This window comes from Micromys minutus (assembly GCF_963924665.1).
Source record: "Micromys minutus genome assembly, chromosome: 27".
In the NCBI taxonomy this organism is placed as follows: Eukaryota; Metazoa; Chordata; class Mammalia; order Rodentia; family Muridae; genus Micromys; species Micromys minutus.
In genome coordinates this window covers 15,617,150-15,905,507 of record NC_137962.1, presented here as the reverse complement: position 1 = coordinate 15,905,507, position 288,358 = coordinate 15,617,150, and the positions used below count along the sequence as shown (strand labels likewise).

The 288,358-nt window shown below is 42.2% G+C and overlaps 1 protein-coding gene and 1 pseudogene across 9 annotated transcripts; both read left to right on the top strand.

Moving 5' to 3' along the window:
- Positions 1-60,031: 60,031 nt before the first annotated feature.
- On the top strand, positions 60,032-69,773 carry LOC308438136 (large ribosomal subunit protein eL39-like; annotated as a pseudogene). Its single transcript has 2 exons — positions 60,032-60,127; positions 69,602-69,773. The product of its transcript is annotated as a large ribosomal subunit protein eL39-like (transcript).
- Positions 69,774-79,147: 9,374 nt separating this feature from the next.
- On the top strand, positions 79,148-270,888 carry PTK2 (protein tyrosine kinase 2). 8 transcript variants are annotated; one of them, XM_080939760.1, is made up of 35 exons: positions 79,148-79,282; positions 106,165-106,261; positions 142,888-143,114; positions 150,687-150,853; positions 158,178-158,265; positions 162,488-162,567; positions 162,764-162,826; positions 169,949-170,003; positions 175,254-175,394; positions 175,858-175,935; positions 181,183-181,290; positions 182,453-182,570; positions 183,782-183,812; positions 187,518-187,570; positions 196,524-196,607; positions 197,666-197,683; positions 204,051-204,107; positions 205,269-205,289; positions 206,328-206,425; positions 211,431-211,515; positions 215,318-215,418; positions 217,126-217,241; positions 218,551-218,651; positions 220,922-221,011; positions 223,303-223,507; positions 237,456-237,567; positions 242,647-242,733; positions 246,179-246,316; positions 248,037-248,168; positions 255,188-255,250; positions 257,543-257,582; positions 257,850-257,950; positions 263,005-263,175; positions 264,518-264,598; positions 269,807-270,888. In XM_080939760.1, exons 3-35 carry the CDS (start codon positions 142,920-142,922, stop codon positions 270,017-270,019), a joined length of 3,291 nt encoding a protein of 1,096 aa, XP_080795886.1. In that variant the 5' UTR covers positions 79,148-79,282; positions 106,165-106,261; positions 142,888-142,919; the 3' UTR covers positions 270,020-270,888. The 8 variants fall into 8 exon arrangements, with proteins under 8 accessions (XP_080795886.1, XP_080795879.1, XP_080795880.1 ...); XM_080939753.1 differs by lacking the exons at positions 79,148-79,282; positions 106,165-106,261 and adding an exon at positions 130,602-130,714; XM_080939754.1 differs by lacking the exons at positions 79,148-79,282; positions 106,165-106,261 and adding an exon at positions 130,602-130,714 and having other exon boundaries at positions 257,850-257,956; positions 263,020-263,175.
- Positions 270,889-288,358: the final 17,470 nt, after the last annotated feature.

The window sequence follows — 288,358 nt, the reverse complement described above, 5'->3', positions numbered from 1 at the left end:
GGCCACCTGGTAGACTTGCTCAAGTCCTTGAGCTTCTTCTAATACAATAACTGACCCATCCCAGGCCATGACCCCCAGCCCTGTGCCTCCAGCATGCATACATTTCACCACTTGCCAGATTGGGGAGGCAGGCAGACAAACAAAGAGATGCTGTCAAAACGGGGAAGATGGCTAGTGAGAATCCTGGACAGCAACTGTTGCAGGGGGCATATGCCATGAAGCCAGGCACCTTTGCTTCTACCAACTATTGCTCCCCTCTGTACTCTGAGTGGTCAGTGGAAGGCACACTGTGGTGAAGGGCTGGCCACAGTAATGGTGACAGTTGTGAAGACAGCTGCCCATTGTCCTTTTGATTAATATTCTTGCTTTAGACAAACACACACTCACTTAGGAGCTTCTCATTTGCCCTGGGAAAACTGTCACCCCATGTCACGCCCAAGCCTTAGTCAGCCAGGTCAGCTACATAGCCAAGGGCAGCAGCTGTGTGTGAGGAGCAGAGATGTGTGACCCAGAAAGCCCAGGTCACACTTGATCTCTTCTCGGACAGAGCCAGAGCCAGCCACTAGACTCTGTTGTACCTGATGGGTTCCGCATCACTGAGCACCATCGGCCCCTATGCAAGGAGCTCTTTTTAATGTTCCTTGTAATAATCCGGCCCTCAATGGAATGTTATTGCTAAAAGAGATTGTAAGGCCATCTGACCAAATTCAGGCAACTCTAAACTCACCAAGTTTAGTGAAAGTTCAAAGGCTTTTGTCTCTACAGGTTGTACAACCTCTCTGGGAGCCTGCTCTGCTTGACCCCAATTAAGGTGACTATTTGCTATGATATCATTCATATCTCCCTACACCTCAGGGAAAGGTTCAACCAGCTCCAGCAGAACATAGATCTGGGGGACTCAGATGGGGCCCCTTCTGGGAGGCTAGGCTGCAACCCAGCCTGGAACAGTACAAACACAGTCCTACTGTGAAGAAGGTAAGGGCACAGTTATTCTGAGGATTCTTTCAGCCCAACATCCCTGGTGGAGAGGCCTGTACCAGGCAGGGCATGTTAATACCAAACACCCCAAGGCTGGAGCCCACCACTACTCTGCAGAGAAGGGTGTGGCCCCAGCAAGCTTGAGGCTGAGTGGTTGGCTCAGGAAAACTGAGCCAAACCTCCAGATTGGTCAGCCTGCCTGAAGTCAGAGCATGCACGAGCTCCATCCCATTTCTGTCCCTCTCACTTCTCATCAAAATCCAGGCCAGGACCCACAGGTAAAGGAAGCCAAGTCTAGATCAGGCCCAGATCATAGGAAGTCCCAATCTCCCTCCCACTCACCTCTGACACACTAAAATGTCCTTTTACAACTCCGGAGTTCTTGCAGGAATTACAAGGATGAACTCCCAGGGCCTCAGGAAAGAAAGTGTTGCACCCACTTCCCCAAGCCTCTAGGAATTCTTCTGACTTCAGGAGAAGAGGTGCTGATAGGAGCAGGAGTTGGAGCCAGGCATCTACTCTGATGGATGGCACAAATGTGGTGACACCTGCCTCAGATGACCCCTATCACATGATCTGGAAAGCTGGGCAGGGAGTTGAAAAGGTTCAGGGTTTCTATTGCCAGGATGAAGCACAATGACCCAAAGCAAACTGGTGGGGGAGGGGAAAGGGTGTGTTTGGTTTATACTTCCACATTGAAGGAAGTCAGGACTGGAACTCAGACTTGGAACCTGGAAACAGGATGCAGAGGAAGTGGAGAGCTATTGCTTACTGGCTTGTTTCCCTGGCTTGCTCAGTCTTTTCTTACAGAACCCAGGACCACCAGTCCAGGGATGGCACCACCCACAATGAGATGGGCCTCCCCCATCTAGTAACTAATTAAGAAAACAACTTACAGACTGGAGAGATGGCTCAGTGGTTAAGAGCACTGACTCTTCTTCCAGAGGTCCCGAGTTCAAATCCCAGCAGCCACATAGTGGCTTACAACCATCTGTAATGGGATCTGATGCCCTCTTCTGGTGTGTCTGAATTATATATAATAAATAAATTTTTTAATTACTTTTCTCTTTTTAAGATTTATTTATTATTTATTATTTATAAGTACACTGTAGTTGTCATCAGATCTTATTACAGATGGTTGTGAGCCACCATGTGGTTGCTGGGATTTGAACTCAGTACCTCTGGAAGAGCAGTCAGTGCTCTTAACTGCTGAGCCATCTCTCCAGCCCAAATAAATAAATCTTAAAAAAAAAAAAAAGAAAGAAAATGGCTTACAACTGGATCTTACGGAGGTATTTTCTTAACTGAGGTTCCTTCCTCTCAGATAACTCTAGTGTGTGTGTAAAGCTGACAAAGTCTAACCAGCACAACTGATCCCTTGTCCACTTGACAAACACGCATGCGTGTGCAGACACATATATACATCACTAGTAAGCCACACTTTTCCTTTCTTATTCATCCCTAAGATCTTACATTAAAAACATAGATAACTTTAAAAGTCTCACAGTGTTTACAAATTCAAACACGGGAAAATTTCAGTTTCTTTAAAATATCCAATCTCTTTAAAAATCCAAAAACACTCAAAATTCAAAGTCTTTCAGCTGTGGGCACCTATAAAAATCAAAATTAAATAAAATCGTTTCTTCAAAAGGAAAGAACCAGGGCAAAGTCACAATCTGAACCAAGCTAAACCAAACCCCAACAGTAAAAAATAAACTCACTGGTCGAGGCTGGAGAGATGGCTCAGTGGTTGGGAGCACTCACTGCTCTTCCAGAGGACCCTGGTTCACTTTCAAGCATCCACATGGCACCTCACAACTTCTTGTCACTCCTGCCTTCAGGGATCTGACACCCTCACACACACATACTTACAAGCAAAAATGTCAATGCACATGCAGTAATAAAATAAAACCAACATCCAATGTCTAGAGGATCTTCTGGGCTCCTCCTAACGGCTTGGGTCAGCCTGTTATCTATACCCTAGCTGTGTCCAGGCCACTGCTACTGCTGTTCTTGGTAGTCATCCCATGATACTGGCATCGCCAAAACCGCCGGGGTCCCTTGCTGCAACTGGGCTGCACTTTCACCAGCTTGTCATCTTCGTGGTGATCAAGAACTTCAACTCTGCATGATCCCTTCAATCCTGGGCCTTCAACTTCCACTAAAGCTATATCTTCACTCATGGCCTCTGCTGGACTTTCACAGTGCCAAGCCTCAGCTGCTCTCCATGATGCCGTAATGCTTTCAAAACCAGTACCACCTGAGTGACTCTTATGTTATCGAGTTCAGCTGCCAGCACGAGGTACAACCTTGGCTGTCTGATACACAGCTCCTGTGTGCTGACCCTGAGGAACACTTCCCAGAATATCTCACCTCAGTGATACTCCATCTGACCAGCATCCACTCTCCCAGTCACACAAAGGTTTCACTTAAGTGGTGACGGCCTCTTGTTAATAATGACTGACTCTTCAGTCACAGCAGAAGACATGACAGACTCTTAATTCAAAATAACAAACAGCCCTGACAGAGTCTTTGAACTTCCCTCTGAAACTTCACAAGCCCGTCCTCCATCTTCTGCATTCTGATCTTCCAAGCTCCACATCCCACTGAGCTCTCAAAACTCAATGTTTTGGTTTTTTGTATTGTTTTGTTTTGTTTCTAGTCCAAAGTTCCAAAGTTCTTCCACAGTCCTTCCCCAAACATGGTCAAGTCTGTCAAACAATACTCCACTACACTGGTACCAACTTGCTTTCGTTAGGGTTTCTACTGATACGACAAAACGCTATGACCAAAAAGCAAGTTGAGGAGTGCACTGGCTGGTTTTGTGTGTCGGCTTGACACAGCTTGAGTTATCACAGAGAAAGGAACCTCCCTTGAGAAAATGCTTCCATGAGATCCAGCTGTAAATCATTTTCTCGACTAGTGATCTAGGGCGGTGTGTCCAGCCCATTGTGGGTGGTGCCATCCCTGGGCTGATGGTCCTGGGTTCTATAAGGAAGCAGGCTGAGCAAGCCAGGGGAAGCAAGCTACTAGGCAGCAACTCCCACAGCCTCTGCATCAGCTCCTGCCTCCAGATTCCTGTTCTGTGCATGTGTGTTCCTGTCCTGACTTCCTTCGATGATGAACTTCAACGTGGAAGTGTAAGCTGCATAAACCCTTTCCTACCCAACTTGCTTCTTAGTCATGATGTTTGTGCAGGAATAGAAGCCCTGACTAAGAAAATTGGTACCAGTATTCTTGTGACAACCTGACCATGTTTTGGGGAGGACTGTGGAAGCACTTTGGAACTTTGAGCTAGAAGAGCCATTGAGATGTTAAGAGCTCCATGGGATGTTCTGTATAAGCTTGGAAGATAATGTTGAGAACAGTGCAAATGATGGAGGCCTGGCACGTGAAATTTCAGAGGGACGATTAAAGACTCTTATTAGAGTTGTTGCTGTTTTTGACTGTGAAGATTCTGTGGTTGGTCAGCTGGGGCTGAACAATCAGCCGTGATTAACAAGATACCAGAACATCTAATGGGAAACCTTTGCATTACCTGGATGATTGGTGCTGGTTAGCTGGAGCTAAGAAACTGCAGTGATTAAGAAAAGACCAGCATCACTGAGGTGAAATCTTCTGGGAAGTGTTTCCCAAGAGCATAGAGAACCTATGTTCCAGAAGCAGCCGTGGTTGTACCTATCATGTTGGCAGCCAGACTTGGTAATGCGAGTTACCCAGGTGGTACTGGTTTTGACACATGGAGGGGTAACAGCTGATGGCTGGCACTGTGAGAGGCCAGAAGAGGCTATTGGTGAAGGTGAAGCCTCAGTGGCAGTTGAAGGCCCAGGGCAGAAGGGCTCATGCAGAGAAGTTGAGGATTAGCACCATGAAGAGCCTATTCGAGGCTATTTGTGAAAGTGCAATCCAGCTGCAGCAGGACAACAGTTTTGGAGATGCTAGTACCATGAGATGACCACCAAGAACAGCAGTATCAGAGTATAGGCAACAGGAGCCTAGAAGACAAGGTGTGTGCTACAAAGGACAGAGCTAGAGAAGTGACCCAACCCCTTGGAAGGTCCCTGAAGATTGTGAGTGGATCTCAGACACTGGACAGTTAGAATTTGGTTTTGCTTTTGAAAGTATTTTAGTGGAGTCCACAGTTAAGAGACTTTAAATTGTAAAGACTTTGAATTTTAAAGGGATCAAAATTTTAATATGTAAGAATTTGTAAAGACTGTGGGACTTTCTAAAGTTATTTAGATCTTGGATGAACATGAAAGCAAGGATTAAGGCTTAATAGTAATGTTTGTGTCAAGTTAACAAGGGATCAGTTATATTGGCTGGTTTTGTGTGTCAACTTGGCACAGCTGGAGTCATCACAGAAAGGAGCCTCCCTTGAGGAAAATGCCTCCATGAAATCCAGCTGTAAAGTATTTTCTCAATTAGTGATCTAGGGGAGAGAGCCCAGCCCATTGTGGGTGATGCCATCCCTGGGCTGGTAGTCCTGGGTTTTATAAGAAACCAGGCTGAGCAAGTTTTATCAGTCCGTGCCTTTAGGTTTCTTCCCTGTGTGAGTTCCTGTGCTGAATTCCTTTGGTGATGATCAGCAATATGGAAGTGTAAGTGGAATAAGCCCTTTCATCTCCAATTTGCTTCTTGGTCATGTTTGTGAAGGAATACAAACCCTAAGACAGGAAGGAAAGGGTTTATTTGGCTTACATTGACATTCATCACTAAAAGAAATCAGAACAGGAACTTGAGCATGGCAAGGAACCTGGAAGCAGGAACGGATGCAGAGACCATGGAAGGGTGTTTAGTGGCTTATTCAGCCTGCTTGTCTTATGGAACCCAGAAATTCATCCCAAGGATGATACCATCTACAATGGGCTTGGTCCTCACCCATCAATAACTAATAGAAGATGCTTTACCGGCTCGATCTTATGGAAACATTTTCTTAATTGAGATTATCCTCCTTTCAAAACACTAGTTTGTGTGTCAAGTTGACATATGAGACTAGCCAGCATTATGAATTTCTTTTTGTAATGTTAATCTTGCTCTGTGTGGGTGTGTGGGTGTGTGTGTGTGTGTGTGTGTGTGGGCGTTTTTGATTGCATGCTTATCTGTATACCATTTGCATACAGTTCAGAGGCCAGAAGACAGCTTTAATCCCATGAGATGGGAGTTAGTTGTGAGAGGAGGCTATATAGATGCTGGAGTTCCATCCCAGATCCTCTGGAAGAGCAGCCAATGCTGCTAACTGCTGAGCCATCTCTCTAGAAGATGGGTTTCTTAAACTCGCTTTGTTTGGCTCTAGACACTTTGACTACCTGAAACCCAGCTTGGTCCCAGAGCTGAGAACTGTGTCCAACCTGCTCTGGGGGAGCAGTGTCTTGTACCACATTCTCTGTGACTATACCCTGGGGCTACTGCTGTAGGCTGAGTGCTCTTCTCAGCATAGTGGAGCATTGTGAGGGTCTCACTGCCCCCTGTGGCAGCCTCTTTACTGGCTCATCACCAGGAAGTTTTCAGGGTCCTGGATCTGTATTCTACTCCTGCTGGATCAGCCAACACCTCCAGCCCTCCCCCTCCCCTATCCTCTTCCTTTCCACTAGTCTCAACACCATGCCTCCCTAGCTCAGCACATCAGATGGACACATCTCTGCTCTGGCATGGAGTGAGGATGGCATGTCAGCTATCAGACCAGCCTCCCAAAGTGATTCCCAAGGTACCAGGCATCTCCTCGGAAGACATCTCCTCGAAGACCCTATCCCACCATGGCTCAGCATACCAAATTTAGTCCTGTCCCCATCTACCAAGCATGATCTCTTTCCAATACCCCCAGAAACATGTCTGTCATAACTTTCCACTTTTAACTGACCAAACAAGATGACTGGGTCAACCCAACCAAATTCATCTGTCTTTGTCCTAGTCATGTAGCCGGTATACATGTCCTCAGACCAGCCTGCTGGTCGTGGGCCATGTACATTGGTCTTTCTGTCCCGGTCCAATACTCAGCCCAACTCTTTCAGGTCTGACAACTTCAGGTGTGTTAGCTGGACCTAAAGGGAATAATCCACCAAGACAAGAGTATTTGTGAGATGACTTGGAGACAGAGCCGAAGTGCTGGGAAATTCCCCCAGAGCCTGAGGAAATGTACTAAAGGGTTGCAGCATTAGGAAGGTCAAGAACCATTGCTCTAAATTCTCTGTACATTTCCTCATGTTGTAATGAATTCTTTTTGTTGCTACCTCATAAATGTAATTTTGCTATTGCTATTGTGAATTATAATGTAGATGTCTGATACAAGCCTCCTGTGCAAAGGCCAATCATTCAACCCACAGAGGTCTCTGCCCACAGGTTGAACGGCTGATTTCGAACATAAGATCTCTGTGGCTGTGATTGGCTAAGATGAGTCCATCCTGCATTGCAGTGAGTGGGGGAGGCAAAGTCCAGAGACTTATAGAAGAATGAGACCTGTAAAGATGGGGAGAGAGCCAAATAAGGCAGAAAACAGGGCCGAGTTTACAGAGCAAGAGCTAAGCCACAAGCTGAGCTGTGAGGAATGTACAGACCCCTAGGGAAGCTCAACCCTGTGGAGGCCCTGATTTGTGTAACTTCTCCCTGCATGGTGCCCAGCACATGATCTGTACGCAAAGGCATTGGTGAGTGAATGGAATGAATGAGCGAACAAATGTACTGTTGCCATGTTTTTGTAGTGGGAGTTTCAGTGGGAACAGTTTATTCAGCTGCTGCCAGGACAGGCTCCGAAAGGCAGATTGATGGGATTTTGGAAAGGGAGCCACAGTGCTGGATTGGTCCAGGTTAGGGCCCAATCAAGCTGCCACAGGGTGCAGGTGAAGGGTGGGAGATTCCTCTCGGGCACCCACCGCTTCTGTCCTTACCCAATTTATAATACTCAGCCTGTCTGAGCACTGGTTTCAAGATTGAACAGACTTATAGAACAGGAAGGCTGGCTACCTTGTGATTCATCTGTTCATCGATCATGTAATGATGTGAGATTCTATTCGGTATTCTGAGCTAAATAAAATGGACAATTAAGGTTAATGCTGGCTCATTTTGCTTGTTTTAATGGCATCTAAACTCCTTTCTTTTGGACACTACTTTGAGTTTCATGGCAAGAGCATCTTAGACAAATCCACCTATTTGACACATGAACACTGAACATCTACTGTTTAAGCTGTGGAGTCATACCAGACCTTTCTCTGGGCCATACTTTACGGTCAAGGGGATGCAGAATCACACTCAAATCTTGGGAGCTCCCACATGCTTGCCTGGAATGTGCCCAGGCTTCCTGAGCTAGTTTCCCTCTCTTTAAAAAAAATTTTAAAGATTGATTTATTAAACACACCAGAAGGCATCAGATCTCATTACAGATGTTTGTGAGCTACCATGTCGTTGCTGGGATTTGAACTCGGAATCTCTGGAAGAGCAGTCAGTGCTCTTAACCGCTGAGCCATCTCTCCTTCCCCTAGTTTTCCTTTCTTGAAGATATATGGTCTATGGTAACAAGGAACCAGAACCTGGCTGCTGACCTTCCAACACTACTGTGCTTCTCCAGGTCACAAGTGTCCCCAAGCAGGGTGGGGGACAGACTTGTGAGAACCTCCTACACAGTGCTGGATCCCAGGAGTGTCTCAGGTCATAACCCCCATTTCAGTCTCCCTCAAGCATGGAGGTGTGGGGATTTCTTAAAGCCTGTGCAGGTTTGTATTTACCATGGACTTTCCTTACAACCACTGTGAGCCTATAGCCTATCTGTTTTAATTTGTTTAAAAAGTGCTTTGCCTGAATGTATGTGTACCACACGCGTGCCTGGTGCCACAAGAGGCCAGAAGAAGGCATCAGATCTTCTGGAACTAGAGTTGTAAACAGCTGGGAACAGCTTGTGTCTTCTGAGCCACAGATGCTCTTAACTGCTAAGTCACCTGTCCAGACCCGGTTTAGTGTAGTTTTAATAATTACATATTTGGGGGGGTGAGTAGGGGGGTGCGCAAGAGGGAGCATGTGCACATTCGAGTTCGTGCCAACACATGCCACACTACACATGTGCAGGTCAGAGGGCATCCTGCAGGAACTGGATCTCTCCGTGTAGGTCCTGGGCATCATACTCAGGATTAATGGCTGAGCTATTCATCGTTCAGGTCCCTAAAGAAATGGGAATGGCTTGAGTCAGCCTGTCAGTCTATGGCTCTTTTCCCCACCGATTCCTTAGCATGAAATCTTCAAATTGCTTATGTAAAATCAGCTCTTGTATAGTCCAAGAGAATCTTGGTCTTGAGGGCTCCACGAGGCTTTTAGATTTCCCAGATTCCTCTGAAAGTCTTTGTCACTCATCAATTTAAGGACAAATTCAGAAACCTCTGCTTGGCTTTCCCAGAGGCATTTCCTGCTTGCTGATTTCTCACATCTAAACACCTGCTTTGTCGGCATTCTGATGGAAACTTCCAGCCTGACCTGACCTTCAAGACTTGATCAAGGTCCTATCCAATGACTGAACAGGGAAAAATAAAAGCCTAGCAGTCCACACGGAGATTCTTGGGCATTTCCAGGATGTGGAGGAGGGCTTCTGCTGGAACGTCGGAGTTGTGGTGTTAGATAAGCTTAGAACCATGTGTGTACTTTCACTATTGTTTGGGTTCACACCTTTACACCACAGTATTTGGGCCTTCTTGGGACTCTGAACTAAAGGGCACTGAGGGACATTTGACCCCTCTTGCCCATATTCCTCCTGTCCATTTCCCATGAGGAATTAGAGTCCCTCATTCCAAAGTCATCCAGAAACCTAGAAATACCCCTTGCTCTTTCTCCCTGGAGGGGAGGAGGAACCAGCCATAAAGAATTATCTGGCTTGTTATCTGAGTACTTCTGATCCACACTCAGTAGATGCCACTACACAAAAGAACTTCCCTTTCCCTGGAGGATCCCTCAGAGAAACTCACTGGTTCCACTCCATAAAATGGAAAGTGATCTCGGGGATCTGGAGCCCCTATGTTTACTCTCTCCAGAGACCCGGTGACTCTCTGTGCAGCGTGGTTTTGTGTCAACCTGACACAAGCTAACATCATCTGAGAGGAGAGAACCTCAACTGAGAAAATGCCTCCATAGGATGAGTTGTAGGCAGGCCTGGAAGGCATTTTTTAAATTAGTGATTGATGGTGGAGGGCCCCACCCATTGTGGGTGGGGCCATTCCTAGGCTTCTGCAGGCTGAGGAAGCCATGGGGAGAAAGACAGTAAACAGCACATTCCCTCCATGGCTTTGGCCTCCAGGTTTGTGTCCCGTAGAGTTCCTGCTCTGACTTCCTTCACTGATGAACAGTGTGATACAGAAGTGTAAGCCAAATGAACCCTTTCCTTCCAAACTTGCTTTTAGTGTCTCATCAAAGCAATTGAAACCCTAACTAAGAACCCCCTACCCCAGGTATGAGACACATTGAAGTACCCATGTTCTGCCACTGAAGATTTTCAGTGCCTGACCTCCGCCTGCCTGCTTTTGCCATGAGGCCTCTCTTAGCAACTTGCTCCGTTTGTGTCTTGCCCATGACCCTGGGTGACCCTCTTTCCAAGATGCCCAGGATATCGGAGAAAAGCTGAAAGCTGAGTTGATCAATTGCTAATAGCGTGGTCGGTCATATCCAGATAATTAACTCATCATTAACCCAAAAAGGACAAGTTTGGGAAACCCAGCACTGTTTAGTAGCCAAGACAGGGCGGATGTTTCCTGATGTTGTTGAAGAATGTTGGTTTTCTTTCCCACTCAAGCAAGTGACAAAAGAGAGAAAGGTCTCAATATTCCAAAGGGACAATAAGACAAGTTTATTATTAGAAAAGTTATTAATGCCACGGGCAAACAGACCAAGAGATAACAAGGCAGGGGCTCTAAGAAGAGTACAGGCCCCGGCACAGGGACAAATAGCACTGTAGGGAACACAGAGGAAAGGAAATCAGGGCTCCTATGGCAGAAATGGGGGGGCTAAAACCTTTCTGAATTTAGGGAAGTGGTTTCACAGCAGGAGTCTGTAGACAGGCTTCTCTGATTCCTAGGAAACAGGGAGGGAGAGGTGGGGAGCAGGCTGTGTGCCAGCAGTCCCCTCTTTGATGTAAACTCACTTCCCCAGGTGAGAACCCCTCCCCCTGGAAGTCTGGTAGCTAGAGATTCCGTGTCTCAGCAGGGTATAGCTCAGGCTGTCTACTGTATCAGTGAGCTTCTGGGTCAGGAGTCATTGGAACCCTCTTGTCAGTTTGCTCACCTGTACACTGGCTGTCTCTGGGTGAGGCTAATGTCAGCCATGTTGGGATTCTGTAAACCCCACCCCTCAGTTACTTAGCAACAGCCAGGTATACCCCACCTCTCAATTACCCAGCAGTGGCCAGGTATGCTCCGCCCCAGTGGCCTGACACTATAAAAGAGCTGCTTGACCCCTCCTCTCTCTCTTGGCCTCTCTTGCCCTTGTGCTCTTGCAGCCTCCCTCTTCCCTTCCCCCTCTGTCCCACGTGCTCATGGCCGGCCTCTACTCCTCTACTTCTCTCTCTCTGCCTCTACCACCCTCTTAACTCTCCCATGACCTGAATAAACTCTATTCCGTACTATACTGTTGTGTGGCTGGTCCCTCAGGGAAGGGATTCCCAACATGGACCCCACAGAGGCATCTCCCTTGCCCTCAGGCCTCGCCGCACCTCCATGGGCCATATGCCCCCCACTCTCTTCATCCTTCCCCTAACATTGGTGCCATGACTCGGATCGTTATCCTTTCACAACATTGGTGCCCTGTGACTTTTCCTTTCATTGGTGCCCCGTCATCTTTTCCTTACAAGCCACATCTGGACCTCCAGCACCACCAAGTCTCCTGGTTCACTTGGTTTATAGATCTTTCTTTTGTTGTTTGCTTGTTCGATTTTGTTGTTGTTGTTGTTTGGGTTTAGGTAGCTTTGGGGATGGGAATTCATTAACCCCAGACTGGCCTTGAGCTTGCATCATAGGCAAGAATGACATCAAACCCCTGACTCCCCTGCCTTCACTTCCGGATCTAAACCACTATACCATTTGAGTTCTTTCTTCCTCACCTGTTCAGGCTGAGTAGGACACATTTTGTTTCTATAGCTTTAAGAAACTTCTGGAGGTGGCCCAGCCAGTAAAAGAGGAAGTGTCCTTCGGTTTACCTCTGGTGAGGTCACACTTCCTTGCTTTGTAGTCTGTGGCCACCCCTCCCCTGGGAACTCAGGCTGACCCAGCTCTAGCTCCCTAGAAGCAGGAGGTGGAGGTGTGTGCTTGGCAGGCCCTTTCAAAGGGCTTCTCTGCTGTGGTTGGAAAGGGTACCCCCACCCTGCTCCTTGGAGATCTTCTCTGCTATGTTAGCATTCTATACACCCTTCCTTGGTGCAGGGGATGTGGGGGCCTGCAATTAGTCTAGGGGACCCCCAAAAGGCTTTGAGAACTTGTTTGTAAACAGGAGAACCCTTAATTTCAAAAAATTTCTTTTTTTGAAACCTGGGCAAGTTCAAGTGAGACTGGGAACCTAACCTTTCCCTGTTCTGCTGTGGCAGTTACAGACAAGGCCCAAGGCACACTGTTCCCCTGCTCTGTACCACATGGGATCTGAAAGAAAAGAGAGACGTCCGGTCGTGAAGAAATCTAATCTTCTTACACGGGGCACCAAAGTTGTTGTTACAGAATGTTAGGAAAAAGATGTGTCCTGGGTTTCAGCACTAATGTTGGTTAAAAGATGAAGAGAGTAGGGGGGGATGTGCTCCATGGAGGTGGTGAGGCATGGGGGAAAGGGGGAGGCCTCTGAGGGACCCATGTAGGGAATCCCTTCCACCTGAGGGACCAGCCACATGACGATAAAGTACAGGATAGAGTTTATTCAGGTCATGGGGGAAGTTAAGAGGGGTGGTAGAGGCAGAGAGAGAGGAGAGAAGTAGAGGCCGGCCATGAGCACGTGGAAAGAGAGGGGGGAAGGGAATGGGGAGAAGAGGGGAAAGGGGGGAGAGGAAGAGCAGGAGAGCAAAAAGCAAGAACACAAGAGAGGAAGAGGCAAGCAGCCCCTTTTATAGTGTCAGGTAACTGGGGTGGAGTATACCTGGCTGTTGCCAGGTAACTGTGGGGTGGGGTTTACAGAATCCCAACAGGATCCTCTTATTTTCTCCTCTAATAATGGATATTGTAACAAGGTCCCAGGGACAGTGTCAGGGTCCTCGGTATCTAAGACCACACATACCCTAATGCCTACCTCTGGTTTATTCTCTATCCCTGGCACCCTTGAACAGACTGACTGGTCACCAACCTCTCTGCTCTGTCTGAATCCCATTTGTGGGAGCTCGAAAACCCTAAAGAAAAGATCTGTCCAGGTATGGTTGCACCACATACAAGGCCAGCCTCAGAAAACAAAGTTTCTCAGGACACAGGAAGCACACGATAATGGTGCCTTCAAACAAATGCCATTTCCATGGGGAGTCTAAACACTGCTCAGGCTCTGTCAGTCACCAGCCAGGACTGTCCCTGGGGCCTCGGATTCCTCACACTGATACCTCTGCTGCCGACTACAAGCCATGTCCCATAGCAGTTGGTAGAAGGTGCAGCTTGTACCACAGAATGACTGTGGGCAGGGCACTTCCTTCCTCATCTGCAGAGGATGGCTCGCATGGTCTGACGCCAAAGGGTCTGGGTTCTGACTCTGCATAAAGGCTGGGACAAGGGACTCTCAAGATGGTGGGCACCCAGTCTAGACTATAGCCAGGCCCACTGGAAGACCAAGATCGGGACAGATGCTGGGCCAGAAGCAGACTTGGGAGTCACAGCTGGGCTGGTGTCTCATGGGCCCAAAACCTAAAGAAGAGAAGGGAGCCTCCCCAGGACTGACAGGCTTAGTCTTACATGTCACCTGTCAACCCTGATCCACAGCAAGTGCAGCCTCTCTGGGGATCCTGCTGTCAGCACACCCAGTTGTTGTCTCTCTGGTACCCATCAGGGTTCTCTGATGTTCTTGGTAGTAGGCAGAGCAATGGCCCTGTGACATGAGGGGAACAGAGCCCCATCTTGCAAATAATTCACGTGTTCAGGTTTGTGTTGGAAAATAAAGGAATGCCCCAGAGGCAGCACACCGGATCGAGAGAGGTACAGCGATCAATTGGCAGTTCGAGGCTAGTTGGGACAACCTATATTTTGGCTCAGCGGGATTACCATTGCAATGCCCAAGTTTAAAATGAACAAAATTAATTAAAATAATTAAACACACACCACACACACACACAGAGTAAATTCTCCTAAGGCAATCTCCCTTTAACCACACTCCATACCAACCTAAGACCTGTGTCCCAGAAGCTTCCCAGTATGCTTCTGCCCACCCTGAGATGACCACCGCCCTAACTTCTGCAGAAACCCTCTCACTGTAGTTTTGCAACATTGTTCTGTCACTCAGTTATCCTAGACAGTACTACAGCTCAGTGGTGTTCTCTTCCTTACTTACAGGGTCTCACTACATACCTTTGGCTGTCTTGGCACCTACTATATAAACCAGGTTGGCCTTGAACTCAGAGATCTGCCTGTCTCTGTCTCCAGAGTGATAGGATAAAGGCGTGTGTTACCATGCCCAGCTCAAACCACGGCCTTTTTACTGGCTATCCCTCAGTGCGCCTTCCTGCCTGTATTACTCATCTGAGATCTAATGCCTCCTCTGTCCTCTGCTGCGTTCCTGCAATGGAAGCAGACTGAGGGGTTCCTTCAGGCTCAGGTCTAATCCCTCAGCAAGTGTAGAGGAGGCCTCCTCCTTTTGAACTCTGAGCCCCTTCTGATGGGGCACCTAGGATAAGGTCACTGTCAGTTGAGCCTCTGAATGGTACAGCTTAACCTGACTTCTCTTTCTTACAGCCTCCCATCCTGCACACTTAGCACTCTGATCCTCAGGACATAAGAGTAGTGACCTCCAGCCTCCCACAGTTCCTCAATAGCGTATACCATCCCACGGTATGCTCTCACGGTACAACTGATAACAAGACTGACTTCCACAGCCCAGGATGGATGGCTAGTGATGGTGACCCCAGCCTCTACCTCCTTATGTACCGCCCTGCCGCTAGGTCGGTTGTACTGTAGGCATCAAGTTGCCTATATAGTGTTGTTCAGTCTCAGCCTTGTGTGACTCCTGGATGCCACAGGTCTTCCTCTGTAGAACCCTGAGGCTCCTCTGGCCAGGAACCATATTTCCGAGGTCCTCTTGGACATACTGTGTGTGCCATCAATGTCCAGACGTCTCCAGCCTACATACTCTCATGTGTTTTTAATGGGATTTCCCATCTTCTGGCTGACTGAAGTCACTCGTGTTTGTCCTTTTGCTTTTCTTCCTCTAAAAATGTGTGGTTTTGTCAGCTCGTGATCTGCCACCGGTCCTCCTTGGTTGACATTCTCATACACACAGACATTTGCAGATCTCAAATCTTGGCCAGTATTAGCAGGGTGAGTTCCCACTGTGGGACAGCCAGAGCTAGAAGCTAGGGGGTCTCAACCAGCCGTTCTCTGAACCCTAAGTCCAGCCCCATCAGTTCTCTCCCCGGGAGCCTGGCCTGCTGTGCCAACCACTCTGGCTCCTGGCTGGTCTGGATATGTTGTAGTAAATTAAAAAAAATAAAAAACGGTTTATCTCTTTATCGGCTCTGAGGTCTCACTCCTCAGGCCCGACCCTGATACAGAGTCGTGTGCACCTGGCCCAAGCCACCACCCGGATCTCACTCCATTTGAACAACTCCCTTTCCTTGGTGGTTTACTACTGCTTGTTCTCTGCCTCTGTCCCGGGGTGTTTCTGTACCCCAAAATCCCACACAAACACAACTCTACAGCCCGATAGCTTTTCATACAGGTTTATATGTTCAACTCTCAATCCACAAACCCTGGACACAAGATTACATCAAATAGACAAAGATACAAACTGCCCTTATGAAATCCTTAATGTTCATAGCTATTTAATGCCAATCAATATCACCTGTGTCTAACTGGTCCTTGGAAACCTCCATTTTGCCACAACCTCTCCACATCTTCTGACCTCTTAGACCTCCCTGGCCCCACCCAGTCATTGGCTTTCCTTTATTTTACGAATTAAAATGGGAAGGTTCAGATAGTCACCTCTGGAGTACAGTGACTGGGCAGCCCTTCTTGGGGAAGTAGAATTAACATTTAAATACAAACAGCTTCAGGACAATCTACATGGATATGCTTAACAAACATGCCTGAAGCCAAGACAAGGTACTGGCTAATCCCCTGAAGGAACCTAGACCCAGGAAGCCTGTGCCTATCTTAGAAGCCAGGGTAAAATCTACATATGAGTAATGGCCATGTGTTTTTCCTTCCAGGGGTTTCAAGCCTAGTGGAGGAGAAACATCTAAATGGGCTCCACAGGGTCAGGCCAGCCCCCTGGACCAGGGAGTATGACTTGCTACTTTGAACATTAATTCAAACCCTAGGAAGCTGCCAAGTATGACTTACCAACTGTGGTGTGAGACCTGCTGTATGTTGGTTGCTGTGGTTGGTGTGACTACAGCTAAGTTGGAACTAAGAGTGCCTTGCCAGCTGGAATCAGACACCAGGTGAGACTGAGCCCTAAAAACAGCTGTGCCACCAGCTGCTGTCTGAGTGCTCATGATAGGTACTTGTGCCTAAGATCCGTGACATGGGTGCAATGTTGAGCCCAGTTTGCACACAAGGAGATGAAAGCATATGCAGGGTTGTTGCTGCTAAACCAGGTTACAGACCCAAGTGGCCCGAACCTGAGGTCCACAGACAATCAGTACAGCATAGGTCTGATGACAGCGAGAGGCACATAGAATTCGGGCAGATCTCATCAGGGCAGGAAAATTTGCTCTAGTGTCTCTGTATGTATCTCTGCATGTGTGCATAAATGGATGTGTTTGTACATGTGTGCTCGTATATGTATAGATTATAAGCATATAACTGTGTGGGGTATATATGTGGACCCATACCGTATTTTTATTTGCCCACGTACATGTACATACATGTCTTTTCATACTATGTGACTATATGTATAGGTGCCTGTGTAAACACTATTCTGTGTTTCTGTGCATATGTATGTGTGCCTGTGTAAGCACTTTTCTGCATGTGGGAGTACATGTGTGTATTGGGAAAACTTGGTTGTTCCTTTCTGGGATGTTGGCCCCATAGCTAGAAGCAGAGGCTCCTAAGTAGTCTTGTCTGTGCCTGGGGCTGTGGTTCCCATGCAGACTAGTGCAGCTCCATGCCTCTTAGTCTGTCTGTCCCCAGCCTCCGCAGCTCCTGGATCATAGCCCTCTCAGGCTTTGTCCAAGACAGGAGGGAACATGGAGCGTGGTCGTGGCGAGGACAAGAAACAGGAGCATTTGGGAATGCCCCCCCATGGCAAGCACTGTTCTTGAGCCTTGGCGTGCTTGCTCAGCCCACCCCTGGCCCTGGAAGTCCTCAGAACCATAGGGCAGGGAACAAGCCCACTCTGATAGAAGAGGACAGTGTGACCAGGCTTCCTGCACCAGACACAGCTCTCCTGGGCACCGTCCCTCAGCAGAGTCACATTCCCACGGCAGAATCACACAGGACTTAGTTTTCTTTCAAAAAAGAAAAAGAAAGGAAGAAGTCTTTTGCAATGTTTATAGTTACTTCCTACATGAAGAAACAAGTTATTTCAAAACCTCGTGACTATAGAATTAGTGTGGCTGCTAGGCCTTCAAGGGGTCTCAAGTAGCCTACATCCCCCTGCAAAAGTTAACACTGCGCCATATACACATAGCTGAGCCGTGGTTCTGAGCCAGACCTGCTTCAGGAAAGAGGACAAAGTAGGGACCTACGGAGGAGAGACAGTCATGGAAGCTGTGGCCTGTGGAGGTAGGGATCAGAGCTCTACCAACTCCCTCTACTTCCTGCAGCCTCAGTTTCCCCATATAGGCTCTGGCTGCTGAGAGGAGTCTGTGCCAGCCTCCGGCTGAGCGCTCTGAGAAGTGGCAGAGTCTCACTTCCTTCCCCTTGTCCTGCCCTCTGCTCACAGCATGAACCAAGACTTAAGTAATGCCTGTTTACTGTCTGCAAAGCCACAGCCTCCAGCAGCGGGCACCCGAGAGAAGAAGTTTCTGTATCCTCCAAGCCAGCCCCACTGGGAGAAAGGTGAAGAGGCAGACCAGGGCTCCTCAGCCAATTCTGGGCTCCTTCCCTTCACCCCAGCCCCATCCAAATCCTGATGCTCAACAACAGACATCTTGTCTCTCCAACATGACCACAGGGGTGCTCATCCCTCCAGGTTCCTCAAAGGCTTTGTTATTCTCATGGGAAACTGTCCACCTAAGTCTCTGCCTCAGCTCTGCTTATCCACATAGGGCTCTGTTCCTGAGCCTCCAGCTTTACCATCTTGTATTCCACTGCTGGAGTCCTCATCTTTTGAACCTTTTCCTCTTCCTTATTCCTCCTGGCAAGCCTTGAGCTGGCCCCAAATAAAGCCATTCCTGGGCAATGCATGCTTAAAGCCACTGCCAGGCTGGGGTGATGGCTCAGTGGGAAAAAAAAACAATGGCCACCAACCTGATAACCTGAGTTTAATGTCCTGAACCTACATGATAAGAGAACCAACTCCCTCAAGTTGTTCTCTGACAGTGAGTGCTCCCCCAACACACACACACACACACACACACATATGCTTCTACTGCTCATGAAGAAAGATAAGAAAAACTATTAAGAGCCTGGTGGCAGGCAGATTTCTGTGAGTTCAAGGCCAGCCTTGTCTACAGAGCAAGTTCCAGGACAGCCAGCAGAGAAAACATGTCTCAAAATATTAGTCGATTAATTAATCATTCAACCAATGAATTAATAAAATAAAAATCCAAAGCGGAAGGGAGCGAACCAGCATTGTGAAAGGGTACCTAAGCAAGAGAATTGGTGCCAGGCCAGTGTAGACCTGTTCCTTGTGTCTGCCTGGAACCAGCACCTGGTCGCAGCTTGGTGTTCTTGTTATAACCTCTTTATACAGTGTCATCTCCTCATCGAAAGGACCCTGGGGACAGAAGCCATGTTTACCAATGCTCACCACTGCCTGGCTCCTGGTAGACCTCAAGAAATATTTGTTAGGTAGATGGGTGGGTGGTGCATGGTATTTTAGGCAGGGTTCCCAAGGGGACTAGAACCCACAGGGTGGGGAGCTAGGTGGGCCAGCAATTGCTACTGCACCCTGAGGAGACCAAAAATCTGACAACTATTTAGTCCTCAAAGCCGGATGCCTCAGAAGTACCAATGTAGCACTGAAGGTCTAGACAACTCCAGGAGAGCTGCTGGTCTTCAGTTCCAGTTGGAAGGTGGAAAGCAGCAGCTGGAGTCTGACTCAGTGGTGGGGGTGGCAGCAGAGAGGGCAGAGGTAGCAGACTGACCCCTCAGCCAGCAAAGGACTGGACGGGCAGGAGGGCACTGCCTGCTGCCTTTTCCTTCGATGGAGGAAAAAAAGTCCTGGGCTCCCATAGGACTGTGTCCCCTGACACTGAGGTGACACTGAGAGGGCTTTCCCTCTTAGTTAAGCCATTTCAGAAACATCTTCACAGGCCTACCCACAAGCACTGGGAAAAGTCACCAATAAGGCCAAGGATATTGCAGGCCAGGCAACAACATGGATCATGAAAAGTCTGGTAGGAGCTTTCTGTCTTTTAGTGAGGTCAGCAAAACAAACAATTCCTCGGTCTCTCAACAGAAACTTAACTGCAGCCTGGAAACTCCAAGCTCTCCTAACTTGCTCAGATCTCTTGGTTCTTTGGCAGATGATAGTATCATGCCCCCTAGAGGACTTCAGGGAAATGGCAGGACCAGGTCCCAGCCTTGTTTCTCCTTGAAGAAAAAGTTTGTCTTGGGGCTGGAGAGATGGCTCAGCAGTTGAGAGCACTGGCTGCTCTTCCAGAGGTCCTGAGTTCAAATCTCAGCAACCACATGGTGGCTCACAACCATCTATCATGAGATCCGATGCCCTTTTCTGGTGTATCTGAAAATTATAATTAAAAAAAAGTTTGTTGTGTCCCTGGGGCTGATGGGAGCTTCAATACTGAAGCCTCTGAAGGTCATGCAGAGACATCTTGACACACTGCATTTTGCTTTAAGGGGGTACCGCACGTGCGCGTCCACACGCACACACAGAGTTTTGTTTTGTGTTCTGTTGGCCTCAAATTTGGGGTTCTATCTGTCCTTCCTCCGAAGCCTCCAAGGTTGCTGAGGTCAGATTTGTTCTACCGTGCCTGGCGTAGAAACAGTTTTTTTTTTCTGAAATTCATGACATGGCAAACCATGCCAAGTTGCTGTGTCAGGTGGGGCCCAGCGGCATCCAGAGAGCCCAGCTCCAATCCAATCCTAGACAGTAACAGCACAGCAGAGCTGCACCCACACCCATACCCACTTTTACACACTCACACACACATACACACACTCATACATTTATACACACATACACACATACACTCCCACATTCACATACACACTCTTACACATAGATTCATATATATTCACTCACACATACTCACACATACTCACACTCACACATTTATACACTCACAGTCACACACACTCACACTCACACATTTATACACTCACACACACTCTTACACATAGACTCATATACATTTGCTCATACATACACATTCTCAGACACACACTCTGACACATGGACACACACATATATACACGTTCTCACACTCACATACACTTAGACACCCTCACATATATACACTCACAGTGTGTGCCACCCACAAGCACCAGCTTGTTCTGTGATGTGCTACCACTGTTAGTTTGGTAATGGAGTGTGTGGGGCAGTATACACAGCTGTGCAGTTTGGTTGCTCTGTGGGTGCAGTGAAGCCCCATCTGAATTCTGGTGATTCCCCTACAGAGACTGACTGAGAATGAAGGACAGAGGAACAAGAAAAACCCCAAAGGGAAGAAGAAGAAGAAGAAGAAGAAGAAGAAGAAGAAGAAGAAGAAGAAGAAGAAGAAGAAGAAGAAGAAGAAGAAGAAAAGAAATTGGGAATTCAAGGTTGGAGAGATAGCTTAGAGGTTAAGAGCACTTACTGTTTTTGCAGAGGACCTAGATTCTATTCCCAGCACCCAACATAATAGGCACCTGTAACCCCAGTTCCAGGATCTGACACCTGACACTCTGCAAGCTTCTGGGCTCCTGTGGTGTACACACCTACCTCATACACACATATGCCCAAAATAATTTTTAAATTGTTTTTAATTTTTTTTTAATTATAGATTTCACACTTCCTTATTTGTTACTGACACCAGGGCTGAGGAGATGACTCAATCAGTAAAAACACCTACCTAGTCAGCACAAGGCCCAGAGTTCGGTTCCCCAGTCTCCGTGTGAAAAGCATCTGTAACCTCGGCACTGGGGACAGGGGAAGACACAGGCAAATCTCTGAATCAGTGAATTTTGGGTTCAATGAGAAACACTACTTCAAAAATTAAGGGGAATTTGGCTAAGGGAGCCATCGGACATCTACCTCTGCCCTCCACACACAGAGGGCAAAGAGACAGACAGAGAGATAAAGCGATTGCTACAATGCTTCAGTTATTAGACTGAATTGTAAATAAATAGGTTGATGGAGTATAGAATTCGAACTCAGAACTCTAAATTGGGTGTGGCAGCATGAGCCTTTGATCCCAGCTCTCAGGAGGTAGGGGTTAGAGGGTAGGGGAGTAGGAGGAGTTGGTGATGGGGGGTGAGGTGGGGGTAAAGGGTAGGGTAGAGTTCTGTGTGTTTAAGACCAACCTAGTCTACATATGGAGTTCCAGGCCAGTCAAGGCTATGCATAGACTTTGTCTCAGAAACAACAAAAGAATTCTAAGTCACAATTAGGTTCTTATGGCTGTCAGTGAGTCAATGAGTCTTTGACAAGGGTACAAATGGTGTGTGTGTGTGTGTGTGTGTGTGTGTGTGTACAGTCTCTTCAACAAATGGTTCTGAGACAACTGGATATGCAAATGAATGAAGCTGAGCTCCTATTTCATACCACAAACCAAACCAATAAAAATCCCCAAATAGGGATTGGAGAAATGGCTCAGTGGTTAAGAGCACCAACTGCTCTTCCAGAGGTCCTGAGTTCATTTCCCAACAACCACATGGTGGCTCACAACCATCTGTAATGGGATCTGATGCTCTTTTCTGGTGTGTCTGAAGACAGCTACAGTGCACTCATATACATAAAATAAATACATCTTTTAAAAAGAAAGAAAATGGTGTCAAAAGCTTGGGCAACATAAATGGAACACATTAGGAATAGAGGAGAAACTGTGTTCTGGGGATGTGGCACAGTTGGTAGTGTGGTGCCTTATATACACACAACCTTAGGCTTAACCTCCAGCATCACACAGCATCACACAAAGCCCAGGTGTGGTAGTGTAGTAACTGCATTACCTGGGAGGCTGAGGCAGGAAGACTGCAAATTCAAGGCCAGCCTGGGATTCATAGTAAGACCCTGTCTCAACCCCTTTCCCAAACAAAACAAGACAAAAGAGTAGATGTGTGAAGCCCCTGCCTTCAACTGAACAAAAATCTTTGAAGTGAGCTAGCTCAGTGGGGTGACAATTGTACATTTAGTGCCAGCTAGGGTGATATGGGCCTCTATCTAATCCCAGCACTCAGGAGGGTGAGGCAAGAGGAGGACTGCCCTGAGTTTGAGGTAAGCCTGGGCCCGGTAGTGAGTTCCAGCCCAGACTATCTCAAAACAAACATACAGAAATATAACTGCACTTGTTTTTGTTTTTGTGAGACAGACTTTCTTTGTGAGCCCTGGTTGTCCTGGAACTCACTCTGTAGGCCAGGCAGGCCTTGAACTTGGAGGTCTGCCTGCCTCTGCCTCCTGGGTGCTGAGATTAAAGGTATTCGCCACCACTTCCCAAACTGATAACTACACACTTAATGTTTTGTTTTCCCCTAGAGAAACTGAAGGTCTTGTGATCCTCCCAGATAGGGCAGTTCTGCCAAGCTGCTCAGGACCCAAGAAGGGTCAAGCCCAGGCTGGGCTGGGCTAGCCTCATCTGCTCACAAACAGGTAACCTTGGCATTCACCAGAACTTGGTGCCAAACGGTTCTGTGCTTGCCCTTACAACAGGAACTGGCTGGGTCTTTGAGCCCCCAAGGCTCCAGGAATTGGCTACTAGATTCTCTATCACATATGCAGTGGACAAATCTGATTCTCCACATCTCCTTTAATGAGCTTCTGCTGCAAAGAGACCCTGATGGGATGAGCACTCACTGTCCAATCCAAGGTAATATGCTGACCAATCACTGTCAATAGACTCCCACCATATAAATAGTTCTTCACATACAGTAAAGCAGATGCTATTCCCCCAAACACTCTCTGGAGTGGCTTAACTGGGTGCTCTTCACCGATTCACCAGCATTGCTGTCTTGTTGGGGAGATGCCCCGGTACTGATGGTACGCCACAACTGGTGTGCGCTGCATCTTCAGCCAGCAAGACAAACAATATCCACCGTCATGGAGTCAAGCCATGACTCCTGAGGCAGGCACAGTTTCTAGCATCACTTACAAGTCTACAAACATGAACAAGCTAAGGCTGGGAAAGGACATGTCCCCAAGGCAAACACAGAAAGTACAGCTGCTCCAGGTAACCTGGCACACCTAGCTTAGCAGCCCAGCGGCAGGGAGGAAAGATGGCCAGATTTGGCTCAAGTATCAGCTTCTCACTGAGCATCTGGGTCCACTCAGCTGATGGGACTCCAATATCCTCATCTTTGACCTGGAGATACTGTCATCACTGCCTCAGAGGCTGTCAAGAGGGACAAATGACCTGAGGGAAGAGCTCTACCCTGAGCTGCAGTCACAGATAAAACAACTCCAGCCAGCCAACCTACCCTTCCACTGCAGACATCACCCAGGACACTGTGACCTGCCCACTTACTGCTCCAGCATCTCCACTTATAACTCCCCTATCCCAGGAACCCCTGAAATGGAAACTCTATCTTCCCTCTTCCTAAAGGTGAGCAGGTTGCCACAGCACGTGCCTTTTCACTGTTGTAGTGTAATTGCGTTCCCCAAAATATGTTCCCAAGTCATATAGCTACAGTCTTTTACTCCACAAGCATGAGGACCAGAATTCAATCCTCAGCAGCCAAGTAAAAAGCCAAGAGTAGGTGTGTGTACTCGTAATCCCAGTGCTGGGGAGGCAGAGAGAAGCAGCTCTCTGGAGCTAACCATCTAAGCCTAGCCTGATTAGCAAGCTCAGGTCCTAGTGTAATTACCTCATCTCAAAAACAAAACAAAACAAAAGGCCGTTCATGGTGGCATGCATTTTTCAGTCCTAGCATGAAGGAGACAGAGGCAGGTGGTTATTTGTGAGTTCAAGTGCTATCCTGGTCTACACAGCAAGCTTTAGGCCAGAACTTCATAGTGAGACCCTGTCTCAGAAAAAATAAAAATAATAAAATAAAAAGGAAGAGAAGGAGGGAGGAAAGGAGGGGGAAGGTAGGTGGGAAGGAGAAGGAAAGGGAGGGCTACTTTGGTACTTTTGGTGGTAAAGCCAGTGGACTACAGTTATGACTGATGTCACCCAAAGGCCTATCCTTCAACACTGCCATGACACCAAGAAACTGTTAAAGTTCATTCAACAGTCATGAAACCATGAAAAGCTTCAGAATGGAGCCATTGACGGGGCTGGAGAGGTGGCTCAACCATCAAGAGACTGGCTACTCTTTCAGAGGACTTGGGTTTGGTTCCCAGAACCCTCATGGCAATCCGTAACTGCCAAGGAGTCGGCTCCTAGTATTATGGGGTAGAGGCAAGTGAATCCTGAAACCTTCCTAACCAGCCAGTCTGGCAGAAACAATGAGGTCCACGTTCAATGAGAGACCACGTGTCAAAAATTAAGGTGGCAAGGACGGAAGAGATGGCTCTGCAGGCACCGGGCACCCTGAATGATGCACAGACGTACACACAGGTAAAACACACAGACACATAAAACAAATGAACAAAAGTTTAAAAAGTATGTAATGTGGAGAGCAAGACACCAACACCCACTTCTGGCCTCCATAACAGGAACATTGAAATGTCATGGGACAGACACAGTCTTTGTATTTTGAGAGCTGGCAATCTGAGAAGCCAGCAGAGTGACATCCTAAAAAGTGTGTCCCACCTCATTCCAACTGGCAGATCATCCAGGGGTGGGGTAGACAGGAAGCCAGTCTCTCTGGAGTTTAGCCTCACCCTCCTGTTAGGCGGTTGGCCACATTTCTAGGGCTTTCTCCTTGTTTCCTTTGCATTCTTCCTTTATTTTAGAGGCTGGGGTTCAGGCACTTTTTGACACGCAGAGCTATAAAAGTAGTTCTGGGGGCTTTTCTATGCCCACTTAGTGCCCAGTCTGGGGCACTGGGCTGTGAGGAGTTAACCAGAACATACATGCTAAGCCAGAAATGCGTGCATTTACATGCTTTTTCTTACAATGTGGAGACTGTGTGTCTTTATAATCCAGAATGTGAAAGTGTCTGTCTGTCCCTCCTTCCCCCCATCACCTCTAGACAAAGGAGGGAGCACACTGCATTCTTAGGTTCACAATGCATGGACACTCCATTCCCAGGTGTGACGGTTTGAATTAAACGTCCTCTAAAGTCTCTCCCACTTGAGCACTTGTTTGTGGAGCCTTCTTGGAGGAAGTGTGTCACTGGAGGTGGGCTTTGAGAATTTAAGGACCCAGGCATTTCTAGCTTACTCCCTCTGCTTTGTCCTTGAAGTGTAAGATGTAAGCTCACAGGCTCTTGCTCCTGCTGCTGTGCCGGCCTGTTGCCACGCTTCCTCGCTGTGATGGTGATATCTCCTCTCCCTCTGGACCCGTAGACACAGATAAATCCCTTTGTTCTATACGTCACCATGGTTATGGTGCTTTATCGTGGCAACAGAAAAGTCAGCGATTCACCGGGGCACAAGCACACTCAGCCTGTTCACCGGGACACAAGCACACTCAGCCTGTTCCCCATAAAACCTGCACTGTGGTCTTGCTAAAGGCTCAACAAAGGTACTTTTGCCAAACCTGATGCCCTGAGTTCAGTCCTTACATGGTGAAAGGACAGAATTGAGTCCTACAAGTTGTCCTCTGGCCTCTACAATGCAACTGTGTGGCTAATTAACTAACTAATTAAATAGTAATTTAAAAGATGCACTCTCCTCTGACCAGAAGTGAAATTTGCCGGGTGATCTCCTTGAAGGAGTTTAGAAGAGGTTTTTTTTCTTAGCCTGAACATGGTGGTTGGTTAGTTTGTAACACTGGGGATTGATTGAATCTAGAGCTTTGCTTGTGTTAGGCTAGAAATCTTTTTTACTTTTTATTTTGGTCTCGCTAAGATGTGTACCACAGTTCCACCCTAACTGGGGTTTTAAAGGATTAGTAAGAATTTGCCAGATGGCTAAGAGTTTGACTGTGTCTGGGTTCCTTACCTTAACGGTGTATCCACTCGTCATGTGTATGTTAAGCAACTTTTGCACCTACTTGGTTGCCAGAACGTGGCCCCTGTGTGTAGCATAACACAGTTATCTCTATCTTGCTCCTAGTTCCTGGTGGCCCTGGCCCAGTCTCAGTCTGAGTTTATGCTCCAGTTATAGGTTTGTGAGTCAAGGTCTTTCTAAGTGTTGGTGAGACTTTGGATGGAGGCAGTCAGGAGAGGAGGGGGACCTCGGGGTTAGTGACAGGGCCACTGTGGGTCAAAGCACACTGCTGGTGAGATGCAGCTGGCTCCAAGTCCCAGTGGCTCTGCTGCTTATCACTCAAGTAGCATGGTGACAATGACAAGCCCCACTGCCCTGTGCCTCACTCCCTGCAAGAAGCAAGCCCCTTTTATATCCTGGCCTCCAGCCTTTCACCTTCCTCCCCGCCCCCCTGCCCGGGCAGTGACAGCACTGGCCGGCAGGGGGCACCATGTGGCTGCCTGGGAAAATTGGCCAGAGAGCCTTACACAGTCTCAGGAAGTGGCTGGGGCTAGGATTGGGAACTGAGCCCTGAGTAGACCAGTCCCCAGGGACAGAACAAGACAAAAACAGCTGTGATCTTGGGGTCACCTCCCAGGGTCACAGGCAGTGCTACCCATGCTCTGGGGACTCTGACTGCCATGAGACCAGGTGTTCTTTGGCATTTCCTGGTGTCACTGGGGGAAGAAAGGTCAGTGTAAAGGCTAGTGCCTGCTCCAGGAGGCTCAGGTCATTGGGGAGATGCTGGAGACATGATTCCTCATCCTGGCCTCTGTTGGTGAGCGACAGCAGGGCAATGCAGAGAAAAGTCCTGAAGTACCCCAAAGCAAGCCAGAGGGGACCTGGGAACTAGTCAGAGGTCACCCTGGAACCCAGCTCTCTCTGTGCACTCCTCTACTGGACCATTCTAGTGAGGATGGAGTCAGACACAAATGAAGCTAAGCCAAATGCCCCACCCCCGCCCTGGAGGAACTTGGGTGCCTGGGGCCAGAAGATACCTGTTTTATTCCCAATTTGAAAGTTTCTGAGTACGACTCCTGTGCAGTGATGTGACCGTTTCTGCGATGCTACCCAGTGGTCTAGCACAAGGCATTTTGGGGCTTCTAAATAACCAGTGACTGTTCCAGTCCTGGCTCTGTTAAAGGCGGCCGCAAGTTCTTAGCATTCTTTATGGAAAGGTGCTCTAAAACAAAGGAGCGGAGGAACTTGTGGGAATCCACATGGCTCTTGTCCCTGGCCTGTGCTTGCTAGGTCACTGTTTCTCAGCTACCCTGTGCAGAAAGAAGTCTAGCTGCAGACAGCTTTGGGGGCTGGGGTCCTGGTGACAGTAGCCAAATTGGAGCTGCCCCCTCCGATGCCACCAAGCCCAAGCAACCAACCACTCTTGCATCCTGCCCAACCTACAGATTCGGGGAGTTTCATTTTTACTAGAAAACTTGGGGAGAATGGTTAACTCAGCAATGTGTCTCCTCATCTAAGAAACGGAAGGTATCCACCTGCAGAAACTTGCAGAGAGTGGCCACCATCAACTACTCTTTCTCCTGGTCCTGCCTCCTGCACGGCTGACTCCTAACCCTACCCTGTGACTGGATCCCCATTTCCTGGGCAGTAGAACAAGGAACATGGGCCATGCACAGAGTCCCTTATTAGAGAACAAGTACAAGGTCCAAGACTAGCTGGTTTTCTCCTCTTGTCCCAAGATCTGCTGACTTGTGCAACCACTCTGTCCCAGCCTGACTTGGACTGTCCAGCATCTTCCTCACTGTAGGGAGAGGGTAAGGTGTTAAAGTCCAGACCTAGAGACTGAATGGATTCCTACAAGGCAACATAGAGAACCTCTGCCCAGGGGCTCAATGGTTAAGAGCACTGGCTGCTCTTCCACAGGTTCTGAGTTCAAATCCCAGCAACCACCAGGTGGCTCACAATCATCTGTAATGGGATCCGATGCCCTTTTCTGGTGTGTCTGAAGACAGCGACAGTGTACTCACATACATAAAAAAATGAAAGAGGAAGAGAACCTCTGCCCAGTCCCTAATGTGTCAGACACATCCATCTTGGCTTTGTCCCCACCCATGAGCTCCCAAAATGAGCCATGTGGAGCAGGAGCACACACAGACTGGGCTGGAAGGAGAAAGTCAGCCCAGTCTACACACTATGCACTCCGCAGCCTCCCGTCAGTGCAACCTGCCCAGTGCCCCCAGGCTGGCCAAAGAGCACAAGGCTGCAGGCAGTTGACGGGTGCTATGCTGGCTGGCACTCATCAGGCTCCTGGAGAGGCTGCTGATACTGAGCAGAGCAGCTAGGGCACAGCAGGGGTGGGTGGCTTCTGGGAGTGACTTTAGGATGCTGGTTGAAAGGATGGAGTCAATTCTTTTCAAGATGGAAAAAAAAAAAAAACTGTGTGGGAAAGGCTGGCAGGAAGAAGCCCAACAAAGAATGTAGCCAGTACTTTGTAATCATGCCACAGACAACCAGCAAGAGGCGCTCCACCCTAACCCAGTAAGACCCTCACCAAGGTCAGAGACCAGGAAAGTGAGGAGGGACAGTGAATACCCATATGTGAGGATTACGTAACATCCCCTTGCAGGACCAGGGGCCCTGATCTGGACCTGATATCATGAGTCAGTCCTTCATGACAAGAACAGGGATAAAGGGGGAGTGGATGAGGGCTTGCCCCCATGTGACCCAAACCATCCGGTCCTTAACCATAAGTCTCCCTTTTTATCCTTCTCTCCACAAACGCTGGAAGGGACCAGGCCTTTGGTCTTCTTCTTGGCTGCTTTCCAAATTGTGTCTGTCACCGTCACGTCGGGAAACAGATGGCGTGTGTAAACGAGACTCTGGAAGGACTTTGGCAAAGGCACTGTTGGCAGGACTGAGTGAGTGTCAACTGAAGAGGCAGTGCCCCCAGGAAGAAAAGCCACCGGGGTCTCTCAGGCAGTTCACAGGGAGTCCAGGAGGCTGTCATCTCTAGTGGCTGGTTTTCCTTTAAGGGACTACTGCTTCAACATTTGCACAAGAGCTCTTTAGAAGCTGGGGGCTTGGGAGTAAGTCCAGTCTTGGGGGAAAAAGCAGACAGGCCAGGTATGTGGACAGCTCCTAACTTGGGGTTTAAGGAAGCCTGGGGTTCAGCAGAATCAGTCTATATTGCCACCTAGGGAGTGCTTGCATACAGAAGGTGGTTACTGGTATGAATAGAGTATATGAGAGAATATACTGAATGGATAGAGTATACTGAAAGAAGGAGAGGCAGAAAACAACTCTTTGAGATGCACTGTGCACCCACTATTACAATGATACTGTAGCCTTCATCCCAGACAGGCTGCAGTGAGAGGAAACGACTGGATTAGACAAGGTCCTAAAGGTAGGTGCCTGGTCCCAGAGGATGAGTATCCTTAAGAGATGACAGAGTTCAGCCTTTCCACCATGTGAGGACACAATGACAAGATTACCATCCACGAGCCAGTAAGTGGTTCTTACCAGGAACCAAACCAGTTAGAACCTTGACCTCAGACTTACAGTCTCCAGAATTGTGAAGAACAGATGTTTGTCATTTAAGTCATTCGGCCTGAGTACATTATTGTGGCAGCTGGAGCCAGTTCAGGGAAGGAAGAGACAATTAAGGTGAGACTAGCCAAGGGAAACACTGGTGCCTGGACTTCATTTCTGTTGCATTGACAAAATACCCTGACAGAAAGCAACTTAGGAGAGAGAGGGTTTATGTGACTTTCACTTCCAAGTCTCTACACCTTATTGTGAGGGAGTCAAGGTTAGAACTTAAGGCACCATATCCACAGTCAAGAGCAGAGAGAATGAACACACGTACACTTGCTTACTTGCTCTCAGCTAGCTTTCTTCTCTTATACTGTTTAGAACCCTTTGTTAGGGAATGGTGCTGCCCACATTTGGCTAGGTCTTCCTATATTCACTAAAGACCAAGACAGTCCTCTACAGACAAGGTTACTGGCCAACCTAATCCAGATAATTTGCCATTAAAACTCTCTTCCCATGGGACTGGAGAGATGGCTCAGTAGTTAAGAGTACTGGCTGCTTCTTCTTCTAGAGGAGCCAGGTTTTGTTTTCAGACCTGTCATGGTCTCACATGGAGACTTAGAACTAACTGTCTGTAAACTCTAGTTTCAGGAATTCTAGTACCTTCTTCTAGCCTCTATCAGTACCAGGAAAGTACACAGTATGTAGGTAAAACACTCATATACATAAAACAAAAGTAAATAAATCTTTCTAGGTTGTGTCAAGTTGACAATTAAAACAAGCCAGAGTTCAGTTAGCCAACGGTCCCCCTCCAACACATACACCTTTGCCTAAAAGGCACATGCCTTGTGCCCTCTACTCTCTCCAGGACTCACCTAGACTCAGTCTGGCCACTCTGAGATCACTGCCCTTGTGATGTCCCCTAAGCGACAAAAGGGGCTTGTAGTAGCTTAATGGTGTCTGCAGAAATCACATCTACTGGTGACCTTGGAACATGACCTTATTTGGAACCAGCGACTTTACAGTTACAGTGAGTTGAGCTGAGACCACCCTGGATTCTGGTGTCCCACAGCTGCTGTCCCTGTGTGAAGAAGAGAGGCACACTCCACAGAAGAAAGGTAAAGCGTGGGCCAGAGTGACAGCCACAGTCTAGGAAGGCCACGAGCCTCAAAGCTAGAAGAGGCAGAAGAATCCTCCTCTAGAGCCTCAGGCTGGAGGGTGGCCCAGTCCTTTGCTTCACATTGCTGTCCCTACAGAGAATAAATTTCCATGTTCAGTCTGTGGTGGAGAATTTTTTTTTTTTTTTAACAGCAGCTGTGAAAGCAACATGTGGCTCAGGTGATTTCCTGCTTTGACTCTGTTCTCAAAACAGCACCAAGTCCTAGGGTGAGGTCTGTGCAGTAGAAAGGGAAGGGCCTGAGGGTGGAGGCTCAAACCTTTTCCTTACAGTGGATCACTCTCACTTCTCCCTGTGACCTGTGCCTGCCTCATGTGGTGCTTCATTCACTGGCCTAAAAGCCATGTTTGCTTAAGCTGCTCTGAGTCCTCACTTGGGTCCACGGGTGACTGACGGCAGATCGAGGGTGTGGCCTCTCTGCCTGTGCATTGGCTCTGTCTCCTTTACTTGGGCTCACCTGTACAGCTCCACATCCTTGTTGCTCTGTAACCTATTTCATCTCCAGGGGTAGGAGTAACTGAGACGTCTGTTGTCTGCTATCTACATTATCCGTATCTAGAATCCCTTAAAAGTCCTTAATGGCCTTTAGTGGGTGGTCCCAAACCTGTAGTCACCTGGGGATTCCAGGACCCACAGAGCTTCACAGAACAGATGCCTCGCCTTCAGAGAGGGCAGGTATCAGGAGCAGGAGTAATCAACTCCTAAGAGCCAGTGTGTCCACACAGCAATAAGGGCTTCTCCAGACCACCTTGCAGGGCCTGAGCTGGACAGCGGTGAGCAGGACCGCATCTAGACAGGACTACTTAGTGATATGCACCTTTTGTCCCCTGACCCCAGAGACTCTATTCAAATCTAAAGCTCATTGGGCCCTTTGTCTGTCCTTCCAACATGGCCACATTGTTAAATATCTTCCCTCTGCCTTTATCACCATGTCTTTAATTGGTCTTTGGGATAGTGGCCTTTGGATAGTGCTTTTGACCTAAAATTCTTGTCACACTGTTAACCAGGACTCACAGGAACATTAAGTCAGGCTTGTGACTGAGAAGGGCTTCTCATTCTGACAGACCACTTTGGTCTTGTGGAAACTTCTAGACTGGCTGAGGGACCATCCAAGGACTCCCCACAGCTTCCTCCCTCACTCCAGCCGTCCCTTAATCACGTTGGGCACCTGCCTCCTGTGAGATCCTGCAAGTCCTGCCCGGGGCCAGGTTTTCCTCACGCACCAGTACAGCCACGTTCCCATATTGTCATCCTATTACAGATGCTCAGAGAGGGGAAGCAGTGTGACCAGGGCAGCAGACTCCTGTAATTCCCCAGGCTAAGTCAAGGAGGATGTAGTCTGAGCTGCTGCCCCACCCCAGCAGGCAGCTGCAGGCTCTGTTGGTTGCCATGGTGCTGGGAGGAGGAACAGATTCCAAAGCCGCATCCAAAAATACCCAGCCACCCTCCTTCCTCACACCCTTCCCTGAGCGAATGTCAAAGTACCCTTTTGTAAGCGCCCCCAGCTCAAGGCGGCTTCCTCTGTAGCCAAGGAACCCAGGAAGCAGAGGGTTGAAGAAATGTGTCAGGTGACCTCACTCCAGCTGGGGAGGGGGTCTTAACTTCCTGGGCTCCCTTGACCCACAGAGAGGGGTCCCCTCTTTGTCTTCCAGCCTTAGTGAGGCTTGCTCCTGGAGCCCATCTGCAGCCCTTGAGGTGCCTTGGGTGGTTAGTGGGCCTGACATAGTAAAGGCTGATGAGATGTAGCCCCTCCCCCACGCTTCCCAGTTGTCTTCCACGTGCACCGACCCAGTTCTGGGATCCTCTTGCTCCAGGAGTCCCTTTGTAGTCTAGTTCCAGGGTCCCAGCAAACAAGAGGAAATGAATTAATGAATGCAGGCCAGGCTCATCTTAGGTTCAGAAAGTCATCTCAGAGGCACCTGCTTGTCTAAATTTTCAGGAGCCCAGGTAACACAAGGTTACTGGCACCCCAGAAACAAAGAACAGATAGTCACCAAGGTCCCAAGCTGGGCATTTGTGCAAGCTCTGTCCTCCTGGAGGTTAAGACAAAGCATGGACAATCAGTCAGTCTGGTCTCAGTCTGCACACACTTTGGTCACAATGCGGATTTGGAATCCACCTGACAGATAACAGTCACCTGGGCATTCAGGGACAGAGGCACAGATAGTGCTGAGGAGACCTAGTGACTAGAGAGACATTTGTTCAAGACCACGGCCACAGGCCCTTGCATGACCTTGCAGGGTCACAGCCCAAGTGGGAAGAGAAACCTGTCAGATGCCTCAAGTTTCCCCAGCTTTGCGTTGGAATGGAGTGTCCTGGCAGCCTTCAGCTGTGAAGCAGAGCAGGGCTGGGTGTGGGAGGATCATGTGCTTGCCTTGCACATTTTCCCACGGTGTGACTTCTTACCCAAGAAACGCACATCCCATTTATAGTTCAAAAGCAAATGAGTGAACCCTGGACACCTTGTGTCCCTCCAGAGCAATTGTTGCAAAGTTCCAGGCCAAGTCTTCTACCAGCCTTCAGCCATCTTGGGGGCACCTGCCCAAAGCCAAGTCCCTATAGAGCACTGTCCTTCGGGCATAATTGGCATCATTTCCAGAGCAGCTGTGACCACTTGTAGATGAGCCTCAAGATTTAGCCCACGGACTGCAGTAGTTCCCCCACAGAAGGAGGAGGAGGGAGTAAGGAGGGTCCTTGAATGTCAATCATTCATCATGGATCAGACAACCCAGGTGTGGCACCTCCCAGCCATTTGTATGTAATTCTGCCTTAATTACATAAGGCTCAAGACATCCTGCCTCACAGGAAGTGCTAGAGGATATAACTTGTGAGAAGTTAACTGAAGCAGAGAGACCTTAAGACTTTTCAGTTGTGTAGCTGATTTGGAGGCCAACCATGTTCCTGTAAGCAACCCCTTGCCCATGCTTTGTAGGTCTTATAAACTCATTGGTTCCTCAAGTTGGACTTTGGGAGAATTGGGCTTTGGGCTGGCCTTGCCACCCCAAAAGAAAAGGTTTTCTTTTATGTCTCCCCAGAAAACATCCACTCAAAATTGCCAAGTAATGAGACTGGCTCAAGGGTTACCTAGATAAGCAGGCAGAGAGAAATGTCATGTGTATAGTGAGGTATTTGGCTGGAGAGCAGTCAGGGAGGACTTCCCGGTGACGTGGTCTTTGGGTGGGTCTTGGAGAGTGAGTAGGAGTTTGCTGAGAGGAAAATAGCTTGGGGGAGGGAGGGAGTTCTGATAGCAGTGACAATTGTAAATACCCTTGAGGCAAGAGACCTATGCTCCAGGAGTATGGAATAAAGGACACATGAGGCGTGTGGGGGTTGAAGGGAGAAAGGAAATCCGGTTGGAGATGGGGTGCAGAACCTCAGCTCCTAAGTGCCTAGACAGGCAGAACAGAGCATGAGGTTTTCCTTTGGGTAACAATTTTGGATTTGCCTGTTTCTTTGTTAATTCCAGAGATGTAAGAAGAAAGGCCACCAAATCATGGCCAGATTATTAAAGCAAGAAATTAATTAGACCAAGGTCCTTTAAAAATTTTACGTACAAGGGCTTTCTCTAAAGGCGTGGTTCAAGAAATCAACATTAGGGGGGCTGAAGAAATAGCTCAGCAGTTAAGAGCACTGGCTGCTTTTCCTAAAGGTCCTGAGTACAATTCCCAGCAACCACTACTTAAGATTTATTATATTTATGTGAGTACACTGTTTTCAGACACACCAGAAGAGGGCATCAGATGTCATTACAGATGGTTGTGAGCCACCATGTGGTTGCTGGGATTTGAACTCAGGACCTCTGGAAGAGCAGTCAGTGCTCTTAACCACTGAGCCATCTCTCAGCCCGACAGCTACTTATATACATAAAATAATCTTAAAGAAAGAAAGAAAGAAAGAAAGAAAGAAATCAACATTGGACATGGGTAAAATAAGTTTCTTTTTTTTTTTTTTTATAGCCCAGAGTTCCCAAATTGGGGGTTTGTCAGGCCAATAGGTTGGGTTACAGAAGCAGAGCATAGCAGTATGACAAATTAGTCATAATGATCTCCTGAGACAAAAACATGGCTGCAAGGTGGTCATAATAACATTTGCTTTGTTTTTTTTTCCAGACAGTGTTTCACTCTGGCTATTCTGGAACTCTCTAGACCAGACTGACTTGCCTTGAACACAGTAATCCATCTGCCTCTTCCTCTCAAGTGCTGGGATTGAAGGCATGGCCACCACTGCCCGGCTCATCGTAACCTTTTGAAACAAAGCTATGGTTGCTGTTTGCTGGAACAGGCAGTACTGACCCACCAGTATTTACGGTTTACAGGTGAGGCATAGCTCAATCCTTGAGAAACAACGATTTAATCATAAGCAGGAATGAACCTAGTTTGTCTTTACTATAAAATGGCCTTCGGCCAGGAAGTGCTGATTCACATCTTTAATCCCAGCACCCAGGGAGGCGAAAGCAGGCAGAAACCTTTTGAGTTCGAGGCCAGACTGGTCTACAGAGCCAATTCCAGAGCCGCAAAGGCTATACAAAGAAACCCTGTCTAAAAAAAAAAACAAAAAATGGCTCTTGAGTTTAAGCTGGAGGCAGGACTTTTGGCTTTGGATTCTGACCCATTGGGCCTGGGTGGGGCTGGACCTATAGGGTCCTTCGAAGTTCCCAACAGATTCCGAGAGTCTCCACATGGACATCTGCTGCCACTGCTGGAGCAACACAGAGGAGAACAGGAAACTGATAGGATCTCTTTGCAGTCATCATGTGGAACAAGTCCTAGGAGGCCAGATGCAGTGCCTGGCTGAGGAAGGAGCCAGAGGAACAGGCCTTAGGAATGTGGAAAACGCAAAGTAGAGACCTACAAGGTCTGGGGTGGTGGCAGGACAAGGGCATACCCCACAGCTCACTGAGCCCACCAGTTCTGCCCCCTAACTGTACCCTCACCACCCCTATAGGCAAATCAGAGGACCCACTGGGACCCCAACTCCAACTGAGGTTCTGGGAAGGAGGTGCTGTTGAACAGTGTCACCTTCCACCCGGAGTCCCTTGGCTGGTGTAATGGTTAGCTTTTGTTGTTGTTGTTTCGTTTTAAAAATATATAGCCAAGTGTAGAAATGAATGCTTTTAATGCCAGAACTTGGAAGGCAGAGGCAGGCAGATCTCTGTGAGCTTGAAGCCAGCCACATTGACAGGGAAAGTTTTGGATCAACCAGGGTGAAATAGTAAGACCCTGTTTCAGGAAAATAAAATAAATAAAATATGTACACTCAAGAGCATGACTGCACACAATTTCACACATGCACACGCACACGTACATAACATAAGGGGGCATCAGATATCATAGACATGTGTTTAAAAGTGGTCGTGAGCTTCCTGTTGTGGGTGCGGGGATCCAAACTCTGGTCCTTTGATAGAGCAGTAAGCACTCTTAACTGCTAAACCAGCTCTCCAGCCCCAATGGTTGAAAGGATGACATGACTTCCATTTGTTTCCATTTAAGAACCAGGCCTGATTTCAAAAAAAAGGCCATAAGGCACCAATTCCAAGAACAGACATGACCTAGGCCATAAGGCATCAGCTCCGGGAACAGACCATAAAATCCAGGGACAAGGTCGTAAACCCCCTCCCAAAGCACAGCCAGAGGACAATCATAAAGGTGGGAAGATATCTTATCTCAGAATGGGCCACCGGGGCTGGGCAGCCCTATCTTAGGTTCAAGACATAAAAATGCAGACCATTGACTGCATGTGACTCCCTAGAACCTACCAGTGACATTTTAAATTATCTAATCCTTCTAGAGAATTCGCTTTAAGGGCTGCAAGTCTTTGTCTAGGGTTGCCATTTAGGAGAATGGCTGGCCTCTGCATGCTGGTTGTTTATAGAGAATAAATGCTCTTTGTCTTCCAATAATGAGTCTGGGGTCTTCCTTCAGTGATTTTTCAGACACTTACCGGTTAGTTTTAATTGCCAACTTGATGCAACCTAGAATCACCCATGAAGAGAGTCCCAGTGAGCAGTTGTGAAAGTCAGGTTGGCTTGGTGGGGGTGGGGATTGTCTTGATTCCCCTAACTACGGTGGAAAGCCCCAGCCCGCTTTTCGGAGGCACCAGCTTCTGATTTGTAACCCTGGGCTGTATAGGAGTAGACAAAGCTAGCTGAGTATCGAGTATTCAGAGTTTCTTTCTGCTCTTGCTGGTACAGTGTCTCCTCTCCGAGAGACTATAACCTACAATTCAGACTCGGTGGATCCTTCCTCCATGAGTTGCCTTTTGTTTGGATGTTTTGTCTAAAGTTAGAAAATAAATTTGAAGCCTGGCCATGGTAGGGCACACCTTTAATCCTATTGCTTGGGAGGCAGAGGCTGGTGCATCTCTGTGAGTTCAAGGCCAACCTGATCTACAGAGTAGGTTCCAGAATAGCCAGGGCTACACAGTGAAACCCTGTCTTGGGTGAGGTTACAGAAGTTAAAGTGGAGCATGAGCACCTGGAGTCTCCTAGTTCCTGTAGTTTGTGGTTAGAACCAGCAGCCATCACTAGAAAAGCTGCTGGGGATGGGGTGGAGTCACATTGATGGGGGCAACTCCTAAGGGCATAGGATAGTGGGGCACACCTTTCCTTTATCTGTTCCTGGGCATGACACGTATTTTATCTGCATGACAAAGGCCAGGGTAAGAGGCACAGCTGGGCTAGCCTTCTGTCATCCCTGTGCCGTGGAATCTAGGTTTTGGCTAGAGGCCCAGAACAGCAGCCATAAACTGGCTCGTGTCAAACCCAGGTCAGATCTTGAGTCCTGTGTGTGTGTGCGAGTGCACCCTGCCTAGTTCACTTCCGTCCTTCAGAGAGGCTCTGCGTCTCCAGTGGAGTCCTTGCTTGTAGAGTTCTCTTACCAATAGAACCACACCCAGGTCACAGGCCTGGCTAGAGTCTGGTGACGTCACTTCTACATGCATATGAGCACACAGGACGAGAGCCCTGAGAGGAAAGATGTTTGAAGGGGGCCGGTTTGTGCTGCTCTTTGTCTCCCGCTGGTTGAGCTTCAGCTGGGGCCCTCACTGAACTGCTGAGCACCCTACCTGAAGTACTAAATATGAAGACATGTCTAATATACAATGGTCTGCCTGAGGCCTCAGGAATAAGGGGCAGAAAGGGGATTTGAACCTGTCATTCTGATTCCAAACCCTCCCTCGGCTCCCGTTCCCCCTTCCATTTCCGCTCCAACCAGGGGCATTCTCTCTAAATCCCCTTCCAGAACTTCCAGACCTTGTCTCTGTACCAGCTCCAGTGTGACTACTGTCTCTCGTGATGGGGTAGCCTTCAGAAGCCTGGGGTAGAGCAACAAGACATGGGCGGGTTGTCCTGTGAGTCTGTGCTGTGAGGGTGGCCAGCACATATGTTAGACCTGGGTTCCTCTTTTACTATTTGGCAGTGCTGTGACATGCTAGACGACTCCTTCACTATGAGATGGCTCCTCAAGTTTCCACTTCTGAAAAAAAAGTTCCATGACCTTCATGGGACTGAGACCCTGGGCACCGGGCAGAGCACAGGTAGAACCCAAAAGAAACCCATTCCCTCCCATCCCTTAGCATGGATTCATCTGACACTTCCTGCCTTATCCAGTTTGGAGCCAGCTTACCAGGAACTTCTCATGGCCAAAGGCCTGCATCAGCTGCCAATTGGGGGGGGGGGGGGACAGGTGATTGCCCTGTAATTCCAGAACCCGGCCGACTGCTAATGTTATAAGCTTGCTTAGGCAGAAAGGGAAGCTATGTTCTCACATAGAATCAAGGTCCCAAGGGCTAGCCTGGAGTAGTGATTTTTTTTTTTTTTTAATGAGAAGGGTCTGGGGGTCAGCCTGGAGCAGTAGTTGTCAAAGTACTGCTTGCTTGCTGAATTCTTTGCCTTACGAAAACACCCAGTAGGTAAAGCAAAAAAGAGCTGAGCTGAAGCCAGAGTCTAAGGGGACCTGGAAATAGGACCAGGACCCTATTTGCTTTGTAGTTGTACATGCTAGAGAGACAGGGTGGGGTGGGATGGGGCGAATAGCAAAAAGGAGGGAGCTTGGGAAGCTGGCAGGGGTTTCTGCAGCAGAGGAACTGGAACTGTGTGTAAGGACAAGGCCCTTAGGGCAGTGCTGGCCAACAAAACTGGTTGACTCATCTCTTACAGGAAGATGTCAGTGTGTACAAACACCAGGATACCTCCTCTACGGAAGCTCTGATGACTTCATCCTGGACATGGCTCGAGCTCTCTTTCTTGAACTTAAAAGGATATTTTGGGGGAAACTTTCATATAGAAGAGCTAAGGGGCTGGAGAATTTAAGAGCACTTGCTGCTCTTTCAGAGGATCTGGGTTTTGACCCCAGTAACAACAGGCAGCTCACAAGTAATGCACACATAAACTCACACAGACATAAATAAAAAATAAATACACAGATCGTTTTTAAAAAAGAATTATCTTATGTGAATCCAACATTCCAATTAATGTCTGTTTCGTTCCCCCTTGTCAGAGTCAAATAAAGAGCTAGCTGTGGTGCTACAAGATTTGACCCCAGCACTGAGGAGGCAGGCAGATCTCTGTGAGTTTGAGGCCAGCCTGCTTTACAAAGTGAGTCCAGGACAGCCAGCGCTCTGTTACAGAGAGAGGCCCTGTTTCAAAAAACAAACAAAACAAAACAAAAACAAAAGCAACAACAAAATTCAAATAAAGTTAAATCTAAACTACCACCCCAAATCCCACTCTTCTGGAGTTTTTATTATATATATATAATTTTTCCCCTGAGAATTTCATATGTGTATACAAGGAAACACGATCATATCCACTCATTCCTCTTAGAGTCCCCGTGCATCTCTCCTAACAAGTCCCCTTCCCAGCGTCATGACTTTTCAGGTTTTATACATGTATTTTCACCACCTGTTTCTCTATGTGCTCACAGAACACATAGCCTGTTCCCCTAATAATGCTGTTTCCTTCCTCACTCCCTTCTTCCGCCCTCCCTTTCTTCCTCTTTCCTTCTCTCTCTTCCTCCCTTCTTTCTTCCCTTTCTTCCTCTTTCCTTCTCTCCCTTCCTTCCTCCTTCCTTTTCTTTCTTTCTTTCTTTTTTTCTGAGACAGAGTTTCTCTGATTGGTCCTGTCTGTTCTGGAACTTGCTCTGTAGACCAAGCTGGCCTCAAACTCAGAGAACGGCCTGCCTCGACTTATTGAGTGCTGGGACTAAAGACATTCGCCATCCCTGCCTGGAGTTTTGTTTTTAGACAGGGTCTCACTATGTAATTCTAACTGACCTAGACTTTACTATGTAGACCAGACTGGCCTCAGATTTACAGACATCCATCTATTTTACTCTGCTCCTAAGTGCTGGGGTCAAAAGCATGCGCTAGCACACCCAGCTTACTTTCCTAACTGGTGGGATTCAGGCTGGGTTTCTACTTCCTTTGGGATTTTCACTGTTTTTTGAATTATTTAGCATGAACAAGTGTCATTTACATTTTTTAAATTACTACGCTTATTTTATCTGCATGTGCGTGTGGGTACATTCTTCAGCACACATATGGAAGTTGGAGGACAGCTTGCAGGAACCAGTTCTCTTCCTACTATGTGGGTCTGGGATTCTAACTCAGATTGTCAGTGCATGAAAAAAAGAAATAAGAAGGAAAGGGAAGGACATGACTGCCCCTAGGTATGGTGGAGGCGTTCATACGGATCTATAGCAGAGCATAGCCAGGGGCAGACACATCTGGGAGAGGCCAGAGGGGTCATGGCCCCGAACCATATGTGGAGACTGGAGGGAAAGAGAGCACAGGAAACACAGCCAGGAGGTCAAAGGTAAAAAAGGAGAGCAGTAACCAAAATATGTGGATTATGTAAGGAAAAGCCTTTGCGGGGAGGGCAGCCTTCCCTGGGCTGGAGAGTTCCTGGTAGAGGGTGGAGTATGCCAGCCATACCCTGTAATGGGTGGGAACTGGGAGATGCTGGGAGAACCTGGAGGCCAGATCCATTTTATTAAATAGGCACTTTAGCCACTTGTCCTGGGTTTGACACTTGATCTTAGCCAAAAGGCCGAGAAGCGATTTGTCTTGGGTTTGAAACTTAACAGTCAGCCTTGGCAGCAAGCACCTTTACCCACTGAGCCATCTTACCAGCCCCATTTTTTTTTTTCTTTTAAAGAATAGGAGTAAAGAAAGAAAGAAAGAAAGAATAGGGGTTTGTTTTGTTTTGTTCACAGTTTTGGAGGTAGAAAGTCCAAAATCACATGTTGGCATCTGTGGAGGCCCCCTTGCTACATCAGAATGCTGAGGGTACCACACAGTGAAGCATCTAGGTGTCACTTTGACTCCTGTAATCTAAGCACTGGGAGGCAGAGGCAGAAGATTGATGAGTTCCGGCCAGCCTGGGCTACACAGGGAGACTCTGTCTCTCAAAGGCAGAAATCAAAAGAGGTGGCCTTAGTGGAGGCGTGGCTGCTTCTCAGTACTCCGGAAATGGAGGCAGGAGGTTCTCAGTTGGAGGCCTGTCTGAGTTACACAGAGGAACCCTGACTCAATAAGTAAATGACTTAATTAACCAACCTGCCAGGAGAAGTTGAACATGACTCGAAGTCCACCTCTGGAGGTAGAAGCAGAAGTTTAGGAATTCAAGGTGATCCTGGGCTACCTGAGGCCCTGTGTCAAAACACACATACAAACAAATGTAACTAATTTTGTTCTTAATTCTAAAAAGAAAAACTATTTTACTGTTCAAAGAAAAGGATAAAGAAATCAGGGACACTGTGAGACCAAAGCAGCTGACAGGACAGCTTGGAAATTAATTATTCATTCAACAAATATTTCCTCAACAGCCTGATGACAGGTTCCAATGGAAACTGTCATTTTATTACTTAGTGTTCGGTTTACTGCTCCTGAAAAACTTTGTTTCTGGGCATTTTCCCCGGCAATTGTTAGGTCTTGTCACTAGGTGGCAGTAGGTATGGCCATGTTGAGCAGCATGCAAGTTTTGTTTTATTAATAGTCAAGCCACCCATTGCATATTTGTAAATGCTCATTGATGATGATGATGTGTGTATGTGTATGTGTTTTAATTTTTTATTTTATTTTATTTTATTTTATTTTCTTCTTTTTTGGTTTTTCAAGACAGAGTTTCTCTGTGTAATGGTCCTGGCTGTCCTGGAACTTGATTTGTAGACCAGGCTGGCCTCACAGACACCCTCCTGCCTCTGCCTCCTGAGTGCTGAGATTAGAAGTATGCACCACCATGTTCTGTTTATTTAAAGATTGATGACGCCTGCGCTGTCACTGTCACCGAGCCTTGGACAGAGGCCTGGGGGATTGAAAAAGAAACACATACACACACACATGGGTCACTCAATAATCAGTGAATGCCAATCAGGCTTTACTCGGGACCGGGACTCCTATTATCTGGGGTGAACAACAAAGCCTGGGGAGGTCAGGTGCAGTCACGAGTGTTCAAAACAGGATGTTTTCAAGGTAAAGATAGCTCTGATGGAATGTTCTGGGGCATGGTTAACCACAATGGATACAAGGAAGGAGTTCTTTAGCAAAACAAGTGGGGGAAGGGAAAATAAGGACAGGTTCCAATGGCGGGTTACAACAGCTCCCCCTTTTATATTATATAAAAGACAAAATTATAGAGAGGAAGTAGAGGCTCAAATGAGTAGAAAAGAGGCATAACTTCAATTTCAAGCAGCGCCTTGTCTTAGGATCAATCTGGGGGTCCAAGACTCTTGCCCGTCTTTGGGTACCCTGCCAGTCTTCAGAGCCCCTGCCTTAGGTGAGCTTAGTCCCAGAAGGTTGCCCGTCCTTGGCTAACTGCTTGTCATTATGGCCACAATTTTTCTGTGGTCTAAAATGTTATATTGGCCTCAACTGGCATCAAGAGAGCATGCTTCACAGAGGATCCAGGACGGCTATAACAAGCCCCTCTTGCAGTCTCAGCTGCACCTCATGACCTTGTTTTATGTGAAGGAGGGAAGGAGCATGGCACCCAGCTCTGGACACACTGGATGCTCGAAATAAGCTATGGAGCACAGGCATGGTAAAGGAATAGAGAGTAAAGGTCAAGAGGGAAAAGGTACTACCATGTGGTGTCGACAAAATCTCTTCCTTTATGAAGGACGTGGTACTGTTTTCTCACCATCATCAATTGAAAAGCTGCAAGTCGACTTTGAAAAATACCTAGAAACTTATTTAAAAGAAATGGTCCAAACATAAGAATATGGTAAATGCTGGTCACATTAAAGTTAAGAGAAAAGTCATTACAACTTTTTCTCTATTAGATTAATTTTTTTAAGTCAGTTTCCACAGTCCCAATGTTCTCTGTCTCACAAGGTCTAAAAGCTTGAGGTAAAGCTGCTTGTCCAATCTGGGTTAAAGGCAAGCAAAGGTGTGTCAGGAACAGATGTCCAATACAGCTTCTTGGTCACCATTGTCAGGGCATTCAGGAAGCTCACAGATCAACATGATTCTTTGTCTCAGCATCAGCATGTCTCACCAAACACTCTGGTAGCTAGCATGCTCTTGCAGCATCCTGTGGGAAAAAGCACAAACACACCCTTTTCCCCATATTAATTGGTCCCCTTGATCAGGACCATACCATTTGCCAGTATGTGGATCCTTTTATTTCACCTGGGCATAAGTTTGCCCAGTTGTAAGATGCCATAGACATTCCTTGAGATCCAAATTAAAAAAATTTTTTAAATAAAAAACTATATGATTCAAATAAATGGGGATGTAACTCCCCCCTTTTAATTTATAAAAATATTGTTTTAAAGTTTCACATTATCTGTATTACAATATCTTGTTCTTGAGAATTATAAGGAATTTCAATAATATTATTAACTTGTCAACAAAGCATCTCAAATGCTTGACTGTAATAGCCAGTTCCATTTATAATCTGATTCGGAGCACCAACCATAGGAAAATAACATAGGCCATGAAAAATAATACCTTTAGTCGTTTTTTTTTTTTTTTTTTGTTAAAGCAATTGCAACTAGAAAGCTTGAAAAGATGTTAATATTTAAATAAATATTTGCCATAATTAGAATTAAGTCCTTGAGGGTTAACATAAGAAACTAAGGACATTTAGGAGAAATCTTTATAATTTGATGTGTACATTTTTTCTAGAAATATCAAATTGTTGTCTCAGGCCATTACTATTTCGACGGTAAAAAATGAGATTATAATCTGTCTGGTATACAAATCTGTTGAGGCATTGCCTTTACTAAGTGATCCAGGCAACCCAGTATCTCTTAAATATCTAAGCATGGAACAAACAGTAAGTTCTCTTGAGTTGAGTTGTATTTGAATAAACAATTGCAAAACTCAAAAATTAGTAGTATAAAAAAGGAACAATTTTAAGCAATTGCAAACTATAAGCTATATATTGGCTATCAATACATAAATTTAAGGTTTAACTAACTTAACATTTAAAAACAGTGGCTACAGCACATAATCCAATTATCTCTGCTGCAGCAGGGGGAAACTCAAGAGAATAAACATGTGATCCAATTGTATATATTACTTTTCCACAGATGAGCTATCTATAATTACATTACCTATAGGCCGCATGCGTAAATTTACAGGAAATAAAAAAGCATGCATAGGGAAAAGAATTAACAATGTGTTTTGGATGATTATCAATTGTCAATTTTGCCTGAAAAGTTTACACATGCAATAGGTATTTAGCAATAGCCAGTTTAATTGCTGTTTGGAATAAGGAATAAATATTTCATCAGGTTAAGACATTACCTTTAAAAAAGATTATATATATAGGTATATATATATATACCTTTACTATTCTATCATGCAATTCTGTTTTAACACAGCAAAGATTTCATGATAAGATGATAAAACTTTACTTAACAAGGAAAAAGATGAATTCATATTAATTGTTTATTTTGCCAAAAGAACTGCTGTGGGTGTGAGGTAAAAACACAGACAGCCAATAATTGATTATACTCTATATAATATCTGCTGTTAACTCATTGTTTTCTCTACATTCTCTGCAAAACTTTTCATCTCTCAGTTACCTGTAGAGGAGACTAGAATTTGCATCTCTGGAGAACAACAGAGGCTTAAGATCTGTGGTGAGTTTAAGGAGAGGTTTTAACATCTGACGACTTTTGAAAAATTATATAAAGTAAATTATCTTTATGAATTTGCCATGCCATAATTTGACTAGGAAGACTGATAACCCAATTATTTGGCTCCTGTTCTGGAGCTACGACCACTCTCTAAAATTATAAAGCTCATTATAAAAGCAAAAGCTCTAGTTAACAAAACATGTAAACGTTGAGGATTAAGTCCCAACTTTCTGCCACTGAGGCAGCAGCAAATCTCTGACACAACACAAGGACATCAGCCATTTCCTGAGGCAAAAAAGACACCCATCGCCTCCAGGGCTCTCAAAACCACAAGCTGACACGCCAAAAGCAAAATCTTTACAATCATGAAAATGCAAAGGAATAAACAATATTTGAAAATCTATGATAATTCTTTGGAATGGCAACTGAAGCAGTAAACCAGGCTGTAAATTCCACCGCCTCAACCCTTTACAAAGCTGCAGCAATTTTTACCTGTTTGATTTTTACTTAATTACAAATATAGCAGAATTCTAGGGGGAATTAGAAGGCTCAATGTGGCCAGCTTTCAATTGCGCCTGCACTAGCTATTGAGTGGCCAAAAATTTTTTTTGAAGCTGATTAACCAATATAGGGACATCACCTTTTAAAATAATTTTATCTGAATGGTGTGCAGGCTTGTCAATTTAAAATACCTTAGATCTGTTTTTCCGTTTCTAGGTGTAACTGCAATGGGCTCTAATTTAGCCCTGATTTTGTTTTCTCAACCCTTGGTTAGGCAAATAACCACAATCAAACACTTGTAACATAACTTTATCACTTGGACTATATAGAAGGACTCCTATTAACAAGCAATTTAGAAATATAAGGCTCAGGATATTTTTGGTGAACTTCCTCATCTTCCCAATGCAAGAGATCACTGCTTTGCTCTGGACTCTGACTTTGTAACTGGGTAACACTTACCATTTTAGGTCAAGATTTTACATTTATTTTTAAGCTAACTCAGGCCTTTTAGCTTTTATAGCTTGCACCCAATATGAGCATCTGAAAAGCCAAATACTTTTGCTCTTCAAGCTTGTGTCATAACTCGATTTTTTTGTCATAAACAATGGCACCAGGATCAATTGAGCAATTCGCTGCCTGGGGTGGCTCAAAAGAGGTAGAGCCAATCTTTCTATAAGGCCCATGGCAACCTGACAGCCATGTTTGCATTCTCATAAGCCAATTGTTTCACCAAAAGCATTCCAACATTCGCAGCTCCAAACACCTTTTTAGACATTTTAATCAGCCTATCAACTAACTCTTGAAAAAGTTTAGAAAGCAAAACTTAACCTCCAAACAACCTAGTCTCTCCGAAATCAACCTATTCTCTCCGAAAGCGCATCAGCTTTATGCTACAAAGTTTGGCTGTCAATTTCCCTCACACAAACACACTACAGTGCAGCTGCCACTATCTTAAATCCTATCTTATTACATAAAATATTAGAGGTATTTTAGAAATCTGTTTCCCTGTGTTAGTTTATGCCACGTGGTGTTGTCAAGAGTAACTTTAACCAAGTTACTAGTTTAAAAAAATTTTTTCTGTTACCAATATTGCATTTTTTAATCATACCCAATTACTTATGAGCAAATAATTTACTACCAAGACATGCAGAGCATATTTATACCTTTTAAAACCAGTCAAAAGCAAACATGAAGTAACCACACATCTTATACATTTAAACTAGATACAATTCTCATTTTTTTTTAGCTGTAATTTCAAGAAATGAACACCTTGTTACCAGCTGAGCTCAATAAACCAAGATTTTTCTGGGAGAAGCAATGGAACAGTTCTAAGCCGAGAAGCTGCTGGCACCCTTATCTAGGAGCAGCCTAAAAAACCAGCTTCCAGCAGGTCTCCAGCTGAGCTAAACTATTAGCTTCAGGTATAGGGCCCCAAATGCCTGCTTTCTATCTTTAATTTTACCCTTCTAGACACAAGTTAAAACTGAATCAAGAGACAAACAACCAACACATAACGTTTTAATCTTCTTCTTTTGAACACGAAACACGACTAACATTCAAAGAAAACACGGGCACAAATTGACACACATGGTTGGACAGACAGCTTGGCATGCCAAGAGACAAACACACAAGAGAGGAGTGAAAGGCCGGACTTATAAAAAATATAGCCTAAGCCCTCCAAGGACCCCAAGCTAAAGGAGCCTCAACACCGAGCCTAAGGACCCCCACCCTAGTGACTTCTGACCGCCATTGCCACCCCTACCCAAGAGACCACAAAAATACAGACCTCTGAGACTATAGAGAAATGATTGGTTTGTGATTTGTGGGCTTTGCCATGGTTGGCGGGCTTTGTTGTGAGCCATATAAAATCTGTCCCGATTCAGCCCTCTACTCCAACATGGTGTACAGGTTGTGGGCCCCAAGCGCGCTCGGAATAAAAATCCTCGAAGTTTCATATATAACATGACGACACAGTGTTTTCCTCCCTTCAAAAGAAAACCCAGAGGCCACTCTCTGTGGTTAAGGTTGATTTAGGTGCCTGCCAGGGGAAGTTCAAGTTGTTATAGCTTAAGAGATGTATATGTGCTTTCTGTGTACGTGTGCTTATGAGCTGCATGTTTGCACATGTGTGCAGGTACTTCTGTGGGTGTGGGTGTATGTGCATGCCTTGTGTGCTTATATGCGTGTTCATGTATGTAGCACATGTAGGGTGTACTTAGTAGGTATGTGTGTGCCTACTATCTGGGATCCTGAATGAAGTAAGATGTTCTGACTCATCCTTTTTCAGGCACTGATGTGATATGTGTACAGTAGTTCTTTTTGGTCTTTAGATCTTTATTTTTTTCTATGAATTCTTTTGAATGTTATAACACCCAGTTGACCAGAGCTACTGTAGTTTTAGCATCTTGAGGAATTCATTTTCACAAAGCTAGGATGTGGGAGCTATGACTGGAGCCCACACACACCTCAGCCTTCAACACTCTCCTGTATAGAAGAGATTGGAAATATTTGTCAGGCACTGAGGTACCCAAGAATGCCTGGGCAGATGGGATGGACCCTGCCTATGAAGCTTCCAATTTATTGTAGATGTTTCGTGGGTGTTTGTAGATGTTTCCCCGAAGAGCTGGGGATATAGCCTATGTATGACCTGTGATGATGAAAGAACCAAGGTCAAATCCAGGAAAGTTCACCAGATGAGGTCCCAGGACCTAGTCAATGCACAGGACAACCAGATACAATAGCTTAACCATTGGGGACTTACTTTTTCGCACCAAACAAGAAACCCTAGAGGCCCAGGGATGGAGTTGCTACATAAGAAGGCCACTCAAGGCTGTTCTCAGCCTCCTCTAGCTCCTGGCTCTTCCATCTTTAAAAAGTGATGTTCTCTTCTTGCTATAGTTACCAAACTCCAAACTGAGCCACATGTCTCCCATGTCTTGCCCTGCCCCCTCTCTACTTGAGATCTGCCTGCCTCTGCCTCCTACATGCTGGGAGTAAAGGCATGTGCTATCCTGTCCAGCTTCTTTGTTTTGTTTTTATAAGGAGTATTACATACTAGCTCAGGCTGGCCAGGAACTCAGTATCTAGCCCAGGCCAGTCTCATACTCATACACTCCTGCTTCAGTGTCTTGAGCAATGGGATTACAGATGTGCACTACCACGCTTGGCAAAAGATGCACATCTATTGAGTCAGCTGAAGTCTCCAGGGACTGGGGCCATCCCTCAGGACACAGTTCCTTTTTCTAGTCACATGCTAAGATAGAGGAGATAAAGGACACCGAGCTGGCCCTGCCTTGTCTTCTTGGCTGGAAATCTTGACGTCAATACCAGGAAAGAGGTAGAACCCAGAAGAGGCAGGAGTTGAGATGGCATATGGAAACAGAGAAATGGGGTGCAGGGGGAAGGAAGCAGCTGTTCTCAGTGATTGCCTGTGTACCCGCATATCTGTGCACAAGGGCATGCCTCTAAGAGTGTCTGTACATGTATACATGTGTGGGAGTGTATACATATGCCCAGGTGAGAAGATACTGGTTACAGCAGTGTATATGAGTTTAATCATGGGGGCCTTGATTCTGTGTCAGCTGCCCCCAGATCAAACAGAACTGAGTAAATGACATGGGCAGATAGGTGACAGGCAGGACAGTGGAGATGGGAGAGAAGAAACCCTGTAGCAGGCATCTCCGGCTGTGAGGAGAGGCAGCCTGGAGCTGCAAGGCTATATTTCCACAACTGCGACCCAGGGAGGGGAATTTGGCCACTTTCCTGAAGGAGAGCTGTCGGAAGCTGTAATTGATGACTACATATGGGCTTAGGATCTGAACCCGGGCCCTGTCACCTCACACCTGGCCACCCATTAAGTTCTCTGTGCCTCTCCCTGTGTGAGAGCGCATCAGAAATGCTCTCACCAGTGCCTGGCAGATGTTGGTGTTTCAGCTCGAACAGAAGGACAGCATGGTAAGACCACCACGTGCCAGTCTCTCCCTCTGCCCCGTGATTCAGAGGCAGAAGGCCCAGCAGAGGCTTACCCCACTCTTTCTATCGATGCCCCCCTATATGGACAGGTCCAGGTGCACACTGGCAGTACAGACACCAGCTTGCATACAGACCAGAGGACCCATTAAGCCTGGCATCTCTCAACAGCTGCTCTGGAACTGAGGAGCCAGCTGGCACCTAGCCAGGGTGCCCTGAGAAGTTGCTTTCACAAGTCATTCATAAAAAAAAAAAAAAAAAAAATCCAAAAGGCTGGCCCAGTTCCCTCATCTACCCACTGTTACTGCACAGTGTCCTCTATGCCCTGATGGATATAGCTTCCTATTCCCAGGAGCATGTAGCTGTGGGGTGTCTGTGAAGAGTGGACATCAACCAGTGCTAGTGCTCTGGAGCTCAGACAGAGCCCAGGGGCAGCCTGCAGTGGGCACATCTGCTCACAGTATCCCGTCCTCAGCACTCCTGAGGGAGGAGAGGCTGGCAGTTAAAAGAGCAATGGTCCCCGGCAGGATTCATATTCAGATGTTGTTGTGTGTGGGGGGAAAGGGGATAACATTTGAAATGTCAATACAGAGAATATCTAATTCAAATGATAAAAAACAAAAAACAAACAAACAAAAAAACGTTGCAAAGGGGCTTCATGTTATATATGAAACTTGGAATACCTCTTCCCAACCTTGGATCCACACAGGACTCACTTGTATATACAGCCTGATAAGCAAGGCGGGGGGTGGGGTGGAGAAATGTCCAAGGAGGTGGTCTGGCTGGGGAATTGCAGAAAGGGCTACTGGAAGAGTCTCTCTTACACCCTGTGCCCAGCAGGCAAGAGAAAGAAACCAAGCCAGGGTCAGGGCTGGCTCAAGGTGTGACCAAGAGGCCGGGCACAGGGCCTCTCTCCATTGTGATTTGGAGAGTAGCCATGCTCAGGCAGGTCCTCCCAATTCACCAGCCACTGCTTGAGCATGGGTTCAGCCCAGGAGCAAAGCAGGGAGCCTGTGTTTGAGAGCTTCATGATGGTGGGCACTCCAGGGAGGGATGAGCATGGCAGGGCACCTATTGGGCACCGTCCTCGTGCCAAGCACTGTGTTTGATGCCTTCAGATATTTGATCCCAGTCACATAGTGCCTCTGAGCGGTCTGTTTGCCTAAATGGGTTTGACCCATGCTACCTGCTTAAGGTATTAATAAAACAATCCCTCCTTCTACTTTCTGTTTGGGAATTTGTTTGGGCCTTTCGCATGCTAGGTAAATGCTTTGGACACTGTGTTAGATTCTAAGACCTTTTTTTGGTTTTTGTTTTTAATGTATTTTTATAATTTGTATTTATGTGTTGTGTCTGTCTGTCTGTGTGTATATTACCTACATGCCTAGTGCCCCCAAAGTCTAGAAAAGGGAGTCAGATTCTCTAGGAATGGAGTTACAGAAGGTTGTGAGCCATCATGTGGATGCTAGGAAGAGAACATGAGTCCTCTCGAAGAGCTGCCAGTGGTCTTAACCATTGAGCCACCTCTCTAGTCCCCAAGATGTATTTTATTTATATGTATATGTGTTTGTACGAGTGAAGGTCGTATGGTGTTGGTGCCTGTAGAGACCAGAAGAGGATGTTGAATCCCTTGGAACTGGAGTTAAAGGTGATTGTGAGTGCTGAGAACCAATTTTAGGTCCTTTGCAAGAACAGCAAATGCTCTTAACCACTGAGCCATCTCTGTAGCCTTCAGTTTTATTTTTTGAGACAGGATCTAAGTTACCTAAACTGGCCTTGAACTTGCTGTTTTTACTATTTGCTCCCAGATCAGCAGGAAGGTTAAGTCGAGCCCCTCCCTCCTTCCCAGCAACCCCTCCTTCTTGCTTCCTTCCTCCCTGTTGCTTCCTACTTGCAGAATGGAAGGCTGAGAGCAGCCCCTTCATTGACTGGGTCTCACCTCCTGTTGCTTCTCCCCAACTGCACCACCCCGCCCCCCACTCTCAGTATGATTCTATACTTCTATTAAGGCAGTATGTATACTGTAGATGGTAGTGCAAACCATCCTGGGATGGTGACCATCTTGCAGGGCGGGGCTTCCACCCTTTAACAACCAGCTGTTCTTCAGGGCCAGGGAAAAATCAGGCCTCCTCTAGAACCTGCTTACATTTTCCCTGCTCTGCCTTGCTGGTGGGCTGGTGACTTAACACCTGCAACTTGGGCCTCTTCTCTCCTAGACCATTTGCAAAAAAAAATCTCAGAGAATGTCCCTGGGGCTAGTCTGAACTTCCCATAGTGAATGCCAGGAGATGCTTGGGCAATCATTATCCATTACAAAGGAGTGGGGTGATTTGACTAAAGCTACATGGCTTACAAGTAGCAAGACCAAAAATTAAACCCAAGGTTTAACAGTGGCCAAGCATAGGATCTTCCTACCTCACTGCTGTTCCCCACAACTTCAAAGGAAGATTAACAAAGGGCATCTATTGGGGAGCGATCACCTCTGGGAGAGTTATGGAGAACACATGTAGGATGGGTGGCTAAAGGGGTGGAGCCAGGGAACCTATTCCCAGTTAAGGGTGCTTGGGGAGTGTAGCTGCTTAACACTTCACTGTGCCAGGGCTGGCAAAGTCCTCAGCCGTAGCTCCTCTCAGGGTGAGACACAGGGGTGAGGGATGGGAGGCCCTCTGCAGTAACTAACTGCTTTGCACCAGGGCCCAGTGTGGCACAGGAGCTGGTGTTTGGTATGCAGACAGTGATTCAGGAGGCCTGAGGCAGTTTCCCAGGCTAGGACAGGCCATGGGAGCAGGACCCCTAGGGGAAAGTGGAAGAACAGCTTGGAGCCATGAGTCCAAGCTCAGACGGAATTCGAGGGAACCAGGCAAAGCTAGTCCTGTGGCAGGAGTGGGCAGCTATCCTTTCTCGATAGAGAGACCCCATGGAGTGAGGGAGGAGGAGCAGCCTATGAGGTCTGGTTAAACTGAAGACAGGCCATGTCTCCAGGGCAGACCAGGAGGGCTGGGCCATGCACTGGACCCAGGATGGAGACTCAGGGTGGCTGAAAGGTGCTTGACTTTCAGATACAAAAAGGCAGAGAATTGGTGGCCACGACATGTAAGGACTGGGGTTCATGCTAGATATGAGCTCCAAGGTAGAGGGGGGTCCCAGGCTCCACATTGTGACCCTGAGAACCGGCTCAGTGTTAAAACAGAATATATGACAAAACTTTTAAAAATGGTGTGTGTGTGTGTGTGTGTGTGCAGGTGCCATGAAAGCCAGAAATGGATGCTGAATGCTCTAGGAACCCTGAATCTGAACCTTAGTCCTCTGATAGAGCAGTAAGCTTCATTTCCCCCCCATACTTTATTATTGATTCTTTGTGAATCACATCATATACCCCAATCCAACTCACTTCCCAGTCCTTCCATATCCATCCTCCACCTTTGTAACCTCACCCCATGAAAGAAAATAATAAAGAACAAGAAATAAAAATAAACATTTCACCTTGGAAGCTGTGTTGTGCCACAGTGTGTCACACAGTAGGCCATTTTGCCCAAACAGCATTACTTGCAAATGTTCGTCACAGTGAGTCACTGGTCTGGTTGGAGGCCTCTGGCTTCTGCTACACCATCAATACTAGATCCTCACGGAGACTCCTCTCCGACATGCTGTTGTAAGCACTCTTAACCAATCAGGCATCGCTGAGATTCTGGCTAAAGCGACTTATGGAAGAGTTTATTTAGGTCACTGTTTTGGGGTACTGTCCACCTTGGTGGGGAAGGTATGGTGGTAGGAGTGTGAAGCAGCTGGTCACACTAGGCCCCCAGTCAGGGAGCAGAGTCACAATGCTATGTTCTTTCTTTTTGTTCAACCTGGAACCTGAGCCCATGGGTGCTTTCACCCATATTCACGTTGAGTCTTCCTACTTCAGTTAAAGCTCTCTGGAAACACTCTCATAGCTAACCCCCAAAGGTGGGACTCCTCGGTGATTCTTCATCTCCTTCAAGTATCCTTGAGCACGGTGACTCACACTCGTAATTTTGCAGACTAGGGAGACTGAGGCAGGAGGCTCACAAGTTTTCCACCAGCCTGGCTTACACTGAGAGACCCTGTCTCAGAAAAATAAAACAAGAAGTGGTTGTTTTACTGCCTATCTGTTATCCTGGGGTCCAGGCAGACAGAAGGCAATAGGTTGTACCAGTGTCTGGAGATGTTTCCCTGGGAGCCTCCTGCATATTGGCTAGATCTGAGTCTAGCACCAAACTACCGAGAACTGAGGATTGGTGGGTCCTCCGGAGGAAACGAAGAGAGAGAGGGACAGACGGGTGGAGGGCAACCCAGGTGGACACCGAGGGCAGGGTAGGTACTTACTCTGGATCTTCTCCACCAGTTCCTGTATACCAGGTATTTGATAAGAGAGCTCACTGGGCCTCAGCATGGAAGATGTAGAACACACGAAGAGCATGTTATCAGCCACCCCTGCAGCCTAGGAGTTTCCAGCAACAGCCAGCCCAGAAAAACCAAAGAGGATTACAGCATAGGCAAGGAATTTACAGGCAATTTTTTTTTTTTCAGAGAAGACGTGCAACAGCCCATAGGGTCATGGAACCTCTCATCACGAGACGACAAGAAAATATAAGATGAACCTGCAGTGACACACTGCCTCACACCCATCAGGATAGCAACTGTTGCCAGAAGGGAGAAGGTGACAAGTGCTAGCATTGATTGAGAGGAACAGAGCCTCAAATACCATGTGGAGACTATAAACCCAGGCAGACACTGAGGAAAATATGGTGGACCCCGAAGAATTAAAAATAGAGCTGGCATATGACACAACATTCCCAGTTCTTGCTTTGTAGCCTGAAATTATTAGAAGCAGGACTTCCAACAGATATTTATACGTACAAGTTTAAGCAGCATCACTCATGGTAGCCAAAAGGTAGAAGCAGGGGCTGGTGGGTGGGATGTCAAAGCCTTATAAATGTAAGGACTTGCATTGGTTCCCAGAACCAGAGTAAAAATTCTGGGTGCGGTAATGAAATTCTGTCTCAAATGTTTCAGATTAGCTGGAGCTAGGGTGCCTGCCTGTGGGGCACAGAAGCTCTGGGTTCAGTCCATAACACTAAATAAATATAAATTGGGTGTGGTGGCGTATATGTGTTATCCCAGCACCTGGGGGGGGGGAGAAGCAAGAGAATTAGAAGCTCAAGGCTGATAAAATACAGGACACCCATGCTATATTCCACAGACCCAAAGGAGTTAAACAAGAAGGAAGGCCTAAGCAAGGATGTTTGAATCTCACTTAGAATGGAGAATGAAATAGTTATAAAAGGCAGAGGGAGAAAGGGAACTGGGAGGGAGAGGGGCTGAGGAGGGGGAGGAGAGTAGTTCAGGATCAGGTGTGGGGAGAGACAGAAGGGACAGCAAGATGGCCATGAGAGTGAATGGAAATCTGCAGACCTGTGTGTGTGTGTGTGTGTGTGTGTGTGTGTGTGTGTGTGTGTGTGTGTAGGCATCTCGAGGACCTTCCAGAGACCGGGGATAGGGAAAGTGCCCATGAATCAATGGGGGTGACTGTAGGTGGGACTTACAGCAGGGGGAGCGGGAGCGGTATGGAACCTGAAGAGGCTACCCTCTATAGGAACCCCAGTAGAGTGATAGGGATGCCAACCTCCCCACAAAACTTTTGACCCAAAATTTATCCTGTCTACAAGAAATGCAAGGATGGGGGAGGGAACAGAGACTGAGGGAATGGCCAACCAATAACCGGCCAACTAGAGGCCCATCTCATGGGCAACTACCAAAGCCTGACGTTATTAATGATACTCTGTTATGCTTGCAAACAGGAGTCTAGCCTGGCTCTTCTCTGAGAGACTCCACCCAGCAGCTGACTCAGATGGATGCAGAGACCACAGCCAAACGTTGGCTGGACTTGGACTCTTATGGAATGGTTGGGGGAAGAATTGAAGACCCCAAATGGAATGGAAACTCCACAAGAAGATCAACAGAGTCAACTAACCCGGACCTTTGGGGGCTCTCAGAGACCAAACCAGCAACCAAAGAGCATACACGGGCTGGACCTAGGCTCCCCACACAGATGTGGCAGATGTGCAGCTTGGTCTTCATGTGGGTCCCAAACAACTGTAGTAGGAGCTGTCCCTAAAGCTGTTCCTGTCTGTGGAATACATTCTTCAAGCTGGGCTGGTTGTCTGGCCTCAGTGGGGGTGGGAGAAGTCCAGGGGGGGATGCATCTAGCCCTGCAGAGACTTGATGTACCTGGGTTGGGAGATACCCAAGGGGCCTCCACCCTCTCTGAGGAGAAGGGGATGGGGAAGGGACTTTGGGAGAGGGTAGCAGGAGAGGGGAAATTGGTCCAGATGTAATGTGAATAAAAAAAGAAAAAAAAAAAAAAAAAAAAAAAAAGAAGTAGAAGTTCAAGGTTGTCCTTAGCTACATAGCAAGTTTGAGACCCTGTCTCAAACAAACAAACAAACAAGGAAAAAATGGAGGACCATTATTTCTGAGGTTGGTGCCTGAAGTTCTCTAGATGCAACAAATGCATGCACACACACACACACACACACACACACACAGACACGCACACACACACAAAGGCCACAATCTTTGTATTAGGTCTCCCACTATCTGAGTGCGAGTCATTTGGGAAAGCCTTTGTGTAACATGATTCTAGATAATTTTGGGGATTTTGCCACCCTTGTGTCCTGGAGGGCAGGAACCAAGTTCTAGTTGTATAACCAGCTAGCTGCTCTGATGGTGCCCTTAAGTTACCAGCCACTGGGAGAGACAGGACTGGACAGCTAGGCAGTGAGGGGCCCAGGAGTCCAAGGCCAGCTGCCAAGAAGGAAGCATCAAACAATAGCCCTCCAGAGGCCTGGCCTCTTGGAGCCAGATTGGCACTTCCAGGACAAAGGCGATTTCCTCCGTAGGAAATGACCTGCTGGGAGGGCTTCCTGTGGGGGCCAGCTGAGAGGGTTTAGGGAAGATGAGGCTGAGAAATGGACTCCCAAATTCCCCACCATCCCTTATGTCTAGGCATTGAGGTTGTGGAGGATACCTGGATGCCCTTCTATACACGTGGGCTACTCAAGCCTATGCTGGGACTGCGTTTACACAAACAACTGAGGCTCAGGAGTGACCTCTGTCCCCTTCTTAATCTCTTGGGGGTAAATAGTCAACCTCCAGGGTGATGTGATGAAGGTGCTGTCTCACCCTACCACTGTATTCAGGGACCCAACAATCACCTGTGCTGCTGGGAGGTAGAGATGAGAAGCCTTTGGAGAGGAGAGATGCTCCGGTTCTTGTGCCTTCCTTCTGTACAAAACAGAACCACCCCAGGAAGCAGCAGGCAGGGCAGGCACTCTAGAACTTCTGTCTACTGGAGGAGAGCCCATCCTGAGAGCTACAATTCTACAACTTCATCAGCTTGAATTCAAGAACCCCTGGTTTTTCTCGGTAAACGAAACTATTGGCCACCACAGAGACAGAGTATCATGTAGCCCAGGCTAGCCTCAAACTCCTTGTGTAGCTAAGGATGGTCTTGAATTTCTGAGCCTTTCCATCTACCCCACAGTGCGAGGATTACAGGACTGCCTTGCCTGGTGGTGTGGGGGATCAAATAGACAAGCAGTCTATCAACTGAGCTATAGCTCCAGTTCCTTTACAGGTTCTTGTATTCCAACCTTAATTATTAACTCTCAGATCATGCATTACACTGAACACACACACATAAACTACCCCCCCCCATACCCGGGTCAAAGAAGTTTCATGAGTCAAAGAGTCTTCATCAAAGCCAGAAGCAGAGAGCCAAACAGACCAGACTGTTTCTCTGTAGTCCTGGAGTGGGTTGAATAACAAGGTTGACAGTCTGTAGTCACAGAGCTGTCCAGGTATGAAGCTGTTAGAGGCAGGTCCTGGTGGGGCAGGCGGTTTTGCATGTCTGAAGTGCGCTGTGTGTCAATGGCAGAAGTTTCCCTTGAGCAGAGAACAGACAAGGTTACTTGCTGTGACAATTTTCCTAGCCAAGACCCATGATGAGTGACAGATGAGAGATCAGAGTCTGCCACACTCTGTCTTGGGCGTCCCTCCATTCATCATCCCAGCTAAGGGTATATATATCATTTGTTGGCCTGGAGTATTTGATAAGTTCGTGGGCCTGAATTTACTGGTATGCTTTCTTTACTTTTATTTATGTGTTTTACCAGCATGTAACACTGTGTATTATATATATATATATATATAGTGACTGTGGAGGCTTGGAAGAGGGCATAAGATTCCCTTATGTTACAGAGGATTGTTAACTGCCACAGGGGTGCTGTAACCAAACCCAGGTCCCCTGCAAGAGCAGCCAGTGTTTTTAATCACTGCGCCATCTCTTTACACCCTCTGACTTGGTTTGAGCTTCCTGCCTGCTCATTTGATAAATCCATAGGTGGCAATATTTTTTAAAAAAATTTCATGTAGCCCAGGCTGGCCTTCAACTCACTGTGTAGCCAAGGATGGCCTTGAACTCCTGATCCTTCTGCCTCTACCTCCCAAGTTCGGGGAGTACAGATGTCCACTACTACACTCTGTTGATGCTCGGAGCAGGGCAGGGGCAGAGCTTCACACATGCCAGGCAGGCACTCTAAGAACTGACTTTTATCCCTAGCTCCTGGTAAATATGTTATTTATTTGTATGTTCCTGATGGATTGTACTGGACAGATGGTGGCTATTTAAGATGCAGAGTCCTGGGAGCTGGAGAGATGGCTCAGCAGTTAAGAGCACTGACTGCTTTTCCAGAGGTCCTGAGTTCAATTCCCAGGAATCAAATGGTGGCTCACAACCATCTGTAATGGGATCTGATGCCCTCTTCTGGTGTGTCTGAAGACAGCAACAGTGTAAGTGTACTCATATAAATAAAATAGATAAATCTTGAGGGAAAAAAAGGTACAGAGTCCTACAAGCAGAAGCAGGCAGATCTCTGAGTTCAAGGCTAGCCTGGTCTACAGAGTAAGTTCCAAGACAGCTAAGGCTACACAGAGAAACCCTGTCTCAAAATATGAAAACCAACCAACCAACCTGGGGGGGGGGGGGAGATGCAGAGTCTTTGGCAGTTATAGCCAAAGAGAGACGCAATGTTTTATAAAATGGAGTCACTCAGGACAGACTGAAACCAAGCATTTTATATAATGTGGGGGAATCTAGAGTAGGGCAGAGCCTGAGCATCTCAGAGAAGCACCTCATGAGCCACAGGCAAACTGTGCCACTAAGGAAGACCTTGGGTCCTTTTGCCCAAGGAGGAAGGAAAGGGTGGGACCCACTGAAGACCTAAAAGCCAAGAACAGAGTCAGCCTGCCTCCATGAGACCTGATAGGGGTGAGACACCGTTCATGGCAAAGCATGTTAGAGAGAAACAAGTGTGGGGCTAGGCTAGGCGGTAGCCCGTGTTGCCTAGAATATGAGGGGCATTGGGTGGTCCTCAATAAGAAGGGACTTTTCCCGCTGAGAAGGACCGACATGTGTAGACACCGGGAGGAGGATCTGTGAGTTCAAGGTAGCAGTGGCCTCTGGGGCTGTCAGTGGTGGCAAGGGTTACCAAGGGCCCTCACAGTGTTCTCAGCCAAGACCACTGTGACCTAAGCTTTGTCCAGGGCATTCCTCTAAGGAGGATGGCTCAGAGCACACACAGGGACCCCCACAGGAGCCAGGAGGCAGCAGGGCTCAGGAAAGGGCCTTCCTACCATCTTTATCTGCAGTTTCCACTACCTGCTCTGTGTTGGGGGGGTTAGGGAAAGACTGAGGGGTACGGGGTGGGGGTTGGGGGAGAAGAGACTAGAAATCTAGGAGGGAAGCCTGGGATTATGAAGGAAGCAGCTGGATTGGGGGAGGAGAAGGAAGCCTGCGCAGTCACAGCACAGCTGTAAAAGTGACATAAAGTAACCCAGGAGCTTGCAGGGTCACTGTGTGGAAAGAGAGGAAGAGTCCTCAGGGCAGACTCTTCCTGGAGAGGGCGGCTGTAGCTAGTGGGAGTGGACAGCCCCCACTTCCTATTTGGAGCAAGTTGGCAGCTGCTTGCATCTCTCTGTCTAGCTTCTCCTAACCCTCTTCCATGGGGGGTAAGGGGGTGGGATCATTGTCCCTCTGGGAGTGGGCTGAACTGCACACTAAAAGATGTGTTCAGTGCTGGCTCCTGGCAGACAGGCCCATTTTTAAAAAAAGATGGGTAGATCTCTTAATGACATCTTATTGAAACCCAGTAGTTGGTGTCCTTTTCTAAAGATAAAAGAGACGAGATTAGAACAAGGAATCATCCCCCCCCCAAAAAAAACACCTACACCCTAACACCTTCAGAGGAGCTCCTGAGACACCTTGATTTCAAACATGGCTGTGGACTGGTATAAGCCAATTCAGTTTGTGGTGAATTTCTCTGGAAATGAATGCACCAAGACTCAGTCCGGGATCATCAACTGTGAGCAAGTAACACAACCAGAATCTCCTGGATGCTTTGGCTTCTTCAGCAGGGCAGCAGAGAGGTGACATGGAGCTTGGAGGCCAGAGGGAAGAGCAGGCCAGTGCCTGGGGAAGCTGCACCCAGACTTGCAGACCTCAGGGGAAGCAATCTCAGAGAAAGTGCCGCCTGTGGTCAGCGGTCTGTAGGGAAGGAGGAAGTGGCAGCTGCCTGGCTCTGGGCTGCACCTCTTCCTCCACTACTAGCAATAAGGTGAATTCAGTAGCCCACACCTCCATTCACTTCTAGACACAAACCCAGAGTTCTCCTGAAACCCTGAACTCGGGCTTATAGTTTTTCTTGTGTGGGGGCTTTTTTTTTTTTTTTTATTCTTCCTTCCAAGACTGGGTTTCTCTGTGTAGCCTTGACTGTCTTGGAACTCACTCTGTAGACCAGGCTAGCCTCAGACTCAGAGATTCACCTGCCTCAGCCTCTGGAATTCTGGAATTGGAGGCACGTGCCACCATCCTCAGCTGTAGTTTTTCCTCAAAGGGTTTTGATCATCTTGCAATGTAAGCATTGGTCCCTCAAGTTTGGGGGTCTGTCTTTCCAGGTGTTCAGAGTCCTCCATTCATACCAAGCCAGAGGCCAGCTCTTGCAACCATCTGTGTACCCTACTGAACACACGACATTTCTGCCAGGAGACACACTCCCTACTTTCAAGATACTCAGCTTTAGGGATGAGGAAAGATCTTGGCTGCACAGAAAGGACCAGAAGCAATGAGATTCGTTTCAGGTACACAGTAGACAACAGAAAAGACCTGTGGAGCAGATGGCATCTCTTTAGTAGAAGTCTCTACCCCAGCAAGCTATGACCTGGGCCCTTTTTGTGACCACCCTCAGAACCCAGCAATACCGTTGGGCAAAGGTTAGAACTGTGTAGAGCTTTGGGTACTCTAGGTAACTTGACCTTCTGGTCTGCAGGAGATGAAAAGAGAGAAGAGAGAGACAAGCCTGCACTACATAGACAAGAGGACAGGAGAAGAAGAGGAAAGAGTTCGAGGAGGCAGTCCATCCCAAGCAAAACATGAGAGCGGCTGGCTTAACAAGCAGACATTAGCTGCTACAGTGTTGGAAGCCAGAAGTCTACCCTGTCAGAGGCTGCACAGCAGGAGAGCCATCCTGGTCTCTGTCCCAGAGGCTTCCTGCAGCTGCACCCTTCGGTGTAGGCATCTCTGTCTCCTCTGTCACGCGGTATCCATATGTCTTCTCTTCTCACAAGACACTGATCCTTTCAGGTTGTGAGAAGCTGGTGTAACCGCAACGCTATTTCCAAGCAAGTGCTGGCAGTCGGCAGCAGTGAGGGCTCCAATAATTCTTTTGAAGGGCGTGATTCACCTCACACTGGGGACAGAACAGATGGGATCTGTTGCTGATTGGAGGATGGAAAGCAGAGGAGCCTCTAGTTCCAAGGCAGTTCTGAAACACGCATGCAGAGGCTGAGAGCCTTAGCCGGTAACTAAGGCTTTCCAGAGCTCCTGGTGAGGAAGGAAAACCGGAAGGAAACATAGCCTGGCCCTGGGCAGCAATATGCTGGCCTTCACCACGGAACAGAGAAATAGCTAAAACCTTCTAAGCAGGAAGGGCAGACCCCAGAGAAGTGTCAGCAGGACTAAGAATGTCCACTATGGTCTGGTATAGCAGGCCTGTAACCCTAGTTACCCAGCAGGCTGAGGCAGGAGGATGGCAAGTTTGAGGACAATCTGGGCACCTTAATAGGACCTTATGTCAAAACAAAAAGTGGATTTCAGACATAGAAGAGGGCTTGCTGAGGATCTGTGGGATCCTGAGTGCAATCCCTGGTACTACAAAACACCAACCCCAACAAGAATAAAACCAAACAGTAAAATACAAAGAAGGAAAAAGAATGTCAAGGACAGTCTCCAAAGACTGACCGCTCCCAGCCTGGCCGACCTGACCTTTCCCAAGCTCGAGGCCACGAGCACCCATCACTCTTTCAGTGTTACCCCCAGCTTTTCCATACTGGTCTCCGTCTCCAAATGACTCCTTCTATCCTGGTCCCTGGTCTCTTCTGACCCCATCTTCTCTTAACTCTGCTACTTGTGAAACCTCACTGCACTCTGTGTCTTCCCCCATTCCCAGTGTCCCCTAGGTCACAGTGCCCATGGATTTAGGCTGCAATTGAAATCGAGCAATCTTCCCCAGCCAGTCTATCTTTGCATGAGGCACATGGCTTTACCATAGCACTGGGTTCTCTGTTCTGGAAACCTACCCTCATCTACTTTTGGTACCCTTAGGTGGCTCCTGAATAGAAAAGAAATAAGAAAGAAGACGATGGCTATTCCTAGGTATGGTGGAGGAGAAAGTTTATTTAGATATGAGGGAGGGAGTAGCCAGAGGCAGAGACATCTGCGAGAATCCAGAGGGACATGATCTTGAGCCAGTCCATGTGAGGAAACGGGGATGGGAGAAGAGCCAGGAGACTAAGAGGCCAAGAGGACTAAGGATAGACCAAAAAGAATCCTGTAATCAAAATTGCTGGATTATATAGAGAAGTGCAGTAGGGAGAAGGGCAGCCCAGCTCCTGGGCTGGAGAAGTTTAAGGTTGTGGGCTAGCCATACCCGAAGACCAGTAGGGACTGGAGGAATGCTGGGAGAACCTGGCAGCCGGGTCCTCTTTGATATGTTAAATAGAACACTTTAGTTGGCTCCTTGTCTCAGGTTTGAGACTAAACAATGATCTCAGACTCTTCCTTAGCTTCATACATTTTTTTTTTTTAAAAAGATTTATTTATTTATTTTATGTAAGTATACTGTTAGCTGTTTTCAGACACACCAGAAGAGGTCATCAGATCCCATTACAGATGGTTGTGAGCCACCATGTGGTTGCTGGGAGTTGAACTCAGGACCTCTGGAAGAGCAGTCAGTGCTCTTAACCACTGAGCCATCCCTCCAGCCCAGCTTCATACATCTTAAGACTGCTTGCTTTGTGCCTTGTCCGACCCCTAAGGGGCTGCATGTGTTCTCATTCATTCTATCAAAGAGCCAGAGTCCCAGCAGCCTGCATCTTAGGAGATGTGCCGAGTAGGCCCTGAGCATAGGTCTGGGCTATGAGTTATAACAGTTGGACAAGGAGCTGTTGACACTGCTGGAGGAAAACCACAGCTGCATACCCTGGCCAACCCTACTTGCTCCAACCCCTTCTAGTACAGACTGAACCCTGCCCATGGCTAGACTCCTTCAGAATACCTGGAACATACCTAGGGTGACCCTGACACGAATTCACACCTACTCCATCAGCATTCTGCATCTAATGACTTTACGGTATCGATTAATTTTGTTGCGAAGGCTAAAGGAGACAATACTCTTGGCCTAACACAGTTCTTAGCAGATATTATATGCTTCTAGGGAAACTACTGTCCTTGGAAGGAAAGGCAAGCTCGTGGGAACCTATGCACCAGAGGGTTCAGTTTATGGAGGCTTTCATTAATATATGCACACATACAGACATTTCTTTTCCCTACATGGAAAATAGACTTCTAAGATGGCGTCAGAGATGGAGTCATGGTTATACACAGACTAGCCCGCTGGTTGTGTGAAGGGCTCCTCCGTTGTGCAGATCTACATCTCTTGTTGCTGCGTTCTCTCACTCCAACCTAGGGCCTTCTTTGGCTTCCTTTACTCATTGTCTCCATTATATCAGGGCAGAAGAATGTACAGTGGGGAGGGAGATCAGGTTCACTATTGTTTACTCTTGTGGCACTTAAATGTCACCCCGCTATGTATGAGAGCCGGGCTAAGACGAGTGCTTAGAACAGGCGACATTTCGAGGAGTGGCCTCCCAGATGGTCTGCCACTCTGGGCTGGCAACTTCCAGTCTGGCTTCCTTTGCTGTTGCCATGGTGTTTCTGTGTGCGAGAGAGACGATCGTGCATCTTGTCAGCTTCTGGAACAGTCACCCAGAGCTTCAGAGTAGGGTGGTGGGGAGATTGTCTGCAGACAGAACTGGGGAGGCTGCAGAGGGTGGGAGAGGGTCCTTCTGGGCTCCCACATTTTGTATGAAAGAAGCTGGGGGAAATTGAGAGATGCCTAGGCTGCCCTCAACTAGAGAGATGCGGCTGGAAGTGCGGTGCAAATCTGGACAAGGGAAGTTGCAAGGCATGATGGGCTCAGCATCACAGCCCAGTGGCACCAAAGTCTGGGGCTCTACGTTGGCAAAGTTCCACCAGCTAGTTCCCCATGCAGCAGTCCAGATGATGTGTTTTGTTTACTGTTATTTATTGGTTTTGAGATAGGGTTTTGTTGCCCAGACTGGCTTGGATCTCACTCTATATGTAGCCCAGGCTGGCCTCAGACTCACATCGGTCCTTCTTAGATTCCTAGGTGCTGGGATTAAAAGAATAAGCCACTATACCCAGCTCTAGGTGGCATGTGTGTTTGCATGTGTGTAAAAGTGGGTACAGATATGGGTGCACATGTGTGTGCACATATGTATTCAGTATACATGTGTGTAGGCCAGAGGTCAACTTCACATACTGCCCTTCAAATGTGGGCCACAAACTCTTTCACTGGTCCACATAGCAAGTTGCAGGCCAGGGATACATTGTAGGACCCTGTCCCCCCCGCCCAAAAAAAAAATCCATAAATGAAATTGTTGACTAGGTTAGACCCTTCATGACTTGTTTCTAGAACTGCCTTCACAGATATACCTAGATGTGTTGTACTAGTTATATATGTCTGTAAGGTAACAACTTAAGGGGAGGAATTAATTACCTGTTGTTCATGGTTTCATGGTTGGCTGTGCTGTGTGCCTGAAAGGAATATCAAGGTTGTGAGTGCATGCAGCAGAGGATGCTGCTCACATCACAGTGGGCAGGAAGCAGAGAGGGACAGTATAACAGCCAGGGTAAGGCACTATCCCAATAACATGGCCCAAATGACCTGCTTCTTCTAGCCAGGCCTTGCTTTTCACAGTACCATACATTTCAAGGCTCTTATTCCAAGTTTGAAGTCAAGGCTGAGGAGATGGGTCAGCAGGTTAGACCACTGAATAAGCAAGCACTGAATATGAGGACCTGAGTTCAAATCCTCAGTGCCCATACTAAAAGGCAGGCATGGTTGTATTTGCCTGGAACCCCAGTAGTGTTAGAGGGTAGCAGGGACAGAAAGATGGCTCGGACTTGCTGGCTGCGGATGAGTTCCAGGTTCAGTAAAAGATTCTGCCTCAAGAGAATAAGGCAGAATGAAAAAACAGGACATGATGCTCTCCTGAGGCCTCCATGTATAATTCCATGCATACACACACACACAGACACACACAGAGACACACACACAGACACACACACAGACACACACACAGACACACACACAGACACAGACACACACACAGACACACACACAGAGACACACACACAGACACACACACAGACACACACACAGAGAGACACACACACAGACACAGACACACACACACAGACACACACACAGACACACACACAGACACACATTCACACACACACAGACACACACTCACACACAGACACAGACACACACAGACACACACACAGAGACACAGACACACACACAGACACAGACACACACACAGACACACACACACACACTCACACACACACAGACACACACACAGACACACACAGACACACACACACACACACACACACATGCACGCACATTTGTACTGCATTCATAGACTCTCTAGCCCTCTGGAACATAAACTCAAACTCTTCTGTAACTTGTCTTGATCCAGGTGTTTGGTTCTTTTTTGGTTTGCATTTTTTGTTTTTTGAGACAGGGTTTCCCTGTGTAGCCCTGGCTGTCCTGAAACTCACTCTGTAGCCCAGGCTGGCCTCAAACTCTCAGCTCCACCTGCTTCTGTCTCCTGAGTGCTGGGATTAAAGGCGCACACCACCACTGCCCCACTGATCCAGATGTTTTATCACAGCGATAGAAACATAACTAATACAAGGGGTGCGTCGTGTCCTGTCTTTGGTAGTGGTGATGGCAGCTTCTGTTTCTTCCTCCTTCTCTTCCTCCTTTTCCTACTCTTTATCTCTGTCTGCCTGTCTCTCCCCCCACCCCCCTCGTTTATCTGTCTGTGCCTCTGTCTCTCTTCTCCTCTCGCTGACTGCCATGCAATGAGCCGCTTTCCTTTGCAGATCTTCTGCTTCATCATAGCCCTAAGTGACAGGATGAGTGACCTTAGATGGAACCTTCCAAAACTATGAGCCGAAACACCCTTCTCTTTGAAGCTGATCTCCCCAGGCATTCATCGTGGTGATGAACAACTGACCAAAGAGAGATACAGCACTTACAAACCTGTTACTCACAGGTACAATCCTGGAGCACCTTTCAACCCTTCCCCCACATCAGTCACTCACACAAGTGTGACGTTGAGTTCTTAAGCAGGTTTGTGCCGGTCCTGGCTTTTCCTGATCTCTCATGGACTTTCATCCGAGATGGCTCTTGTACAGCTCTCATAAGCATCCCTGGCTCTTTTCTTCCCCTGCTCTCTTTCACCCAGCTGTGAATCCTTAAAGAACCCACCTAGGCACAGAGTCCATGCTGATGAAAAGGAGGAGGTGGTGGTGGAGGAGGAGGAGGAGAAGAACACTTCGAGTCAGAATTCCTCATGAGGGGTGGGGTCAGCCTGGCTCACTTGAATGTCAGTAATTTTGGTCTTATAATTGCATATATACTTTTGTGTCTGAGCATTATAGAGTGTGAAAACTTGAAAACTTTCTGGGCAGTTTCCATTACTGTCTTGAAGCTGCTGCAGATGCTGTCCAAGAAGGAAATGCCCCTTCCCCACCTTTTTTTTTTTTTTTTTTTTGAGACAGGGTTTCTTTGTGTAGCTTTGGCTGTCCTGGAACTCACAGAGATCCATCTGCCTTTGCCTTTCTGTCCAGTGCTGTGATTAAACGTGTGTGTCACCCTCATCCAATTTAAATACTTCTTTCTGATAAATGCCTTGGTACACTGATAGCTTGTCTGCATGGCCGGCTCCTTCATGGTGTTCTGGTTTTGTTTCAGAAGCTATCAGTTTAGATCCTTTCCTGACTCCTTATACCACCCAGGCCCTCACTAGTGCAATGCTGTATTTTTACCTTCTGTTGGTATGTTTCATTTGGGAATACTGGGGATTGAACCCGGGGTTTGAGCATGCCTGGCAAATGCTCTACCATTGTGCTATATCTCCAGGCCTTATTTTTGCTTCCCTAGATGCTTTTTAGTGCCTGAACTGACCCACATAATTACAGCTCTGTATGTAACATCCACATACCCGCAGCAAGCTCAGTCCCTGTCTCCATGTGCCACTGAGAATACCGAATGCATGAATGAGTGCACTGGTTTGTTCTGTGGTGATGGAAGTGATCCACAGATCAATTGGGGGAGATCCAGCTCGACTTTTGAAAGGGCACTGAGACAGCGATCCTGGGAGCAGCTGTCCTATGTTCGGGGAGTCCCTGTGTAGAGTTCCAGAGTTCCGCTACCCCGTTTTCAGCTTATGTCTGGAAAGCTGAGTTGACTGACTGACTCACTGCACTGTTTAACTTTGGTGGTGCGATGATAGTGTCACAGCATTCACAGTCCCCAGGGATGGGAGAGCCACAGAGGGGCTGGGGGGGGGGGGAATTGCTGGTGGTAGCCATGGGATGGAACTGATGAGGACATGCCTGAGAGGCAGGAGCTGGGACGTGAGCTGGGACTGGACCTCCCATGTCTGCTCCCTGCCCTTCTTCTAGGCCTGGTCTTTCTCTTCAGGACTTTGTGTATTTTGGCTCCCAGGACCAGAACATAGTACAGCTAGGAATGTCATAGGGTAGAGCCCCAGGACCTGGTCATCAGGCTACTAGCCGCCATGGGCAACAGAATGTACGGTGACTCAACATCTTTAGTCTTTATGTCTCCTTTTAGCTTCTCTTCCTCTCTGCTCTTGCTCTTAACCATCAGCAGGCTTGGGGCTGGAGCTGACTCACAGCTGAGCTTCCCACCCCTCCTGCTGACTCATGGCTTCCTCCAGCTGAGTTCTTTATCTCCCTTGTAGCAGCCTGGCTTCTTCTGCCTTGGGGCTGGCTTTTCTTGTATCCCTGTATTTTGACTCTAGCCTTTACCACCATCCCTGATACTATCTTACTGTCTCCCAGTGCAGAGTCCCTGGACTAACTTCTGACCAGACACACAGGGCGTTTCTTCAGAAGAGGTGGTGCACTCAGGAGGAGGCAGAGATGGGTTCCAGGATAGTCAGGGCAACACAGAAACCCTGTCTCAAAGAGCTCTTACCAGCTGAGACTTTGGGAGGTATCAGGGCCATTCTGCTGGAGGACCACCAAAGACTTTGCATGTCAGAAGAGAAGAAGCATGCAGGCTACATGATGGACAATGGCCTCCTTCTGCCCAGGGCTACAGGTGGTACCCTGACTTCCCTGTGTTCCTGGTATACTCTGCCATTTCAACTCAGGTGCCATCTTCTTGAAAGGGTTCTTGAAAGGCAAGTGCCTTTCCACAAATGCCACTTCTCTCTTCTTAGAGCTAAGATTCCCCTTTGTCTCACTTGCCCGAGAGCCTCTGATCACATTTTTGACTTCAAGTTCTTTGTGTGGTAAACAAAGCAATGGCCCATAACCCATGTACTCACCCCCTTTTAAAAAGATTTATTTTATATATGTGAGTACTGTAGTTGTCTTTAGACACACCAGAAGAGGGCATGAGCTACCATGTGGTTGCTGGGAATTGAACACAGAACCTTCGGAAGAACAGTGAGTGCTCTTAACAGCTGAGCCATCTCTCTCCAGCCCCACATGTACCCCTTATATGATTTTTTCTGTAGCAAAAGGAGTGTTGCTGAAATGACTTGTTGTAGAACACTGCCTCCAAGCACAACAGCCATTACCATCTTAGAAAAGCTATAGTTACTTTAAACGAGAAGAGGCTTGTAGATGATCCCATAGGAAAAGGAATGGGGGTCGTTAGACCTTCAGCTGAGATCTAGTCACTCTATCTCTTTGTCCCTTCTCCTATCTCTACCATCCTGTTCCAGCTCCAGCATGCTCTCAGGAGATGGAAAGTTCCCGAAGGAGGGACTCCATCTGTGTAGCTATAGAGAAATTGTCGCTCACGCCAGGGAGGAGTATTTCAGTGATGCTGCTCTTTGGAGGTTGAATATGCTCTCGTAAGTAAGATCAATAAACTTATTGGCTCATCAGATATGTATCCTGACCTGCTGACACCTAGATAAGAGTAGGGGTATCACTGATGACAGGTACAGGTGCAGAGAGCCATTGCTGTGTCCCACTTCACACTGTAAGGCCCAGGACAAGTGAGAGCGAGAATGAGGCTAGACGAAATCCAAGAACCTCTGAGACTGGGAGGTTGTAGCCGGGGAGGCACGTGAACCTGAGGGACTAAAGTTCTAGAACGTGCAGCCACACGGACTGGATGATAAGAGTGTTAAGAATTTCAAGATAGTGATTCGGCTTCTTGCCATATCGTCTGGAAAGACTTTCAGAGTCAAGCGATTCCTGGCCAAGAAACAAAAGCAAAATCGTCCTGTTCTTCAGTGGATTTGGATGAAAATCAGTAACAAGATCAGGTACAACTCTAAGACACTGGAGGAGAAGGGAGCTGGGTCTGTAAGGATTCACACAAGGGCAGGACTGAGGATTTATACTGAATTGTGGTCATCGATCAGACGGATTTCAACATTTTTAACCTGGAGACTTGCTTGTGTCGAAATTAGAGTGTTTGTCCAGTAACAAAATCTAGAACCTTTCAAAAACCAGACAAACAAAAAAGAATTTCAAAATAGGGACTGCTGAACTTGCAGGCACTGTCATGGCTCCCATTTCTACTTCTAAGCCCCAGGTTCTCTACGGATGCCCAGGTCACACGTCTCAGAAGCCAAGCTCATTAGCTTTTCCTTAAAATGGGTTACTTGCGGTCTGCCTTGCCCATCCTCCAAGGTGGCAGCTATAGCCAGGCTCAGCCACTCCTCAGCCTACATATGCCACTGGCCCGCACTTCCTTGGGTCATTCTAGCTCCAGGTGGACAACCAGGAAGTCTAGGTCCCCCATAGAAAGACTTTGCTACACCTACTACGTTCTCAGTCGCACCCTTCACACTTAAGGTCATAACCATGGCCATCAAGATACAGCCTCCGAGAGCTGCTGCCCCAGCCAGCTGATCCTCTACTCAGACTGAGACTAAGGCTCAAAGCTCAGGGCCAAAAGACTGGACCACACCCCAGAGCTGCGGCCCTGCAAAGCAAAGCTGGCTGACCTCCGTGGTCCATCCCCTCCCCCAAGGCCATAGTCTAGCTTCCTTCCTGCTTGGGATCTCCTGCTATTCTTTCCTTTGCTGTTCATATCCACTCACTAACGGACTTTGCGTTATTGCAGAGATGAATGAGCTTGTTTGGAATACTGAACTCACGTGCACACATACTTGCTGGGACATTCTGAAGCCTGCTGTTCCACAAGGCCGGCTGCCTGCCCTGCCTCTCTATTATTTGTAGCCACCTGTTCCCTTTTTCTCCCTTTGTCTGTTTCCTCGTGTTGATTAAATTTGTCTGCAATGACTTGTATATTTTCACATCTAGTTAGTAATTTCCGCCTCCGGTGTGCCGAGTGGAGCAGAGCAGCTCCCACCTTTCTGAAGGCCTCTTAGGATGCCCCTGTCTCCTGCTCAGTCACCCCGATCCACGCCCATGGGAGGTGTTGGCTGAGCTTGAGCTCTGAAAGCACAACCTTCTTATCTGTTTCCTCTCAGCCATTGCTTTGTCTTAAACAGGAATCTGTGACTGGCATATTTTATAGGCTGCCATCTTCTTGCACTGAAGTCATAGCAACATGCACAGGCAGGAGCTATGAATGCTGCAGCAGTGGTTAGGAGCCAGGTCACATGGGTTCAAATCCCAGCTCTGTACCAATGTCTGTACACTCTAGGGCAAGTGATTGTCTCTGGCCTAAATGTCCTTATCTGTAAAACGGGAGTCAGAGAAGTAGTTACCTCACAGTGCTGTTTGCAAGCTCACACTACATCCTTCAGTGATGTCTGATGCCTGTCTAAGAATCTTTCATTAAATTCTTATCACATTAAATCCCATCCCCAGGCCTGCTTCTAGAGACTGAGCAGAGGGTCTGGACTAGCTGGTCTCCAACACCAGCTCACAATTTGCTGTCCTCAAAGCCTATCCTGCAGTTCGTCCTTCTGCTAGAGGCTGGAACTTGTCCCATACAGGGGGAGAGTGGTTTGTTATTGATTATCCACTGATGGTTTTGCCGTTTGTGTGAACCCAAGGCTTTGTCTTTGTCATCAGAGACCTGCTAGAGGGGACTACTGAATGCCTTTCACAGACTAAATGCTGTCTATCCCTTATGAATTTGTCACCGATAGATCAGCGAGTGAAGCTGAAGAGGGTGGGGTGTGAGGTGCAAACAGCTCAGGTGGAGCTTGCACAGAGAGCCAGACAGCCATGCCTTGTGGATGCTGGCCATGCTCCAGCACTTTTCCTGTCCCCAAGGCATAGGTGGCATTTCCACCCTCTGAGTCATCTGGGTTTTCTCCAAGTGGAGGTGGCAATTACACCAGCATAGTGAACCCAGAGTTCATCTCTAGTGGAAGCGGTTCTGGACAGCCAATTTAGAAACAAACCTGTATGAATGTGTCCACAGAGACCATTTATAGAACGCTCTGAGTCCTGGCATAGGAGGTGAATTATAGACCATGGCCAGGTATTCCCGTTGGAGTAATGACCATTAACATTTATGCACTGTTCTCTCCAGCCAGCAAACATTTCAAGTGCTTCCTGCCAGACAGTCTTCCTGTGAAGAGAAACACCAGGAATAGGACTGACATTCTCTCTTTCTCTCTTCCGCTCTTGATCTGTAGCCCAGGCTGGCCTAGGACTTGCAACAATCTTCCTTTCTTAGCCTATCAAATGCTGGGATTACTGGCAAGAGCCATACCTGGCTGTTAATTAAAAAGTAATTGTGTGTTTGTGTGTGGTCTATGCATGTGTGTGCTATTGTACACACAGAGGCCAGGGGACGATGTCACAGGCATCCTACTCAATCAAGCTCCATCTTATTTCCTTATAAGACAGGGCTTTTTGATAACTTAAAACTCGCTGCTTCCCAGGGTGACTAGTAAGCTCCAGGCACTTCTAGCCTTGGGGATACAAGCACTTACAGATGTGGGTGCCAGGGATTCAAACGCAGGTTCTCATGCTTGTGAAGCAAATCTTTTCTCACCAAGCTACCTCTGCAGTCTCTGTACGTTGTTGTTGTTGTTTTTTTTTTTTTTTTGAGACAGAATTCCACAGTGTATTTTAGGTTGGCCTTAAACTTAGTAATCTTCCCTTCTCAGCCTTCTTAGCTCTAGAATTATAGCATGTGCTATCACAGCCAGCTCCCATACACCTTTTAAAAAATCTCCCTTGAAACTTCACAATGATCTTTACTGACCCCAATTTTAGAGAGCCCATGGTCTTTGATTCTGGTTATAAAGACTGTACAGTTTATAAAGGTAAGTTAAGAGATACAGAATGGAGTCCAGGTCAAAAGTAACGTATGTTCACATAACTGTGGTGAAATGGGCCATTAGGGAAACCTTCATTCAGTCATGTAATGAATACTGGATTTGGTAGGAGATAACTCCTATTCTTTATCACATTCTGCCCAGAGTGCCTGTGATCCTTACCTGGCACCATGTTAATTTTCTGAATCCACAATCGGGTCATTTTTCATGTTCTACCTCTGTTTTGGTGAGACTTTCAAGAGAATGTACCACTTAATCCTCTCTCTATCCTTCCTGCTTCAGGCAGTTTGGGAATGAGAGCTGGAACTTTCCCTGCAATGGCAGACCATGAGCTGCTCTTGAGGATGAAGGTCATGGACAGCAGAGAAGATACACAGAGGTGTCAGGAGCTCTGCACCCTTTTTCCTACTCTGAGCTTTGCTTACAGGCCAGAGCAGGGCCTTGTGTGTTTGCCCTCTTGCAGTAAATGGATCTTACACTCTGCAGTAAAGCTCTTTTGGCTTCCGTTGCCTCACAAACTTACCTTCTGCTGCTCTCTCGCCAGTCTCCAGCCACGTGTCTGCTTTTTCTCACGATCCAGTCGAGCCTGCTTGTTACCCTGTGCCTCTGACCACACTGCTCCCTCAGCCAGGTACGTCCATCCCAACCTTGTCTCTTTGGATGGCTCCGTGTTATAATTACCTGTCTACTTGTCTGTTCTCCACCAGACAGGTGCAGCCTGATATTTAGCATCTGCTCCAGGTGTGTGTGTGTGCGCGCTCAAGTACGGGTGCGCATGCGCACACTCTGGCTTGGTGCATGATGCATGGAAAAAAAAATGGATGTTGCAGACTCAGGAGGTGGGAGTGACTTCACACTCTGCAACTAGATCCATCAGTCTCTTCCCACCAACTGCTGCCCACCTGGCTCTTTTTTCATGCAAGGGAAAGGACCATGTGTTACCAGAGCAACTTCCTGCCGTGAGGCAGTGGCGCCCCTCATATATGCCAACACAGGCCTGACTGTGAATGGATGGTGTCAGATTTGAAGGTGGTGTTCTGGATGTCAACACAATTACTCCCCCAAATAAATGAATAAGATAGTGACTGAGTATTCCCAAAGCATCCAACCCCTCCTTATCAGTCCAGATAGAAAGGGCTGAATAAATGAATGCACTGGGGAGAAACATGAAGTTGGCTGTGTAAGGTTCATTTCCATTGGTCTGCCTGCTCCAAGCTTAGGTGTGGCCACTTGAGTGATTTCCCCCCAAAGCATAAGGTTTGGACATCAGGGTGAGTGAAAGACATGACTAAACTTCCAGGCAGCCACATCTGATAGCAACAGGCATATGTCATGTCAACATCATATACTCAGTATACTGTGACAATAATCTCTTTGGGGTCTTCTTCATACTGGCCTAGAACACCAGACAGATGTCATTACTGGGCTGCCATAGATGATGTCCAAGAGGACTCCTCAATAGTCCATCAAAAAGCAAAAACTCATTGGACATGTTCATATAAAAAAAGCTGCAGCCAGGTGGGCTCTGGAGGGCACTGGCAAACTGGGTGGTGTCCTTAGACATAATCCAGCTTTTCCGCCTCTTGTCTGTGAGACACAGGCAAGTCTGTAAGCATCAGCTGCAGAGAAAGGAGCCCCAGGAACTGCTTAGAGCTGAAATATCAGCACTTGGAAGGGTGAGGCAGGACTGTGAGAAGTTCGAGACCTTGTCTCAAAGAAAACTCCAGCCTTATTCATATTCAACAAGGTTTTGATATCCACAAATTATAGTTTTACTTAGCTTTTTGTCAGACATTTGTAAGATATGGAAGTCCTTACTTCATAAACACAAGGAAATGAATTTGCTCTTTTTGAGATAATGTCTCACTATGTAGAGCAGGTAAGCCTCTTTTATTTCTGAGTGTTGGGATTGAAGGTATCACCACACCTGGCCAGAAAATATCCTCTTAATCACACTGTCTTTACCATACCCTTCTTTGGTGGAAACCTTTTCTGATGTGTACATATTGAACAGGCTCAAACTGTGGTTTTTAATTGTGTGTGTGTGTGTGTGTGTGTGTGTGTGTGTGTGTAAATACGTATGGAGGCCAGAAATCAGTCTCTGGTGTCATTCATGAAGCACTGACCGCCTTTGGGATGCATTTTGTGTCTCACTGACTTGGAACTTGTCAAGTAAGGTAGACTGGCTGGTCAGCCAGCCAGCTCTAGGAAAGTCCCCGGTGTATGCTTCCCGGCTTTGGAAGTAAAAGTAGGGTGTCACCCTGCCTGGCTTTTACATGGATAATAAGGAATCAAATGCAGGTCCTTGAGCTTGTCTGACAAGGTTTTTACAGACTGAGCCGTTTTCCCAGTCCTGCCTCTTGTGTTCTCATCTTTGAGATGTGGTGCTGCTTATGGGGCACATCTGGGCCCGAACACAAGGGTGGGAACAAAGAACGTTTACACACTGCTGCAGCAACATCACAAAGCTGCTACTCCAGCTCCCGTGCTTGCAGCCTCCCCATTTTATGGAGGAGAAAGCGAGTAGAAAGGGTGACCAGCCTGTGCAGGGCCATTGTATTGTCACACGAGGAAGGTGGGGCTGCAATCCAGGTACGCTGAGCTCCGTCCTCTCAGCTTCCTGCTCTTTTCCCTAGTTTGTCACTATTAAGGGCCAGCCTCCCCCACTACAGGTCATTACTAGACCAAACTGTGATCCAACACCTGATCCTTGATTTTTCACTTTCTCATTCCAGCTTCTTTGGGCAAAACTGTAGGCTGTTCAGTGCTGTGGTAGGCTCAGTGTCTACCTAAGTGTCCTTGGTTAGATCAGCTTTCAGCCCTTCTCAATATGCATGTAGTTTCTTTTTGCTTTGTTTTTTTTTTTCTTTTCTCCTCCCCCCCTCCCCCCAGAGACAAGGATTCTCTCTGTAACAGTCCTGGCTTTTCTGAAACTCACTGTGTAGATCAGGCTGGCCGTGAACTCAGAAATCCACCTGCTTCTGCCTTCAGAGTGCATGAGTTGCTTCGATGGACTGCGCATCTAGGTTTAAATGTCTGTTTCTGCTTCTCCACTGTGAGAGAGCTCTGGGCAGTTGGGGGAGGATGGGCATTTCAAGTGGAATTGCTTGGGGGACTGTGCAGCTGCTCTGTCAGAATACAGGAAGCCCTTCCTGAGGACTTCCCACGCCGGGGAAGTACTGGCCCATCTGATGTAGTGCAGGAAGAGAGAAGCCAAGTTGTGTTGTTTTGTTTTCTTGCAAGGGGTTTGAGTGCAGCAGACTGCTCTAGGAGTGGGAGTGGGGGTGGGCTGAGTGCAGCTGACTATCCAGGGGGAGCAAAACAGGCACAGAGACTCTATGGTTGCAAGGAAGCAGCCCTGAATTTTTGCCTTGTTACTTGTTCTTTTTATCCTGAGACACGGCTTTCGCATCTGTGAAGTGGAGGAACTGATAATAGGTGGTCCCCCACAGGGCTATAAGGCTTATGACAGGATGCATGAGGACAGTCTCCCTGATACTAGCCCCCACCCCCGCCTCGTCAGATGCCGTCATTATACGGACACAGCAGACCCTCTGCTGTTTTGTAATAGCTTTTCTTCCCATGGCAATACTATTTTTATAGATGCCGTATACGTTCCATTTTAAAGATGGAAACACTCTGACACATGCTCAGGGCCCAAAGGTTAGCTGGTGAATAGCTGAACTTGAGGCTGAGTCTAAACTGAAAGTCACCTGATTCTTCCACCTGAGCTCTTAGGGCACCTAGAGCATGCCAAGAAGAGAAAGGCATGCAACCTATGGCTGCCTCTCTGGTTCGGTTCCTCGTCTCATTCGCATCGCCTGCATTTTCAGCTGTTAAAAATAAGCAAAGTTGCCCTTCAAGACCATGAAATTTAGATGTCATCACAAGCCTAGGGAGAGGAATGCTTCTGATAGCTACTGCTCTGTAACAAACTACCTCAGGCTGGGGGCTTAAAATAATGTGTGTCTTATTTGCTTTGAAGGAAGGTGGCCTTCAAAAGCTTACCTACCCGAATGCTTAGTCCCCAGTTGGTGGAACTGTTTGGGGAGGATTGAGTTTTCAAAAGCCAGCACCATTCCCATTTAGCTCTCTCTCTCCTTCATGCTTGTGGATGAAGAGGTAAACTCTCCATCACTGCTCCAGCACCTTGCTCCTTGGCACGATGGTTATCACCCTAACCCTCTGGGACTGTGAGCCCCTGTGCCTTTTTTTTTTTTTTTTTTTTTTTTTTTTTAAAGTTGTCTTGGTCATGGTCCTTTGACAAAATAAAACACAATTTGGAGGTGTGGACTGGATTCAGCTGGACATTACTACTCTGGCCTCTGAAGGCTCCGTGTGGCTGCTATTGGCTGACCATCTGGCTGGAGCTGGCAGCTTGTTGTTAGGGTCCCCTGTGGTTTGTTCAGGAGGCTAACTTTGGCTCCACTGGCAGGGTTAAGAAGAAACAGCTTTGGGTAATAGATCCTTCGATCTGCACCATGTCACCTATGATGTTTGGTCAAAGCAAATTGTGAGAGTTATTCAGATTCAAGGAGTGAAAACCAGACTCTGCCTCTTGTTGGGAGACTTGCCAAAGACTCGGTGACCCCTTTTAGTCCACCACAGTGCTACCTCTCCTCACAAAGCCATTTTTGATGCAAACCCTTCTGTGTCACCACTCCAAGTCCTCTCCTCCCTATTCTTCTGATACTTTAGATAATAATCTCTCACTTCACACCATGCAAAGCTTCATTCACCCACTTAACAAATATTTACTGTGTGCCAGGGACTGCCTAGAGAACAAAACAAAGTCCCTGTTCTATGAATGTAGAAGTCCAGAGCAGAGACAATCAAGAAACAGACAAGAGCAGTGTTGAGCTGGTCTGAACAATGGGTTTGGAGACAACAGGGTAAGCAGGCAGGGAACACGGATGGGAGAACAACAGCAGGGTGATGGGTGGCTCCCGTTACAAAGTGGTCAGCTGACATTACCAAAGTGACAACGCAGGGCTGAAGTAAAAGTTCAAGGGCCTCTGAGGGAAGACACCATAGGTTGACTATAGTGACACTACAGTGACACAATCTGTAATCCCAGCACCAGAAGGTGGAAGTAGAAAGAGCTGGTGTTCAAGGCTATCCTCAGTTACATGTAGAAAGTTTTAGTCCAGCCTGGGCTACAAGAAACTATGTCTCAAACAAACAACAAAACAAAACGGGCTAGGGGGATAGCTCAGTGGTTAAGAGGTCTTGTTGCTTTTGGAGAGGTCCTAGATTCTGTTCCCAGCACCAACATGGTGGCTGGCTCACAACTATCCCTCATTTCAGAAGAGCTATCCAATACCTTTTTCTGACCTCCACATGCACCAGGCATGTGTCTAATATACATATATACATTCAAGGAAAAGACACACATACAATAAAATAAATAAATCTGGGAGAAAAAAAAAAAACCAAACATAACCCTCACTACTAGTCCAAATCTAAGTTTAATCCCTTCATTAAAAGAACAATAAAAAAGAAACACTAAAATATGGCAAAATCTCAACAACCTAAAGCGTTTCATTATATCTGATTCTGCTATGAGTAAATTACAGTTCCCAGGTACGCAATGGTTGGTGGTTCCGTGTTCACCTTTCACTGCCTGTCCTGTTTGTTCATTGGCTTGTGGTCGAAGATCAAAACGACACCATTAAAAATGAAAGTTCCCCACTTCTGGTTTCATTTCCTACCGCAAGGATGTCAGTGATTTTTTCCCCCCCTTTCCCAGAGAACACAAATCAGTCACTACTTCCTGCTTAAGACTCTCCGTAGGGTCCCCGCGCATAAAAACAAACTCCAGGAAACTAGGCTCAGACGGCCAGGGCCACCTGCTTGGTTCAGGCAAAGGTGTTCCGTCCCCCAGTCTCGGAACTGGCTCTCGGGAGTTATCCCAGCAGCCGAGCACAGTGGCTCTCCAGTTTTTGCCCTCCTCTCCACCCAGTGTCCCTGAAAGGCTTCCTCGATCTACAGGGGTGGGGAAAGGGGCTGGAGTGTGAGTGGCCCCAGGCACCCCTAAACGGTCTTTCGGGCCGCCTTCAGAGATCTATTAAAATACTCTCTGTGCCTCAGTTTCCCCGTCTACAGAAAGCCCATGAACCTCTATTTGAGCGGTGAAGCCTGGAGACGATCAGGACGGGCGTATGTGCGGCTTGGGAGCTCCTGTGACCGTGTGGGACCCAGGCCTAGTCGGCAGACCCTGCGGCAGCCACAGGGGCCACCTCGTCATCCCGGAACAGCGCTATCCGCGGACGTCGCCACGCCCGCACAGCTGGGATACACTTCACTAGGAGCCGGGCGCGCCGGACTTCTCTGCGCAAGCGCGGCCCACATCGCGCAGGCGTAGAGCTCTGCGCGGAGGTGCGGCGTCGCGCGCCGCGAGGTGTGGGCGCGCGCTCCCAGCCACGGCGCACGCGCGGGCCCGCGCCGACTCTGCACGGCCCGAGGGCGCGAGCCCGCCGCCACCGCTACCGCCGCCGGCCGGACCGCCGTGCGCCGGGCGTGCGCGTGGGAGAGAGCGCGGCCGCCGGTGCCGGCGCCGCCCCGCTGCCGTCTGTCCGCCTCAGCCTCGCGCGCCCAGCGGCGGCCGGTGAGTGCGGGGCGCGGGCCGCGGCCGCGGAGGCGCGGGCTCAGGGGCGTTGGGCGGCGCGGGCCGCGGTGCGGGCTTCGGACACGGCCCCCACCGCGCCCCGGCCTCGCTCCTCGTCAGGCCGGGCCCCGAGGGCTGAGGAGGCCGCGGGGCTGGGGCGCGAGAGGCCGCGGGGTCCGGGACGGCGGGGCGGGCGCGGCGGGGACCCGGAGGCCCGAAAGCCGAAAAACAAAAGAGGTGGCAGGCGGAGTGCTGAGCGGCCGCGGGGTGGCCGGCGCGGGGCTTCCAGTACGACCGCACGAACCCTGGAGTCATTGTGCTGTCCAAGTTCTCTCCGCCCCGACCCAGCCCCGCCACGGCGCGCTGCCTGTCCCCGCCGGTCCTCTCCGGCTGCTTTTGTGGCACCGCTCTAAGGAGCGAGGGTGTCTGTGTGCGCACTTGTGTCGTTTAATCGTAATGTTTTTGCGGAGAAATGCACTGAGGAGAAAGTTGCTCTTTTTGAAAGCCATTTCAACAGTGTCTCATTCTTGCATAGTTAGACTGCAGCTGGGTGTTTGGCAGTGGGACCAAGATAATAGCAATACTGTAATGATTATGGGAACTGGTTGAAATAGGTTGGAGCTGAAGGCACTGCGAGAGTTTGCGGGTTCGTTTTAAATCCTGAGCAGCGCTGGCATTTCTATTTAGAATGGAAGCTTTATCATGATTGTGGTAATAGGTTATTACTACTTGAAGTGAAATACCAGCACCTCACTCGTGTGTGTGTGTGTGTGTGTGTGTGTGTGTTTGTGTGTGTAGTGTTATTTATCAAGCGAGGAATGAAAAGTCTCTTTTGAAAGACAGGTCTCTGAGCAGAAGTATTGTGAATGCAGACATTAAAAGAGGTAGTTCATATAACACTAGTATTCTACGTATTTTTGTGGAGGTAAACTATAGATAATATTTCCATTCAGTGATACTGTTGAGTTTCGTGTAGTATTTAAGTATTTAAACATGAACTTCTTTTCCCCCTGGGATGAAACCCACGGCTTCCCACGAGGTTAGTGCTGGGCCAGAAAGCCACGCCCCCAGTCCTAACTTGAAACTTTAAGGGCCTTGAAGCCGTGAACACGGTTCCGAGTATCATTAGGCATTTAGTTGTTTTATATTTGTGGCTGTCTTAGGTGGGCCGATCCCTGACCTTTTTTTTCCTAGACACTTGAGCTTATTAAAAGGCTACAAGAGTTCATTTTCCTGGAAAGAGTTTTATTAGGGACAATGTCATATAGTCTAACTTATTCAGGATCTACAGGCAAAGGTGGCTTCTGTTTGGGGGGCACCCAGAAGTCACAGTTTTTAGGACTGTGTGAATCATGCAGAGATGATGTCTGGACAGGTAAGTCCTTTTGACTCAAAATCCATAGTGTGGGGCCAGGAGTGCTGTGACAAGCTCCCTAGAGTATATGGGACCTACTGTTTTTGAGGCTGGCAGCCCACTAAACAAGGAAATGTTGGGGGTGGAGTTCCAGCTGTAACTGTGAAGAGTGGGAGGAGGCAGCATGGAGGAAGCGGGGTATGTGAAGTTTGGAGCTCTAATCCTGTTGTTGGAATTACATAATCCCTCAGTCCTCAAAACCCTGTTCTGGAGCTGGTTAGATAACTCTTCTCGACAGGGATTTGGAGAAGTATCTGAAAGACAGTTTCAGGCTGCGGAGTTAGCTCATTGTGTGCCAAGTGTGAGAGGCTTGTTTGATCAGTGCTACTGCACACCCCCTTCCCCCCAATAAAAAAAAATAAGGCAACGGTGGTGTTAACCCTAGCTGCTTTAAAGATGGTTGAGCATGTGCAAGAACGGATTTTATATCACACCGTGTAATGTAATAAAACTAGTTTTGAAATCGTTATCCTTTCTTGGGATGTTAATTTGAGTAAGAGAAGTAGGAACTTTGTTCACAGAAATTTTGAGACGACCTCCTCTCTTTTTGTGTCTTAATTTTGAGAAAATAAACTAAAAATGAGTTTCAAAAGATGTGTGACTCAACATGTTCATACAGTGTGCAAATCTTTTTAGTTTGAACTAGACATTTTCAGTTTAGATGAATTTTTTACCTGGGTCACTTCTTGTTTTAAATTCAGTCACAGTTAGAGTTAAATTTTTTTTCATGATTTGTATGTATATGATATGTATGCAAGTTGGTGTATGCCACAGTGCAAGTGTGGAGGTCGGACGAACTTTGTGTAGTTGCTTCTTGCCTTCTACCAGAGATTTTACTTAAGTTGCTGGACTTATTACAGGCAGATGCTATCTCCTGTGGTGCTGTCTTACTAGCCCACATGAAAAGTTTTGCTGCGTTAATGTTTGAAGTGTGTTGTTGGTGGTGATAGTCACCACAATTGGAGAAGCATATGGGGAGTGTTGCTCAGTGGTACTGAGTGTTCATGAAGCTCTGAGTTTCAGCCCTAGCACTGCAGAGATCAAAATCAGACAGTTAGGGTTTCTGTGGACTTTGCTTTAGATCTTGGACTCTACCACTTTGAAAACATTTTCATTAATGTTTCCTCTACTGAGATTTCTTAAATAATCAGCAATAAATTGTTGCTGGAATCTTTTACTGATGCCTTTAGGATTACTTAAATTCAAGAAATTTACAAGGCTGTCAAAGTTAATGGGTGTGTGTGTGTGTGTGTGTGTGTGTGTGTGTGTGTGTGTGTGTGTTGGTAGTGATATACTCCAGGGTACTTAAGAGTGCAGCTGTCAGGCTCCTCCCAGTCCCTTGAGACTCACTGACCTCACTAGACTACATTGAGAAGGTGTGTTTGACCACTGTCTCTGAAATGTATTAATAGTGGATATGTGAGCCTTTTTGGCTTTGTTCCTCTACATCATTTTGGCAAAACGTTTATGACTATGGAAGAAAAGCAGCCTCATGTACAAGAAATGAAATTTATATATCCCATTTCTGGTACTAATTTCTAGGAATTGTGCTGGATCATATTTAAAACCTCTTAAAGGCACTGCTGATTTTAAAGCTTATAATCTATAATGTTTAGAAAATTTTATTTTCAGTGGGTTCTAGTATGGAAATATAATTCAGAGAAGTCTGTATGGTTCAGCTTTCAGTTTAAGTGGAGTTTAGTGGATGCTGTTGTATCTAATCTGCACTCTTGGAAGTGGGGAAAAGAATTTCTGTGAGTGTGCTCCTGGAGCTGGAAGCCTAGAGAGATTTACTAGTGTTGACCAGAGTTTATGGACATGAAGATGTTTCTTACCAGTCTTAAAATTAATTAAAGTAGTTCTGTGAGGAACTTACTGATGTATATTTCCCCTTGCTGGAAAGAAAATGACTGGAATCATCTTATAATAGGTGAGTGATCTTATGACTGGGCCTGTGTGTGTCACTGCCTTCTTGTGAAACCTGGGAGAGTTTTCTTCCTTCCCAGCTCTGAATGGGGGTTTTGCTTCAATTTTCTATTTCTATGAAAACCATTGGGCTGCCATGCTGTACCATCCTCAGTGTATACAGAAGACCTGGACGTTGCAGTTAAGAGTAACTTTTGGGAGTCTCCTGGCCCATATTGGCAGCTCTGGAGGGGAAATAGCCACCTAGGGCCTGGGGTATTGGACAAAGCTTAACTGGCTTTCAGAATGTGAGTGATGGTACCTGGGAAGTTTAGTAAGTAGATTTCATCTTGGTGTTTTCAGGACCTGAGCTTCTGATTTAAACAGCACAATGTAGACTAACCATTGACTGTATCAAAGTTTTGGTTATTTGAAGTCAGTTAAGAATCAGATACAGATACATAGGAGTGGAGTAGTACTTGGTAGTGCTTATTTGTTTTAGTAGCTGACACAGCCTTAATGCTTTCTGTGGGTGATTTTTCTTGGGTTATTGTGTATAAGGGGAACAGTTTATGGAAAGCAAAGAAAGACTTTCTCTTAGAGGCATGAGCCTCCCTGTGTAGTAATTCCTGGAAATTATTATTATTATTTTTTTTGTTTTTTTAAGATTGGGTTTCTTTGTGTGCCCTGGTCGTCCTAGAACTTTCTGTGTAGACCAGGTGGAAATTATAATTTTTTTCTGTTGAGACAGGGTTTCTCTGTGTAGCCCTAGCTGTCCTGGATCAGGATGGCCTTAAACTCAGAGATCCACCTGCCTCTGCCTTTGGAGTGCTGGGATTAAAGGTGTAGTTTCCACTGCCTGGTTGGAAATGAAAGTTTCTAACACACTATGTTTCTGTAAAGCAGTGGTTCTCAACATTCTTAATGTTGAAACTCTTTAATATAGTTCTTCATGTTCTGGTGACTCCCCAACCATAAAATTATTTTGTTGCTACTTTATAGCTGTAATTTTGCTGTTAGGAATCATAACCAAATATTTGATACGCAGCATATCTGATATTTGACCTCCAGAGGCTCATGACCCATGGGTTGAGAACCACTGGGATAAAGATTTCTGAGGTGTATTTATTCATTCTAAGAATCTGGAATTTTCCATCCTGGTTTTAAGACTTACTCTCTATTCCATTATTTGAGGCCACTGGACAAACCCAGCCGCAAAAGGACCTCAGAAGTTCTGCTTGTGGGTTGTCTGTGTCTGGGGTTTCCTTTCTGACAGTTTTTGTTAAAATTCGTATCATTGTGTATCTTGGACTCTGCTGTGACTGTAGGCATTTACAGTTTCTACCAGAGTTCCATATGATTATCTTTGTGAACAATTTTGTGTGTTCTGTGTTGTTAGAAGATTTAGTGTCTTCCAAGAGGACAGAATAGCCCTTTTATTTCCCACTGCACTTCCAGTTTCTGCCACATCATCTTTTTGAATGACTGGAAGAACTTGGGTGTATTAATTATTGTAGAATTGGGTCACTCAGGCTACTGGGATCAGAAAAAGAATGCTTCAGTGTCATTTGACAGTTTTGAGTTTCTTTTTTCATAGAAATTGGTTTTATAGGAATTAGTCTTATATATTAGGATTCAACTCAGGTTTGAGGGAAGCAGTTGTTCAAAGTGATGCAAAATGAGTGGGATTTAGAAAGGATACATGCTGAGAGTGTAGGTCAGTAGTAAAGCCCTTTCCTAGTGTGTGCAAGGGCTTGAGTTCAATCCTTAGCACTTCAGAAAATAAAACGAAAAAAATAAAAGGGCCTGTGATGCCAGAAGCTCTAGGATAGTCTGTGTTAATCAACTGGACGTTTTTACATATCCTAAAGCCACGTACAGGAAAGTGGCAGTCACACACTGCACAAGTGTGCTGTGACCTTGCTCACAGTGTTTTACTGCACGGATGCTATCCAGGTGCAGTGTTTTGAGTCACAAGTGACAGTGTCCTCTGGTAAGAGAAACTAGCATTTTAGTACAGAATCTCTTCCTGATTTTTGTCTGCTTTGTCAGTCAGGGCCTCCCTTAGCCATGAAGAGGAAACTCAAAAGATGCATATTCCAGTCCCTTTTAGGTCTTCCATTGATTTCAAGTAGTGACAGCAGTAAATATTACCTTCACCTAGACTCTTGTCAGACTGTGAAGTGCTCCCTAAGTTGCTTGAGCTTGCTGACTGGGAGCTCAGATGGACAATAAGGTTGTGAACTGCAGCTTTAGAGCAGTTTGAAATGCTGGTCCGGATTTGAGATATGTGTATGCCAATGAGCTTGCTCTCATTTTTTTTTTTCAAAGCCTTTGCTGTTTTTAGTATTTCTCAGAATCTTGAGAATACCTCAGCTACTTTTTAATTTATCATGAGACCACTTAAGTCTTTTGGTATTGGTTTGGAATTTAAATGAACATTTTGCATTGAAAGAACAGTTTGTGTGGTTCCTGGGTGTGTGGCTTTTGGCAAATAGGAAGAATGTACATGTTGGTGCTTAAGGCAAAGTTTTAAGTTCCCTAGTGGTTTTTGTTTTGGTCCAAAAGCCTGGCTGGCATTTACTAAGTCAGGGTGATTGCCAAGCCTTTGGGTGACTAATGAAGCAGTATGTATAAATTGGTTTTAGGCTTAGCATTGAATTAATATGCATGTTTAATTAAATCATCCATCCATCCTTCCTCTTCCTTTGTCCACTCTTTCCATTTAAATTCCTCCTTCTCTTCCGCCTTTCTTCCCCTGTGTCACCTATCTTCCCATTCTCAGTGCTGAGATTGCAGGCACACTTAGTTTAGTACATTTCCTTTTGCTTTTTGGCCACATGTCACCTCTTTTTAGTTAAAAGGCTAAATGAAAGGTAAAGAATCTACAAAGATGAAAATAATTGGTTTGCCTTTATCTGTATGCCCTATGTAGAATTAAGTGCATCTATTGAAGGGACTGTCGAAAGCGCAGTGGCTGAGATTCTGTCATTCTTCAGTATTCTTCAGTGTTTCAGAACTTCCTCATACACAGTGGTGGTGGTTGGGAAAAGATGTGTGGCAAGTGTCAGTGTGCTGGTACTTGGAGAATAAAGACAAAGAGAACAGTGGTAAGTTGGTCTGTAAAAGACCTTCTGTCTGGAGGAAGTATCAGAAAGACTAGAGGACTTTGTTCTAAGTGACATTTTAGAATATCAAGGTAGTGGCAGAGGTAGAGAAGGAGCAGAGATAATGGTCATGCAATCCCAAACTCAAACAATTGGGTGAGATATGAAATGCCTGTTCATCTTTCTCATCAACTGTGAAAGCAGAAATAACAGAAATGAGGTAGCAAGAGAAACACATCTGGAACAACGTTTATCTCTCCAGATTGGTTCAGTGAAGTTGAAGTTATATTTTACAGTCAGCCAGTGGCCCTGTGAATATTCTCAGAATGTCTGTTCCATAGAACTTTTCAATAACTGAGTTAGTGGCTCTGTGCTTAATTTCCTTTCTTCCACTGGCCATTCTTTCCTGATCTCTTTTCTGCTCCTGGCTGGCCTCTCTTCTGCACCTTTAAATAGTCCTTTCCTTGTAATAATGAGGCTGTACATCTTTTTATGAATTTGCTGGCTACTTGGCCCTATTTTCAACTGGTTCCTGTCTTTTTCTCTTCTTCTTTTTTCCCTCTTTCTCTTTCCCCTTTCTTTGTCCCTCCCTCCCTCCCTCCCTCCCTCCCTCCCTCCCTTCCTTCCTTCCTTCCTTCCCTCCCTCCTTCCTTCCCTCCTTCCCTCCCTCCCTCCCTCCCTTCCTGACAGTATTTCTCTGTGTAGCCCTGACTGTCCTGGAACTCACTTTGTAGACCAGGTTGGCCTCAAACTCAGAGGTCCAATTGCCTCTGCCTTTTGAGTTCTGGGATCAAGGGTGTGTGCCATCACTGTCTGACTTGTCCTTTTTTTTTTTTTTAAATATGTGCATTGGTGTTTTGCTTGCATTTATGTCTGTATAAGGGTGTCGGGTCCCTCTGGAACTTGAGTATTAGATTTTTTTAAGCATTCTATAAATGTACATATATTCTCTGTAGGTTATTTTCATTGAGCCACTTTTGCCTATTTTTAGGCGGAATGAAATTAGGATTATTGGAGTCTAGTTTCTCAGCATTTTTGTTTAGATTTGGTGCTCTTTGTAGCTTTCCCTATCCTGAGGGCATCAACAAAACTTTTACTTTAAAATGATGTTTAATTGTGCTTTTCACACCTAACTTTATAATTTCTTTGGAATTGATTTTGGTGTATAGTATAAAGAAGAGACACAGTTACTTTTCATCCTTTTGTTGTTTTTAACCTTACATCATAAACAACAAACAAACAAACAAACAAAAAACCTAACTCACAGTTAGTGAGGTGACCTCAAGGCTGTAGTCTAGGTAGGCCTGGGAACACGGTAGCCAGGTATGCTTGTGATTCTGACTTTTCTTCCACCCCCCCTTTGAGCCTTTTCCTTCTCTGTCTCTTCTTTGCCTTCTTCCTTCTCTCTCTTCACAAAGCTATATTCCTAGCCCTTACTTATTTTGCAGTTACTCAGTTACTCAACTTAGTCTCCTTTTTGAATCTGAGTACTGGATTTACCTCCACCCCAAACAGTATTGAGATATGTAGCCCTGGCTAGCCTGTAGCTCATTATGTAGGCCAATTTAGCCTCCTGCCTCTGCCTTCTGAGTGCTGGGATTACAGGTATGTATTTCCATGCTTGGCATATAGATTTTTTGGTTGTAAATAGCCAAGAATTGTTCACAAAAGTTTCCCTACCTTCATAGGAGTTTAAAGAGTTTTAATTTTACATTTGGTTTAATTCATTTTGAATTAATTTAAAAAATTGTATGTGGGAGAGCACATATGTGCTATTGTATGCATTTGGAAGTTAGAGGAAACTTTGTGGAGTTGGGTCTCTCCTTTTACCTTAACTGTCTTATGTGATCCAATCAAGATTGCCAGTTTTTACTCACTGAGCCATCTTTGTCAGCCTTATTTTGAGTTATTTTATTGTTTCGTTTTTTGTTTATGATGTAAGCTATGATCTAAGTGTTTTGTAGAACTCTTTTGAGGCCCAGAGGTAAAGATGGTGTGGCATGTCCATTTAGCACTCCATTGTTGTTGTTGTTGTTGTTTTTTTTTTTTTTTTTTTTTTGAGACAAGGTCTCTCTGTGTAGCTCCTGGTAGGCCTGGAACTCACTAGGTAGACTAGTCTGGCCTCAAATACAGAGATCTGCCTGCCTCTTTGTGGATTATCATGCTTGCAAATGGTTTGCGTGTGTCTCTGTCTCTGTCTTTGTCTCTCTCTCTCTCTCTCTCTGTGTGTGTGTTTCACTTACAAATACTAATCAGTCATGGAAGATGTGAAAACATTTTCAGTTTGTATTGATTTATGTTCTAGATTCATTGCCCCTAAAGTCCCTGTTTTTGGGTATACTCCTGAGCAGAGCTGTGAAGTTCTTTGTTTGGCAGAAAATCCGTATTACCCACTTTGAGGGGCCAAGGGGTGAATAGCCTGGTAGAGAGAAAGAATGAGGAGATAGAGCAAGGGCAAGCCTAGGCGTTGGTGGCTGTGTACAGATTGGCTGATGCATCTCCAGTTAAGCTGCTAATAATGCAGGGGCAACAGAAGCACAAACTACTGACAGGAAAGCTAAAGACCTCTGATAACTCGTGTAGTATATTTTATTGTTTGGTAGTAAGGGTTGTTATGGATGTGTTGGAGATTCTTTGTAACAAATGCACCTCCAGTTTTGGGAATATTCTCCAGTTAAGAGCTGACAGTGGAACAGAAGCACTCATCATTGTCCCTTCTGCTCTTGGTGGCTACTGTACTTTCCCCTTCTAAGGAACTTGGGATATTCCTCATTGCCTAGTTGTTCTTTACTCTGAAGAAGGGTTCAGAAAGCTGGATTGTGGTTTAGATTCTGTAAAGAGGTAATGAATGAACAGACTGGGAACAAAGTAAAGCTGAGTTGCCTCCTGGGCAGCCCAGGGAGTAGCTGTTGGTCCTGGTGTATCTTTAGGTTTGGGATCTCAGCAAGCAACAAGTAGGAGACTCCGCAAGGATATGCATTTGAATTGGAGAAACATCTCAAGATAACATGTACAGGTACTGAATTAGGATTTGCAAATTTTAACATGCATGTACATATATCTCTTGTAGATCTTATTTCATTTGAGGCTCCAATTTAGCCTGTTTATGGAGGTATGTGGCTTTTGTTTCAATGGTATGGTTTTTACTGCAGCAGTAGAAACATAGCTAGAACTGTGCCAGAGCCACTGACTTGTGGGTCCACCTTGTGAATAGCAAAATTTCTGTTGAAGGTAAAGGTGTTGAAGGGAATATGTTTGGAAGTGGAATAATCATTGGGGATGCTTTGATAAAGGGCTCAATCTTCCAGCCTTTGATCTTGGGTTCAGTTGTTGATTTTTCTCATTTACATTTCCTTATTAGTTAAATGGGCCAAATAATAGAGCCCTAGGCTATTTGTTGAGAGAATTAAATGATACAGTCTGTGTCATACTTCAGAATGGTGTAGTACTTAGCCTAATTAAATGCTTCTCAAAAGATAACAGTTATTAAAATATTTACATTAAATTTTTCTAGTTTTCAAAGTACTTGATAATCTGTACATCTTTACTCTGTTAAATTGAAGCTCAAAGAGAGTGGGATATTTGCATTCTTCCAGGCTAGCCTGGGATACATGAGACTGGTCTTAAAACCAACTCCTCCTCATATCACACAAAGACCCTAGAATGTTGTAATGTACTGTGGTTTCATCACTTTCAGCCATCATTCCTATTTCATATTGCTGGCTCTTTGTGTTGCTTCGGGTTGATACTTAGATATATAGCAGAGGAGCTTGCTTTAGGAGCATACATGCTATAACATTGGCGCTTCTGTTAAAATGAGACACAATAATTCATGACACCTTTCTTTAGAAAGGAGAGGGGAAAATTGAACCACTGGGCACACAGGGTCTTAATGACCCAGGACTGTCAGTGGATCCCTAAACAGATCTGGAGTTTTAGCTAGGGCCTTGTTTGGCACCCTTCCCTTCCCTGCCTTTGGTTGCAGGAGTGTCAGGGGAGCATAGCTCCATGCTCCTTAGTGGCTAAGTAGTTCTTTCAAGGATCTGCAGTTTCAGGTGAAACTGTTCTCTTGACTGTACACAGGCAGAGAATTTCAGGATGAGTCCGTACCAGGTAGAGTTGGAGGTTTTTTTTTTTTTAAAGAAACAGCATAGATGGAGACCAACACACCAAAGTGTCAATATGTGCTTCTCAAGAGAGCTGCCCCTACTGTTGTAATAGCATACAACATTTGTGGTTACATCATTTAACAAGGATTCCTAAAGTGCCCCTTTTTTTCTTTGTTCAATAAAGTCCTAGAGCTGTTCTTTTTTTTTCTTTTTTCATAAAGATTTATTATTTATATGAGTACACTGTAGCTGCCTTCAGACACACCAGAAGAGGGCATCAGATCTCATTATAGATAGTTGTGAGTCACCATGTGGTTGCTGGGATTTGAACTCAGGACCTCTTGAAGGGCAGTCAGTGCTCTTAACCACTGAGCCATCTCTCCAGCCCCCCCCAGAGCTGTTCTAAGGTCCAGTGGGTGGGAGTATAAAGAGAAGGTAAACTGTGGGTCAAGAGGGAATTGGAATGTTTCTATTCTGAGTGAAGTTTATAGCTCTGGTTGGATAAGGCACCATGTAGCTCAGGTTGACCTAGAACTCATGGTTCTGCTTCCCAAAGTTCTGGGATAATAGGTAAATGCTGTGCTTTAATGTGGGCAAATTTCATTGTGCTAGAGTTCATGACTCTGAACAGACAAGAGACTTCAGCAGTCTCCAAGATGAGTGATTCTTTTCCCTGGCTATTTCCCTTGTCTTTCTAGCTTATTTCACCCCTTCATATTTGATTTAAAACTAAACCAGCTTGGCTGGGTGTCATGATGAATACCATTAATCCTAGCATTTAGGAGGCAAAGGCAGGTGGATCTCTGTATGTTCAAAGCCAACCTGGTTTATATACTAAGTTCCAGACTAGTCACAGCTACATAGCCAGACCCCGAGTCAAAATCTAAAAGCCAGAACCAAATTCCACTGCCAAAACTGAGGTTTGGTTCTCACCACCCACATGTTGGCTTATAATTGTCAGTAACTTCAGTTTCAAGGGATCTGATGCTGCCTTCTGGTTTTCTCTTGAGGGACTTATGTGCAGCACATACATATATGCAGGCTAAACACATACAAAAAGTCTTTTTTTTTTTTGTTTTTTTTTGTTTTTGTTTTGAGACAGGGCCTCACTATGTTGATTAGGCTGACCTTCAATACAGAGATCCACCTGTCTCTGCCTCTTGAGCGCTAGGATTAAAGGATGCATCACCACACCTGGCCCTAAAAATGAATCAGTCAATTTCTCTAATTAATCTCAACCTCTCCTCTCCCCCGACCCTTCTCTTTTTTGAAAACTCAGAGGAAGGAAGCTGTGTCAGCTTATGTTCCCAGTTATGCTGTAGGTTACTAGGACTGCCTGTGTGAAAGGCCACACAGTGCATATTTTAGGCTTTCAGACCGTAGACTACCTGCATCACTAGTACTTAGCTCTTGGGGTGTAGAAGGGTGCTGATAAAGGAATGAGCTGATTGTGAGCAACCGGCTTCATTCCTGCTCCTGCAGTGTAAATTTCATGTAATTTCCACATGAATGACACACTATTATTATTCCTTTAGTCTTGTAAAATATAATAACCATGGTTGTGCAGTCAAGAGAGGCTGGGTTGGCTTGCACGTAGTGGTTTGCTGCTCTGGAATAGACAACACCCCATATACCTACTGTGCAAACCCACCTGTTAGTTGTTTTAAGTTAATAGAGTTTTTCTTATATTTTTATCTGCTCCTGAAAGTATGTGTGCAGTTTCCTGGCCGAAGCTGAGGTGTTAATATGCCCTGTTGGCTTTTGGACTCTATTCTACCTGTACTGAAGCTCAAAAGTTGATTTTCTCAGTTGGCATTGTGTCAGCTTAGCTGGCATGTGAGGGTCATGCTGTGGGTGCAGCTGTCTTGCCTTTCAATGGTATTTGTTAATTAAGCTGTTGAATCTTTGTTGATTTCTCAAGGACTGACACTTACAAAAAAAGAAAAGACATAAACTGTTTAGTTTGTAGTTATTCTATAGCCTAGTGGTATCCATTTTATGCCTCCCCATCAGAGGTAGCATTAACTTGAAAATTTGTTAAGTAATGGGTTAGAAATTAAATCCCACCTCACTCCCATGTCAGATAATAGTAATTGAAGACATCATGCTTCATTATAGTTTGTAGAGAGAGGCAGATCTGTAACAATGTGATGAGTAGTTTTATTTATTTGACACAGTGAAAAGTCTCAGCAAGGGATGGTCTAGTTCAGGTTGGCTTGTAGAGACAGACATGTAGGGAATTGTCTCAGTTGCTAATTGATATGGGAAGACCCATCTCACTGAGGGTGGCACCATTGCCTAGGTTAAGAGTGGAGAAAATAAGCTGAGTAATAAGCAAGTATGCATTTTTTCTTTTCTGCTCCTGTCTTTGAATATGACTACTTCAATTCCTGTTTTGACTTCTTGACTTCAGGGGAACTGTAAGCTGAATAACCCTTTTCTCCCCTCAGTTTCTTTTTGTTGGGACATTCTTTCACAGCACCAGAAGTGAAACTAGGACCAGCAGGAAAAACATTCCTCATTTTCTTAAGATCTCACTCAGTAGCTTAAGCTGGCCTCACTAGCTGAGGCCAGTCCCGAACTCCTGAGGTCATACATGTTAGCCATTACTCATGGCCAGAAAAAGTGTTTCTGAGAACTATAGATCTGAGTTTAAGTATTCTGTTCAGTCTCTCTCCCTCCCTCCTTCCCTCTGTCTGTTCGTCCTCCCCTTCCTCCTCAAGACAGGATTTTTCTGTGTAGTTCTGGCTGTCCTGGAACTCATGCCATAGACCACAGGTCTCAAATTCACGAGATCTACCTTGCCTCTGCCTCTTGAGTGCTGGGATTAAAGGTATGTGTATCATTACTGCTGGGTTGTTTCAGTACTTCTTGGCCTGGAGCCTGACTTTATGTTAATTTGGTTTCTCTGTACAGTATTTATGATGCCAGATTTTGAAGTTATTGTGTAGTTACTACATGAAGTGGTATGAAAATAAAGTTAGTGTCTTTCCCACACTTAGTATTTTACTGCTCAAGATTTGTTCTCCCTGTTGGGTTTTGCCAGCTTGTTCTTGAGATGATTTATTAGTTCATTCATTTGCAGAGTGTTGGTTAAATACAGTTTTGTGCCTGGAACAGGAGTTGTCCTGAAGGTGTATCTGTAAGGAGTCAGACCAGAACAGCTTAGTGGCAAGTGTGCCATGCTTTGCTGTGATGTGTGCAGTGGCTGTGTAACGGCAGTGTGCTTAGGGAACCTATAGGTGGTGTTTGGGCTCAAGGTTTGGCAGATACTCATTTGTAGGCAGAATATAGCCTGTTACACTCTTTTTTCTTTTTGTCACCATGTTTCCCTGTTTTTTTAAACAGATAAACAGACAACAACAACAACAACAAAACCCCTCAAACATGTGAAAAATGCTTGGCCCAGGGACCATACAGAAACTGAGTAGGTCATATGGGGAAATTAGTCCCCTTGAGAGAGAAATTGGGAAAGACACAGAGGTTTGAGAAGTTGGGTATTGTGGACTGAAAGTTTTAGTCATGTTTGGAGTAGTACAGGCTGGGTTGGGTTGAGAAGAAGCTTCTATCAAACAGGATCAGAACAGTTTGCCTTTGATTTGGATGAGAACTTTGGGTCCCTGAGTGATAGGAACAGGTTTATATGTTAGGATGGTTCCACTGGAGTCACAGGGCTCATAAGGAAGGTGTTACAGTTACCTACCTGAGAAGGGGAAAGGACCTATACTTTGTTATCCTCATAGAGTAAGAAGCTGCTCTGCTGTGGCTTAGTTAGCAAGACAAAGGGGGCAAAGTTTTGCTCTGATATGTTCTTACAGAATTCTAGTTATGTTGTCCAGAAAAAGGCCTTAATTAGTTAGGAAGATAATAATGGAGGATTGATTTTTGAAGCCAGTTTGTGTAAGCTCTGACCATGAAAAGGAAGTCAAGGTTCCATTGGTCCAGGTGGCAGCAGGGCAGCTCCCTAGTCCTCTCTTTGGTAACTCGTTTGTGAAGTTCTGGCTTCTCCCTTCTATAGATTGTAACTGTAACTGTTTCTTTGAGTCAGGCAGGCTCTCTTTTAGAACCATGAACTCTTGAAACTTAAGTAAAACTGTGTATGAGTAAGTGGGTTTCTGTGCTCCAGGATTCATCAGGAGGGAGGCCAGAGAAGAGATGTAATCTTCCTTGGTGTTAGGCTGTACTTACCTGACACACTGGAATGATGTCTCTAAGGAAAAACCAGTTAGTTACATTTAAAACAGCCCAATCTGTCAAGTAAACTAATATCCATTGTGTCCTGAGAATATCAAGCAGCAATTAAAAACATTTTTTCTTTCTTTTTTTAAATTTGCTTTAGGCCCCTACCCTTAAAGTTGAAAGGATTAAAGGACATGGCTTGGGTCCCTCATAGGCTAGCCAGGTGTTTGGGACTTTGATTCGACTGTCGTATCTTTAGCATGTGGCTGTACATTAGACAAAGCTAAAGGTGATAAGGACTGTTAAGTGTAGTTTAATTCTAATTATGTTCTCCAGAAATAGGCCTTAATTAGAGAAACAATGGAGGATTGATTTCACATGGAAGGGAAGAAGTTTTTACGTGGCTGTGAAATAGTGTTTTTTTGGAAGTGCTATGCCAGGTCCTTGGATTAAGTTATGTGAAATACAAAGCAGCACATTTGTGATGTCCTGATGAGCACTCACATTAAAACAGGACAGTAGGGCACCTGCTGGCTGATTGTTGAGATACAAGGTGTTTTAGTTACTGGATTGGAACACAGATCATAGCTGTCCCTGCAGAAATGTGAGATTATCTGATGTACCTGGGGTAGAATGTAGGGAGGAGATATTGGAGATAGACTGTCTCAGACTCCTATTAGAGGCAGAGTCCTGAGTGACAGAATAAATGATTGAATGTTGTAATGACATAGAATGCACAGTAGACCTGTATGGTTTCAGATGTTATCCCTGGATTTTGGGCTTAGGCTTAGTTGTGACTTAAGCATTAGCAAAAAGCTGGCAATCTGCTTAGTCCAATGGAAAATTAATTTGTATTTTGCTTTCTATATGGAAGAAGAAACATTACTTATAGGAAGTAATACACTTGAGATAGGGGACTGAAGTAACTTCCTTTAAGTTGATACTGTCTATGTGGAAACTATTTTTGACAGTTCAGGATTGATTCTGTGTTTGGCAACGAGTTGGTGTCTTTGATTTTATCTGTCCTAGAACTCTGCATTTTGCTAGTTTATAGGAAAACATTCTAACTTTTCTAGTTTTATTTTGTTCCCTAGTATCCAAAATTACTGTAGGTAGTCTAGAATTGTGGAGATAGATTTAATGTTAGGGCCCAGAGCTCTCTCTTGTGAGGTTAGGTGATAACCAGAGAAGGCAATGTGAATTAGGGTGAAATGGTTCAGATAGTCTTGATTGTTCATTTATAGATCAACCAGTGCCTGCTAGTGGTGAGATGGGTATGACACAGTTTGTGGTGGAGGAGATTGGAATCATGGCTACTATTGGCAGTAGACAGAGTAAAGATAAGGAGTCCATATTGCTGAACTCATTCCCTCTAATTTCCATATTATCTTGAAGACATAAGGCTTGACAAAACATTTTATTATTCCCTATTGTTTTGTCTTTACTTGTCTGTGTTTGTGGACATGTACTATATAGCATTCATGTGGCTGTCAAAGGACAACTTTATCGAATAGATTCTTTTCACCTTGATGTGGGCTCCAAGAATTGAATTCAGGTCACCAAGCTTGTGCCTGTACTTGCTGAGCCATCTTTCTGATCCTAATTTCCTGTTTAAAAATAAAAACAAAGAAACAAAAAACCCAAACTATTTCTGATTCACTTTTCTGTCTATCAAGTTTAAAGGATTTTTATGAATGGATCTAGTGCTAGGAGCTAGGGATGGTTGAGTAAGTTCAGCTTCCTGTCCTTTCAGTCTCATAAGTGGTTTAGAGAATAGCATACCTGATACTGTTGGGAGAATGAAAAGCAGTACACACACACTGCAGCCAACCTTAGATTGGCACATTTCATGCCTGCTGTAGTATTAAGTCCTCTGCATTACACTTTATTTTAATATGTGTTTCGACTTTTTTTTTTGAGACAGAATGTTTCCGTGTGACCCTGACTGGATAGAGGGGGTCACATTAGATAGCAATTCATCTGACTCTTCCTCCTGAGTGCTAAGACTAAAGGCATGTATCACCATGCCTGACAGTCTTTTGTTTGTTTGTTTTGTTTTGCTTTTTTGAGACAGCTTTCACTTGTAGCAATTCTGGCTTGCAACCCTGTAGTCTTTCTGTCTGAGCTTCTTGAGTCCTGGGTATGCACTACTCTTCCTAGCTAATGATTTTAAATGAACATCCATGCATTGTGAGAATATTCATCTAGTGTTGTGCATTGTAACATTTGGAGGTCCCCCAAACCACCACAGATTAAATTATTTGCAGAACTATTCACAAAGCTAAAGAAGAAAAAGCCCTTGTCCTTAGGGTTTCAAAATATAAGCCTTGACCAGCTGTGTACTGTGCTAGGAAGGTACATGGTTATTGTCTATTATATTATTTATTATAGCAAAAAGATACAGACTAAAGTTAGGAATGGAAAGCATATAGGGAGAGACCAGAAGAGACCTGTGTGAACTCCTTCTGCTCTCTTAATGGACTGTGTGCTTAGTGCTTGTTCACTCATATCAGTATGTAGCAACACACATAGAATTGCCTGCCTTAGATGCTCATCTGAGATGTGGTACCCAGGGTTTCTGTTGGGGAAGTGGGTCATAAAGTCTGGCATTGGGCTGGAGAGATGGCTCAGTGGTTGGGAGCACTGACTGCTCTTCTAGAAATCTTGAGTTCAAATCCCAGCAACCACATGGTGGCTCACAACCATCTGTAATGGAATCGTATGTCCTCTTCTGGTGTGTCTGAAGACAGCTACAGTGTACTTATATATAATAAATAAATAAATCTTTAAAAAAAAGTCTGGCACTAGCATGGCTTACCATTTCTGAGAGCAGGTCTGGAATCCTGCCCTTCAAGGTTCTCAGGTAAACAGATATTTTTTTCCTTTAAATTTAAACCATGTGGGTTTTAACAAATACATACCCATGCTACTGAGTCCTTTGCAGTCCTTTGCTACAAGATCATATACTATGGCTTTCCAGAATCCTTTGCAGTCTGCCCATTGTTCCCTCCCCATCAGGCCCGGTCACCATTTCTCTGCTCTTGTCTTTCCCACAATGCAATGAAACCAGGGCACTGTTTATAGCTTTTGCAAACTTCTTCTTTTTTTTTTTTAATCAGTATGCATTTGAAGTTCCTCCATATAACCCTCCCCACCTTTTTGAACAGTATCTCATGTTGCTCTGGCTGGCCTAGAACTCACAGAGATTGGAAGATCTGCCTGCCTCTGTCTCCTGACATCTGTGATTAAAATTATGTGCCGCCAGATTGAGCCTTTCCAGGCAGGAGATTCTCAAATCTTTATGTTCCCTTTTAGTAGTTAGGCAAAGGCTCCAACCTTCCTTTGGGCAAAATAATTCTTTTTGGGCAGGAGAGATGACTCAGGGATTAAGAGCATTGACAGCTATTGTGGTGAGGACTCAGGTTCAATTCTCAGCATTCCCATGGTGGCTCTTAACTGTTTCAGGAGATCCGAGGCCCCTTTCTGGCTTCTGCAGGTACCAGGCATGCAAGACAAACATGCAGGCAAAATACTCTCCCCTCTCCACCACATTCACAGACAATACTTTAGTGCATGAGACTTAGAGAAGCATTATTTTTGTCATTAAAGAATTTAAGAAATGAGTTTCTTTTTGATAGAGAATATGTCTTCTCTGTGTAGTGTCATTAAAGTGAAGCTATTGTGTATGGTGATGCACAACTGTAGTCTCAGATACTCAGGAGGTTGAGGCAGTAGGATTGCTTGGGACCAGATTAGGCAACAGAATGATATTCTACCTCAAAACAAGCAAACACCAAAATAAAACTTCCCAAAAATGAAAAAATTAAAAATTTAAAAACACAAGCGTGTCTGTCATTTTTGACATCTGTCCTAATATATAAATCTTTTAGGGATTTAAATAAAGAACAGGCATCATGCAGAGAAATGGCTCATTTTTTTTGGAATTGTAAAACATTTTGGCAGGTTGTAATGTGATAATTCAATAGGTAAAAATTATCCAGCATAAATGTAACAGGGAAACTGTAAAGTGTGAGCTCTACCTGTAGTAGATGCTGTTGGATTCATCTCCGTGAACAGAGGTAGAAGCTTTATGATACGGGTGTGGACTTGCATCAAAGAACAGTTTCTGGGCAGTTTAGCAGGAAGAATGCTACTTGCTGACAAGGTTGAATAGGGAGTATGAGAGGAAGAGATGAGTCAAGGATGGTACTGTTGGCTTTGGGCCTGAGCATCTAAGCTATAAGGAGACATTGTAAACTGAGCTAGTGAACTAACTGTACAGGTTATTATTTATTTATTTTGAGACAGGATCTTACTATGTGGCTTTGTTGTGAACTATAGATTTGCAAGGCAAGATCATTACTGATCCTTGAGACATCTGTTGAACATTTTGTCCACTCTTCTTTTATTAAAGATGCTTCTCTCTCAGGGATTTAGAAGATGGTTTTTATAAATGGAGTCAGTTTTTCAAGTTTAGTGAGGAAAATAGAAACTCCCTTAGACTTATTTTAAATTATGGAATTAGGTCTCTCTTGATAGAAGTGATAAAGCTAGGGAATGAGTACTTTCCAGGAGTATCTCTGGGGTTAGTCGGCTGGGCAGTCAGCCACTACTGGTTGCCATGGTTTCTGGGGTATTTCTTAGAGGCCGCTGGGAATTTTTAGAGGGTACATAAGGTCTTGGTTATTATAATTTCCTTTCTATACTTTGATCAGTCTAAGCACAGTTTTCTTTCATCAAACCAGTCTGTTATCTCTCTTGGGGATTTATAGAAAGTGGGAGTTTTGGGATATGGCTTCCATGTCTCTGCTGCAAGTGGTGAAGCATTGATGTAGAGCTGACAGCCAGTCACTTGGTTCGAAAGGGAAGTCTGAGATGGGGTAAGCATGTCAAGTAGTAATGCCTAGGAGGCAGACAGATAGGGATGGAAGGATAGAACCTCGGGGAGCACTAGACTGATTTAAGAGGAGGGACAGCTTGAAGGATGGAAAGAAGCCCAGAGAAGATAACAGATTGAATAGCATCATTTGGTCTTAGTTATTATGGTCTTTAGTAATCTTGCATGGGAGTTCTCATGGTTGGACTGAAGAGATACATGGGAGAAAGTTTGTGATGTTGAGCATATTGTCTGTGTGCATGTTTATGGGACTATTTGTGTCACAACTGCTGTAATGTCTTTGGGATACTTCTTATATTTGCAGTATCATAGGATTGACTTGTCTGGATATCCTTTGCTGAGGGAATTGAGTTTCTCTGATTCTTCCTAGGCAGAGTGCATTTGTGTATCTCCCATGTTTTGGATATCATGCTAGGAGATTATGAGTTGTTTAAATTTGGTGATCTGTTGGTCTGAATTCCAGTCTCTCTGGAGTCACTGCTGCTGTTTAGTTTTCCATAAAAAGTAGCCTTTTGAGTCATTCTGTTCATTATGTTCTTGCTTTTTAAGGAAGTGTCAGGTGGAGCCTGCTTTCCTGTTTACTTTGACCTGAAGCCTTTTGTTTCATAGGCTGTTCCACTGCCCAGTGCTGGTCTCCAGTTTCAGCTAGACCTTGATGCCCAAATGACCTGAGTGTGTCCCTTGATGATGTAACTGTATCAACTTCCCCAGTTGATATAGGAGGTCCTCTAGGTTACTTGTTAAACCTGATCCTTAAGTGTATCCTTTTGATGTCTCTTTTCATAAGGATTTATTTGGTATCTTTCTCAGATGGCATTACCCTTATCATATATGGTGACAGCAATTAGTTCTTCAGAATATGCTTGAAAAGTGGCCTTGTCTTCATATACTGTGCTCATTAATTACTTCAGTAAGATGTTTCTTTTAATTTTTTTTTAGAAACTAGGGACCAAACCTAGGGTTTTGTGGGTGCTTGCTATCATTCTTCAGCTTCCCCTGTACCTTTTATTTTGAGTTCTTGCAGGGATATTCTGGCTAGTCCTGAACTCAAGATTCTCATGATTTCACTTTCTAAGCATTGGGATTAATCATTTGCTATCATATTTTGAACTTTAAATACTTGTGCCCCAGCCTCCCAAGTAACAGGGATTTGCTATTGTATCCACTAGCCCTGTCTGAGAGTGTTTTTGTACTTGAAGTACAGAGTGGAACTGTGGTGGAGAGTGCTGGCTCTGGATAGATCAGTCAGAAAGCCAGATTTGGTATAAACCTCTAGTGTTAGAACTTGACTGTCTGAAACAGGATTGATAATGCAAGGCTAGCCTAGTCTAATAGTGAGTTTAAAGCCAGTTTGTGTTGCAAAGTGAGACTGTTAAAAAAAAAAAAAAAGCTGGTGGTGGCACATGCCTCTAATCCCAGCACTTTCGGGGTGCAGAGACATACAGTTCTCTGTGAGTTTGAGGACAGCCTGGTCTATAGAGCAAGTTCCAGGACAGCCAGGGATACAGAAAAATCTTGTCTTGAAAAATCAAAAACCAACCAACCAACCAACCTATCCACCCACCCAATAGACAAAAAGAATCAGGTTAGACAGATACATAGGTCCTGCTTCCAGATTTGAGTCCTCTTTAAAGTAATTTTCTTCCTCACATGTTATAAAGACATTTTCATAAATCCCTTTAATTAAAAGATTTAGTTCTTAGTTTGTGGATAGTCATAAATAAACCCTATTCCTTTTAGGGCAGAATCTTCCTTGTCTTGAACCAGAGGGGCTCCTAATCTTAGTTGCTTCCTGACTGTCCTCGTTACTCTAAGGACTAGAAAGCAATTTCTATGTTGTTGGTTCTGCATACTCCCTTTTCAGAAGTCTGTAAGTTCATGGCTTCTTTTTCTGGCTTAGGGTATTTATTTGGTCAGTGGCTCAATACCAGTTATATAGCAGCCCCTGTACTAACCCTGGCATATGATGAATGATACACAGTATTCTGACCATGGCAAGTTTCACATTTTAGTAATATAATGTTTTTGGCTAGGAGCTAATTTTGAAATATAAAGAACTTTTGGTTTGCCCCAGGTGATTTTTATAATTGCACCAATATTGATTTTGGGGTTGGGGATGAGTTCAGATAAGGTTTCATAGTGTGTCCCTGACTAGCCTAGAACTCCATTGTAGACTAGGCTGGCTTTGAACTCACACAGACCCATTTGCCTCCTGAATGCTGAAAGTAAAGGTGTGTATGATTGATATGATTGGTCATACCAACATTTTTGATCTGTTTTTTTTTTTTTTTTTTTTTTTTTGGTGGATATTACCTCTGATCTATGTTCTTGTAGAATGTAGGTTACAGCTTGTCTAAGTACAGAAGTTGGTAGACTAAGCTGAAAAGGAAGTCCATATGAAGTAGTAATTTAGACATTGGAGAGTGTCACAAGTTGAGGCAGAATATAAAGGAAAAATTATGGAAACATGAGGAAAGAGTAGCTCCCAGATCTTCTGGAATCTAGTTTATAGTTATTGGTGGCTAAAAGTCAAGGATTTTGATACAATTGATAAAAAAACTGATGGCAGGATTACCTACTGTCCTAGTTTCATTTCTGTTGCTATGATAAATTACCACAAGAAAGAATTAGTCTGTTAAAGAGTTAAAGAGGGGGCTGGAGAGATGGCTCAGTGGTTGAGAGCATTGACTACTATTCCAGGGGTCTGAGTTCAATTCCCAGCAACCACATGGTGGTTCACAACCATCTGTAATGAGATCTGATATCCTCCTCTTCTGGTGTGTCTGAAGACAGCTACAGTGTACTTATATACAAAATAAGTAAATAAGTCTTAATATATATTAAAAAAAAACAAGGTAAACAATCAGGCTGTGTATACACAGCAGTATAACAGTCTTAAGGGATCTGAAAGTATATTATTAGTTGTGCTGTGAGGTTGAATAGAAGTTCTACTTTCTTAGAATGTAAAAGAGTGTAATAATAATACTGTATTACCACAAAAAGGCAACTTGGAGGAGAAAGGGTTTATTTTAATTCACATTTGTATGCATGCATGTCTGCGCCACAGAGGCCAGAAGAGAACATCAGATCCCCTGGGTGTGAGCTGCCATGTAGGTGCTGGGAATTGAACTGGAGTTCCTAGGAAAAGCAACCATCTCTCAGCCATCTCTCCATTTCATATTTATAGTAATAAAAATGTTAATGTGACTTATATAGGGACTCAGAATAGCAGTGTATATATAAAAGTGCTAAAAAAAATCAGTGCTTATATATTTTAATTTCTTATTTGTTTATTATGTGGCCTTGGATAATTTGCTGATATTGTTAAGACTTAAGTTTCTTTATAAAATGGAAATAGAGTTAGTAAGCTGAACATGCTAACTATTTGAACATGTGACCACAACATGGTAGGCACTAGTTGTTACTTGTAGTAGTGAGTGGTGGATGGTAGGAATGCTGTCTGGGGTGGATTACACATTAGGACGAGCAGCTTTGAAGCATGGTGGCAATAGCAAAAAAGTATGTATGAGAGAGAAGAGTTTTGAGGATCCTGCCTATCTGCTGAAAATCTATTTGTTCATGCCCAAAAGGACATCATTCTCCTTTTACAGCTTTGGAGAGTGGAAAATGTGTTTCATTTCGTAATAAGTCAAGTTTCAGTTTTTTAAAAAATCTATCTGGAGCAAAAGAATATATGTATTTTAATTATATAGTTTGTAGACTATCTACTTTAGGCCCTGTTTGAACTAGTTTATGCTGACATTTTTACCAGTTTCATAATTAAAATATATTGGTAGATATTCTTTTTCAAAAAACCTCTTTATTGAGTCTTTGACTTTCATATCATGTATCATCTCCCTCTCCCCTGTAGCTATATTTCATTCTTATACTCCACCTCCCAAAATAAAAAAATAAACAAAACAAAGAAAGGGGATGCTGTAATGTGTCACAGTGTGTTCTACAGTACCCCCTTTTGTCCACATATATTTATTTGTAAATGTTCATTGCAATTAGTCACTGATCTGATTCAGAGCCTCTGGCTTCTGCTATACTGCCAATACTGAATTTTCACCGTGACTCCTGTGTAATGGAGATCCTGCAGCTTTGGATCTGTAGGACCTGTCTTTTCACCATATTCCAGCAATTTATAGATGGGGTAGATGTTGGGGTGGGCCAACTCCAAGCCCCAAATCTGGGCCTGGGTGGTAGCTGAGTTGGTCTGCCCGCCAGCTCTTCTGTACCTGTACCACCGGGTGAGCTCTCCAGCATTGTCCTGTCTGCCTCACCTAATGCTGCAGCCAGCAAACAGTAGGGTTAGTTCTCCTGCTCTCATGCCCTTGGGGCCACCTCTACTGTGCTGTCCAGGTGAGGTGCAGACACTCTTCTGAATGCCAAAACCAATGAGGGGCAGGGCCCTCACTGCACAGCTTTGGACATCAACATGGTCTTACCCTGCAACTCAGTCCAGGGACGTCTGCTTGGCCTTTGGTGATAATATGGGTCATGAACTTCGACACAGACTCCTGACCCATACATAGCCCTCTGGGGCAGTATGGACCAAGACTTCATCATGGTTTCAGGTGTCAGGGCAGTTTATTCACATCAGGCTGCTCTTCTCCACTCTCTTCCTCCAGTTTCACCTTTCTTCATAGTGCTCAAACTGTCTGCTTCTCTTTCTCTTCCATTTGTCCACCACATACTTGCACATCTTAGTGGCCTCCACAGCCTCTGGGAGTCTTTCATCTGCCTGAGCAGCCTGCTGGTGGGCAGGCCTCTCCTGGTTTATAATCTTTTTTTTTTTTTAAAGATTTATTTATTTATATGTAAGTACAAGTTAGTACAAGGTAGCTGTCTTCAGGCACAACAGAAGAGGGTATCAGATCTCATTACAGATGGTTATGAGCTGCCATGTAGTTGCTAGGATTCAAACTCAGGACCTCTGGAAGAGCAGTCAGTGCTTTTAACCACTGAGCCATCTCTCCAACCCTCTGGTTTATATTTTTAAATAAGATTAGATAATGGAACAGTTAAAACATAATATATCTTAAGTTTCCCCTTGCTAAACTAGTAAGTAGTCAAGTGGGCTTAGTGCTGCTAGTATAGAGGGCTTTTATTGCTTAATGTCTGCTCACTTTACATTATAAAATAGTTATGGGGTTGAAGAGATGGTTAAGTGGCTAAGAGCAGTGTCTGCTCTTCCAGACAACCTAGGTTTGAATCCCAGCACCCACATTCTTCTGACCTTCTTGGGTACCAGGCATGCATGTGGTGCACACACATACCTTTAGGTAAAACACTTATAAAATGAATAGCTTTTAATAAAAGAACAAAAATAAATATAAGAACTTAAGGCACAAAGCCAATGTAACTGCTTACTTATTACTCTGAGACAGAAGTTAAATTGGAAGAGCTATAGTAACGGTAAAGGAGAATAGTTTTGGAGTGTGTACAATGTTACTTGAGTTATATCTTTGACAGCGGGTTTGGGAAAGGCTCTTTTGATTATCAGTTTTTAAAAAAAGATTTAATATTTAATATGTATTCATGTTTTGCTTGTATGTTTGTCTGTGTACCACTTGTGTTATCTATGGTAACCAGAGTAGGGCATCTGATACCTAGAATGGTAGTTACAGATGGTGGTTGTTGGACATGTGGATGGTAGGAATAGAACCTGATACTCTGGAAGATCATAATTAATTGCTTAGCCATCTCTTTAGTGCCTGATTATTAGTTCATTTAAAAAATTTAAAGAGTATTGTTTTTTATGTTGAATGAGTCTCCTTAGTTTTTTTTTTTGAGACCTCCATCCATGTACATAATATATTTTGACCAAACTTATTTGTTTCTTAACTCTCCTCCCATTTTCCCTTTATAACTTATAGTGTGCTTTTTTTTTTTTTTTTTTTTTTAAATCTTTTAATGTTGCAAGTATATGCATGGTTGTAGGACCAGCTACTGGAGTAGGTAGCAGCCTTTAAGGGGTAAGTTAGAGCTATTGAACAGCTGTAGCAAAATAATATTTGCTGGCATGACTGCACACATGAACTGTTATACACTGTATCTGCATATAGAAGATCATGCATGCTAGAATCCTAGTATGTATGGTGGAGAGGCTCATGCAAAAACAGTCTGTATCTTTGTTTTATGATGGTAGAGTCCTACCTCTAGATTACTGAAAGTGTGTGTATTTTCTGTTTCCTCCAAGTTGCCCTCTATGGCACTCTGGTCTCCACTGTGCTTGTCTCTCTCTTCTGATTAGAGGCCTTTCTCATGTCTTCATTTTCCTGTGATGAATTCAGAACTTCTTAGGAAGCTTTAAGTATATGTGTGGGCCTTTGAGTTTTGCATCAGGATATTCTGTACAGGCCTTTTGTCAGGGAGCTTTGTGTTGGTGTCTTTAGTCTTTCCCATTAGGCTAACAGTTTCCTGCAGGAAGAAGATAAGATGCCAGATTTTGGCACTTGACTGCATTATGTTGTATGAGCTGGAGTTGTTGACTCTGTGTGGAAGGTGCTCTGCTTTTTCTAGAGAGTGGCTCTTGGTCTGCTCTCAGGTGGGTAGAGGGAACCAGATGGAGGCAGGCTGTTAGGGCTCTCGCTCCAGCTGGGCATCTTCACTCTTAAAGTCACTTCAGTGCTGCTGCCTCTAAGACCTTTTTCACTCTGCTGTGAAAATGGAATTGGCACTTCAACTTTTCAGTTCCTGGCCTATAGTCCGCTAAGTCATTGGCTGTGCTTCCCATTTAAAATTTGTTTCTTTTCTGTCCAGAATATTGCCCCTCCTTCAGTATTCCTATTTGTTTTGATGTCTATCTTAGAAGCCTTTTCAGTTCCTCAGTTTCTACTCCTTCTAGTTCTCACATATATGTGTTTGATTTTTGAACTTTATCTCTTTAGCATAGTTTTAGTGGGAATAAGCAGGTTTGTGTGTTGTTGTTTATCTTGAACTTTGCCATCGTTTCAGCAGGTTAGTCTTGTTGATTGCCTAGTAGTTTTCAGTTACTTGTGTGCATCCTTTTTACTGGGTGCTGGTTCACAAATAGCTTCTATGTGTTTATCTTTAGATTCACTCATTATCTAGCACTTTATATTTTTGATAAGATGATGATAACATGCTCAAGAGGGTGAACATGGTAAGACTTTATAAGAGGAGTAAAATGGGCTGATAGTTAAACTTAGTATTAGAACACTTTATTCAGCAACCCTGTTAAATAAATAAGTAAATAGCAGTGAAATAAAGATGTATATGCATGCATACATTCTGTCTTCCAGGTCTCTGGGCTACAATGAGAAGAGGAAACAGATACTAGGAATATTTTTTAAAACAGCTATTTGATTTCTTCTCAAAGTCACTGCTGCCTTCTGAGCTGTGAGTACATTTTTCTTGTTTGTGCCTGGTGTTGCTGTTTGTTTTTTCTCTCCCCTTTCCACAGTTTCTGACATAGTAGCAACAGCAGAGCATAAATGATTGTTAGGGTCAGAGAAGACCTGTAAGTTATATGTTGATTCTTTATACGTGTTCAATATTAGCATTATGATATTGGTTGTTCGTAGGATATTGTTTGGAAAACACTGGACATTGTATACACTGAATTATAGTTACTTATTAAATACTTACAGCTACTTTAGAACAAGATCTGCTGTTCTGCTTCACATTTACATAAACTTACAACAGAAGTTAACAGTTTCCAAGTTATAAGTGTTGGTATTAGGTTCATATTCTTAATAGCTTTAGAAGTGTATTTCTTACTGCTTTTATTCTCATGAACATTGGCTTTAGATTTTGGCCTCATGGATTATTTATAATAGCTCTACTTACCTTGAGGAACATATCTTGCACCTCCAAGTGGATGCCTGAAACTACAGATATGATCAGACCACACATATGTTATATATGCTTTTTCTTATGCACTCATGCAAACGTGTGGTCATGCCCATCTTTTTAACATAGGTGCTGGAATCCAAACTCAGGTTCTTAGCAGTTGATCTTTACCCACTTACTAAGTTCCAGCCCTACTTTAAGTTTTTTTTTTCCTACCTAAACCTAGTTTCTCATCTGACCTAGGGGATTATTTAAGATTTTTTTTTAGGGGATTGTTAGGAAGAAACTTTGAGATACATCTAATATATAGTAAATACTCAGTATCAATAGCAGTTATATTAGTTAGGGTCACTATTGCTGTGTGGAAACATCCTGACCAAGAGCAGCTCTAGGAGGAAAGGGTTTATTTTACTTTTCCTTACCACAGTTCATCATTGGAAACCAAGGCAGGAACTCAAATGGGACAGGAACTTGGAGACAGGAGCTGATTGACAGACCATGGAGGAATGTTGCTTCCTAGCCTGCTTTATGGTAGAACCTAGGATCACCTGCCCAGGATGGCTCTATCCTCAGTGGGTTGGGCCTTCCTTCATCAATCACTTATTAAGAAAATGCTCTTTAAGCTGGGCATAGTAGGGACTACCTCTGGAAACCAGAGGCAGGTATATCTTTGTGAATTTGAGACCAGTTTGGTCTACATAGTTGAGACCCTGTCTCAATTTTAAAAAAGAAAGATAGAAAATACCCAGCAGGCTTGAGGCAATTCCGCAGTTGAGGTTCCTTCCTTTCAGATGTCTCTAGTTTGTAACATAACATGACATGTCATGTACCATGATAGCAGTTATTCCAGAGGACAGAAGTTATTCCAGATGGTATTTTCTACAGTAAAAACAGTAGGATTGATCCTGAGAGAGATTACATGACTTGTAAATTGTTAAACTTGTTTGGTTTCTTTACATTTGAGAGATTATAGATTTGATAAATTCTTAGAGCCTATTTTCTGGTAGATCTGGTAGTAATCCAAGCACAAGGATCTTGATAAGAGATTCATAATTTACCAGTGCTGGCATCAGTGAATATTTGTTTTTTATTTTTTAAAGATTTATTTATTTATTATATATGAGTACACTGTAGCTGTCTTTCAGACACACCAGAAGAGGGCATCAGATCTCACTGTTGATTGTTGTGAGCCACCATGTGGTTGCTGGGATTTTTAACTCAGAAATCTCTGGAAGAGCTGTCAGTGCTCTTAACCACTGAGCCATCTTTCCAGCCCAAATATTTGTTTTTATTTTTGTATAAAAATTTACATTTATCTGTTGTGTGTGTGTGTGTGTGTGTGTGTGTGTGTATGTGTTTGGGGTACATGTGGAAATCAGAGGACAATTTGTTGAAGTTGGTTCTCTCCTTTTCATGTAATTATTGAGGATAACTCAGGTTATCAGACTTGGCAACAAGTGCCATTACCTAGCGAGCCATCTTGCTGGCCCTAACTTTTGTTTTTACAAACATGGCTACTTCCTTCTACAAATTAACCTTGCCTAACCTTGAGATTAGAGGTGTGTACTAAGGGTATGTCTGTATTCCAGCCAGAGGGATTAAAGGTGTGTGGCCTGTGTATATTCCAGTTGGATCACACAGACCTAGGTCTTTGGATGTGATTCCTTGCCAGAGCAGCCATGATACTGGATTAAAATTCTTCTACAGGACTATGTTGACTTGTGGTGTGAGGGTTGAGGAGGTTGGGGTGTGTTGGTTTGTCATGAGAGGATTTAAGTGGTGGGGAATGGGTTGGTTTGTTTGTTGCTAAGGAGAAAGTCACAGTTTTAGAGTCATGTGGGCTTGAGGTCAAACCTTGGTGTTACTACTATTGACTATAGTATTTTATACAAAACATTTTACTTTTCTAATAGTTGTTTTCCTCATTTATTCTACAAGGGTTTATTGATTCTTTGCTATGTTAATAGCAGGAAGATAGGGGATAGTTGAGGTAGTTTTTAGGTATAGACCTGCATTTTTCTGAAGCAGAGCATATGGCTATCACTGGAGAGTGGGTGAAGGTATTGCCAGGGGTTGCTGATGTGCTTGTAGCAGGAGGTTTGTGCTTGAGGAAAGGAGAGGCTTTGTAGTATTGAGAGGTTGGTTCTGGAATGATAGTCTCAGTTGCAGTTGGTGAGAATTAAACTAGAATATGCCCATCTTTAAGGCAGTAAGATTTTTGTCTAGATGTAGCTCTCAGCAGCTCATGTAGACTCTGGAAGGAGGTCTTGAATGTTCATTGAGCTGTGGGATGGGTCCATTCTAGGAGGACTGATTATAGTGACAATAAGAGCTGGTTAAGTTCACACTGTGTTTGCTGAATTCATATAAGTGTCAGCCATGGTTCTAATTTCCTTAAGTAGAAACATCAGAAAACAAAACAGGAGTGTCTTGAAGAGAAGTAAAGCAGCTAATAAGCTGTGAACCTAAGTAGTGCCCTATGTTATGTGTGTGAGGGAAGTGGGGTGGATGGAACCATGCTATTGTTTGTAGTTAGGGTTTGAGGTCTACATCGAATGACCACAATAAGCCTTGCCGCTAAGTGAGATGTGAGCCAGATGTGGCAGAGATAAATGTAGTACCTAAGTAGATCCACGGTTGAAAGAATTTGTAGTTGAGTGAACAGCAGGGCAGACAGAATGTGCAGTCATTCTTGTTGAAGTGTGATTCAGAGTTCATGACAACATATGTCCACTGGCATGTTATGAAGGGAATCATTTTTGTATCAGAGATGACATGTGCTAGGGCACTGGCAATCAAAGAAGTGGACTTAGGATGTCATGACAGTAGGATTTGTTAGTAGTTCCTGTGTGGGTTGGAGATAGGAGTTGCATATGAGAGACTTATGATTTGGACATAGCCACTTCTCAGACGTGTAGACATTTTATGTGCTTGCTAGGTGCTGTGCATGCAGCCCAACATATAAGGTTCATAGTATTATGGCTCCTGTATATGAGGAAGATCAAGTTGAGGAAGCTGTTTTTTTCTCAGAATGAGTAGCTAACACATATTAGAGCTGGCAGTGTGTATGAATTCTAGCTGTCTTTGAGCACATCCTTTATACTGTATCAGTCTGCCATCTAAAGTGGGCAGTAGTCTGCTCCTAGTCTTTATTTCCCAAAAGACTTAAAAATAGAGAAGGAGGGATTGGAGAGATTGCTCAGTAGTAAAGAGCATTGGCTATTCTTTCAGAGGACTCCTGAAGAAGGGGTCTTCTAGACGGGGAAAGTAATGGGAACAAAAGCCTGAGCTTGTAGAAGTGACTTGTTAGGTTTCACTGCCTTAAAAGTCCTGTCTGCTGGAACTTTTACTGTGGATTGTACATACCATACTGCCTTAATACAGATAGTACCTTGTGAATTTTAAACCAGATTACATGGGAATTAGGTTCACATTATTAAACATGGATGACAGATTTATTTATTTTTATTATAATCCTAAGACTTGAACATAGAGCATATTAGAACACATGTATCCAAAGGGTAAATTTAAAGGCGTGTTTCATATATTGCTTCATGAGAAAGTCTTTTAAGAATACTTGTCACAGAAGTAATGACATTGGCCTTGGGGTATCCAGACCAATTTATTGGGTGTAGGAATCAGTGCTATAGTACTGCCTCAGTCTTGATTTTCAAGAATCAGATGAATTTTAAGGAGAAACTTAGGGAATTGCTTGCTAATATGCTTGTTTTTGGAGAGGGTAATCAGGGCATGGGAACATGTCTTTGAGGCATGCAGGCCTACCTGTAGAACCCCAGGGAACTAACTCTCAAGGATGAGATAGTGAAAAGCCAGAAGCTGATGAATTGCTTGCTTTTGAAAGGAAGCACTGCTTATATTGAAATGCTGAGACAGATGATTAGAAGTAAGGTCTCTATGTAATCTTTGCAAACACCACAGTGCTTTTCATGTGAATGCATAGATTTCCTGGATGGGTGGAGCCTTATATTGAACTCAGTATTAAGCTTTCCATTTATACCCAGGTATTTGGAGAGCACACATTTCAGTCATGACATGTGTTTCAGGAATTATGGCTAGAACATTATAGTCACAGCCATTATAGTTGCCATTTATGTGTTAGGTGAATTCTGAATCTTATTTCTTATGTATGTGCCATAGAATTTGTATTAGTGTGGTGTTCCTTACTTTCTACCTTGTTTAAGATACTGTCTCTTCTGACTAGCTGGCTTATGAGCTTCCTGGGATTCTTGTGTCTTTGCCTCTTGTCCCAAAATGACTGTTGGGAGTATAGATGCTTGTGCTACAAATCTGGCTTTAAAAAAACAAAAAGATTGATTTTTAATTATGTGGTATATGTACATGTTGAATGCAGTTATCTGTGGAGGTCAGAGGCATTGGATCCCTTGGAGCTGTAGTTACAAGCTGTTTTGAGTTGCTTGATGTGGGGTGGTGTGAACTGAACTTGATTCTTCTGCAAGAGACTCATCACTCTCATGTTTTGAAACAATGTCTTCCTATACAGTTCTGGATGGCCTTAAACTCACTATGTAGACCAGGCTGGCCTTAAATTAATGGAGGTCCTTCTGCTTCTGGTTCCCTTGTCGTAGGATAAAGACATGCACCACTGAGCCACCACTCTGGGCCTTGCACCTGACTTTTTACCTGGAGTTCTAGGATTTGAATTCACTTTTTTTGGGAGATGGTTTCTCTGTGTAGCTCTGGCTGTCCTGGAACTCACTCTGTGAACAGGCTGGTCTTGAACTCATGCTGAGACTAAAAGTGTTTGTCATTACCACCCTGTTGAACTCACATTCTTAATGTACACCAAGTGCTTCTCCTCAGCTTTTATTTCTTTATAGTTGCTAAGTAAGGTGAGTCTAGAGTTAAGGAATTTGCAGAGTTCTTTCCCTACAGCAGTGCAAACTTCTCCAGTTCTTTTGATCAAAGCTTAATCTTGTGCTTACTCAAATGTACAGGTGGTGGTCATGTTTTTTAACCGATAGGAGAATAGTGCCATCTACCGAGCTACTTCTAATTTGCATCTCCTTTTTAAATGGATTTACTTGAATACATTATCATTTCTGTAAAGCTTGCAAATAATATCCAGTTCCTTGTTTGTACACACATACTGAGAGTTTATGTTCATCAAATACTTGTAAATATCAAATACCATTGTCCCAACATTCTGAGGAGTGTGATGGGCAGGAGTGACAGTCTTTGCGGAGACATACCTCTGGGTGTGTCTGTGAGAATTTTTACAGCAAGGTCTAACTGAAGAGGGAGAACTCATCCTGAGTATGGATGACACCATTCCTTCGGTTGGAGACCCACCAGTACTAAGAAAGAGAAAGCAGTTGAGTCACATTATTCATCCCTGTATGTATGTATGTATACATGTATGTATGTATGTATGTATGCATAGCATGTGTGTATCTGTCTATCTCCTTTCTCTTCTTCTTTTTCCTCTTCTCTTTCTCCTCCTCCTAGTCTCTTTTCTTCTTCCTCCTCCTCCTCTTCTTTTTCTTCTTTTAAAATTTATTTTTATTTTATGTGCATTGATGTTTTGCCTGCATGTATGTATGAGGGTGTTAGATCCCCTGGAACTGGAGTTACAGATAGTTGTGAGCTGCTATGTAGGTATTGAAAATTGAAGCCAGGTCCTCCGAAAGAGCATCCAGTGATCTTAACCACTAAGCCATCTTTTTGTACCTGGCTGGCCTGGAACTTCGTGTAGACCAGGCTGTTCTCTATCTTGAAGAGTTCTGCCTGTTCCTGCTTCTTGAGTATTGGGATTAAAGTGCTCAATACACTTGGCAGTTGTCCACATCTTGAGTAAAGATTCACTGTGTCCAGTTGCCTCATGCTCCTGCTACCATGCCTTCCTTCTATGGTGGACTGTACCCTTATGTGAGCTACAGTAGACTTTTCCTTGGGTTGCTACCTCTTTAAAAAAAAAAAAAAAAAAAAAAAAATATATATATATATATATATATATATATATATATAGAGAGAGAGAGAGAGAGAGAGAGAGAGAGAGATATTACCAATAATTACATTGCTTTTTCTTTCTTTTCTCTAAACCTTTCCATGTATCTCCTCTTGTTCTTTTTCAAATCCGTGGCCTCTTTTTCTTTAATTTTTGTTGCTTGTGTATTTGTGTTCCTAAATACACAATGCAGTCTGTTCAGTTTGCATAAGGTTTCTTGTATGTCTCTGTTTTCAGGGCTCAGCATTGGTGTTGTATAACCAGGTGACAGACTTTTTCCTGGAGAAGACTTTTTCTACTCTCACATTTCTTAGTTGCCTTTTGAGTTGCTTCTTATAGGTGTTTGTCAAAATAGTAGAAAAAACAGTGAGCCACTCAGCTTCACAGTGAATTCAAGACTGGTCTGGGTTACATACATTTTTGTTCCAAAAGTAAAACAAATGGCCACAGTGGGGAACAGTGTCATTTCCTGACCCTAGAAGTAGCATTTCCTAGGATTCTTAATTTCAGGTTGAGAGAAAAGCAGGGATGTGTTCTATTTTCCTTATACTTGTTAATGAACATTCTACCATATTAGTTATTGGAACTGAGTGTTGTACAATGGCAAGGAGACACTTTATTGTCAAATTCTATTTATTTCTTTTTTTCTTCCCCTTTTTGATTTTTTTTTTCAAGACAGTGTTTCTTTGTGTATCCCTGGCTGTCCTTCTCACTGTGTAGAACAGGTTGGCCTTGAATTCATTGATCCACCTACCTCTGTCTTCTGAGTGCTAGGTTAAAGGCATGCACCACCACCTGGCTTGAACATTTTTTTTATTGATAAACTATTAAAAACATAGTTGAGGGCAGTGAGTTGGTTCAGTAGATACAGACACTTGTATCTAATGATCCCAGTTTGATCCCTAAAGCCATATAAAATTAGAGGGAAGAAACAATTGCAAAAGGTTGTTCTCTAACCTCCACAAGATAGCGCGCACACATGCACAGGATGGTAATAAGTAAATAAAAAGTTTTAAATGTAGGAAAATTAAAAATTCAATTAAAGATGGTCAAAAGATTAATGGATATTTCATCCATTTCATATGTATGACAATAATATATACAGAAAAGGGTATTTCATATTAGTAGCTATTAGAAGAGGCAGATTACAATTTCAGTGAGGTCTGGCTATGTTAAAACTAAACAAAGTCATATTGTCAAGTGACAGATGAAACTCTGCTGTGCTATGGGAGACAATTTGTTATATGATTTAGTAGCCTTCTTCCTGGTTGTTTTCCCCAAAGACGATGAAAACATATGCTCACACAGAACTCTCCATAGGAGGATTTGTAGCAACTTTGTTCCTATTCAGTGGGAACAGTTCAGATGCCCATTACTTGCTAAATGAGCAGATTTAGTACAGCTTACACCGAAACCAACTTAGATACACCAAGTACTTAACTGTTAATGGCAGACAACAGAAGGGATAAATCTACAAATCAAGGAACACCACCGAGTGATGATGATTTTATTTATTAAGACTGATCCCTGGGGCTGGAGAGATGGCTCAACAGTTAAGAGTGCTGGCTACTCTTCCAGAGGTCCTGAGTTTAATTTCCAGCAATTACATAGTAGCTCACAACCATCTATCTGTAATAGGATCTGATTATGCAGACAGACCACTCATGCACATAAATTATGTAAATAAATCTAATAAAAAATAAAAACCTGATTTATAAGAGCAGACCTGTGGCTGCCTAGTACTGAGGGGAACCTGTAAAAATGGTAGTGAGGGCGATACTTAGGCTTGGGGAGAAGTCTGTGCATTCAGTGTGCTGCTCCTCAGCACTGGTGTTTGTCAGAAATCATGGAGCTAATTCTACCTGAGAAGCAAGGTTTAAAAAAAAAAGAGAACAATGGCTGGGTGTGGTAGTATATATTATAATCCTAGTATCTGCTACCAAGGCTGACAACCTTGAATTTGATCTCCTAGGTTCTCATGGTAGAAGAGAACAAGAGTCCTACCAGTTGTCTTCTACACAGTACCCAGATTCACAAACACACAAAACATACAAATAAATAAATGTTTATTCATTTGTTTTAAAATAAGTTAGCTAACTGTCAATCAGCTATTACTCAGTTCCGGATTCTTTCTGTGGTAGACTGTGACCTGGAAAGGTGAGTCATATAACCCCTTTCTCTTTTATGTTGCTTTTGATCACAGTGTTTCATCACAGCAACAAAATAACATTAGAACAAAAATCAGCAAAAGAAAACACAAAAGGGAGATGTTACTTATTACAAATAAGTCAGACATTCTGTGATAATGACATGAATAAAGTAGTTTGGTGCAGTTATATGGTGATACAGAAGGTATATTGCTGATAGCCTCTTGCACAGTTGATATTTGGGTACAGAAGGTGATGACAGGTTGATCTTACTTTACATGGTTCATTGTTGAATTACATCAGGGTATTTTCCTTTGGAGATTACTGCATTAATCTTAGTTTTGGAAGGCTTAAAGCATATTTAAGTCTGAAGATTTGACAGTTGCTTCCGACAAGTGGCAGTCACTGCAGTTGTCATTGCCTGCAGTTTTAGTGTGGAATAAATACACTATATTGATTCCTGTTGGATTTAGTGTGTTATTGTTGTACTTCATCATTTAAAATGTCTTCTAAAATGTTGTGGTATGACCTATTTTAATTGAAAGGTTAGAATAAATGCAGAACAGCACAGAGACAGGACTGGGAGTTGAGGCCTGGGAGTTGGGAGCTGGGTTGGGTGGTACACTCCTGTGACTGCAGTAGTGAGAGTTGGAGGCTGGAGAGTTAATGGCTTGAGGCCAACCTGGGCTGCATGAGACCCTGTCTCAGTGTCTCACACACTTTAGAGAAAAAAAAGAAAGGAAAAAGGTAAAATATAAATGTAAAAAGTGTTTCATGTTTGAAAAGTCTTTTAACAGATTTTAAATAAAATGCCTTAAAACATACTGTAGATTGCTTGCTTAACATGCATGAAACCCGGGATTGATCCCAGTACTGTGAAACAGATACCAACCTAACTTAGTTTTTCTGCTTTCAGGATCCTTTCTGAACACCTGGTTTAAATATCAAGCTTTATAGTCTGTTCCTTTTCCTTAGTGTCATTTTAATGTCCTTTTGCTGTGATAAAATATGCCAACAAAAGCAGTTTAGGGGAGAAAGGATTTATTTGTCCTATAATTCCAGGCTACACTGCCAACTTTATTCTATACTATACCTGGTTCCTCAGTGGGAAGGGATGCCATAGCATGAGCCCACCAAGGTATCCCTCTCTTCTCACTATACAGGGGGTTTACTAATGCAGGTCTTAAGCTTGGTTTATTGCTATTTTAACATTTCTATTTGAAACATCTCTATAAAAGCAGTGTCATTTCTGTATGAGTATCCTTTACAGTGAATGTTAATGTGCTGGAATTCATGATACTAAGCTGACAAGAAATTTAAGCAAACTCTGGGGTGAACAATCCTTTTCTTACCTAGGATCTGTCTCAGTCCTTGGACAGGTCTGACCCCTAAGATTTGCTAGATTTACAAAGTTTTTGAACCCTGCCTTAATACTATTGAAGACAAATAAGGGTGGAATATGGAATTTTAAAAACATCTTGTTTTGCTTCCTTCTAAAATGTCTCCCTTTGAATTATTTTTCAGCTATATGTCAGTAATGCTTTTGTTACTAGAGTTCTGGAAATACCTTGATAGATATACCTAGAGCTATGTTTTTATGGTGATTCTAAATCTTGTCAAGTTGATAATGAATATGAACTACCACAGCATCTTTTCACAGTCTACTACGTACATTTAGATTTAGATATTGGACTAGGGTGATGGCTCACTGGGTAGAGGTCTGATGACTTGAGTTCAGGCACATGATGGGAACTCACATGATGGAAAGAAATAACCAGCACCTGCAAGTTGTTCTGATTTCAACACACGTGCAGTGACACATTCAAGTGTGCATACATACAACAAGTAAATAAAATGTAATAAATTAAAAAAATAGATTTAGATAGATGTTATTGCTCCTACTTTCCCCATGAATTTTTAACAGCTTGTGCTCTGAGCATATCAGTTACACCACCAAATGCTTAAACCTGCCGTCCCCAAGTTCAGAGCAGGGCATAATGCCCAGGCAAGAGAGTGTAGAATCATAGCACATCCTAGATGCTATGAGAATCTTGAGACACACTAGAAGAGGGAATCAAATCTTGTTATAGATTTTGTGAGCCACCATGTGTTTGCTGGAATTTGAACTCAGGACTTCTGGAAGAGCAGTCAGTGTTCTTAACCACTGAGCCATCTCTCCAGCCTGCTATGAGAAGTTTCAAGAAGAAAATTTGAAAGTTTGGCCTGCCTTGAGTGATTTCTTCCATTTTCTTAAATAGTTTTAAAAAATGATTTTGTCCACTATTTGTAGCATTTTTTTTTTTTTTTTTGCTTACTCGTAAAGTTTTTTTGTAGGCATTTTTATAAGAAAGAATAAAAAAAGACAATATAGTCCCTTCAGAGGCTTATGACTCTAGGTCCTATGAACCAGAGCTATATGGTTCTAAAACACCCCCCAAAGCCCCCCCCACACTTTTTTTCCCCCACGGTTTGAGGTTACCCATATTGGGAAGACATGGCCACAGGTTACATCTTGTAGCTCTGGCAGTAGGAGTTTACTTGGGCAGGTGAAGAAGCAGAGGACTAGAAATAACTGGTATTCAACTCAACAGACTTTCTCCTTTTCCCCCTATTTTATTCATTAAGGCTCCAAACCATAGTATGGATCTGGGAGGAATTGGGGAGGTGAAATTTATTTATTATTTCACATGGTCAAAATTTATTACATGAAAAAAATTTAATTAAAAAAGCTGGACCAAAGTAAGCATTACAGCTTTTGTAGAGATAATTTTTAAGCAAAGGCAAATTTTTGCCTAAGGAAGATCTTATCAGTACTTGGTTTGAAGATGGTAATATAAGTCATTATCAAAGCCAGTAGAAAATAAAGCATCTTTTCAGAGAAGGGGAGTGGTAATGAGAAAAGGCTGTTTTTAGAAGTGAAGTTTACATGCAGAAAATAGGAATAGGCTTGGAGCAGATCAGAATTGTACCAGCACTGTAGCAGAAACTTGACAGAATGTACTCCAGGTAAATCCTGGTGTTGTAAAACTAATCATCCCAGGAGGTTGGGCTACCTCCTTGATGAGTTTAATGATATGCTGCCAGCCGTGCTTGATTGTATTTTCTTATATTTTAAAGAACATTATAAGAAAACATTCTTAGATTTGTAGTTTCTGTAATGTTTGTAGTTTTAAAAAAATTGTATTTATATCTTCCTTGGTTAACTAAAGTTTTGTTTCTATATAACAAGTAGTGGCTTTTATTTTGTTTTTAGAGTGTGTGGGCGCCTGTCTGTCTGCATACACGTTAATGTATGTGGCCCTATTAGTACAGGAACCTAGAAGCTACAGGAATCAGTTCACCCTGAGACTGGATTATAGGCACTTGTGAGTCACGAGACACAGGTGCTAGGATCTGAACTTGAGTCTTTTAGAGGAGTAATGCTCTTAACTTCTGAGCAATTTTCCCAGCCCTGTTATTTTTAATATATACTCTTTATTTGCTAACTTTTCTTTGGAGGTGGGATCTGGAATTTTAGTCTTTTAAAACTAGAAGTTTACTATTTTTTTTAAGGAAGCTTTTTTTTTTTTTTTTTTGTTTGTTTGTCTGTTTAAGGTTTAGGCATATGTGGGAGTATGTGCCACAACTTAAATGTGGAGGTGAGATGACAGACAGCCTTAAGTGTCAGGCCTTGTCTTCTACCTTGTTTGAGACAAGGTCTCTTGTTATTTGCTTCTCTATACTTCAGGCTTGCTCTCCTATGAGCTTCTGGAATGTTCCTGTATTGGCTTCCCTTCTCCCTGTTTGGGTGTGTTGAGACAGTGTTGTGTAGATTCTAGGGATCTCAATCAGGCTGTCAGTATTGTGCTGCTTCAAGTACTTTACAGTTGAACCATTTCTCCAGCCCTTGTGTTTTTGTTTCTCTTTTTTGTTAGTGCTAGATTTTAGACACAGGATTTCACACTGCAAGGGTCTGAAAAATCACTGAAGGAGGATCCCAGACTCAGATAATATGCAAAGACAAAGATCATTTATTCTGCAGAAACAATTAGCATGGGGGGGGGGTCAACTATATTTTGAAATGACGACCCCAGACAAAGGCATGCAGGCTTTCCTATAGGAAACCTGGGAACTTTCTAGAGGGATTAGGTAATATAAAATTTCTTTGGTGCTAGGGGGTCACAGGTGGTCAGTGGTCTGCATTTCTGCATCACAAACGTGTAACGGTGGGATGAGATGGGACTGCCCAGCCCAGGTGACCCATCCTGCAATAAGATATTTTCCCATTCTTGTGGTTATCCCCAGGCTGCTCTTTGGGAGGGGGTTTTATGATCTTGTTCTGGATCTTGTTCTGTTCCTGGAGCTAATTCCTTATGGCCTGGTTTCTGGGAATTATGGTCTGTTCTTGGAGCTGGTGCCAATGACATTTTTGAAATCAGGTCTGGTCCTTAAATGGAGACAAATGGGGTTTAAGTTGTCCTTTCAACACCAGTTCTGAATTTAGGTCTTTAAATTTAAACGTAATCACAAAAGAATTTATTTTTTAAGTGATATAGTCACCACCATCAATATTTTAACCTTTGTACTGCCCTCCACCTTCAAGAAATTTCACCCCTCCTGTAGTCACTATCTATAATTCTTAGCCCAAACAAGAAAATTGCTAGTTCACTGTGTCTATGTAGGATAGTTTAGAGGAAAGGAATCATACAGTGCATGGTCTTCTGCATTACTGGTAGGGTTCGTTTATAGAGTGGCACATGCTGATGCTTTAATCCTTTTGTTGCTGACTAATCTTTGGTGGGAAACATTGTACTTTCCTTTCAGATTAAGCCTGCCAAAACCTTGTCAAATTTTTTGTCCTTTGGCAGGAATTATGAGTATGGACCCCAGATTCTTACCTTTCCTCCTCCTTTCTAGAACTGGCAGATGAATACTGAAGTAAAAGTAGCTCCAGTCTCACATCTTAGGAGCTCCCTGCTGTCTTCTGCCAGGTGACTTTGATATTTTTCTCACTTTCCTGGTTTTCTACATAAATGCTGTTCTGCTGCTAGCTGTTGCCTTTGTTGATTCAGATATTCCAGGTTTACTTTTTCATTACAATCAACAGACATGACTGCCTTGTTGAAAAGAAGTGGTCAGGGCAGAGTGTGTTTGTGCCTCCTGTACTTAGCCAATCATTGGTGAACCTTTTCTTTTAGCCTTCTGTTCTGTCCTATTGAAATTCAGTATCTGAGCCACTGTGGCAAGTAGGTGCTCTCAGATAGGGTAACAGTGGGTAAATTTATGGTGACTGCTATTTGTCAGGGAACTTCCATAGCTTTTCTTGTTTGCAGTCTAGATAGGTAAATTGATCCAGCATATAAAAATGCATTGTACTTGTTTCAAAGAAGGTAAACTTTGACATGTTTAGGTTCTGAGGTTTTTGGCTCTTAGCAATTAAGTATCTTTATTATACTATGTTTAATTTGTATGGGACAGTAATGCTTTTATTGCACAGAGCCTCCAGGGGTCAGGACTAGGATTGGGGCCAGTCAGGAGAGGGATGTGGACAGTCTTGTGTAGGAAGGGTGGGTCTAGGGTTGTTTTAAGCACTCTTCGAGGGCATAAACAAAACAAAACACCTAAAAAACAAATCTCAGTAATCAGGCTAAATAGCAAATTTTTAAAATTAAAAAATAAATATGAAAATTTTATGATGAACAAAATTCCATGGTTTGATCTATTTACTTTTATCATTATTATTAAGGCAGGGTCTTACTGTGTTGCTCAGGCTGGTCTCACAGTGACTCTGTTGCCAGGGCTATCTTTAAACTCTACATTCTCCTGCCTCAGTTTCCTTACTACTGGAATTATACAGGCACAGAGCACCATGCTTGGCTAAGAATTCAATTTTGAAAAAATAAAGACAGTACTCACAGCTCACTGTTGTTTGTAGATCGTGCTCCAGAGCAGATTACTGCATTTGATTTTGCCTGACTTTTTTTCCTGTTGTATCAGGAAGAATTTGTTCATATGTCCCCCACCTGGCTTAAGTTAAAGAAGTAGGCAGTTGGTGGTTTTTCCTTTTCCTGAAAAATTTCCCTCCTGTGTATTCTTTCAGGATTGTGCAAAGGGTTTTGGTGTTACATGTTATCCTAAGGTTTTCTAATTTCATTTGAATTTGTTATCTGACTCCTGTGTTAGAAAGGCACTGTTACTTTCTTAGTGCCAGTGTTTCTTTTGCATAGCTGTTTGTGTCATTTTCATTATTTTGAACAGAAAATACAATGACCTGAAACTCCAATGGCTATGAATTTTGTTATAGCTCCCAACCTAGATTCTCTCTAGGTGGAACTTCAATTCTTTTTTATAACCTTTTAGCAGTGTTCTTTGTGTATATATAAGAGCATTTATTGATGGCAACACATGAACAAATCATACCCTACTTATTACTCTTTTATATCTTTTTGTAGATCAGATAAATCAAGTACCTAGCATGAGTGATGTGCTGTGCTTGATTTGCAGATTTCTTACAATCCTTATTTTAGGTATGGGGGCTACCTTATTCTTTGTGTGTATCATGCTATATTTTTCATTAATGAGTATTTTTCTTTGTCATTTACCTCATTTCATAAAGCTGGATGTGGTAGAGCACACCTTTAATCACAACATTTAGGAAACAGTTTAACTTGGTTCATATAACAAGTTCCAGGACAGCTATACTTTTATAGTGAGGCTTTGCCAAAAAATTTTTTATATTTATTTACTTGTGTGCATATATGGGTGTGGATTCACATATGCACGGCGTGGTTTGTGTGTGGTCAGAAGATAACTTGCTGGAGTCAGGTCTCTTCTACCATGTGGATCTCGGGTTTGAATTCAGATCATTGGGCTTTGTAGCAAGTGCCATTACCCTGATGAGCCATCATCGTGCTGGTCCTCATTAGAGGTTTGTTATATCAGTGTTCTAGAGTTCTTGTGTGTGTGTGTGTGTGTGTGTGTGTGTGTGTGTGTGTGTGTGTCTGTCTGTCTCTCTGTGTGTATGTGTGTGTGTGTGTCTGTCTGTCTCTCTGTGTGTATGTGTGTGTGTGTATGTGTGTGTGTGTGTTTGTGACCACCATGGCCATCAGAGTAACAATTTGTAGGAGTAATGATCCGAGGAGACAAAAATGTAGTTCAATTAAGGAGTTGTTTGTTCAAACCTCTGAACCCTGAGTGGTTTATTTTAGGTATATTTAAGCATAGCACATTTTGGTGAAAACTTTCCTGGAGATAATTATTAACTTAATCCTGTGTGCACAATAAAGCTTAAGACATGACTGTATCAACTCTTCATAAAAAAGTACATGTAGTATCTTCTATGACAAGGGTCTGGGGGAAAATCTGGTGTGGGCTCTGCCGCAGAGATAAGAAAAAGGTCACCAGGTTGTTAACTGTATCTGTGTCCAGTCTTCTGGGCAGCTCACAGGCTATAAATCCTTTCTTTGGAGGAGCAGTCCTGTGTATTTAACATTCCTGATTCCTCTAGTGTTTTATCTGTGAGCACAAGAACCTCTATGACTCCTATATCTCCCCTTTTTTATTTTTTAAAAAGAAAAAATTGTGTTTGAGATACAAAGGTTGAATTCGTTGCCTGCATGGCTAATGTAACAGAAAGAGAAAAGCCATCTTAGCCATCATGAGTATTCCAGGGTCAGTTGTGCTTTATCTTTTTATGTGGATCATTGCTTTGATCATAGATAGGATAAGAAAAATCTGACACATTAAGAGAACACATGCCAGGAAATTGTTGACAACCAAGATTATGTTGAACAACAAATAATTTTTAATAGCTATTTTGTTAAACTATGATTCTCAATTCACCCATCTCTTGATTAATTTCTACTAATATCTTTATTGTAATATAAGTAGTTTCACTAATTATACAGGCCATTTTGGAATCTTCCTTTGTATTTCAGTAATCATTTCTGGAACTAGTAATAGAAAAGCCTAAAAACAGTGCTTAGCATGGCAAAATAATACTATATGTCTCTCATTCCAGTTGTGCTTTTTATGCCCCCCCCCCCCCCCGTCAAAAAGCATTTGGATTCTTTAGTGACAAGCTGAGAATTAATACATAGTCAGATAACATAACTGCACCATATTTTTAGGTCACGAATACAGTGTCCTTGTTTCCCTAAGTCATTAGCTTGTTCTTTCTCTTGGGACATCTCACTCTTGATGGGTTTGTCGTCTGTTTTCAGACACTTTATTTGTTCAGTGGTCTTTGGGATGTAATCTTAGTGTATTGGAGTGGGAGCCACTGGGACTTAATTCATTTTTTGGAAAGAAAAAAGCATAACCTCATCCTGATGTTAGTATATTTCCCTTTCCATTGGTCAGTTTCTTAATTCCTATTTAACTTATACTTTAGACTGTGTCTCTTTTAGGTCAAAATGCTTTTGGGTGGCAGCAGAAACATCGTGGGAAAAAATTTAAAGTTAGCATGGCTAAATGTAGCATAGTATGTGAGGATTTAGTTGGGTTTATAGGCCCTGTTTTTATTTTTTTTAATTTTTCATTTAAATATTAGTAGCTTGACCCTGTGAATTAAAAGGGATTTCAATAACATGCTTAATATCCCATAAATTGCAGAATTCCTTAAATTGTTTGCTAGTGTAAGTAGGACCATTACCAGTTTTTAGTTGTAATGGGAGTCCTAGAAAGGAAGTGTGTAAAGAACTGTTTGAAAAAGGGAAGTTCCAAATATGACACAATGATATTTTCCTGTAGCCCCGAGGGCCCCGTGCCATTCTTGGGGCAGTACTCTACAGTTGACTAGTCAGGGAGCGATACTGTCCATGCCTGTGCACACTTAACAGCGAATGCCTCAGTCACTAACAGCCTTTGTTCCAGATGTCAAGCTGATGTAAGAACCACCTACTACTAACTATACACTAAAAGTTTGGAATCCTCTGTTAAACATGCCTTCAGTAGAACGTGGGCTTTTGCGAGTCTCCTCTAACTTCTTCCCTTGTTAGAGTCTGATCATTTTTGCTTGACCAAGGACAAGCAAAACACTTAAAAAAAAAAAAAAAAAAACCAAACAAATCAAAACATATTTACTTAACAATGGTTATTAATTTTTAAAGATTTAAACTTATGACTATTTGCATAAAATTTACAACCTTCAAAATTTATGGCAATTTTAAACAGTTGAACCTGTGTTTTAAAGATTCATTTCTGCCTCCTAGCTTTTCCCATTCTCCTGGGGGGGTTGAGCAATCTGGCTACTCCCAGTTTCCTCAGTCTGCCAAATTCATCTTTAGCTGGTCAACATCAGAATATGAAAACAACAAAGAAAGCATAGCCTTTAAGTCAGTTATAATAATAGTAGGGTCAGGCCGCCCTTTCTGAAACACCCACTCCTCATTTATTTTCATAGTAGCACATATATTCCTGAGATCATATAACAGTCAAATTTTACTTTTTGTTCTTTTATGATTTATAAACCATAGCAGGAGTTCCAAGGTTCTGTATATCTTAGTTGGGATTGTTCCTATACTAGTAGTTGGACCTGTTTTAATTTTTCCCTCATAAAGGGTTTGTTGATCAGTCGACACTGGGTTACTACCTCTGTGAGGGAAAACCAAAAATCATGCTCTGGGGCAATTAAGCTCTGGTTCTTATTTGAGGTGTTGGGCTTGTTAGAGTCGAAGTTGAAGGGTGGGCAGGAGCGGGTAGTACCTGCTCAGGTGTCAGACTCAGTGGGAAGGACCTTGGTAGAACAGTGGAAGGGCCATGAAGCAAAGGCCTGCCAATTTGTTGCATCTCAGCCAGAGGGCTTGGAGACCCCTGCTTGAGTGGCCTCAGGGTTTACTTGGCCTGCCCTGCCAAGACCTGTCAAGATGTATCTGGCAGAGGATTTTTAAATTTTCTTTTTATGATCCTCCTGAGAGGGTCTAAGTAATACATTACTGTAATTTTTCTTGCAAAGTAATTGACAGGGATTTTATCCCCCCTTTCATGGGCTCTTACTACATTAGCTCCTATGTGTTTCCAGTTTTCAACATCAATGGTTCCTATTTTAGGAAACCAAGGATTTAATTTTATTGTCACTTGTACAAAGCTGCATTGCTGTTGCTCTAGCATTTTGCTCCTCTGGATCTTAGCAAACGCCTCTACTTACATAAATGCTTTGCCCTAGAGGACTGAGAGGAACCATGCTATTTTACTCTCACTTATGGTCACAACTCCTTGGGCGAGAGTATTGAATTCCTACCTTCCAGTTCTATTTACAGAAATAATTTCTTACCTCCTCCGAGGATGAAGCCCTACACTTGCGGTACCAGTTGAGAGGGTCTCTGTCTTTCATATTCCAGGACTCTGAGTACTCTGATTCAAATTGTTGCTTTTGTGAGCTATGGACTTCTGTCCTAGTTCTTTTGTGGTCTCTAGTGCTTACTTAGGGTCTTTGCACAAACATAGAAGAAGCATACAGCAGGACACTTTGAAATGACACTAGCTGTTTTGTTAGATGCCAGGTACTCTGAAAGGGTAAAAGGAGCCTGCCTGCATTTGTTCTGTTCCTTCTTGTCCCTTTGGTCTTCACTATTCACTTGTCCTCTGTAGGTAAAATGAACTCTGGGTACAGAGCCCATTTCTGGCCTCTTCTCTGGAACCCTTGTAGTTTCTGGGGTAGGCTATAGCTTCTGTGATATTTTGCCTGCTTTCTGAGGGCTTGGTTCCTTTGAGTATCCCTTTTGGCTGCTAAATAGTAGGTGAGCTGTCCAGTTTCTCTTTTCAGTTGTTAGTGTCATAGGGTTTGTAGTATTATCTATGTAGCTGTAGAAGTATTAATAGAAAGAACTGCCATAAGCATTGATGCTAATTGAGAAAGAACACAAATTGGGGCCACAATTCCTGGGTATTGCTGTACATTGACTAACCTCTCTGCCTTAGTTTTATTTGTGAAGCTGAGGTTGTGGTGGTGGTAATGGGGTGATAATATCTGCCTCATTGGATTGTTAGTGAAAATAAGGTGAACAGATATTTTAAAAGTGCTTTGAGCAAGTCTGGCACATAGCAAGGGGTAGCTTGGTATTCATATTAGTGTTGTGGCTGGCTGGCATGCAGTCAGTGCTGGCTAGAGGGTGGGTATTAGCAGTGTCCTTGTTTTACAAACACTGAAACTGAGGTTCCTGCTGGTGATGATTCTTTTTTTTTGTCTCACATGTAGTTGTTATAAATTCAGTGCCTTCTTCAGCTCCTGTAGCATGACAGAAGAGAGTTACAGCAGTTGTTCTAAAGCTGGCAGGGAGGTCAACAGTGGTCTTACCAGCATTTCTGGGAATTTGTTGTATTAAGAAGCTGCTTGTTGTCTTTGCTTTCAGAAGATATTATATATTCTTTATTTCCATTAATAGAACACTAATGTCTATCAGGCTATAATTTTTATTGATGGACTAAATTCTAAGAAAATTACTTTTTAGTAGAAGCAATGACACACAGTGAGAAAAATGATAGTAATCTTTTTTTAAAAAGATTTATTTATTTATGTGAGTACTTTGTAGCTGTCTTCAGACACACCAGAAAAGTGCATCAGATCCTATTATCATTATAGATGGTTGTGAGCCACCATGTGGTTCTGGGAATTGAACTCAGGACCTCTGGAAGAACAGTCAGTGCTCTTAACCACTGAGTCATCTCTTTAGCCCAAATATTAGTAATCTTGATAGATGTAACCTTAGTATGAGATTTTGAGCACTGAAAAGTTGTCATATATTATAAATATTGGATGCTAATTGGAAGTTTTATATTTATTTAAATGTTCAATTCCTCTTGCAAACATGGGTCACAGACTTAGAAATAAACATGTGAGTATATTTCCCAGAATACTATTTTTTCTAGATATTCCTCTAGTTAGCTGACAAAGAGTATTCTTTGTTTTCAGAAGTATTCTGATGTGTTTAATTAAGGCACTGCAACATTATAAGAAACATGAAAGTCAGTTTTTTTATTTTTGTGATATACTTTTGTTGACATTTATAAGCAGTTCATGTGTTAAAATGTTTCTTCTGAGCTGGAGATATGACCAAGTGGTTAAGAGCACAATACTGCTCTTGCAGAGGACCCAAGTTCAGTTCCCAGCACCCCCATCAGGTAGCTCACAACTGCCAATAATTCTATCTCTGGGGGATCTTGTACTTTCTTCTGAAGTCTGTGAAAACCTGCACACATACAATATACATAATTAAAAATAATAAAAAATTTAAAAATATAGTTTATTCCCAGTGACTTACAGGCCAGGTTAGACAGATTGTGTATAGCATTTGAAGGCTTCTAGAGTTACCTTTCTGTATACTGATTGTGCTCATAGCATTGTTCACTAGCCTGATGTTTGTAGTCCAATTTTGCAGTTGGTACTTCTTCTGCAGTTAGAGCAGTGCATCTGTGATTTTTTTTTTTTTTTTTTTTTTTGGTGTGTGTATAGGTGGGATATAGAAGTCACAATTTATTTAGGCTCTCTGTTGCTTTTTTTTTTTTTTTTTTTTAAATATTCATTCTGTAACTGTTCATCAGCCTCTGACCAGTGGGACCTGAAGGTAACATGGTGTCTAGGATGGACATATACCATTAGGGTATATTACTGTATATTATACCCTTTCTGTGGCTTAGGAGAAAAAACACAAATTTCCTCACCATTTTCTTTCTACCTTAATGCAGATGGAGGATGGGTGGAAGGAACATAGATGACTTCTACTCCTCTGTGATAGTTGCTATATATATAGTAAGATGCTGGAGATTATGCTGGAATAGACACCTTTACCTCCTATCATAGTTTGCTTGTAGTGGGGCAGTTGAGCAGTGAACTGTGCGTCAGTAAACCATGTGGGAAAATGCAATAGAAAAGAATATAGGTTCTGTGTAGTCCTGCAGGAGCCTGAATTAGAATGTGGACAGTAGTCAGTGAGAAGTGCATAGATACTGGCTGTGTTCTGAAGGTATTGATAAAAGTTTCTGACAGATCCCTATGAAGCAAGAAGGCAAAACAGTTTCTAGGGATGAAGGGTTTTGGTGTTCTACAAATAGTACTATCTATCTTTCTTGTAAATTTTAATATAATGGTTTTACTTAGGAAGACTTTACTATAGCATTTAATTATACTAATTCTAAACATTAATTGGAACAGTACAGAAATTTTAGTGAATGCTGGCCCTGTATACAAGATAGAGAACAAAGGACTTCTTAATGTTCTCTTTTAGGTTTCATTATGGTCTACATCTGTTCTTTTAAAATGCTTGATCTCTCTGAATCATCAAAATCCTCTCTGCGATTGTCTTAGACTAAGAGGCATTATTTTAATTGTAACTATAGGTTTTTGTTTGAGACAGGTTCTCTCTGTGTAACTCAGGCTTGCCTTGAACTTACAGATCCTCCTACCTCTGCCTCTTCAGCATTGGGATTAAAGGTTTACAGCACTATGCCTAACTATAACTACAATTTTTAGAAACAGTTAAGGTAGTCCTTTTGATTGCCATAATGTACTCCTTCCCCTCACCAGCTATCATCTGACCCCACAATCCTCACTGGGCCAGTAAGTTCTCAGGTTTTTGTAACTGCTGCCTGTGTTCCAGTGAGTACCAGACATACCTTTTGTCACTTGCTCTGAGTTAACTGTAGAAATTAGTAATCTCTCATACCTGGCATATCCACCCCATAAGAACTTACACATTAAGAGGTGGGAGTATTTAGACAGTGAATAAATTAAGTTATTGAAAGGGTGTAGAGAGAATCCCATCTATGGATTAAAGCCAGAAACTGAGTTTGTTCTGACCTTTCTTCCTATTCCCTTCTCTAGGGTTGTGCTTGTCCCCTCCACTGTTCTGCCAGTGCTGTAGCTCCATCCTCCTTCTTCCTTGCTTGGACCACTCTTTATTTTGTTCTGGGAATCCCGAGGCAGTATCAGGTTAGGCCTAAATGGTTCCTGGATTGGATGGATTGGTGACTCAGAGTCCCTGTATCACAGCTGAGCATGTGGTCCTCCCTAGAAGGGCCTCCCTTCCAGTGTCTGTTCCCTCATGGTGGAGGCCTCACAGTCTTGCTGTTCCGGCTCTGAAGGTGTGTTGAACAGTTAGTACAGTGGGTGTGGAGTGTAGTCTGGCAGTAGGAGTAGCTTGTGGTGGTTTCTGAGAGTCATAAGTTTTATGTAACTCATCCTTGACTTGAATGACTTGTGCACCTGTTGGTGATAGTCATGCTCATGTGGTAAGTCAGATGGTGGTTTTGCTTGGTCTTGCTTACTTCTTGGATGGCAATAGTCCTCTGTGACCCTTCCTCCTCTATAGAGAGGGTACTGCCCAGGATATTCTTTCAGATCTGGTGGCTCTTTTGCTAGCTTCTTCTGTTCTTCCAGCCTGCTTGAAATGTTTTCTGTAGCCCTTTCTTTTTAGTGTTGCCTAGGACCATAGTTCATGCCTGGGAATGTGTTTTCAGGGTGGTTCAGGAATGGGCTCTGGAGCTCTATTAGCTCTTAAGAGTCTGAGTGGTGCCTGGATTCAGGCGTCATCTCATTTGGTGATGGGAATGAAGAAAACTGTCCTGAGCATTGATGAGTACAAACATGCTTCTTGTTCCAAGTATTTGTTGTATTTCAGAAGTTAACAAATTAATAGAAAAACAATGGCCCTTTATACAGTAAAGCTTGAGTTTGGCTGTTTGTGGGATTGTGTGACTTCAGTGTCACCTGTGGCAAGCAAGAACTGTGGCGTTTCACTATATACTACATATGCTTGAAGGACAAGATACTAACCAGAAACTCCTTACCTGCTGTCTTGATGGTTATTTGGAATGTATTCAAATAGCCTCATTTTTTGGCATGACCTCGACTCTCAATTTGAATGGAAAAAATTAAGTTTTGCATTTAAAAAAGAGTTGCTGATGTAAATGCCTACTTCAGTGTGAGGTAGTACTCATCTTTCGAGGCTAGAAAAAGAAATCACACTTGAAGCTAGAAAAAATCTTATATCTTGGATCCCTCATTATTCTTTAAGCATATTTTAAACTGTCTATCTTAAGTTCTGGTTTATTTTTTCTAAATTATCTATGTGTATATATAAGTGTACTGTAAAAGTATCAGTGAGGGAAAATAACTTACCTCTGAGATATTTGGGCTCATATAGGTCATCCCCTCCACATTTGATCTTTACTTTGATTGTGATCATTTTTTTTCAAAATGTATTTCATCAAGCTCATTATTTTTAGTCTAAGTCCACAATAAGTCTGGTAAAGTGTCAAATGGTTTTGAAGACAGGGATTGTTTAGGAACCATCTATGGATAGTTGATCTGGGTCAGACTGGATTTTCTTGCAGCTTACTCAATTTTAGAGTCGACTGTCATTTTGTAAACAGAAGTCTGCCAGATGAAGTGAACAGAAGGGCGAGATTAGCATATTCATAAGGTGCTGGCTCTGGGACTTCTTTTTTTTCTTCCCTTTCCTCCCTCCCCTTCTCCTTTTCCCTGAATGAATCTAGGAACCCAGAGCCGTGGGGTCTCATGACTAGCTGGTTTTATTCTGTTCATTGGCTTAATCTGGCCAGGATGGTCTGTGTTTCAGATTGCGGAAGCAGAAGATTCAGTAACTGAGAGGCCACCGTGGAGCTGCTGGAAACTGTTACAGAAGGAGCACCTCTCAAACTGTGCTTCAGGCTCTGAAAAAAGGAGCACAGGGGAAGCTTAGTCTTGCTTTGGATCCAAGCAAATGCTGTCGGAGCGATGAACTGGGACTTTGTGTGCGGACTCCTGGCTTGATCTTGATAGGATTGGGTGTATGTTGTTGGAACGGGCAGGCCAAGAGGCCCTGAGACCTACAGGTGCCGTCTGTATGGAGAAAAGCGGCTGTAGTCCATTTCCAGTGTGTTGGGCGAAAGGTATAACAACTTACAGATCTCTTCAGTGTGCTTATGTCAGTTCATGCTTTTGTACTGAAAAAGCTACGTAATAGTTCTCTTAGAACTTAGTTACGATTACATTTGGGGAAAAAAACAGATGTGGTATAAGCTTACGGCTGGTGAATAAAACCAGTTAGGTGACTTTGCAAGTTGAAAATGAAATGTTTGTATGGAAATGTGCTTAAGTGATTTAGATCAATTGTCCTGTGCATAAGTCATATGTTTTTGCTTTTTTCCTTTTACTCAGGACCCCATTATCTATTCTGTGCCTAGAAGCTTTTAAGAAACAAAGTGATTAGTTTTAACTGTAGGACCAGAGGAGAAAAGGGTAATGTGGGCTTTGTTGTTTTAACATGGGTTTCCTTTATTGTCTATATGCATTGAGTAATTAATTTGAAACTCTGTTATTTTGTGTTTTTTTACCACAGGTCAAGAATATTGTGAGTAAAGGATTTTCTACTTTATTCTTGCAGAAATGTAAATGTGAAGTAGGGCATGTAGGGCATTTTCATTCTAGCATTCAAGACAACATTTAGAAAGCATAGTTAATAAGTTAAGCTATAAAATTAATGCACAACTCAAGTTAGACAAATTTGATTAGAAGTTTTTCTTAGCATAGTGGTGAATATTTAAGCTATTAACACACTTAAATTTTTAAAAAAATATGTCACTACGTGAAATGTATTTAGGAAGGCTTTCAAAAGGAAAAACCTACACTTGGACAAGAGCTGTGCTTTGATCAATGAACTAGAGGTGTATTCAGTTCAGTTTTTAGGTTAAAGATATTAGTATCTCTAGACCAGGATGTGTTAGCATCATACTGTAATTTTCAAGATTAGGTTTCATTGGTTGATTTGTCTTTGCTACTTGTGTAAGGTTTTTGCAACATTTAAACTGTTTGAGTATTATGGTATCCAAATAAAGTACCTGTTACTTTTATTACATAGGTACACAGAGTAACGATTTTGTAAAGTTAAATTAAAGCTCTCAAAATGTAAAGGACATAGACTTCTTACAATTGTAGTTTTGTGATATGAGGACCATGTAATGTAAATGAACATGACTGAGGCAGAGTTTAGGGTTACTGTAGGAAGAATCTGTAGGTTGTATACAGAATGTCATCTCTATAGTATATGGGTGCAGTAAAAGCCTTCCAAGGTTCCCTCACAGACCATGGCTAGCCAACAGCTACAGTCCTAGACCACTGGAGTGTTGAATTGTTAGCAACCTGATTTCCTACTCAAAGTGATCTTAGAGAACTTTTTGACAGAAAAGAGATAGTAATGTTTTGACTTACCACAAGGAATTTGCTTTCCAAGTGTTTGCAGACTATTAGAGAAAGTACAAATAGCTGATTTTTAATTAAAATGTACCTTTCTGTAGATAGATGATAGACTGAGGGAGCAAAGCTCTCAAAGCAGAGGATGGGAACTGGGACCCATCAAGGACACAGAGAGACAGACATAGTGGGCTTCATTTCTACATGCAGAGCCAGGTGCCTTTTCCTCTGTTGATAGTTTTACTTTGGTTCAAGTGGAGGAGCTTGTCACCTTGCCTTCTCAGCTAAGCATATGCTTCTGCAGTGGTTGTCTGGTGCAGCTTTCTTCATAAACTTTGTCTCTGACTGCATGTTTTACTTTCTTGCATTAGGAGAAGAAGGCAGGAGACTTGTCCCTGTGCTTGTTAATATTGTCTTCATGATCAAAGAAGTAGCTGATTTAAAGTTGTTTCAAGTATAACAGTTACAGTGTTTAGATAAAACGAAAAGATCAGATCCAAAGAATATACAACTCTGTATATTCTTGGACATGGACATTCTAAACCATGCATTTCATTCAACTAGTCACATTAACCTCAAAACACGTAGCAGTGTCCCAGTTTTAAAAAGACATAAGATTCTTACCAGGACAGGCTAAAAATAGTAGAACAGACCTATATTTGTATACTTTGAAGTGGATCTTCAAGGTACCCTTAACACTTGAGGCTTTGTTCCTTAATAGTTTATAGTGTATTGTTTAGTTTGAACAATCATCCAAGAAGATGTTTTAAAATATTTAAGAGAGATATGTATTTACAGTATGATTTTCTAGGCATAAAATATGCATTAATTAAAAATACTAAGTGTAAATGTTCTCAGAACATTAGGTTACAAAGTGTTGGGTGAGGAAAACCTGCTTGTGGGGTTTTCTGATTATCAGTTGTACATTGTTCCATTATTGTGGTGGGTGAGGGTGGGAGAGACTGGCAATTACCGTAGTGGTGCCAGATGTTTGCTAGGAAAAAGTATGTTTCCTGGTTTCTTTAATTTTTTTCTAGTAATAGAGATTTTATGTACTTCTGACTTCTCTGGTTAAAGTCATGTGCTGCATAAAAATTTTAAATTTTATTTTTTCATCCTTTTGTCCATCTGTCCTTTTTCCCTCTCTTACACTGAAGCAACTGCTTCTTGGTGTATACAGTCATAGTATGCATAAATGTTAGTTACCTTTCAGAGATGGGGTTCTTAGTTGCTGTTCCAAGTCCTCCCGTCTTAGTACACACTGGCTCCCATGTACTTAATCATGCTCTAGATCCAGGATGCTCCTGGACTTTTTTTTCCACACACAAGTCTGTCATTTTATTTTGTTTAGCAAATATCCAGGGTATATCTTGAGTCAATCCGTTTACCCCTCTGTTGCTGTATGGTCTCACTGTCTTCATACCTGTTTGTTCATCCTTCAGATTTTGTAAATAAAAATTTAATATTTCCTGTTGAAAGCTGGTCAGTGGCTTATTAGATTTGGATAACATCCCACGTTTTTACAGTGCCTCACAGGTCTCACTTCATTGTGCCTCTCTTGCCTTCAGCTTTAGTGATTGTCTTGTTCATTTGCAGTGTAGTCACTTTAGTTTTTCAGTGCTTTGCACATTGGGATCTCCCTCTCAGACCTTCTGCACATGCTGATGCCCCCTTGAGAGCTGTCTTTTACGTTCACTGACTCCCCCAGTCCTATTTGCAGTTAAGAGTATCCCTTAAATGAACTTTCATTTCTCAACCGACCCAGATCTTTCCCAGGGTTCCTTCCCACCAGAGCCTGCCTGCATTTCTGCCCTGACACTGCAAGTACTAAGATGTGTCATTTTTGAGTTAACCTGTCTGGTTTCTGTCTTCCTTACTAAATTTTAACATCATCTGAGATGTCAGAATTTTTTCTGCCTAGTAAATAGTTGGCACAAGTGGGTATTTTAAGTATTTGTTAATGAAGTCTGTATAGAGTGTTATTTTAAAGGCTCTTTTTGGAGCTATATTCTTTTGCTTATATTGTATTTGATTAGACCTAGTTTTAGATTCATCAAATTGACTATTCTAATCTCAGTGTGTGTGTGTGTGTGTGTGTGTGTGTGTGTTGTTTTGTTTTTCTGAAAATAAAAGTGTGTGTGTAGAATTTAGCTTAGCAGTTGACCTATAGCTGCTAGATATATGTGGTGTGGCTTTGGTCTTCAGCTATTATCAGTTCTTTGAGACTTATTTGACTGTTTCACTAAATATTTCCTGTTTTTTTCCTGCTTTACCCCAATTGGTCAGAATTATCTCTCACCCAGCCCCCTTCTCTCTCATTCCTCCTTATTTTATGTGTATGAATGTTTTGTCTGTATGTATATCAGTAGCACATGTGTGCCTGATGCCCATAGAAACCAGGGAATGTAGTTTCCTGAAACTAGAGTTACAGCTACATGTGGGTGCTGGGAATCAAACCCTTGTCCTCTGAAAGAATAGGCAGTGCAAGAGTAAGCAGTGCTCTGACCCCCTGAGCTGTCCATCTCTGCAGCCTAAAGTAAGCTCTGTGTATTTTGTAACTGTTAATGTTTATTTCACAGATACTAAATGCCACATGTGAACTGAGTTTGCACACGTGTATGGCTCCATTCATTTCACAGAAAGGCCTCTGAGATATTGTTCATCAGCACCCCAGTTTTGCATATGTGGTGTTGAAGCACTGAAGCTAAACAACTTAGCAATAGTTTCTTAGGTCACAGAAAGCAGAGTCAGGTACTACATTGTGGGGACCTGACCCTGGTGCTAATGTTCTTAATTACCACTCTCTGCATGCTGAAATGGAAATAGTAACATTGTAATGGAATTGTTCACTTTGTCTAATGTTTGCATGTTAAAAAATCATAGATTCTACTCTTAAATGTTTTTTTGAAGTCATAAATTCATTTTGCAAGTTTTTAGTGAGCATTCAATATTTGTTGAATGTATTTGTCAATACTTGGCTGATACTAAGAAGTAAAAGTCATAGATTTCTGCTCCCAGAATTGATATAAAGTAGTGAATGTTACATCCAAGTTGGGGGTCTGGTGACAGTCCAAAGTAGTTTGTCACCTAGAAGGTGGAGTAAGAGACCCCCAACAGAATGCTTGACAAAGAGTCTTGATGGGATGGCAGCATGCCTGGAAGAGAGTGATCTTCCTGACTTTTTTTTTCTCTGTTTTTCTTCTTTCTTGTCTGGCATGGGATGAAATAATCTAAGTTGCAGATCAATTCTAATCTATTTTGTTTAAAAATGGTTGAATGAGAGAGTTAGGAAACATGACTCTGTCCTTTCCAATGTGGTAAGCAGATAGATGTTGCTTCTGATGTCTTAACAGAAAGATGTGTTGTGCCCCCCCCCTCTTCTTTTTCTGTTGTGTATGTAGCAGCAGCTCCTCACCGTAATATTGTAGTGGGTATTAGCATGTCTTCATCTCATTCTCTCCTGGTGGCTCATTATCAGTATTTGTTTTGACTGTGGGGAAGTAGTGGGAGGAAGTATCTTTGTTTTGATTTCTGGAAGAAAGTGTTCAGGGTTAATGTGTTAACTCTAGCTTTGCCTGTATTTTTAATTATCATTATTATTTTAAAAATTCATTCTAATTCTTCATTTCATGAGACTTTTTTATTTATAATGAGAAAAATGTTAAATTTTGTCATTTTTTTCTACCTCTGTTGATCACATGAATTAAAAAAAAAACAGTGTGATCTATTATGGTGTTAATTATTAAATTGAATATGGTTTTGATGATAGAACCCAGGTCATGCAGGTGCTAGGCTTATGCTGAAGCAGTGAGGTGTGTATACACACACACACACACACACACACACACACACACACACACACACACACACACACACACATCCCAGTCTGATATATTAAGTTTTGAGTGTTAAGCCAACACTATGGGAGTTAAATAAGACTGCACTCTCTACCCTCACCTTCCCATATTTTTGAATGCTTGGTTCCCAGTTGGGAAGGATTAGGAGATGCGGCCTTGTTGGAGTATGTGTGCCATTGTTGGAGAGGACTGCTTTGAAGTTTCAGTAGTCCAATCCAGGTCCCAAGTCTTTCTCTGCCTGCTGCCTATGGACCAGGATATAAAACTCTCATTAGCTTCTCCACCACCATACCTTATGCGATGATGATAACAGACTAATTCTCTGAAACTGTAAACAAACCTCAATTTAGTGCTTTCTTTTTTAAGAGTCCTGATCATGGTGTCTTTTCACAGTGACTAAGGATAAAGTTGGTGCCAGAAATTAGATATTACTGTAGCAGGCCTGATCACGTTGTTTGGAGGAGTATGGAAGACTTTGGACTAAAAAAAATATTGAGGCTTTGGACTAGAAAGGTGGTCAAACTAAACAGTACTTACTGGGCCATCCTAAAAGAAGTGTTTCTGAGGGTGATGTGGCCTGTAGGGGTTTACTTCAAGAGGTTTCAGAGGGGAAAAATAGTAGCAAGTGGCTAATCACAAGAATGGCCTTGTGATATTTTGGTAAAGAATAGCTGCTTTTTGCATTTTCTCAAAAACATCTGCTGGAAGCTAACTTGAAGAATTTTTGGTGTTGATAGGAGAGATTTCAAGACAACCTAGTGTTGACTGTGTTACTTGGTTATTAATGGTCACTCTTATGCAGATCTACAATAAAAAGGAAAAGGACAAAGAGATATACAAAGTGTACTGTTGAGATGAAAAAGAGGAGCACTAGAAAATACAATGTTGAAGACAGAAATTCCTGTGCACAAGAAGATAAAAAGTTTGAAGAAAAGCCTAATACTAAATAGAAAAAAAAAAAATGGAGTGGTGACTTTAGAGCAAGATTCAGCTAAGCTTCCAACTGGTGAAAAGGAATTAAAGGAAAGCTTAAACAGGGAAGAAAAATACCAGTCACAGTAAGCTAATGCAATAGTAATTGAAGGAGGGGCCTAGGTTCTAGCCCCAGCAAGCAGAAGAACCTGGCTGCTTTGGTCACATGATTCTGGCTTCAGAGACAAGGATACAGAGAATGGGTTATGAAATCTTCCTTCACAGATAAGGAAAGTCTCTGAGGCCAGGCATGTGTCAAGGGATTCATTGTATGGAGGCCAGGAGAGGCAATGTATGAACCAGTGAAGGTGAAGCCTGGATTTTGTTGCTGAGTCCAAGCTATTGGAAATGCTAGAAGCAGTAGGATACCTGCCAAGGAGAGCTGCTGACTGGGTATGGGAACAACCCAAGAGAGAGAACTGTGTTGTAGCCAATAAAGCTGAAAGGAGAAGATCTGAATTCTTTGACATTAAACACGGAGATGCAGAGTTTAGTTTGCTGTGCTCAGTGTTGAGACTGTGGTAGACGATGGGGACTTTTGAAGCTGGACTGAACACATTTTGTAACATGATATGGCGTGCATAGGCTACAAGTTATGGGGACCAAGGAGTGGGATTTGGTGGTTTTAATGAGAACCCCCACCTCACCCCCTACCTCATTTATTTGAATGCTTGGTTCCCAGTTGGCTGACTGTTGGGAAGAGTGAGAAGATATGGTCTTGTTGGAGTAGGTGTGTAATTGTTGGAGGAAGTGTGTCTTTCTCTGCCTGCTGCCTGTGAATTAGGATGTAAAGGTCTTTCTCTCGCACCATGCTTTCCTGTGTGCTGCCATGTTCTTCTTTATGATGACAATGGACTAACTATCTGAGGCTTTAAATAGGCCCTCAATAAGAGTTGTCTTGGTCATGGTGTCTCTTTACAGCAATAGAACAGTGACTAAGATACTGACCTTGTCCTCCTGATAATAAATTTGCTCTTAAATATAGTATATCATTGGTTTTTATGCTGTTGTATTCAGTATATTTGTTTGTTATTTAGATTATTTGTGTCTGTTCATGAGGGATATCAGTTCATAACCTTTTCTTTTAATTGTTTTTTCAGATTGTCATTATCAAAGTATTGATGCATAAAACAAGTAGGGAAATGTCTATCAACTATGCTTTATTACCAAAGTATTAGACGTTTTCTAAGTACTGGATCCCTAGCAGCTAGCTTTCTGGCTTTCCTCATTGACTTGGCTGCTTCTAAATTGTAATTAAAAAAAATACTTAGTAAACTTTTGTGGTTTTTCTCCGAACTAGACTGAAAACTCTTCTAGGGTAGGATGTATATCTTGTTTTGCTTAATTTTTGCTTTTACTTAATTATTTGGACTATGAGTAGATCTTCTCTGATATGCAAGGCCCTGGTTACGCTTCATAGTACTACATGCACAAATGCAGCTCACTTACCTTCTCTGTGTTGGTACCACTACAGTGTAATAGTGGCATAGTAAATATTCTTAGTAATACTCTGGAAGGTGTGGCCCATTCCTTCACTTGTAAGAGACAGGATGAACGCATTAGTGAGATTGCTGGCCATGCCATAATACATTGCAGCTGGGTCTTTGCTGAGAAATAGGGAGTGGTAGCCCTTGATGTGTGGTGTGGTCAGCAAGGCCCAGGTGCAACAGGACATAGTGAGCAAAGAAAGTTTATGGCAGTCTGTGGTAAGACAGACCTGTACACTGGACATACAGGTCTTGATGGCCAAAAAAGCATCTTGCAGGTAATAGTCTTCTCTCAGATGTTTTTCAGATGGAAAGTAATAAATGCAGCGAGGAAGTTGTGATACAGCTTATCAGTATCAGGGTTACAGTTTATAAGTTTGAGGTTTTACATGGGCCACTCTGGGATCTGCATTCTTCCTTCTTACACCTGCCTTTTTACCCACCCTTTTGTTTATACTCTCACCCACCCTGACAATGTGTATGGTGTACAAATGTGTGCACTGTGTGTGGAGGCCAGAAACCTGTATTTATTTTCTGAGCTTCGTCACTCTGCTCTACTTTTTCAGACAGGGTCTCTGTGTTAAGAGTATTCTTGATGTTAAGGAAGAACAAAGTGAAAGCATCCCATCAAGAAGGCAGTTTCTTTTTGTAAAAAGGGTGTTCCATGACTTGCACAGGGCTAGTAAGCACACAGCAAATCAGGAAGTTCACTTAAGTTTTGATCTACAGTGTTTTACTGGGAGTTTGACCTTATAGTTTGATGCTATTTCATCATGGTGTTCATGGTGTAAAGGGGAAAGATACAATAGAGATTAAGTTAGGAATTTCAGAGATTGAGCTAATAGACACGCACAGTAGAGTTTCAATTCATAAGGTGGTGGGGGAGATTTACAGAATATTGGCTTTTGGTGAACTAGCCTCCTTTGAACTTTACATCATTGAACTTGGAGCTTATTGGTGCAGCTAGGCTAGCTGTCTTCCATTTCTTCCTCCTACTCTAGCTTTTTATATGGCTACTGGGGACCAAACTGAGGTTATTATGCTTGATTGGCAGATGGATACTTTACTTGAACTCTGTGTAGATAACTCTCAAGCTCACAGATATGAGGCCATCTCCGCTTATACAGTGCCAGGATTAAAGACCTGTAGTATCATTGTTTAGTGTGACTCACAGATACTGCAAATATTCTATTTTTGTTGACTATCTACAAGAATTTTTTGGAAAAATTCAAATATTATTTTGTGGAAAGAATTTTCGTTGTAAGTTACTATTTTCCCATTCAAGTTATTTGTTTAGTTTTTTTGTTGTTATTATCTTTTAAAAATGATTTATTTATTTTTATTTTATGTGAATTGATGTTTTGCCTGCATGTATGTTTGTGTGAGGGTATCATACCCCCTAGAACTGAAGTTACAGAAAGTTATGAGTTTCCATGTAGGTATTAGTAATTTAACTCAGGTCTTTTAGAAGAATACCTAGCTATCTTAACTGCTGAGCCATCTCTCCAGCTCCTGCTTTGTTATTTTGTTTTCCTTCTTTGTTTTTTAAAGTAGTATTTTAAGTTAATCTTTTTGAGAATTTTAAACAATGGGTTTGGATCATATTTAAGCCCTTGAGCAACTATTCTCAGATCTACCCTCACCTTCCCACCTATCTTGGTGTTTACTGTGTTTCTCCTTCCTCTCCCCAACACAGTAAGTCCAATTTGTATTTGCCAGATATTCTTGGATGTGGGGCTTGCCTTGGAGAGTGTTCACCTTATCAGGTGTCATACCCTGAAAGAAAATGGACTCTCCTTCCAGTAGCTATCACATACTAATAGGTCTTCAGCTAGGTATGAGAGAGACTTAATGCCAATCACTCCTTAGGTCAGGGAATGGCACCATTAGGAAGTGTGCCCTTGTTGGAGGAAGTGTGTTACTGTTTGAGTGGGCAGTGAGACCCTCCTCCTAACCATGTGGAAGCCAGTCTTCTCCTAGCAGCCTTCAGATGAAGATGTAGAACTCTCAGCTCCTCCTGGACCATGCCTGCCTGGATGTTGAAATGCTCTTGCTTTGATGATAATAGACCGAATCTCTGAACCTGTAATCCAGCCCCAATTAAATGTTCTCTAAGAGTTGCCTTGGTCATGGTGTCTGTTCACAGCAGTAAAATGCTATCTAAGACATTCTTCTTCATGATGAAATTTTGGTTTGGCTTGAACTTATATTGGTTCTGTGCATGTTGTCATAATCTCTGTGAGTTCATATGTCAAAAGGAAATGTCTTTTTTGTAAATACTGTTTTCTTAGAGTTACTCACAACTGTTGCCTCTAAGAGTTGTTTTATTTTCTCTCCCTTGATAACCTTGGAGCCTGGGGGAGAAAGGGTATAAGATGGCCTATATAGGGCTGAACATTGTAGACTCTGCACTTGACTGGATTTGATTTAAGATTGAACTCACACTGTTACCTAGGCTGTCCAGAATTCTTTATTTAGTATAGGATTTTCTCAAAAAAAAAAAAAAAAATCAAGACAGTTTTCATGTCCCAGATACCAAATTTTGGGATTACAGGCTGTAGCTATTATACTTGGCTTTATATGATTTCCTTAAGTACTTCTTTGCACAGAAATGTATATTCTATCTAAAACTTCAACTTGGTATAAAGTTACTGGTAATTTCATTAGCAAGGGCAAGACCTTCAATGTTTTGACAGTTGTATGTATTATCTAATAGTCCCTGATCTTTCTAGTTTTCTTCTTTCTTGATATCTCTGGTTTATTTTGCATGTTTCCTCTTGATTGGCTTTCCTTGAAATTATGCCAATTTTACCTTTTTTTTTTTGGTAAAAAAATTACTTAATCTTTTTTTCTAGCTTCTAAGTTTTGCTAGGTACATGTACTTAGATGACTGGTTTTTAGCCTTTTCTGATATATACATTTAAGTGTGCAGACTTGTTTCTAGGTATAGCCCTGTTTTCATCTTCAGATTCAATATTTCATTCTATATTTTAATTCAAAACATTTGGTGCTTCCTTTTGACAATTGAGTTGTTTGAGATATGTAACTTGCTTTCCAGACACTGGAAGATTAAAATTTGATTTTAATAGTTGTCTAGCTTAATGCTAGACACAGAACCTACTCCAAGTAGTCATAGTCCTTGTTGACGCTTGACAAATTTGCTGTTGTCTGTGCAACTAACAATTAGAGTACTGTGTTCAATTGTGCACAGAAGTGCCATACCCACCCTTTCTCCATTCTTATCTTTTCTTTCTTGGTTCTGTTCAGTCCACGTGTATTCAGTCTCATTAGTCTTCAGTTCTTTTGTATGTTCGAGCATATGTAATTATGTTTTTGTTTATTTGTAATTATGTAGTATCCCCTAGCCATTGTTTATATTTTGATTTTGAACTTAACACTACATCTTGGAAATCATTAATACAGGGATTTTGGTGGTTTAAAAAAGTATGGCCTCCACAGACTTACATATTTGAATATTTAGTCATCAAGGAGTGCAATTGCATGAGAAGGATTATGAGTCAAGGCCTTGCTGGAGTAGGTGTGGCTTTGTTAAGCAGAAGTGTGTCACTGGGGGAGGGCTTTAGGTTTGGATCATTTGAACACTGTAGCTGTTACGGACAGTGTTGCCTTAAATATGCCAACTATTTATTTGAATATGTGTTTTCAGTTTCTTGGAATTTTCCACTGTGTGGTAGAATTTTTTTAGGTCACATAATGGTTCTGTTTAGCCATTTGAGGACTACTAGACTACTGTCATGGTCATGTTTTACACAGCTTTTTATGTGTATCACACAAGGGCTTTTGCTTTCTATATCCTTGCCAGCACAGGTGTGTGTGTGTGTGTGTGTGTTTGTGTGTGTGTGTGTGTGTGTGTGTGTGTGTGTGTGGTCCTTTTATTTTTATTTAAATTTTAAGGGCTGGAAAGGTAGCTCAGAGGTTAAGAGCACTGACTGTCCTTCCAGAGGTTGTAAATTCAATTCCCAGCAATTACATGGTAGCTCACAACCTTCTGTAGTGGGACTGGATGCCTTCCTCTGGCTTGTTTGAGAACAGCTACAGTAATTAATAATTACTGTACTTCTTAAATAAAATAAATAATTATTAAACTTTTAAATTAAAATATAACTGCATCTGTTTTTTTCATCCCTATGGTTGCTCCAACTCTTTCCATAACTCTATTCTCTCTCAGATTGATGGCATCTTTATTATTACTATTACATATAATACTTACATATAATATTTTCTGAGTATGTTTAGTGTGGTGTGTGTGTGTGTGTGCGCGTGCATGCACATGTGCCGTTGTATTATTTTTAAATAAGTCAATAAAATTTGGACATTGTTAAATAGGAATCCTGGTCCTTAAACAAAACTTGTAGTAGGCATTTATGGCTATATATCAGGCCTTGGGTGTAGAGAGAGAAAGAGAGCACAGTGATTGTGTGGGGCGCTAAGTCCCTATTCTCCTTAAATACTTGTACACACAGAATGGTGACTAGAAAACAGTGTTGGTGACACATTGTCAGGTTGAAAATATTCTTTTCCTTTCTCCCCCAACAGAATATGACAGATACCTAGCATCTAGCAAAAGAATGGCAGCTGCTTATCTTGATCCAAACTTGAATCACACACCAAGTTCGAGTACTAAGACTCACCTGGGTACTGGCATGGAACGGTCCCCTGGTGCAATGGAACGAGTATTAAAGGTCTTTCATTATTTTGAAAGCAGTAATGAGCCAACCACCTGGGCCAGTATTATCAGGCATGGAGACGCCACTGATGTCAGGGTAAGTATGTCTTCTCACATGACGTCTTTAAATAGTTATGTTTCAATGGCATGTAACTCCCTGCTCCCCAGAGTAAAAGACAAAATAGTTTTTATTTAATGCCTTATTTAACTTCACATATTGGAGAGATGTTAACCTTTTCTTTCTGATGTATACGTAGCTGGCTAGGGATTGAAGTGGTCAGTGTTAGAGCATTTGCCTAATAGTGTGAGGCTTTGGGTTTGATTCCCCAGTAATTGGCAAGTAGGACCATGTTAATATATAAGTATTGTTTTCTTAGGAAAATAATAGCTGAATCACATGTTGATCATGTACTGCAATTTTTGTTTTCCCACCTGATTATTTTAACCCTTGGAAAGGTACAGGAAACCACTGTAATTAAAATAACCTCTAAACTTGTAAAACAAAATGATTTTTCTATGAAGTGTAAATTTGGGAGTGTTTCTATATCTTCGATAGAACATTTCTTTAGAAATCCATTGAATATATAATGTGTTTCAAACACTGTTATATTGTAATAATGTAAAAGATCTATATTAGCTTTCTGACACTGTAATAAAATTTCTGATCAGTGAAGGTTGGTTTTGACACCTAATTCTGAGGTTCTAGTAATGAAAGTAATTTTATTGCTTTAAGCCTCTGGCAACGCCACACAAAATAGTTGAGGCACATGGTGCAAACTGTTCCATCTCTGAGCCAGGAAGCAGAGGAAGAAAGAGGAAGAGACTGCTTTGATCATTTAGCTCTCCTCAGAGATGCTCTAGCTATCTACAGATCTTTCACTAGCCCTCCATCCTAGAAGTATCCCTATCCTAGGCACTAACTAACCATCGCAAGCCCTTGTTTTTACAGCTTAGAATCTGTAGGTCAGAGACATGGCGTAGTGTAGAGTACTTTCTTGTAGAGTGTGCTGTACATAGGCTTCTGGGCTGCTGGGAAGCTTAGGTAGCACTGCAAAAGTCTTGGGTTTTAAGGGTGTGAGAGCTAGTGATAGACTTAGGGAGGAGACAGAGGGGAAAGTGTGTTTCAGAAAGTTAGATGTGAGCAGGTAGCATAAGGATTTGGAAAATGGAGTCAGTGTGGGTTTCTAGAAGGCATTTGTTTTGGTGAGGTGTTGGAAGATTCCTCTTTCCACTCTCCTCTTACCTGTATTTAGTCTTAGAGAACAGTACTTTCTAGTGCCAAGGTTAGCTTAGACAAGTCTTTCTCCTTTTTTTTTCCTTTTTAACCATAATTAAGTCAGTTTATTTAGATTCCTTTACTGTTTTATTCAAATAGTTTTTCATGAGTTATACTTTTCTGTTTCCTCTGTACAACTACTCTATTGATGGACTATGTAGATAGATATTAAAAGGATCATGATGTGGGAGGAGGTACTCATTTCAGTGATATGGGGGGATTAGGGACAGTATTTCCTATCATCTCCAGCTTTGCGTGTAGCACCTCAGTATGCTTAAGTCTCCTGTCTCCTGGTGGTGTGACCTGTAAGATGGGTACACGGTGAGTGCCCAGATGGTAACCTAACCACTGTTAGGTGCAGGCTGTATATCCAACTTTGATTAAAAATAGTTCTGATATGTTATTTTGTTCAGCCTTTCAGAACTGAGGCACCCCTGTTGGCAGGTAGCATATACATTGTTCACACCTTCAGGCAGATGTCCTAGAGACATATATGTGCGGTCATTTACAAACAGGAAACATTAAGCAAAGATGTGCAGTATTAAAATTGCTAATCCAAGAACATTGTAGTGATATTTTAGAATAGTGACAAAGAAAACTTTATGTCCTCCAAATCCAAGAAAGAATTCTTATCTAGAAGAAAGAAAAGTATTATCCAGTTTCCCCATGTAATAGCAAACAGAGGAAAATGCTATAAGAGCATTAGGAAAGCACTGGTCTCACAGGAACGGACACCAGATGAACTGTCCACTCAGGATTCTGACATATGTTGCCTTTAGAAGAACAATGACGTAAAAAGTCAGCAGTACAGGGCTTGCTTTCTGGGGATAACTTTTATATGGTATAATGAGCCCTGAAGAAAGTGAAGCTTCTCTCTGTTCCTTTCTTTCTTTTTGCTATTTTATATGCTATGTTGAATTCTGTTGATCTTTGATGTTTCTCTAAATAGTTTTGGGGATCCATGAACCACACCTGTATAAGAAAGCAAACTTTAGTAGATAAAGTTATGTGTGTGTGCTGTCTCCTTTACACACTACCTTTCTTCTCTGGGTTCACTTTCCCTGAGATGTAATAGTGCTGAAATTACTAGTTGGTCATCCTTAAGTGGTACAAGTGAAATAAAGACTTGCATTTATAATCCAAAGCTAGAAATGACTTATACTTTGTGAGGAGGGCATATGGAAAGCCAAGACAATACAAAAGCTAGACCACTTATGCCAGATAGTGTTATGTTTTAAATACAAAGGAAAATTTTAGAAGATAAAAAGCCTAATTCCAGTTAATGCAACAGTGCTAAGACAGATGCAGCTTTATTGCTAATAAGGAGGAACTTCTAGTGTCCTGAATAGAAGGTCAAATCAGCCATACCAGGCCCTCAAGACAAAGCTCAATCCAGGTTCTGTGAAGGTTGAGAGAGGAGAAGCTGCCACTTTAGAGCAGTTCTCAAGCAGCAGGGGTTGGTTCATAATGTTTAAGGAAAGTAGAATTTCTGTTAATGGAAAGGATTGGTGCAGCAGCAACAACTGGCCTAGAAGCTATATTGTACTATATAGAAGACAGAGCTAGGTTGCTAGGCTAAATAAGACCTTTCAAATGTAGATGAAATGCTTTCTAGGAGACATGGCATCTATGACTTTCATAACTAGGGAAGAAGAGCCAGTGCCTGGTTTCAGAATGCAAAGAACAGGGCTAAACTAAAGAACAGCTTCACTGTTGAAGAGAGCTTGCTGTTCTTTAGAAGTTTCTGAGATTCCAGTACCCTCTTCTGGCTTCCATGGGCACTTGAACATACCTAAACATACACACCCACAAACACACATAAATAAAATATTTATTTATACATAAATAAAATTAAACTCAAAGAACATAGGGCCAAGCAGAGTGTATACAGCTCTGGCAGAGGACCATTGGCTTACAACCACATGTAACTCTAGCTAATGGATCCATCGCCCTTTTCTGGCCTCTGCAGGCACCTGCACTTCTTTAGAGGACTGTGTGCCCAAGGAAATATCACTTTTGTCTTGCTAAATAAAAAAGAGCATCTTTTCTACTTGCACAAAATGATATTGGCTACTTTGTGCCTACTCACACAGGGCCTCCCTGACAGAGGCATCTTTCCTCTCCTAGCATATGTTTGAAAGAAAGTGAGTTATATTGACCTGTAAATGTCCTTCTACAACCTCCGGTTGTTTTAGATGGCAGGGTTGAAATAGGCTGGTTCTTTGACTTTAATTTCAGAGTGAAACTTGATGAGAAAACACTTAGTTTAGTCCCTGAGTTTTGTTCTTGCCTCTTTCAAAGCAGTTAAACTTTTTACTGATGCATGAAACTTTTGTAACTGCATTGATCACATTTGAAGTTCAGCATGCTTCAAGGGACTCTGGGTCCGGTTCCCTGAATTCCACCACAGACCTGGAAGATATTCTGCAAGCAGTCCAAGGTTTGCAGTGTTTGCTGCCTATCATCTCTGATAATTCACCAGTCAGAACTGCATAATTTCTTTCTGCTAGAAGAGCAGGTGGGTGTATGTTCAAGATGTGATGGTTCTTGAATGCTGACTACTGTGAGTCCAGATAATTTGTGAATAAGAAAAGATTCCATGTGTCCTAGACTTTGGACTTTTCTCTAGAGAAAAAGGTGAAAGGGCTGGTGAGATAGTCGGAGGTTAAGAACACTGGCTGCTCTTCCAGAGGTCCTGAGTTTAATTCCCAGCATGGTGAGTCAACATGGTGGCTCACAACCATCTGTAATGGGTTCTGATGCCCTCTTCTGGCATGTAGGTGTAAATGTAGACAGAACACTCCTATATTTAAAAAAATATATATATACATAAATAAAAATTTTAAAAAGAGGAAAAAATGGTGAAGAAGAAAGTGTTAAGAACAAAGTAGGGGATGGCTATTGCTGGCACACACTTTTAATCCTAGCAGAAGCAAGTGCATCTCTGTGTTCCAGGCCAGCCTTTTTGTCAGAACTTGTTCCAGGATAGCCAAGGCCACACAGAGAGATCCTTTCTCAAAAAACAAACCGAAACAACAAAAAAGAACAACGTAGAAGAAAAGCGGTGTTAGGAAGAGTGGGAGGTGGCAGAGAATGAAGAAAGGGAATTTTTTTTTTTTTTTTTAAATCGTGGTCACTGATAAGTTATTTCTCAGCCAGTAAAATGAGCCAATTCAAACCAGGTTAAAATATATATAAATGCAGGTTTATTGGGAAGCTGCTCTTGGGCAGGCAAGTTCAGTGGCCCTAAGGAACCAAAGTCTGGGAAGTAACCATAGGAAAGGAGAGAGGGGAAGGGGAAGAGAAAGAGGGAAAGTGTGCACAGAGATTAGGGGGTGGGGGAGAAAGAGAAAGAGAAACCAAAATGTCTGAATTATATAGCAAAGAGCCTCTTGGGGTAGGACAGATAAGGCCCTGGGCTGGAAAGTTCAGGGTTGGGGCAGGGTATTCCAATTAGGGACTGAGGGATGCTGTAAGAATCTAGAGGCCAGGTCTGCTTTGGTATGTAAAATATGCACCTGAAACCAGTCTTGGGCAGGGGGATTCTGGCCAACACTAATCCTCATTCTAAGCCCCAGTGAGTTGGAGGACTTAAATTCAAGTACCCGAAGTTGGTTCAACAAGACTCTTTCAGACTTATGCTCTCCAAACTCCAAACATAACACACACGTGACATTTATGTCTTTACATTTGTGGTGATTTGTTATAGCACCAGCAGGGAACTAATACAGTGGCTGTGGACCATCTAGAGATAAAGTTCTTTGCTTTAGAGGGAGTTTTAGATGGACTCCTGGGCCAGGTGTCAAGTCTGAAACTCTGTATCCTTATTGTGGGATAATTAGCAGAGTGAGTGAGATAGGGAAGGAAGGAAAGAGAAACACATTGATATGAGATCACTGCCCATCCTAGAAGAAGAATAAAGTAAGGTGAGCAATGTTAACTGGGGCTTTTGGTAGTTTCTCTAGTAAGGAACCTAGAAAATAAACACGAGAAGATGGGGAAGCCTTTCCCACACAACAGCTGATGCTTGTTTGCATGTGTTATGCCTTTCTCTTGACAAAGTCAGACCTTCTGTGGTTAAGAATTGCTTCTTATCACTCATCATGTTCCTAATAATATACATGGTGAGTGGGTGCTGTGGATCTTAAGTGAGCTAATATCCAGCAAAGTGTGAGCGTGTAAAAAGGGGGTAATGTCACTTACTTTTAACAGTCTTATACCTGAAAGATTAGCAAGTACATCAGACCAGGCAAGATCATAAAGAAAAAAAAATGAGAGGGTGAGAACCTTGTCACTAATGTATAATTAGGGAGATGCTAGTTATGACAGTATGCATATTGTAGTGTCTATTTTTAGCTTTGTTCTTCACATTAACAACCATCTTAAGATTATGTGTTGCTAAGGTAGAATGAAAGATGGTTGCTAACATTCTGTGTAAAGTGATAGGTTCATTTTGTTGATGTATAGTTTGTTGTACTTTACAAGGTATTTGGTTTCAGTGGGCTACTTTTGTCCTGTGCTGGTGGTATTCCATGAATGACAGCAGCTAGAAAGACGTTCAGTGAGCACAGTTTTGCATTTCTACGTTCTGTTCTCACGTATGATGGCCCATTAGTAGTGAGTAACTGCATGCACCCAGTGCTAAAGTTTTGTCATGAACATTGTTCTATTTTTGTCCTTAAATACTCCTTTCTTAAGATGTCTATTATGAGTATTTAGTACAGAGAACTGGTTTTGAAACCTGGCATTAATAGGGAATTGGAGGTTTCAGAGTAGCCAAGTAAGGTTTTATGCTTCATAGGGCTAGATGGTTAAAGGCATGTGAAGCTGAGAAGTTAAAAGTTGATTTCAGCTAATTTCAGTGGCCTATTCATAGAACTACTCTTCACAGTTCCTGTGTTCCAGAAATCTTGCATCTGTATCTGTGTGTGTTGTGTGGTAATGGGACATTGTCGAGCAACGGTGCAATGTCTTGAGAACACATTACTTGCCAAACAATTTTAGGCTGTAATTTAAGGATAAAAGCCACATCTGTTTTCATTCTAGCATCCAAATAATTGACACAATAACCTTAAATAAGAAAATTTAAGCACTGTGACTGGGCAGATACTCATTTATTCTAACCCTCTAAGATATCTACTTCTCGGCCACAGGCCTCATGTAACATGAGCCTTGCTTTGGTTTAATCTGCTCCATGTTTATTCTCATGGTGAATTCCTTGGCAAAAATGTTCCTTGATTCCCCCTGGACATTTCACCTCATAGCCACCTCTTCTCTTCCTTCCTCTCTCACTTTGGGGTCCTCTCCTGGGATCAGAAGTCCTGCCTTCTCTGCTCAGTCATAGGGTGTTCAGGTCTTTATTAACCAATCAGATAATTGGGGGAGGGGGCATACTTTACTCAATATAAATACGAAAGATGGTTCAATAATCATCACAGTACTGTCATCCAAACTGTAACTAGATATCTGGACACAGAAATCAACAACTGAATATAAAGTGCACTGTCTTGAAAAATGAGAGAGAGATGGAACATATTTTTCTTTATCACTAAAGAGACAGTAAGTGGGCTGCGCTTGTATGTCCTGCACACAAAGTGCAGTGTGTGAGCCAGTCTCATCTCTACACAGCTTACGAGTTTGTCATCATTTGGGGTATCTTTTTGTGGGGGTTTTCCCATGGAGGCAGGTGAAAAAGAGATGACCATTCTAAAGCGGGCCATTCTCGTAGCCCCAGGAGAAACTTCGTTTTTCCTGTTTTGAAGGCCACTATTTCCTGGACTCAGAGCATAGTGAGTGTTAGAGCAGTGGGCTTGGAGGTGTTTTAATAGCAAACAGTTACGACTGATTATAGAAGATCTCAGTTTTTGTTTTTTTAAAGGTATTGGTATTATAGCTTGGTCCTTCAGAAAATACTGTCTCAAAGTGGAAACTGACAGTGCTGGTGTGCTCTGAAAGAATTGAGACAATGGAGTTGCTGAAATATTGCCTTGTTTATCAGTAAGCATTTAGATAGAGAATCTTTTTTTTTTTGTGTCCTCTTCGTGCACAAAGTTTTTCTTGTTCATAAAACTTGTTGCATGAGAAACAATAATTCTTATGTAAGATTAACATTTTGTTTATGTAATGCATTTAAGATTTCCCATAATGACTGAAGAGATGGCTCAGGACTTAAGAAACTGTTCTTCCAGAGGACCTGGGTTCTGTTTCCACCACCCACATGGTAGCTTGCAGTTGTCTGTAACTCCAGTTCCAGAATATGTCCAGAGTATGTGACAGCATTACACAGACATACACCAATGCACATGAAATAAAAGTTAAAAAAAAAAGAATTCCCATAACTAAGTAGACTTTTTTGGTCATTTATAACAATCATTTCTGTGGGGTGTGTTCTAGGGCATCATTCAGAAGATAGTGGACAGTCACAAAGTAAAGCACGTGGCCTGCTATGGATTTCGCCTCAGTCACCTGCGATCGGAGGAGGTGCACTGGCTGCACGTGGACATGGGTGTCTCCAGTGTGAGGGAGAAATATGAACTCGCCCACCCACCAGAGGAGTGGAAGTAAGATTCTAATCCACTACAGCAGGAGTATGCTGGGTTACTCTGTATGTTAAAAATATGTGCAGGAGGATGAATGTGTATGCCAACTTTTATACTGCTTGCAATTAGAACTGTATAGAGGAGATTAGCTAGTAGTTACTAACTGGTGATCCTTTTTGAATACTAGGTTAAACCTGTTTCTTTTTCCGTCCCTTGTCTTCTGTTACAGTCTTTGTTGGTCTCAGCTGTTCTCAGTACTGCCTGTTATGCTCACACTTCTGCTCTAAATGATATTGCTGCTTTATGAGCCAGTGTTGACCACTCACATAGTGGGCTGGACTGGTCCAGGAGATCAGTGCTAATGGCCATACTTTTCCAATAATTTACACTCACCTGAAAAGAATGGTGCACATTTGTTCATATATAGGAGGGCTGTGGAAGTGAGCTCAGGTGATCCCTGCTCAAACAGGGATGTATCTGAAGTTATTTTAAGAGTATTCAAAAGTATTCCAGCTGAGCAATAGTGGTATACACCTTTAATTCTAGCACTTGGATCTCTGAGAGTTTGAGGCTAGCCTAGTCTACAAAGTGAGTTCCAGTAGCTATACTGAGGAACTGTCTGGAAAAAAAAACACCAAAATAAATAAATAAACAAATAACAAACAAATTAATAAAATATTGTCAGTCACTTGTCTTTTTCCTGGCTAATACCTATTAATTTTGATGAATAAGTGAATCCTCTTTGTTGGGAAATCTTAAATCTAAAATACTAAGTTTTGAGAGCAGTATAGCTTTAAAAAGTGCACTTCTTTCATGTTATACTCTGAGGCATGCATGTAAGAGGATCAGTAGCTCAAAGGCCCTGGTCAACACAGAAAGTTAGCTTGGTTTGGTGAAACATGAATACATACAGTTCTGTGTCAGTTGTATAGTTCATCAGAATGCAGTTGTATTTTCAAATTTGTCCAATCACTGGAGTGAACAAGCTATTTCTGGAGAGTATAATTAGATTGGTTTATAGCAACCAATAGGGAAGGGAAATTTGACTTCTAAACACTTAATCAGACCATTTAATGTTTAAAATTTAAATATCTAAATGTCAAATAAAAATAACTGCAGGTTTCGGCTTGCTGCAGTTAGGTTACATTCTTCTTTTGCATAGACACCTTAGAGGGAAGTTTAATCTCCTGGTTAATACCTATTAATTTTTATGCTCAGGTTATTTATGCTCAGGGAATATCACTCTTTTGAACATTAGTTTTTCTGTTGTTCTTTTAAGCCAATTTATTTTTACCTTAAATAAAATAGAGTAGGGCTTATTATTGCTAAAACAGGATTCAGTGTTTGAAAAATTAGTAACTCGTGAATGTGGAGAATATTGCTGAATGGATATTGTTGAAGACATTTCAGAGATGACCAGAGGAAGCAGGATCATATGCATGAAGAATGTAAAGATGTTGTAACCTCTCCCTTCTTGCCTCCCTCTCTCTAATGTGATATGTATGTGTAATGTGTATTTGTGTGTGCTTGTGCCTGTGCCTGTGCTCCCTATTAAATCTTCACATAACCTTGGATGGAGTACAGAGAAACCAGTAAACAAACTACTGTGAAGGCTGCCTAAAGATGTTGGGCAGAGAAGAGCATGGATGGTGGGGTGGGAAGCAGTGAAGAGTCTTTCCAAGGCAGTGCTCTTGGAGATCCCTGAGTGTCCAGTTTCAATGTTTGAGTCTTTTCTGCTCAGAAATGTTCTGTAGCTTCTCTGCTTGAAGGGCAGGCTTCAGAGTTTTTGCCTCCTTTGTAGTCTGGCTTCTACTGCTCCTTTCCTTCTGCTCTGTTGACATTTGTTTCTCTCAGGTTTCAGCTTCCACTAAACTCTGAAGTGTATTTTGAGAGTGTTTTTGTCAACCTAAAACGGGATCTGAGTCTTTTCTCGTGCTGCCTTTGGTAGTTGTTGAGTAAACTAGCCTTCATTTTTTCCAACTACCCCTGTCCCGCTTCCTCCTCTGCTTTTACAAAACCTTCATGACTTCACTTGCCTTATTTGAACCTCCAGCTTTCTAGTGGTTTTGCTAACATATCAAGAGTGATGCCTAAGGGTATGACACTTCTGCCCTTTTCCAGTGCATTTACTGCTTTTGTTTCCTGTGAACACTCACCTGTGTCACCACCAGTGTCTGTTTCTTCACCTTTCTCACTCAGGAACTGTCATTCTTATCACTCTGTTTCTGGCTCTGGTTGTACATGGGACCGACCACATTGGCCTAGAGTAAAAAATTCCTCAGTGAAAATGAAGTAAGGTGATGTATTGATAATATGATTGTAAAATAAGCAGTAGGGAAAATAATATGATAGTGTTCTGGTAGCAACCAAACTATTACAGTAATGAAAATGAGCTCACTTATCTTCATTCTTAGGTTCAGATTTTCTAAAGATTGTATTTGATCTAAAAGTTGTTGTCATCTAAGTTTAGCTTGGCAATGTTTTATAATTTTGATTATAAAAATAATAGTGTTTGTACTGTCAGTTAATATGTTGGTTTTGATTCTGAATTTTCCCCATCAATCAGAGGATTATTTAAGTGTGTCTTCAGTACTGACTCTTAACTTGTTCTCATGCATCATTAGAAGAATAACTTACTTATTTTAGTGTGGGCTTGCCTGGAATTTACTATGTAGATCAGACTAGCCTAGAAATTACAGAGTACCCCAGTTGCTGTCTCCTGAGTGTTGGGATTAAAGCCATGTGCCACCATACCAGATGAGAATGGTAAATATTTTTATGATGCCTTTTTTTTTTTTTTTTTTTTTGCTCTTTTTAAAATTTTGTTCAGATAAGTCTTTACCCTTTAGGGATTGGTTGATATCTTCATTCTTTTTGGAATGAATGTATATAGTTTTTTCGCCAGACGTGATGGTACATGTCTTTAATCACAGAATTTGGGAGGCTAAGGCAGGAGGATTGCCCTGTTTATGCTTAGCCTGGGCTGCCTAGTGAGTTTCTGGCAAACCAGGCAAGACCCTATATCAGAATAAACTGACAATAGGAAGTGAATATGTTGTAGATTCCTACATAAGCTGCTTTTTATGCTATTCCAGTATTGTTTATATTTGTCTTGTTTGGAAATAGCATGTTAATGTATTCCACTAGTTTTTGTTTTTCTGAAACAAAATCCTGCCAGATTCTACATTTCAGATTGTAATGTCTTCATTGATACTTTATGTTGGAACATTCATTTTTCTTACATTCCTCTTGTCAGTAACATATGATCCAGAAGGAAATACCACAGTGCCAGTTTAGAGTTCTCAGTCTGCCCATATTGTGTGTCTGACTGATACTTTTGGAGAACACTATCTAGGTTGTTTTTTTGATTTGAGTTTGTCTACTGTTTTTTTTTATGATTATGTTGTTTATTTGTTTTGGTTATTTGTGACAGGATCTTTCTATGTAGTCCTTGCTGACATAGAGCATACTATGTCAGATAGGCTGGCCTTGAACTCACAGAAACTCACCTGCCTCAGCCTGAGTGCTGGGATTAAAGATGTATGCCATCACTCTTGGCCAGACAAGACGTTCTTTACTGCATTGTATTAGTTAGGGTTCTATAGAGCCCCAGAATTTATGTAATGCCTCTCTATATTGAGGGAATTTATTGTGATGATTTGCAGTCAACAACGGTTAGCTGTGAATGGGAAGTCCAGGAATCTGGTAGTTACTCAATCCCAAGAGGCTAGTTGTTTCAGCTGGTCTTCTGTAGAAGTAGGTTCCAACAGATACGCTGGCAAATAAATGAAAGCAGGCAAAGAAAAGGGTATCTTCCTTCTTCCTGTGTCCTTATGTAGGTCTCCAGCAGAAGGTGTGTCCCAGATTAAAGGTGTGTAACACCATTTGTGAATCTGGGACTTGTTTTGTCCCAGGCTGACCTTGAACTCCTTGCTTTAGTCTCCTGGGATTAAAGGGTGGACTACCTTGCTTGGGCCTAAGCTTTTCATGGCCACTATGCCTTGAGATCGCCATGCCAAGATCCAGGTCAGAAACTCGTGTCTTCAGGTCTCAAGATCTGAACCACAGGTGTGCCCTCCAGTTCTGGATTATAGTTCATTCCAGATATAATCAAGTTGACAACCAGAAATAGCCATTACATGTATGATACCAGGAAGTCTGTCCTGGCAGACTTAATTTACTGGGGAACCCTGTTAGGATCATTAGTCTCGAGTGATAACATAGATTTTCCTGTTACTTTTTTCCTTTTGTAATGAAAGATAGTTTCCCAGACAAGATACTGAGCTCATGCAGATAATGTGGTTTTCATTGTATTATCACCTGTTATAGCTCCTGTTAGTGATTTCTCCTTGCAGTGATTGGTATGTTAAGTTTTACTAAATGAGTATTTGAGTTTTCATCTTTCTTTGTTTTGTTTTTAAATTGGTAGTGTAAGAATGAGTTTGTCCACGAGGGTTACCTGTGTTGTTTAATGAAGCTGTACTTTATAACTGTCTTAGTTAGGGCTTTACTGCTGTGAACAGACATCACGACCAAGGCAAGTATTATAAAGGTGAACATTTAATTGGGGCTGGCTTTTAGGTTCAGTCCAGTATCATCAAGTCAGAACATGGTAGCATCCAGGCAGGCACGGTACAGAATGAGCTGAAAGTTCTACATCTTCATCTGAAGGCTGGTAGCCAATTACTCACTGCAGGCTACTGGGATGAGGTTCTTAAGCCCACGTCTACAGTGACACACCTACTCCAACAAGACCACACCTCCTAATAGTGCCACTTCTTGGACCAAGCATATACAAATCATAACAGTAGTTGTTAGCCAATCTGTCTTAGTATCAGAGCTATTAGATTTTTTTTCTTTCTTTCTTTCTTTCTTTCTTTCTTTCTTTCTTTCTTTCTTTCTTTCTTTCTTTCTTTCTTCCTTCCTTCCTTCCTTCCTTCCTTCCTTCCTTCCTTCCTTCCTTCCTTCCTTCCTTTCATTCCTCCCTCCCTCCCTCCCTCCCTCCCTCCCTCTTCTAGGTTCCCAGTAGTTGCTTAACTTGTAGGCATCTTATGCTTACAGTTGATGTGAGCTCCAGGAAGCAAGACACCTATGGCACTACTACAGATTGCTTTGGGGCAATAACAAAGAATAATTTTTTGGGGCATGTTATATTTAACTGGTATTTGGAAATCCATAGAGAAGCAACGTAACTAGCCTTAGCATGGTAACAAAAGTGTAAAGAGAACCCTGAGCTTTGTGAAGAAGAATTAGGGTAAGAGGGATGTGGTGATAGTGTCACAGGCTAAGGATGATGGTTTGGAATTAAATAAGACTGGAGTTAGAGCACCTTGAGTAAAGAGTCTTTGTAAGATACACATAATGTAGTGTCCAGAGACCAGAATTCTTTATCGGGAGCCTTGCCTTTCTACACACAAACTAGATTTAGTTCCTCTTTGTATGAAGTAATTGAGTCTCACATTTTATTCCAATTTTGGCTGCACTTACATGTTTTTACTGTAGATATAGAGGAATTCTATATCTACTTCTTTATTCTTCTTAATACTTACAGTTATTTTGCATGTTAGTGTGCATGGTCTGTGTACGTGTATATGAAAATGTGAATATTAACCTGTCAGTATTTCTTACTGAGTTGTGAACTTCCTATTTCTTTTACTTCCTCCTTGGCCCCTGGTGGGTCTAGTGAAGAAAAACTTTAACCCTGTGGTAATCACTTCTCTGCCCAGGACATGATAGTGTTTTCCTTTCCCATGGATAAAGCCCTACAATCAGGATCTGCAGGGGTTTGTGTAACCAGCTGTCTCTCTGGAGCCTTGTTTCTGCTTGGGGTTTACTTGTTCTATCCCAGCTGCATTTGCCTTCCCAAGTGACCTATAGCTCTCTTCCTCACTTTCTCTGTTTAGACCTTAGTCAAGGGTCACTGCCTCAGAATGCCTCCAAGTGCCCTTCACCCCTTTCACTGCTGATTTCCACTGTGTATAAATGTGTGTTTGTTTTCTGGTCTGGACAAAAATATAAGCTTGTTGAAAGCCAGCACCCTCTACCCCGCTTCTGTCAACTCTTTGTTGAGTAGTGGTTAACATAATCTACCATAGAGGTCATTTATGGTTATATGCCAATGGCTGATCCACAGTTGTGTTTAAATGTTCATTTATTTCTCTAGTATCTAGGGAATTGAGTCTCACTAACATGATGTCCGACAGCAAGTGATACGGCATAGTTCCATTATAGGCAGTCTTGATCAAGAGCCCATGTTCTTATGAAAAGATGGCACCTGTGTAAAATGCTGATTAGCATCAGAGTGCTGTGTGGAGCTAGGTCAGACAGTGTTTAACTGGGGACCTAGTTCCTTATTTGTAACTGGTAGTATACTCACAATGAAGGTTGCTGAATATATACTTTCTTAGACTGCAGAAAGCTAAGAACTATACTTCCCTCTATACTATCATTATTGATGCAAAACAGTGCACATAAGTAGTTAGTTTCCATTAAGTCTTTCCTTGAGAATGAATGGTACCTATAATTCTTTTCTTGACACCTGCCCAGTGCAGCGTATCTATCTTGAGTTAATGAATGCTGTCTTGGGGCAGAAGTGAAGTACAACCTAATTATTTGCCAGTTACTTTGTTTTTAGAGGGTCTAACTGTAAGTCCAGGTTACCTCCATTTATCTCATAGCTTACCTGCTTACGAGTACTGGGATTGCAGGTTTACCCTACCACACTGCCTGGTGTTTTATAATAAAATAGACCTGGTGTATGGATAGTGAACTCTTTTCAAAAGATACCATTAAAATTTTTGGGAATCAGCTGGGTGTTGTGGCACACACCTTTAATCCCAGCACTTTGCAGAGGCAGATGTAGACTTCTGTGAGTTTGAGGTCAGTCTAGTCTACAAGTGAGTTCCAGTCAGGTTTTAAACAAAAACCAAAATGAGTTTTCATAGTAGCATTGTTCCTTCAGTCCAAAAGTTGTAGCAGTATCTATGACCACAGTCAGTTTTGAGGTAATGTGTCCTATTTTTCTGTGCGATGTCCTGCGGAGAGGTGTAGATTAGTTGTAGGGTGCTTGAGAATGAGACAGTGAAGGTACCTGACCTTGGGCTGCAGGCTTTTGCTGTCTTTATGCTCTTCCTTATCCCATACTGATTGAATTGTAGCACCTGTTGCATAGGTACACTAGGTTTGTGCTGGAAAGTTTACATTTAAATATTATATGTGATCTTGCTTTCAGAGTTATATCTCAGTTCATTGGTAATAAGGTACTCACAAATAATAATGTAGATGTAGACTGTAATTGAGAAAATGGCTTATTTCTAATCATTGTATTTTGTTAATTGTCCTTTAGATATGAGTTGAGAATTCGTTACTTGCCAAAAGGATTTCTAAACCAGTTTACTGAAGATAAGCCAACATTGAATTTCTTCTATCAACAGGTATAAAACACATTCTTTTTTATATGCTTGTTTGTTTCTTTGAATCAACTTTATTTTGTGTTTTTGTTTTAGAGTAATATTAAACCTTGTATTTGAGAGACTATAAATGTAGAGTAGTCCAGTATTAAAAGAGTGTTAGCTCATGAAAAGTCTTGTTTTTAACACTTCTTGAATCTTTTTTTTTTTTTTTTTTTTTTTTTTAATGCTTAGGCAAGGCTTAAATAATACTTGTGCTGGCCAGTCATGTTTGTTTTTAGTCTTAGAATTTAGGAGGCAGAGGCAGATGGATTTCTTTGAGTTCAAGGCCAGCTTGTTTGACATTTATCCATTTTGCTCATGTCAGCAAGGGCTCCATAGACTACTACTACCACCACCACCACCACCAACAACAACAACAACCACCATCACCACTACACCACCATCACCACTACATTACCACCACCACTACACCACCACCACCACCACCACCACTATACTACCACCACCACCAACAACCACCACCAACCACCACCACCACTACACCACCACCACCACTATACTACCACCACCACCAACAACCACCAACAACCACCACCACCACTACACCACCACCACCACTATACTACCACCACCACCAACAACCACCACCAACCACCACCACCACTACACCACCACCACCACTATACTACCACCACCACCAACAACCACCACCAACCACCACCACCACTACACCACCACCACCACTACACTATCACCACCAACCACCACCAACCACCACCACCACCACCACTACACCACCACCACCAACAATCACCACCACCACTACACCACCACCACCACCACCACCATCATTACACCACCACCACAAAAAGATGCTTCTTCTGTATGTGGACAGTTGGCCTTGACTGCTGTTCTGTGATTGTGCTTGGTCATGACATCAGTAGTTTGTTATGTAGAAATCCCTGTCAGTGGACTTGAATAATTTTTGGTTCTAAATTTCATAATAAAGCAAAATGAGAGTGTGAGACTTCTCATGGAGGGAAATAAAAAGAAGCCTAAGGCAATTACTTGTAGTATGTCTTAGTTACTTTTCTTTTACTGTCATGAAGATGAAGTTTGGAAGAAAGACTATTTGGGGCTCACAGTTTCAGAGGATGACTGTATGACCATGGCTATGACCATTATAGTGGGTAACATGGTAGCAAGCAGGTAGCATGACTCTGGAACAGTAGCTGGAAGCTTAGGTCTTGATCCACAAGTGCAAGTCAGAGAGAGCAAATTGGGAATGCTGTGGGCTTTTAAAACTTTAAAACTCACCCCCAGTGACACACCTACTTCAACAAGACTATACTTCCTAATCCTCCCAAACAGTTCTACAACCTGAGGAGCCAAGAATTCAAACATAATGAGTCAATAGGAGCCATTGTCATTCTGCAAAGTGTGTTTAGTTTAACTTCGTAAGTCTCTATAGTCTACGGTGCACAAGAAAATGAAAGTTTAATCAAAGTCTTGAGGTTTTGAGATTTATAATTCTGAGTTATAAGCCATGTCTGCTTAAAATTTGTTTTTGAGACCCTTTGTAAATTGTCTTTTGAGCTTTGTATATAAAGTAGAACTGTTACAGCTTGCTCTGAATGATTACATGGATCAGATGTGATCTATATAAAACAGAGCTCTAGGACCTGACTGCCAGTAGATTCTCCTTAAATAGTGGCTCTTCTATAATCATCTGTAACCTTCAGGCTTTCTCTGCAGCAGTAAGATGGGATTGGGAAGATGCTGGTGTCCAGACTGAATGAAACATTTTAACAAAGTAGTTCAGTGTGAGAATGAATAGGTGTATGTGTGTATGTGTGTGTGTGTGTGTGTGTGTGTGTGTGTACACACTTACATGTATAAATGCATATGTGTGTATGTTTTTATATATTTGTGTATATATTTATATATTTGAAGTATGGTATAGACTACCAGTAGGGATATATTCTGAGAAATGCATTTTTGGGAAATTTTGTCATTGTGCAAACATCATAGGGTACTTGCACAAACTAAGACAACTACATCATCAGTCAGGTCTTAAGGAATAAACATTGTTTTTGTGTTCATTTTATGACCTGGAATGATATGTGATATATGGCTGTGTAGGTATATATACTGAAATGCTTGGTCAATCTGCTTTATTTCACAAATAAAAACAGTTCTGGAATTGATAGGAGACTCAGGGTTTTAAAATGATTAATAATGGAAGCGAACAGTGAAGGTGAGGGGCCCTGAGTCTTACGGTACAACCTCAGGATGTGACTGAGCTCAGTAGCTACAGAGAACACTGGAGCAGAAGACAAGCAGTGCTGTGACACCAATTGGGTGGCAGTAGAAAAATAGTGTACAAAGTCACTTCAGCTATTCAAAGAGTACAGGTGTTTTCAGTCAGACCACACGTTTTAGCCTATGAATTAACTACTCTGAAGAAAAGCCTTGTACCATTTTGGAGTAAAGCTTTCATATGTGAGAGCATCTTCTCTGAAAATTGTTATTATTGTTTCTTTTTAAAAACTAAATAAACATTTGATTTTACCTTGATTGATTTTCCTGTCTCTGAAGAGTGTTTAGAAATTGCAGTAATTGACCCTGTAGACAGTTGGTTAATGTGCTGTTTATCATCAATACGGTATTGAAAATCTGCAGTGGTACCTGCCCTGAAACCTGTCCTGGGTGATGGAAAGACACTAAGGCCTTCCTCCTTTTAAGAAAATAGAAAGTCTGTATGGGAGTCATGAAACTTACACTGTTTTATATCAGCTGCTCAGCAGTAAGTGTAGATAAAGGGCATTTGTGCTCAATACATGTTGTTTTCTCCAAGCAAGTAGGTAGATAAACAGTGGCAGACAGGGGACTTCAGGGTTTTGCAAGGAAAGAGCTTAATGAAGGCTGTGTGACAAATGGAATCCAAATCCTTGAATTAGAAGCTGGTAGCCTAGGAGATAATATTTGAAAATTTGGAAGTTTATTTTGGGCAGTAGTCAACATACTTTTTCTGCAAAAAAAGCCAGAAAGTGAATACTTTAGGCTTTACTAAATAACCTGTGTGAATGTTTGTTTCAATAAGGAAGAAAATAAGACAATAAGAAGGTAGGTAAGACAAATATTTGTGTTGATGATGCTCATAATGTAACTGCACGTAGATTTTGGTAATAGAGATGTGTGATGAGGGAGGGCAGACAGTGTTCTACTCTAGGTTCAGAGTGCATGCCCCCATCTTCAAAATCAACTGCAGATTTTTGTCTCCTAATTCAAATCTGCAAAGAGATTGTGAATGTTTCAGCTTTGAAGATGTGTTCATGCTGATAGGTATTCAAACAAACTGGTGTCATGTGTTAGTGCATGCTGGAGGGGGGATTTATTATTATTAACACTATTATTTCATGTATATAATTGATATGTGTGACTGTCAACATCATGTGCCACAATTCAGGATCCCCCTTTTCTCTCCATTCTGGGTTCCTGGGATCAAATTCAAGTAATCAGCCCTGTGCAGCAGGCTCCTTTATTTGTTCAGCCATCTTACTGGCCTGCTTTTTGTGTTTTGAGACAGAGTCACTGTGGGATGGCAGGATTGTGTCACTAAATCTGGCCCCATTTGTTTTTAATTGAATATGTTTATTGCCAGAGGTGTCACTACTGTTGCTTTATGTTAGACTTCAGATGTGTTTCTTCCCAGATTAATAACAGAGTGGACAGTTGGCTGGGATTGTGAGGTTGCACATTGGGTTTGATGAACATGAGTTTTTGTGGCTCTTGCTCTGAGGCCCCCATATGCTTCGGGAACTAGATTTATTCCTCAGAGAAAAATTGTTCTGCAGTTTAGTAGAAATGCAACTCTTGCTGCTCATTTATGCTTTGGGCTGAGTGGGAAGACCATGAAGCAGTCTTGGAATGTACAAGCCTGCATTGGTAAAAGATGCAATAATGCTGCTTGCCATAGAAGCCTGGCAACCTGAATTTAGTTGCTCGAACCTAGGTAAGGTGGAAGGAGAGAACCAACTCCACAAAGTTTTCCTCTGCTCTGTGAAACATACATGTACATAAAATACTTAGATTTTTACTTAATTTTTGGTGTTACTTATTTTATATCCAAAATTCAGTATAATTATTGATAGAATATGAGTAAATATGTATAAAGCATTCAGCAAACATTTAGGGATTGATCATATTGCAAACACTCCTGTTTCCTGTTCCTTTATTTCAGGTGAAGAGTGACTACATGCTAGAGATAGCTGACCAGGTAGACCAAGAAATAGCTTTGAAGTTGGGTTGTTTGGAAATTAGGTAGGTGGTAATGCTACATCGTTTTTGTGCTTGTTTAATTTTTATTTTCTTCCTTATAAAATTACTAATAAAGTCGTGAATAAACTGTGAGGGGATCCACATTACTTATTAGATTTGTCTTTCCTAGTTGTTTCTAATTTAACAGCCTAAAGATACCTTTTATACACATGTCAGTGGATGTGTTTCCTGATTTCAGGCGATCCTACTGGGAGATGAGGGGCAATGCCCTAGAGAAGAAGTCCAACTATGAAGTGCTAGAGTAAGTACGGCACATCTGAGTATACTTCCTCTTGGCTCATCTCTACTTAGAAACTGCCTGAGGGAATGGTCTTCTCAGTTTTTATTTGGAGGAGAAAAAGCTTTTAAGAAAAAAAACCTGTCGGCTTTAACTTTATTCACAAACATCTAAATATAATGTTAAATGTCTTGTAGCTAATAATGTGTGTGGCCTAACAACATAAATACATCTATACATCTACACAAATGTCTTTTAAAAGTATACATTAAATTTCAGTGAGATGATACTTTGCTTCTGCTTTACATTGAAATTCAGAGTTACCCATAAATTGGTTAATTATCCATTTTCTCTGCAGACGAATTAAGGATTTCTTTTCAACAAATGAAGAAATGAGAGTTGTTTGCTACTTATGTATTAGAGAATGTAGAACATAAAACAGTTTCTAGTAATGATACTAGTTTGCATATTTATTGTGTTTCATTGTTTTAAAAATGTATGAGGGAAATTGGACTTTGATAAAAGTGTCTTGATAAAGTTCTGTACTTCAATCGTGTTGATAATTAATTGAGCTAGATAGTTACTAGTTATTGTATCTGAGTGAAGCTTCATTTTACTGTTATTTAGACTTTAGTTTCTATCTGTATTGTTATTGAAGTTTTGTGGTATTTTGAGAGATGTACTAACATAACATCAAAGTTCACTCAGATCATCTGTTGTAATGAAGACTATAAATGGTTTTAGATTTTACTTAGACTTTCTAGGTCAGTCCAAATACTTTTATAGTATGATAGTTTTACATTCCCCCATCCTGAAAATAGGAGCTTGCACAGCGGATATGGTCACAGAAAAGGAAAAGGAAAAGCATTTTGGAAAACAGTTACTGTTAGTAGTTGATACTTTAGTCATTTTAGCCATCGGTAAACCTCTGCTGGTCCAGTCTGTCCATCGTGTTTCAGAGTGCCCAAAGCTAATGCAGCTTCTACTTTCTGAGTTTAAGACATCTTGAATTTGGTTTGTGACACTCAGTATATGCCTAGCAGACCACAAATACGTTTATGACAGTATGTCACATGCATCGTATCCACTAATTGATGAGATGAGTAAAAAAGAAGTAATTTTCAGTAGAATTTTTACTGTCTTTCCTTAGTTTAGCTTAGGTCTAGCAGTCACTGTAGTTTGTTTTTGTTGCTGTTTATTTTGTTTTTAATTTAAAATAGATATATTCTTCAGCCTTAAAAGACTCCTTAGTGCTTAAAATTCAGATTGCTAGAATTAGAGAAATTATTAAAGGTTACTTATCAATAGTGTTTTATTTTGTTCTTGGTGGTGGTGGTTTTATGAGAAAGGTTTTTATTTAATCTGCTGGTTTTGATCTTCCTGTCTGCAGTCCTAAGTACTGGGATTACAGGTAGTCATCTGGGTGAAGTATTTTAGAGAAAGTTTTAGGTTCCAGTTTCTAAGTTAGAAATGAGGCAAGTTTTGTAGTACTGTTGATGTGAAGTTGGTTTCTAGAAATTACAGAAAGTCAGAAGGAGAATAAATAAACAGAAGAGGAAGGATTGGGGTCTTACCTAGTGCCTTCAAAATTCAGGTGTGGGGTTTTTTTTTTTAATTTTTTTATGAGAAATCAGAAAAAATGGACTGTGAGATTCCTTTACAAAGCTCAGAGCTTGTGGTTTTTACTACTGGACCAGAGGAAGAAGAGACAAAGCAAATGTAGAAATCAGATCCTTCTTAGAAGACATAGCTAACTAAGTCCCTGAATGACACAATCTGTAGTGGTCAGTCTGTATATATATGTATAGTGATTGCACAAGTAAACATGGTGGCTACTGAAAGAAGCCTGTGACTATAACTTTGCTTGGCTCTTTTTTATGTGCTTCACTTAGAAATACCCAAGCTTTTGTACTTCTGCCACAGCGACTCTGCAGTTGTGTTATTTGTCTGATGTCACTTCCCACTTCAGAGGATTCGTTGTAGCTGAGTGGTTGCATGTGCAGAGTGCCTGGCTTCAGGCATAGCTTTTCTTCTGTTTGATCAGAAGCCCTTTGTGGTATACAGTAGTGGTCATGCTGGTGCCTGCCTGTTGGTATTAGCAGAGAATTTGGTTTTGTGTATGATAGCAGCACTGAGTATGAATTGACTGTAATCAATACTGTGAAGAGGAAAGATGATCAGCCAGCATGAAACCAACCTGTAGAGCTGTTCCAAAGAACATTGGCCAAAGTGACTAACGGAGTATAGGCATTATTAGTTGGGTTAATTTGAAGTACCTTTGAATTGGGCTTTAGTTTATTCTCAAAGGTAATAAAATTTTCTCTCCATAGAGAAAATTTAAGTTACATTGTTAAGTGTGTGTGGGGGTGCAGCTTCATATTCCATAACATCTTCTCAGTCTTAATAAAAAACTTAATCCTTTGTAGAAGCTAGGGGTTTCAAGGACACCACAAGAAAATGACCCACAGAATCAACTAACCAGGGCTTATAGGATAGGGGCTTAACAGAGATTGAACCAACAACCAGGGAGCCTGTTTGGGTCTGAGCTAGGTCCTCTGCATACATGCTATGGTTGTGTAGCTTAGTGTTCTTGTAGAATGCCTAACAGTGGGAGCGGGGCTGTCTCTGACTCTCTTGTCTGCTTGTTGGGACCCTTTCCCTCCTACTTGGTTGCCTTGTCCAACCTTAATATGATTTCAGCGTGGTACTCCATGTTTGGTTGATATCCCTGGGAGGCCTGTTATTTTCTGAAGGGAAATAGAGGAATGGAGAGTCTGGGAGAAGAATGGTTACTTCTGAGGAGATCCAGGGCATGTTACAACTTCTGCTTCTCTTAGTTCCCAGGACAGTGTCTAAATGTCAGGTTTATTCATCTTTCACTATCCATAGCTTCAGCTATGAATTTCAGAAGTTCCCATAGGGCTGTGTGTATACAGCCAGGGCATTCTGCAGACCTGTTTGTTAGGCCTTAGAAAGGTACTTTATCAACCAAAAATCTCAACTGTTTGTACGCATTACTGTGTGTGCGTGTGCTTGCCAGCTCATCTGTGTTTCTTAGGGTTTCACTTGCCCAGAGTTCAGGCTGACCTTGAACTTGGAATCATCCTGTCTCCATGATAGGTTGCTTATAAGAATGTTAATTGTTCATTTGTTGGTTTTGTTTTTTTTGAGCTAGTCTCAAGCTGATGTTGAACTTGGTGTATAGTATAGAATGACATTGAAGTACAGACCCCTTGCTTCTATCTCCCAAGAGCTGGGGTCACAAGGCCAACTCTAGAAGTTATTTTATGTATAGTTTTTGGTGGCAAATTTTTTTTTGTCATTTTAGAATCTTTTTAAAAATTTCCTCATTTCTTAAAAAGTAGATTTATTCTGTTTGTAGTTCTAGGTTAGTAGTTAATTTTCTCAGTGCTTCACAGATATTTATAGACACCTTGCTTAGTTCTTATTTTTTACCATATATACTGCAGAGAATGGTCTGTGCCCTAAGAACAATGTTAGCTGAGGAGAGGCTTGTGACTCCTGTCTTCCATTCCTAGCTTTCAAGTGATCAGTAAACCTTTATCCAAGGGCTGGTGGGTATCTTGGAGCCGTTTACAGTTTATATATTTTTCAATACAGAAAAAAATGTTCACATTCAGAATATTACCTGTTTATTAACAGCTTCAAGAGCCTCTCTTTATTTTTCCTTCCATAAGGAAAAAAATTAAATAGTTCATATATTTTTAGTAGTCTAGTAGTCAGATACTACTAGAAGAAAAGTTAAGTGTGGTAATTTACAGAATATACCTTAATTTTACAACATTTCAAAAGAAAGAATATTTTATATTCTATGTTTAGAATAATAAAATGGATATATAAATGTAGGACCACACTATTTGGATACCTATGGTTTATTGGCTTTTTGTTTTTCTTCCCATAAACAAATATTTTATTACTTTCCCTTTTGTCATTCCAAGCATGACAGACCTGAGGTCCCCACCCACCCCTCCCCCGTGGTGGTTGGTTTTTCAAAACAAGATTTCTTTATGTAACCCTGACTGTTCCTTAATAGGCTCTGTAGAATCAGCTGGACTTGAATGTGGAGATTCACCTGCCTCTGCCTCTCCAGTGCTGGGATCAGTGAGGGTGCAGCCTCGGGACTTGCATGTAAATCTGAAAATGAGAGCCTAGAGGCTGCCGCAGGACGCCACACTTAGATAAAAGAGTCACACTCCAAGTGGTAATTTACTGTTAAAATTCTGACTTCTGAAATGGTGTTACAGAGGGTGGAATCCTACCACCTGGAACCTTAACTTCTTTCTTTCTCGTTTTTTGAGGGGAGAAGAATTTAACTAGTCAGGATAATGACGAACACTTGGGTAAGGAGTTACTTACGGGAAGAACATGGCCAACTTAACCAGTGGCTGCACAACTCAGGAGAATGTCTCTTTTTCCTTCTGCGCCATATTAGTTTATGTGAACCTAGGACTGTTCACTTACACACTTAGTCCCTCTTCAGTCTGTAAGTAGGGCACAAAGGGTCTGTGTGCTGTGGCTTGTGGACATGAGCATACACATGCAGAATGAGGCCCGAAGCTTCAAATAGCACTATGGATTCTGGAGCACTGAAGAACGTTTGGCTGGAGAAGAGTCTTCTTGCCCATATTGCTTTTCTGTCTCTTTCATTCTGAATACCCATGTAGTGTCAGTGAGGAAGGCAAGGCATTGAGTTGAGGACGTAGGGACTACAACTTTCCAAGCAAGAGCACTCCTGCTGAAGGACAGGACAGTTAGTACAGAGGTAAATGAGCTCTAAGATTGACAGAGGCAAAGAGAGAGTAGAACCATTTAGTCCGAGTAGACAGACATTAAGAGAGTTCTGGAGGAAGTCTCACTGGTGTAGATCCCAAGTGCTAATTGGTTGGTTTGTTAGGTTTTAGAACTTTTCATACCATCACAGGTTAGTCGTTTGAGAATGTCACCTGGGGAAAGAATTATAAGCCAGGCACACAGCTATCTTTCTAGCTCTTGGAAGGCCTAGGAAGAAGGATCATGACAAGACACTAACGTTAGCTACATAATTATTGTTTTTACAAACAAATAATCAAACAAACCAAGAAACCTTTTAAAAGACTAACAACCAAAATGAAGGCATCTGTCAGGAGAAACCAGATACAAGTTCTCCATAGCTTAGATGAAAATATTCTGAAAATAGAGTGCACGTCACAGGAATCCTTTTTGCAAATGGGGGTCAAACACTTGGGATTGGTTTCAGGAAAAGGCTGTGTGGTAAAGACAGACCTGTGGGCTCTGTCTTGATGCTGTGTCAGTGCTGTGAGCCAGCTCTCCACATCCCTCTATGCCTGTTCCTCTGTTTGAGGAACCCTGGAGCTTATGTGGTTGTCCCACGGCAACTGTCTCCATTCCCAGTATTATTGTTACTCCTCTCTGCCCTTATTGTGGAACCTTCATGTGCACCGGGCAGGAAGGGTACTGAATGTTTGTGGTCACCCACCACTTGGACACAGCTGTGTGCCTTGGCACTCTATGCCAGGGGTGGTGGAAACATTCTGGGTCTGCTCTGCCCTATCCAGTCAGTAGGCATTATCCACATGTGAGACTCTTGAGCACCAGAGACAGAGCTGCTAAAACCAAGGAACAGAACTTTTAATTTAGCTAATTTACATAAAGCCATTTGCTAAGATGTTGAGCAATCCCACTCTATAACTGGATATTATTGGCCTATTATTATCTGTGCATGTCCTCCATCGTAACACTGAAGCAGCGAAGGAGCCTAATAGCTTAGTGCCTGACCTGGGGAATTGCATTTTGGTAGTGTCCTCAGATTGTCTTTTGAGTTTGTTTGTTGCTGTGGTTTTGTTTTTAATCAGATGGATTTAAATACATTCAGGACATACCTTTTGGTATCTACTGATATGGTAGAGTTACAGCAAAAGCCATGGTTCTGCTTATGTTATGTGTGTTTATTTACATATGGGACAGTTACATAGGGTTGGGACATAAGACATGAGGTGAAGTTGCTGTACCCTGGCAGGTGAAACCAGAAAACAGCATGCCAGAGCCAAGAAAGTGACCTTTGGATGTGGTAAATTGGTTTAACAAGGAGTCAATTGATTTAGGTGCTGCTGCTCAGGTTACAAGTTAATGAATTTAATTGGATGAAAGGACAGCCATATAAACCACGTGATTTCTGTGGTTTTGACTATAAAGTGATTGTGAAACAACTTTTTTTAATTGATACTTTATATTTAGTTAATTTCCCCTATGTAAATCTGAAGACAGATACCTGAATATTACCTGAACTTCACTTTGTTCTCGGTACTTCTCTGTCTTTCCATGATTTCCTCCTGATCTCATGTCTTCAAATGTACATTTCATCTTCCTGGAAAACAGTGCCATCTAGTGGACAAACTGCTAGTTCAGCAAACAAAGTAGGTGGTAAATTTCAAGTGCAAGCCTGACCTATTTTTTTTTCCAATCTGTTTCTTGATCAAGTGTTCTGAGGTTTTTAATAATAATAGCAGGCTTGAGTTTATCAAAATTGTTGGGATTTCTGGCACTCCTACACATTTAGTTTTTGAGCCAGGACTAATCACTTGATTTATTAATCCTTTTTCCATTTTGTGATGTAGAGAAGAGAAAAATGTGATTGGAGAGTGAGTTAATAAATTTTTAAGTCAAGGAAAGCTGGGCTTTGGTAACATACACCTTTAATTCCTGCACTGGGGAAGCAAAGGCAAACAGATCTCTGAGTTCAAGGCTAGCCTGGTGTATGGAGTGAGTTCCAGGGCAGCTTTCTCTGAAATACATATGTGTATAATGTGGATAAGGATACTACACTTGAGAAAGGACAGTTCACCACACACTGCCATTTGCAGTAAGGCAAACGGGACTTTTTCAAAAGGGATTTCAACAGTAGTTGAAACAATCAGTGGTTTCTATTGAAATGAATTGTGATCATGTTTTTATGCATAGCTACAAAATTATTTATTCTCTTTCATGAATATGCTGATTGTTCGGAGCTTGATTATAATTGGTTCTTTCATAAACAAACAAGAATAAACAAACTACTTTTGCTTTCTTTCAAGTATGTTATTACTGATTGATGCTGTTATTTGTTAATGTGCTTTTTTTATATTTCAGAAAAGATGTTGGTTTAAAGCGATTTTTTCCTAAGAGTTTACTGGATTCTGTCAAGGTAATTAGAGTCTGCTTTATCATAATCAAATATGAAGCTCTGCCTGTATCCCTTTCTTACTGAAAACTTGCCTTTGAGAAAGTGAAATGGTACATTTTCCCCTTACATGGTAAAGCCACAGTGGCAAAGCTGACTTTAAAAATTAGTTAACTTCAGGCAAGAAAAGTTTCGCAGGTTTAGCCGTTTTCCACAGAGCCATGCTTTACTTGATTATTATAATAAACACCTAAGTGCAAAGCTAGAAATAGTTCATGCTGCAACTCAAGGTTCGTAAAGTCTTGAATATTTTAATACACAAAAGAAAAGGAATACTACTTTAAACAATCATAGTGAATCAAGAGCACTGTGTGTGCATTGCTGCATTTCTGTATGCATGTATTTCTCTGTCTTGTGTGTGCATTTACCGTTTGCTAGGTCCCCTGTGTTTCACTGTGTTCCATCATGTCTGTTTGTGCATGTATACCAACTGGGTCCTCTGTTTGCGTGCGTGCGTGCGTGTGTGTGTGTGTGTGTGTGTGTGTGTGTGTGTGTGTGTAAGTGCTGCATTCCCTGTGTGTCTGTCACGGTTTCCTATGTGCATGTTTGCATTGCTGTGCTCTACGTTACAGTCTAATGGTTAGTTTCTATTACTACTGTGTGGTTTTTCTGGTGGCAACTTTGGAAGTAGCTTCCATGTAATCCTACTCCAGGAGGGTTATCGTTGGAGATAGAGAGAGGCGCTCTGAGTGCTTTTTCCTATCCAACCCAGAGCACACCTCCAAACACCAGTTACAGAGGGAGAACAAGAAGGGTTCCATTTGCCAGCCTCACAGTGCATGACCTCTTCTTTCTGCAACAAAGCATCTTCTGTAAGAATGGTGTTAAATATAACAGATAAATATGTATATTTCAATATAATATCTATCGGGTAGCAGTTAATAGACAATAGCTATTATTGCTTTTATTTTTTATTATTACAAAGATCCCCCCCCAAAAAAAAATACCAGAGGCCCACACAGGCTAAAGCATGCGTGCTAAATAATACTGTATTCTGGTTCAGAAAATTGGCCCCACAACCAAACTGTCTTGTAACAGTCCTGGCTTCAGTGTAAATTAACCATGACTTTGGACAGGTGACTGAGTCTTTTTCAGTTTTCACATCTGTAACATAGACAAACCAGCTTCTGAAAAATGTTTTTGAAAAGCCAGTAAGTCAGTGCTTACATTCTCAGAAGGTGAGCTCTGTAGATGTGTCTAGCATGAGAACATGTCTAATATACCAAGCATGGTGAAAGACTGAGAACTACATCTCTTAGTGCTTGATTGGGATTCACTGGCACAGGATTTTTTTCTTGCCAGCAAAGCTGGACTATATTCTCTGAATGTGGTTCGTGTTGACCAGTGGGCTGGCAGGCCACTGTGTTGGTGCCGTTTCTTATGTGCAGTCTGTGACAAAACCCTACATTCACGCCTGAGTGCTGCCTACTTTCTGGCCCATTACTGTGGTACGTTGGGGTTTTTCTTCCTCTCCCTTTCTGGGGTTTGACAGCATGGTTACTTTTACACACAGTTTGGAATGATATCACAGGGAAAATAAGTGCAAAGAGTCGCACGTGCAGTAGGTCTTACGACAAGCAATGAGAAAGTGTGCCCTTTTTAGTATTTGGGGTTCAGTTTGAGGATGCTACTGTGCTTTTACAATTCCCATTAAGTTTCTATTCTATTAATAAAGTGGTAGAAACACGTTGTTGGGAATCTAGCTCTTTCCAGTGCCTGTCTGTAACAGAGCTCACTCCTGTAAGTGTGCAGAGGCTGGAGTACAAGTGTAGACAATGGTCTAAGATAGAGGACCAACCTTTTAATCAAGGTTTGCGACTTTATGTGAGGTAGCTAGAAAATGGCAACTGTGTTTCTTGGGAGGCTTGGCAGCCTTCTGGAATAGGGAGAACCTCAATCTATCTGAATTGTTCAGTGTGAAAACCACAAAGGCAAGGGGGCAGAGGTCCCCTTACCTCAGCCTGAGACAGGAATATGACGACTGTAGTAGAGGCGTGGAAACAGGATAAGCCAGTGTTTACAGTTTGACATTGCTGTTGGTTGGAAGGTGCTCTAGCCAGCATTCATTTAATGGTTGTGTTTTATGTATCAGTGATTCTCAAATGATGATGCCTTTGGTGACTTGAAAACTGCTGTCTCAGATTTTCATGTGTAAAGAGCATCACAAGTGTGATTGCGGCCTTTGGGCGTCCAAGCCACTGCTTTATGCTTATCAACAACCATTATACTGAAAACAGGGACTTGAGCACAGGCCATGGAAGCTCAGTGGAACCTGGTCATGTCCTGGTTCTCCTGCTCTTGCCTCCCTCTTCTCTGTGCCCTTGCATTGGTGGAAAGCAGCTCTCCTATCTAGACCCTACTCAGTATCTAAGGGAATTCTGAACTTGTAATTTTGTAGCTAATGACTTGTTTGTTTGTTTTTGTCTTCATATTTTTTCACAATGAGTTTTTCTAGCACCAGGTATATAGCATATTTGATAGTTCTTATTTAAATAGAAGAATGAACAGCTACCTGAAAAATAAATAGAGCTGGAGAAGAGTCAGGGGCGGTGGGGACACTTCTGCTGAGGCTTTCCCAGGTCCATCCTTTTTGGCCTCTTTTCTGAGGTCCTCCAGCCTGCTTTTCTCTGGAATCTTGAGCTGGGTCTGGCAGTGTGGTGAGGGCTTAGCCCTGCTTACAGTTTGAGTAAAGTAGAGTCAGCTTGTGATCTCTATGGCCAGTGCTCTTTTTGAGCTTAAGTGCTGGAGCAAGAGGCATGCAGCTTTCATAGTAGGGGATAAGGAGAACAAGATAACAAGACAGATTGGAAGCCAAGAAACAGACAGATGAGTGCACAAGGGAGATTGATGTGAGGGGCACTGGTCATGCTTAGGTTGTAGGGATGGCTAAAGGACTTAGGGATTTATAAGAAGCTGACTCAGGGCAGTTGTGCTTTTATGCCGCTGGACATTGGGATACAAGCAGAGCTAAATTTTAGCTACCATTATCTGTAGATGCACCACCAGTCCCACTATGAAGGTTTTGAGAACCATATTCTTAAGTGATCTCTTAAATTTTTTACATTTATTTACTTAGTGTGTATATGTACGTACGTCTGTACGTACGTACATACATACATACATACACACGTTTGTGTATGTTAGCACACATGCACAAATCCTTCTGTATACTTGGGCATGCCACAGAACATACATGACAATCACAATACAACTTATGGGATTGGTTATCAACAATCTACTGTGTGATACCTGGGCATCAAATTTTTGAGTTGTTAGGCTTATTGATGTCTTAGTTAGGGTTATTGTTGTGATGAAACACTATGGCCAAAAGCAACTTGGGAAGAAATGAGTTTATTTGGCTAGCATATCCAAATGATATAGTCCATTATAGGGAGCCAAGGCATCAACTCAGCCTGAATAAGAACCTGGATGCAGAGGTCATAAAAGGATGCTGCTTACTGGCTTGTTCAGTGGTTTGCTCAGCCTGCTTTCTTATAGAATCTTGGACCAGCAATCCAGGATGGTACCACCCAAATGGGCTAGGTCTTCCTATATCAATCACTGATTTAAAAAAAAAAAAAAAATAAAGTTTACAGACTTGCCTACAGCCTCATCTTATAAAGGCATAGTCTCAATTGAGGTTTCCTCCTCTCAAATGACTTAGCTTGTGTCAAGTTGACATAAAACTAGCTGGCACAGTAACTTCCTTTACCAACTGAAACATGTCAGCACTTTTTATTGAAAAGGGTCACTTTACTTTTTTAATTGAAATACTGTTGGTTTCTTAAATAGCTTTAATCAGGTGAGACAATAGCTTTAGTCCAAAATTTCTCCCCATTCTACATAAATTTCCTTGACAGCTCCAGCAGACTTACTTCTCTAGACTCTGGTACTACTGTAAAGCTGTTCCCATAAACTGTACAGCACCTATTACACACAGTAGGTGTAGACAATCCCTCCTTCAGAAACAACCACAAGAAACACTGCAATAAGAAATACAAATCTGAGCTTCTGTTTGTTCTAGAGTTAGCCATGTTGAATGACTAGGTTTATTAATGTTAGTTTTTTTCTATAAGCAGGCTATGTCTGTATTTTTTCTCAAACTCACATTGTTTTACTTAAGATTTAAGTTTCTAGAAGATTGTTTATAGTTAACATTCCCCTTGAATAGTTGAAAGATTATCATATCCTGGTAGAACTTGACTGATCTCTGATGTTTCCAAGAACTAAAAAACAGGCTGCACTGAGACAGGCAAGGTCTCTTTAACATTTCAGATGCATGATTAAAATTGTGACTCCAGTAACACTAGCAAACCCAAGGTCAGGGGCATTCTATAATTGTCTTCATTCCTACTTAAAGGTCATGAGTGGTTAAGTGGCCAGCTGGCTATCAGTTGAAGAGACTAGCAATATGAATATGTATGCAGTCTGGAGCTTGGTCACTAGGAAGCCTTTGCTCCACTCCAGGTATTTGAATAACAGGAATAGAAGCCAGTACTTACCCATGCAAAGTAAAACACTGTAGGTGTTGAGTTTCCTCCCCTCTACACACATGCATATGGAGCCACAATGAGTGTCTCCTAAAAGCATCCATTCTACGCATATAGATTATTCTCTTTGTTGTATAACAAAGAAAATAAGACACACTAACAACAAGGTATGATTTCAACCTCCCTGAACTAGTTCCATACAGTTGTTTATAGGCTACATAGAATAGTTGTGAAAGTATACACCACAGTGCATATTATATTGAGTGAATGATCTTGAAGATTCTTATTGCTGAATGTCATCAGTCTTTCTAAAGAATAATGCTCTGAAATTTTACTTTTAAGATTCAATAACAAGGGGCTTTTACAGTTTATTATTTGTGTACCTTCAGAAATAATATTGGAACATGTGAGTGCCTGTGTTTTCCTTCATTTTTTTCTGCTTCTGGGCCACATGCTCCCATGGTATGTGGTTTAATGGCAGTGTGCCACATGTTTAATATGCATGTTGTTGCTGTAAGCTTTTGATGAAGTTGAATAAAGCCCTCTATTGCTAACTATACCTTTCAAACTGGTCATAGGGCAAAGTTTGTTAATTTTATTTTACACATTAATGTTCTACTAGTTATTTGACTGGGTGAGTTTTGTAATAATATAAATGGTATGAGCATACAGATTTTTTTCTGTTGGTTGACTTAGAAACATATTTTTCTATGTCATCATTCAGGCCAAAACACTAAGAAAGCTGATCCAGCAAACATTCAGGCAGTTTGCCAACCTTAATAGAGAAGAAAGCATCCTGAAGTTCTTTGAGATTCTTTCTCCGGTGTACAGATTTGACAAAGAGTGCTTTAAGTGTGCCCTTGGGGTAAGTGTGGAACCTTGGAAAATGGGGAATAGTTTAATTTTTTCTTATCACATATATCTACATTTCTGATAGAACAAAAAATTCGTCATAGTTCTTAAACAAAAATACTGCTTGATAATATAGGGGGAAAGCAGGAAAGAAGTACATTAATTAGATAATAAAAATTGTATTTTAAATAGTGTGCCTGTGTTCACAAGTCAAGTGCTAGTTGTCCTGTTGAGATAATCTTCCTAGAAAAAACAATGGCTTCCCAGGTTCAAGAGTGACCACAACTAGTCTTATCCAGGCTCAGTAGGTCCTGGGTAATTGAAATTATACATATTTTATCTTATTTGGTTAGATAGATTAATATAAACCAATTCGTCTCCAAACCCAAGGCCTTTGATATAATGATGACTTCATATCTAAACTTATTTTTTTTCCCCCTTCTGGTACCTCGTCCCACATGGTTGCTCTTCCAAAGTCAAGTTGGATTATTTCTGTGGAACTGGCAATCGGCCCAGAAGAAGGGATCAGTTACCTGACAGACAAGGGCTGCAATGTAAGTTGGTTCCTGGGAGGGCACATGGATTTGATTGTGGTGCTGATAAATGAAGTCGAGGACTGGACAGAGCATTTTCGTTAAAGACTCCATTCTGCAAGGAAACTTCTCCATTTATTGCATTGCTCTGGTGTGATGTGGGAGATACTTAAACTTAAGCCTTTGGAATACCTTAGACTTGAAGGGAAATGAATCAGACAAACTAGGTGGGTGAGTGAAAACTGACCGGTGCTGTTACAACTTATTTTGTAAGACTGTATTTTTTTTCATTGCAACTTTGAGAATCAAACCCAGGATCTTACCCACTAACCAGGCATTCAATACTGACCTATACTATAATTTTTAAAACTAACTTCTAGATGTGATTTTAGTATATTTGTACTGACATCATACTTAAATAATCCAGAAAATATATCATAACTTAAAATTCTGAATTCACTGTTGCCCTTACTTACCTTATTGAGGAAAAATGCTGGCCACAAAGAAATCTTCAGGTTGTCCCACCAGTATGTGCCCCTGTTATGTGCTGCAGCAAATGCTGTTGAGCAGATGCTTGTGCCAGGGGTTTGCTAGGAAGGCCAAAGAGACTGTATCTCTTTGATGGAGTTTACAGTCAGGCATGCATAAAAACATGTGTAGAGTCTGTGCCACATGATGATGAATACAGGGTGAGTTGGAAGGCCTGCCAAGGTTATGGTGTTGAAGAACTATGGTTATGATTATGGTGGTGAGCCTGTGGTTAGACAGTTTGGTTCTGATATCTTTCTTGCAGGCTCACCCTAACAGGTGTGCCTTTTTTAGTGGTACAGGTTTCTGATCACAGGTTTGTATTTGTGCTTGGTGTGATTTTCCACACGTACTCCTTGCTATCTATTCCTACTCTGCTTTGCTTCTGCCCTATAGTTCTTTCCCATGAGTAGTTCCTGTCCCCACTGTGCCCACACATAAATGACCAGCAACTGTTCTGTGCTGTATTCTCTTCACTCTTATCTGTTGGATAGAAATGGATCTTAGTGAGCACACATTCTACCTCTTGTGCATCTTGCCTGTGAGCCTGCCTTCCAGTCCACCTGGCAATGATGGCCTTCTAGGACCAAATGGGACTGTCTCAGTCACTGAACTTTCCAATTTCTTCCTCAAGACCATGTTGAAATAGGTGTTTGTTTGTTTGTTTGCTTGTTCATTCATTTATTTTCCATATCAGTACGTAGTCACATGTGCCCACGTATGTGCACGCAGAGGCCAGTGAAGAACATCTTTCTCCATCACTTTCCTTGTTAATCCTTTGAGACATGGTCTCTTACTGAACCTAAAACTCATTGGCTAGGCAGACTGGCTCTTGTACTCTCAGGAGTACACTGAGGAGTACGCCTACCTGCCTTGTCCACTCCTCTTCCCCTGCAGCTCTGAGGTTACAGTTATGCTTTGCCAGGCTATCTACCATAGTTTTTGGGATTTTAAGTCAGGTCTTCATGCTTGTACATTAAGCAGTCTTGGCCATCGCACTATCTCCTCAAAGTACAGAAGAAGTGCTCTTGTACATGTATTTCTAGAAACTGTTTTCTCTCTGGTAGAAGAGATTCTAAGTGAAAGAACTACTGAATGTATGCAAAGCATTTAACTTGAAAAGACGTTACCAGTTTGCTTCTTAGAAAGGCTGCAAAATTTCTGTTGTTAACAGTGTGGGCAAGAGTTTTTTCTACTCCTAGATTCTACCATTCTTATAGCTCTTGTCATTTTTTTCTCTTCATTTGTTTTATTATGTTTCTGTTTGGGTCTCACTTTGTATACCAGTCAGACCTTAATTTACTATGTAACCTAGGCCATCCTGACAATAGAAATTTTCGGCCTCTGATTACCCAAGGGGGAAATTACAAACTTTAACTCTCATACCTGGCTTTATTTTCACATTTGAATAAGATGAAAGCATGTTTGGTTCTTCTGTCAATCTGATGTAAAACAAACATCCTGGGAATGGAAGCTGTTTAACCTTATTCTATTTGCTGGCTCTTTTGGGTCACTGCTTGTATTGTGCCTGTATTTGTACCTGTGTTACCAGCAAAGATGTCTTTTTCTTTTTGATGTGTTTCCTCACAGGTCCAGGAATCTGAAATCTTTCCTTTTTCCTTTTTCTTCTTTTTTTCCCTTCCATTCCCAAGTCTCATAATGGCTATTACTTTAAACATACCAATCTCAGAATTCCCACCCCATTCCGGTTACCTCGCTCCTCTCTGTCTTGTCTTGGGATCATTGGTTAGTTTTTCAATAAATGCTGCATCACAGAAGAAAACAGAATGGTATTTAACCCGAGACTTACCACGACAAGGGCCTGAACCCAAAGAGACTGTAGGTCCATGCATGAAAAGTAAAAATGATAGTTTAGAAGAAAGCAAGAGATAGTTCATGACTGTGGCAAGGGCATTCTCCCTTCATCTCCCTTTTCCCTGGGACAGGGTTTCTATGTATCTGTAGTTGGCCTAGAATTAACTCTGTAGACCAGGCTGGGCTCAAACTCACATTTACCCCTCTGCCTCCACTGTGGTACTGGGATTATAGATGGACACTACCACACCCAGCATGAATGGATTTTTAAAAACATGATGTAAAAATGATAATTCTGTAAAATTTTTGATAAATTATGTTAAATAGAAATTAAGAATTTTTTTCAACAAAAGATGGGATAAAAGGCAGGTGTTTGCTAAACAGCTCCTTAAGTTAAAACTAAAGAATCATTACAAATAGGATAAACACAGCCAGCCTTCAGTGCATAGATGAAGAGTACACTTTGTAGTTTTCATCTATTACATGGATGAGTGAAAACTGAGGGGGCAGGACAGATTCAGGAACAGCATTGACACCGATACAACAGCAGGACCACCTAGTTTACCTTTCTAAATGGTGCACTCTTTAGAAAGCCTGGCGGTGTCTAGTCATCTATGACTTAATGAGTTTAATTCAGTTTGTAGTCAGTTTTTCTTTCTTAAATTGTTTTACAGTTATAACCTGTTTTTAATCTCCGGTGTTGTAACATAGTTCAAGATGATGAGTCCCCCACACCTCCGTTTTGTCTAGAGGTAAAGATTTAAAAAAAAATGGTGTTTAGAGAGTTCAAAAGGCCCTGTTCTTGGGTGCATTGCAAAGCTACCAACATCTTGAGACTGGATTTATGACTTTTGGGGTCATTCTTTCATATCTGTGCCTGTGTCTCTTTCTTGGTGAAGTAGAAATGATTATAGCTATTGGAGAAGTAAAGGCGTTACAGCGTAAGCCTATGGAAAGTGGTTGCCTCTGGTGATAGGTTTCTGCTATTGTGCATATTGCCGATGAGCAGCTGTGTGAGGCAGCATAGATACTGACCGGTTTACTCCTGAATGAGCCATTACTTTTGCCGTCTGCTTCTGGTTCTCTGTTCTACTGCATTGATGCCAGTGTCTCTTCCTGGTCTGACACACTGCCAAACTGATTGCTTGGTTTTATGTCTGGCCCAGTGGATTCTCTTTTGATGTATAGCATTCTCTGTAGGTCTTTTTCCTTGGATGTTCTGAGTCATTTAGTGTTTCAGAACTAAATTGTAATTCACCAGTGGAAAGTATGTCAGTAGAACTGGGCTTGTGGATCAGTCCTTTACCTAACTGCACCTCCAGCACGCTACACACACAGTGGTACCAAGCTTTAAATACATGCCTTTGATATTTTAAAATTATGCCCTGTAAACTGAGTGTGATGGCACAAATCACACTTCTAATCTCAGTGATACGTGAGAGACTTAAAGCAGTAAAGTTGATGCTGTATAGGATTTACTAATAAACTTGCTTAGCAAGTATTAGGTTATACAACATAGAATTTAGCTAAAGGAGCACTGCCTCTAATTCAGTTAGAAGATAAGTAGTACAGTTATCACATTTATTGCAAACTGTAAGAAAAAAACTTTGCACTATTTTTGAATGTTAGGCTTGTTGAGAGAGTTTCTGCTAATGTTTATTTGCTAAGATTGACCTTCATTAGGCTCCATTTCCATAACAACAAGAGACAACCCCAACTTAGAACCAGCAGATAGATACACTATCCTCATATGAAATAATCTGACTCAAAGGGGCAGCACAGGGTCACAGCCACCATTAAGTCCTGGTCTGCTGTTAAGTTCCCTTAAGTCCCTGTGTCTTACCAAGAAAAGCGTAATTCTGCTGTGTGGACAAGATGATCCTGGGTAACAACTATTGTTTGTGTGTGTGTGTGTGTGTGTGTGTGTGTGTGTGTGTGTGAAGGGACACCAGTGTACTTAAATAATTTGACAGTATCTTTGATGTGTAAATTTCCATCTTGCAAGACCCAAGTAACTAGTCTCCCATCTCTGTTTAAATTGTTCAGGATGTAGTTTAGGGCTCATGACATGAAAAATATCTAAGAATGACAGCATATGTAGAATGTATAAACCATATAAACTGGTAAATTTTTTGAGACCAGTTTTCTTTTGGCATTAGGTAGAACCATTTGTGTACTATTATTAAAAAGCCCTTCCTTATCTTTCCTGAGTGTATGGAGTGAATTCTTATTGGAAAGACATATTTCTGTTATATTCTGCAATAAAGGCAAGCATGAAGACTGTTAGTTCAAGGCCAGCTTGGGCTCTTAGAAGGAGTTCAAGGCCAGCCTAGGCTATGTGATGATATTTTAGTCAATAAATAAACATAAAAGACCTTCTGCTTAGATTTTATTGCGAACAGCTACTGTTATCATGTCAAGGACCTTGTGTTCTATTCTGTCCTCTGCTTATAGCTCCTGTTGTAAGTTATACGAACATGTGCTGGTAATATGCCATCAGTTCCTTATCATACTTCATTGTTCTGTAAATGCTTACATACTATATTTTTAACTTATATAATTTTTTTCAACTATTTAATTATCTGCTCTCATTGAAACTTCCATCGGGCTTCTTGAATTGGACAGGTAGTTTATAGCAATAGTTCATTCTCCTGTCTTCATTCCACTCTGTAGAAGCTGAGTTTTCTCTTATCTCCTAATTTATCTGGTTCTCCTAAAGATATTACCACAATTGGGCATGCCTAAACCTGGAAGGAAACCCACAGGGCTACTGCATGATGTTCATCAGAGGAACTTGTCCAGACCCTTGAGGCTCTTGAGGAGAATTGGCTGGTGGTTGGGGCCAGAAAGAATCACTTAAGTGCTAGCAGACCCCAGGAACTGAGGATTTCTCTGGCCTAAAAGCTGTATCTTTCCTTTCCAAAGCCTACACACCTAGCTGACTTCAACCAAGTGCAGACCATCCAGTACTCAAACAGTGAAGACAAAGACAGGAAAGGGATGCTACAGCTCAAGATCGCTGGTGCTCCTGAGGTAAGGCACTCTTGCTCTTGAAAATTTGATAAAGAAGAAAGATTGGGTCAGTAGAGAGATGGCGAGATCTAGGGAGAAGGGGAAAAACATGACCGAAATATAGTGTCCAAATTTTTTATTTTAATTTTTAGTTAAAATCTGATCCATGGGATAGTGTAGAAATGACTTCTAGGATAAGGATGAAGTGTTCATGGGTAATTAATCTCACAATTTCCTAATATATAAAGATTAAAAATAGTGGTTAAATTTCTTCAGAATAGGGGGAGTAGATTCCAGGCCAGCTCTCAGCATGGACCACAGAGTAAATTCCCATCTCTATACATCAATAAAGATAAAAGAAAGAAAGTAATAAGTGGTAGAAGAAAGAATTGTTTAGCTACACAACAAGACTCTGGGCTCCAGTCAGCGCATATTGAAGAACAGTTGGAGCCATTGTGCAGGCAACTTGGTCTGTGGCTCAGCTCTCCTCGCTACGCTATGTCACCCGTGTCCTGCCCTGTGATTCTAAGTCACTGACCTGGAGTTTAGAGAGCTTGTTGCAAATTAGTTTCCTGCTGAGATCCCAGTGCACTGCTCAAGCTGCTCCTTCCCTTTTCTGTCCCACAAGGAATGACAGGAACTTACAAGTAAGAAAAGCATTTGTATGTGAAAACAAAATATAGACACTTAGAAAGAGATAGGAAGTTTATGAAACACTTCATAAAACTTACATCATATGAGAATGTTTTTTAAGCCTTTACACTAACATGCTATGAATTAGAAAAGACCAAATTTTTACCAGTTTCCTCTAATGATAGAACATTAAGATACAATTAATAAAATTTTATTATTATTAGTTTCTAGAATAAGCTGTTACCTTAATTCCTAGTGTGTCCAAGGATCCAGACATTCTGAAGAATATTTTTTGCTGATTTTTTTTTTTTGTAAAAGTGAGCCTTTGTTTTAGTACTTTCTATCATATGCTCTGAGTTTGCCTTCTCTCACACATCCAAGGAATAATGTTCTTAAAGACCAAACTTTCTTTTTTACTTAAATATGGCAAATGTTTCATTTCTATTCCTCTCTATTCAAGTGTATGCAGAGTTGTGATGTCATAATGCAGCTGTCCCTTTGATTACTGGGAAGAACAATAACGCCTCTTTCTAATGTTTTTTCCCATTAGCCTCTGACAGTGACGGCACCATCGCTAACTATTGCTGAGAACATGGCCGACCTGATTGATGGATACTGCCGGCTAGTAAATGGAGCCACGCAATCCTTCATCATCAGACCCCAGAAAGGTGAGATTCTGTTTTCATTTCTTCTGCACTGGTAGACAAGGTCACCCCAGCAGCCAGTTCTGACCTTGGTAATGCTGCAAATGTGAAGGCCAGATGCCTTGTAACCTGGATGCTAGTTTGTGTAGGGACAGTGGTCCATGTCACAGCACCTGGACTCAAGGCTGGGCTGAAGTGCACTGTGACAGTACAGGGCTTTGAGTAACCCTTGGAGTAGCTTCTGTATTACCATTGGTTCTTTCAGCTCTGAAGATTATCTTCCCAAGTGTTCCTTGTAGCTCGAGTTGAAATTTCTATCCTGTTGTATTTTTCCCCCTGTACACTTGAAAAACTTAGAGTAGGTGAATAACAATAAATTTTATGTCAAGATGTAAAATTAAAGATTTGAGTGAATAAATAAATATATCCTAGAAATAAGGCTCATGTCTCCTCATGAAGAAGAGCTTTGTAAGTACAGTGCAAAGGACAAGGGTATAGTGGCGTCTTTGAGAACATTTTACATAGATCCATGGGATTTTGAGAAAGTCTGGGCTTGGCAGGATACCAGTTCCTCTAGTGTACTGTGCGTTCTGCCATGGCCTTGTTTATTCTGCAGACCCTATGCCAATTAGTTTCTATTTTCTTTTTCTTTTTTTTACCTTAAGGCACTCTGAGAGCTTGCTCAGGGACAGGTACCCTGGAGGTGATCAGGGAAGGGTGAACAGTCTAAGACAGTGTGCTCTGAGGGGCTCAGAAACATAAGACGGTCAAGCAGAGTACAGGGTTCCAGAAAGATCCCTGTAAGGGATGAGGATGGACCTGGACTGTCAGGAAGCAAGGTTTCTGCTGCATTGCTTTGCAGCTACATACGTTGTCTTGTACTTACTGCATAGATTCTGGGTGTTGATAGTAAACCATTTTATCAAAGGCCTTTGGCAAAGCACCTATACTTTGTTTTGAAGAGCTCCTTAATCTTTAAGCCATTTGGGAAGACTTTTATCACCTTGCATTATCCCTTTATTAGGACTTGGCATATCTTTCCATGTGAACCCAACACCCAGTTAAGTTTTGTATAAAAAGCCATAATAGCCTAAAGTAGAGTCAGTGTGATGACTTGGCTATAAAGGACTGTCACTAAACACCAGAGTAAGGCATCTCCTTCCTGGACTTACCTTTATACTCTCCTTTAAAGGAGTCCAAGGAGTTGCTCATGTCTCTTTCCTTTCTCTTCCTAGAAGGTGAACGGGCGTTGCCATCAATACCAAAGTAAGTGCTCCATTTGTGCATTTTTAAACTTGGTTTTGTTAGAACTTTAAGATAAGCATTGGGTTTTATTATCTGTTTTCCTAAAAATTTAAATCTCTACATATATGCAAGGAAGACTGAAAACATGTTTTCAAATATAAATCAAATAAGTTGTAAGTTATATATGAAATGTATATTTAATCAAGAAGTTTCAAAATTAGTTTTCCCCTTATTTGAAGTCTGTTAAAGGATCTAGAGATGGCTATGATAATAATAGGCTTAGACATTCACTTCATTGCTTGTTTGGAAATGTGAAAATAGGCATTCTCTCTTACAGTTAGCAACACGAAAGAGGGGTAATTGATGGTTTACTGTTCATGTTACAAATTCCATAAGAGAGATGTTGATATTTAATGTAACTGAAGACATGAAATAGGAATGCAAAAAATTACATTATTGCTTACATATTCTTAGTCAGGATGCTAAGAACTGGGGGCCGAGGTATAAAGGTAAAAATCTAGCCATTCAGATAAACAGATAACAGAACACTAGAAGCTGTTAATTCTCAGATGCTTAAAAAGCAGTGGAGATAGGCTGGAGAGATGGCTTAGTGGTGAAAAGCACTGACTGCTTGTTCTTTCAGAGGTCCTGAGTTCAAATCCCAGTAACCACATGGTGGCTCACAACCATCTGTAAGGGATCTAATGCCCTCTTCTGGTGTATCTGACAGCTACAGTATACTTATATATAATAAATAAATCTTTAAAAAAATAAGCAGTGGAGATGTGGAAGCCTGGGACAAGGAGTGCTAATCCTGGGCTTCATCTGTCTGTGCCCTCTTCTCTGTAGCTACATCCTCTGGCTCTCCTTGGTAAATGTATCTGATAATCTGCTTTAGCAGCCTCATACCATTCCTCTCCTGTTCCTCACAATTAGTATCACCTGTCAGGGCTATCCTAGTAGGTGCTTTATTGAGGACCTCAAGCCCAAAGTTGTATCAGAGTCAGAAAAGTATGACTTGATACAGAACATGGAAGGATGGATCTAGGCAGTGTCCAAAGAAGTCAAGGAGAAAATTTCCAAGATTCCCATAGACACACTGAAATCCTTAGCAGTATGTGGTGGCGGGGTGTATAGAGGCTTGTCCGTGAGGACTTTGTGCTGAGCTGTGTGGAGAGCTGGTTAGGTACGTACTTTCTATCAACTTTGGCCTGCACACCTACTGAGATTGCCTGTCTACCTCAGCCCCTCATCATAGTGTCCTAAATAAAACTCTTATGACATGTGGCCTTATAGAGCCTACCCTGAGTTGCCGACACCTCTAGTCTCAATTTTGATGTTTCTCAAATTCTCTTCTGCTAAATTATACTTGTTCAATTTCTCTATCAACTATTCCCAACTCTCCTTCAGGCCTTTCTCTTCTACATCACTTTTGGAGATACAGGCCTTTGAGCCAGGGGTGCACCCCATTGCATTTCTTCATAACATTTGGTCATTATGTAACCACATTTTGTAAAATAGCCACTTGTCTGTCTTTGTACACCTGACAATCACCCACCTATTTAGTGGCCACACTCTGTGGAGTCATGAATGTGAAGTCGAGCAGGAGCTGGGCTTCATTCTGTCTGTGCCCTCTTCTCTGTAGCAGTTTTCTTTCATGGTCTGCTCTGTGCCCCTCTTTGGGGCAACAGCTTATCCTTTCTTAGGGTGTCTGCAGCTAGAAAAACATAAGGAATTGTTTTGACCTGGCCATATAGTAATTATGAACATGAGTGTAAAACATGAGCAAAGGAGGCACAGACCTTAGAGCATCCAGACTCTAATACTGCATTTTCCATAGAAGTGACAGAAGGCAAGCAGGTAAGAAAGCTGATGGGCAGGGACCTGGTGTGGGTATAGAATAAAGAACAAGCAGTGTGGTTTACTCAGTAACACTGTGCAGTTGATACACAGTGTGGTATCCATGTTGCTTCAGTGGAAGAGAAACGTCTGATTCAGTAGACGGTAACTTCAGTTTTTATAATAAAGATAGATTTCAGGTATTTTTTGAATTTAATAAAAGATAATAAATTTTATTACCCTATACTGTAGTTTGTGATTGTAGGAGTTATACAGTTTTATAAAAAAATATTTCTGGCTGAAGAGGAAAAGACATTGTGTTAAGTTCTGACATTTGTTTTGGTGCTAACCTTGTATTCTAGAAAATTTTTCCATTTTCTTATATAGTAAATGCTTATGGAGCAGGAAGAGGTTTTCCTTATGAATAAAAACCAAGGAAATAGCTAAAAAACGTAGAACTGTTTTTAAAAGATGTATTATCATTATCTGTATTGTATGATTGAATGTACATATGATTGGAAAGCCATGTGTCACACATTGCCATCATGGAAATCAAAGGAGAACCCTGTGAAGTCATCGTCTCTCTCCTTTCACTTTACATAGATTCCATGGACCAAACTCAGGCTGCCAGGCTTGCAGTACAAGCTCCCTTACTTCCTGAGCCATTTTCTCAGCCAGTGGGAGACCTTTCCCCCTGTGTTTGGTGCTTTCCAAAAAGTTAAACTATGCTTGTATTTTTTTTTCAAAGATTTACTTATTTATTTTTATGTATATGAATACACTGTAGCTGTCTTCAGACACACCAGAAGAGGGCATTTTATCTTATTACAGATGGTTGTGAACCACCATGTGGTTTTTGGGAATTGAACTCAGGATCTCTGAAAGAGTAGTCAGTGCTCTTAACTGCTGAGCCATGTATCCAGCCCATGCCTGTATTTTTTTAAGTGTCACTAAATTTTTTTTCAATGTATTGAATAACAGATTATATACAATGGCAATATATACACATACTTTTTTACATGCTATAAGACTTAGAAGGTTAAATGCTACTATACCTTTTAAATTAGTTTTTATTTTGTACATTTGTTTGCGTATGTATGTATGTATGTATGTATGTATGTATGTATGTATGTGCATACACATGTATACACACATATCTGTAAGCACACATGCCCCAGTGCTGTACTTGTATCCAATGGAAGACAGTGTTGTCAGAATCCATTCTGTCCTTCAGGGAGCAGACTCGTCAGGCTTGGTGACGAGCACCTTTACCTGTAGAAGTATATTGCTAACCTAGGTTTTGTTGCATGGTTCTTTATAACTTTTGAACAATTCCTTACAGTCTAGTGTTTAAGCCTTTTTATAGCCTTTATATTGCACATTACATAGTATTGTATAAATAGCTCTACTTCACCTTTGTGAGCAGCTTTGTCCAGGCACATCTGTTGTTCTTCATTTGTCTGTTTTTAAATTATTAGCTGATTGAATCTTCCTTCCTTCCTTCCTTCCTTTCTTCCTTCCTTCCTTCCTTCCTTCCTTCCTTCCTTCCTTCCTTCCTTCCTTCCTTCCTTCCTTCCTTCCTTCCGTTTGTGGTGCTAGGGATGAATCCCAGAGCTTCAAATTGCTAAACAAGTGCTCTGTCATTGAACTATGTCCCCAGCCACATTGTCTGTTTTAATTTCTGCTCTTGGAAGCATTAACACAGCCTGTCTGTACAAAGTGTCTTTTTAAGACTCCAATTTTAAAAACTAACCACCTGTCTAGAATGTAATCTTTCAGGAATGGTGCTGGTCTTCTACTCTGAGGCAGATGTAGATTTCTGTTTGACAAGGGCAGGTGTTTAGTCCTCGTAAGGGCAGTACTTACACTTTATCTGTTCTGTTGCAGGTTGGCCAACAGTGAAAAGCAAGGCATGCGGACACATGCAGTCTCTGTATCAGGTAAGGATCTTGAAAAGTCAACCGTGAGGAGGATGGTATAGATGCAGCTCTGTGTTCAGTTCATCTACTTAGGAAGCACCTGTGGTTTTACTATCCTGAAATAGCTGTTTATATGGACTTTACTGTAGATGCAGTCTGTGACCCAATATGTTACTCACCAGGGTACACAGGACTCCATATTGTTTCAATGCCATGCTGTGTTTAGAATGAAACCTTAACTTTTGAAGTTGTCCTTCTAATTTTATTGAGTGTAATAGGATTTAACAGAATACACGTTGTTTGTATTGTGTATTAGAAGTTCAAAATACGTGATTTTAAAAAAATGGCTTTCTTTTACAGTTAACATAATGGTTATTTCATATAGTCAAGGTATTACATAAGCATTATCTTAACTATTTGTTGATATGATGACTTTCATGTTATGTTTTCAAAGTGTGTGTTCCTCTTTTCCTCATCTAAACATGTGGGGAATAAAAGAATTGTAGGGAGGGGCAGAAAAAGAAACCTTCAAATATATACAGCCCCAGCTGTATATTTTAATATATGTTATACCCTACTGTCATACATGTACATAATTCCACATGTGTATATGTTATGGTATACTATCTATTCTCAGCTATGCCTGCGAACATAAAGGTTATATTTCTGAAATAAAACTTTCTGGTATATTCTTTGCATGATAGATGAGACTTAATTCATATTCATTTGTTTTGAGTCAGTTTTAATTGAAATTTAATTTGTATTTCTGCCCAATTATTTCTGAATCTTCTTTTGGTACCCAAAGTAATAATGTATCTCTTTGTTCTCTTTCTTACCCACAAATATCCCACAAACCTTCACTCTGTTTGTGATACACACTGGCAGAGTCACTCTGTTAGTGGGCACTATCACTATCAATGCTCTGATGGCCTAAAGCCAACAGCTACTTCTTGGCAGAGTACAGAGAAGCTCTTGGTTCTAGATTTCGTCTCGCTGGGCAATTTTGGGGCTAGCATGTGTTCTCCAGGGCATGTCAGTTATTTGAAAGCCTAAACCATGACTTGGAAGAAAATCTAGAGTGTTAGGTTTTTTAGCTGTCATCAGCCTTTTTTACAGTTCTTATTTGGCTTGTGGTATGTATACGTATCGACTTTGTGAACTCACCAGGCCCTCGGAGTTTTTTTGTGTTGGAAGGGGAAAGGCTCAAAGGCTTCTCATAGTAGAAGTCTTGAGTAAAGAAGCCCCTGAGGGTGGTTCTTCAGTGTTGTTTACAGGATAGATGTGTGAGGTTTGGGCACCACTTATCCTTCAGGCAATGAAGTGTACATGCCCCGTGGAAGGCAGCTGCAGGTGAAGCCAAGGAACTGTTGACTGTGTTTACCACAGTATCCACAGTTGCTCAGATACAGGAGTGAACTCAGACTTATCTAGTACGTGGGAGTTTCATTCTACTATTATTTACCTTTGGGTGTTATGTAGGTCCTAGGCCTTATGGCTCTTCCATCTTCTTTCTTCACGTTGGTGCCTCGGTGTCCTTCAATAGTTGGTCAGCATCAAAGCTCTGCAGTTTACTTCCCCGCCAGCCCCTCCTATTTGACACCTTCATGCTCAGAAGGAAAAAGTTGGCCTGCTATTGTTGTTTAAAACAACTCTTACTTTGTAGCCAGGCTGTCCTGAAATTGTTCTTACTGAGTCCTAAATGCTAGGATTATGGGTATGCACTGCCATACCCGAGTGGCTGGGTCTTAGTGAGTGCTGTTTTATTTTCTGTGTTCTTTTCTATGAATTAACTCATGAAGTCCTTCTAACAGACTGCTGAGATCATCTCTCTTAGTGTACAGATGTTGAGACTAAAGGCCGACAAAATTTAACACAGTGAGCAAAAGTAGAATTATTGTGCAAACTTGGATAATAGCCTCAAAGTCTGATTTAATTTTTTGGGATTCCTGGAGTGTCTAAGGAGGGATTATGTTTCTGTCTCTGATTTATTTCTTTCAGAAAAATTCTTAGTAAAAATCCTGTGCTACCAGATGATACCAAGACTTGGTCAGATACTGTTACGTTATCCTTTGGCCTAGGCCCCTCTCTACCTTTTCCTTGGCCATATTGTTTCACATTATACTGAGGATTGTGGTCACCCTCTTCTGTCTTAGTCTTTTCTTCCTTATACAAAAACTTTCTTTGGTCTCAGACCAGGCAGAGAGGAGTGATCAGCGACAGCTGGTATTTTTAGCCCCATTGATTCTGTTTATCAGACCATCTACTACTTGCTTCTAGGCCAAGTCAGGTTTGTAAATCCTGTCTTCACAGACTGTAAAGCTGTGCTCACCCAGCCTGAAGCCTGTGCACAGTGAGTCCAAGTGCTGGTTTGGCATCCCTGGAAATGTTTTTGTTAGTTTGATACTTGACAGTGCTGTGTTATAATCATATCTCCAGATTATTTTTTTACTTTGCTGTGTGTTTCTGATGTACGTTGAGATGCTGACCCTTTGCACTAAATTCTATTTTTGTTGGGCCTGTGCTCTTCTATATCTGCTACTACAGTGAGCCTTCTTTGTACAGGTCAGTGGAGTGGGCTGTGCTCTGTGAGGTCACTTTCCTGATAGATCCTACCTCACTTACCCATGACATGTCCTACCTGGTGGATATGAATACAGTCAGCAAATGCTTGCTGTGTGGGTGCCTTAGGTTCATTGTTAAAGGGTTTATTTTTAATGCCTTTTGTGAGTTCAGGTAGAACTTGGGCCCTGTCTATAAGACCAGTGCCGTAGACTGTCTTCAGGGATCTGCAAGTATGCCCTGAGTGAATGTCAGTGAAACAGGGTTGGTATAAGGACATTTCCCAGATCATAGAATAAAGCTGATTTCAAGTATTTTGAAGGCTCAACTGTATTTGGGGTTTTTTGTGTTTGAGTTTTCTAAGAATAAGCAGGCCCTTGATTGAGCCTCCAAACCTCAACTGTGAGTCCATGATGGTTGCCATTATGTTATTCTGTGGCTCTTGTTCAGTGTTAGTCCATGCAGAACCAGACTATAGGTTATCAATTATCTCTTTTATATGTCTATGGAAAGACTGCAGTGATGTTCTTTTAATCTGGCAGAAGTATTGTTTTAATTTTATTGAGCTCTGTGCTTAAATGACAGATGTACTACTTTTAGACAACTTGCTTCTAGTATTATTGCACATGTAAAATGTTTATAACAGATTGTTTTGGTTATTATCTTGCTACATACAGTTCTAGTTAGATATATCAATTCTTTTAGTTATATCGAGTTAGTGACTAAAAATTATTCTATCAAGAAAACATTTAGCAAGATAAATGTTGTATCAGTTTGCTTCATTTCAAATCCTAGAACATCTCAAATATGGTTGAGTGGTTTGTGTACAGGTCTGAGAAATGTGTACTGGTCCAGAGAGGTCAATAATCATCTCTGCATCTCTCCCTGAAGGCTCTTACATGCTGAGTATATTGTCCATTGATTGCTTTGCTGCTGCTTAGCAAATACATACTTACATGCTTAGGAATTATGCCTGATATATCCACAGTATTGTCTTGCTTATTAATATCCCTGTTTTGGAGATGAGGAAACTATCCCTCTCTGCACTTATGTGGCTTGGCCAGGTTCATGTAGTAGTGAGTAATAGAAAGCCTCAAATTCCAGGAACTCATTCTCTTTTTATTAGATTTTATTGATCATTGCAGAATCTTGATGTGTGCAGGGAGTAATATTTTAGCATGTGATTTCATTATAGCAATTTTCTTTATTCTGCAGGAATAATAAAGTACTGACTTTTCTGTTTGAATTCAAAAGTCTGCCTTTGTTCACTTTGAAAAAGCTACTTATTTCTATTTTTTACCATCTAGTCTCTACTATAACCATGCCATGCCTTCCAAGTTATCTATTCTGTTGCCAAAATGTCTTCCCTCACCACCCCTTTCCCCATCTGAGATGAAATCTCATCTCAAACTAGGCAGCCCATATTGGCTTAGAACTTACTGTGGCCCTGCTTTGTAAGCATTCCTGGTACTAGAATTACAGGCATGCTACCATGGCTCTGAATGCTTGTTTTTAAACACTGGTTTAAAAAGATGTAGGGTGGACAGCCTCTTCCTTAACTTTAGAATATTGCTAATAAGTGCAAAAGAAGTTCATTTGCAGCTAGCAATAGTGGTGCACTACTTTAATCCCAGTACTAGGGGCGTAGAGACAGGTGGATCTCCGAGTTCAAGGCCAGCCAGAATGAGTTCCAGGATAGACAGGGATGCACAGAGAAACCTTGTCTCAAAAACCAACAAAAGCAAAACAAAAGAGCATACATCTAAAATCCCAGTTTCTCAGGAAGTTGAAGCAGGAAGCTTTTAAGTGTGAACCCAACCTCTGCAAGAAGCCTAAGTGAGGTTATATGAACTTTTTTATTAACTGATGGAGATATAGCTTAGTGGTAGAGCACTTACCTACAATGTGTGGGCCTTGTGTTCAGTCCCTGGTACTTCTTGAGAAAAGTTCATTGTTATAAATTATGTTTTTTTTAATATATTACTGGTAATATGTGCAGAGTGGTAGGCATTAGCTATTTTAAGCATACTCTGATAACTTGGAAAATTAGAAATTATTCTGGTATTAGTGGTCACAATAAACATGTCCGAAGGCAGTTTAATTTAGGAGGAACTCTAAGGCATTAAGAAGCTTTATCTCTGGTATCTAGAGCCACTGTGGTTGGTGATGGTGTACACAGATAAGGGCAGGGGTAATAAGAATAGTTCATTAGTGTTGCCCATGCCACCATCTTGATGTCATTAGAATTCAGCTTGCAACTAGTGAGATTTGAGGATACTACTTAATCACATTGTTTTCCTCTGTGGTTCCTGGGAGGGCTCAAGTGTTCAGAGGTCACAGAAACAAGGAAATACCAGCTTCAGAAGTTGAGAAATAGTGTTCTATGAGAGGGCCAGAGATAGGGACTTCTCCTTCCCCTGGCATTGACTCCCTGTTTTAATATGTGGGAGGTGGTGCAGGACTGGTAGGCCTGCCTAACATCAGATCACCGGAGCCACTTTCCCATTCAAAAAATGAGGACCTTTATCTTCACACTTAGCCCTTGTGGATCTGCCTCTTCAGCCCTATGGGGTTTGTTTCCTGCCTACCCTGACAGCCTTCATACCAGGAGGAAAATGAAATGCTATACCAGAGTATTTTAAATAAAAATACATTTTTGACTCTACAAAAGTGTGTGTTTTAGAATAGGCAGTGCTTAAATATTCTTGGTTCACAAACCTTAATCTGGCTGAACTAATGAGAACGAACAATTAAATAAAATTCAATATAGATCACAAGAAACCTATGAACCATTTTATAATTATCAAGCAAGTACTGTTAACATGGAAGAATAGGAAAAATGAATCCCACTTGAGAGCTTCACAACTGATAGTTACTGCATAATAATTATGGGTTAAATTCAGACTTTGTGATGCAAGATAAGCTATAGAGGTAAATAGACAATGTCAAAATCTTACTGTGTGTTTTGTCTTTGAGGAATTTCTTTAAATATTTTATCATTGAATGTTTCAAGTGTATATAAGAGAGAGGACAGAATTGTGAATTGATTTTCTACATACTCATCACCCAGAATCAGCAGCCAAAAGCTTACAACCAGTTTCATGTTAGCTTTGCCTCCAGCTCTTACATATGCCTGTAATCCTGTTATTATTCCAAAGCAAATGGTTTTCAAGGTCCTTCCCCTCTAAATATAAAAATGCTATCGGGCATTCAGTGTGTTTAATCCCATGTCTTAGATCTTTCTTTTCAGTTTTATCTAAACAATAGTGAAACAAGACATTCTTGTTCAGTTTCCTTTCTGCCACTTCTCTCTGTCAGCCAGGCCCTCCAAATTGTAATGTTCTAGTTTTAATTTTGTTACTGTAATAGAACATGCTGACTAAAAGCAGATTAGGCTTTCATTTTGTGTATTTGTTTATTTATTTGACTTACACTTCCAAGCTGCAGTCATCAAGACAAGTTAGACTAGGAGCTCAAGCAGAAACTATGTAGGGATGCTGCCTGCTGGCTGGCTCATGTTCACCTTACTTCATAACAAGTTTCAGGCCTCTTTGTGCTACATAGTGAAACACTGTCACCAAAAATAAATAAATAAATAAAAATTGTTCAGTGGGTTGGGGTTCAGCCAGTCTCAAATCTGACCTGTGTAATGCTCTCTGTAAGTGGCTCACTAATGTTGGAAGCTATTGATATGCATATCTTGGCACTGCATGCAGATTTTATTACCTCTCCTTCCTTTATTTGGTTGGAATACTTTAAAGACACTCCCTAAGGGAGTTTTCCTATTTGAGAGACAGGAAAACAGCTTTTTATGCATATGCCAGTTCAACTTGTTTGTTTGTTTGTTTTTAGAAATAGGGCCTCACTATCTAATTCTGGCTCTCTTGGAGTTCATTATGTAAACCAGGCTGGCTTTGAACTCACAGATATCCTCCTGCTCTTCAGAGTGCTGTGGTTGTGATGGTTGGTTTTAATTGTCAACTTAACATATTTAGAAACATCTGGGGGAAAAGTCTTGAAGAAAGATTATTTATATCAAGTTGGCCTATGGTATTCTTGTGGAAAACTGTCTAAATTGTGGGCCATTGTGGGGAGCAACATTCCCTAGATCTGAGTCTTGAATTGTATAGAAATAGAGAAAGGGGGCTAATCAGTATGAGCATGCAAAAATTTGTTTTGACTCTGCTCTTGACTGTATATGAGTATTGCTTCAAGTAGTTCCTGCCTTGACTTCCCACAGGAATGGACTGTAACCTGAAATTCACATAACTTCATAATTAGGAGGTAAAATAAACCCCCCCACCTAAATTGCCTTTTGTCAGCATAATTTATCAGAGCAATGATACTAGGGCAGTATGACATCCCATCCAAATCCCTTCCTATCCCCAACCCCAGAAGGATTTCAGGATTTTCTTCTTAAGGGCTCATTGCATCTTGGCCACTGGATGCCTCACTTGTTGGCCACTCTTCATGTAAAGGACTCACTACTGGGTGTATGGACCACTGCTGTCAGTCTTTGGATCACCCTTGTGTGATCTCTCTCTCTCTTTTTAATGGCTTAATTTAGTCTGTAGCCTGTCTGCTTACCACCTGCTTTTAGAAGTTCATTGAGCATCTCATGCCTTAGCACACTGGAGTTGAGTCCAAGTGACTTGCTGAGCCTATGCCTGGGCCTCCACCTAAGTGGTGTCCCTCTTTTCATTGGCCCTCTGCTTCTCCTTCCATTTCAGGACATTGCAGATCCTGATTGTCTACACCTACGACCTGAAGTCCATGGCTTTATTTTGCTTAACACTGTCTAGTATACAGTATGTCTAACTCATGGTAGACGTTCAAAGCATGCAGAAAAATAATTCTGTAAGATAAGAAGCCTCCATAACCTTTTGTATGAAGCAGGTTAAACTCACTGTTACTCAAGAAACACATTTTAAAAATTGTCTCTTTTTCAGCCAAGATGAAAATATTTGCCTGTCTAGAAATAGACTATTTAATAAGGAACTAAGAAAAGCTAGACATGGGTAGTGGTTCCTCTCCAGGAAGTGGAAACTGTCAGTGTGGGTAGTAGAGCTGCTGTCTGAATTCAGACTGCCAGGCTTTTTACTTTTTTTTTTTTTTCTTTTTAACTATTCATTCTTAGAGAATGGTCTTAAGAATCATGAGTTAAAAACCTAGATTTTTTTCCTCAAATTTAATTTATTTCATATTGGTTTGGTTTGTATTTTTGGATTTTTCTTTTCTTTTTGTTTTTTTGACATAGGGTCCTGTGTAGTCCAGACAGACTCTCAACTTCTGATCCTTCTGCCTCTACCTCCAAAGCTGTGAGATTATAAGCATTTACTTCCATATCTGGCTTCATAGATAATCTTATGTAGTCAGAGCATAATTTTCAATGTCAGGATATTAATACTGACAAATGTTATCCATTTCAGGATTGTCTTTGATCCTGATCTTTCATCTCCTACCTTAGTCCATAATACAGCATCAAACGAAGCATTTTATTATCCGGCCAGACTTATGTAGGAAGTCTAGAAAATAAGAGTGGTTTCAGCCAAGCACTCAGGTGATGTAGTCAGTAACTTTCACAGAACTCAGAACATGCCTCTTGAAAAATACTAATTTGTACATTTTAGTTCTTCTCATTTCCTGTTCTAGTGTGTTATACTTCTTGATGGCCAAATTATTTTAACCTTCATTTTTCGTGGGACTACACTTCAAGTCAGGACTGTTACTGACAGCACCCTGTGCCTCTGTGTACTGTCACACTGTGTCCTGTCACATTGTGTCTGCTTGATTCTGATATGTGTGCTCTACTGTCCTCGCTGTAGTGTAGCTACTCTGAGTCCTCACTGCTTCATAGCCAGTGAGTCCCTCTTAAGTTTAAGCACATGGATGGACAATTGAGTGGATATGTGGTGGCAGCTCTGCAGCTTCTGTAGTTGGACATCCTGTTGTCACCATCAGTTTATGTTATGACAGTACAGATCTCAGCTGCTCACAAAGCGCCTACAGTTTTCTAAGATGTCTTTCTTTGTGGACAGATGTTATATGTTGATAAGTGCATAGACTGTTCCTGACCCTGTTATTCACTGGTCTTTGTTGTTGTTGTTGTTGTTACTGGTTTCGTTATTATTTGTTACTTGGCTGACCTGAAGAGCTCGTAGCTGTTTGTCATTTGTTTTGTTTTGGTTTGTGTCTAGTATTAATCTTTAGTAAAATCAAATAATTATTTTTAAGCTACAAGTCAATGATAGTAATAAAAGCGTTTTAATTTTGTATTTGTTTTTATAGTTAAGTTTTAAAATTAACCGGTTGGGTTTTTTTTTTTTTTTTTTTTTTTTTTTTTGGGGGTTTTTTTTTTTGGTATTGAAATAATTTGTTTCTGTTTTTCTCTTTCTTCTCTTGCCTCTTTGTAAAGGAGTCAATCACTGCCAACACAAAGTTAAGAAAGCTAGGCGCTTTCTCCCTTTGGTCTTCTGTGCTCTTGAACCTTCTCCAACGGGTACTGCACTGCACTTGCACAGGCTTTCCTGTCAACCAAGGCACCTCACAAAACTAACTATATAGCTAGATGCTTCTAGATTGGCTCAAGCAGTCAATAGCCATACTGAATATCAACGTATGTGCTGTCCACTGTCCTGATGTAATAACTTGATGGGGCAGGTTTTATGTCTCGCAGTTGACATAATTTGTGCCATTGTCTTAACTAGACAATGTTTTGTTGCCCATTTGCTGCTTTTAAGTGCATGACAGGGCAAGAAGTAGCTTCCTGGTGCCATTTCTGTTATCTTGTTTTTCTGCAGGGGTTGTCAAGACCAGTTTCTGGTCTTGTGAATTTCCTAATACATCATGTGGCACACAGTCCATATGAGCCCTGGGTGTCTGCATTCTGTGTTCTGGGAGGCAGATGTTCAGGATAGATGGGGCTGCTGTGCCATTTGGACGGTTTTCTAGTAAAGCAGTGATTTTTGTTGTTGTAATTATTAAAACTTTTTTTTCCAAAAATGCTTGAAAATTAGCAGTTTTGTATGAATGCAAATGGGAACCTGAATTGCCATTAAAGCCTTGAGAACTACATTTGCCCTTTATGGTAGTGTGGGCATGGCCTGCATCTATCATGGGGGACTTTAATTCACTGCCTCATTGAGATATGAGTCACAGGCGTACCTTCTGGTGACCCTTTTGCTTACAGGGTAATGAAGAGTTTCTTGTATCTGAAATGATACAAAATGCTTCTTAAGGAAAATGGAAGCATAAAAGGCAGTGAAATTACTTTTGCCTAGTGTGGTAAAAAGTAATTAAGCTTCACTGTTCTCCTGTGTAACTATATAATCTTTTGGCAGCTTAAAAGTTTGCTTAATGGCTTTAAACTCCAGTAAACACACTAGTATATATTTTTTTTAAAATCTTGCTAATGAACCTTGGGTGATTTTGTTACTTTCTTAAGCTTTGATTTACTTGTCATTTTAATAGTGTGTTTCCTTCTCTTTTCTCCTTCCTTCCTGTCCCTCCTACCCTTTGTTCCCTACTTCTTCCTTTGCATGCTACCTGGATCTGCAGATGAAATTAGTGGGGACGGTAATATTTATTTTCACATTTGTGTTACTGCCGTGAGATAATCATGTGGTGCATGTATAATAATTCTTAACTTATGAATGAGGTACTAAAAAGCAAAGACAGTGATCTTAACAGTTGTTCCACTGCGACAGTCAAGGGAGTACTAGCACTATAATGATTACTTTTCTTCAGCATTTAATACATTTTATAATTACTTTTGGTATTAGGGTTTTTGTCTGCTTTGTGTTGTTCCTGCACAAAATTTGGTGTATAATTTCAGAAGATTAAGTTTTGTAAACTAAAGTAGACTGACATTGGTACTTTTCATTGTGGTCGAGTGACAGAATACCTTCAGTGGAGGCTTTTACTGCTAGATGTGAACTTACATAGTATGAGCACACAAGACCTCAGAACTCCAGAAGAAGAGTGTACTCCCTGTGGAATTGGAAGCCAGTGTAGAGCTTCACTTCTGGGGTGCTCTGTGAAAGTCAGGTGTCTGTACCTACTACTCTGGAATGTTTCCTATGCTTCCTGACTACTTCCCAACAACCCTTCTTCACCTCATCAGGCTACATAGTTCATAGAGGGAGACATCAACCGATAGAGACTTCTACACTGTCCCATTCTGTCACCAGCTGACTTGCAAGTGACCTTACCAGCCTTCCTCCCCATGAGAAAAGGCCCCAGTGGTCATTGTGAGGATGACTGCTAGACACAGATTCAGCAACTGTAGACAAGCATTGGTTACCACAGATGGAAGCAGCACAAACGTGTACTTTCCTCACACTTAAGTTCCTAGTACTGATTTAGCTAGAGCCAGGCTGTGTTCCATCTTACAGGGAGTAACAGGGTCATGGTCTTGGCCAGGGTCCTTAAGAAACGAAGGCTCAGCTGTTCTGGTGCTGCCTTCTGAGATAGCAATGTTTTTATGCTTTTAATAGTTATGGGGGAATTTTTAAAAGAAGACTAGTACTAAAGGTGTCAGTATTATGTGAAACTCAAACTAGAGTATCCATAAGTAAACAGTTCAGTTACAACATAGCCTCACATATTTGTTGGCTTGGTACCTGTCCACCCAAGGTTGTGGTTTGATTAGCTAAGCCAAGTCCTTGCCACAGGAGTACAGGTGTAAAATATTTCTTCTTGCCTGGCCTCTTACAGAAATGTATTCCACTTCCTGGTCTAGATCATGTAGTTGGTTAAGATTTTGAGTAAGATGGCTTTGTGGCTCCTAGAAAAAGCCCTCTTTGTGATGTTCTATATATGGTTTCTACAGAGTTTATAGCATGTTTGCTAACCCTGGCATGATAAGACCCCGAGAGTAATTAGTCCACTTGAATGATCTAAAAGAGCCAGCCCCTGTGATGGTATTGTTGCATGGCCTTGACAATAAAGGCCAGGTGCATGCATGCGCCACCTTCCAAGCCCCAGGAGCAGCAGGAAAGCCAGCTGTCAAAGAGTTTTGGGTGCCTACCTGCTCTAGCAGACATGCCTCCTAGGGCTAAGAAGAGATGAAGGCAGAGCTGTGTTCTACCCAATGCATCAGGAATCACATTTTCAGTTTCAGAGGGAAATTCTGAGCTCAGGCTTTTGTACATTGCTTTTCCTTATAGAACCAAGGACAGTGTCCGTGCTGCACCAGGGCTTCAGGGACACATGTGCCAGGGTGTGACCCTATCATACCACTGTTTCAGTAGTAGCTTTGTCTCCTTTTACTGTGCTGTAACATAAGGACTTGTCTCTCATTTCTGAGCTATGACCTTCTTCCCTTTCATACTGTGATACTGAAACATAACAAACTACAAAACATTCTAATATTTAGAAGTTCTTGTTTTTATAATACTTACTTGTATTTTTCCAAGTTATTATATTTCATCCTATTTTTGAGATACAGGTGTCCAGCCAATGCTAGTGTGAGTTTCTAATCCTCCTGTTTTCATCTTGTGAATGCTGAGGTTGTGATGTGTGCCACTGTGCCTAAGAGTTTCATGAGGTGCTGGGGACTAAACTTGGGGGCTTGTGTATGCTGGGTATACTAACTGCACTATATTCCCAGTCCCCTTTTTTATTTTGTTTTATTTTTAAGGCAAAGTATTGCTTGTGTTACACCCAGGTTGGCCCAAAATGGTCCTCCCACCTCAGGCTTAGTCACAGCTGGGTTGACAAGTGTACATAGCTGGCTTTTGAGCCTTGAACTTACAGACTATGATCCCAAAATTGTCTGCCAAGTTAACAGGTCTGATGAACTCTTCTGTGAGTGTCTCTGGAGCAGAATTGTGCCCCAAAATAGATATTTTGACAACCTCAAAGCAGAAAATTATCTGATCTCATAATAATAGTTACAAATACTGTGTGTGTGTGTGTGTGTGTGTGTGTGTAGGTGTAGGTGTAGGTGTATGTGTGTAAGTGTAGTTTTGGGGGGCTTTTTGTTTGTTTTTGTTTTTTTTGTTTTTAAATGTAGCTATGGCTATCCTGGAACTTACTATGTAGACCAAGCTAGTCTTGAACTCAAAGAGGATCTCCCTATTTCTGTTTCTTGTGTGCTGGAATAAAAGGCGTGGGCCACCACTCCTTGAAACATTCCAATACTTTGAAAGTTACTAAAAGCTTATGTATGACATCTTAGAGCTAAGGATTTGTGAGCTGTGTTAAAAACCCATTAACTCTCTCAGTTTGCGCATATGAACAAGGATCTGCTGAGAACCATGGGACCAGCCAGAGCACTGTCCAGCTCAGAGACCTTTTCCCAGTCAGTCAAGGAGAAAATGTGAGCCCAGGTCCTCCCCCCCTCCTTTTTTTTTTTTTTTTTTTCTCCTTCTTGTTTTGGTGCCCAGCTCTCTGAGTCTTTACCTTTTTTCTTTTAAAGATTTTATTTATTTTGTGTATATGAGTACACTGTCATCAGACACACCAGAAAAGAGCATCAGATCCCATTACAGATGGTTGTGAGCCACCATGGGGTTGTTGGGAATTGAACTCATGATCTCTGGAAGAGTACTCAGTGCTCTTAACTGCTGAGCCATCTCTCCAGCCCAAGCAAGCCTTTACCTTTTTGACTTCCTGTGTTGCTCCTGTGATGCCATTGTTCAAGGAGCATTTTCTGGCTGGCCTCTACAATCCCTAAAGACAACAAACTTTCCCTGGTTTCTGCTCCTTCCACAGTGTGTGCTCTGTGTGTATCAATCCATAATGCACATAGACAGCTCTCATAAGTCATCAGAGATTTTTATGTTGAACTCAAATAACTTTAAAAAAATATACATTTTTTTTTCTGTTTTAGTTATTGTTTGCAGGATTTTGGTTGGGGTAAAGGTTCACTTTATAGCCTAGGCTAGCCTCAAACTCATGAATGATTCTACTGCCTAAACCTCCCAAGTGCTGAGATTTCAGGAGTGAGCCACTATGCCTGGCATGTATAGGTCCTTTCTTATGATTTTTGTGAACTAACTGAAATGTAGGTGATACTATTTTTCCAAATTCATATTGGTGCTAGCTAGCCTGCTGTATATAAGTCATTTCCATTTTTTTCCTTCTGTATTGATTCAGGATTATTATGTCCTGGGACAAGTTGGGGACATGGTATGAACTTGTTTTGGGGGTACTTGAGTTAAAGGAAGACTGACTGAAAGGGTCTTCAGACAGGAACTACTTACCTTCAGGTCCTAAGATAGTCCTCGTGAATAGTAGCATTAGGAATGCCTGCCATTTCTCAGTTCTGTCAATATCATTTCCTATCATCATAACCCCACAGGTGCATACTGCTCTCATACCCATGAAGGCATGGCTTTGGCACAGACGGGTAAACAGACAGGTATAGCATGCCCTCCAGTTTGTTGTCTTTGTGACCCTGCATAAGTTTTTCAAGTCCTGGAAATACACTGAACTGTTACCACAGTGCATTCATCCTCATTGCTTCCAAGCATGTGCTTTGCATCAGATAGTGTGCTTGATGCTGAGGACCTTGAGGAGAGACAGGACACATGGGGATGCTGCTCCAATAGACTGCTCTGGACAGGCAGCATATAGGTGTCCAAGTAGCAAACTAATATAAGATACTTACCAACATTAGAACATTAAGAATAAGGAATAGGGGTAGTTTGAGGAAAACTTTGAAGCAAGGTATGATAGCAGAAACCAAAACTATCTGTGAGCCCACATGAGCTTTTTTTAAGGACATAGTAAGACTCAGTTGAGATCACTGCTATTGGTGTCATTGTCTGTTTAACACCCTTCATTCGGACTGTAGACTCCAATTACCTAAGAAGATTCACTTTAGGATGAGCTTGCTGTGGTTTTCTGCTACCTAGGAATTTTTGCTACAGTGACTTTGGGGCATTCAGCTTACAGGGCAGTGTGATGATTAAGTCTACTATATTACAAATGAACAGAAAGCAATTGGCAGAGACCAATATGTGTGGTATGTTACTTCCATGGCTCAGCTATTGGAGTTAGACTCCTCCTCACCTGGTTACAGTTTTTTTTTTATTTTTTATTTTTAGTTTTTTAAGAAAGTAGCTCCCTCCAGCCTCCAGCTTTTCTTTTGTTGGCTGCCATACACAAAAGCACAGTGGCAGCCCTACAGGGTGTCAGATAGCTGGGAACCCAGTAAGGGAGGCAAGAAGAGAGGTTGCATTTCAGATTCATTAAAATTTTGCTTTAGGGACTAGAGAGATGGCTCAGAGGTTAACACTGACAGGTTTGATTCCCAGCACCTACATAACACCTCACAACCTTTTATAACTCCAATTCCAAGATCTGATGCCTTTTTCTGGCCTCTGTGGGCACCAGACATAATGTATGAAGGCAAAACGTTCATACACCTAATACTTTAAAAAACTAAATTAAATCCGGTATGGTGGAACATTCCTTTAATTCCAGCACTCAGAAGGCAGAGGCACCCTGTGAGCTTGAGGCCAGTCTGATCTGCAAAGAGAGTCCAGGACAGCCAAGACAGAGAAACCCTGTCTTGAAAAACAAAACAAAAACACTAAATTAAAAAAAAAAAGCTTTGTCTTAATTCTAGATACACTATGTTTATAAACACATGAAGATATTATAATAGAGTATGCACTTGTTATCTAAGATTTAGGAGCATTGGTTTGTTGATGGTGTTTTCCCCAGCCAGATTATTTTTCTTTTTAAAATTTTAATACCTTTTAGTGCTGACTACACATTTAGAACTGCATTCTTCCCTTTAGAGCAGTGGCTCTTGACCTTCCTAATGGTGCAATCCTTTAATACAGCTTTTTATATTGATCATTTCATTGCTACTTAGTAACTATAATTTTGCTGTTATGAAGCATAATGTGAATATCTGATACTTGACACCTGTGGGTGCTGTGACCAACAGGTTGAGAGCCATTGCTTTAAAGGTTTGGTGGTGGTGGTTATCCTGCTGCAGCACATGCAGTGGGAATGTCCTCACCTCTGGAAAGAGTGCTTTCTGGAGTTTCCTTGACTTGTGTGCTTTTGATCTCAGTGGTGGACAGGAGAAAGCACTTGCAGCCCCAGGGATTCAGTGTAGGTGTCAAGCTAGCTCTCTAAGAGCGTTATCAGCAGCTTGGAAGTCTTCTCTAGAGGAATCAATCAGAATCCACCTAGTTGCCTTCCCAGCACTGGCATTACTCAGTAGTGGCAGCTTTCTCCATGAGTGTTCTTTTAACTTTTCCAGTACTACTGTGGGAGTTAAGTTGGTTGCTGCGTTTATCAAAAGAAATTAATGAATGCATGGATATATCCACCTTATCTCAAAAATAGTTCAATTTAATATGCAGTTTGTTTGTTCTCGTTCTTTTTACTAGATCTTTTGCCCGGGTAAAAAGGCACCAAAAGATAAATTTTTGGAGTGTGTTTGTGTGTGTGTGTGTGTGTGTGTGTGTGTGTGTGTGTGTGTTTAACCCAGAATAAATGCAAAAAAATCACCCTTAGAAATTGGGTCACTATATGCTTTTGAGGAGAATGTCAGAGTTGTCTTGGTAGGATAAATGGAGTAAATTGGACTTCATTTGAAGATATCTGTATCACTTGGGAACTCCCGTCAAGCCTCAGTGTGGTTTAGATGTGCATTTGCTGTGGTTGAAGGAGAACATTGGACTAAACAGGCACCTCCTTTGAATTTTGTAGTGCTTAATAAACATCCTACTGGTTTTCATAAGGATTATTAGTCTGTTTGCCTTCTGATAAACAAGTCTGTGTGATGACATGTTGGGCCACAGTGGCAATTTTCTTTTTATAATTACATGTGAGCCAGATCTGAATCCTAGATTCTGAGAAGATCATTTGTACATTGTGGGTTTGGGGCACAGAATCCTGTTGTTTGAAATTATGTTGAAGGCCAGTCAGTCAAGCATTTTAATTCATCCAAACTGTCTTGTTTCCTTCCAAACAGAGACAGATGACTATGCTGAGATCATCGATGAGGAAGACACATATACCATGCCCTCGAGTAAGTAGGCTGCTTGCTCCTCACAATGAGAAGCTTTAGAGAGCACCTGTTATTTAAGCACCTCACAGAAATGTTCTTTAAACTTTTAGATAGAAATCTTTGTGCCTACCCTAAAGTCAGAAGCTTGAAATGCAAATACCAGAAATAAGTTAATTCATTTAATTGTAGAATTTCTGTCATATCATTTTCTGGCTCTATGGTAATATAGTCTTCATTGATTCTTTGCCTTGATACAAAATGAGAATTATTTCAAGTTTAAATGTGTATATGCACTCATTTTCTCTGTAAAATTATCCTCATTGCTATTCACTAGAAGAAGCTAGCCCACTATCCAAGCAGCCCACTCGGAGGCCCTTTGATGGTCTATTCCAGCTTGGAAATGTCAAGGAACCCTTTGCCACAGTGATTGTGTATCGTATTGGTGGAGGAAAATCTATATTCCCTAGACCTGCCTGGGAATATATTGTCCCTATATATTGACTTGGATAAGTCCTTGAATTTTCACTTCGGTATTTAAATCAATCAAATAGTTAAGCCCCACATCTAGGCATTAAAAATTAACTTGAAGTCCAAATGACCCGATTTCATGTATTTCAAAATAGCTAGGTTCTGTACTCTTGTGGAATAGTTTTTAAATGCCCTTATTTGGATTTTCTGTATGCATTAGGGAGATATTACCACAATAAAGAGAAAATAGGCAGGCCTCTGAGGCTCACAGTTCTCTGTTCATGTCCACTTACCTTTTAAGAGTCCCTTTAACATCTGGATTCAGGAACGAAGATGCAGTACATAGGTTTGGGCTGCCAACAGCAAATTAAAACAATGAGTTCAACTTGAATTTATCATTTTAAGTAGCCTTTAGTCATTTCTCCATTTCTTCAGAGAGCCTACATGTATGTCTTTTTACTTATAATTGACTAGGAAATACAAACATCTCTTACCCAGAATTTATGGAGTACATATTTAAATGTCTTTGAGTCAACTCGAAGGTCATTGGTTGTTATATGTGTTTAGTTTCTTTTTTATTCTTTTGTGCTTAAAGTAATTAAATAAATGTTATTGAAATGTCCTCTCCAAGTTTGTTGTTGTTAATCTAATTGCTATTTGCAATTTCTAAGCAAGGTCTTCCGCTTTTTTCTCTCTCTCTTAATTGCAATACAGAAAGCTATGGAATAGATGAAGGTAACAGGACCCTTTGCTATAACTGCATTTGCTTGTAATTGCCACGATGGAGTGATGGGGTGTTTTAGTTTCAGTTAATATGCTTTCAAACTTGTTGTCATTGGTTTACTGTTAAATCAGTGGAATTACTGGCTAAATTGATTTTAAAGAGGAAGGAAAACAGCTGTCTAAAACTTGGGAGTGATCTGCCTGGTTTAGTTTTCTGACCCTGGAATCTGTTAACTCATGTTGTTGTGTTGGTGACACCAAAGATGGAACAGATGCAGGGTAGGCATGGGATGATTTTCATGCTTGAAGTAGCCCAAGACGGAATAGCTAATCCAATAGAGTTTGGTTTTCCTGTGTTCCTAGTAGATACTTTATTTCCATGTGCCTCAACAGCCTGCTCAATAACACAGTGTGACACGATTCAGTGTCATAATTGGAGCACATGCTCTCAGATGCTTGTGCAGGTATATTCAGTGCAAAGTCATCTAATTTTGAAATCCATTTTTAGAAACTACCTCTTTAAACTCTTTTAGCTTCTTAAATAATCTAGAGATAGGATTATAATGAAGTGGAAAACTCTTAAACTTTCAAAATCTAGTGTACTCAAAAAGCTTAATGTTGCTTCTTTACTTAAAATAGCAGTTATTTAAAAAATAATTGCTTTAAATAATTTTAGAGCCTTCATATATTAATACCTAAACTAATAGTGATGATTAATTATGTATATAATGCAGTATTTAGAGCAATTATTTAGAAAGTTATCAAATAACCAAATAATTCAGAGATTTCTAAGCATAAAATGGGCTTTAAAAAAAAAAAAAAAAAAAAACTACCACCAAATTCACTGTAGTTCTGCGGGTACCATACCTGATTACTAATAGTCTTTAAAATAATGTTTAAGAGGGTTCCACTCTGATCAAACATTTTTATGTCGATATGCTGCAAATGAAAATGTATTCATGAATGATAATTAGATAAATGTATCTATTGTGCTATACCCACATTTGGAATTCTGTGCCAGTTTATTTATGTGTGGTCTATGTTTTGCAGCCAGGGATTATGAGATTCAGAGAGAAAGAATAGAACTTGGACGCTGTATTGGAGAAGGTCAGTTTGGAGACGTACATCAAGGCGTGTACCTGAGCCCAGTAAGTCCTTACCACTACCAGAAATCAAGACTGATTTGGCTGTTTAAGTATATAAATTTAGTATTTACAGAATTGTACAATGGTTTACCACAGTCAAATTTAGAACTCTTTGTTTACCTAAAAAAACTTGAAATCTGTCAACAGATAAAATTCATGCTACACCTCCCTTCCAAGCTTCTGGCAGCCACTTGTCTCCTTTTTGCCTCTCAGTTTCCTTCCTGAGGATGTTGCATATAAATGGGATCATGCAGTATGCAGTCTTCTTTCCCTTCATTGCCTTATAATATTCATTTGTATACATGTACCCTTTCATGTACCCCTTTTAAAATAATTGATTTTATGTGTATGAGTGTTTTGCATGTGTGTATATATGTCTACCATGTACTGATGTCTAAGGAGGTCAGAAGAGGGTGTTGAATCCCCTAGAACTGGAATTATAGACAGTTATGAGCTGACACTGGGAATCAAAGCTGAGTCTGGAAAAGCAGTAGGTCTTATTAGCCAGTGAGTCATCACTCCAGACACCATTTGTCCATTCTCCACTTACTGAATATCTAGGATGTTTCTACTTGATTATTAAGTGCTGCTGTGAACACTGATGTGTGGCGCTTCCTCATAGAGTAGCTATTCTTAACTTTTTGACTGTCGGCTTTCCAAAGCACTCTTCATTTACTTGCCCCCTAGCTAAGATTTCTAGTGCCCTGTATTTTGTCTCTTTTCTTTTTGGATTGATGATATTTAAACTTGTGTTTTAGAATTACAGTATACATTTATTGAAGAAACTTTTGAAAACAGAATGTTGATAGATGTGCAGAGATGGTTGTAATAATATAACAGCATAGAAAATTGATTGGCTTTTGTGACATCCTTGGTGTGAACACTTGAGATAATGCTTTTCCACTGAGTTTCCATAGCTACCCTTTTTCATACACTTTACCCAGACATAAGGAAAAGTTCCCCTCTTATCCTATTATGTAGTTGGAAGTGGAAGCTCTGATTCTGATGCCTTTTCCGTTTTTAAATGGAATTACATAATATATTGTCTACCACTCTACTTGGTGGTGGTGGGAGAGCTGGGCCTTAAAATGAGGCAGACTAAAGTCTCATGCAGTAGCCAACTTTATTCAGAGCATCAAACAATATATACTCTTGAGAGTTAAGAATCACATGAGTAATCTTTAGTCACCAGGATAAGCCACACATGGCAAAACCATGTTTTCCATTGAGGCATAGAAACAGGAACAGCTGAAATAAATTTACTTCTGTCTTTTACACCGGGGAGGAGCACAAAACCACATTCAAAGAAAAAAAAAAATCTATGCTTGCAAGAAACAGAGGTCACAAGACTTAACAAGTTTTCTTGTAGTTGTCTCACAAGCAGCCAGAATTCTCACACAACTTTAATTGGACAATATACATTTCCCTGCTTCCTTCCATTTCAAGAAAACTATGTCTGTATTTATTTTCATTGTCTTAACTCTGCCTCTGAGGCCAAAACACAGCAGAAGGGAAGCCTGGGCCTTAATTTGTAGAAGATTGAAGCCCAGAAGTAGTTTGGCCTGACTGTAATGGCAGCAAATGGGATTCATGAATTTTTGTTACTAAATCAGGCGGTTGACCTGGTTTGTTTTTGTTTTGTTTTTTTAAATAAAAATTCGCAGACTTGTTACCCACCTGACTCACATAGCAACATTGGTCAACTCCCTTTATGTGCACCTCTTTAAAAAAAAAAACCTATCTTAGATATAACAGTCCTATATCCTCAGTCTGGTATTTACTATAGTTGCAAAATGAATTGCCATCCTCAGAACAATAGCAGAAACCACCTGCTTTGGGATCCCTTTCTGAAAGAAATTTGAGTGTAGCAGATAGGACTGGGGACCAGACCCAGGTGGAAGGCTGGGTCTGTAGCCCGAAGGAGGGAAGGGGAGGGAGGGAGGGAGGAAGGGATGAGGGGAGGCATTGTGAGGAGATCCATTTTTAAAAGTCTTCCTGCTATGTGCAGAGTTGTGGGAGAGGGTGTTGTAGCAAGGCAGCAAGTGACTACCCTACCTTGGGTCCTCTGGAGAACAACTTCAGTGGGATGTGTTGAGTATAAGAACATCAGTACCTGCTCCTAAATGTTGGATATAAGGGTAAGGGAAACAGAAATTTAAAGCTTTATCAAGATGTCCTCTTTAAGCAGCTGTGACTGTGGTTTCATTTCAGAGATAGAGAAGATTATGGAACACACAGCTTTGACAGTCCTCTAGAGGCACTCTGTAGAGTTAAGGAATTGGCTTCTGTAGTCATGGAAGCCAGCAAGTTAAGACCCTAGGTTAGGAAACTCAGAAGAACTGATGATGTTATCCAAAAGCAAAGTAAAAAGTAGTCATCTTAAGGCCACATGATAGTATCTCAGTTCCCACCTCTTTGTGAGAGTCTTCTGGGTGAGGCCTACATATTGGAAATGGCAACTCACAACCTGAATTGGTGAACCAGATGTGGAGGCACACACCTGTCATTCTAGGGCTTACTTAGAAAGCTGGGCCGGGGGATTGTAAGATCAAGGCAGTGTGGTCACATAGCAAAGTGAAACCTTGTCCTTCAAAAACAACCTCACAAAAACATCCACAGAAATATTGGTTCACATATCTCATTACCTCATGAAATAAAGTTCCATTTGGATCATGCTACTGTAAAAATAACTTCGTATCTGGAAGTGAGTAGCTCCACTCTGTGAATTTGGGATCATAGGGAAAGTAAGGACAGGAGGTGCTAGTTCAGCATGTCAGTAACATAAAGCCCCAAGGCACAAGGTAAATTAGCCAAGTGCTTGAGAGTAATGAACCTGGGGCTGAATCCTGATGTTTCAACACCAAGAAGTCTCAAAGTGATCCTTTTTCCTCAGCTGTTTTTAAGTCTAGTACTTGCTGCTTGTGACTGGTGCTTATGGTGACTATGAGTTGCTGGGATTCATTTTTTAAGCAGCTGCTTCTTGACCAGCGTGGTGTGTCACCAACTATGGCTTCTAACATCTAACATGTTCCTTCTTTTGACTCATGCTCAGTATGCAGGACCCAGGTCCCAGTAATACATTCTCAACAGGAAAATAGCAAAGTCTAATGGGAAACCTACAGAGAACACATAAATGCTCAGAACTGGCAGAGAAAACCAAATACAGATCACACAGCTCCATTGGAGATCAGATAGCACAGTTCTCTTTACACCTGTCTGTTTTTAGGAAGAGAGGGGCTATAGAAGAAATCCAAGAGGGACTTCTATAGCAGCATTATACTGTAGCCTTTGCCCTTAGGTGTGCCTCTGCCCGGGTTATTAATCCAGTAATTAATAGGGTAAGGACAGGCTTTTGGCAATAGAAACAGTGGGAATGGGGTGACTTGACATTTGCCAAGCCTTTGTAGAGCCCTGACTGGTCCACTTCGCTTTCCTCCTCTTTTCTTTTTGCTTAGTGACAGAATGTGAGGCATAAGATAAAGGAAGGTAAATAATGATTTTGATAAATATATTGTCAGCCCATGTTCACCCATACCGTGTTCTTGATTCACTCAAAGCCACAGACCATTTCTTCTTTTATGTTCCTTTTATCTTTTAAGCTTCATCCTTTGAACTTGTTGAAGACTAACTCTGGCCTTTAGAACTACACATTTTCTTGGGTTTTCTCCTGTTCTGTGGCTTATACCTTCCTAGTCTCCTTCACCATTTTCCTTTCTTTCTCTGACTTTTCATTGCTGTGGAACTGCAAAGTATAGTCCTGAACCTACTGTCTCTTATGGTGATGCACAATCGTAGGGATCAGACTGTCTTAATGCCTCTGGTGCCTCAGCTGTCTCAACAATGTTCTTGCTTATCATATTTAGAGACCACCAGCTTCTCATTTCTCCTTCCACATTATTAGTTCCTTTGGTCAAAACCTAAATTCACATTATTAGTTCCTGAATTCACTCTCTCCTAGCACCCCAAGAAACACCTTTGCCGACAAACCTTGAGAAAGAAAAATCCACATGCCCGGCCCTGCTCCCACCTCCACTGCTGCTCACTGCCCGGGCAACTACAGCTTGTTACCCAGGTTCCAGCAGTAGCCACCTATATCACTCTCCATGCTTGACTTTCCGTTCTTCATCATCTCTCAGCAGTAGATGGAGCTAGAGTGCCCCTTCCAAACCCAAATGGTCAGAGCTACAGGTTCAGTTAGGCATGGTGGCTCATGCTTATAATCTCAGTATTGGAAAAGCTGCTGCAGAAGGATTGCTGCTATTTGAGACTGTCCTGGACAATGGGCTCAACTGCCCTGACCACACCCGAGCTCTCATCCTCCTGAAATGAAGGTCTTTATATTGGCCTAGAAATGTACCCTCTCTTTTCTGGCTCCTAGGTTCACCTTTACACACTCTGCTGTTACAGTCATGCTACATCACCCCCACCCCCAAATTCCTTGAGCTGCCTTGTTCATCATTTCTTCAACAGCATGTGACTTCCCCACTTCACTATGATTGGCTCCCTCTTCTTGGGAACGTTGTCTTCCTCTCATCTGTTCAGTGAAGTGTTCCTCATGCAGCTGACACCCCTTTGTCTCCCATGTCCTGCCTGATCTACTCCTGTCTTTTAAAATGCTGTTCTAATATATTATGAAATAACTGACTTTATCATTGGTGTTTTGCACTGGGATGCCAGCCAACCTTTCAAAGCAGGTTGTTCACTGGTGTGCCCCTTGAACCTAGAACAGCACCTACCATATTGCACATACTCGGCATCTGGTACGTGCATAAGTGACCTACCTGTGGTATTTCACACGTGTGTCCATTTTACTCTAGGTTTTCATACAGAATATTCTTAACCCTCTGATTTTATAGTTCCAGTTCTGTCTGACCTCAGGTCCACAGTTACAAAACTCGTGTGAGAGTGAGTGTGTGTGTGTGTGTACGTGTGTGTGTGTGTGTGTGTGTTGACTAATAAGGAAAACCTTTTTGCTTGTATGAGTGATTCTGTAATTTCCCTAACACAGGAGAATCCAGCTTTGGCTGTTGCAATCAAAACATGTAAAAACTGTACTTCAGACAGTGTGAGAGAGAAGTTCCTTCAAGAAGCCTGTAAGTTTGTTGAAACTTTTGTGGAATTCAATTTGACTTTTTACCTAAATCTAGCTGTCTTTGCAGGAAAGATGCTTTTACTTTTATAAGTATTACTCACCTTGCAAACTAATGTCTAAATTTAACAGATTTTCATAGCCAGACATGTTTACATGTAGAGGAAGATGGCACATTTCCCTTGTTATTTGCTTCCTGTAGCATTCAGTGTCTGGCTGGAGTTGGTGCGTTCACATAAATGGCTCTAGCCCAGATCCTGCCAGGTCCCATGAGTACAGAGGTAACTATGACAACAGTTATAGCCTGATGGAACCCATAGGATGAGTCAGGATCATGACTAGCTTCCTGCCCTGTGTAGTCAGACAGAAACCCTAGGAGAGGCTTCCTGGGTGACTTGAGCTTGAAGTGATTTCCACCACCCCACTCACAGCCTTCTGGCCTAGGTGTGTACATCCGGTGGTGAGGCTGTCTCAGATGAGCTGTGCATTATGAGCCTTCTCTCCTCAAAGGTTAGTGGTAAAGTATAGGATTTTTTCTAGCTTGTATATATCAAACACCCAATGTTCCTTCTCCTCTCATAGGATTTCTCTATTCTTATTCTTCACGTCCCCACCTCCTGCCAGCCACTGTCATTCTCACTGAGCTACATTCTGTTCCTTTTCAGAGTTTGTGGCTAAATACAAAAAATGATCACATGTGCTTATTATCTGTCTCTCCCTCTAGACTTTAAATTCTATGGGGACAAGAGCTATATATTCATCACTCTGCACAGGGACCACTGTAGGGGTTGGCCTGGGGAAGGCAATCAGTATGTTTGCCATAGTACAGAAGAACCCCAGTGATGTTCAGGACACAAATATTGGATGGATCTCTTCCACTTTATATTTTATGCCATCTAGTCATCTAGTCTGTCACCACAGACAGTTCACACTGTAATGTCTTAATTACCTGTATCTTTAGATATATTCCTTAATCCTTGATTTGAAAATAAAAAGAGGCCTGGCCAGTGACTTTTATCTAGGTAGTTGATTTCTTGAGTACTTGGGCTAAAGAACAGCAGACAGCTAGCTCCCTGCCTACCTTGAAGGGGGTTTTGTGCATTGACTCTTTTCTTTCTTCCTTTCTTTCTTTCTTCCTTCCTTTCTTCCTTCCTTCCTTCCTTCCTTCCTTCCTTCCTTCCTTCCTTCCTTCCTTCCTTTCTTTCTTTCTTTCTTTCTTTCTTTCTTTCTTTCTTTCTTTCTTTCGAGAACTTATTTGAATTTTTATTTTAATCATCCCATTAAAACATGACAGATTATTTGACCATTCCAGTCAGTATACTGCTTTACTTTCTTCCATTTGCCTGTCGAGAATCCACATGTCTTGTTCACTGGTCTTTCTCTGCAGTAACAGAAGACTAGATAGAAGCACAGAGATCCCAAGACTGCATCCTGCTGAGCTTGAAAATAAAGTGGGAACTTACAATCGCTTAATTGTTTCACAGAATAAATATGTCAAACATCAGACACACATGCCATTTTTTAGAGAAGCACATGACCGAGAATGCACTAACAGGCTGCTTTAGCCACCCTTGCTAGCCTCCAGCAATGTTGAGGTGGGAATGCAACTGAAGAAATCCATTATTGCCTCTCTTTATGGAAAAATTAAGGCAAAAAGTCAGTGGTCTCAGTTATTCAAACACAATCTTGATTAGTGGAATTGAGTGCTTGCTAGTTGGCTCTACCCCACCCAGTACTGCAAGCCCAACCTCTGGGTATCATGCCTAGTGTCCTTAGACTCCCTTAGGAGGCCTGATTTAATTACTAAACTGCCCTTAAGGCTTCAGCCACCCCAACACCTGCATGCCACAGGTGGCATGCACCTCTACAGTTTCCCCCATTTCATTTTACCGTAGGCAGACATAACTCAGCTATTGCCTGCACTAAGGTTAGGACAAAGTACAGGACCTACTTGAGCAAGGATCACTCGGGACATAGTTACTCCCAAACCTAGGCCTCTGCATATTACCTGCTCTCCTAAAGCACCAAGTAGTAGGCTGGTTTTAGCCTGTAGCTAGCGGTTAAAAGGGCAGCCCATGAAGGGCAGGCGGCCCCAATTATGCGCCATCAAAGTGCTATAGAGCCACAGCTTAACCCCAGACACCACAAGAAGGTGTTCAAGGGCTCAAAGGCAGCGCATGCATTAACTCTTTTTCACAAGTGCAGTTGCTGTGCTGATTTCTAGGTCATTACTACAGAACTCAGTTATATATTTCTGTAGAAATAGCCAGGTTAGATTAAGACTGTTTTCTTCTTTGGAATGTTTGATCACTGCTTCTTTAGGAAGTGACAGATGTAGTATAGCCAACGCGCAAATCCCACCCCCATTCCCAGGCAGTAACAGGCTATAGGTAAGATAGGAAAGATGGCCTATGCCAGGAAAATGTAAGTTGTGGGCCATATAGAAAACATTCCAGCTTTGATGACACTGTGGCTTCCATCCCAGCTCTCCAGCCCCATAACTGTGCTACAGAAACACAGATGCTGCATAAAGGAATGCACAGGCACACAAGGTTGTAGTGAGCTTACTTTATAAGCAAGTGACAGCCCTTCATCCATTATCTGAATAGATAAGTGACAGGCTAAACTTCACCCAGGGTTTCTAGTATAGTGTGACAGTTTCCCAATGATTTAAGACCCTCCTCAGCTCCTTATTCTGTGCTCTGATTTATCTACACTAATTATTTCAAAGGAAATAAAAAGTCCTGATAATGATCTGTGTTGTCATGGAAAACCAGAGGTGATACCAGATGCCCTGGGTACCTAGAAAATTTTCACAAAACAACAGTGATTAAGCAGTGACCTGAATTTAACAATATGGAATTTGGTGATATACTTTGGGGTTTTATTCTCTATTTTATATGTTAGATACAAACATGCAAGGGCTGGATAGATGGCTCAGCAGTTAAGCGCATGCACTACTGCTTGCAAAGGACTTGGGTTCAGTGTCCTGCACCCATATCAGATGGTTCAAAACTACCTGTAAGTCTGGTCCCAGAGAATCTGACTTCCTCTTCTGTCCTTTCTCGACACCTGTACTCACATATGGATGTTCACTCACAGACAGCTACGTTTGCTGGTATTTCCTTGTTTGACATCCTTTTTGTTTTTGCATTTTAGGATTCTGAGGTCCTATGTTTCCAAGTACTTGCCTTTAAAACTTGAGTTTCTTTTGAGGTTCTGTAACTCTCTTAAGGTTGGCTTTGATGCTAGAGAGTTGTAGAAATATGAATGGTTATTTGCCATACATGCGTATGCAGTACATCTGGGTCCTCTAGGGCTCACTCAGGTGGTCAAGCCCTGTGACTTCTGTAAACATCACTTGACATGGGTTTCTTCTGAAAGGTACTGTTTAGTCACAGTAGAACATGGCAACCAGACAGCATATAGGGTTTCTCTTTCATACACTTCTTCACATCTGTGTGAGAACTGGTCTTCATTAGGGGCCTGAGAACAGCCATTTATACTCAGAAGAACAAGATCACCGTGGTAGGTGTTGGCACTATTTATTTTCAAGATCAAAGTCCCTCTGGTTGCTAGTGGGTATAGCACTAGGGCCCCCTTTCCACCTTATTTTCTCTTTAGAATGGGTTTTATCTAGTATCCTCGTGGTGCCATGTGCCTTGTGTGTACCAACTTTCACCACATCCAGTCAGGATTGACCTGTGGCATTGAGCACAACGTTTTTTAGCCTGTGTGTGAATTGAGTTAGTTTAAAGAAACTGAAAAGGCTTAAGGAGATTAACGGGAGACCACTTTTTCCCCAGTAACAATGCGTCAGTTTGACCATCCTCACATCGTGAAGCTGATTGGAGTCATTACCGAGAACCCTGTCTGGATAATCATGGAGTTGTGCACACTTGGAGAGGTACAAAGACCCCCAGGCTGACCAGCCATTCGTGGCAGCAGCCTTACAGCTACTGTGTGATAACCCTCACTTGCATAACACAAGTACACTGATCACATCTCCAGTGTATGTATGCTTTTCATTCAGAAGCTGTGGTATAAATGTCTTCATCATTTGAACTGGCCATGATAGAACACAGTTGTAGTCCTTACTTTTTGTGAGACTGAAGAGAGTTGACCCCAGGAATTTGAAGCCAATCTGGACAATATAGGATAACACTCCCATCTTCAGAATAAAGTGAAATAAAATCTTCACTATTACATTCCAAGACATCTAACTGTATGACTGAAAGAAGTGACAACAGATGCCCAGATAGTTTTTCTCATGAGCCTTTGCCTGAAGAACTAGGCCAGTGATCTGAGGAGAAGGGAAACAGTGGTATTTGCAAACAACTTCTTAATCCTTCTGAGAGTTCACTTATAGTCTTTCAGACTAACCCATTACTCAGTTTCTTTGAGAACTATGAGTAACAGAGTGTCATTGGTCCTGTTTGACATTCTCCACAACAAGGAAACTGATCAGTCATCACCTCTACCTAGAACAAGGTGGGCTGGAAGCTTGCTAGAGAAACAGATCTTGAGATCCACCCAGGCTGTTGAGTCAAACTCTCAACCTGGCAGGAGGTGGCCAGCATTCACTTCACATCATCCCCTCCCTTCCTTCCCTCTGTCCTCTGTTCCTCATCAGGTGGAAGGTGACGTGTGGTTTGGATTTACAGGTTTGTTTGTTTTATTATGCTTTTGCTTTTTAGGAGTTTGCTAAATGCTTCCCTTTTATTTACTTTTTTTCTTTTTTAGAAATTGGGGTGTTGATAATAAAACCCCATATAAGCATCTAGCTGAATGAATAGTTCAGTGATAAGACTGGTCAGCTCAGTGGGAGAAACACCCAGTGTGTGACCATTTTAGGTTTCTGCATCCAAACCATGGATGAGGAAAGAAAGTGGACTCCTCCTCCTGCCTTATCCTCGAACACTCCCTGAAGCACAGCAAAGCGCAGTAGGGGTAGATGGAGTGTGCTGTGTGCTGTGCTTGAAGGAGTGACTGTCCTTTGGTTTTCTGGCTATTACTGTCTAGCAGTGCTTTACAGCATTCCCTTTTCTTTTCCTCAGGCCTGCGTTTTGCATGTTTTAGAAATTTGTCTGTAGTCATAAAGATTCAAATTTTTAAAAAGATTTACTTATTTATTCTTATGTATATGTACACTGTAGCTGTCTTCAGACACACCAGAAGAGGATGTTGGATTCCATTACAGATGGTTGTGAGCTACCATGTGGTTGCTGGGAATTGAACTCCGGACTTCTAGAAGAGCAGCCATCTCTCCAGCCAAAGATTCTAATCTTTAAAAGGATTTTAAATAAATAATAATATCTTTTAGACTTTTATCAAAGAAGAACTAAAGTATAGTACAATTTTAAATTCTTTTGGAGAACTAGGCATGGTGGTACATGCCTTAAACCTAGTGCTCAGGAGGCAAAGGCAGGCAGATCAGTATGTGTTGAAGGCAAGCCAGAGTTACAGAGCAAGATTTTATTTTATTAAAAAATGCATAAAACAAACAAAGATGCATTTGGGAACCTTCACAGCAGTGTTGAGTGTATCTTTTGTGCTGTTAATATCAATACTCTGTCTCTAATTCTCTTTTTTGTCTTGGCCATTGTTTCAAAAGCTGAGGTCATTTTTGCAAGTAAGGAAATACAGCTTGGATCTGGCATCTTTGATCTTATATGCCTATCAGCTTAGTACAGCACTCGCGTATCTGGAGAGCAAAAGATTTGTTCACAGGTAAGGATTCATGAAGCTGCTTCATTGCCTTGTGATAGGGGTAAGCAGTTTGCAAATATACTAGCTCTTCTTATCCCTGGACAACTGCAGGAAGAACAGATATATTTTGGTTTGTGGTTTCAAGTGGTCTGGCCATGGTTGTGAGGAAGGAGTGGTAGTAGAAGTAGTTCTGTCTGTAGTATCAGGAAGTAGCCTGGAACCACTCAACAGTGGCCTGTCCTAATGACCTCCTTTTCCACTTAAGTCTCATTTCCAAAATGTTCTACAAGCTCCCAAAACAAGCCAGCATTAGCTGGGAACCAGGTGGTCAAACACATCTGCCAGTGGGGGCATTTTAGCAGTAAACCCTTAACAGTGAAAAGCAAGGAAAGAAGTTACTCTCTGTACAATGTACACAGATTCTTGTGTATCATTTGAGTCTACTGTTTATTTAAAATTCAGTCATAGTTCAACATGCTGTTAATCTCAGAATTTGAGAGACAGAAACAGGCAGATCTCTCTGAGTTCCAGGCCAGCCTGATCTACATAGTGAGACTTTGTCTCCAAAGGTGCCACAGGCATGTCAGGATTATTATGTCCTTTGAGAGGGTAGGGTCATGGCATGTTAACAGACAAAAGATTGTTGTCATAAACCAGCCATGGAGGCTCACGCTGTTAATCCCAGTATCTGAGAGGTTGATGCTAGATGATTCTAGGCCAGCCTGGGCTGCAGTGAGGCTGTCTCAACCTGCTCCTGGAAGTGTTCCCTCTGCCTCTTTTCTTGTATGATGCTTTCAAGATATGTGTTTCTTCCCCAAAAACATTAATCCAGAGCCTGTACTTGTGGAACAGTAAATGCATTGAAATAGCCCCAGATAATACCTGGGATTTTGCAGAATATCTAAATGTTGTAAAGTTACATAGTTGTCATTTTTCAGATTATCACTTAGAATTTGCAGCTTTGGGTTGGAACACAGTGAAAATCTCTAAGTTCTAAGGATCATGGCTGAGTTACTATTTTGATGTCCAATATTATAGCAGACTGCATCATAAAAAATTATTCTGAACGCTGCTTGTTACTGTGAGTTTATCGAGGTAATGAGTATTTTCAGTGTTTGAGAATATATATTCACTATTATTCATAAAGATAATTAACTCATTCTTGTAAATATCCTCTAGAAAGAATATATATGAAGTAAAACAACTTTGGAATCTCTTCATATTGTATATAACTGTTTTTCAAAGTACCCACCTGTATACCTGTATGTAATAATTATGAGTTGATGGGACTGTTTTAACTGTGCTTACTGCCCCCAATTTTTTTTATCAGGGATATTGCTGCTCGGAATGTTCTGGTGTCTTCAAATGATTGTGTAAAATTAGGAGACTTTGGATTATCTCGATATATGGAAGACAGTACTTACTATAAAGGTGAGAAACCAGGGCAACAACTAGGAAATACGCTCTGAATCATTAATATTTGGGTTGTTTGGGAAAGAGTTGGTTTTTTGACAGGGTCTCCCTATTGTAGTCTGAACTAGTCTCAATAGTTATGACCTTTCTGTTTTAGTCTCTCAATCCTAGAATTACAAGCTTACAACAACACACGAGATTTTAATGCATTTAAAAAAAAAAAAAAAGTATGCCATAATGTGTTTACTGAGATCCAAGACCAGTTTAATAGAGTCAGTGTAGCCTTGTGAGCCAAAGGTGCTTGAAACTTTTGGACAGTCACAACCCAGACCTCACCTCAGAACAGGCTAAGACTTAGTTATAAGACATACAGTAAAAGTTTTGACGGGACCCTTAAACATGCCACCAAAAGCAAAGTTTATTAAAATATAAAATTGATAGATCCAATCATGCTGAGATTAGTTGTGTTTGTTTTATAAAGGATGAATGACAAGGTACAGAGCAGGAGAAAATATTTGCTAAGAACATAAATGACAATTAGTAGTCTCCAGATGTGGAAGAGCTCTTAAATGTAGACAAAAGTAGAAGTACACAAAGATTGTTCATGGTCTTAACCACTAGGAAAATACAAGTTCAAGCCCCTGTAAGATAACACTACACACTCATCGAAATTGCTAAAAGAAAAATAATGCCAGTATAATAGAGACACAGATGCAGAGAAACACATTACTTGTTGCTAATGAATGTGAAAAGGTATAGAACACAGTCCTCGGTATGGCATAGCAGTTGTTTTATGGGCATTGATGCCAAAGAAGTAAGACCTAGTTTCATACCAGACTTCAAGTGCCAATGCAAGTGGGCTGCCTGCCTACTCTATGGGAGACCCTGGTCTCATCCCCAGCCTTTAGTAATCCCAACTCTTTTAATTTCAGATCAGTTTTTTACCCAGTAAACCTGATGCTTCATGAACTGTTCCTGTTTCAACTGTGATCCCTTAACATAAGAAATAGTTTGGTGATTTTAATCTTTTTTTTCCACTATCTGGAAATACTTTTCATATCTAGTTCAAATCTTCACTAGTCCTAAAATTTTACAATAGAGTTAAATTCCAAGTTCCTCTATATGAAGACCAAGATTTCACATGATTTGAACATATAAGATAGTCAGCTGTCAAATCCATATAAACACCATATCAGAAGATCAGAATTGAAGGTCTGCAGAGAGACTTGCTGCTTACAGAGAAAGGCCCTTAGAGATTGTGCTTGTTGCTGCCTGCTCTGTGCCCTTCCCTCCCCATGTTCCTCACTGTGTTTCTTCTCTATGCATTGGCCTAGTCTTTGTTTGTTACTCCTGGTACCACATCTGAATATGGCTTCTTTGCCCGCATTTAAGATTGAGAGTTTCTTGAGAAAAAGTGCCCTGTGTGTTCCACCCAGCATTTGGAGCATTAATGAGGTTGTGCCTCACCTCTGATAGGAAGGAGTGTTTTCAGGGTTGCTTTGATACATTTGTTTTTCATTCAGTCTCTTCTTTCTGCTCTGCACATATCAGTGAAGATGTAATCAATCTCCATCAATTCCAGCTTTGTTCATTCATATCTTTGCTAACGTTTATAACTAAATGTTAATCGTTGGGATGATTTTTGTCATTCAGGGTATGCATAGGGCAAGAAAACCTTTGAGCTTTCCTAGGCTCTACATTTCTATCTGAGGTCTGTCTGACTTGGTAGGGAGGCAGAGCATAACTCTGGCTTCTGTTAGCAAAGCAACTCCAGGCAAGTGGTTTAATGGGTTTGAGTCTTGTTTATAAAGAATAGAACCACCAAGCATGATTCATTTTATGATTTAAGGTTATAATCTCTACAAGTTATATTTATATGTATTTCCTGAAAGCACAGTGTTTTTGTCTGGGTCAGCTTGGTAGAGCATAACTGGTCTAGCAAGAATGGAATGTATATTCTTTACATGTGGCATTTGTAGAGCAAGGGTCCCACAGATGAATGTGCTCCAGGGTACCGTGAAGCCTCATATCATGGACTATGTTTCTTCCTGACATGCACAGATTCTGTCTCAAATGAAAAAGGGAGGGCATCCAAGTCTCCTGTCTCTACCCCAAATTAGCCACTTTTTACCCTTCAAAGCACCAAGTAAATAAGTCATTCTTCCAAAGAAAAGGTTACTTATGGATCAGAGGTGATGGATTTTATTTTGATGCAGAAATCTTGACTAGCATTGTTACTACTCAATTAGCTAACAAAGAAAATTCATTTTCTAAAATTAATCTTCTAGCTTCCAAAGGAAAATTACCTATTAAATGGATGGCTCCAGAGTCAATCAATTTTCGACGTTTTACCTCAGCTAGTGACGTATGGATGTTTGGTGAGTATTTTAAAAAAAAAAAAAAAACTTCACTATATCCTACAAAATAAAGTTAGCATCACCTAAAAAAGTTAGCATCTTAGAATGAGCATCTTTTCTTGTCAGACGCTGTTGTTGGACAGTGTCCTGGTCAGTATGGCCTGTCGTCACTGTTCCTGCTCTTTTCTGTCTGCTTGTTTTCCTCTTTCTGTTTTCTTTTGTTCTCTCCCACTGTTACCGACATGTAGGTTCTTCTGGCTCAGTAAGTCACTGCTAGCCCAGAGCATTTGTATTTGTCCTCTGTCTCTTGTTCTGAAGATACCTGTCTCCAGGCTTGGGAGCTGGCTCTTTATTTCCTTTGCCTGGTCTTTACACAGATCCTCTCCCCCTTGCTCTGTTGACTATATTGTATTGAAAGTGTGGCTCTGCTTATACACTTTCTGTGCTTGTAAAGTGACTGATTCTTCTTACTGTCTTCAAAACTGTCCTTCCTGATGTTGGTTTTTCTGCTTGAAATGCCTGATTCTTATACCCTCTTCTCCAGCTAAACCCAAACTAACCTAAAATGTCCCCTCTTTTGGGAAGCTTCACATAGCAGGTATCTCTCTACACTTTGCTTTTCCTTCTCTCACTGATACTCACCTGTGGCTCTTGTGGGTAGTCTTGAGTAAAATTATCTCTGTAAGTTTTGAAACTGCTCCAAAACAGAAATATAATTGTTTATTTAACTTCTATAAGTAAAATTAACCATAGATTTCAAGTAAGCATTCTTTTTGTTCTATCTGAATGCTTTTGATTTTAATCCATTTAGTTTTTTTAGGCAGGGTTAGCAAGGCTTTGGGTTCATTTCATACAAGTGCAAGTTGGACTTGGCCATGTAACCCATGGGCAAGACACTCACTCATCTTTTCAGGGGACTCTGGGCTTCATAGGCAAAATGCCCATTTCTTCACATTTTAGCATTTTTGGAATATCTTAAGATTTTGTAGTTGATATTCATCCAGGCATCTTTTGAGGCAATTGTACTTGCTGCCTTCACATGGACTTTGCCAGTTTTTAGGTTGTATTGTTACTTTGATGTATGATTGTTTTAAAAGTGGTGTTTTTGTTTTTGGTAAGAAAAAAAGATTATCTCATAACTTCACTGGCATTGTTTTTCCATCTTGCCACATAAAATAAATGTTTAACATTTATAATCAGTATCATCATAGATTTGACTTTAAAAATACAGTATTTTAAGAAATGTAAGACCATTTTGGAAATTAAGGATGAGACATGCCTGGACACATGGTACCGTAGCTGATAATACCGTCTTCATTCCCAGTGAGGAGCAGCCCTCTTCAGCAGCAGTGAGTTATTTTTGTCAGGGACTCTTTACAAATTTAGTTCTGTGAACTAAATTTGAGGCCAATTTGAGAATCTGGTTCCAGTGAACACATATATGGCTTGTCTCCTTAGAGGCCAACTTCATTCTGCCCAGTCTGTACCTTCCTCTCAGGACTTATTTTTAAATGTGTGCTTGAGGATAGAAGTAGATAGGAAAGAACTGTGGTTTCCCTAAGTAGACACAGGACGAGCTCCTTAGAGCTGGCCTGTCCAGAAGGTACACGAGGTAAGGAGGGTCAGAATGCAGTGGCTCTGATGGGCTGCTGAGAAAGACTTGCACTGCATGTAGGACTGCCTCCCTGTGCCATGCCACCACTGTTAGTGTCGGTGCTGTTGGATTTGTTCATTTGTTTGAAAGATGAATTCCTTGGTGAGTAAGAAGATGGTGGACAGATCCCTGATTCCCAGAGGTAGAGTGGGTGCACCTTCTGAGGTTCAGTCCTGGTCTTTAGATGAGATGGATACTGTGTAAATGAGATGATAATGCCCTACGTGCCTTGGTGAAAAAGAATCCAAGCTTTCTCAAGCTTGAGGCTTAGATGAGAGGATTTTGTTTTGTTTTTGTTTTGCCTTTGTGACTATATTTTAAGTGAATGTGGACCTACATTGGTGGTGAGGCAGGTAAAAAAAGTCATTGGGAATTTGGTTTTTGTTTTCTGTGGTTTGTTTTTGTACTAGTTAAAGCTGGGGGGCACAGTACAGTAGCTGGTAGACTATTTGCTAATCAGAATTTTCAGAATAAGCCACCGAGGAAGTTCTGGCTCTGATAATTTTCTTGGTGCCACATGAACTAGCTGTTGCTGTTCACCTGTGTTTTGCCACCATATTTTAGGCTAGTTGCCCAGCTCTGCCAGCTGCCTCTCTTAGCCTGAGCCTTTCTCTTTGGGTGCTGAGCTCACTGCACTGTTTTCGTTCCCACTCTGCAGGTGTGTGTATGTGGGAGATACTGATGCATGGCGTGAAGCCTTTTCAAGGAGTGAAGAACAATGATGTGATCGGTCGAATTGAAAATGGGGAAAGATTACCAATGCCTCCAAATTGTCCTCCCACCCTCTACAGCCTTATGACGAAATGTTGGGCCTATGACCCCAGCAGGCGGCCCAGATTTACTGAACTAAAAGCTCAGCTCAGGTAGGAGTGGGGTGGCAAGGGCCTGGGGCGGGGGCAGGTTTGCTGCTTCTCCGCCATCACAGTTCTGAGATGGTTATGTCAGCATATCTAAGGGGAACTGCTTCTTTAGGACACAGATACTTTGGAATTTGATTTGTATATCTTGTTACTTTAGAGCTATCAGTAAAGTAGATCTTCAGTTCTTATTGAAACTCTGATTATGGTCTTAATTCATTTATCTACCTTCTGACTTAGAAAGCTTGATCAGACCTATCATAATAATGACCCAGCTTACATCTCCAGTCTCATCGCATAGAACTCCACATCTGACTGTTTTATAACTCTCCTGCCATGGATCTGGACCTTTTCACACACTTTATTCTCTATCTCTCTTTTCTACTTAATGGACTCCTGTTTAATCTTCAGAATCTAGCCAAGATGTTCCCTCCTCCAATAAACCTGCTCCCATTAACCCCATCAAAGAGAGCTTTACTTTGGTTCTATTTTATTTAAATAAATAAATAAATAAACTGCTACTATTTTATTTAAAACATCTGTTGTTTTGGAAATTTTGTGCCAGGCACTGGTAGGCACTGGGTCTTGAGGAGTTACCAATCCTCTGGAAGCTCACACAGAAACCAGAGTATCTACAGGCTTGTCTGTGTCCCTGGCATGACTCAACCTGATAGATGTCACCATGTCCTACTCATTTCTGCAGCTCAGTGCTGGGGTTAGGACTGGGCACCAGGTGACTGAAGAGAAGTTTGTTGAGTTGATATGGACTGAGCTAGTACTTTGATAAGATTGCATTTTAATATAATTTGCAGCCTGAAACAGGTAGTATGACTCGGTATGTTCTACCGTCTTCTCTCAAATTAGGGGACTTACCTGAACTTGACTTCTTTATTTACTGGCTGTATTGTTTTCAAAAGTATCTCCAACTGTTGCAGGACAGAATGCTCTTCTAACTGCCTACTGCTCTGCCACTTCTGTGGGCCCTCAGGAGTTGTCTTCAACTGAGTCTTCTTGTGGGAATGTGTCAAGGAGGTCAGGCCCCATGGGAGAAGTAGGCAGTTTATAAAGTGAGCAAGCTTTGCTAAGTACATTTGTGTCCTCAACCTAGAGAGCTCAATAGTCCCACTGAAGAGACAGTGGCAGCTGTGATCATTTAGTGCCGTGAGACCTAATTCCAGAGGATCACTCCACTCAGCCCTGGGTATGGCTCCTTTCCCTGCCACACAGCTCTGTACTGCTTTTTTCACGGTGGGCTTTTAAATGCCTGCAGCAGCCACAGTCTTTCCTCTAAGTTTTCTTCCATCTGAAACCCTGAGTCTTTAACTGCTTTATATTCTATGTTGTAACTGTTAGAGCTGCTTTGCTCAGCAGATATGTTTGTTTTGCTGGTTGCTTTTTGCTCTAGTCCCCTTTGATCTTGACGATATTGCTCTTTCTGGTGGGTTACCCTCTCTGTACCCTATTCTTTGCTGACTTTTCCAGCTTAATGTTTTCTTCTATAGCCTCCTGTCTACTAACTATCTCCTTTCCTTACAGACCCGATATTCTGCCTCCTGTTCTTAGACTGGCCATTTCCCTGCCCCAACTTTTGTGTGCTGTATGTACCCTTCCCCACTGCCTGGTCCACTCATAGGCACTGCCTCTCACTCTGTCTATAACTTTGGGCTTGCTCTGCTCAGAAGCCTCAAACTTTGACTGTAAGTTTCATGCAGTGCATCATACTGTCTAACAGAGCTGTACCTTCTCTAAACCAGCTTCTCTAATGCCCTCGGCTCCCTCTCATTCATCTGGCAGTAGCTGGGTTAGTATGATTTTCTAGGAAAGTATTGCTGCTGCTCAAGCACCTTCCACTGGCTTCTTAAGTGTCCAGGCAAAAGCTGAAAGGATACATTTAGGACCCCAGAATATCTTGGCCTCTTAAACAAGTCCAGACTGTACATACATGAAACGCATCTTCCATTGGCAGAATCCTCCCATTTTTATTGGCTTTGTGTCCTGGCTGGCCCCTCTGTGACTTTGCAGCCTGCTCTTCAAGTCCCTGTAGCTGTCTTGGGTTAGCCATGCTCCAGCTAGCTGCACCTGGACTGCTCAGGTCCTGGGCATGGAGCACAGATGATGGAGCGCTTTCCTGCCCTCGAGGAGCTCACAGTCTAGTATGTTTCCTCCCTACTAGACTGAGGCTCCTTGAGGACAGGGATCGTCATACTCACCTCCCACCAGGAGCATAGTGCACCTGTGCTTCTGCTGTAGCCATGGCTGTCTTGTATGCAGTGACTGCAGTGGAGTTGGACTTCTCCTTTGGAACATTTGTAGTATGGCCAACATAAGACATTTGTACTGTGTACTTTATAATACAATTTCTTGTTGGGTTTTCCATGAGCAACATGTCACGATAATTAAATGAGTTCTGTTACTGAGGTTTGCTTCATTTATATAATATCCAGTTCTTTACTAAAGAAGCAGGTAGCCCTTTGCCACACCAAAAAATTAAACAAGATTCCAAATTTGTCCTTTTAAATACATTTAAGGAACTCTTTGAGCAGATGTATCACCACAGCATCCACAACTATTCTGTAGATTCACTGGGACTGAGAGCAGAGAAAGGGCACCTTCAGATGCTTGTTACTTAGCAAAGATTCTTGGCCACACTTTCTTGACTGGGTCCCTGTGGTTGAAGGAAATAGTCTCTTTGTGTCCTTTTCCATGCTTTCAAGGGTTAACTCATGCAGATGCAGAATGAGATTAGTTCTTGGTATTTCTGTTAGGGATGAACAGTTCCTAAATGGAAGTATTTTAACATGGTCAGTGAGAAAATCTCATATGTCCCCAGCATTCTGTTATTCTTTTGTGACTGGCAGATATAACATGCATTAAACATTTGTATTGGAAAATCTTTCCTTGCCAAGGAACCATAATAAAGAGCTCTTGGAGCTGCTGCTCAATATGAACATTTCTTAGCAATGACGTCTTGGAATGAAGCTTCTGTGCACATAATAAAGAGCATCTGTGAGTGTCCTTGGCTCATGTTTGGTTCCTCAAGTCCTTCGTAGATATTGAGGGCAGTAGACAAGCAGAACCACCAGGCTAGCTTTGCACCATAGCTTCTATGCACTCTTTGGCTTTTATTGATAGAATAAACACACCAACAACACTGAGTTGAGTGCTGGGAGATCAGTTTGGTGTGTTTTTACAAAGTGGACATGACTGGGAACCAGTGTCCACAGATTTTCAGTCTAGAGCTCTACCAAAGCTGTTGTTCCACGCCATTCTCCTGGCAGTGGTACCTTCTTTGGCCTTCATTTCATGTTCAGGGTATTATTGGGTGGTGGCCTCTTTTGCTTAAAGCTTAGTTATGTGGTACTCTAGTAGTCATATCTTCCTCCCTGTGCCAATGTCACTAATGTATAGAGTGCTGTTTTTGAATGGTGAATATACTATTGTTAATTTGATAATTTTGTTAGTGGTGGAAGTTAAAGTGCTTTTTAGTTTCCTATTGGAAAACTAGTAGTTCATTAGCACAGCAGCATCTGAGCAGGAGCCTTGCTGTCAATCGTGTATGTGCACAAGCTTGGGGCTGTACATGAGCTTCTGCACAGATTGACATTGGCAGTTTTCAAAGTGAGCAGAACATGAGTTGTAGTGCCAGTAGTTTCCCCCCCCCCCCAGGTTTTGTTCTATTTTTTAACCTTTGGATACTGCCATGTGTTTCTAAGCAATCTTTGTTCACACACTGATCCCAGGATCTCTCATGTACACACTGAGTAGTAAGGCATGTGTTTTGAGCCGCTGTCTGTCACCGAGCCCTTCAGAAAGAGCATATGTGTTGATATCAAGTGTCTGACCTCTATAGTGAGGTTCATAGTCACAACATCAAAAAGTGACAGTTTTCGAGCTCTTTGCGTTACCCTAGCATTGTGCCACAGGCCATCATTATTGCCCTTGCTGGGAGAGTCAGTCAGCATTGTCTCAGATGGTTTATAAAACAGAAGATTAAAGCTGCAGTGAAGTACTTGACCTGACATAGCTGCAACTCAGCCATCACTGGCCACTGGCGTAAGTCGTCCTACTACCTTGGTATTACATGGCTAGCAGGTACTAAGATGCTGTCTTTTTGATCCAAAAAGGAAAGCAGGTGTTGTAGAGCTCCTGCTCTCTTGCACAATGAGTATCAGAAGGTATGAGACAGCATTGCCCACTTTCAGGGTGTTTACTGTGAGCTGTTTGGTTTTTTGGCAGTCTGGTTTTGTTTTGTTTTTTATTGGTTTTTTTTTTTTATTACATTTCAAATGTTATCCCCCTTTGTAGTTTCCCCTCCACAAGCCCTCTATCCACTACTCCCTTTCCCCTGCCTCTATGAGGGTTCTTCCCCAACCCACCCACCTACCCACTCCTGTCTAAGCACCCCAGCATTTCCCTAGCCGGAGTCATCAAGCCTCCACAGGACCAAGGAGCTCCACTCCCAGTGATGCCCAATAAGGCAATCCTCTGCTACATATTCAACTGGAGCAATGGGTCCCCCATGTGTACTCTTTGGTTGGTTGTTTAGCTCTCTGGGAGCTCTGGGGGTGGGGTGGGGTGAGTCTGGTTGGTTGGTATTATTGTTCTTCCTTGGGGTTGCAAACCCCTTCAGTTCCTTCAGTTCTTTCTCTAACTCCACCGTTGGGATCCCCGTGCTCAGTCCAGTGGTGGGCTGTGTGCATCCACATCAGTATTGGTAAGGCTCTGGCAGATTCTTTTGGGACAGCTATACCAGACTCCTGTCAGCAAGCGCTTCTTGGCATCACCAATAGTGTCTGGGTTTGTTGTCTGCATATGGGATGGATCCCCAGGTGGGGCAGTCTCTGTTCCTACATTTGTCCCTACATTTCCCTTTAACAGGAGGAATTCTGGATTAATATTTGTGAGGTGAGTGGGTGGCCCCATCCCTCAAACAGGGGCTGTGCCTATCCACTAAATATGGTCTCTACAGGTTCTGTCTCTCCTTTGTTGGGTATTTCAACTAATGTCCTCCCTGTTGGGTCCTGGCAACTTCTTGCTTCCCTGGCATCTGGGACTTTCTAGTGGCTACCCCCAGTTCCCCATCCCATACTGCTACATACCTCCTTTCAAGTTCCTGACCCTCTGTACTTCTTCCCTATCTCCTCCCATATCTGAACCGGACCCCCCACCTTTTCCTTCCCTCTCCAGTGTCCCTCCCAGATCCCTCTCGCCCTCTACTTCCTGAGATTACTTTTTCCCCTTCTGAGTAGGACATTTTGTGGTCTTTTTTCTTGGATTCCATATGGTCTAAGAATTGTATCATGGGTATTCCAAGCTTCTTTTTGGCTAATATCCACTTATCAGTGAGTACATACCATGTGTGGTCTTTTGTGACTGGGTTACCTCACTCAGGATGGTATTTTCTAGTTTCATCCATTTGCCTGTTAATTTCATGAAGTCATTGATTTTAATACCTGAGTAGTATTCCATTGTTTAAATGGACCACATTTTCTATATCCGTTCCTCTGTTGAAGGACATCCGTGAACATAGTGGAGTATGTGTCCTTGTTATATGTTAGAGTATCTTTTGGGTATGCCCAGGAGTGATATAGCTGGGTCCTCAGGTAGAACTCTTTTCAATTAAGAAACCACCAGGCTGATTTCCAGAGTAGTTGTACTAGTTTGTAATCCCACCAGCAATGGAGATCTTAGCCATTCTGACTGGTGTGAGATAGAATCTCAGTATTGTTTTGATTTGCATTTCCCTGATGACTAAGAACGTTGAACATTTCTTTAGGTACTTTTTAGCCATTCCAGATTCCTCAGTTGAAAATTCCGTTTGGCTCTGTATCCCAGTTTTTTTGTTTTGTTTTGTTTTGTTTTTGTTTTTTAAGATTTATTTATTTATTTTATGCACACAGTAGCTGTCTTCAGACACACCAGAAGAAAGTATCAGATCTCATCACAGATGGTTGTGAGCCATCATGTGGTTGCTGGGAATTGAACTCGGGACCTCTGGAAGAACAGTCACTGCTCTTAACCACTGAGCCATCTCCCTATCCCTGTACCCCAGTTTTTAACAGGGTTATTTGGTTCTCTGGAGTCTAACTTCTTGAGTTTTCTGTACATCTTGACAGTCTTAAATGTGCAACAGTTTCCTTCTCCAGCCCCAGTGATCTCACAGACAGTGGGGCACAAATGTGGGTGTTAATGACAAAGTAGAGTCTATAGATATAACTGTATGCAGGACGCATCTAGAGCCTCAGTTCCAGCTTGAAGTCACCGGAGATTAGGGGATGTATAAATGGTGTAGGGTGGGGCTTTGGCATCTTTGTTTAACTTTCTGTTTTGAGGCTCTTCAGCTGTTCAGTTTTATCAATGCTGGCATTTACAAAAGTCTCTTTGGCCTGGACTGCAATTTAGCCTGGTGGCTTCAGGCAAAAAGTTCTTAAATTGTTTTTCCATTTTATGTCTTGTCGTCCTATCCTCAGGACACCTAAGGAATTCACTGCACGCTTCAGTTGGTCTGTGAGGCTGCTTGGTGTCTATCTAGTTAATTATCTGGTAAGCTGTCGAGGGATGAAGGTTCAGATTTTTCAAGAAATACTTAAGCTGTGACAAGGTATTTAGTTTTCCTTTAGGATCAGGATCACAGATACTTCTCCATACTGTTCTTTAGAATGAAATGAAACAGTTTATCAAAACCTTACATGTGCAAGTATGGACACATATGCTGTCAGCCTGGCAGGCAGGAGTAACGTCAGAGCTTTGTCAGATCCAAAGTTCTGAGCCATGGTGTTCTTAGGACAGTGTGCAGGAATTTAATTTAAGTCTTTCTTGCTACTGGTAGAAGAACAGGTAGCTATACAACTTCGTAAACCAGTGTACTAATAACTCTTTGTGGTCCTTCACTTGTCCTACTTGGCAAGTTTTGAATCTTAATGCCTATCTTGATGTAATGGCCGTGGATGCTGTGCAGTCTTTAAAGTAATTCTCAGTTTCAAAGATGGTGTCTTACCAACAGCTCCTGTCTTCATTCATACCAGTGAGTACTTCCTTGGTACCTTCATCTGGGGCTAGATATTATCTAAAAGAAAAGCCTGTTGTTTGTTTCCCATTGGACCCTTTTATTTCCTCAGATGCCTGTAGCATCAGCAGCTTTTCCAGAAACTAAGTGTAAATAGTCCATCTTAATTTAGTAGGAATTTCATGTAGAGTCTCAATTATTTCCTTTAGAAATTATGTTTCTTACCTAATTCCTTTTTCTTCACTGATTCTGCCACTCCTAAATATTCACAGTATTTCTCTTCCTAGTTAGCAGTCTCTAGTGTGGCTTTATGTTTGATCTGAGGACACTTGAGATTAAATTTCATAGGATCTACTCCTGAGTACTTCCCTAGAACCAATAGTTCTCAAACTTCTGTAGCCCTTTAATACAGTTCTGAACGTTGTGGTAACCCCCAACCATAAAATTATTTAGTTGCTACTTCAGAATTCTAATTTTGCTTTTGTTATGAATCATAATGTACATATTTGGTAGCATGATATCTGATATGCAGTCCCTAAAGGAGTTGCAGCACACAGGTTAAGAACCAGTGCTCCAGACCATGTCGTGACTACTGCTTACTTGGATTGCACAGATAATCCAAAGGATGGACACTCTTGCCCCTCATTGGAGAGCCTGAGACTTAGAAATCATGTGGCTTGTCTTAAGCTCCCAAGGTGCAGAATCCAGGTTCGACCTATGTTACCATCCAGAAACCTTGTTTTCCTGCCTCTTCCACAGTACACCCTTTCTCGAAAGTGTCTTATCTCCTCTACTTATCTTTGCTCTGATTACCTATTTTACAAGTCAGGAGACCTCTGTCTGATGGAGTGGCATTTAACACCTTAAGAACCCTATGAACCTCAGTGAAGCAGTCATGCTGGTCTGCTGCAGCTGCCATAGGTCTTTCACCATTTCCTCCTCTTCACACTCTCTTTGTCTTCATACCACATGCTAAACATCATCTTATGTCCACAAATGTCTCTTTTCCGCTCTGGAAAGTGCAGTGTCTGGGTCTTTTCTAGGTGGTGTCTCCTATGCTTGAGCTTGATTAGATAGAGAGATGGGATAAGTACATGAATGTAGAAATATCAAAGGAATAGTTAAGCATGTAATTCTAGCACATTGGGTTGGAGGCAGGAGGGTTGCACGTTTGAGTCCTGCCTGGTCTACATGGGGAGAACCTATAAAAGGGTATGGAAGGAGGTGAAAGGCCTGAAACTTAACCAGAAAAGAGAAATCTCTGGCCGAAGTACTTGTGGCCTCTGAAGCCAGCATTTCCTTCACTTTCTTCTCTCTCAAATTCTAGTATTAATACTAAAAATTATAACATACATCCTGGGCTGGAGAGATGACTCAGTGGTTAAGAGCACTGACTGCCCTTCCAGGGGTTCTGAGTTCAAATCCCAGCAACCACAAGGTGATTCACAACTATCTGTAATAAGATCTGATGCTCTCTTCTGGTGTGTGTGTGTGTGTGTGTGTGTATGTGTGTGTGTGTGTGTGTGTGTAGTAAATTTTTATAATATACATCCTTAACATCTCATTGTCTGTATGGAGTTAATCAGAGTTCATTAAGATACAGAGGCTGGTTTACCAATCACCTCAATCCAGTATGCTCTTTTATTCATCTGTACGTATCATGTATACGTGACTGTGAGGGTTTGAGCATGTGTCTGTGTGTGTATATGTGTGTGTGTAATAGGTGTCACTAGTCCCATACTTTATGATAAGTGCTTTATTCGCTGAGCCATCATCCCCACCTCTACCCCTCGTTGTTTCTTAAAATAATATTTTTTTCTAGGTCAGACAAAATATCTCAGCCAGTGTAGGGACTCGCCATGCAAGCGTGGAGATCTGAGTCCAATCCTTGGAACTCATGTAAAAGTAGAGGTGGTGGTGGGCTAACTTCATAGAATTGGCTTTCCAATAAGTTTCATGGCACACATGCACACACATACACATCATGTATTTACATATGATATTAAAAATCTTCTAAGCATGTTTTTCTGTTTGATTTCTCTTGTTTTCTTTGTAGATTTCAGTTACATGTTATTCCCGTTGATTTGATTTGCTTACTCATTGGGGGTTTTGCTTTTGAAATAAGGCCTCACTCTTTGGCTAAGCTGTCCTAGAACTCACTATAAGGCTCTGAACTCAAAGACATCCTTCTGCCTGCTTTAGCCTCCCAAGTACTGAGATTATGTACTCACCCCCAGATGGCTACAACTTTTGATAGTACCCTCAGGTCTAGCCCCAGCCACTCTCCTGCTGTGAGTTGTTTCTTCTCCCTACCTCCCCTCTCCTCTATTCCTTTTTCTCTTTCAGTTTGTAATTTCTTCAAGTTCCCTAACTCCTTTCATTTATGTCCTACCAATTATTGAGATTTTTTAATTTCAGATATTTTCAGGAGTGGAATTACCACTTGACTCTTTCTATTCATATATTTTTTTAAAGATTTATTTATTTAATGTTTATGAGTACACTGTTGCTCCCTTCAAACCCACCAGAAGAGGGCATTGCATTCCATTACAGATGGTTGTGAGCCACCATGTGGCTGCTGGGAATTGAACTTAGGACCTCTGGAAGAGCAGTCAGTACTCTTAACCACTGAGCCATCTCTCCAGCCCCCCCATTTATATTTTCTATTGTTTTAAAATTCTAAACATTTTTTCTCTTATATCTTTGAGCTTCTTTGAAATCATTGTCTACTAATTCCAACATCTGGGTTCTTATTAGAGTCCACTTCCTTCTGTCTTTTTTTTTGGGGGGGGGTGGGGTCTCCTTAAATGGGTTACAAGGATACTCTTTCAGAAGACCCAAGTTCAATTTTCAGCACCCACATGGAGCCACACAACCTTCTGTATTTAATTCCAACTTATCTGACATACCCTTCTGGCCTCCACAGGCACCAGGCACACACATGGTAAGTAGACATATATGCAGACAAAATACCATACACATAAAATAATAAAATAATTTTAATTAGAAATCAATCTTGAGGTGGTTACTACAGGAATTGAACAGCAAGCCTGTTTCCTGTTGTTTAGTTACATCATCAGGGAAGAGACAATTGCCAGGTGCCAGCACCACTGGAGCAGTCTGTCTGCTCAAGCTATAGACTTGTTTCCTTCGAGGACACCCCCAGTTTGTGGAAAGGTCATGTTCATTCCTTTGTGGTGAGGCAGTGTTTAGTAACTGTAAGAGATCATGTTTCAGAACTGGTGTTCCTGTGAACTTGCCAGAGCAAGCCCTTTCTCTAGCCTTTTCCTTTGGATTTACTGCTGCTTTCTCTGGGTATTTTCCAGACTGACTTAAATAACTACAGACCCAGACTGAGTTTGTATCCAAAGCAAACGTTGTGATACCAACCCTTTGTTTCGGTGATTAGAGCTTAATCTTTAAAAAAAAAAAAAATGTTTCCTATAGCAAAGTTTTTAATCTTTAAAATGTTTTATAATTTCAAAGAGAAGAGTTTGTGTCATAGTGACCCATAATAACCCATAGAATAGATACTACAGAGACGACACGGGCAGAGGTGGCACATGTGAGGCCTGGGTTCTAGCCCCAGCATCATGATATAGGGGAAAGGGAAGTATAAAAGTCCCTTCTTTTCTGTTGGCTTTAAGGCAGGAGGAGTATGAAACCAGCTTGGATTTGCTAGTGTGTTTGTCTTTTTCCAAATTCATTTGTTTCTCTATCATGATGATCTTCTTGAGTGATACGATGGAACAGCTTGCTAGGGAGATTAGCTCCCCACTGTTGCCTTTTTCTTTGGGATAGCCAAGGAATTTGAACCCCAGACTCCAAGACCGAGTGGCCTTAAGCATTGATGAGACATACTTGGCTGGAGATGGGTCTTTTGTCCTGGAAACAAGGGCATAGCAGCCCTTCATTGTTGCTCCAGAGGTGAAGCTGGAGCTTCCTGTGCTTGACTATCAATGTGCTTGTGAGGCCAAAACCAAAGTCAGCAGTTCTCATCGTTTGCATGGCTTTGGCAGTGAGTTTACTGCTTTGGTGAAGGAAAGCTTTGCTTTTCAAGTGAAGGAAACGAAAAATAGATTAATATTAAATAAAATTCTCCCCTTTCAGAACTGCTTTCCTAGCTGTGGCCCACAGACAAGCAGGAGTGGTTATCGTATTTTCTAAATTACAGGTTGCAGCTTTTGTTGTTGTTTGGTCCATTTGCCAACTAACAACTTGTAAGTCTCCATCCATCATCGCTCGTGCACATTGGACAGCTAAAAGCTTTTCAGTGGAATGTATCACTATTAAAAATATTGTGAGTTTGAGAAAATATGCGGCAGTTTGGCCTCTGTGACCCTAGACGTCCTTTGCTGCTATGACTCTCAGCAGCTGCAGAGAGTTACTCTGGGGGCCTCATATGTGGGCTAGCCACCCAATGTCAAACATCTTTAGGGTTTATTTATATTCCTGGCTTCTCTGAGCAACAAGTTACAGATTCTCAAGAGCATTCGACATTCTATATCTGGTATGAGAGTGAATATTAAAATGGAAAGAATAGCTTCTCGGTTATCTGTGCATTCTTTGAGATGAAAATCTGGCATTCTTGATTACTCACTGGAACCTTACCAGTGTTGCAGATGCTTATTGGCCAGAGGGAGGACTTGATTCACTCCTGAACAATGCTTACACACTGAAAGGAAGATTCAGGCAGTAAAGTCAAGGTAATCAGAGAAAGGAGGCATGACTTCGCACAAGAGACTGGCCTGCTGGAGCCTGAGAACATCCTATAACAAGAGAACCTCAGAGCACCCGAGGTCTCAGCAGATGGGTAGACAACAGTAGATCAGTAACCCATCTTTTAGAGCAAGTAAAATAGGCCATGACGACTTTCCATTGCTTGAAAGAAAGGTTCTCCTTAGCCTTCTTGCTGCCTGCCTACATTTTAGTTTGGTTTAAGAAATAAAAGAAAGGGCTTGAATTTTTTTTAACTGTGATTTTTGTCAGGCATTTCAGGGGTTTTTTTTGTTTTGTTTTGTTTTAATTTGTAGTGTCAGGATCTGTTATCTGGTGTTGGTGATAGAGAGCAGGGCTCTGGAGATCTTACCAGAATATGCTTCTCTCCAGTTTCAAACTGGGCCTCATCCAAGAAAGTGACCTGCCAGCTAATGGTGTCTAACCAGCTGTGATCCCAGGCTAGTGCTCCCCTTGCCCATAAAATGACCTTCTCTATACAGGTCCCCACTTATCCCTATGCACACACACACCCTCAGCCTTGGAGCTGCGGTATATCTGTGGTCTGGGAACCTAAGTTGAACTGCTTATGTTCCCACCAGGGAGCTCATAGAGCCCAGTGAAGGAAGCTGTGCTAGCTCTTGCTAAAGTCATGCATGTTCTGTATTTGGCAGTTCATTCAAAAGCACATGTCAGTGGCTGTGTAGCAGGCCTGTGAAAGTTGATTTTAGTCTTAGAGATAGGAGTGTAAATGAATTTGCTGCCCCTTTAAACTTCAAGCTGTAATTTGATTTTGTGTGTAGGTAGCTACTGGCTACTAGAGACAGTTCTTGACAGAAGCGGCCATGGTTTTATCCACTTTAAAAGCTCCTTGGGTTTCAGCGCTCTCTGTGGATAGCTCATAAAGAGAAGTGGTGCTTAGGATTGAATCCGGACCTTGCACATTTGTAGGCAACTGCTCTTCCACCAAGCTGTATCTGGTGCTGCGCAGAAAATTTTAAGATAATTTAGTGTGTATGGGTTTGTTTTATTGCTCTTCCTAACTGGTACAAAAAGAAACTAATCTTCCTTAGAGGAAGGATGGACCTCATGGCTGGAACTTTTTTTTTTTTTTAAAGAGGCAGTTGGTCTTTTCTTTGAAGAGAACATTCCATTTTCCTTTAAGGAGAAAACCTTCCTTAATAGCTGCAGTGACAGCTTGCTGATTCAAGGCCAGCTATGGAATGAATTTTGTCTGTCTGTTCCTGATTGGGGAGGTGACTGAGAAGAGCAGGCTCCAGCCCCTAGCCGGCAGGAATGTCTTTTTAAACAGTCAGGCAGATTCCCAGATTAGAAGGAGTCTGTACAGCTGATGTCACTGTTTCCTGAGTAATTCTGGGTGGTTATTTACTCCATCTGGCTGCCAAGGACCAGAATCTGTGAATGAGCCTCATTATTAGAACTCCAGGTTGCAGGCATGGAGGGAAGAACCAGTTGCTGCCACAGTTAAGACGAAGATTTCAGAGACCTGCTGCTTACCAAGCCCTAAAGAGGTGGTAGGGAATAAGGGGGCTGGCCACGTTCCCTGGGCTGCATTCTGAGGCGTTTACAGGATGGCACACAGCCAGGACTGAGACGCCGCCCGCACTGCTGCGGAGGCAGCTGTGCAGCCTGGTGGTGGTAAGTAGGGCATTTTCAGTCTAGAACAGGCAGTGCTTTAGAGGCACCTGTAAGTACTGCTGCCATTTTTCTTGGGGGTTTTTTTCTTTTTTTTTTTTTTTTTCTTTTTTTAATGCAAAGTTAGTATACTATTGACTGAGCTAGTGGGGAGAACTTGGCTTCTTTCGAGTTGATTACCATGTGCTGGTGAGTTGGAGCTATGTGGGAGTCTGCTTTCATGTAGTCTGCTGGAGACATGTAGCTGCTTGATGGAGAGGTGCTTGGAAATTTCTCAGGGTCCTTCTATTCTGCACAGAATAAACTCCAGTGTGTATACAGTTCATCTTGCCTGGCCTTCGTTTCACCAGGGTCTTTTTCTTACCATCTGTCTTTCTTACCTGTGGCTATTTAAGTAGACTAACTGGTTGGCACCATGGCCTTTCTAGAAATCTCTTTGAGTAAGGCTAGAAACCTGTGTTTTATAGGTTTCTTTCTCTGTGCCTGTCTTCTACTGGGAGTAACTGCTGTCCTTTAGCTGAGTGGGGTGGGTGATTGGCTGTCAGCTCCCCTTAACACAGTATGTTGTTTCTCCAGCACAATCCTGGAGGAAGAGAAGGTGCAGCAAGAAGAACGGATGAGGATGGAGTCCAGAAGGCAGGCTACCGTGTCCTGGGACTCTGGAGGGTCTGATGAAGCACCACCCAAGGTAGCTGAGGTCCCTGCCCCAGCTTTGAGGGTCCTCTTGAACTAAATTCTACAGTCTGTGGGGGTAGACGCTGTTTTCTGTGTGATGAGTCCCCAAGTCATTGGGGGATTAGGAACTGTAACGTAGTCACCCTCCTCTCTGTAGATTGCCCAATGTGCTGCTCACCCTGTAGAAGCTGAAGAAGCCAGAGACTACGAGAGACCTGATGTAAAACTGCCCTTTTCTCCTCATGGTGCTCCTAGGAAGTTTAGGTGGGACTTAATCTTTTTCTCTTGTTGGCAAGAGAATTAGAGAACTCCCAGTCAGGGTTAAAACACGACTATGCCACAAGCACTGAGTTTGGTGTATTTAAAATAAGCACACTTCCACCTCCACTTATACTCCTTTTGCTTTGGTTTTGCTGGAGTTTTGTGTGCTGCTTCTGTGTTTTGGCTGATGGCTAGGTGTTGGAGAGGTCACAGCTTTTGCTCTCAAGACTTTGTCACACCTGGCATGACATGGCACTTGGCCTTCTCTTGTTACTTCTAGGTTTTCTCTCTCCTCTAATCAGTTCAGGAAAGCTGCTCCCTTTTTACAACAGCTGGATAGTGGTTGTGGGATTTGGGACAACAGATGGCCCTTGTCACTTTGCACACATGTTAAAGCCTTCACATCCTTTTGGTTTTGGATAGGATAGACACTTTAGATACCAACTTGAATAAATAATCTAATTCATACCTTTTTCTGAAAAGTAAATACAACAGGTTTTTTTTTTTTTTTTTTTTAAGTTGTTCCCTGCTATATGATTATACTTGGTTAGCTAAAAATACAGTTTGACACCACTTTGTTTTCTTTTGAAAAGTAGGAATCTGGTAACACAGGAACCATGTGAGTACTGCACTCTGTCTATCATGGTATCTGAAATCAAATGGTGGTCTCATGTTGAGTGGTGGAATAGGGAACTTTACACACCCTGAAAGTGAGCGTAGATGATGAGCTCAACTCAGGCTACAAACCAAGAAACCTCGTCCACCCAGCCAGCCCTTCACCGAGCACAGAACCCACCACCTGAGGGAGCAGGATTTTGAAGATAGGCATTGAAGAACCAGATGTTGTTCCCAGTTTAAGAACAACAACAACAATAAAATCCTTAGCTACAGAAAAGGTACCAACCCTTCATCCCAGGACATATGGCCCTCCATGGGCTATTTACCTTTTTCTGTGAGTTTTTGTTTTGTTTTAATTTCATACAGGGCTTTTTGTCTTTTAGCACCTGCCTCAACCTCCCAATTTCCTGTTTTAGTTCTGTGACAACTACAGAGTAATTCCGTATTGGGAGGGAAGAGAACTCTCATCACTTACTTCTCAGGCCTGGGGTCCAGCAAGTCACTTCATCTAAAGCATAGCTGGTGTCAGTCTAATGACAGGGCATATGCCACCCTTCCTCTAACCCTCACATAAGTATTCCTGCCTCTTGGAGACATTGTCGAAAACACACTAGGTGGCATTTCTCCAAGTTAAGAGCGGTGCCTATGAATCTTTACCTTTTACTAATATCTGTTTATTTTTATAACAGTCTCACTTTTGACAGACTTTTTAAATTAAACGCATGTGTTTGAGGTGGTTTGACTTCTGGGTTTTGAGTAGAAAGACTAGCTCATAAATTTTTAACTATCCTTCTCATGCATGCTCAGTTTTCACACTAGTGTTTCCAAATTCACATTCTGAGGCATTCTTCAGGATTCTTCTGTGGGCTACCTCCTGCCCCAAATTAATTTGTTCAAAGCATAGACCAGCATATGCCCCCTGATTCAGTTCATTGAACCTTTGCTGGGAACACAGCTGCATACAGTTAGACCAGAGCTGGGCTCCTAGTCACACCAACAACTATTTCTCCTTTTACTGCTTTGACAGTTGTATGAGCGGGCTATTGTCACTTTAGCAAGGATCAGTCAGTGTCACCAAACTTCACCAGTGAACACCATATCTCCACCACCACACTCATAAACGAAGAAAAACCCACAGTTTATGGAAGAGTGGCCCTGATGAGGGTGGTGCAGTGTTGAGTGAAGGCCTGTCCAGCATGTTCAAATGTGTTGAGATTGGTGGATTTGGTGGACATTTTCTCAGAAAGTAAAAGAAAGCCCTCACTTCAGTGAAAATCATTTCTAAAACTTACATTTTCAAACAGAAATTCTTGACCATGATAGTTTTTGGGTTGAAGGCTGTTTTGGAAGTCTCATGGCAATATTAACATATGATTGTTAGTTGTTATGTTAATTTCCTGGGACTTGCAAACAGAACTTGTAGTCCACTTCAGAGAGGACTACAATGACCAAGTCTAGCTTGCTAGACCAGGCAGAATATATTAATTTTACCCAGAGAATATGGGAAGAGGCTACTTACAGGAGCATGGGTGGCCCCAAAACAGCTGCACCAACTGCCAAGTTTCACACTATTATGCAAACTTTAGTTAACTTTCCATACTATATTCTCTAGCACAGTCATGGCCATGTGCAGCTGGATCTGAATTATAGATACACAGTGGAATGAACATTGTATGAAGGTACATCAACAAGCAGGACCTTGAGGGGATCTTGCAAGTAGTTACAGCTACTTTGATAAAGATGGCTATTTGCTTGGAGGATGTTATTTCACATAGAGGTACATCCTGTCTTCTAGAGTGTATCATACTGAGATGGTTTGCATACCTTAGTGAACTAGTGCTCTCTAGATGGATGGTGGGCTGTGACAGGATCACACATAAGCAAATAACCCAGCTAAGGTAGGGGACAGACGCAAGATGTGTTAGTATGCACAGTGGAGTTTATCCTATCTCACTTTCCAGAATCACTCCTCAGGCCTCTGTTCTGTGACAGTCACTGTGGTCATCAGAAAATTTCACTGGGTCCTGCATACCAATTGAGAGAAGACACACCAGCCAGATCCATACCTCCAGCTTTGACCATTACCATTTTATTCTTTATCTTCACAAGGGAGATTTAGCCAAAGCCCCCTTGTTTATGTATTTTGCTATATGATGACCCAAGTTGGCCTTCAAGGAGGTAGTAAAGAGATCCTGCTGATCCACTGTGCACAGTCAGAGACATGGCTGGAGAAAGTGGCTTTGTCACTGTCCTGTCTCTTCCAGCAGTCAGGAGCACAGGGCATAAGAAGGTTTAATCAAAGTCCAGAAGCAGAGCTGCCCTAGCATCTTGCTCACTTTGAGAATGTGACTCATGCTGGATAGACGACTTAGAGGTTTAGAGCACTTGTTGCTTTTGGAAAGGACCAAGGTTTGATTTCCAGCACCTACATGGTAGCTCACATCCATCAGTAACTTAAGTCCTAGAGCTCTGATGCCCCCTTCTTACCCACAAGGACACCAGACACATACATACATACATGCAGGCAAAATATCCATACACATAAAATAATCTAAATCTAACGTAAAAGTATGTGATTCATTGTGTGGTGTTTAGTAGAGGTTTTCCCTTCTTTAGACTAATGTCTTTCATGTTTCTTTTTATTTGGTGAGGTATAAATATATTTGTTAACAGAGTAGAATTGTGGCCGAAAGGTTTAGGATTTTTATTATTGTCAGTCACGTGAGCCCTTTTGTAGCACCTGACTTTTCTGAGCCTGTTTAAAGTGGAGGGTCAGGCTGGTGATATGACTTTACTGCATTGTTTGCAGAATGTTCCATTTAGTGTGTACAGGATAAACTGCATAAGCTATAAATGAGCTGTTATGAGAAGTGGGTTTTTTGCGGGGTGGATTACAAGTTAGGGTTTCTCTTTATAGTCCTAGCTGACCTGGAACTTGCTCTGCAAACCAGGCTGGCCTTGAACTCAGAGACCCACCTGTCTCTTCCTCCCGAGTGCTGGATTAAAGGCATGCATCACCACTGTCCAGCTATGAGCAGTGTTCTTTTATTTGTTTGTTTTTTTAAGATGTATTTATTTCATGTATGTGAGTACACCGTAGCTGTCTTCAGACACATCAGAAGGGGGCATCAGATCCCATTACAGCTGGTTGTGAGCCACCATGTGGTTGCTGGGAATTGAACTCTGGACCTCTGAAAGAGCAGTCAGTGATCTTAACCACTGAACCATCTCTCCAGCCCATGAGCAGTGTTCTTAAGAACATTCATGTGTATGTTGTTGTGTGTGGGCTTACATCCTCATTTCTCTGATAGGTTTGCTGAATTGTGTGATAATTCTGTGTTTCATTTTCTCAGGGATTAGCATACTGTTCTGCGTAGCAACTGCTCCGTTTTATATTCCCAGCAGCAGTACACAGAGCTCATCCCTCCAATGCTGGCCTCACTTTTATTTTCGTGTCTTTTTAATTTTTTTCCTAGAGGTCATAATATAGTCACTCATTATGGTTTGGAATTGCCCAAAGGTGCTTAGCACCTTTTTCTGCCCAGTCTGTATTCTCTTTGGGTCTACTCATGTCCCCAACCCATGTCTTGTCATATAGCCTGGTCTGTTCTTTGTTGCCAGCTTTGTCCACTTTTTTTTCCCCAATACAGTATTTCTTTGGGTAGTTCTTGTTGTCCTGTAACTCAGTCTGTAGACCAGGCTACCCTCAGTTCTCAGGAGGTAGTGGCAAGCTTTGTCCACTTGTTACTCAAATGGCTTGTTAGTTTAGCACTCACCTGTGGGAACGAACCCTTTTGCACTGAGAACCTCTCGGTTTTTAGCTTGGCCTCCCACCTGTGGTGTCATCTGTAACACAAAGATTTTTTTTATTTTGATAATATAAATTTTATATATGCATTCCTTTTTGTCCTTTGAGGTTTTAGTATCTTAGCTAAGAAGACATTGCCCCACTCCAGGTAATTTAAAAGATTAACCCTGTACCCTTCTAATATTGTTATACTTTGGTCTCTTACATTTAGGCTATGAGCCATTTTGAGTTAACTGTCAGGTAAGTTGTAAAGTGTCAGTTGTTGAAGACTCTCTTTGCTGAAGTATCTCACTTCCTTTGTTCATCTTTTCAACTAAGTTTTATTAGCAATTTCTTTATTGTGAGCTGTCGTTTTTTCAGAATCAGAAGACTCATTCCTACCATGCTCTGTTGATTTGTTCACAGCCCAGCAGACCTGGTTATCCTAGCCCGAGGTCCAGTGAAGGATTTTATCCCAGTCCACAGCACATGGTCCAGACCAATCACTACCAGGTATATGAATTATCACAGATATACAATATACCATGTGACTCATCAACACGTGTGTGGTAGAAAGAACGTTGAATTCATTTCTGTTCTCTGAATTGTCTACTTATTTTGGTGAGTGGAAGTTAAGAAACTAGTCACCTTGGTCTTTGCCTTGGAGGTGGTTATCTAGACCGTCATGCCCTTCCAACCTCCCACAGGCTCACGACACTCATCAGTTTTGCCTTACAGCAGGAAGGCCAGTGGCTGTGGCTGTACTTAGATTCATTCTTTCCTGCCTGCCTCTAAAGGACAAGGTGGAACCACAGACGTATCTAGGCAGAGCTAATACTGAACTCTCCTGCTTCCAGAAGACAAAAACAAACAACAACAATAAGTAGGAGACTAGAAAGATGGCAGATGGCAAGGTCCTGAATTCAGTTTCCAGAAATCACATGGTATTTTACAACCATCTGTAACAGGATCTGATGCCTTTTTCGGGTTTGGCTGATGACAGACATAAAATAAATAATCTTAAAAAAAAATGTAATGCACTATACTTGTAAGTGAAGGCAGACGAGGTAGATGCCATACAGGTAAGTGAGGAGGGATTCTGGGTTTGAAGCAGCTATCTCGGAGAATTTTAGCCAAGGAAAAGAAAGATGTTCACTAACATAGATAGATCTATAAATCTCTGCTAGAAATGTATAGGCCCCACTAGTAATGAATGCCAACAACCACACCATACCCCATTCTTTTTTTTTTTTAAGATTTATTTATTTTAAATATGTGAGTATACTGTAGCTGTCTTCAGACACACCAGAAAGGGGGCATCAGATCCCATTATAGTTGATTGTGAGCTACCATGTCATTGCTGGGATTTGAACTTAAGACCTCTGGAAGAGCAGTCAGTGCTCTTAATTGCTGAGCCATCTCTTCAGCCCTCTGCCGCATTCTTTAGGAAGGTGTTTTTCCTAGGTAGTCATCCTAGCCATCAAGGCTGTTACCCTTCTGATCCTTATTACCCAGCCAGCAGAGGTATATTTGTATTTTTTCTTTTATGAAATTTGATGTAATTCAAGTGGGTGTGGCTTGGGGGTCAGTTTTTTCCCCATGACAAGGTATGTGCTTTAGTGATGGTACTCGGGTACCAGGGGAGAAGACAGACACTGACTAGAAAACAAAAGGCCATATGTTTGTGATAGTCTAGAACAGTGGGTACTGGGTAAGTTTTGGGTTCTGTATACAGCATGTTGTTGCCCGCAAACTGATTCTCATGTGGAGCCAAAAAGATTCCCATCACTAGGAACTGGCTTAGAGCTGATGGGTAGGCCTGTGTTCTGGGAGACACTGCTTCACAAGAATAGGTTCCTAAGTTCATTCATCTAATGTCTAGGCACTTAGAACATAAAAGGGAAGCCTTCCACTCCTTCTGAAGGGTGCACAGTTGGGTGTGTTCCAACTCAGCAAAAAGGCTAGAGCTCTGACCAGGATACAGATCATAGCAGTGAGAGGTGTGTAGTTAGGCTAAAGTTGGCAAACTCACTTCTGACTGATGAGAGACATAGGTCTAGCTTACAGCATAGCCACCCTGGAAAACAGCCAGGGCCTACCTTCCTGTAGTCAGTGCTCAACTGATCCTGCAGGGAAATTAGGCGGCGGCAGCACCTACTTTCTGATGCAGCTGTCAGTTCTGCATGTTCTCAGGGGCATGCAGGAAACCTCAAGGACATGTAAAAAAAATGTTTGATCCCACTAGTTTGGAAGCTCCTGAGGGTTATTTAGAAAACTGCTGTACATTGCACATAACTTCTTTATAAAAATTTCAGAACGTTCTGTTAATAATGTGTTCCTTTTTATTTAAACAAAAAACAAAAACAAAAATGTGGTATAGGAACCAGAGAAATGGCTCAATATTTAAGAGCACTTCCTATTTTTGCAGAAGACCCAGGTTTGGCTTCCAGCATCCACATCAGGCAGCTTCCAGTGGCTGGTATTCAGGGAATTCATCCCCCTCTTCATGGCATGTTTGGAATTTTTAGAACAGAATATCAGTATGTGACCATAATCTATATGGTCATTCACTATATAAATCAAGCTCATCTCACCCTTGTGATCTTCTGCCTCTACCTCACAAGTGTCAGGCTTACAGGATCTGTGCCACTATATGAAGCTGTGTTGTTTGGTAGGGTTGTACTTTGTTTTGTTTGCTTGTTTGTTTGTTTTTTAGATGAGCCCTCACTATGAATGTCCAGGCTGGTCTCAGACTCTTGGCCTCTTGCCATAGATTCGAAGTGCTGGAATTACATACTTACATCACCATGCCCTACAGATATTTCATGGTTGCTATGGTTCTTGCTGCAGGAGGAGAGAGAGGGAGAGGGAGAGAGAAAGGGTTTTCATGTGCATGCTTGTTTATGTGTATGGAGGTGAGAGGACAACTCTTGAGTGTCACCTTCAGGAATGCCCTCTATCTTATCCTTTCATTGACTTGGGATTCATCAATTTGCATAGACTGGCTGGCTAGTAAGCTCCCAGAAGTCCCATTACTGGCATTACAGGTCTGTGTCACCATGCCCTGCATTTTTATATGTGTTCTGGGAATCAAAGTTAGATATTCATGCTTGTGAGGCAACCCTTACCAGCAACTAGCACCCCAGCCCCAGAAGTAACTAACTTCTTATATCCTGGGATAATGCAAAAGCTAAAACTTGCCTTTCCTGAAAGTTTCTTTATTAACTCATTTCTGGACTGGAGAGATTCTTACAGAAGACTCTAGTTCAGTTTCCAGCATCTGTGTCAGGCAGCTCACAACTGCTTGTAGCTCCAACTTCAGGAGGATCTGATGGCTTTGACTTATGTGGTCATATGCATTCTCATGTACATACCCAGAGAGAAACACACACACCACTTTAAATTAATAAAAGTAATTTATTCTTAATCTTAAAAACACCAAAACTCAGCAGTGCAATAGTGATGCATGCCTTTAGTCTCAGTACTTGAGAGGCAGTGGCAGGCAGATCTCGGAGTTCTACTCCAGCCTCGTCTACAGAGTGGGTTCTAGGACAGCCAGAGCTACAAAACCGTGGCAGAGTTGATTGGGGACACTCATTTGTGCACTTTGCCAGCTACCTGCAGTCCTGGTCACCTTCCATGTTTATTCCAAGTTCAAAATCAGTAGCATTGGCCCTCTGACCATCTCTCAGTATTCTGCTTCCACCCTGCACTGAGGACCCTGGTAATTACATTGAACACACTCAAATAATTTGTCTTTTGTTGTGTCCATGACAACCACTAGATCTTTTTTAATCAAGTCAGAGAATAGACATGCTCAGAGAATAAGACTTGGATCTGGGACCCGTTCTACCTACTATGCATGTTTTCCTTAATAGAAGTTGTTTCATTGGTTTTTTTGATCTAGCAGAAGCTCTGTTATATCAGAAGCTTACATTGCCTCCTGAATCACTCACAGGTCTCTGGCTACCCAGGTTCCCATGGAATCCCAGCCATGGCTGGCAGCATTTACCCAGGTCAGGCATCTCTTCTGGACCAGACAGAATTGTGGAATCACAGACCTCAGGAGATGTCCATGTGGCAGCCCAGTGTGGAGGTAAATGGGGTGTTCTTGGCTATAGTGAGTTAACAGACAAAGTGTGGTTTAAGTCACCTGTTGTTTATAATTCTGAGATTGCTTGGTTGTGGTTATTTAATTGTAAAATCTAGATACCCCATTTAGCCAGTTATAGAAATCCATACCAGAACTCCTGATGAAGCAGGAGGATTGTAACTTCCAGGTCAACCTAAATTATATAGCTAGGCCTTATCTCAAAAGCACTTTTATCAGAGCAAGCCTGACAACCTGAGTTGACCCCCAATACAAACCATGGAAGGAGAGGACCAACTCCTGGAAGTTTTGGTCTAACCATCATCCACATGTATAATATAATAATACAACATATAATACTCAATAATAATAACAGCAACAAAATGTGAAAAGGGAAATTTTCAAGATGCACTGTCTACTCAGTCCTTTCTAGTTTGTTCTTTTCCAGGAACTGGGGATTTATCTCTGTCGTAGAGAGCCTTCCTAGCATGGGGAATCCCCAGCACTGTCCAGATTTAAAAAAACAAAGGGTTCCCATAGACATTGTAATAGCAGACATAATCATGTCTCAGTTTGTTTGAAAAGTAGAACTCTCGGGCTGGAGAGACGGCTCAGTGGCTAAGAGCACTGACTGCTCTTCCTGAGGTCTTTAGTTTAAAACCCAACAACTACATGGTGACTCACAGCCATCTGTAATAAGATCTGATGCCCTCTTCTGGTGTGTCTGAAGACAGCTACAGTGTATTTACATATAGTAAATAAATAAATCTTTAAAAAGAAAAGTAAAGTAAAACTCTCAGATGGATTTAATTTGTATGTACATAAGACTAAGAAAAAATATGGACCTCACTATATTTTGTGCAAATTTCCTGGTCAAACTAAGAACCATGTTTATAGTACGATACTTCTCTAGGGGCTGGAGAGATGGTTCCTTGATTAAGAGCACTGGCTGCTGTCCTAGAGAATGCAGGTTTGATTCTTGCCACCTACATGGTAGCTAACAATGTCTGTAACTTTAGTCCCAGGGAATCTGACTCCCTTTTCTGACTTCCATTGGGCACCACAAACAAATGGTACATAAGCAAAACACTCATTTATGTAATATAAAGGCAAATAATATATAATATACAAGGAAAACACTCATTTATAAAATATAAACTAAAATTTAAAATATTTACGTTTAATTGTCTATTTGTATTTTTCCTTGAATAATTATGGTTTTTAGTGTTGTTTTATTTACTTACTATTTTGAGAGATGGGGGAAATGACACCAGGAAAATGGAGGTCAGAGGACCACTTTGTGGAATTAATTCTCTTTTACTACCTTTATATAGGTTCTAGATTTTGAACTCAGGTCACCAGATTGAAGGAAAGCTCCTTTACTCACTGAGCCATCTCACTGGCCCCTCTTGTGGTTTTTGTGAAACAGATGTAGTTCAGGATGACTTTGAACTCCTGTTTTTCCTGTCTTAGCTTCCCAAGGGCTTTTGACATGTGTGCAACCACATACGGCTCTTGTTGAAGTCATATTTCATCTTGCTCTTCTTACTAACCAGTTGTTTCCCTGTTCTCACTCTAAGTGCTCTTGTATTCTTTTGTGTATTTGGACTGTGTCTTAGAACATACACATGAATATTAAACACAGTAAGTCTCTGCCTTCAGGAGGTGCTGGAGCATGAGAACAGACCCAGGAAACTAAATGTTCTGTTGATAATGTCCCTTCCAGGACTCAGCAGCTTTGGACCTTCGAGGGATGGGACAGGTTCTTCCTCCTCACCTGATGGAAGAGCGGCTAATCCGACAGCAGCAGGAAATGGAGGAAGACCAGCGCTGGCTGGAAAAGGAAGAGCGATTCCTGGTAACCACTCTGCAGAACACTCAGCCCCATACAGGAGTTCATGGAGAACTCCACTCCCAAAGCAAAAGGCTTTTCTTACAACTGGTCCCAAACATTTGCCATAATGGGCTATTTGTTGGTTTTGATGATATTTTAGAAATCTGTTTCTAAAATTTTATAGTATATTATGCTCAGATTTCTCTGTTGTTGGGTTTTTTTTATTTTGTTTTTGTTTTTTTGGTTTTTTTTTTTTTGTTTGTTTTTATTACCACGTTGTTTACACTGAAAGAACCTCAGTATTAGTGTAAAGGTAAAACATTGCATCTTAGCACATAGCCATGTGCTCATGTGGCTGAGTTCTATTCTACCTCCTGTCCTTGCTTCATCCTTTCAGGAAACTCTTGTTGACCAGAGAGCTCTCTTTCTGACCCTTCTTGAGTGCTGTGCCTTTCCTCAGTATTGGGGCCTTTGAGAATTGTCCTGCTGTCCTACAGTCCTATGAAAAATGTGGCTAGAAAGACCAGGGTCTGTGCTACTTCCATTAATTCTTGTTTGGTTGGGTTGTTTTTTGTTTGTTTGTTTGTTTGTTTGTTCGGTTTGGTTTGGTTTGGTTTTAGTTTTGTTTTCCATAAATTCTGTCTTAGTCATTTTACCTGGGAAATGCAAACCTGACTCCTCATGCTTTGACTGAGTCATTCATCATTGTCACCTGTATTGATTGGCTTTATATTGACTTGACATGGGCTAGAGTTATTTGGGAAGAGGGACTTTCAGATGAGAAGACTTCTTTTGCCTGTAGACAACGCTGTAGTTCATTTTCTTAATAATGATTGATGCGGGTAGACCCAGCTTACTTGGGGCACATGGTCTTGGGTGGTATAAGAAAGCAGGCTAAGCAGTTCATGGGGAGCAAACAGCACTCCTCCATGGCCTCTGCCTCAGGTCCTGTTTCCACGGTTCCTGTCCTGATTCCCTCAGTTATAGAGCCTAACCCAAGAGTTACAAGCTGAAGTAAACCCTTTCCTCACCCAGCTGATTTTGTCATGGTGTTTTACTATATAAATAGAAATCCTATGATACCACCTTAGTTTTGAATTTTGTGCTAAGAGACAAGATACAGAGAAGACAGGTTCCAATTCTGGTTCTAAAGTCCTTGAAATCTAAGGCAAGAAGCATTTCAATCAACCAGTGATGGTATTGTAAGGCAGTGATTTCACACTGTACTCTCAGACTTCATCAGGGTTTGACTCTAACTTTATTCATTGTGTATAGCTTTCTCTTTTTTGAGAAGGGATGTGTCTGCATTGTCTTGACAATTGAGGCCCGAGCCTCATGCATCCTAGCTAATTGTTTCTAACATTGATCTGTACATTTTAAAGCACACTCCACCAGTTTGAGTGCAAAGGCTGCTCTCTTTGAACTGAAATAAAAACATTGAAAGTTTTTGCTTTCAGGCCGATGGAGCATGCTTTAACAGGTATAGCATTAAGTTGTACTCCCAGGGAAGTTCTGGGGTCAACTCAGGGAACAGCCAACAGTGTATACATGGGAGCCAGAAAGTAGATCACATTGGAGAGGCTCTGTTTTTCAATGTTTTATTGTTGTTGTTATTGTTATATTTATTTGTGGGAAGGGGGCTCCAGTGTGCCCTGGCATGCATTTGGGGTTCAGAGTACAATTTAGAGGAATCATGCCACCAGGGAACGTCCTCAAGTAATCTGGCTTGGATGCAAGTACCTTTACTTGCTGAGCCATTGTCAGCCCTCAGTGTCATAAAGTCAATCAATTTTCATAGCCATCCTGTACAATTAGGACATGTTCTGAATCTTTTCTCCAATTCTTTGGGGCCATGTGTGCCTCAGAATTCATTGTGATTTTTTTTTAACCACTTAGAAAACTAGTGTAGGGTACAATTATATTCTGTAATCCTCCATTAAAATCCCAGAGTCAAGCATTGATATTTCTACATAAAATATAAATTTCATTTACAGAGAAATAAAGATAAAATGTCTTCTATCAGTCATATTTTACTACTGTATCACATGTGAGTAAGACTTATGTCTCCTCACAGATGTGAGAGTAGAGAGAGCAGATGTGGAGCAGTGGGTGTGTCAGCACTGGGCTCCTGTGCTCCAGACCTTCTACACACTCTTTGTGGAGCTGGGGTTTACTGTGTTGAGCTGTCAGGTCCCTTGTTGAATGGATTTGCACTTTACATACCTTTAGAGAAAAAGTATCCTGTACTTTCAGGATCCTCAACTAGTTAAGGCAGATCTAGATGTAAGTGATGCTACAAAATAATAATTTCATAGTAGTAGTTGTGGTTTAGTTCTCCTAATCTAGGTGCTCAATTTGGGAATGAATATAAGAGTACACCAATTGTTGCTTGACCTTTGTCTTTTTTTTTTTTTTAATCCTGAAAGCCTCTCTACCCTACACACACATTTGTTTGCACTTTTAAAAATGAAATTATTTGAATTGCTGATAGGTTTCAGTGCAGGTATGCTATTTTGGCTCCACTAAACAGAGGTTTGCTGCTGATACTAGGTTACCCTGCCAACAAGGTCAAAAGAAAGCAGGAGCTTTACTGCCCCCTGTGTTGCTAGGAAGACATAAGAGTCCAGATGATGTGTGAACTAAGTCTTAAAAGAGAAACTGGAATTTGCAGAGCAAACAGGCACAGGAAATACATTCCAGGCAGTGGGAAGAGCGTGGGTTTTGACGTAGGGTCATGGGACTAGTTTGGCCAGATGTGACCCGAGCTGGTCTCTGGAGGGAGTTGGGGAATTCTCATCTGAAGGCTCAGAAGTGTTCTATAGGCTTACTTTTTCTCTTCTTTCTTTCTTTCTTTTTTTTTTTTTTTTTTTTTGTTTGTTTGTTTTTTGTTTTGAGGTTTATTTATTCTTATGTATGTGAGTACACTGTAGTCATTACAGATGGTTGTGAGCCACCATGTGGTTGCTGGGATTTGAACTCAGGACCTCTAGAAGAGTAGTCAGTGCTCTTAACCACTGAGCCATCTCTTCAACCCCCACTTAGTTTTTCTAGATGCAAAACTGAAGTTTTGTTTTGGTTTAGTTTGTTTTAATGTTTTTTTTTTTCTTTTAAAGTTTGGGTGGGGATGTATCTCAGTGGTAAGGTGCTTGACTAGCATGTATAAAATGCTGGATTTATCCCCCAGTATAGGGAAGGGGGAAAAAATCACACACCTATAATCCTAGTACTTAGCAGGTGAGGCAATGTTGCCATGAGTTCCTGGCCAGCTAGGGGTATAGTGCGAGACCCAATCCCAAATGTTGTACTTTCTTTATTCATTTTCAGTTCTTGTTACACTGTTGGCTTTTCTCCTGAAGATTTGCCTGTTTGTGCTTTTTGTTCTTTGCCTGTTTTTATTTAAAAATATGTTCTCCATGAAACATGATTGTATGTATTAAACATTCTACTGATATGTAGAAGCTTGGAAAGGCTTACCAAGTCCAGTAAAGCATCTTATAGGTTGATTGCCTTCTGCAGACAAATCCTTACAACTGCTAGGCTGGGCTTTTGTACTAGTTCATTCAGAGTTTTGATTGACACTCATAACTGAGTGATGATGTCCTCGTATGGGTGTTTTCGAAGCAGTCTCCTCCCCTCGCCCCCATCTCCCCCCTCCCGACTCCTCTTGGCTGTTTTCTTAGCACATCAAGAGTTGCCAGATCCTGAGCTAGCTCTGTTACCTTTCTCTGTGGTTTTTGTGTCATTTCCGTTTCACAGTTAACCTTGAAAAGCAGAGGTGTACCTTTCTTACTTTCTCCCAGTCAGTAAGATGCTGGGAGATTCACTCTCACCGATGCTCTTGGTTCTGAGTCCTGCTGTCCTCACACTTTGACTGATCATGTCAGGCTCCTCACAGGCCCATCCAGTCTCAGCCCATACTGATGAGTAACTCCGTGCAAAACAGTAAGCTATATGCGGTGAGGAGAAAGACTAATGAAGCAGTGGACAAAAAAGGAAAAGTTAAGTGCTTTTAAAAGAATCTGAAGAGGAGATTCAGCTCCAAAGAACAGTTCAGAGCTCCAGGTGAACCTGTAGGTGAACACTGTCTCATTCTAATCTGGTTTAATTTTAAAAAAATAAAAAAATAAAAAATCACTATGAAATCATTTGCTGATTTCATAGTGCTGACCCCAGTTGCATCCATTTCCATGTAGAGCCCGCAAAGGAGATGGGCAGAGCATACAGGGATACAGGAAGGAGGCAGACAAGCCTGAGGGCTTCCCTCTTGAGCTCCAAGTGAGTGGTAGAGAGAAGCTGTTAGATGAGTGACAAGCTCTACTGGCCTATTTACATTACTATATAATGTTCTCTGAAATGCTGTCACTCTATGTGTTTTCCTTACTAAACTGAAGTTTCCTGGGAACAGAGTCTATTCCATTTCATCCAAACCAGGCCCTATGCTTAGCACAGAAAGTGCAGGGCACTGGAATCAGTAAACAGTGCTTCTCTTGTGCATTCTCTTGTCAGATTGTTTCTATTCCTCCTGTGTCTGGGCACAGATACACTCTGGAGTACCACCACTGACATTTGGGTGTATGCACCTGCCCATCAGCAGAACTGCATGTGAGAGGGGAAAAGTGTCTTGATGTATGAGTAGGAGAGAACTGTCGCTCTACAGAAGCCTCCCATCTGCTTTCATCTGCACGTCTGTAGGCTCATGTACCAGAGCCATGGACATTCTTGGAGCACATTGCATCTTTGTCCAATCCCTGAGTACCTGCAACTGCTGAACCAGAGGCACTAGTAAGAGTTTGTAGTGACTTTTAAAGAGACCATGCTAAAAGATAGTACTGGAGCTGCCCTCTGTTGAATCATCAATGTTTCAGCAGCCTGAATGTAGTATGTTTCTCTCAAAGTATTGTGTCTGCATCAAAGGAAGGTCTTATCAAGTGTGTAGACCATTATAGATCAATACTCTTATGAAATAAAAATCAATAGAAAATGACATTTCTAACATATAAGCCCAAATCTTTTATTTAAATGTTTTTATGTATGCATGTGTATGTGCACTATGTATACATAGGTAACTTTGTAAAGTTGGTTCTCTCCTTCTGTGAAGGAACGTGGCAGGGGTGGGAGAACTCAGGTTCAGGTGTGTCACAAGCAAGCCCTTTCACTGTTGAGCTCTCTCACTAACCCAGGCCACCATATAACCTCTGGCATCCTAAAGGAAATTTCTGTCTAAAGGAAGTTTCTGTGAAAACTGCTGAAGACATCCATCATGTCTGGTAAAATAGGCAGTGTTTGTGGGCTACACTCTTTCCTACTGTTAGCACATAGACTCCGTTACCCGAAAGTTGACCAGTTCTATTCATAGTGCTGTTTGAATTATTTTCCACTGTGTCACAGTAACTGTTCTTGGGAGACTTAGGTCTCCAGAACTCGCACTAGGTTTTGAAGTAACTGCTGTTAGCTGCTACTGTCATCCACTGAGTCATTTACCAATTGCTTGGGTGGTCAGAGGTCTCTTGTCAGATCATGGTCCTGCACAGGGTAATTTTGAGGGCAACAGCCCCTGCCTGAGGTCACATGCCCTCTTGACAGTAAATGTTACTTGTTCTACTGTGTCCTCTCTCTTGTCCCCAGCTCCAGATTGTGGCCTTACTTAGATGGCCTGTGCATGTGAATCACTACTGTAATTGCTAATGGACTCCTTTGCAGAAAGCTAGCAACCAGGGCTGCTAGAGCTGTAGTCTAATGAGAAACCTTGTTTTCCTTCTAAGCACTGCTTAAAAATAGTGGCTAGGCTTCTTATTACTGTATGAGCAGTATTGTACTAAAAAAGGGACTTTTTATAGTTTAAAATGTGGAAGCTCTATCTACATAAAGCCTACTCTGTGTTCTCTCACACAGTGGATCCAGTCAGTCCTGATGAAAGAAAACCAATGAGGGAACTAGGGAATAGTAGCAAAGGGCTGCCTGCCAGAGAATAGCCTACTGTGACCGCCCCTGCCCCTCCTTTATAGGCTTACAGGGAAAAAGGTCTCTGCATTGAAAGCCTTAGGCATTTTCTGGCAGCTCGAACCTTGAGCTGTCTGACTGGCCAAGGCCGCCTTACAAACTGGCCTAAAAAAAAATTCTGTCCAAGTTTCTATGAAACCTTCTGCAGATATCCACGATGTCCCCTTGTGGTGAACTGGGCAGTGGTTTGTGGGCTACACTTTTTCCTACTGTGAGCACATAGACTCTGTTACCTGGAAACTGACCAGATCTGTTCATAATACTGTCCAAAATGTTTTGTTTGGCCAGATTTCGAGCTGTTTGCTGCATCCTCGATCCTGATCCAGTGCCCCACAGGTGGAAGCAGCAAATGAAAACAGTGCACAGACTGCACAGCAGACCCCTCCCAGCCATAAGCCACTCTGACCAGTCCACATGGCTCTGAATTTAAAAAAAAAAAGTAGGGCCTTAGCCAGAAAATTAAGAAGGGGCACACAAAATGGCTCAGTGGATAAAGGCACTTGATAACATGTCTTGACAATCTAAGCTTCGTCCCTGAGATCCCACATGGTTTAAGGAGAGAATCAACTCTCTCAGGCTGTCCTCTGACCTCCTCTCACAGACCATAGTATGTTGGTATGCACATGTACACTCACATATACACACTAAATAAATATGTAATTAAAGTTATTTAATATTTACAAAATAGAAATAGAGATAATTTAAGATCACCTAAAGATTGCCACTGTGGGCTAAGCAGAGGATCACTGGTAGAGCACATGTCTAACATGTTCACGAGCTTCAGGTATAGTACCGACACAAAAAGACACTATGGTGGACTTATCATCACAGATCCAGGACGTAGTTACCACTTGGAAACAGGCAGCACAATGACACTGAGATGATGCTGGGCACAGGCAAGACCAGCTGGAAGCTGGTACTGTAGAGGGGTTGGGACTGCAATGTCTGAGAGTTGGGTATAAAGTGGTGGACTTAGGTCCAAAAATATGTCAGTAACATACACATGTTAATGAAATTATTTTGGCCTTTGTTTTAATCTTCAGAAACCTGATGTGAGGCTCTCTCGAGGCAGCATCGACAGGGAGGACGGGAGTTTTCAGGGTCCGGTAAGCACCTGCCTGCACTGTCCCCAGAGTTGGTCCCAAATTCTGTATTGGAGTCTTCTACATTATACTGAAAGACGTCAAGGCATACTGATGTTCATGATATAGGCTAGAATGGCCTTTCTGTAAAATGCAAGGATGTTATCTAAGGCCTGTCAAGATATGCCATGTTCCAGATTTTCAGAGACGCAGATCACTGTCTTGTTACTGATACAGATTTTTAGCAGTAAAGCTGTCCTCTGTCTACTATAAGGATTAGGGTAACAGCTACACACAGTTGTTAATGGTGGACTTAAACTCCGTCCTGCCTCTAACTCCTGGTCTGTTCACCTTGGCCATGTTTTGGGGACTCCTCTCATACAGGCTACCTGGGTGTTCCCCAGGCAAAGTGTTGGATTTCCTCCATGTGTGCTCCATGTGTCCACTCACTGTCTTTTCACTTTGCTGTCATCCATGTAGGACAAGGATCTCTTTTGTGCCCACAGCAAGAGTAGAACAGGTGCTTAGCAATTGTCCTAACACTTAGTAAGGGGATGGCATGTGAAATAAAAAGCACCATACAAAAGCTAGTTCTTGGAGAGCCAGTCTTCACACCCTGTTTCCTGAGGAGTGATAGAGTGTGCACTGCTTTACATGCAGGAGGTCCTGGGCTAGTTCCCCAGAAACACCAAAAAATTAAAGGGTTTTTCTGGGCTGGAGAGGCGGCCCGGTGGTTAGAAACACTGGCTGCTCTTCCAGAGGTCCTGAGTTCAATACCCAGCGACCACATGGTGGCTCACAACCATCTGTAATGGGATTCGATGCGTGTGTGAAGAAAGCTCTGGTTTATTCATATGTATTCAATAAATAATTTTTTTTTTTAGTTTTTTTTTTCCAGTGTGGTGACACATACCTGTAGTCTCACTTGGACACACACACACTTTAAAACTTTTTAATCCTCACTTAAAAACAAATAAAAGATGCTGAGGCAGGAAGATCAGTTAGGTTTAAGATTTCCTACCCTACCTAAGCAACATAGCAGAATCTATCTGAAAATCAACGGTATTAGTTACTTTTTTGTTGTGTTAAAACACCATGACCAAGGCGATTTATTGAAGAAAATGTTTGTTTAGGACTTATGGTTACAGACTGTTGGAGTCCATCACGATAGGGACAGCATGGTGACAGGTACAGAGACTGCCTCCAATAACACTTCTTTCAACAAGGCCTAAACTTTCCCCAGACAGTACCACCCTCTGGAGCCCAATGTTAAAACATCTGCACCTAGCAGGGAAATGTGCATTCAAACAAGTACACTAACAATTTAAGTCCATCCATGACTTAGGCAGGTGGTTCTGACACTTGACTTAATCCTAGGACTCAGGAAACAGAGGCAGGTATATCTCTTGAGTTCCAGGCTAGCCTTGTCTACAGAGCACGTTTCAGGATACCCAGTACTACACAGAAAAACCCTGACTCCATACCCCCGGCAAAAACGATTCAGGACTGTCTGAATTGAATTTCCTGACTGACCTCTTCAGTGATTCCTCACAACACAGTGCCTATGGGTGCCTCTGGGACATATAGCAACCAGTATGACCAGGTGCTCTCCTATTAAAACTGTTCTGAATATATCCTTACTGTGATCTAAGTGATAACCTAGAGGAGAGGTGGATTCCAAGCAGCCCGCAGGATGAGCACACACTAAAGGCCTGTGAACTTTGAGAACTTGAGACCACTGTGTTCAATCCCAGGGTATCTTAATGTCTTAATTAGGGTTTCTATTTGCAGCAACTAAACACCATAACAAAAAAGCAAGTTGGGAAGGAAAGGGTTCATTTGGCTTACACTTCCATATTGCTGTTCATCATTGAAGGAAGTCAGGACAGAAACTCCAACCTGGACAAGAACCTGGAAGCAGGAGTTAATGCAGAGGCCATTGAGGGGTGCTGCTTGCAGACTTGCTTGCTTTGGCTTGTTCAGCCTGCTCTTTTACAGAATTCGGGATCACTAACCCAAGAAACAGACTGGGCCCGTCCCCATCAATCTAATTGAGAAAACTGTTTACAGGTGGATCTTATGGAGGCATTTCCTCAGTTGAGGTTTCCTCCTTTCAGATAACTCTAGTTTGTTTCTCAAGTTGGCATAAACTAGCAGCATACTCAGATACATTGGTTACTTTCCTAATCACACCCAACTGAGGTTGTCAGGCATCTGGAGACTCCAGCAGAGAACTCAAGATCAAGAATAGGGAAAGGGGAGGTGAACTGTTACATCTGGCAAAGAGCAGTAGACTGAACTTTTCTTCTCTCACAGACTGGAAACCAACACATCTATCAGCCTGTGGGGAAACCGGGTAAGTGAAGAAGTACATTGTGTGTGAGGAAGTACCTGTGATTTGGCAGGGGTAGGATTTAAGTGGAATGCCCTGTTATGTTCACTTGCACACAAGTTTTCCCCTACACACAGTGTGGTGTTCACCACATTAGATCTGTACCTAGAGTACTATAAACTGAACTCACAGAAACACAAACCTCCTTTGTGCTTTGCCAATGCAAGTAGGGGCTAGATGTGCCTGGAAGTCTGCTTACTAATGTATAATGGAATCCTTTTGATTTTCCAGATCCTGCAGCTCCACCAAAGAAACCACCTCGCCCTGGAGCACCTGGCCACCTAAGCAACCTGTCCAGCATCAGCAGCCCTGCAGACAGCTACAATGAGGGTGTCAAGGTGGGCATCTATGCCTGTGCAGTGGTTAGTGGAGTCACTGAGTCCTCAGCTCATGTTGTTCTGGTTAGAGAAAGACTGTAGGAAAACCCAGGATTTAGCATCCTCTGTTCTGAACTTCCTTTGAGTATTGATTGTACTCTTTACTGAATGGACTCTCTAAGCATACTAGACTTCAGGGACTTTATGCCAACATCCCCTAGCCAGATGGGAATCAGTGAGATGCTTTTTGTTTTAAACATGAAGCCAGGATGCCAGGGATACGTGGGGGCTCACTGATATCTACACAAACTTATAAATATGACTTTGAGAAAAGTGTATTTTCCTCAGCTCACAGTTGTGCTTATAAAAGATCTGCTGGAGCCTTCCTCAAACTAAGGGCAGCGTTTGACTCACACATTCCAGCAAGCTTCCTCTTGGAGGGATTTCTCTGTATTCCTCCCTAGGGTTGTATCACTGTCTAGCTCTTCTGTATCTCTTTGTCCTGAGGACAAAAGGAAGTATTCGCCTCTCTTGCTATCCCCACTCCTGTCAGTACTTAAAGCTTGGACCTCTTTATTTCCCATCCAGAGTGACAGGCTATCTCTTCTTGTGTCCTGTTTTTTCAGTCTGTTACACGTTTTTTATTTTAATAGTTCTAGAATATAGGTGGAATTTGTTTCTTAGTTTTTGTTTTGGGGTTTTTGTTTGCTTTGCTTTTTTAGTGAGGGGCTGAGGAGTAGGTCTCATAGTAAGGTGCTTGCCACATAACCATGAAGGCCTGAGTGTGGTCTCAAGAACCCATGTCAAAAAATTAGGTGTGGTAGCACATGCCCAAAATCTCAGCAGTGGGGAAGCGGAAACAGTCAGATCCTTGGGCCTCACTAGCCATCTACACTAACACAAACAGTAAACCTTAGGTTCTAATAAAAGACACTTTCTGAAAGAAACAAGATAGATGGACATGGTGGCACTCACTTTTAATTCTAGTACTCTAAAGTCAGAGGCAGCAGATCTCTGAATATTAGTCTACAAAGTGAGTTCCAAACCAGCCAGAACTATAAAGGAACCCAGCTGTCTCAAAACAAGATGGGTGGCACCTGAGGAGCCACAACTGACATTGACCTCTGACTTCTGTGCATGTGAGTGCAGTCATGCAGATATATAAAATGGTGCATCAGTGATGTAGCACTCAGGAAACAAACAGGAAGACTGAGTTCAAGGCCAGCCTAGGCTCTGTAACATGGCTCTGTCTTTAAAAAAAAAAAAGGCAGGGTATAATGGATGTTGTTTAAAACCTGATGAGTGTGGTTCTTTATTTAGTGCTGTCTCTGCTACTTGTAGTGACAGACTTCCATATTTTTTTTATCCTTCCCTTCAGCCTCCCAAGGTTGGTAGTGGTCACACTTTTTATACTTTATAACCATGGTTCACAGAAGTAGAGCAGTTTACTCATGGTCACTTAGAGCCAGAGGTTGAAGCAGCAGGCCATTGTCAAAGAAGCCTGGACTACACACTGGAAGTGGCCTCTTCGAGAGTGAAGGGAGTGATGTGATACCACCTCAGACCACAGCTTTCCAGTGCAAGGTGGTCTGTGGCTCTGAAGGTTAGCAGCAGGAATTCACTGTGACACAGAGTAGCATACAGTAAGTTATGTTGAGGAAACAGTTGTACTAGGGTACCCTGCCAAGGGGATTGGACCTAAAACACCTACTAGCTCTTGTCAGCTCCACCAAACCAGGTAACTTCTCAGTAACTGTCAGCAACACTGGGTATTCTTGGAGAAAAAAACTGGCAAAGGCACAACTCTTCCTAATATTGTGTCTTTAAATTTGAAAAGAGAAAAGAAAATTTAGAGCAGCGAACTGTTCTCAAAGGCCACAAGAGCAGACCTTTGAACTGTCTTGTGTTATAATGAACAGTTGATCTGAAATCCTGATATTTTCCCTTACTATATAGTTTATGATGAGAGTAACATGAATATATACCCGAGGATACCCTTATTATGTGATACTGCATGAGGAGAAAGCTTGTTAGTGAAGTAGACTTACTTCATCTAGGTAAAGTTCATGTATATGTCTTTTTTCAATCTGGTTAGTACAGGTAGTTAAATCCATCCTAGAAGAACAATATATTTTTTTAATTACTTATTTATTTTATGTATGAGTACACTGCAGTTGTCCTCAGACTCACCAGAAAAGGGCATCAGATCCCATTACAGGTAGTTGGTGAGCCACCATGTGGTTGCTGGGAATTGAACTCAGGACCTCTGGAAGAGCAGCCAGTGCTCTTAACCGCTAAGCCATCTCTCCAGCCCAGTCCTTTATTTATTTTTAACAATATTTTGATGTAAAAATGTTTGCTTTGAGTATATGTAACTCAAGTCATACACCCAAATAACATTTAGCCAGAAATAGTCTCCAGTTTTCTTTGTGGTCTTTACTTTGCTGTTTCCTAGTGCTCACACTAGGCAGGCACTGAGCTCACATGTCTTATTTTTTTTCCCTCTGGGTTTAATGTAGAGGGTGATGTCTTAAGGGGTGGTGGTTTTAACTGCAAGTCCAGGAGTTTCTAAGTAATCAAAACTCTGGACAATAAAAAATCTATAATCGATGTTTCTCCAACTAAGCTCTGACTTACAGTATGCCACTATGAAGGGTCCTAGAGGCATCAAAACAGTGCTTTCCTGTGACTGATTGATCAAAGGGTATCATGCAAAAGAAGAAAAAGCTTTCAGCAGCTTAAGCTAAGTTTCCATTGGCCTACTGGAAGTAAACAGTTATTTCATATCTTGATGTAATGCTCTTCAGATATCCCCTCCAAGAAGCCTACCCACGTTTCCGTGCTAGTACAGTTTAGAATGTGCCTGTGAAGAGACAGATTGTGACCATCTGTGCCCAGGAAATCTGGGTGTTTGCATCTCTAAATTCAAGGCTCTCTGGGACTTATGGTGGCATGGTGGCTTTTGGATAGGTCTATAGGTAGCAGGCTGTTGCATTTCCCATGCCAGTCTATTCATAATAAGATAGCTAAGGTTTGAACTAAGGAGATAAAACACCAAAGCCACCCAATTTACAGAACAAAATGCCAGCCTGATTTACACCAATAATCCAAGTGTTTTGAGATGTTGAAGCAGATAGATCAAGAGTTTTGAGACTATCCTGGGCTACATAATAAATCCCATCTTTAAAAGATTTTAAAACATATACATACAAAACAACAACAATGTGTGAGGAGAGTTAAAAATAAGCTTCTGGGGCTGGAGAGATGGCTCAGTGGTTAAGAGCACTGGCTGCTCTTCCAGAGGTCCTGAGTTCAAATCCCAGTTACCACATGGTATCTCAAAACCATTACAGTAATGATACCTTGATGCCCTTTTCTGGTGTGTCTCTGAAGACAGCTATAGTGTACTTATATATAATAAATAAATAAATCTTTTTAAAAAAAGACAGAAAAACTTCTGAGGTCCTTATGAGGACATAGCCCATAGCTGTGAGTCTATCTTGGACAGTGTGACTAAATGCTGCCTAAGATTCAAGGACTCAAAAGCTGAGAAACCATGCACCGTGACTGAGGGTGGTGTGGTTTCTCACTGTTTTCCTGGAAGTCAGATGGAAGATTACTGATTGCACATGCCCTTCTCCTTGCTCACAAAGAGCCTTGCTCTCTAGACTCTTGCACGACTGCCCGTTGCCACTCACAGGCTTTGCATGCTGTCCTCATTTATCTCATGGGAACGAATGTTGCATGGCAGAGCTCTGGTGATGTGCTGTGCACAGAGCCAATAGCAGGCGCAGGCCCTTCTGACAGCCAGTGAGCAGAGAGCACACAGCAGGCTTGTAGCTAGTGCCCAGGTGATCTGCTCATGTGTTATATGGGAGTTTTCTGCTGCCTTATTAACATTGTTTTTCTTTTTTCCCTTTCTCTGATAAATTCCTTTAACTTTTCCTCACCTTCTGTTCGACAATAGCCGTGGAGGGTAAGCACATCGTATCTGTGTGTCTGTCTGGCTAGCTTTATCACATCCAGTTCTCTGCATGTGACTCTGGACTATCATGTGGATAGCCCTGTGGGAGGGCACACTTGTTTTGTTTGTCACCTCTCATGACTGACAGATACCAAAAAGAGTATTTGTATTTTCCAGAGACTGGTACATAGCCAACTTTGCAGTGAAATTAGACATAACGGTCTGTACCAGTGTGCCTGACTAAGGCATGCAAAAATCTAATGTAGCCCGAGGGCCATTAACAGACCTATAATTTGATAGCTGTTATACAGTTTAATCTTTGTAAAACACACACACACACACACAAACAGACACCTTGAATTTTGAAACATTATTCAGCCTTCCCTAGGAGCCATGTGTCCGGCCCTCTGCACTCAGGATACAATACATCCATGGCATCCCGTGCACAGGTCCTAGGTGCGTGTTTACATCTGAACCTTCATATGCTCATCCTCATTCCTACTTGAGCCAAGTGCTGCCAGCCTTACCCAACTGTCAGCATAGAACTGGCAGGAGGTCACTTCTCTGTCATTTGAACATGAGAAGCTTTACGCAAGCAAATGAAGTCTGCCTAAAGCAGATGCTTGTGAGTCCACGTGTTTCATCATGAAAAGAACACTTTGCTGTAGATGTGTGAAGGCGGCAGAGCTGAGCAGAACTTACAACCAGCAAAGATGGTGAACATTGATGCTAAGTGTGATCACTCAGTGGTGCATTGGTAGCTTTCCCTAAAATTCAGTTATAAATTCTTAGTTATAAATTCTGTGGGTTGTTTCTCTTGTGAATGACTTGGGAGTCTGGGATGTTTAATTGCTTCTTTGAATCTTGAGACTTTAGTGCATATGATTCCTTCTCAATACTTTAACTGAGCTCAAAGTTAGAAGACATCACTGCCTTGTGTGTTGTCCCTTGGATGACTTGCTTTATTGTCATCCTCAAACTGAACTATGTCCTGAACAAACAAGAAACCTTATTGCCTTCTATATATGCTTTGATCTCTTTTAAAGACCCTCTAACTTAATTGTGGTGATACCTCACTCTGTCCTTGAAAGCAGGAATTGACCAGCTTCTGTTTTATCAGCTTCAGCCCCAGGAAATCAGCCCCCCTCCCACTGCCAACCTTGACCGGTCCAATGACAAGGTATATGAAAACGTGACAGGCCTAGTGAAAGCTGTCATTGAGATGTCCAGCAAAATTCAACCAGCTCCTCCAGAAGAGTATGTCCCTATGGTGAAGGTAAAATATGTTCACTCTGTATGGTGGGGATGACCTCTTTTCCCAGAGAAGCCAGACTGATGCTTTGGATGTAAAGGCACCAGATGGTGACAGTGTCACTGAGACGCATCCTAAGGAACTGCCATAGCTCTCACTTAACTCCTGTCAGCAAGCACTAGGCTGGGAATGCCTTGGAGCAGTAGAGTCTTCTAATTACTGTTGCTTTTAAGTTTAGTGGAGTGCATCTTTAATCCTAAGCACTCAGGAAGCAGAGGCAGGCAAACCTCTGAATTTGAGGCCAACCTGATGTACTGAGTGAGCTGCAGAGCAGTCAGGGCTACACAGAGAGGAAGACAAGGGGTGGTTGGGACTGGAGCTCTGCTGGAGGCTTAGCATGGACAAAGCTCTGGGCTCTTTCCCTTGTGTCCTGTAAATAGCATAGCACACACCTGCTGCCCTAACACCTGGAAGGAGAGGCGGGAAACTCATTTCTTGGCAGTATCTCACTATACAGCTTAGTCTAGCAGGGTATGAACTCAACAGGTCTTTCTTAACCACCCAAGTGCCAGGATTGTGGAAGTACCATATGAGCCAGCATATTTGTATGCTCATGCCTGGCTTACTATATGTTAGGGTATACTTCCCCCACTCTCCATCTCTTGCTCTCCGTCCTCCTCTCTCCCAAAAAGTGTTGCATATAACCCAGGCTACCCTTAAACTTTGAGCAGTCCTTCTTATCCTCAGAAGTGTTGAGATTACAGGAAACTGCCACACCCAGGCCTCATGTTTATAATTTTTGGATAGTTTTGAATGGAGTAAAACTCAGTATGCTCCCAAATCAGGCCCACATTGCTTTCAGGCAGGGAGAACCCTCTCATAGGCAAATTGAATACACAAGGGAGAAGGACCGACGTACCCTTTGTCCTTTGTCACAGCTTGTCTGAACTGTGAGGATACCATAATCTGCCTAGAAGCTCAGTAGGACAAAACTGAAAAGGGTTACTTTTTTCATTGCTTATGGGAGCTTCTGATGTGAGCATCTGTCCTTGGGCATGAAAACAAAGGATAGATCTGAATCTTCAGGTACATGAGCCTAGTAACTTGCAACACTGGTCAGTCCGAAAGCACAGACAGATATGTGCTTCTTATGGTGGCTCATACTGGTAATATCAGTATTTGGGAGGGTGAAATTATGGTGAATTTAGGACCAGACTTAGCTGCAGAGTCATACCATGTCTAAAAGAAAAAGAAAATTTCCTTACAACTAGCAGAAAGGAAACAGTATAGTGCATTCCCGAGAGAAAATATCAGTATTGGCCTGACATCTGCATGTGTCCTAATCCTGCTCTGGTTCTTGTCTTAGGAAGTTGGCCTGGCTCTGCGGACCTTACTGGCCACTGTGGATGAGACCATTCCTGTCCTTCCAGCCAGTACTCATCGAGAGGTAGGCCATAGTATTGGGGGAAGGAGGCCATGCTAGAGGACAGCTGTGATGCTGGCCCAGTCAACAAAGTGCCTGAGAAAAACAACTTATATTTCAGAGATTTCAGCCTATGAGCTTGTGGTGGTTTTCATATGCTTGGCCCAGTAAATGGCACTTTTAGGAGGTGTGACCTTGTTGAGGTGTGTGTGTCACTGTGGGTATGGGCTTAGGACCCTCACCCTAGCTGCCTGGAAGTCAGTCTTCCACTAGTAGCCTTCAGATAAAGATGAAGAACTCTCAGCTCTTCCTGTATCATGCCAGCCTAGATGCTTACGTGTTCCTGCCTTGATGATCCTGGACTGAACCTCTGAACCTGTAAGCCAGCCCCAATTAAATGTCCTTTATAAGACTTGTCTTGGTCATGGTGTCTGTGCACAGCAGTAAAACCCTAACTAACACAGAACTCCTGACTCCATTGTTTCTGTACTGTAGAGAGGCGGGATGGCATGACGGAACAACATACAGTAGTCTGGAAGGATAGGGAGAGGGAAAATTTTGGGACAACACACACCCTTTAGAAGAAGCTCTTTGAGTAATCCCCTTCTTCCCACCAGGCCCCACTTCTTCTTACCTCATAAGTCTCAGCATTTTCAGGTGGTAGTAGTATTTTCTGGAAAAGAAATATAAAAGTTCTCTCAAATTAATGTGCCTCAAGTTGCTTTAAGGACCCAAAATTCACCAAGATACCACCCCACATGTAGCCCAGACTGATTACACTTATTTCTCATATTCCTGCTCCTCTGTCCAGACTGCTGGATTACTGGCAGCTGGTACCATGCCCATCATTGGCCACCTTTTAGTGGTTTTGTCTCATTTGTATGACTTCTAAATAAAAGGAACCACAACCCTCCTCCACCTGTTCATTTCCTTTTTCTACAGTAGCATTTTCTGTTCTTTTTTTTTTTTTTTTTAAGATTTATTTATTTGTTATATGTAAGTACACTGTAGCTGTCTTCAGACACACCAGAAGAGGGCATCATATCCGATTACAGATGGTTGTGAGCCACCATGTGGTTACGGAGATTTGAACTCAGGACCTCCTGAAGAGCAGTAGTCAGTGTGCTTTTAACCACTGAGCCATCTCTCCAGCCCAACATTCTCTGTTCTTTAACCTATCCTGCCTGAAGGTTTCATTTGGTTGGGTTTTTCTATAATTAAAAAATTTAGTTTACGTTGTATGGTGTTTTGCCTGCATGTGTGCAGCACCCTAGAAAGATAGAAGAGAGTGTTGGATTCCCTAGAACAGTAGCTAGAGATGCTGTGAGCTGCTAAGTAGATGCTGGAACCGAGCGCCCACATGTGGAAGAGCCCCCAGTGCTGTTAACTGCTGAGCCATCTTTCCAGCTCCTTGCTCTATATTCTGAAAGGAATTTCAGACTTACGAAAAATTGCAAAAATAATAATGAAAACTTTTTTGAACATTCTTTGTTTGAAGTAAAGTGTCACATGTCAGTCACCACCTCACCACATCTGCATTCAGTAGGAGTACCCTACTGTCCACTCATGTGTGCCCTCTTAACCATGAACACCTGTGGGTTTTTTCTGATAACAAAGATGGCCTTCTTCATACCCACCTGCTGTGGTATCCATATGCTTGGCCCAGGAAGTGGCACTATTAGAAGGTGTGACCCTGGTGGAGTAGGTGTGGCCTTGTTGGAGTAGGTGTGTCACTGTGAGTGTGAGATTTTAAGACCCTCACCCTAACTGCTTGGAAACCAGTCTTCTGCTAGCAACCTTTAGATGAAGATGTAGGACTCTTAGCTTTTCCTGGACCATGCCTACCTGAATGCTGCCATTGCTCCCACCTTGATGTTGATAATAGGCTGAACCCAATTAAATGTTGTCCTAATAAAAGTTGCCTTGGTCATGGTGCTTGTTCATAGCAGTAAAACCCTAAGACACCATCCTACAGCAGTAACCTCTGATTGCTGTAAGCCTTTTCCTTGTTGAATGTTCTCAGGACTGTAGTGTAGGGATGGCTTGGGTTTTTTGTTTGAATGGTGCTGCCAATCCATCTTTCTGTGACCTCTGCTCATCTGAAAGTTGTCTGTCTGCTTTCCTGTTAGGGCATTGACCTGGAATATAGAAAGCCTTATTCTTTTTCTTTCTTTGCCTCATTTTTTTTCTTTATATATGCATTTGTGTGTGTGTATTTGTATACCTAATTACATAAATACAATCTGCTCAGTTAATATAATGTTACTTATATTTATGTTTTCAGGGCTGACCAGTTGGAATTAAATAGTCAATCAATATGCCCTTTCCTGGGGAAGACATTTCTCCTGCTTTCAACATTCCTTGGTTTCCTGTAGTACTTTGTGTAGGGCTGAGGCCTCAAGAGCTTTCACCCATTCACACTATCCTTGTTCAGCTCATGTTTAGGGAACCTGGAATTAGCTGTGGAGCTGTCTCCTAGGAATGTCAGGAGCTCTGTACCTACGGTCTCACTATTATAGGAGAGTTTTTTGAAGCAGGTCTTCACTGTGTGGTCTAGGCTGGCCTGGAATTTGAACTTGAAATCCTCTTCCCTGGCCTCCCCATAGCCAGGATTATAGTATGCACTGCTGCACTCAGCTGCTGTCGGCATTTTTGAGTAACCCAGGCTGAAGGATTTTATAAACGTCCTGATAGGTGATACCCGATAGCTCCAACCAGCAGCATTACATATGCAGTGTTGAGTCCTATTGGAGGTACTCTGTGGGGCTAGAGGAATTGCTCAGACAAAGCTACAGTTGGAAAATGCTACTGATTCATTTCTACTGTGAGACATTAAAAGATCCTTTCTTTGATTCTGCTTCCCTTCTCCTGCCCCCTCTCCCACCTGCCAGGCATCCTGCTCAGCCCCATTCTCCGCAGTTACTTGCTCTAGAAATATCAGGGACCAACCAGATAGAGTTTTCCTCATTCACTTCTGCCTAAACCCCTCGACTCTTCCTCTGCTGTTCTTGAGCATGGTCAACTCCATGGTGCCATTTTATGTTTTCTTAAGAATGTCTACCTTGGGCTGGAGAGATGGCTCAGTGGTTAAGAGCACTGGCTGCTCTTTCAGAGGTCCTGAGTTCAAATCCCAGCAACCACATGGTGGTTCACAACTATCTGTAATGAGATCTGATGCCCTCTTCCAGTGTGTCTGAAGACAGCTACAATGTGTACACACACACACACACACACACACACATATTAATCTTTTAAAAAAAAAAGTCTATCTTGCCAGGTGGTGGTATTGCACATCTTTAATTGCAGCATTTGGGGAGGCAGACAGAAGCCAGCAGATGTTTGAGTTTGAAGCCAGCCTGGTCTACAGAATGAGTTCCAGGATAGCCAGGACTACAGAAGTCTGGTTTTTTTTGTTTTTTTTTTTTTTTTTTTTTTATGTCTTCCTCCCTGAAAGTTAACCCTGCATACATAGCTGAGTATTTTGGTGCTTTCAAGATTGTGCTTTTTGGGAGCACTGCCCAGATTCTGATTGCCAGTACCAAGTGGGTGCTGCTGCAGTAGTATTAGTGTGCTCTCCCCTCTTTTGTTCCCCAGGCAATGGCATCACCAACACTCATGTCCCATCTTGTCATAGAAAACCACTCAGAGCCAAAGAAGAGGGTAGAGTAGGCAACCCCATATTTGGTTTTGAGTTACTTAGCACAGACATGCACAGACAATTCCTAAAACTTTAGGTTGTCTCATTCCCAAAGCCTATCGCCGCCTCTGAATGCTATCCATGTCCCCATTCTTCCATTCAACCAACACTATGCTATTAGAGCCATTGGTCTAGAACAGTTCTCTATATTATGGCCTTCTCCGTCCCCAACTGTACATAACTTGAGCAAAATGAAGGTCAGCTTTGCATGGCCCTTGTAGTTGAAGCTGATCTACTTATACAATCTAGTCTAAATCCAGCTGTCCTCTGTGAGGTCTTTCTGAGGCAGAGGACTGCCTCTTTGTATGCTGCATATTGTGGCCTTTATATCAATTACAGGAGCTTCCTGAAGATCAGGTCTAATTCCCTCCTGAGTCCACAGCACTAAATGGTCAGTGCCCTGGGATCATTAAAAGAGATGTCACCATTCATTGAATAATCAGGAAGAGCTTTGTCCAGTGGTGCATGGCTTCAATTAAAGTACTCCAGAGGCAGACGCAGGTGAATCTCTGTGAGGCCAGCCTAGACTGTGTAGAGAATTACAGGATTACATAAAGAAATCTTGCCCCTCCACCCCCCCCCCCAAAAAAGTAGTAGGAAGAGCTGTGAGCTTTGCAAGGCAGCATGTGCTCCACAGCTCAGCCCACCCCAACAGAGTGGCTTGAGGGTGACCCTGATACTGGCAATCGAGAGCAATAGCTATTGGAAGCCAATCATTAGAATACTAAGACAAAATTCAGAAAGTGCTGGAGAGATAGCTCAATGGTTTAGTCCACTGGCTGCTCTTGCAGAGGACCTGCATTCAGTTCCTAGAACCAGTGTGCCAAATCACAACCAAATGGAACTAAGCTCTGTGAGGTCTGGCCTCCTTAGTCACCTTTACCCATGTGACATGCACACACATACTTGCAGAAATTAAAGAAAAACCAAGAAAAGACCTGGAAAGTCAGCATGGTAAGAAAGAATGACCTTGGTCCTTATCCTGTGTGGTCCACTTCAGGTTACTTGGTATTACAGTTGTTCGTGTTAGAGTGTACATGCTTGGACTTGATCACCTCAGGTTCTTTCTGTCACATTCTGTGTCTATAAAATGAGGTAAATTCTCAGGCACACACTGAGGTTAGAGTCCACACAGCAAGTATGGTGTGCAGAAGAAGTAGTCATGGAGGCATGAAGGCTAGAAATGAAAAGGCTGCTAGCCACATGCATGCACACAAGACAGTTGCTGAATTTCTAAAGTGGACAGACAGATTGCATACCTATTGAAATCTGCCCCTTTTTCCCCCTCACTGTGTAATTCTGACTGGATGCTTTTGGAGTGTTGGGATTAAAGGCATTGTCCACCATGCCTAGCTTATCCTGTTACTTCTAAGGAAAGTTTATTTGAGGGAAATAATGTTTTTTTGTTTTTTGTTTTTTGGTTTTTTTTTTTTTTTTTTTGTTTTTTTTTTTTTTTTTTAAATCTTGGAGGCCTAAAGGCAGACTCAGGACCAGTCCCTGGGAGCCATTCTTCTGACCCTCTCTTGTCTTTCCAGATCGAGATGGCACAGAAGCTGCTCAACTCCGACTTGGGTGAGCTCATCAGCAAGATGAAGCTGGCGCAGCAGTATGTCATGACCAGCCTGCAGCAAGAGTACAAGAAGCAGATGCTGACAGCTGCTCATGCCCTGGCCGTGGATGCCAAGAATCTACTTGATGTTATTGATCAAGCGAGACTGAAAATGCTGGGGCAGACACGGCCACACTGAGCCACTGGCCATTGAACATGGCTTTTTGCCCTTTGGGAGATCTTCTCTAGCATTCCACCAGCAGCGAGGAAGTAACCTTGTCCTCTGTCGCCCGCACTCACAGCTCCAACTGATGACAGCTGGCTGAAAGTCTCTTGTATAAGTTTAACCACTTATACATGGTTTTGATTTTGTTATTTTTCTAAATAGTGTTCAGAAAACTCTGGATCCAAAATGTGGCATTTTTTTGAGAATGAAGATTGTACATTAAGAAGCTTTTAAAATACACGTGGTGTTTAAATTGGGATGTGTGCTCCTAGAAGTGGTAATTCATACTGACCATGACTTCGAGTTGGAAGAGAAGTGTCTGTGGAGGGCGGGCTCCCTGAGACCTTGGAGACTGGCTATCCTTCCTGCCAGAATTCCTGTCCAGACTGTTGCAATATGCTAATCTCATTTATAGAGAAAGTGCATAAAAATCTATATTTTGAAGAATGAGTGATTTCAAAAGAAAACTTCTGCCCTCCTTGTCTCCACTTTCTTTCCTGTGGATACTGAAGCATTGGGTTGCGAACTCTGTAGAACTGACAAAAACTTGTCTTTCCTCATCAGAACTCTGTACCAGTTTTGTACCAGAGCATTCCCAACTGCATCAAGAAGTTCCAGGACCATCCCTGTCCTTCATTTTTATATAATTTATAAGAATGATTAAAGCCATGTTGACTCTTAACAGCCACTGGAGCTAACTGATCTTCATTGTGTCTGTCTTCCCAGGAAGGACCCTACAGGATAAGCAGGGATGTGCTTTTCTTTAGATGTCCAGTTGTTACACCGGGTGTTCTATTAGGTGGTTTTGAGAGCATACCTTCCCTTTAGTTTGTTGGGGGATATAAATTATTCTCAGGAAGAATATAATAAACTGTACAGTTACTCTGACCTATTAAAAAGGTGGCGCCGGGAAAGGTTGCATTGCAGTTGCCTTTTTTTTTTATGGGGGAGGGAGACTATTTTCTTTCAAATCATTTAAAATTGTTCAGGGGATCTGTGAGAAATGGTCACTTACAGGGGCTCTCATGAATCACTAGTCTCTTCCTTTTTTCTTTTGTACAAGTAGAGGACCACCAGAGATAATAATTTTGCCTAACCTGCTTTCCATTCTGTCAGGGCCTTAGATGTTCCTTATTTGGTTTTGGTTTTTTGTGTTTGTTTGTTTGTTTGTTTGTTTTTAAGCAGATTGTTTTTTGTTGGGAGAGGGTTTGGTTTTGTTTTGGTTTTTTTTTTTTTTCTGAGATATTGTCTCACTATATAGCTCTGGCTGTCCTAGAACTTACTATGTAGATCATGCTGGCCTTAAACTCAGAGAGATTTACCTGCCTCTGCCTCCCAAATGCTGGATTCAAGATGCACAGCACTATACCTGGCTTAGTTTGGGTTTTAGAACTTTGTGTGTGTGTGTGTGTGTGTGTGTGTGTGTGTGTGTGTGTGTGAGAGAGAGAGAGAGAGAGAGAGAGAGAGAGAGAGAGAGAGAGAGATGTTTATACAGAATCAACTTTTAGAACTCAGTTCTCTCCCTCTACCATGGTTTCCAAGGATTAAACTCTGGTCAGACTATACCAGTTGCTTTTACCTGCTGAACTGATTCACCAGCTCCAGTTTGATCTTTTGAGACAAGGTTTCACTTTGTACTAGCCTGGAACTCATGGCAGTTCTCATGCCTAGGTCTCTCCGGTGTATAAGTAATAGGCATGAGTCATTATGTCTTGCTTTTATTCTGTCTCAATTTTAAAAATGCAGGCAGAACCCCTAGCACTCAGAAAGCAGAAGCAAGCAGATCACTGAGTTCAAGACCATTCTAGTCTACATAGCAAGTTCTAGGCCAGCTAACACTAAATAATTGGACCTTGTCTAGAATAAAAGGAAAAAGAAAAAACACCACCACCAAAAAACAACTTGGCTAGTGAAGTCATAGATCTTGAGGAGAACTTAAAACTGCCACTTTATTAAATGAATATAATCTCTCTCTCTCTCTCTCTCTCTCTCTCTCTCTCTCTATATATATATATATATATATATATATATATATATATATATATATATATAGTCTAAGCATTAAACAGACTAGTCCTTATTCTTCATCAAGGAAATTTATGCAACAGACAGAGACCACCACAAAAATAAAAGCACAACTGAGCAGAGTGTATGTGGGGGGAGGAGGGGAGGTAATCCCAATCCCAGCAGATAAATATAATACAAATCTTGCATGAAAGGCTCAGACTCAGAGATCACTACAGAAGAGAGTGCAGAAAGACTGAGCCAGAGCAGGGATTTCTTATAGGATTTTGTCTCCTAGGAAACTCATGAAGTCTCACTAACATGGCTACCTGAACAAGGAAGATATCTATACCAACAAGCAAAGACCACAAGGCCTCAACTCTACACAAAGAATTACAGGTAACCAAAGAATGCTGAGAGCAGGAAAATTAGTCTTCCCCAGGGAAGAGCACACAAATCGGTTATCTAATAACAAATGGTCAGCCCTGAAAATATTCATGCAAGTTAACTTAAAAACTGAATAAGTTGTACTTGTATATTTAGGTATTGACAGACAGACACACACACAACCATTAAAAAAAAGCCATAAATTTGAGGAAGAATTCCCTGTGGGTGTCTTTACTATGTGATAATAGTTTATCCAGACTCTAGGAAGCTGCACATGGGTCACTTTTTAAGGGAATTGCTAGCTTTTGTCTCTCAGGCTCTTCCTGATCTGAGCCACAAAGCCAAACCAAACAGAACTGGGACTCTGGGAAAAGAAGGCTAGTGACACAGCCCCAGGGAGTGTGGAGCAAATGCTCAGGTAAACATGTAACTCCCAAGAGCAAACTCTCGCTCCTTTTTGGACATATGACATTTAGGACCAAGGACTGTCAGTCTTTTGAGCTGTTACTTCTGTAGAATCCATTCTTCAACTTTAAGACAGCCATTGTGAGCTAGGGGTGAGGCCTCATAGGAATGTTTATAAAGCATGCACAAAAGAGGGTGTTTTTCACTCCATTCTGCAGAGGCTAGACTCTGCCATGACCTTCAATGCTCCAGATTCTGCCAGCTGTGCCAAGGAGACAAAGTTGAGCTGAGCTCTTGGGCTGCAGCAGGTGAAGGTTCACCATATTTGGCACCTTTGCCTCGTTCCAACTCCCAATGCCCACTTGCTTTTATTCTAACACAGTCACAGGTGAGTCTCAAGCCATATACCCTGAAGATAAAAACACCTTGGCTATGAGAACCAAGCAGGTTCTACTGGAGGCAGGTGCTGCAACAGTCACTGGCCGGAGAACAGATGTGCAGCATGGAGCTGGCAATGCCATGCAGAAGCCACTCACTAGATTCTGAGCAAGATGGACAGGTGGAAAGTGCATCTGATTCTCAAGTCTTCAAATGACTCTGCTTGATCCTTCCTGCACACCAGTAGCTACCTATGAAGGCCAACCATATGCCTCGTGATCCAGTCAAGAGAAACGAAGGCTCTCATTGGCAACCTCAGAGCTTTCCAATTTATATTGTGGACTTCACTGCCTTCCTGGATGCTGGCTGTATCGTTTTGTTTGCTGACTTGTTCCATGGGTCTCCTATGCAATGAGGGTTTTTCCTTCTTTTTCTTAGCCGCCTTTAGCACTTTTTAGCCTCCTGAGCGGTGAAGTTTACAGGTGTGAGCCACCACACCTAACTACAATGCATTCCTCTTCCTCCTCCTCCTCCTCTTCCTCTTCTTTCTTTGATACAACATAATAAAATAAAACAAAAAACGATCACATCTGAGTTGTATAAGACAAAGCAACAACCTAGGAGAAGACACAAGAATCAGAGACCCATTTGTTTGCACACTCAGGAATACCATAAAAAACATTAATCTGGAAGCCATATTGACTAAGAGGACCTGGCACAGACACGTACAGGACCTGTACGTGCTACCTTAGTCTCTCTGAGTTCATATAAGCTTCGCTTGTGTTGATAGGCCTTGTTTCCTTGGTATCTTCCATTCCCTCTGACTCTTATAATCACCTCCTTTCCATTGGGTTTCCTGAGCCCTGAGGGGAAGTATTTGAAGGAAAACTCGGCTTTAAAATGGATGCTTCTAAGTTTTCTCACTTCACACTGTCTGTGGGTCTCCATTTTTGTTCCCATTTGCTGCAGGAGAAAGGCATTTGTGTCTTGAGTATAGCAAAGTGTCACTATGAGTCCTTTATTGCTTTATGTTTCAGTTTTTGTTTTAGAAGAGTAGTATTTGGTTTATCCTAGGTCTCTGAGCTATCTAGTCACAGGTTCTTGGCTACCCAAGCAGTGTTGAGTGTGGTCCATCTTAAGTGGGCCTTAAGTTACAAGCTTTGTGCCACCGTTGCCCTAGCATGTCTTGTAGGCAAGACACCATTGTTGATCAAAGGCTTTGTGGCTGATTTGATGATTAGGTTTTTCTTTTGGTGGTATACAGAGTACCACAAACACTAGAACATGGAGTGAAGGCTCTATGTGGGCACCAGCATGACTTCTCCATGTTCAATGAGCTGTGTCGGTGTCGTCAGCACCTTGCTGTCAGTTTATGGAAAGCAACTCATAGTCTTAGCAAAAACCTGGATTGTTTGGGAATTCCCATGGTACCCCTTTGGCCAACAACCCAATTAGATGTAAGCCTGTCCTAGTACTGGAAGTTTCATTTGGTGGCCAGTTGGGGCTTTGTCTCCTCCACTATTTGGCAATTTCATTTAGATCACTTTCATATATGTATGTGTTTTAGGACACTTATACTGCTCTTCAAATGGCCCTTAATTTGCATAATTTTCCTACCTGTGTTCTCTCATTTCCATCTCTTCTCCTGTTAACCACTCGATCCTTCCATTCCAGCCTCCCCATCCATCCATTCATCCATCCATCCATCCATCCAGCCATCCAGCCATCCAACCATCCATCCATTCATCCATCCATCCATCCATCATCCAGCTATCCAGCCAGCCATCCAGCCATCCAGCCATCCAGCCATCCTTCCTTCCATCCATAACTACCTATTGTACTTCTCTTTCCTAATGAGATCTATTTGTCCCCCTAATTCCTTACTCTATATCTAACTTCTATGATTCTATAAATTGTAGCTTGTTTGTTTAATTTCTTTTCTGCATCTGTGAGATGATCACGTGGTTTTTATCTTTTTGTTTGTTTATATGGTGAATTACAGTTATCTCTTTACATATGTTGAGCAATTCCTGTATGTCTTGGATGAGGCCTACTTAATCATGTTGGATGATCCTTTTGATGTGTTCTTAGATTTGGTTTGCAAGTATTTTTGCATTTATGTTCATAAGGGAAATTGGTCTGTAATTATCTTTCTTTGTTGGATCTTTATGTGATTTGAATATCAGGAGAACTGTGGCCTGGTAAAATGAACTGCAGTATTCTGTTTCTATTTTGTGGAATAATTTGAGGAATATTAGCACTAATTATTCTTTGAAAGTCTGGTAAAGTTCTGTGCTCAAATCATCTTGTCCTGGGCTTTTTGGGGGAGGCGGTGTTGGGAAACTTAATGACTGCTTCTATTTTACTAGGGGTTAAAGGTCTGCTTAAATTGCTTATCTGATCTTGATTTAACTTTAGTAAGTGGCTTATATCAAGAGAACTATTCATTTCTTTTAGACTTTCCACTTTGGTGGGGCACAGATTTTCTGAGGATGTTCCTATGATGCTCTGGATCTCCTCAGTGTTTGTCATTATGTCCCGTTGCACATTTGTAATGTTGTTAATTTGGACATTATCTTTTCCTCCTCTTAGATAATTTAGATAACATTTGTCAGTCTTACTAATTTTCTCAAAGAACCAACTCTTCACTTTGTGTTTGTTGTTCTATTTAATCGATTTTAGCCTTGCGTTTGATTTCCCCCTGTCTACTCCTTTAAGGTGTGACTTTTCTTTTTGTTCTAGAGTTTTCAGGTGTGCTGTCAAGTTATTAGTCTGAAATCTCTTCAGTGTTCGTATGTGGGAACTTATTGTTATGAACTTGCTTCTAGAACTGCCTTCATTGTGTCTCATAAGTTTGGATATGCTGTGTATTCATTTTCGTCCAGTTCTAGAATGTCTTTGATTTCTTAATTTCTGTCTTGACCTATATTTTCATTCATTGGTGAGTTGTTCAGTTTTGTTTTAAGAGTTTATAAGCTTTTTATTGTTTCTGTTGTTTTTACCCACCTTTAATCCATGGTAGTCAAATAGGATAAAGGGGTTTGTTTTAATTTTCTTGTATTTGTTGAGACTTGCTTTGTGTCTGAGTATGTGGTAAATCTTGGAGAAAGTTCCATGAGGTGCAGAGAAGGTATATTGTTTTGGGTTTCATGAAATGTTCTATAAATATCTGTTAGTACCATTTGGTTTATAATGCCAGTTTGTTCCAGCATTTTGGTTTAGTTTTTGTCTGGATGAGGGTAGGGTATTGATGTCTACCACTATCCATATGTGAGGGTCAGTAGTTGATTTAAGCTGCCATAGTGTTTCCTTTATGAACTTAGGTGCCCTTGTGTTTGGTGCATAGATGCTAAGAATTACAATGTTCTCCTGGTGGGTTTTCCTTTGCTGAATATGTAGTGTCTTTCTTCATCTCCTCATAGTAGTTCTGGTTTGTAGTCTATTTTTCCAGATATTGAAGTGGCTACACCAGCTTGCTTCTTAGGTCTATTCTCTCGGAGCATCTTTTCCCTTCCTTTTACCTGGAGATGATGTCTATTCTTGATGTTAAGATGTTTTTTGGACACATTAGAAAAATGGATCCTGATTTCACATCCTGTCTGTTAGTCTGTGTCTTTTAACTGAGATATTGAGACCATTGCTGTTGAGAGTCATTATTAATAAGCAGTGTTTGTTGATTCCTGTTATTTTGTTAGAGGTGGTGGTGGTTCTGGTGGTTTGTATTTTTATGTCCCCCTCTTTTGATTTGCTGATCTGGGATTATTTATTCCCTGTATTTTCCTGAGTGTAGTTAACTTCTTTAGGTTGGATACCATGTGTGTTCTTTTGTGACTGGGTCACCCTCACTCAGGATATTTTCTAGTTTCATCCATTTGCCTTAGAATTTCATGAAGTCCTTGATTTTATTAGCTGAGTAGTACTCCGTTGTGTAAATGTACCACAATTTCTATATCCATTCCTCTGTGAGGAACATCTGGGTTCTTTCCAGCTTCTAGCTATTATAAATAAGCTGCTTTGAACATGGTGGAGCATGTGTCCTTGTCAGATGTTGCAGCATCTATTGGGTATATGCCCAGGAGTGGTATAGCTGGGTCCTCAGGTACTATGTCCAATTTTCTGAGGAACTGCCAGACTGATTTCCAGAGTGGTTGTATAAGCTTGCAATCCCAACAACAAAGGAGGAGTGTTCTTCTTTCTCCACATCCTCACCAGCATCTGTTGTCATCTGAGTTTTTGATCTTAGCCATTCTAACTGGTGTGAGGTAGAATCTCAGGGTTGTTTTGATTTGCATTTCCCTGAACTTCTTTAAGTGCTTCTCAGCCGTTCATTATTCCTCAGTTGAGAATTCTTTGTTTAGTAACCATAGGTGTGAGGGTTCATTTCTGGGTCTTCAATTCAGTTCCATTGATCTACCTGTCTATCTCTGTACCAGTACCATACAGTTTTTATGACAGTTGCTCTGTAATACACCTTGAAGTTGGGAATTGTGTTTCTCCCTACATTTATTTTATTGTTGAGAATAGTTTTTGCTGTCCTGGGTTTGTTGTTGTTCCAAATTGGCTCTTTCTAACTCTATGAAGAATTGAGTGGGAATTTTGATGGGGATTATATTGAATCTGTGTATTGTTTTTGGAAAGATGGCCATTTTTACTATATTAATCCTGCCAATCCATGAGCATGGGAGATCTTTTCATCTTCTGAGATTTTCTTCGATTTCTTTCTTCAGAGACGAAGTTCTTGTCATACAGATATTTTTCTTGCTTGGTTAGAGTCATACCAGATATTTTATATTTTTTGTGACTATTGTGAAGGGTGTCGTTTCTCTAATTATTTTCTCAGCCTGTTTATCCTTTGAGTAGAGGAAGACTACTGATTTGTTTGAGATAATTTTATATCCACCTACTTTGCTGAATTTATTTATCAGCTGTAGGAGTTCTCTGGTAGAACTTTTGGGGCCACTTAAGTATATTATCATATCATCTGCAAATAGTGATATTTTGACTTCTTCCTTTCCAATTTGTATCCCTTTTACATCCTTTTGTTGTCTAATTGCTCTAGCTAAGACTTCCAGTACTATATTGAATAGATGGGGAAGAGTGGGCAGCCTTGTCTGGTCCCTGATTTTAGTGGGATTGCTTCAAGTTTCTTACCATTTAGTTTGATGTTGGCTACTGGTTTGCTGTATATTGCTTTTATTATATTTAGGTATGGGCCTTGAATTCCTGATCTTTCCAAGACTTTTTTTTTTTTTTTTTAAATCTTGAAGGATATTGGATTTTGTCAAATGCTTTCTCAGGATCTAATGAGATGACCATGTGGGTTTTGTTTTGTTTTGAGTTTGTTTTATAGTGGATTGATTACATTATGGATTTTCATATATTGAACCATCCCTGCATCCCTGGGATGTAACCTATTTGATCATGGTGAATGATCATTTTGATGCGTTCTTGGATTTTGTTTGCAAGAAGTTTTTAACTTTGGTACCTGATATCTGTCTAGAAAATTGAATGGTGGTTGAAATCTCCCATCATTATTGTGTGTGGTACAATATATGCTTTGAGTTTTAGTAGAGTTTCTTTTATGAATGTGGGTGCCCTTGCATTTGGACCATAGATGTTGAGGATTGAGAGTTCATCTTAATAGGTTTATCCTTTGATGAGTGTAAAGTGCCATTCTTTATCTTTTTTGATAACTTTTGGTTGAAATTGATTTTATTCGATATTAGAATGGCTACTCCAGCTTGTTTCTTGGGACCATTTACTTGGAAAAAATTTTCCCAGCCTTTTACTCTGAGGTCGTGTCTGCCTTTGTCACTGAAATAAGTTTCCTGTATGCAGCAAAATGCTGGTTCCTGTCTTTTTGTTGTCCATTGATGTTAAGAGATATTAAGGAATAGTAATTGTTGTTTCCTGTTATTTTTGTTGTTAGAGGTAGAATTATGTTTGTGTGGCTATCTTCCTTTGGGTTTTTTGCAAGATTACTTGCTTTTTTTAGGGTATAGTTTCCCTCCTTGTGTTGGAACTTTCCAGCTATTATCCTTTGTAGGGCTGGGTTTGTGGACAAATATTGTGTAAATTTGGTTTTGTCCTGGAATATCTTGGTATCTCTATCTGTGGTAATTGAGAGTTTTTCTGGATATAGTAGCCTAGGCTGTTACTTGTGCTCTCTTAGGATCTGTATGATGTCTGTCCAGGATCTTCTAGCTTTCATAGTCTCTGTTGAGAAGTCTGGTGTAATTCTGATTGGTCTGCCTTTATTTGTTACTTGACCCTTTTCCCTTACTCCATTTAATATTTTTTCTTTGTTTTGTGCATTTAGTGTTTCGACTGTTATGTGACAGGAGGAAATTTTTTTTCTGGTTCAATCTATTTGGAGTTCTGTAGGCTTCTTTTATGGTATTGGACATCTTTTTTCTTTAGGTTACGGATGTTTTCTTCTATAATTTTGTTGAAGAAATTTACTAGGCCTTTAAGTTGGAAATCTTCGCTCTCTTCTACACCTATTAAACTTATGTTTGGTCTTCTCATTGCGTCCTCGTTTTCCTGAATTTTTTGGGTTAGAAGCTTTTTGCTCTTTGCATTTTCTTTGACTATTGTGTCAATGTTTTCTATAGTATCTTCTGCCCCTGAGATTCTCTCTTCTATCTCTTGTATTCTGTTGGTGATTCTTGCATCTACAACTCCTGATTTCTTTCTTAGGTATTCTATTTCCAGAGTTGTATCTTTTTTGTGATTTCTTTGTTGTTTCTGTTTCCATTTTAGATCCTGGATAGTTTTGTTCAATTCCTTCGCCTGTTTGGTTGTGTTTTCTGTAACTCTTTAAGTGGTTTTTGTATTTCCTCTTTAAGGGCTTCTACTTCTTTACCTGTGTTCTCTTGTATTTCTTTAAGCAAATTATTCATGTCCTTTTTTCTTTTTCTTTTTTTAATGCATGTACTTCTTAAAAAGCCCTCTATCATCATCATTATATATGATTTTAAATTCAAATCTTGTTTTTATGGTATGTTGGGATATCCACTACTTTTTGTGGTGGGAGAACTGGGTTCTGATGTTAGCCAGGTTGCCTTGGTTTCTGTTGCTTAGTTTCTTGCACTTTCCTCTTGCCATTTTGTGATGTTAGTTGGTCTTGCTATCTCTGACTGGAGCTTGTCCTTCCTGTGGACCTGTGAGCCTGTAGAGTAAAAGCACTCCTGGGTGATCAGCTCTCTGTGTGCAGGTTGTGGGTCCTGATAACAGTGGGACAGGCCTAGCTCTGGGCGCAGATGGAGACCGGAAGGGTCCAGTCCCAGGCAGCCCCATGATTCCTGCACCCCTCGAGTTCCCAGTGGGCTTCTCCTTGGACAGTCAGTGGAGAGAAAGTGGGTTCTCACCTGTGGGCTCAGGAGCTAGAGTGCTCCTGGGTGATCAGCTCTCTGCAGGCAGGTTGTGGGTCCTGATAGCAGAGGGACAGCCCCAGCTCTTGGCGCAGATCTAAAGTGTTATTCTAATAGGTCTGTCTTTACATGTTTCTTGGCCTTTTTCCCTTGCAGCTTTTCATATTTTTCCTTTGTTCTGTATGTTTAGTGTTTTGATTATTTGATTTAGTGTTCTATTGCTGTGAAGAGACACCATAATTGTGGGAACTTTTAGAAAACATTTAATTTGGGCTTGCTTATAGTTTTGGAGTTTTAGTCCATTATTCTCATGATAAAGGGCATGGCAACACGGAGGCAGACATTGTGGTTGAGAGTTCTACATGAAGATCTAGATCTGGCAGCAGGAAAAGAGAGATCCCAGGGCCTGGTTTTGGCCCTTGAAACCTCAAAGTTCACCCCAGTCATACATTTACTTCAACAAGGACACATCTCTTAATCCTTTCAGATAATGCCACTCCCTTGTGATCAGACTTTTAAATCTATGAGCCTGGAAGGGGGACCATTCTTATTCAAATGACCACATATGCTAAGGAGACATTTTTTCTGATCCAATCTATTTGGTGTTCTGTATGCTGCCTGTACCTTGATAGGCGTCTACTTTAGGTTGCCTAGTAGGGAATTCTGACATCCCGATAGTGTGGCATACTGAAGGTTTGTCTCTACTACATATTGGGAGCTGACATGTAGGAATGGGGATAGCATAGGTGGTGGATAAGGGTGTCCACTGGAGGGAGGAAAGCTGCGTTCCACCAGGATCTGCTTAGTCCCCTGGGAATGGGGTCAGAGGAGTTAAAGATCCATTATGGAGCTGGAGATGAAACTAGGGGATTAGATTCAGAAGAAACCTAATTTGGAGGAAAAGATGAAGACCTGTAGTTAGCCTACCTGTTTCCCTGGCCAGGGGAGCTGCTGAGTTCCTAGGGAGTCACTTCAGTGCACTCTTTTGTTTGTTTCTCCAGACACAGTTCTCTGTATAGCCCTGGCTGTCCCTGCGCTCCCTCTGTAGACTAGGGTGGCTTCACACCTGGAGACCAACCTGCCTCCCAAGTGCTGGGATTAAAAGAGTGCATCACCACATTGCCACCATGTGGTGCTTCAGTGCATTCTCACCTGAAAAGTAGGCAGAGGAATTGTTACACACATGCTCATGTGGGATTTCATTGTGCTTTTTCAACTGGAAGAGAACAGGCATCTCTAAAATACATTTTCAAAATATGTGAATTTCACTTGTCTTTTTTTATATGTCTTTAAAGATTTTGAGTATTTAAGTCTATGTATGTGACATATGGAGTCAGAGGATGACTTTATGACTTTGTCCATCAGTTCTTTCCTTCTGACGTGTCAGTTCTGGGAATCAGACTCGGGTCATGGCCTTACCAACTGAGCTATCTTTCTTGCCTGATGTTCCAGCTTTTATGGTAAGGTTATGTTGAAGTCTTAGAACCAAACCTAGGTTCTTTGACCAAGCCATCTCAGTCAAAAGGGTTCTCCAGGGAGGGAGCAAGAATCAAAAAGGAAAAGACAATTAGACATTATAACATGACTCCAGTCTGTTCTGGGGCTTAAGTGGGTTTGTTTTTCCCCAGTCTGTTTTTATACCATTTTAATTACATACAAATAATAAGATCAGTTCTAGGTTAAGGAACAAACAAGGCAATAAACAAAGTCCCATGACTCCTGTTTCTGTGGGCTTAGCAGGATATCCAAGACAAAAGAAATGCCGTACTCCTGAGTTTACCAAATGTAGTTCTTATCTGAGTCTACTTCCCCGTCCTAACCTGAAGTCAAATTCTTGCCTGAAGCCTACTTCTTTATCCTGGCCCAAAGTCAAATTCCTGAATGTCTAGAAGCAGCCCCTAAAGCTCTCCACAGTTCTCTGCAGGGGTATCAAGTGTCTCTCCAGCAGCTCCCCACAACCCCTTTTTGAGAAAGGGTCTCACCATGTAGCTCTGGCTACATGGAACCCACTATGTAGACCAGGCTGACCTAGAATTCACAGAAACCTGTCAGCCTTTGCCTCCTACATGCTGGGATTAAGGGTGTGTGCCTGCCTTTGCCTCTGATATGTGCCTCTAGACATGGTTTTTGTTTTGTGTTGTTATACTGAAGGTTGAGGCAAGGGCCTTGGGCACCTTAAGGAAACTTTCTACTGCTGAACTACCCCCAATCCTCTTATTTACTGAAAAATTAAAAGTATTTGGCATTTAGTGTGTGTGTGTGTGTATGTTTGTATACATTCTATGTCAATGTATACAAAGAGGTCACCTTCCAGGAATCAGTTCTATCATGTGATAGTAAAATAACATTTTGATGAAGAATCTCTTTATGTTGTTGTAATACCCCAGGAGTCTTAGCTCAGGAGAGCAACCCACAGAGCACAAGTAGATGACAGACCGTGGTAACAAGAGGTTTACTTCTAATTCTATACGTGTGGGATTGCTCATCCTCACAGGGAGAGTCAACCACAAACTCAAAAAGCATATAGCTTTTATATTTTTTTGTGAGGGGGGTGAACTATTATCTTACCATTGATCAGAAGTATAATTTTTAGAAAGAGGGGCAGAAAGGAGGAAGAAACTTTGCAGTAAGGTTGTTGACAATTTGCAGTTCTCCTTGGAATTCAGTACAGGGAGGGATAGGGGTGTTGTTTTGTCTTAACTCAGCTTGGTCAGTATAGCTTGACCTGTCCACTAAAATCTTGTTTATACATTCTCAAAATCATTGAGGGGTTTAGGCTGCTAATGATGCATATTTGGACTTTTCTATGAGACCTTGTGGCTGTCAGCCAGTAAATTCTGTCCTTGTCTACTTTCTCAAAAATGGGTGTTTTGGAAAGGTCTCAGAGCCCCCTAAAAACTTTATTTTTTATATCTCAGTGTTGCCCTAGCTGGTCTAGAACTTGATATGTAGACTAGGTTGGCCTAGAAGTGCATAGAAATCTGCTTGCCTCTATAGTTCTGGAATCAGATGCATGCATCACAAGTGAGTACCTTTAAACAGTGACTTGTTTCACTCTAATCTGTGTCTCTCGTTTGCTTTCTGCATTGTGTGATAGTACACACTGCCTTTTTGTTTCCAGGGCTCAGCTGGAAATAGCCAGTGTGGGCTATTATACTGAGCGACAGTCACAGCTGCTTGGGAAGCTGTTGATGCTTGCCTACTGCGTTTACTAAAGAATGGAAATGGTACCATGCTAGCACTGGCTACTGTCTGTCCCCAGCAGTCTTGCTGCCTCCATGGCTAGCCCCATGCAGAGACTGCCCATCTCATGGCTGGCTCTTTTGCTGCAGACTCTGTTTACATTCTCAACCATCTGCCCCCTGTGGTTATAGTCAAAATTCCCAGTAACCCAGTAAAATCAAAACTCTAGAGGCTTGTAATTTACCAATCAGTTTTCTATCAGTAAATTGTCACCCCACAAAATGTCCACACAATAAACTCAAAGCCAACTGATATTGATATAAACTACCCACTTAGATATCCATCCCTTATACGATATTCATGGATACCTGTGGCTATTTAAAGCCACATGGGTTTGGGTCCTTCTCTTTCTCCATCTTTCTTCTCCTTTCTATACTCAGACCCATATCTAAAATTCTCAGCCGGCCTTTCTTTTTCACTGCCCAATCACAGGCTCTTGCCTTATCTTGTGCTTGGCCTCACCTGCATATAGACAACAGCCCACTTTTCCCCCTCGTTGTCCAGTTAAAAGGCTCTTTTCTCTCAAGTGTAAATTGAACACAACTATTACCATTTAAATTACAAAGTATAAGATACACCTAACATCCAGTCCAACACCATGTTGTCAGTAAAGTAGAGCACTCTGCCATCTATCCTAACTTCAAAGGGCTTATAGTTTTAATCTGTTATGCCCTGGTTTAGCTTGAAAACTATCTTTTCAAATGAGTTTTCTTAATATTAAACAGCCTGGGTAGGCTATGACACTATAATTAGTCTTCAATCCCATCAAAATTCTGAGAACAAACAATCTGAAAATAAAGGAAGCCTAACATGGCTTCCAGAACTGAGATAAGTTGTAGAGACAGCTGTGTGCCTATACAATCTCCTGTTAACAACATGTGGAGCATCAGTCTTCAGCTGGCCTAGGATCATCTGGAATTATTAAGGGCTAGCTTATTCTGTCTCTGCAGAACTAAGCTGTCCTATCCTGTAACTTGTGTCCTCTCATGAACATGTAGAAAAAATAGGCAATTTCTGCCCAGTGACTACCTTGCCACAATGTATAACCTCACCTGGAGGTAGATGTTCAGTTTCTTCTTTGAATACACAAAAGGGAGCTGTGTATGTCTCACTAAATGATAAATAACATTAAATGTCACATTCTGTGGATTTCTGACATTTTTGAACACTATGTAAAGTAATCTGGAATGTTGTCCATTGACTACTCTCAGCTATTTCTAATAAAATATTTTGAAAACACCCTAACAGTAAACTCAGAGCCATGAATTTGCTATCTGGTCCTTAATTCATATGCTTAATCAGATCAGATCAGCTTGTAATGGCATTCATAGAAGGGCTGGGTCCAAGCCCTGTACTCTTAAAATTTTGGTAACAATAGAGGAAATTTATACCAATGAAAACCTTGATTCTGAATCAAAATAAATCCGTACCAATGTAAGAAATTATAACTTTAACTTAGTAACAATATGAGGATTTCTACCAAATGAGATTACGGCTGTACAATGAAGTCTAGCTAATTCCTCCCTGTTAAATTATGACCATTTCTAAATTCTCCAGAAAGACAACTTTAGAATAACCACCTCCAGACCCCAAGCCTAGGGAACTGTATTGATGACACGTCATAACTTTTTCCAGATGTACATGGTGTTGAGATATCTTTTCGGGGAGGAAGGGAAAGGAAATGAGGGAGGTGTTTGGCCTTAAGAAGACCACACCAATGATTGCTGTAGTCTCTGATGTCCTGACTGGATCCGGCTGAAAGTCCCTGAAATCAGGAGTCAAGCAGGTCAGTTCAGCGTGTCTGACGATGAGACTCACCAAAGCTGTACATTCTGTAATATGTACGTCTCAAAACAACATTTTAGTATCATCAAAATATCAGTTTTGTTTGATTCTCTGGAATCTAGTCTTCAGGGGGTCTCCCTCTACCAAATCTGATCCATATAGCTCTGGAAGATGTCCAAAGCCTAATCACCTTTTCTAAAACCACAAAGACAAAAACTTTTTCCCAAACCAGCATATCCTTCAGTTGGCAACCAGAAAAGCGTATATCGTGTATTCTCTCCCAGAGAAATAATATAACAATACTCAAAATCACACCCATTTTGAAAACTAAAACAATCCAAAACAAATGAAGTAAACTAAAATATTGTATGAGCCTATTCTTAGGCTTTTCTAATTTGTCATGCCATGATATAAACCAAAAATTCCTGTGGATCCCATGTTAGAGAATATAAGTTTCCTGAAGACTGTAATATAATCTATCCATTATGCTCTTTACCTGGAACTACAGACTTCTATTTTTCCTATCTTAGTTCTGAACCCTGGGCAAAATTCCCCACATGATTTGGACAAACTCTGTATATAAATCTATCCTAAAAGCAAATAAACCAGCCTTTTAATGAAATCATACTCTAATCAACATCTGTTAAGGAAGGAGACAGCTTCCATTCTTCAGCTCTCTGACTCAAAGCAGTCATCTTGTTTGTTTTCATAGTAGGGGACCTCAGAGCCTGTGAGCAGAGACAGGTCTCCCCCACCCCCTTGAGTCCACATGACTCAAGGGTGCCATCTTTCTCTCACTTAGAAAATAAAACTCTTAACTCTCAGGCTGATAATCTTAAATTTCTAATAGATTTCTACCCCATGTTGGGTGCCACCTGTTATGTTAAATAATAATTTTTAAAAAAGGAAATGGTACTATGCCACACTAGCCCATCACAAAGCCCTTGGACTTTCTTTTTTAGAGTCAAAGTCTTACGGTGAGGCTCGGGCTGATTTTGAAGACCTTTTCTGAGACAAGATCTTGCTGTGTGTCCTATACTTCCTAGTACTCGCCGTGTAGCTAAATCTGTAGCTATAGCAGCCTGCCTCAGCTTCCCAAGATCTGGGACTACAGGCACATCCCTACCACCTCCATGCCTGGCTTATGACATTGTATCCTTGTAGGCCTGTTGGCTATGGACTGGTGGTGTCTGACCTGTGTGGGTTTACCACTGCTTTCTCACGTTGGCTCAAGGGAATCCCACATAGTCGTCACTAGGAGGACTAGAGAACCAAAGATAGGACCTTGCTGGGCTCCCTATCCAGGGTCACTGACTTTTGGGAGACTGCTTGACCCTCTCTTCTTTTTTGGACTTTGGTCACCTAGAGAACACTGTAAATATCACCATGGCCCCAGCAGCCCAGCCCATCTGAATGATTGATGTTACGGGCTGGAAAGACAACACGCAAGAGTCACCAATGCCTGCTTTTGCGAAAGCTCCTCATCAGCATTTTTGTGGGTGGAGGCTGATTGCCAGTTGCATAGGAACAGAGTATCTGTTTCTATGGCAACACAGTGATGCCTTGGCTTGAACAAAGACGTGGTGGATGGCTAGATAGTGCATCTCCATCTGCTGTGTTGTAGAGCGTGGGAGGCAGGTGCTGCTAGGTGACCATGTCCCCAAGAGTCTGTTGTTGAAAAAGAGCAGCAAGATGTGAGGCACCCACAGGCAGACAAGCACAGCTGTGAGCAGCTGAGGTGCCTAGGAAAGATGTGACTCTTGCTTCAGGCTTTCACTTCACCAAGCCCACATCTGAAAAGATTCCAGCATTCACAAAACACTCCACAGAAGGCCCAGGGGCACAGTTCCTCACAAAGCAGGAAGCTATTGCTGCCAGGTTTAAGGGTGCTTGTGAGGCCTGGCGGAAAGGACTGTGAGAGCTGAGCCTTGGGGACACTGGGAAACACTGCCTGCAAGAATGGAGCCTGAGGTCTACATGGTATGGAGAGCCAGAGGCCTCATACTCACACACTCAGTATGCGTCCCTGAAGCTGCAGTGCACAGCAGCTGCTGCCCTCCCTGGGGCTTCACTTCTGGGTGCATGGTCACACTGGTGTTCTCCGGCCGTATCTGCCCTGAACTACATCTCTAAATGCCTAGCCACGGCAGTTCAGCAGGCGATCTCAGCCGTACAGAGTAAAGGATGACAGTCATTTGAAATCTCTGTGTTTTGTTTTTCTGACAGTCTTGATGTGAAATCTTGGCCGGGCTGGAACTTGTGGCCGTCCTCTGTTCTCTACCTCCCATGTCCTAGGATTGTAGGCATTATAAGAGAATTAAGAGCAAGGAACTCACCTTTCTGCTGGAGTAGGCAGTGACTCAGCATCAGCCATGTAGACCATCTTGGGGTTCTCAAGCTACACTTCAAGTGTTTGTTAAAATACTCTCCCTTTTTCTTTTTTCTTTCTTTCTTTCTTTTTTTTTCTTTTCTTTTCTTTTTTTTTTTTTTTTTTTTTTTTTTTTTTTTTTTTTTTTTTTTGAGACTGGGTTTTTCTGTGTGGTTCTGGCTGTCCTGGAATTTTCTCTATAGACCAGGCTTGAACTTCTAGAAATCCACTGCCTCTGCCTCTAGAGCACTAGGATTAAAGGCCATCCCCCTCTCTCTCCCTCTTTCCCTCTCTCCCTCCCTCCTGCTCCCTCTCCCTCCCTCCCTCTCTCTCTCTCTCTCTCTCTCTCTCTCTCTCTCTCTCTCTCTC

What these genes read in the sequence shown, in the direction of transcription:
- PTK2 (XM_080939753.1), top strand. Translation starts at nt 130,615, where the DNA reads ATGTTGTTGGAACGGGCAGGCCAAGAGGCCCTGAGACCTACAGGTGCC. An exon ending in AGATCGCTGGTGCTCCTGAG is followed by an intron (nt 181,291 to 182,452) that starts GTAAGGCACTCT and finishes TTTTCCCATTAG; the next exon opens with CCTCTGACAGTGACGGCACC. An exon ending in AGCAAAAGATTTGTTCACAG is followed by an intron (nt 217,242 to 218,550) that starts GTAAGGATTCAT and finishes TTTTTTTATCAG; the next exon opens with GGATATTGCTGCTCGGAATG.